Source organism: Scyliorhinus canicula, chromosome 28 (genome assembly GCF_902713615.1).
Source record: "Scyliorhinus canicula chromosome 28, sScyCan1.1, whole genome shotgun sequence".
Lineage (NCBI taxonomy): Eukaryota > Metazoa > Chordata > Chondrichthyes > Carcharhiniformes > Scyliorhinidae > Scyliorhinus > Scyliorhinus canicula.
In genome coordinates this window covers 8,268,596-8,556,953 of record NC_052173.1, presented here as the reverse complement: position 1 = coordinate 8,556,953, position 288,358 = coordinate 8,268,596, and the positions used below count along the sequence as shown (strand labels likewise).

Genomic DNA, 288,358 nt, shown 5'->3' with positions numbered 1-288,358 from the left:
CCTGCCCGCCCCCACCGTGAGATGCGGCATTGTGGATGCATATGTCCTGAGCTGAACAAGATCTTGCGTGGTCGTCCATCGCAGCCCACAGCGAGAATCACTCCAACTTCAACTCCACCACCGAACCGAGACTCCAGAGTGGACGATTCCAACCACTAAATAAGAACTGAAGAACTTGGAGCAGGATTGGGCCATTCAGCCCCTCGAGCCCGCGCCGCCATTCAATCCGATCATGGCTGATCTCCTCTCGGCCTCAACTCCACTTTCCTGCCCGTTCTCCATAACCCTTCAACCCGTTACTAATTAAAAATCTGTCCATCTCCTGCTTAAATTGACTCAATGTCCCAGCATGCACAGCACTCTGGGGGTAGCGAATTCCACAGATTCACAACCCTTTACGAGAAGTAATTTCTCCTCATCTCACATTTAAATCTGCCGCCCCCTTATCCTCAAACTGTGACCTCTCGTTCTAGATTGCCCCACAAAAGGAAGCATCCGCTCCACGTCGACTATGTCAATACAGAATCACGGATCACAGAAAGCTACAGTGCAGAAGAGGCCCTTCGGCCCATCGAGTCTGCACCGACACATGAAAAACAGCTGACCTGCCTTCCTAACCCCATTTGCCAGCACTCAGCCCATAGCCTTGAATGTTATGACGTTGCCAAATGCTCATCCAGGTACCTTTTATAGGATGTGAGGCAACCCGCCTCTACCACCCTCCTAGCCTTTTATCATCTTGTAAACCTCAATTAGATCTCCCCACATTCTTCTAAACTCGCGAGAGTATCGGCCTAAACTGCTCAATCTCTCCTCATACAACAAACCCCTCATCTCTGGAATCAATCGAGTGAGCCGCCTCTGAGCTGCCTCCAATGTCACTACATCCCTCCTCAAATAAAGGGACTAAAACTCTGCACAATACTCCAGGTGCGGTCTCACCAATGCCTTGTGCAGTTGCAGCAACACTTCTCGGCTTTTATACTCTATTCCTTTCGCTAGAAATGCCAAACTTCAATTTGCCTTCCTTATTACCTGATCTACCTGCAGACTAGTTTGCTGCAACTCGTGCACAAGAACACCCAGATCCCTCTGCAACGGAGCACCCCAAAGTCTCTCTACATTTCGCTAATAAGTTGCCTTTCTATTTTTCCAACCAAAATGCATGACCTCACACTTGTCCACGTTAAACTCCATCTGCCACATGTTGGCCCACTCACCTAACCTACCTATATCCATTTGTAAGTTATTTCCTCATTGCAACTTACTATGCCACGTATTTTTGTGTCATCTGCAAATTTAGCTACAGAACCTTCTATCCCTGTATCCAAGTCGTTAATATAGATTATAAATAGCTGGGGCCCAAGGACCCAACCCTGTGGCACCCCACTAGAACATAGAACATAGAACAGTACAGCACAGAACAGGCCCTTCGGCCCTCAATGTTGTGCCGAGCAATGATCACCCTTCTTAAACCCACGTAACCCGTATACCCGTAACCCAACAATCCCCCCATTAACCTTACACTACGGGCAATTTAGCATTGCCAATCCACCTAACCCGCACATCTTTGGACTGTGGGAGGAAACCGGAGCACCCGGAGGAAACCCACGCACACACGGGGAGGACGTGCAGACTCCGCACAGACAGTGACCCAGCCGGGAATCGAACCTGGGACCCTGGAGCTGTGAAGCATTGATGCTAACCACCATGCTACCGTGAGGCCCCCATCGGTATGGCCCCCATAGTTACATCTTGCCATCCAGAAAAAGACCCATTTTACCCAACTCTCTGTCTCCTGTCTGACAACCAGTCTTCTATCCAAGCTAATAAACTACCCCTAATCCCATGTGATCTTACCTTGTGTATGGACCATCTGTGCGGCACCTTATCAAACACTTTCCCAAAGTCCAGATATACTACATCTACAGGATCCCCATTATCCACTTTACTTGTTACATCTTCAAAAAGCTCCAGCAAATTAGTCAAACATGATTTGCCCTTCATAAAACTATGCTGACTCTGATGGATAGCGTTTTGACTTTCCAAATGCCCTGATATTACTTCCTTAATAATAAAGGGATTAAGGGTTATGGTGTTCGGGCCGGAAAGTGGAGCTGAGTCCACAAAAGATCAGCCATGATCTCATTGAATGGCGGAGCAGGCTCGAGGGGCCAGACGGCCGACTCCTGCTCCTAGTTCTTATGTTCTTATAATTGATTCTAACAATTTCCCAACAACAGATGTTGAACTAACTGGTCTGTAATTTCCCACATTCTGCCTCCCTCCCTTTTTGAATAAGAACGTTACGTTAGCATTTTCCCAATCCACTGGAATCTTTCTCATGTCCATGGAATTTTGGAATATTATAACCAATGGATCCATTGCAACTTCCTTTAGCATCAACGAGTGGAGGCCATCAGACCCTGGGGACCTGTCTGCCCTCAATCCCAATAGTTTACTCAGTACTTTTCCCTCTGTGTCCATGGTCTTTGCCTGCAGCTGGGGAAGCATTTGTGACCCAGAATGAACATCACCTTGTCCTCAAACTCCAGGGACGAGAAGCTTGTATAGAAATGAGCCTATTTAGCACCTGCCCAGCACAACATCTTACCCCAGAAGTGTGGTGACTAATCAGAATGAGCAGAATACGTGTATGCACACAAACTGCTTCAACTTGCACACACTGAGACATTTATTTGTTATATCCACTGTAACTTGTGTTCTGTAAGCAAGGCGCAAAGTTATATTGTATGTGTGGAATCCAACAAAGAGACACACAGGAAAGTACCTGTAAAACGATCACAGGTTTATTTGATATACACATCAAACTCTCCTCGCCCCAAAGGGTCACCCTACACGACCTGCACCCAAGTCCGGGTTCAACTACAAAGAGGTTCCCCCTTGTTAACGGGACGGCCGTCGCGTTTTATCGGGTAAGTTCATGCTCCGTGGTAGTCACGGGGAACTGGATGGTGCATAACGCTTAACCTCTGAGGGGGTGGCAACGCCCCGACCCCCCGCAAGTCCGGAGAGATGTCCACGCCGATGGGTTGTGGGGGATGTCGCCTGGTCTGTTTGCAGAGGCGTTCCGGCATCGACAGAGCGGGGCCGGGGGTGGGGTGGGGGGAGTGTGTTTCGCACTGTGACCAGCGTTTGTGCGTGCATCGTCGAGGCTGGACTGTTGTGGTCGGTGCAGGTGCTGATGTGGGGCGATGGTGTCACGCCATTCCCTGGTGGGCAAATGTCCGTGTCAGAGTCCGGGTCCGGAGGGCTGGGGTCCGGCGTTTCGGCCTCTGGGATATTGACGGCTGGAGGAGGCGGTGGAAGGGACGGTAAGGGAGGATGCGCGAGGACCGGGATTGGAGTATCATGGGCAGGTTCCGGTGGCTCCTGGGTAGGGATGTGGCCCACGTGGTGGCTTGCTTCCTATCCCTGTGTGCGGACTGAATATGAGACTGGTCCCATTGGGTGAAGTACCATGCCTGGCAGCCACATGGCGCCGTCATCGAACTTTTGTCCGTAGACGACGTTTCCAGGCTGAAAACAGCGCAGTGGCGTGCGTGACCCATGTCCACCTCTGATCTGCCCTGAGAACCAGATGGTGCCTAACCCATGACCTCTGGTGGGGGGGGGGGGGGGTGGTAATAACAATATATTGAACCTCCATGAATGAATATGTACAATGGTTTCTGTCTTGTTATGCTCTTGGCGTAGCATAAGCTGCTTCCTTGATGTGCACTCTGACAAAGGAAGGTTCAGGCATGGAGATAACTTCAACACGTTTATTAAACTATTAATAATTCTCCTACTCGGATTCACCACTACTGTTAATCCTTCTATAGCTTCTTAGACAGACGAACCAGTCTGCTACAATCCACGTGGTGGGTGTGATGTTCAATAAACCCTGTGTCTGTACTCACTGAGTGTCTCCACTGGAAAGAGGAAGATCATGTGTGCTGTGTCCTTTATATATGGGTTGGTTTAATGCCCCCCTGTGGTAGTGTCACCTCTGTGTGTATCGTGAATGCCCATTGGTGCCGGAGGTGATGAGGATTCTTAGTGAATTTGGGGGTTTCTCTGGGTATAAGTTGAACCTGGGCAAGAGCGAGTTGTTTGTGGCGCATCCGGGGGATCAGGAGGAGGGGATTGGTAGGCTCCCACTGAAGCAGGCAGGGAAGAGCTTCAGGTGCCTAGGGGGTCCAGGTGGCTGGGAGTTGGGGGGCCCTGCACAAGCTCAACCTCACAAGGTTGGTGGAGCAGATGGAGGAGGAGTTTAAGAGGTGGGATATGTTACCGCTGTCACTGGCGGGGAGGGTGCAGTCCGTTAAGATGACGGTGCTCCCGAGGTTTTTGTCCCTGTTCCAGTGCCTCCCCATCTTTATCCCAAAGGCCTTTTTTAGGAGGGTCAACAGGAGTATCACGGGATTTGTGTGGGCGCATGGGACTCCGAGGGTGAGAAGAGTGTTCCTGGAACGGGGCAAGGATAGGGGGGGGCTGGCGTTGCCCAACCTCTGTGGGTACTATTGGGCTGCCAACGCAGCGATGGTGCGTAAGTGGGTAATGGACGAGGAAGGGGCAGCATGGAAGAGGATGGAGGTGGCATCATGTGTGGGCACGAGCCTGGAGGCGCTGGTAACGGCACCGTTGCCGCTCCCTCCAACGAGGTATACCACGAGCCCGGTGGTGGCGGCTACCCTCAAAGTCTGGGGGCAATGGAGACGGCATAGGGGAGAAGTGGGGGGCTCAATGGAGGCCCCGTTACGGGGGAACCATCGGTTTGTCCCAGGGAGCTTTGATGGCGGATTTCTGAACAAGGGTTCTTTAGGCGGTGGCAGCCTTTCCTGGACTTCCTGGCGGATCGGTAGGGAAATAGGCCGGCAGCAGCAGCAATCCGGGGGGGGGGGGGGGGGGGGGGGGAGGTGGTGGTGGAGGGAGGGATGGGGGGGGTCTGGTTCGGTGGGAGGGGGAACTGTGTACATGGGTTTGTGGGATGTGGCGGGTGTTATTTCTTTCCCTTTTGTTGTTTGGGTGTTGTTTTGTTTTTTTCTTTTGTCTGTAGTTGCGTTTGAAGATGGGTGGGTGTTGTTCTTGGGGTGTTTCCACGGTTGTTTTGTTAATATAGTTGAGATGTTTATATTTTGTAAAAATTTCAATAAAAATTATTTTTTTTTAAAAGTGAATGCCCATCGGTCGTGTCCTATCTTACTGACCTATTGGTTGAGTGTCTGTGTGTCATGTCTCTGGTGTTCCCTCTAGTGTCTAGCTAGTCTATGTGTACTTACATTAACCCCTTGTGTATCTACAGTGATGCATATCACCACAGTTTCCAGGTGCCGTTCTGTCCCGTTGGCTGAGTGGATACATTTACTTTCTTGGATGTATCTAAGCCACATAGCTCATTTCCATTACCTGAATGTTTGGTGGTCTCAGCCAAGGAAGAGGTCTGTGTGCTATCGTAGGCCTCAGAACCAAAACAGCCAGGTCTTCCGCTTTGTGCTCACTTACCATTAAGCATTGAATATGTGTACACAAAGACGGAAAAGGCCTTACTGCCCACTAAACAATAGCTCACCAACACTCACTGTTTAGGCTTATACATGGAGACTGGGAAGTTGCACAACAGCGACATAGAATCTTAATTAGGCCACACTTGGAGTATAGTGTTCAATTCTGGTCGCCACACTACCAGGAAGATGTGGAGGCTTTGAAGAGGGTACGAAAAAGGTTTACCAGGATGTTGCCTGGTATGGAGGGCATTAGCTATGAGGAGAGGTTGAATAAACTCGGTTTGTTCTCACTGGAACGAAGGAGGTTGAGGGGCGACCTGATAGAGGTCTACAAAATTATGAGGGGCATAGAGTGGATAGTCAGAGACATTTTCCCAGGGTCGAGGGGTCAATACTAGGGGGCATAGGTTTAAGATGCGAGGGGCAAGGTTTAGAGGAGATGTACGAGGCAAGTTTTTTACACAGAGGGTAGTGGGTGCCTGGAACTCGCTGCCGGAGGAGGTGGTGGAAGCAGGGACGATAGTGACGTTTAAGGGGCATCTTGACAAATACATGAATAGGATGGGAATAGAGGGATACGGACTCCGGAAGTGTAAAAGATTTTAGTTTAGACGGGCAACATGGTCGGCACAGGCTTGGAGGGCCGAAGGGCCTGTTCCTGTGCTGTACTTTTCTTTGTTCGAACATCACATGATAATTACACACGAGAAAGCCACTTCAGCCCATCTCAATTCATCCACCCAGAGAGAGTCTGATGTCACCTCCATTGCAGCAGCCAATTTCTTTTGTGATCCTAAGTTTATTGTGTCTTTTCTTCTATCCAGTGACTGAATACTGCCTGGGAACTTGGTGAAAAAGAGGATCTCACTTTCCTGTGCCTCGCTGCTTTTGGCACTTCTGTGTGATCTGTCAGATGAGGACATCGCAGCTTTGAGAAATGTTTCGAAGTTCAGGCCGATCGATCAGAGTGTTTACTTGCCTTCATAAGTAAAGAGATGTCTTTTTACAATGTGTGGAATGGGGAGAGGGGATTTGTAGAGCAGAGGTTTTCTCAATGCACGGAATGTTTGTGTGACTGTGAAAAGATGGAGGGGGGGGAGGGGAAGCTGGGAATATTCCCCCCACCTGTTGGCTGTTGTTTTTTTTTCGAGACTGAACCTTGATGGCTTATGGAAACGACAAAGTCAGGGGAAGAAAAGAAATCATTCTTGTTCTTTTGAACCAAATGGCCACCTGAACCAACGTGTTTGTGCCAATCAAGATAAAAGCAGAGACATGTCTGCGAATAAACCACTGATTTCCACAGCAGTGATAGCAGACCAGGGCCATGATTCTCCAAAATCCCGGCCAAGGGTTGACGCGGGCGTGAACACCGTCGTGGTGTACGCCAGCATAATCGGGCCTCCTGGCCCAGCGATTCAGCGGTCTTCAGGGGGCTAGTATGGCGCCGGAGTGCTGCGCGCATGTTGCTCCCGGCAACCACGCACATGCACCAGCGCAGAGACGCGGTTGCCGCCTCCGCGCTGGGGCCGGCGTGGAGCAACATGTCGGGGACCTTACATCGGGCTGCGCGGAAGGAGGTAGGCCCCCTCCAGATCGCAGCCCCCGATCGCGGGCCTGGACCTCGTGGAGGGGAGAATGTGCAAACTCCACACGGACAGTGACCCGGGGCCAGGATCGAACCCAGGCCCTTGGTGGCTTAATGCAGCAGTGCTAACCACTGCGCCACTGTGACGCCCCAGGGAGCATATTATACTTAACACAATCACCTCTAAACAAAATAAAACCACTGGACTTCTGTCTGCAATTTCGCAGCCCATAAGACCAGACGACATTGGAGCAGAATTAGGCCACTCGGCCCATCGAGTCTGCTCCGCCATTCAATCATGGCTGATATTTCTCATCCCCATTCTCCTACCTTCTCCCCATAACCCCTGATCCCTTATTAATCAAGAACCTATCTATCTCTGTCTTAAAGACACTCAGTGATTTGGCCTCCACAGCCTTCTGCGGTAAAGAGTTCCACAGATTCACCACCCTCTGGCTGAAGAAATTCCTCCTCATCTCTGTTTTAAAGGATCGTCACTTTAGTCTGAGGTTGTGTCCTCTGGTTCTAGTTTTTCCTACAACTGGAAACATCCTCTCCACGTCCACTCTATCCAGGCCTCGCAGTATCCTGTACGTTTATCCCGTAGCAAAGTCATCCGTCAACACCATCCTTGCCAATGCCCCCCCCCCCCCCCCCCCCCCCCCCCACGGTTTCACATTTAAAATGACTTTGTGTTTACATCCCTTCATGACATCACCTCTAGTTAGTTCTGCGATCCCACCCCCAGCCCAAACTCTGTTCCTCTGAATCGGCATCCTCAACTCGATTGCACGAGCATTACCAGCCGTGCCTTCAGATGGTTAAGCTGACGGCTCTGGAAAGGAAGGCTTGCATTTATCTAGCACCTTCCATTACCTCAGGATGTCCCAAAGCACTTTCCGAGTCTGTCCGAACATTGGAAGTGTAGCAGCCAACTTGTGCACATCAATTCCCATAGACAGGATTGTGATAGTGACCAGATAAGCTGTTTTTAGTGATGTTTATGCAGGATTGGCCATGATACCAGGAAACCTCCCCTGCTCTCCTCCACAGAGCTTTCATCTATATCTCCCTCCCGCTATTTAAGAAAGGCTGTGGGGACAAGCCAGGGAACTACAGGCCTGTGAGTCTCACGTCAGTGGGAGGGAAACTATTGGAGAAAATTGTGACGGAGGGAATCTATCTCCACTTGGAGAGACAAGGTTTGATCAGGATGGTTTTGTCAGAGGGACGTCATGTCGAACAAATTTGACTGAATTTTTTGAACATGTGACCAGTTATGTAGATGAGGGTAGTGTAGTTGATGTAGTTTACATGGATTTCAGCCAAGCCTTTGACAAGGTCCCACATGGGAGACTTATAAAGACGGTAAATGCACATGGGGTACAGGGTAACTTGATAAGGTGGATTCAAAATTGGCTTAGCTGTGTGAGACAGAGGGTGATGACATCACGGCTGCTTTAGTGACTGGAAGCCAGCGTCCAGTGGCTTACCACAGGGATCAATGCTGGGGACAATTGTTTGTCATTTGTAGAAACAACACAGATGACTATGTGGGGGGGGGGGGGGGGGGGGGGGGAAGCAGGGAGGTCACGTTGGAGTTGTATAGAACTTTGGTGAGGTCACAGCTGGAGTACAGTGTGTAATTCTGGTCACCACATTATAGGAAGGATGTGATTGTACTGGAGGGGGTACAGGGGAGATTCACCAGGATGTTGCCTGGGATGGAACATTTCAGTTATGAAGAGATGTTGGATAAATGGGCAAATGGGATTAGGTAGACAGGTCAGGGTCCTTCATGTGTCAGTGCAGACTCAATGGGCCGAAAGGACTCTTCTGCGCTGTATTATTCTGCGATTCCTCGCAGTGACAAACTCAAATTGCTGATTTTTTACCTTGATTCATGGATGTTGGCTTTGCTGCCTCGAGCAGCATTTGTTGCCCATCCCTAAGTGCCCCTTGAGACGGTGGTGGTGAGCTGCCTTCTTGAACCGCTGCAGTCCATGTGGTGTAGGTACACCCACAGTGCTGTTAGGGAGGGAGTTCCAGGATGTTGCCCCAGCGACAGTGAAGGAACGGCCGATATATTTCCCAGTCAGGATGGTGAGTGACTTGGAGGGGAACCTCCAGGTGGTGGGGTTCCCAGGTATCTGCTGCCCTTGCCCTTCTAGATGGTAGTGGTCGTGGGTTTGGAAGGTGCTGCCTAAGGAGCCTTGGTGAGTTCCTGCAGCGCATCTTGTAGACGGTACACACGGCTGCTACTGTGTGTCAGTGGTGGAGGGAGTGAATGTTTGTGGAAGGGGGAGCAATTAAACGGGGCTGCTTTGTCCTGGATGGTGTGGAGCTTCTTGAGTGTTGTTGGAGCTGCACTCATCCAGGCAAGTGGAGAGTATTCCATCACACTCCTGACTTGTGCCTTGTAGATGGTGGACAGGCTTTGGGGAGTCAGGAGGTGAGTTACTCTCCGCAGGATTCCCAGCCTCTGACCTGCCCTGGTAGCCACAGTATTAATGTGGCTGGGTCCAGTTCAATTTCTGATCATTGGTAACCCCCAGGTAGTTGATTGTGGGGGATTCAGCGATGGTAATGTCATTGAATGTCAAGGGGCGATGGTTAGATTCTCTCTGATAGGAGATGGTCATTGCCTGGGGCTTGTGTGGCGCAAATGTAACTTGCCACTTGTCAGCCCAGCCTGGATATTGTCCAGGTCTTGCTGCATTTGGACATAAAAGAACAAAGAACAAAGAAAAGTACAGCACAGGAACAGGCCCTTCGACCCTCCAAGCCCATGCTGGCCGTCTAAACTAAAACCTTCTACACTTCCGGGGTCCGTATCCCTCTATTCCCATCCTATTCATGTATTTGTCAAGATGCCCCTTAAACGTCACTATCGTCCCTGCTTCCACCCCCTCCTCCGGCAGCGAGTTCCAGGCACCCACTACCCTCGGTGTAAAAAAACCTCCCTCGCACATCCCCTCTAAACCTTGCCCCTCGCATCTTAAACCTATGCCCCCTAGTAATTGATCCCTCTACCCTGGGAAAAAGTCTCTGACTATCCACTCTGTCTATGCCCCTCATAATTTTGTAGACCTCTATCAGGTCGTCCCTCAACCTCCTTCGTTCCAGTGAGAACAAACTAAGTTTATTCAACCGCTCCTCATAGCTAATGCCCTCCATACTAGGCAACATCCTGGTAAATCTCTTCTGCACCCTCTCTAAAGCCTCCACATCCTTCTGGTAGTGTGGCGACCAGAATTGATCACTATACTCCAAGTGTGGCCTAACTAAGGTTCTATACAGCTGCAACATGACTTGCCAATTTTTATACTCAATGCCCCGGCCAATGAAGGCAAGCATGCCGTATGCCTTCTTGACTTCCTTCTCCACCTGTGTTGCCCCTTTCGGTGACCTGTGGACCTGTACACCTAGATCCCTGACTGTCAATACTCTTGAGGGTTCTACCATTCACTGTATATTCCCTACCTGTATTAGACCTTCCAAAATGCATTACCTCACATCTGTCCGGATTAAACTCCATCGGCCATCTCTCCAACCAAGTCTCCAAACGATCTAAATCCTGCTGTATCCTCTGACAGTCCTCATCGCTATCCGCAATTCCACCAACCTTTGTGTCGTCTGCAAACTTACAAATCATACCAGTTACATTTTCATCCAAATCATGTATATATACTACGAACAGCAAAGGTCCCAGCACTGATCCCTACGGAACACCACTAGTCACAGCCCTCCAATCAGAAAAGCACCCTTCCATTGCTACTCTCTGCCTTCTATGACCTAGCCAGTTCTGTATCCACCTTGCCAGCTCACCCCTTATCCCGTGTGACTTCAACTTTTGTACCAGTCGACCATGAGGGACCTTGTCAAAGGCCTTACTGAAGTCCATATAGACAACATCCACTGCCCGACCTGCATCAATCATCTTTGTGACCGCCTCAAAAAACTTGATCAAAACGCGAGTCATGAAATCTGTTACTGACTCCCCTGGAGTTTGTTCAGCCGAGTTGAACTGGTACGTTGCATATAATAACTGATAATGGTGAGGCACCAGTGCTACGAATGAATCAAATTATTTTGAATCCGGAGGAGCCAGGTACGTGATACTTTTGTAATACCGAAGGCTGGGCAAGCAGTTAGGAGGATTACCTTCTGTCAGTCCTCTCCCAAGGTGCCATTGGCCTGGAAAAATAACCTCCCGCTCTGTATACTGAGCCCAATCTTTCAGGCCCGAGTCAAAGGCCTCCAGTTACCCGAAAGGCAGCCTTGCTGAAAGCTTGTTTCACCTGCTACTGCACAGCAACCATCTAGAGTGGCTGGGGCGTATGGAGGTAAACTTCAGATTTTCCTTTTTCTTCATCGTCAGTTTAATGACCAGGTTGCCAGTGGTGGGAAGAACATAGATTTTAATTAAAGTTACATAAAGTCTGCCCACGACAGCAAACTATTTATACAACACAGTCCTGTTCGGCCAGCTTTTATGCGATGTTCTTGTGAGCCCCAACTGGGTGGGCCTCCGCCCACCAATGGGGAAGCTCGTATTCCACGTCCCCCACCGGGAGATCAATCACGGTATCACCGTGGGCCTTGTGGGGGTTATCACAGGTCGGGATTGGGGTCTGTGCTTTTCCTGATATAAATGAATGATCTTGGAGTGCAGGGGACACTTTCAGAGCATACACAACTCGGAAGCATTGTAAAATGTGAGAGGACAGTGTAGAATTTCACAAGGACATATGGGCAGCAGGGTGATTAGCACTGCTGCCTCACAGCTCCAGGGTCCCAAGTTCGATTCCCGGCTTGGGTCACTGTGTGGAGATAGATAGAGAAATACAGCACAGAACAGGCCCTTCGTCCCACGATGTTGCGCCGAACTTTTGTCCTAGGTTAATCATAGAATTTTGGACACTAAGGGCAATTTTTCATGGCCAATCCACCCAACCTGCACATTCTTCCCGTGTCTGCGTGGGTTTCCTCCGGGTACTCCGGTTTCCTCCCACAGTCCAAAGATGTGCCGGTTTGGTGGATTGTCGAAGATGAATGCGCGGGGTTACGGGGATGGGGTGGAGGAGTGGGTCGAGATAGAGTGCTCTCTCAGAAGGTCGGTGCAGACTCGATGGGCCGAATGGCCTCCCTCTGCACTGCAGGGGTTCGATGGATTAAACAAGTGGGTGGGGTGGGCAGGTGGGTGGCGGATGAAGTTCAATGTGGGGGTGCGTGAGGTGTTCCAACATGGAGAGACAATGGGCGTGGTTCTCCCCCATCTTCTCCGACTCTCTGACAGAGCGCCATGCTCCGGCTTCATGCCACCCGACGCAATCTGGTTCGCGCCCTCACTCGGTCCATTTGAACGCAGGGTTTTCCAGCTCCAAGGATTCTCCGACCCTCCGCACAGCCAGAGGCCAGCGGGAATTACAAGTGAACGGAGACCAGGCCGCACCTCGAGGTTCAGAGGTCATCCCAGCCCCCAGCTGAACAGGGATAGGGAAGCCCCATTGGCAGTGCCAGTCTGAAAGGGCAGGGCCTTAAAAGGTGGGTCTTTGGCCCTTTAAAAACGGCGGCCCAACCTCCAGGGATCCAGTCTTGCCGGTGTCGTTTGCTCCCCAGTCCAGCAAAAATTCAAAGTGTGGGTGAATTCAGTAGAATCTCCCCAGGTTCCCAAAAAATAACAAAGTAGGGGTGGATTGTGATAGCAATCGCGCCAGAACAACCAGCAGGATTCTCGCCACTCATCCCAGCCCCACACACACTCATCCCAGCCCCACACACACTCATCCCAGCCCCACACACACTCATCCCAGCCCCACACACTCATCCCAGCCCCACACACACTCATCCCAGCCCCACACACACTCATCCCAGCCCCACACACACTCATCCCAGCCCCACACACACTCATCCCAGCCACACACACACTCATCCCAGCCCCACACACACTCATCCCAGCCCCACACACACATTACACTCCCCACACACACTCATCCCAGCCCCACACACACATTACACTCCCCACACACACTCATCCCAGCCCCACACACACTCATCCCAGCCCCACACACACTCATCCCAGCCACACACACACATTACACTCCCCACACACACTCATCCCAGCCCCACACACACATTACACTCCCCACACACACTCATCCCAGCCCCACACACACATTACACTCCCCACACACACTCATCCCAGCCCCACACACACATTACACTCCCCACACACACTCATCCCAGCCCCACACACACTCATCCCAGCCCCACACACACTCATCCCAGCCACACACACACTCATCCCAGCCCCACACACACTCATCCCAGCCCCACACACACATTACACTCCCCACACACACTCATCCCAGCCGCACACACACTCATCCCAGCCCCACACACACTCATCCCAGCCGCACACACACTCATCCTAGCCCCACACACACTCATCCCAGCCGCACACACACATTACACTCCCCACACACACTCATCCCAGCCGCACACAAACATTACACTCCCCACACACACTCATCCCAGCCTCACACACATTACACTCCCCACACACACTCATCCCAGCCGCACACACACATTACACTCCCCACACACACTCATCCCAGCCCCACACACACATTACACTCCCCACACACACTCATCCCAGCCCCACACACACATTACACTCCCCACACACACTCATCCCAGCCGCACACACACATTATACTCCCCACACACACTCATCCCAGCCGCATACACATTACACTCCCCACACACACTCATCCCAGCCTCACACACACATTACACTCCCCACACACACACATCCCAGCCGCACACACACATTACACTCCCCACACACACTCATCCCAGCCGCACACACACATTACACTCCCCACACACACTCATCCCAGCCGCACACACACATTACCCTCCCCACACACACTCATCCCAGCCTCACACACACATTACACTCCCCACACACACTCATCCCAGCCGCACACACATTACACTCCCCACACACACTCATCCCAGCCACACACACATTACACTCCCCACACACACTCATCCCAGCCTCGCACACACACATTACACTCCCCACACACACTCATCCCAGCCGCACACACATTACACTCCCCACACACACTCATCCCAGCCCCACACACACACATTACACTCCCCACACACACTCATCCCAGCCTCGCACACACACATTACACTCCCCACACACACTCATCCCAGCCACACACACACATTACACTCCCCACACACACTCATCCCAGCCTCACACACACATTACACTCCCCACACACACTCATTCCAGCCCCACATACACACATTACACTCCCCACACACACTCATCCCAGCCACACACACACATTACACTCCCCACACACACTCATCCCAGCCTCACACACACATCACACTCCCCACACACACTCATCCCAGCCCCACACACACATTACACTCCCCACACACACTCATCCCAGCCACACACACACATCACACTCCCCACACACACTCATCCCAGCCTCACACACACATTACACTCCCCACACACACTCATCCCAGCCACACACACACATTACACTCCCCACACACACTCATCCCAGCCACACACACACATTACACTCCCCACACACACTCATCCCAGCCGCACACACATTACGCTCCCCACACACACTCATCCCAGCCCCACACACACATTACACTCCCCACACACACTCATCCCAGCCGCACACACACATTACACGCCCCACATACACTCATCCCAGCCGCACACACACATTACACTCCCCACACAGACTCATCCCAGCCCCCCACACACATTACACTCCCCACACATACTCATCCCAGCCCCACACACACACATTACGCTCCCCACACACACTCATCCCAGCCACATACACATTACACTCTCCACACACACTCATCCTAGCCTCACACACACGTTACACTCCCCACACACACTCATCCCAGCCACACACACACATTACACTCCCCACACACACTCATCCCAGCCACACACACACATTACACTCCCCACACACACTCATCCCAGCCGCTCACACACATTACACTCCCCACACACACTCATCCCAGCCACACACACACATTACACTCCCCACACTCACCATCCCAGCCGCACACACATATCACACTCCCCACACACACTCATCCCAGCCGCTCACACACATTACACTCCCCACACACACTCATCCCAGCCGCACACACGCATTACACTCCCCACACACACTCATCCCAGCCGCACACACACATTACACTCCCCACACACACCATCCCAGCCGCACACACACATCACACTCCTCACACACACTTATCCCAGCCCCACACACACATTACACTCCCCACACACACTCATCCCAGCCTCGCACACACACATTACACTCCCCACACACACTCATCCCAGCCGCACACACATTACACTCCCCACACACACTCATCCCAGCCCCACACACACATTACACTCCCCACACACACTCATCCCAGCCACACACACATTACACTCCCCACACACACTCATCCCAGCCACACACACATTACACTCCCCACACACACTCATCCCAGCCTCGCACACACACATTACACTCCCCACACACACTCATCCCAGCCTCACACACACATTACACTCCCCACACACACTCATTCCAGCCCCACATACACACATTACACTCCCCACACACATTACACTCCCCACACACACTCATCCCAGCCACACACACACATTACACTCCCCACACACACTCATCCCAGCCTCACACACACATCACACTCCCCACACACACTCATCCCAGCCCCACACACACATTACAGTCCCCACACACACTCATTCCAGCCCCACATACACACATTACACTCCCCACACACACTCATCCCCGCCCCACACACATTACACTCCCCACACACACTCATCCCAGCCACACACACACATTACACTCCCCACACACACTCATCCCAGCCTCACACACACATCACACTCCCCACACACACTCATCCCAGCCCCACACACACATTATACTCCCCACACACACTCATCCCAGCCGCATACACATTACACTCCCCACACACACTCATCCCAGCCTCACACACACATTACACTCCCCACACACACACATCCCAGCCGCACACACACATTACACTCCCCACACACACTCATCCCAGCCGCACACACACATTACACTCCCCACACACACTCATCCCAGCCGCACACACACATTACCCTCCCCACACACACTCATCCCAGCCTCACACACACATTACACTCCCCACACACACTCATCCCAGCCGCACACATACATTACACTCCCCACACAACCTCATCCCAGCCGCACACACACATTACACTCCCCACACACACTCATCCCAGCCTCACACACACATTGCACTCCCCACACACACTCATCCCAGCCGCACACACACATTACACTCCCCACACACACTCATCCCAGCCTCACACACACATTACACTCCCCACACACACTCATCCCAGCCGCACATACACATTACACTCCCCACACACACTCATCCCAGCCTCGCACACACACATTACACTCCCCACACACACTCATCCCAGCCGCACACACATTACACTCCCCACACACACTCATCCCAGCCCCACACACACATTACACTCCCCACGCACACTCATCCCAGCCGCACACACATTACACTCCCCACACACACTCATCCCAGCCACACACACATTACACTCCCCACACACACTCATCCCAGCCTCGCACACACACATTACACTCCCCACACACACTCATCCCAGCCACACACACACATTACACTCCCCACACACACTCATCCCAGCCTCACACACACATTACACTCCCCACACACACTCATTCCAGCCCCACATACACACATTACACTCCCCACACACACTCATCCCAGCCACACACACACATTACACTCCCCACACACACTCATCCCAGCCTCACACACACATCACACTCCCCACACACACTCATCCCAGCCCCACACACACATTACACTCCCCACACACACTCATCCCAGCCACACACACACATCACACTCCCCACACACACTCATCCCAGCCTCACACACACATTACACTCCCCACACACACTCATCCCAGCCACACACACACATTACACTCCCCACACACACTCATCCCAGCCACACACACACATTACACTCCCCACACACACTCATCCCAGCCGCACACACATTACGCTCCCCACACACACTCATCCCAGCCCCACACAAACATTACACTCCCCACACACACTCATCCCAGCCGCACACACACATTACACGCCCCACATACACTCATCCCAGCCGCACACACACATTACACTCCCCACACAGACTCATCCCAGCCCCCCACACACATCACACTCGCCACACACACTCATCCCAGCCCCACACACACATTACACTCCCCACACATACTCATCCCAGCCCCACACACACACATTACGCTCCCCACACACACTCATCCCAGCCCCACACACACATTACACTCCCCACACATACTCATCCCAGCCCCACACACACACATTACGCTCCCCACACACACTCATCCCAGCCACATACACATTACACTCTCCACACACACTCATCCCAGCCTCACACACACATTACACTCCCCACACACACTCATCCCAGCCACACACACACATTACACTCCCCACACACACTCATCCCAGCCACACACACACATTACACTCCCCACACACACTCATCCCAGCCGCTCACACACATTACACTCCCCACACACACTCATCCCAGCCACACACACACATTACACTCCCCACACACACCATCCCAGCCGCACACACATATCACACTCCCCACACACACTCATCCCAGCCGCTCACACACATTACACTCCCCACACACACTCATCCCAGCCACACACACACATTACACTCCCCACACACACCATCCCAGCCGCACACACACATCACACTCCTCACACACACTTATCCCAGCCCCACACACACATTACACTCCCCACACACACTCATCCCAGCCTCGCACACACACATTACACTCCCCACACACACTCATCCCAGCCGCACACACATTACACTCCCCACACACACTCATCCCAGCCCCACACACACATTACACTCCCCACACACACTCATCCCAGCCACACACACATTACACTCCCCACACACACTCATCCCAGCCACACACACATTACACTCCCCACACACACTCATCCCAGCCTCGCACACACACATTACACTCCCCACACACACTCATCCCAGCCTCACACACACATTACACTCCCCACACACACTCATTCCTGCCCCACATACACACATTACACTCCCCACACACACTCATCCCCGCCCCACACACATTACACTCCCCACACACACTCATCCCAGCCACACACACACATTACACTCCCCACACACACTCATCCCAGCCTCACACACACATCACACTCCCCACACACACTCATCCCAGCCCCACACACACATTACACTCCCCACACACACTCATCCCAGCCACACACACACATCACACTCCCCACACACACTCATCCCAGCCTCACACACACATTACACTCCCCACACACACTCATCCCAGCCACACACACACATTACACTCCCCACACACACTCATCCCAGCCACACACACACATTACACTCCCCACACACACTCATCCCAGCCCCACACACACATTACACTCCCCACACACACTCATCCCAGCCGCACACACACATTACACGCCCCACATACACTCATCCCAGCCGCACACACACATTACACTCCCCACACAGACTCATCCCAGCCCCCCACACACATTACACTCCCACACATACTCATCCCAGCCCCACACACACACATTACGCTCCCCACACACACTCATCCCAGCCGCACACACATTACGCTCCCCACACACACTCATCCCAGCCGCACACACACATTACACTCCCCACACACACTCATCCCAGCCACACACACACATTACACTCCCCACACACACTCATCCCAGCAACACACACACATTACACTCACCACACACACTCATCCCAGCCCCACACACACATTACACTCCCCACACACACTCATCCCAGCCCCACACACACATTACACTCCCCACACACACTCATCCCAGCCACACACACACATTACACTCCCCACACACACTCATCCCAGCCACACACACACATTACACTCACCACACACACTCATCCCAGCCCCACACACACATTACACTCCCCACACACACTCATCCCAGCCCCACACACACATTACACTCCCCACACACACTCATCCCAGCCGCACACACACATTACACTCCCCGCACAGACTCATCCCAGCCCCACACACATTACACTCCCCATACACACTCATCCCAGCCACACACACACATTACACTCCCCACACACACTCATCCCAGCCACACACACACATTACACTCCCCACACACACTCATCCCAGCCACATACACATTACACTCTCCACACACACTCATCCCAGCCTCACACACACATTACACTCCCCACACACACTCATCCCAGCCACACACACACATTACACTCCCCACACACACTCATCCCAGCCACACACACACATTACACTCCCCACACACACTCATCCCAGCCGCTCACACACATTACACTCCCCACACACACTCATCCCAGCCACACACACACATTACACTCCCCACACACACTCATCCCAGCCACACACACATTACACTCCCCACACACACTCATCCCAGCCACACACACACATTACACTCCCCACACACACTCATCCCAGCCTCACACACACATTACACTCCCCACACACACTCATTCCAGCCCCACATACACACATTACACTCCCCACACACACTCATCCCCGCCCCACACACATTACACTCCCCACACACACTCATCCCAGCCACACACACACATTACACTCCCCACACACACTCATCCCAGCCTCACACACACATCACACTCCCCACACACACTCATCCCAGCCCCACACACACATTACACTCCCCACACACACTCATCCCAGCCTCACACACACATTACACTCCCCACACACACTCATCCCAGCCGCACACACACACATTACACTCCCCACACACACTCATCTCAGCCACACACACACATCACACTCCCCACACACACTCATCCCAGCCGCACACACACATTACACGCCCCACATACACTCATCCCAGCCGCACACACACATTACACTCCCCACACACACTCATCCCAGCCCCCCACACACATTACACTCCCCACACATACTCATCCCAGCCCCACACGCACACATTACGCTCCCCACACACACTCATCCCAGCCGCACACACATTACGCTCCCCACACACACTCATCCCAGCCGCACACACACATTACACTCCCCACACACACTCATCCCAGCCACACACACACATTACACTCCCCACACACACTCATCCCAGCCACACACACACATTACACTCACCACACACACTCATCCCAGCCCCACACACACATTACACTCCCCACACACACTCATCCCAGCCACACACACACATTACACTCCCCACACACACTCATCCCAGCCACACACACACATTACACTCACCACACACACTCATCCCAGCCCCACACACACATTACACTCCCCGCACAGACTCATCCCAGCCCCACACCACATTACACTCCCCATACACACTCATCCCAGCCACACACACACATTACACTCCCCACACACACTCATCCCAGCCACATACACACATTACACTCCCCACACACACTCATCCCAGCCACATACACATTACACTCTCCACACACACTCATCCCAGCCTCACACACACATTACACTCCCCACACACACTCATCCCAGCCACACACACACATTACACTCCCCACACACACTCATCCCAGCCACACACACACATTACACTCCCCACACACACTCATCCCAGCCGCACACACACCATTACACTCCCCACACACACTCATCCCAGCCCCCCACACACATTACACTCCCCACACATACTCATCCCAGCCCCACACACACACATTACGCTCCCCACACACACTCATCCCAGCCGCACACACATTACGCTCCCCACACACACTCATTCCCAGCCGCACACACACATTACACTCCCCACACACACTCATCCCAGCCACACACACACATTACACTCCCCACACACACTCATCCCAGCAACACACACACATTACACTCACCACACACACTCATCCCAGCCCCACACACACATTACACTCCCCACACACACTCATCCCAGCCACACACACACATTACACTCCCCACACACACTCATCCCAGCCACACACACACATTACACTCACCACACACACTCATCCCAGCCCCACACACACATTACACTCCCCCACACACACTCATCCCAGCCCCACACACACATTACACTCCCCACACACACTCATCCCAGCCGCACACACACATTACACTCCCCGCACAGACTCATCCCAGCCCCACACACATTACACTCCCCATACACACTCATCCCAGCCACACACACACATTACACTCCCCACACACACTCATCCCAGCCACACAAATACATTACACTCCCCACACACACTCATCCCAGCCACATACACATTACACTCTCCACACACACTCATCCCAGCCTCACACACACATTACAGTCCCCACACACACTCATCCCAGCCACACACACACATTACACTCCCCACACACACTCATCCCAGCCACACACACACATTACACTCCCCACACACACTCATCCCAGCCGCTCACACACATTACACTCCCCACACACACTCATCCCAGCCACACACACACATTACACTCCCCACACACACCATCCCAGCCGCACACACATCACACTCCTCACACACACTCATCCCAGCCCCACACACACATTACACTCCCCACACACACTCATCCCAGCCGCACACACATTACACTCCCCACACACACTCATCCCAGCCCCACACACACATTACACTCCCCACACACACTCATCCCAGCCACACACACATTACACTCCCCACACACACTCATCCCAGCCACACACACATTACACTCCCCACACACACTCATCCCAGCCTCGCACACACACATTACACTCCCCACACACACTCATCCCAGCCGCACACACATTATACTCCCCACACACACTCATCCCAGCCCCACACACACACATTACACTCCCCACACACACTCATCCCAGCCTCGCACACACACATTACACTCCCCACACACACTCATCCCAGCCACACACACACATTACACTCCCCACACACACTCATTCCAGCCCCACATACACACATTACACTCCCCACACACACTCATCCCCGCCCCACACACATTACACTCCCCACACACACTCATCCCAGCCACACACACACATTACACTCCCCACACACACTCATCCCAGCCTCACACACACATCACACTCCCCACACACACTCATCCCAGCCCCACACACACATTACACTCCCCACACACACTCATCCCAGCCTCACACACACATTACACTCCCCACACACACTCATCCCAGCCGCACACACACATTACACTCCCCACACACACTCATCCCAGCCACACACACACATCACACTCCCCACACACACTCATCCCAGCCGCACACACACATTACACGCCCCACATACACTCATCCCAGCCGCACACACACATTACACTCCCCACACAGACTCATCCCAGCCCCCCACACACATTACACTCCCCACACATACTCATCCCAGCCCCACACGCACACATTACGCTCCCCACACACACTCATCCCAGCCGCACACACATTACGCTCCCCACACACACTCATCCCAGCCGCACACACACATTACACTCCCCACACACACTCATCCCAGCCACACACACACATTACACTCCCCACACACACTCATCCCAGCCACACACACACATTACACTCACCACACACACTCATCCCAGCCCCACACACACATTACACTCCCCACACACACTCATCCCAGCCACACACACACATTACACTCCCCACACACACTCATCCCAGCCACACACACACATTACACTCACCACACACACTCATCCCAGCCCCACACACACATTACACTCCCCGCACAGACTCATCCCAGCCCCACACACATTACACTCCCCATACACACTCATCCCAGCCACACACACACATTACACTCCCCACACACACTCATCCCAGCCACACACACATTACACTCCCCACACACACTCATCCCAGCCACACACACACATTACACTCCCCACACACACTCATCCCAGCCACATACACATTACACTCCCCACACACACTCATCCCAGCCTCACACACACATTACACTCCCCACACACACTCATCCCAGCCACACACACACATTACACTCCCCACACACACTCATCCCAGCCACACACACACATTACACTCCCCACACACACTCATCCCAGCCACACACACACATTACACTCCCCACACACACTCATCCCAGCCACACACACACATTACACTCCCCACACACACTCATCCCAGCCTCACACACACATTACACTCCCCACACACACTCATCCCAGCCACACACACACATTACACTCCCCACACACACTCATCCCAGCCACACACACACATTACACTCCCCACACACACTCATCCCAGCCGCTCACACACATTACACTCCCCACACACACTCATCCCAGCCACACACACACATTACACTCCCCACACACACCATCCCAGCCGCACACACACATCACACTCCTCACACACACTCATCCCAGCCTCGCACACGCACATTACACTCCCCACACACACTCATCCCAGCCGCACACACATTACACTCCCCACACACACTCATCCCAGCCCCACACACACATTACACTCCCCACACACACTCATCCCAGCCACACACACATTACACTCCCCACACACACTCATCCCAGCCACACACACATTACACTCCCCACACACACTCATCCCAGCCACACACACACATTACACTCCCCACACACACTCATCCCAGCCTCACACACACATTAAACTCCCCACACCCACTCATCTCAGCCGCACACACAGTACACTACCCACACACACTCATCCCAGCCTCACACACACATTACACTCACAACACACACTCATCCCAGCTGCACATACACATTACACTCCCCACACACACTCATCCCAGCCACACGTACACATTACACTCCCCACACACACTCATCCCAGCCTCATACACACATTACACTCCCCACACACACTCATCCCAGCCGCACACACACATTACACTCCCCACACACACTCATCCCAGCCTCACACACACATTACACTCCCCACACACACTCATCCCAGCCGCACACACACATTACACTCCCCACACATACACATCCCAGCCGTACACACATAACACTCCCCACACACACTCATCCCAGCCTCACATACACATTACACTCCCCACACATACTCATCCCAGCCTCACACACACATTACACTCCCCACACACACTCATCCCAGCCGCACACACACATTACACTCCCCACACACACTCATCCCAGACACACACACACATTACACTCCCCACACACACTCATCCCAGCCCCACACACACATTACACTCCCCACACACACTCATCCCAGCCGCACACACACATTACACTCCCCACACACACTCATCCCAGCCCCACACACACATTACACTCCCCACACACACTCATCCCAGCCGCACACACACATTACACTCCCCACACACACTCATCCCAGCCACGCACACACATTACACTCCCCACACACACTCATCCCAGCCGCACACACACATTACACTCCCCACACACACCCATCCCAGCCACGCACACACATTACACTCCCCACACACACTCATCCCAGCCGCACACACACATTACACTCCCCACACACTCATCCCAGCTACACACACACATTACACTCCCCACACACACTCATCCCAGCCCCACACACACATTACACTCCCCACACACACGCATCCCAGCCCCACACACATTACACTCCCCACACACACTCATCCCAGCCACACACACACATTACACTCCCCACACACACTCATCCCAGCCACACATACACATTACACTCCCCACACACACTCATCCCAGCCACGCACACACATTACACTCCCCACACACACTCATCCCAGCCTCACACACACATTACACTCCCCACACACACTCATCCCAGCCACACACACATTACACTCCCCACACACACTCACCCCAGCCGCACACACACATTACACTCCCCACACACACTCATCCCAGCCGCACACACACATTACACTCCCCACACACACTCATCCCAGCCACACACACATTACACTCCCCACACACACTCATCCCAGCCGCACACACACATTACACTCCCCACACACACACATCCCAGCCGCACACACACATTACACTCCCCACACACACCCATCCCAGCCACACACACACATTACACTCCCCACACATACTCATCCCAGCCTCACACACACATTACACTCCCCACGCACACTCATCCCAGCCACACACACACATTACACTCCCCACACACACTCATCCCAGCCCCACACACACATTACACTCCCCACACACACTCATCCCAGCCTCACACACACATTACACTCCCCACACACACTCATCCCAGCCCCACACACACATTACACTCCCCACACACACTCATCCCAGCCACACACACATTACACTCCCCACACACACTCACCCCAGCCGCACACACACATTACACTCCCCACACACACTCATCCCAGCCGCACACACACATTACACTCCCCACACACACTCATCCCAGCCACACACACATTACACTCCCCACACACACTCATCCCAGCCGCACACACACATTACACTCCCCACACACACACATCCCAGCCCCACACACACATTACACTCCCCACACACACTCACCCCAGCCGCACACACACATTACACTCCCCGCACACACTCATCCCAGCCCCACACACACATTACACTCCCCACACACTCATCCCAGCTACACACACACATTACACTCCCCACACACACTCATCCCAGCCCCACACACACATTACACTCCCCACACACACGCATCCCAGCCCCACACACATTACACTCCCCACACACACTCATCCCAGCCACACACACACATTACACTCCCCCACACACACTCATCCCAGCCACACACACACATTACACTCCCCACACACACTCATCCCAGCCACGCACACACATTACACTCCCCACACACACTCATCCCAGCCGCACACACACATTACACTCCCCACACACACCCATCCCAGCCACACACACACATTACACTCCCCACACATACTCATCCCAGCCTCACACACACATTACACTCCCCACGCACACTCATCCCAGCCACACACACACATTACACTCCCCACACACACTCATCCCAGCCCCACACACACATTACACTCCCCACACCCACTCATCCCAGCCTCACACACACATTACACTCCCCACACACACTCATCCCAGCCCCACACACACATTACACTCCCCACACACACTCATCCCAGCCACACACACATTACACTCCCCACACACACTCACCCCAGCCGCACACACACATTACACTCCCCACACACACTCATCCCAGCCGCACACACACATTACACTCCCCACACACACTCATCCCAGCCACACACACATTACACTCCCCACACACACTCATCCCAGCCGCACACACACATTACACTCCCCACACACACACATCCCAGCCGCACACACACATTACACTCCCCACACACACCCATCCCAGCCACACACACACATTACACTCCCCACACATACTCATCCCAGCCTCACACACACATTACACTCCCCACGCACACTCATCCCAGCCACACACACACATTACACTCCCCACACACACTCATCCCAGCCCCACACACACATTACACTCCCCACACACACTCATCCCAGCCTCACACACACATTACACTCCCCACACACACTCATCCCAGCCCCACACACACATTACACTCCCCACACACACTCATCCCAGCCACACACACATTACACTCCCCACACACACTCACCCCAGCCGCACACACACATTACACTCCCCACACACACTCATCCCAGCCGCACACACACATTACACTCCCCACACACACTCATCCCAGCCACACGCACATTACACTCCCCACACACACTCATCCCAGCCGCACACACACATTACACTCCCCACACACACACATCCCAGCCCCACACACACATTACACTCCCCACACACACTCACCCCAGCCACACACACACATTACACTCCCCACACACACTCATCCCAGCCGCACACACACATTACACTCCCCACACACACTCATCCCAGCCACACACACACATTACACTCCCCACACACACTCATCCCAGCCCCACACACACATTACACTCCCCACACACACTCATCCCAGCCACACACACACATTACACTCCCCACACACACTCATCCCAGCCACACACACACATCACACTCCCCACACACACTCATCCCAGCCGCACACACACATTACACTCCCCACACACACTCATCCCAGCCGCACACACACATTACACTCCCCACACACACTCACCCCAGCCACACACACACATTACACTCCCCACACACACTCATCCCAGCCCCACACACACATTACACTCCCCACACACACTCATCCCAGCCACACACACATTACACTCCCCACACACACTCATCCCAGCCCCACACACACATTACACTCCCCACACACACTCATCCCAGCCCCACACACACATTACACTCCCCACACACACTCATCCCAGCCCCACACACACATTACACTCCCCACACACACTCATCCCAGCCTCACACACATTACACTCCCCACACACACTCATCCCAGCCCCACACACATTACACTCCCCACACACACTCATCCCAGCCCCACACACATTACACTCCCCACACACACTCATCCCAGCCACACACACACATCACACTCCCCACACACACTCATCCCAGCCGCACACACACATTACACTCCCCACACACACTCATCCCAGCCCCACACACACATTACACTCCCCACACACACTCATCCCAGCCGCACACACACATTACACTCCCCACACACACTCATCCCAGCCCCACACACATTACACTCCCCACACACACTCATCCCAGCCCCACACACATTACACTCCCCACACACACTCATCCCAGCCACACACACACATCACACTCCCCACACACACTCATCCCAGCCGCACACACACATTACACTCCCCACACACACACATCCCAGCCCCACACACACATTACACTCCCCACACACACTCACCCCAGCCACACACACACATTACACTCCCCACACACACTCATCCCAGCCGCACACACACATTACACTCCCCACACACACTCATCCCAGCCACACACACACATTACACTCCCCACACACACTCATCCCAGCCCCACACACACATTACACTCCCCACACACACTCATCCCAGCCACACACACACATTACACTCCCCACACACACTCATCCCAGCCACACACACACATCACACTCCCCACACACACTCATCCCAGCCGCACACACACATTACACTCCCCACACACACTCATCCCAGCCGCACACACACATTACACTCCCCACACACACTCACCCCAGCCACACACACACATTACACTCCCCACACACACTCATCCCAGCCCCACACACACATTACACTCCCCACACACACTCATCCCAGCCACACACACATTACACTCCCCACACACACTCATCCCAGCCCCACACACACATTACACTCCCCACACACACTCATCCCAGCCCCACACACACATTACACTCCCCACACACACTCATCCCAGCCCCACACACACATTACACTCCCCACACACACTCATCCCAGCCTCACACACATTACACTCCCCACACACACTCATCCCAGCCCCACACACATTACACTCCCCACACACACTCATCCCAGCCCCACACACATTACACTCCCCACACACACTCATCCCAGCCACACACACACATCACACTCCCCACACACACTCATCCCAGCCGCACACACACATTACACTCCCCACACACACTCATCCCAGCCCCACACACACATTACACTCCCCACACGCACTCATCCCAGACTCACACACACATTACACTCCCCACACACACTCATCCCAGCCGCACACACACATTACACTCCCCACACACACTCATCCCAGCCACACACACACATTACACTCCCCACACACACTCATCCCAGCCGCACACACACATTACACCCCCACACACACTCATCCCAGCCACACACACACATTACACTCCCCACACACACTCATCCCAGCCCCACACACACATTACACTCCCCACACACACTCATCCCAGCCGCACACACACATTACACTCCCCACACACATTCATCCCAGCCTCACACACACATTACACTCCCCACACACACTCATCCCAGCCGCACACACACATTACACTCCCCACACACACTCACCCCAGCCCCACACACACATTACACTCCCCGCACACACTCATCCCAGCCGCACACACACATTACACTCCCCACACACACTCATCCCAGCCCCACACACACATTACACTCCCCACACACACTCACCCCAGCCGCACACACACATTACACTCCCCACACACACTCATCCCAGCCGCACACACACATTACACTCCCCACACACACTCATCCCAGCCACACACACATTACACTCCCCACACACACTCATCCCAGCCGCACACACACATTACACTCCCCACACACACACATCCCAGCCCCACACACACATTACACTCCCCACACACACTCACCCCAGCCACACACACACATTACACTCCCCACACACACTCATCCCAGCCACACACACATTACACTCCCCACACACACTCATCCCAGCCCCACACACACATTACACTCCCCACACACACTCATCCCAGCCCCACACACACATTACACTCCCCACACACACTCATCCCAGCCCCACACACACATTACACTCCCCACACACACTCATCCCAGCCTCACACACATTACACTCCCCACACACACTCATCCCAGCCCCACACACATTACACTCCCCACACACACTCATCCCAGCCCCACACACATTACACTCCCCACACACACTCATCCCAGCCACACACACACATCACACTCCCCACACACACTCATCCCAGCCGCACACACACATTACACTCCCCACACACACTCATCCCAGCCACACACACACATCACACTCCCCACACACACTCATCCCAGCCGCACACACACATTACACTCCCCACACACACTCATCCCAGCCGCACACACACATTACACTCCCCACACACACTCACCCCAGCCACACACACACATTACACTCCCCACACACACTCATCCCAGCCCCACACACACATTACACTCCCCACACACACTCATCCCAGCCACACACACATTACACTCCCCACACACACTCATCCCAGCCCCACACACACATTACACTCCCCACACACACTCATCCCAGCCCCACACACACATTACACTCCCCACACACACTCATCCCAGCCCCACACACACATTACACTCCCCACACACACTCATCCCAGCCTCACACACATTACACTCCCCACACACACTCATCCCAGCCCCACACACATTACACTCCCCACACACACTCATCCCAGCCCCACACACATTACACTCCCCACACACACTCATCCCAGCCACACACACACATCACACTCCCCACACACACTCATCCCAGCCGCACACACACATTACACTCCCCACACACACTCATCCCAGCCCCACACACACATTACTCTCCCCACACACACTCATCCCAGCCGCACACACACATTACACTCCCCACACACACTCATCCCAGCCCCACACACATTACACTCCCCACACACACTCATCCCAGCCCCACACACATTACACTCCCCACACACACTCATCCCAGCCACACACACACATCACACTCCCCACACACACTCATCCCAGCCGCACACACACATTACACTCCCCACACACACACATCCCAGCCCCACACACACATTACACTCCCCACACACACTCACCCCAGCCACACACACACATTACACTCCCCACACACACTCATCCCAGCCGCACACACACATTACACTCCCCACACACACTCATCCCAGCCACACACACACATTACACTCCCCACACACACTCATCCCAGCCCCACACACACATTACACTCCCCACACACACTCATCCCAGCCACACACACACATTACACTCCCCACACACACTCATCCCAGCCACACACACACATCACACTCCCCACACACACTCATCCCAGCCGCACACACACATTACACTCCCCACACACACTCATCCCAGCCGCACACACACATTACACTCCCCACACACACTCACCCCAGCCACACACACACATTACACTCCCCACACACACTCATCCCAGCCCCACACACACATTACACTCCCCACACACACTCATCCCAGCCACACACACATTACACTCCCCACACACTCTCATCCCAGCCCCACACACACATTACACTCCCCACACACACTCATCCCAGCCTCACACACATTACACTCCCCACACACACTCATCCCAGCCCCACACACATTACACTCCCCACACACACTCATCCCAGCCCCACACACATTACACTCCCCACACACACTCATCCCAGCCACACACACACATCACACTCCCCACACACACTCATCCCAGCCGCACACACACATTACACTCCCCACACACACTCATCCCAGCCCCACACACACATTACACTCCCCACACGCACTCATCCCAGACTCACACACACATTACACTCCCCACACACACTCATCCCAGCCGCACACACACATTACACTCCCCACACACACTCATCCCAGCCACACACACACATTACACTCCCCACACACACTCATCCCAGCCGCACACACACATTACACCCCCCACACACACTCATCCCAGCCACACACACACATTACACTCCCCACACACACTCATCCCAGCCCCACACACACATTACACTCCCCACCCACACTCATCCCAGCCCCACACACACATTACACTCCCCACACACACTCATCCCAGCCTCACACACACATTACACTCCCCACACACACTCATCCCAGCCCCACACACACATTACACTCCCCACACACACTCATCCCAGCCGCACACACACATTACACTCCCCACACACACTCATCCCAGCCTCACACACATTACACTCCCCACACACACTCATCCCAGCCCCACACAGACATTACACTCCCCACACACACTCATCCCAGCCGCACATACACATTACACTCCCCACACACACTCATCCCAGCCTCACAGACACATTACACTCCCCACACACACTCACCCCAGCCCCACACACACATTACACTCCCCACACACACTCATCCCAGCCGCACACACACATTACACTCCCCACACACACTCATCCCAGCCTCACACACACATTACACTCCCCACACACACTCATCCCAGCCACACACACACATTACACTCCCCACACACACTCATCCCAGCCCCACATACACATTACACTCCCCACACACACTCATCCCAGCCTCACACACACATTACACTCCCCACACACACTCATCCCAGCCGCACACACACATTACACTCCCCACACACACTCACCCCAGCTTCACACACACATTACACTCCCCACACACACTCACCCATGCCAACAAGATGGCACTGTTTGTGCTGGAGCGCGACCATCCCGCTGATGGGTCGGCTGGGGCCAGAGGGAACCTAGGAGTTGGCAAGTTCACAGTTTGCAGCCAGCGGCGCGCGCAGCTGTGTGGCTGCCTTACCAGCTGCGGCAATGGTGCTCCGTGCCCGTCCATCCCGACCCCACAGCCCACCTCCTGGTTCTCTGCCCAATCAAAGCTGATTCTCTGCCCAATCACGTTTCCCGATTCCAGGCGACAGCTGACAGAGAGCCCCGCCCGGGATGTGTCCAGAGCAGGTGCGAATGACATGATCCTGAATAGCTGCCATCCCAACACGAAGCAACGATGAGAAGAGAGAAACAAAAGAAAAATACAAATGAACAAAGAAACAAAATGGCGGCAGAGATGATGATGTAAAATTGTTGAACTCAGTGTTGAGTCCAGCAGGCTGTAAAATTCCCTGTTTGAAAAATGAGGTGCTGTTCCTTTAGCTTGCACCGAGCTTCATGGGGCGAGCTGCGCTGGCCGAGGACACAAAGGTTCACGAGGGAGCAATATGGAGAATTAAAGTGACAGGAAAATCAAGGTCGTGGTTACAGACTGAACAGAGGCGTACCGCAAAGTAGCCACCTCAGAGCGTTCGGTCCCCCAAGTACGAGCATTTCATCAAATTAACTGCACAAATTAAAAGACAAGGTATATTTGGGTCAGACTCAGTCAGTTAATGATTCAGGAGTCGGCAGGCCTCGAAATGAGGCCTGTTCAAACATTCCTTCATAATTGAACTAAAATATACCGTTCACATCTTGACAGCAGAGAGTGAGGGGACAGTGTAAATGTAGCTTTGTTCACAGTTTGCTCTCAAAATCCCTCATCTTATTACCTCTGAAGTCTCCAGACCCCAAACTGTGCTCAGATGGGGTGTGGGGTGGCGGGGGAGGGGAGGACATTTTGACCTCAGGTGACAAGCGAGGTCAGGATGAGAAACAGCTCCTCCAATTGCAGATCAGGTGGCGGGTTCTGTTTACTCGCTCACACTCGAGGAAAGCACTGACGCTGCATTTTAATAGGTACCGAACACATTCTTGCCATTAGTGACGGAGAGGGAATGCTCGACATTGCTCTTCGAGCTGCATTTGGTGAGCATTTGCTAAGAAGATACTGGGAACAGAAAAATCAATGCCTTCGCGGAACAGAAGGCAGAACAGGGTGACAGGGAGGAAGCCACGGCAGTGTCATTCAACTTGCGGCTTTTCTACCCTCTGGATTTCTCAGCAATGCCTCCCCCCCCCCCCCCCCCTCCCCGCACTCCCAGCCCCACTGGCATTTTCACCCCCTCTATCGCCCATTTTGCACAATCGTCAAAGACGGGCCCAAATGTTTCCTGCTGAACACTGGACGCTCCAGAAATTTGATCAGTCAGGTGTCAGATTGGTTTGCAACTTTGGAGCGTTCAATTTTGCAATCTAAGTCAGAAAAATCAAGCCGCTAATCTCCATGTGACGTACAGCTGTGGGAGGGGTGGCATTTAGAAGGCGTCACAGTCTGTACCCAGGGTGCACCGAGTGTTGGGGAATTGGGTAAGTTGAATCGTGCTCCTGTATGTTAACCCATCTGATTTTACTTCCACACCACCCAGTCCATCACACAAACCTGCCTCCCATCCATTGACTCCATCTACACCTCCCGCTGCCTGGGGAAAGCGGGCAGCATAAGCAAAGATCCCTCCCACCCCGCTTACTCACTCTTCCAACTTCTTCCATCAGGCAGGAGATACAAAAGTCTGAGAACACGCACGAACAGACTCAAAAACAGCTTCTTCCGCACTGTCACCAGACTCCTGAATGACCCTCTTATGGACTGAACTGATCTCTTCACATATTACATAGAACAGTACAGCACAGAACAGGCCCTTCGGCCCCCGATGTTGTGCCGAGCAATGATCACCCTACTCAAACCCACGTAGCCACCCTATACCCGTAACCCAACAACCCCCCCTTAACCTTACTCCCTAGGACACTACGGGCAATTTAGCATGGCCAATCCACCTAACCCGCACATCTTTGGACTGTGGGAGGAAACCGGAGCACCCGGAGGAAACCCACGCACACACGGGGAGGACGTGCAGACTCCGCACAGACAGTGACCCAGCCGGGAACCGAACCTGGGACCCTGGAGCTGTGAAGCATTTATGCTAACCAGCATGCTACCGTGCTGCCCTCCATGTTACCGTGCTGCCCATATCTTCTCTACTGAGCAGTACTACACTCCTGTATGCTTCATCCGATGTCTATGTCTATGTATTTACATTGTGTATTTATGTACGTTCTATGTTTTTTCATGTGTGGACCCATCTGTCTGGACTGTACGCAGAACAATACTTTTTACTGTACCTCGGTACACGTGACAATAAATCAAATCCAATCCATTTCTATTGAAGGCTCAACAAAGGTTCCAGCTACAAAGGACGGTGAACTCTGTGTCCATTCTCCCTTCCCCAGCATCGAAAGGAGAGGATAATCAATTTAGGGGCCGAGAGGAGTTTGACAGTAAGCTTGTGGTGATAGAGAAAAGAGTTTTAATCTGTCCATCTGCTTCTGCAATGAGCCTTAAATATGGTGACGAGCCAAATGAATAAACACATGAGTAAACAATACCGCCCCTACCTAGGTTCAGGTACAATTAGAAGCTTTATATGATTTTACATATTTTTTAAATGGAAATTGCCGAATAGAAACAGTTCACCCATTCAAAATATATACTGGGCCTGTGTCTAAGGCTTTTATTCCAACATTCATTTCACAGAGTTCCTTTATTTTCACTGAATCAGTGGCTATTTTTGTCTGAATGTATTTTGTGAGACATGGACTGATGAATGACACTCACTTAAATACAGCTTCAAAAAAACTACTGCATAAATATTGTAAAATGTGGGTATATGGTAAAATATGGGGCTGGATTCTCCATTTTTGGGACTACGTCGCCGGCGTCAAAACGGTGGAGTTTTACTCCTGACAATCCTGGATCAAGGGGACACGGATACCAAGCCCTGCAGCTTTCACTGCAGATACGGGCTCCCGCACTTCCTGATCAGAGGCCGCGCATGCGCACGGCAGCGGTCTCCAGCGAGTATGCCGAACGGCTGGAGCACATCACTTCCCCGCCGTCGGGACTTCGGGCAGTTGGGAGCGCGGGGTGTCGGAGCGGGCATCTGACAAAGGTCCCAGAGACACGGCATGCTACCTGACTGTGCCGCTTTTCAGGGCCACAGAATCAATGAACCGGCGCCGATCCCGCTTTCTCCCGGGAACATCGATTCTCCACCCCCGCGCAGGCAGCGACTTCAGCGCGAGGATGCGGAGAATCCAGCTCATGATATAGACCGAGGGTATCCAAACTGCATATAGGGCATGGGATAGGGAGTTAAGACGGAGATCCAGATTGGAGGGGATGCAGAGGAGATTCACGAGGTTGATTCCCGAGTTGAGAGGACTAGCTAATGAGGAGAGGCTGATACTGGAACTATATTCATTGGAATTTAGAAGAATGAGGGGAAATCTTACAGAAACATATAAAATTATAAGGGAACAGGTAGGATAGAAGCAGGGAGGTTGTTTCCACTTGAGGGTGAAACTAGAACGAGGGGGCATAGCCTTAAAATAAGGGGGAACAATTTAGCACGGCCAATCCATCTAACCTGTACATCTTTGGTCACTAAGGGACAATTTATCATGGCCAATCCACCTAACCTGCACGTCTTTGGACATTAAGGGACAATTTAGCACGGCCAATCCACCTAACCTGTACATCTTTGGACACTAAGGGACAATTTAACATGGCCAACCCACCTAACCTGTACATCTTTGGTCACGAAGGGACAATTTATCATGGCCAATCCACCTAACCCGCACATCTTTGGACACTAAGGGACAATTTAGCATGGCCAAGCCACCTAACCTACACATCTTTGGACACTAAGGGACAATTTATCATGGCCAATCCACCTAACCTGCACATCTTTGGACACTAAGGGACAATTTAGCATGGCCAATCCACCTAACCTGTACATCTTTGGACTGTGGGAGGGAACAGGAGCACCCGGAGGAAACCCACGCAGATACGGGGAGAAAGTGAAATCTCTACACAGACACCCAAGGCTCGGGTCCCTGGCGCTGTGAGGTAGCAGTGCTAACCACTGTGCCACCGTGCCACCCTTTTCCCCTAGAAACCTGAAGGATCAGCTCCATATTCTACAATTGTACAGATCATATTTACAAAATTAAAGTGGTTTAACCGGTAACAAAGCCAAGCGAATATGACAATTAGGAATGATTCAGGATTCAAACATTTCTGAATCACCACAACTCAGAGGGCTGAGGTTTACTGAGGTGGGGGGGGGGGGGGGTGGAGAGAGGGGGGGGGGGGGGGGCAGTGTGATTCCAAACAGACTGCCTTTAAAAGTCAGAGAGACCCGGTTAAAAGAGTGCAAGAGGGAATAAAATCCGGGAGAGCCCTGAGATTTTTTTTAATTACCCCATCACAGGAATGTTTTAAGGTGATTGGTTGGTGAGTATTGTTGCTTTACTAATAATAATAATAGCTTATGGTCACAAGTAGGCTTCAATGAAGTTGCTGTGAAAAGCCCCTAGTCGCCACATTTCGGGGCGAGGAGGCTGTTCGGGGAGGCTGGTACGGGAATCGAACCCGCGCTGCTGGCCTTGTTCTGCATTACAAGTTCACTGTGCTAAACCAGCCCCATGCTTTGACGTTGAGTCTAAACAACTGGGAGTTTAACAAGTGTTTAAAATAGTAACTATTAGTAACATGTAACAAGTGAGTACCTGCTCTTAAGTCAGGTTTATTACGACGAGTAAGGTGCAGTATTAGTAGAGTTTGCCAATATTGCTAAGGTTTATTAATAGTAGTAAGTTTAATGAATGTTTGCAAAACGTATTATTAAAGTTAAATTGCAGTAACTAGGTTATCGGTTAATAGGTAGAGAAATGGCAGGGCTACTCCAATCTCGAGAGTGTAGATCCTGTGATATGTGGGAACTCCATGATGCCTCCCATGTCCTGGATAACTGTTTGTACAGGAAGCATCATCGGTTGTAGAAACTGGAGTTCCAGGTTTTGGAACTTGACCAGCAGCTGATGTCACTGAGGAGTATTCGAAAATGAAAAAAATGAAAATCGCTTATTGTCGCAAGTAGGCTTCAAATGAAGGGCCCTCGTCACATGAAGGTTCCTTCTGGCGCCTGTTCGGGGAGGCTGGTACGGGAATTGAACCCACGCTGCTGGCCTGCCTTGGTCTGTTTAAAAGCCAGCTCTTTAGCCCTGTGCTAAACCAGCCCCAGGGGGGGGGGGGGCAACAGGCCCTCAAAAGTAGTCATCTCTGGATTATTCACCAAGTCGGAGGATGAGGCAGACGAATGTATGGCTGGAAAGATGGCGCAGGAGGGAATGCTTCAGATTCTTGGGATATCGAGACCGGCTGTGTCGGGGACGGGGCCTGTGCAGACCAGATGGGTTGCAACTGAACAGAACCGGGACTGAGTTCCTTGCTTGTTTGCGAGTGCTGTTGGTGAGGGTTGCGGGAACCAGGAGGTAGCATTAGAGAGGAATATCACGGGCCATAGAATACTGGGAGAGATAGGTAGCACGAGGCGAGGGAATAATAAGTCAATAGATGGGGTTAGAGTAAAGGAGAAAGCAACAGTCTAAATCACCGTGACTGTGCATGTAGGTGAATGCACAGACTGTAGTAAATAACATTGGGAGTTACAGATGCAAATTGCCATGATGTTGTAGCAATTAATCACTGAGTGTCTTTAAGGCAGGGATAGGTTCTTGATCAATAAGTGGATCAGGGGTTATGGGGAGAAGGCAGGAGAATGGGGATGAGAAAATATCAGCCATGATTGAATGGCGGAGCAGACTCGATGGGCCGAGTGGCCTAATTCTGCTCCTAGGTCTTATGGTCTTGTGGACCTATAACAGAGTTGTGGCTCAAAGAAGGGCAGGATCAGCTGTTGAATATCCGTTACGGTGGGATTCTCCTTTCCTGAGACTAAGTGGGACGACGGAGAATCCTGCCCAAGGTGTTGCAGGCAAAGGTAGGAATGGAAGGAAAGGGCAGGGGTCGTGGTATTCAGAAAGGAAAGCATCGCAGTGACGGAGAAAGAGGATGTCCCAGAAGGCAAAGGAAATGACCTGAAGATGGAAAAGACACCAGTCAACTTCTGTCTTCAGATATTGACACCGGTCAATATCATTCATCTGTGCCAGTTGCGGAAGTGGGTGTCGCCATGACTCTGCCTTGAGAATTTACATGGATGATCTGGAGTTGGGGACCAAGTGTAATGTGCCAAGGGTCACAGATGACGCTAAAATGAGTGGTTGAGTCAAGTGTGCAGAGGACACAAAGTCTGCAGAGGGATATAGATTGTTTAAGTGAGTGGGCAAGGGTCTGGCAGATGGAGTTCAATGTTGGTCAATCTGAGGTCATCCATTTTGGTAGGAATAACAGCAAAATGGACTACTATTTAAATGGTAAAAAATCGCAGCACGCGGCTGTGCAGAGGGACCTGGGTGTCCTTGTGCATGAATCACAAAAAGTTGGTTTGCAGGTGCAGCAGGTAATTAAGAAGGCACATGGAATGTTGTCCTTCGTTGCTAGAGGGATGGAGTTTAGAAGCAGGGAGGTTATGTTGCAGTTGTATAGGCTGCTGGTGAGGCCACACCTGGAGTACAGTGTACAGATTTGGTCTCCTTGCTTGAGAAAGGACGTACTGGCACTGGAGGGGGTGCAGAGGAGATTCACTTGGTTGATTCCAGAGTTCAGAGGATTGGCTTATGAGGAGAGACTGAGTAGACTGGGACTATACTCATTGGAATTTAGAAGAATGAGGGGGGAATCTTATAAAATTATGAAGGGAATAGGGATAGAAGCAGGAGGTTGTTTCCACTGGCGGGTGAAACTAGAACTAGGGAGCATTGCCTCAAAATAAGGGGGAGCAGTTTTAGGACTGAGCTGAGGAGGAACTTCTTCACCCAAAGGGTTATGAATCTGTGGTATTCGCTGCCCAGTGAAGCAGCTGGGGTTACCTCGTTGAATGTTTTTAAGGCAAAGGTAGATAGATTTTCGAACAGTAAGGGTTATGGTGAGCAGGCGGGTAAGTGGAACTGAGTCCACAAACAGATCAGCCATGATCTCATTGAATGGCTCGAGCAGGCTCGAGGGGCAAGATGGCCGACTCCTGCTCCTAGTTCTTACAGCGGAAACAGACCATGTTGAAGACAGAAGTGACAGGCACCCCACCACAGTCCATCGTCACCTGAGGTGGACGGGTGCGCAATTAAAGTTGGCCGTGCTAATGTCATCCATGTAAAAATCTTTAACCGATTCTCTGACAACTGGTACGTGGAGAATGCCAGATCATGCCCACATTCTGGCACCTCCCATCATGCTCCATCAGAACTGACCAGCACTCTGACACCGTGCAGTGATTTACATGGTTTCCAGCTGAATGCCTGAGTGTGGAGCTAGTGACAGCTCATGGCTGTGTAAAACCACAAGCAGCATTTGTTGGAAAGACGCATTCACACAGAAAAAGTAACATCCACCGTAGAAAAGCCTTCTGCTGCGATTTTCTGCTCAGCTGTGCAAAGCAGCCACACCTAGTGGCCAAATAATGCAGTGCACCCTACTCACAGAAAAGCCAAGAATTTACAGTTGGCACAGAAGTCAGGATGCTCATGTTCTTCCCCGCAGGGATCATTGGATTGCCTGAGCTCCGGGAACACAGGAAAATCAGTGGAGATGATCAAATGGAGCCTGTCCAATTGCTCATTTTAAATGGAGCTAAACGAGTTTCTTAAAGCGTGTGTTTTCCTCCTCCATAACATTCCTGTGTCCAGGTATTTGGAACTGGAAAATCTATCCCATCGCACTAAAGCCACTGGCATTAGAGTGGAAAAAGGTGTCGGAGTTCATTTTCAAAATCCAGAAAAATAAATCTGTGCAAATCTTTTCAAGCTGGTCTTCCAAACTGGCTCAAACTGAAGTGTTGAACTAAAAATGACTGTATTTAATATTCCGCTGAAGTGGAGTATCCTGCAATTTTCCATTTGTTAGGGCCAGGAGTAGGTGTGGGGCTCCCAACCCCATCCAAAATGGGCCTCACACAGGTTCAAGAGGAACCGCTGCGGTTCATGTGAGATAGCTGCGCCCGCTGGGAGGGAGGAAGTTCCCGAATTGTGACCCAGGAACAGTCCCGCAGGATGGGAAATGCCATTCAATGTTGAGGGGGGATGGTTAGACTCTGTCTTGTTGGGGGTGATAATTGCCTGGCACTTGTGTGGGACAAACGCTACTCCGGCCCGACCAATTCGGAGCTGGACTGAGGTGATCCAAACGGATTACAAGCAGAAAATAGAGGCTTCCGTCCCATTGATTCTCTGCCCCGCCACGCCACATTTCTGCCCCGACCCGCCGGCGAGATTCTCCGTTACACCGGCCAGTCGATGGGGTTTCCCATTGTGGGGCAGCCCTATGCCGTCGGGAAACCCCCGGGCGCTGGTATAACGGAGAACCCGGCCCAAGGAGAATCCTTTCCTCTCCACCCTCCCTCCAATTCCTCGGCCTCTTTCCTTCATCAATACACTCATCAATAACAAAATAAAAGTCTTGCAGATAGCATGCGCTTTCTGTAAGTGCCACGCTTACTTTGTGTCACATTTCCCCGATAACACAATGTTAACAACACTGTTATTATGACAAGACAGGAAATCATAGAATTCCTACAGTACAGACGAAGGCCATTCAGCCCATCGAGTCTGCGCCGACCCTTTGGAAGAGCACGCTACCGAGGCCCACTCCCCCACTCTATCCTCTAAGGGGCAATTTATCATGGCCAATCCACCTAACCTGCACATCTTTGGACACTAAGGGACAATTTAGCATGGCCAATCCACCTAACCTGCACATCTTTGGACACTAAGGGACAATTTAGCATGGCCAATCCACCTAACCTGCACATCTTTGGACACTAAGGGACAATTTAGCATGGCCAATCCACCTAACCTGCACATCTTTGGACACTAAGGGACAATTTATCATGGCCAATCCACCTAACCTGTACATCTTTGGACACTAAGGGACAATTTAACATGGCCAATCCACCTAACCTGTACATCTTTGGACACTAAGGGACAATTTAACATGGCCAATCCACCTAACCTGTACATCTTTGGACACTAAGGGCAATTTAGCATGGCCAATCCACCTAACCTGCACATCTTTGGACACTAAGGGACAATTTATCATGGCCAATCCACCTAACCTGTACATCTTTGGACACTAAGGGACAATTTAACATGGCCAATCCACCTAACCTGTACATCTTTGGACACTAAGGGACAATTTATCATGGCCAATCCACCTAACCTGCATAGCTTTGGACTGTGGGAGGAAACCGGAGCACCCGGAATAAACCCACGCAGACACGGGGAGAACGTGCAGACTCCGCACAGACAGTGAGCCGAGGCCGGAATGGAACCTGGTACGTTTCAGCCCCGCCGTTTCAGCCCCGCCGTTTCAGCCCCGCCGTTTCAGCCCCGCCGTTTCAGCCCCGCCGTTTCTGCGCCAGAACATTTCAACGCCAGAAAAAAAAAATTCTCCAATGTTGTCGGATAGTTATGACAGAATTTTTTTTGGCACTAAGCAATTTACAAATCTGTAGGTTCATAAAATGAAATAAAACTCAAGTGTTAACAAAATGTTTTTATTGTAAAAGATCCACTTATAAAGATCCAAAAACAGTACATTAAAACAATTTACAAATCTGTAAGTTCATAAAATCAATCATTAAAAAGAAAGTTCATTGGACATTCATTGGATATTCATTAGAAAAAACGCATTTAGTTTGTTAAATTGTGCCCTATTGAACGAAGGTAGTCAATTTCATTCCTGCTGCCATATTCGGAAACAATTCTCAATATCCTCTCATCAGCTTTTCTATATTTAAGTAATTTTAATTGAGGTTCATTGCCAGCTAAAAATTTCTCGAAGTGCTCGTCTCTTCCCTTTTGAACCTGCTTAAGGACATCAATGAACTTCCAGATAGTTGGGTGTGACATTAACAGTTCACTTTTCAATCTCCTGTTGGCTGCCTCAGCATAGTTATTTGTTCTGTCATCCCCATCTAATGTTCTTTGATACATATTCCACATCTCGGTAGAAAGCGCGTACAATACAGGGTGAACTCCGTTATTTTTCCTAACCATGATGATATAAACTTGATAAAATAGGTGTGGTGATACCCCAAATGTTCCATCAGCGTACCAAGTCGTGGAAGTTGCCATGTGTTCTAACCAACTCTCTCAAGAATGAGTTCTGAATGAATGAGCGCTGAAACGTCCTGGCGCTGAAATATTTGGCGCTGAAATATTTGGCGCTGAAACGGCGGCGCTGAACTGTCCCATTCCCATAAGACGATGACATGGGACAAGCAGAGATATAATGGCAGACAGAGAGGAAACATGGAAAGTCCGAGAGAAGGTTCCCATGGTCTGGGAATGTGGTGGAAAAAGGCAGGTGAACCACAGGTATGTAGACCATCATGCCAACCTCTCATCCCAGTCACGCGAATCTTCCATTACCAGTAGCTACTGCCTGAGAGAAAATAGGAGCTGTAGTTAAACTCAATGTTCATAGAACATAGAACATAGAACAGTACAGCACAGAACAGGCCCTTCGGCCCTCAATGTTGTGCCGAGCCATGATCACCCTATTCAAACCCACATATCCACCCTATACCCGTAACCCAACAACCCCCCCCCCCCTTAACCTTACATTTTTATTAGGACACGACGGGCAATTTAACATGGCCAATCGACCTAACCCGCACATCTTTGGACTGTGGGAGGAAACCGGAGCACCCGGAGGAAACCCACGCACACAGGGGGAGGACGTGCAGACTCCACACAGACAGTGACCCAGCCGGGAATCGAACCTGGGACCCTGGAGCTGTGAAGCATTTATGCTAACCACCATGCTACCCTGCTGCCCCAAGGTCAGGCTGCAACACAATCAGGGCGGCACGGTGGCACAGTGGTTAGCACTGCTGCCTCACAGCTCCAGAGACCCGGGTTTAGTTCTATCCTCAGGTCACTGTCTGTGTGGAGTTTGCACTTTCTCCCCTGTGTCTGCGTGGGTTTCCTCCGGGTGCTCCGGTTTCCTCCCACAGTCCAAAGATGTACAGGTTAGGTGGATTGGCCATGCTAAATTGCCCCTTAGTGCCCAGGCATGTGCCGATTAGGTTAAAGGATTATAGAAATAGGGCGGTGAAATGGGCTTGGGTGGAGTGCTCCTTCAGAGGGTTGGTACAGACTCGATGGGCCGAATGGATTCCTTCTGCACTGTCGAGATTCGATGAGAATGACATCTTGCCAATGATGTTTAAATTAGGCAGATATCTCATCTGAAGAGATTGGGTGTGACTGACATTAATCACCCTCAGAGTGGTGCGGGTGTGCAGTCAAAATCCTATCTGTGATGCAGAGTCAGAAAACAGGAGCAATGTGCATCCAAGGGTACACCAGCCCAGCTTACATTGGCATCACATCACACTTCGGGTGCAACACCACTCGGCAATGAGAGAATAATTTTGCTTTCAGCATGAAAAAGAACGTACCCTGTCTGTGCTGAGATAGTTGGTCTCAGCTAGGGATGCAGTAGGGGTTGTGTAATTAAACCCAGCACTCCGAAACACCAACAGAAGTTCCTTCTCCTCGGCCAAAAATCAGTGACACGCCACCTGCTGGACAGTGCTCACATGTCGGAGAAGGATTCCTGTGATAGCCACTGCAACAGAGAGTTACATTTATACAGGGCAGAATCCCTTTTGACGCCAAAATCGCGGGGTGTGCCTGTTTTCGGATGCTCCGCCCCCTCCGAAGCGGCATCATCGGTGAGTAGGCCGCAAGCCGATGGGACGGCCTCAGGACGTCACCTGTAGGCCGTCCCCCAATGCCCCCCCCCGATGGGCCGACTTCCCGACGGCGTGGATCACTTGTGGTCTGCATTCTAGTCAACCTGGCGTGGCGGCTACGGACTGTGTCCAGCGCTGTTACAGCCACCGGGGGGGGGGGGGGGAGGGGGGAGCCGCTCCGCTCCGCTAGCCAAGGAGGCTTCGGCGGGGAGGGGGGTGGGGACTGGTGGGAGGTGGTCCGGTGTGACCAGGGGGGAACTATCTGGCAGGACGTGTCTGCACGCGGCTGGAGCCATGTTGTACGGCACGACCGGCGCAGGTCGCCGGCGTGCGCATGCGCGGCGCACGGACCCGGCAATTCTCCGACCGTTTCTTTTTCGGGAACGCCCGGGGGTTTTACTTGGCGCGGCCGCTAGACCCTCACCGGGGCGGAGCATCAGCGAAGGGGCGCCGCTGACTTTTTCATCATAAGACTAGACAAATCCTCCAGACATAGCCTCAAAATCATGAAACCATTGTCATAAAAGCCCATCTGGTTTACTCGGACCAGAAAGCTCCTTTCCTGGTCTGGCCTACATGTGACTACAGACCTACAGCAATGTGGCTGACCCATAAATGGCCTAGTCACTGAGTATCAAACCGCTAAAAAATCTCAAAGCAATTAATCCAGAAGGACCACCCAGCAACAAACTAGGCACCAGAAACAACGGCAAAAACAGCCCTGTTGACCCTGTAAAGTCCGCATCACGCACGTCTGTGGGCGTGTGTCAAAGTGGAAGAGCTATCACACAACTAGTTAAGTAAAGACCTGACAAAGTCATTCTCACAAAATGATACCTTACATAGGAACATAGGAATTTGGAGCAGACGTCGGCAATTCTGAGCCTGCTCTGCCATTCAATCAGATCGTGGCTGATCTCTTCCTGGTCTCAAAGCCACCTTCCTACCTGTTCCCCATATCCCTTTATCGGAAATGTACCCATCTCCTTCTTGAAAAATTTAATGACTCAGATTGCACCGCACTATGGGGCAGCGAGTTCCACAAATTCAACACCCTCTGCGAGAAGTAGTTCCTCCTCATCTCAGTTCCAAATCTACCGCCTCTCACACCTATATCCGTTACCTCTCGTTCTAGATTGCCCCACAAGGGGGAACATTTGGTCTACGTTTACTTTATCAATCCCTTTAGTATTTGATACATCTCAATCAGATCCCCCCCCCCCCATCCTTCTAAACTCCAGCGAGTATAAACCCAAACTGTTCAATCTCTCCTCATACGCCAACTCTTTCATCCCCGGAATCAATCTGGTGAACCTCCTCTGAACTGCCTCCAATGCCCACCCCATCTTTCCTCATATAAGGAGACCAAAACTGGACACAATACTCCAGATGTGGCCTCACCAACACCCTACACAATTGCAACAACACTTCTCTACTTTTATACTCCAGTCCTTTTGCAATAAACGGCAACATTCCATTTGCCTTTTTAATTACGCGCTGTCCGTCCAAACCGACTTTCTGTGATTCATGAACAAAGGCACCCAGATCCCTCTGCACAGACGCATTTTGAATCTGCTTTCCATTTAGGTAATAATTTGCCTTTCTATTTCTTCAGCCAAAACCTCACACTCCTCATTAAACTCTATCTGCCAAACCTTGGCCCGATCTCCGAGCCTCTCTGTAAAATCTTTATCTCCTCTTCACTGACTGCTTTTCCACCTCTTTTACTATCATCCACAAATGTTGCTGTGTTACACTCTGTCCCTGCCTGCAGACCATTTATATAGATTGTAAACAGTTGAGGTTCGAGGACTGACCCCTGCGGCTCCCCTCTAGTTACAGTTCACCACCCAGAGAAGGACCCGTTTAACCTGACCCCCTGCTTTCTGTCAGTCAGCCAATCCTCAATCCAATCTAGTACCCTAACCCAATCCCCTGCGATCTTACCAGAGCTTAAGGGCGAGACAGTTGAAGGCACGGCCGTCAATGATGGAGCAATTCAGGAATGCTCCAGAGGTCATAGAGCATAGAACATTCAGTGCAGAAGGAGGCCATTCAGCCCATTGAGTCTGCACTGACCCACTTAAGCCCTCACTTCCACCCTATCCCCACAACCCAATAACCCCTCCTAACCGTTTTTGGACACTAAGGGCAATTTCGCTGAGGTCCGAGGTCCCAGGTTCGACCCCGGCCCTGGGTCACTGTCCGTGTGGAGTTTGCACATTCTCCCCGTGTCTGCGTGGGTTTCGCCCCCACAACCCAAAGATGTGCAGGTTAGGTAGATTGGCCATGCTAAATTGTCCCTTAATTAGAACGAATCAATTGGGTACTCTAAATCTTTATTTTTTAAAAATGGTAGTGTGGCGACCAGAATTGAACACAATATTCCAAATGAGGCCTAACTAAGGTCCTGGAGAGCTGCAATATGACTTGTCAATTCTTATATTCAATGCCCCGGCCGATGAAGGCCAGCATGTCGTTTGCCTTCTTGACCCCCTTATACATATGCGTTGTCACTTTCAGTGATTAGAACATAGAATATTACAGCGCAGTACAGGCCCTTCGGCCCTCGATGTTGCGCCGACCTGTGAAACCCCTCTAAAGCCCATCTACACTATTCCCTTATCGTCCATATGCCTATCCAGTGACCATTTAAATGCCCTTAATGTTGGCGAGTCCACTACTGTTGCAGGCAGGGCATTCCACGCCCTTACTACTCTCTGAGTAAAGAACCTACCTCTGACATCTGTCCTATATCTATCTCCCCTCAATTTAAAGCTATGTCCCCTCGTGCTGGACATCACCATCCGAGGAAAAAGGCTCTCACTGTCCACCCTATCTAATCCTCTGATCATCTTGTATGCCTCAATTAAGTCACCTCTTAACCTTCTTCTCTCTAACGAAAACAGCCTCAAGTCCTTCAGCCTTTCCTCATATGATCTTCCCTCCATACCAGGCAACATCCTGGTAAATCTCCTCTGCACCCTTTCCAATGCTTCCGCATCCTTCCTATAATGCGGGTTAATGATTGGTGGACATGCACGCCCAGATAGAACATAGAACATAGAACGATACAGCGCAGTACAGGCCCTTCGGCCCTCAATGTTGCACCGACATGGAAAAAAACTAAAGGCCATCTAACCTACACTATGCCCTTATCATCCATATGCTTATCCAATAAACTTTTAAATGCCCTCAATGTTGGCGAGTTCACTACTGTTGCAGGTAGGGCATTCCACGGCCTCACCACTCTTTGCGTAAAAAGCCCACCTCTGACCTCTGTCCTATATCTATTACCCCTCAATTTAAGGCTATGTCCCCTCGTGATAGCCACCTCCATCCGCGGGAGAAGGCTCTCGCTGTCCACCCTATCTAACCCTCTGATCATTTTGTATGCCTCTATTAGGTCACCTCTTAACCTTCTTCTCTCTAACGAAAACAACCTCAAGTCCATCAGCCTTTCCTCATAAGATTTTCCCTCCATACCAGGCAACATCCTGGTAGATCTCTCACAAGTTCTACCATTTATTGTGTAATTCCTACATGCGCTTTGGACCTTCCCAAGTAAATTACCTCACACTTGTCCGGATTAAACCCCATCTGCCATTTCTCCGCCCAAGACTCCAACCAGTTTATATCCTGCTGTATCCTCTGACAATCCTCTTCACTATCTGCAACTCCACCAATTTTTGTGTCGTCTGCGAACTTACTGATCAGACCAGCTACATTTGCTTCCAAATCATTTACATACACCACGAACAACAGAGGTCCCAGAACTGATCGCTGTGGAACACCGTTAGTAACAGCCTTACATTCAGAAAAACACCCTTCTACTGCTACTCTCTGTCTTCTATGCCCTAGCCAGTTCTGTATCCAACTTGCCAGCTCTCCTCTGATTCCGTGTGACTTCACCTTTTGTACCAGTCTGCCATGAGGTACCTTGTCAAAGGCCTTACTAATGTTCATGTAAACAACATCGACTGCCTTTGCCTCATCTATCATCTTTGTCACTTCTTCGAAAAACTTGATCAAATTAGTGAGGCACGACCTCTTCACAAAACCATGCTGTCCATCACTAATAAGTCCATTAGTTTCCAAATATGAGTAAATCCCATCTCTAAGAATCTTTTCCAATAATTTCCCGACCACTGACGTAAGGCTCACCGGCCTATAATTTCCTGGATTATCCCTGCTGCCGTTCTTAAACAGTGGAACAACATTGGCTACTCTCCAGTCCTCTGGGACCTCACCTGTAGCCAATGAGGATACAAAGATTTCTGTCAAGGCCTCAGTAATTTCCTCTCTAGCCTCCATCAGTATTCTGGGGTAGATCCCATCAGGCCCTGGGGACTTATCCACCTTAATGCTTTTTAAGACGCCCAACACTTCGTCTTTATTAATATCAACATTAAAGGGAACTTTAGAGGAATTTGGCCCAGTGAACTAGTAAAAGAGAGAAAGAGGGAGAGAGCAGAAACAGCTGAATGGATGGTCTCAATCTTAGTCAGAACGTACGTAGTCCATGAGCTTCTTCTATCTGTTTGAGGTGAGGGTGAAGGAGACAGGGGAGAGGGGTTTAAGGGGACTGTCTGGAGTAGAGAAAAGAAGTTGGGGTTATTTTTGCATTCTAGGATGATCTTGGAATAGCGAACAGTTTTAACAAAAGAGATCTTGTTTTCAGTGGGTTTTCTGAACATAATATTGCAAACCAATGTCAGTCGATGTAATAACGAGTACAAAACAAGTACACCTAAATATGCGCAGTGCATTTCAAATATTATCAGTTTGTCAAAGTGTATATGAAGCACAAAGTGGGGCGGCACGGTGGCACAGTGGTTAGCACTGCTGCCTCACAGCCCCAGAGTCCCAGGTTCAATTCCGGCCTCAGGTGACTGAGTGGAGCTTGGATTCCTGGCTTGGGTGACTGTCTGTGCGGAGTCTGCACGTTCTCCCCGTGTCTGCGTGGGTTTCCTCCGGGTGCTCCGGTTTCCTCCCACAGTCCAAAGACGTGCAGGTTAGGTGGATTGGCCATGATAAATTTCCCCCTAGTGTCCAAAAGGTTAGGTGGGTAACTGGGTTACGGGGATAGGCTGGAGGTGTGGGCTTAAGTAGGGTGCTCTTTCCAAGGGCCGGTGCAGACTCGATGGGCCGAATGGCCTCCTTCTGCAAATTCTATGAAGCACCCAACAATTTAAACCAGACTATTGTAAGAAGTCTTACACCAGGTTAAAGTCCAACAGGTTTGTTTCGAATCACTAGCTTTTGGAGCGCAGCTCCTTCCTCAGGTGAATCCTTGTTTCACCTGAGGAAGGAGCAGTGCTCCGAAAGCTAGTGATTCGAAACAAATCTGTTGGACTTTAACTTGGTGTTGTGAGACTTCTTACTGTGCTCACCCCAGTCCAACGCCGGCACCTCCATATCAACCAGACTATTAACAGCATTTAGCCAAGGATTATTAGCAGACATCAGGTGCTGAGTTGTTAGTAAAGTCTCAACGCATTATCCTGTTTTCCTGTCACCTACATAAATCTCTCCAGTTTCAATATTTTTCTTGGCAGCATTCACTGATACTTTGAAAATGGATTCCCGGCCTGTGCTCCATTAGCTGATCAGTCGGCTTGCTGTAAATCAACTTAATCCTTCTCAGTTCGGAGGCTTGATATCAGCTCGGGTCCCTGCTACCGATCCTATCGAATTGTAATCTGTAGTTGTTTCCACTGAGCCAAAACATCTTGGGTTCAATACCCTCTCCAGAGAGAGCTGACACTCCAGTGCAGTAGTGAGGAAAGGCTGTACTGGCATGTGCCATTTTCCAGCTGAAAGATTAACCCAAGGTCCAGGGTGCCTCCAAACACGCACGTAAACAATGATGGAGGGGGAAAGACACCCGGATTCTTTCAACCTGTCACACACAATTGCAAGGTCTCGTGCATCACACTATATGCACTCCTTACCTCATCTGTAACCATTGTGATTACAAAGGACCTGTTTGGCAACCAGAATTAACTGCACCTCCAGCCAAGCTGTTCCTTAACACCGGCATCGATCCAACAATGTGGAAAATTGTCTGGATGTGTCTTGTCCACGAAATGCTGTATAGATTCAATTCAGTCAATTACTGTCCTATCAGCACAGTGATGGAAGGAGTCATCAACAGTGCTATCAAGCAGCACTTACTCAGCGATAACCGGCTCACGGACGCTCAGTTTGGGTTCCACCAGGGTCACTCAGCTCCTGACCTCAGTGCTCTCACAGTTCATTACCCGATTGGCAGCTTCCCTTCCCTGCTCCTGGATCTGGGCCTTGCTCTCTCCCTGAAGCCTGGGCCCTGGTTCAAACGTCGATTCCCTCTTTCGCTGGCAGCGCACCCCTGCCAGCGTGTTTCCCGGCAACGTCGGGGGGGGGGGGGGGGGGGAAAGGGAAATCCCATTGACAAGCGGCGGGAAGGTAGAATCCCACCGCCAGCGAAGGGCGCGCAGCCGAGCAACACACGGCGAGGGGAGCGGAGAATTCCGCCTCTGAACTCCAGAGGTGAGGTGAGAGTGATTGCCCTCGACGTCAAGGCAGCATTTGACCGAGTGTGGCTTCAAGGAGCTCTGACAAAAATGGGATCAGTGGGAATCGGGGGCAACTCTCTGCTGGTTGGAGTCAGACCCGCCACAAAGAGGTTTTGAGGAAAAGTCATGTTGGACTCGAAATGTTAACTTTGTTTCTCTGCCCAGAGATGCTGTCAGACCTGCTGCGCACAGACCCATGGGTTGCACACTGCGAATGAAAGTCTTCAGCCAGAGTACTTGGAATGTTGGAACATGCACAAGTGTGGTGTGTCCCAGAAATGTTATTGTTCAAGTTGGAGCCGCATCACACCACAGCGTTCAGTTGATTTACACTGATCAGCTGTCTGCGACCAAACAAACCAGGGATTGAGGACGTCTCTGAAAGGCAGATCCTCTGAGTAGCAACGACAACACCCAAAGCTCCTGGCATTCATCACCCATTGATGGAAGCAGCAGAGTCAGCCTCCACCGTGACGGCACGATGGCACAGAGGTTAGCACTGCTGCCTCACAGCGCCAGGGTCCCGGGTTCGATTGGAGCCTCGGGGTCACTGTCTGTGCGGAGTCCGCACGTTCTCCCCGTGTCTGCGTGGGTTTCCTCCGGGTGCTCCGGTTTCCTCCCACAGTCCAAAGATGTACAGGTTAGGTGGAGTGGCCATGCTAAATTGTCCCTTGGTGCCCAAAGATGTGTAGGTTAGGTGGATTGGCCATGTTAAATTGTCCCTTAGTGTCCAATGATGTGCAGGTTAGGTGGATTGGCCATGATAAATTGTCCCTTAGTGTCCAAAGATGGTGGATTGGCCATGATAAATTGGGGTTGCAGGATAAGGTGGGGGTTGAGCCGAGGTAGAGTGCTCCTTCAGAGGGCTGTTGCAGGCTTGATGGGCCGAATGGCCTCCTTCTGCACTGTAGGGATTCTATAATCTCAATTGAAGGACAATTTGTTTTCATGCTGCCTGCTTTGGACATTTTGTTTTGGTTCACATTTCAGAGCTCCATTATGTGTGTTTCTGAACACTGAAAAGGTGAGATAAATGTACCTTTTGACAATGAAAGAAAGAGAATGTGACATGGAGTGTACATTTGCTGTACATCTGTGTGGCTGAGCCATCGTACAATCACACAAACCCGCTTCTTTTTATGTGATCCAAGGAAGCAGCAGAGTTGTGGTGCTGCCCCAACTCCTGTCAGCTGCCACTAAAAGTCATTTTGCTTTAACTTTGTGTACTGTTTAGGACCTATGGTGATCCACTATGTGCACCTGTATTAGGGGCAGTAAGGTAGGACCTGTATTACAGGTTCGCCGGTAGCCCCTGCCGGCTGGCTCCGCCCAGTAGGAGGAGTATAAATATGCGTGACCTCCTCCTGATCAGCCATTTCACCAGCTGCAGCAGAAGGCCACGCATCTGACTGTAATAAAGCCACAGTTGTACCAATCTGAGTCTTTCGTGCAATTGATCGTCCATCAGGACCTGCTCCTTGCATTTACATCATCAGCACTCATCAGATTTTACATGATCAGCACTCTGGCCCCACACCAGTGTGCTGCACTCTGGGACAGCCACTGCCATGTTTTGATGCCACAGTCACCAGGGCCCAGGCTTCAGGGAGAGAGCAAGGCCCAGATCCAGGAGCAGGGAAGGGAAGCTGCCAATCGGGTAATGAACTATGAGTATCATAGAATCCCTACGGTGCAGAAGGAGGCCTTTTGGCCCATATAGACTGTACCGACCACCTTAACGAGTGCCCTACACGGACCTATTCCTGTAACCACACCGAACCTGCACATCTTTGGACTGTGGGTAAAGCTCCCTCTACATTGTCCCCATCAAACACTCCCAGGACAGGTACAGCACGGGGTTAGATACAGAGTAAAGCTCCCACTACACTGTCCCCATCAAACACTCCCAAGACAGGTACAGCACGGGGTTAGTTACAGAGTAAAGCTCCCTCTACACTGTCCCCATCAAACACTCCCAGGACAGGTACAGCATGGGGTAAGATACAGAGTAAAGCTCCCTCTACACTGTCCCCATCAAACACTCCCAGGACAGGTACAGCACGGGGTTAGATACAGAGTAAAGCTCCCTCTACATTGTCCCCATCAAACACTCCCAGGACAGATCCAGCACCGGGTTAGATACAGAGTAAAGCTCCCTCTACACTGTCCCCATCAAACACTCCCAGGACAGGTACAGCACGGGGTTAGATACAGAGTAAAGCTCCCTCTACACTGTCCCCATCAAACAATCCCAGGACAGGTACAGCACGGGGTTAGATACAGAGTAAATCTCCCTCTGCACTGTCCCCATCAAACACTCCCAGGATAGGTATAGCACGGGGTTAGATACAGAGTAAAGCTCCCTCTACACTGTCCCCATCAAACACTCCCAGGACAGGTACAGCACAGGGTTAGATACAGAGTAAATCTCCCTCTACACTGTCCCCATCAAACACTCCCAGGACAGATACAGCACGGCGTTAGATACAGAGTAAAGCTCCCTCTACACTGTCCCCATCAAACACTCCCAGGACAGGTACCGCACTGGGTTATATACAGAGTAAAGCTCCCTATACACTGTCTCCATCAAACACTCCCAGGACAGGTACAGCACAGGGTTAGATACAGAGTAAAGCTCCCTCTACACTGTCCCCATCAAACACTCCCAGGACAGGTACCGCACTGGGTTATATACAGAGTAAAGCTCCCTCTACACTGTCCCCATCAAACACTCCCAGGACAGGTACAGCACAGGGTTAGATACAGAGTAAAGCTCCCTCTACATTGTCCCCATCAAACACTCCCAGGACAGGTACAGCACGGGGTTAGATACAGAGTAAAGCTCCCTCTACACTGTCCCCCATCAAACACTCCCAGGACAGGTACAGCACAGGGTTAGATACAGAGTAAAGCTCCCTCTACACTGTCCCCTATCAAACAATCCCCAGACAGGTACAGCACGGGGTTAGATACAGAGTAAAGCTCCCTCTACACTGTCCCCATCAAACACTCCCAGGACAGGTACAACCCTCTGTTTCTAGCTTTCAAGTAGCCTTCAAGCTTAACTGGATAAAACTAAATTTAGGAGCTGCCCTTCCAGATGAGTAGGTCAATGAACAGTTAAATAATTCTTGAAATAAAAGGAAACACTTCAATTTTTAAGTTAAACCTTCTCCATCTCCAATTAAGCAAAGCCCATTCGACGTCAATTGCCACTGGTAAATAAAGTTAGCAAACACAGGGAACCTTGCTGTACTATTGTGTGTAGAGATTTCTGGGAAAGGCTGCTTGGAGAGAGAGATCCTTTCAGGGACAACCTAGGGGTCCTTCTGTCTCTTTCAAGACTGCTGCCCAACTTAAAATATCCTGGTAGACTGCCAAATTCTATCAAACTGCAAAATTACAGACAGACCTGGCTCCTCTCATTAATTGCAGCATCCTTACCCCACTAAGATCCCATGACTTGCTTACCTAAGTCTCAACACAATGGTCAGGATTCTCCGTTGCGAGTCCGCCCTGCTACCGCTGCTAGCGAGAACAGACAATTTGGCACGCCGTTTGCTGGCGGCGGGATTCTCTGCTCCCACCGCCTGTCAATGGGATTCCCCACGCCATCAGACCAGAATATCCCACCACCAGCAAACAGCCAGAGAATCCTGTCCAACGTCTCAAATTATCTACTCTCCAGGGAATCTCCAGTAATTATAACACAGTTCCATTGGGCATCACTTTGTAAACAACTACATGGTTGGAATGAATGATCAGCTGACTTTTATGACCTCTTAATTGCATCTTTTGTCTGTACTTTAAACCAGGATTTTAAGAAATATTACTGCAACAGATATATACCTTCACCCAGGCTTTGAATAACATTAATGCAACAATTATACATAACACATTAAAAAGTCCTATATGAAATTAAATGAAAATCGCTTATTGTCACAAGTAGGCTTCAATGAAGTTACTGTGAAAAGCCCCTAGTCGCCACATTCTGGCACCTGTTCAGGGAATTGAACTGTGCTGCTGGCCAGCCTTGGTCTGCTTTCAAAGCCAGCGATTTAGCCCAGTGTGCTAAACAGCCCCTCATTCAATGATACAAAACTCTCTGGCTTATCGACACTCGAAAGAACTGTGGGCTGGACTAAGATGCTACTTGCTGACTGTTGCCTCAGCCCCAGTCCAGAGAGCATCAGTGCTCCTTTTGAACACTACTGCCTCTGGAAAAGAAATCAACATTCCTTCTGCAGGAAGAGGCTTGCCTGTGACTCCTAACCTAAATACTTGGCTGTCACCTATTGCCCTCAGCTTCCCAACACCAACCAAAAACTAAAAAGCAGGGTGCTCCTCGCGCAGAAACTCACTGGAAGATCATGGATGAGAAGAGCTGAAGCATTTCACATCACAATAATGGCCCGGGATTTGCTGCGAAATACTGCTCTGCCCAATGATGCAGCAAAGACAGTGGGCGTGCAGTTAAACACTCGGACAGTTTCGAGGATTCTCACCTCCACTCCCACTGTCTTGCTCTCGGTGATGCCTCACATTCATCATCGTGCCTCCTAAAATGAAGAAAAATCATGAAAAAACTGCTTGACTTTCCCATTTGTAAAAGGGTACTCAGAACGCACATTCTCAGGAACATCATCGCACATTTGCCCGGCTTATAGACAGAATGGATGCAGAAGAAGCAACATCTCATTGCTGACCCAGCAGCAGAGGTTCCTGGATTCAACCTCCCTCAGACACCAAAAACCAGCATGCAGCAGATCGTGAAGAAAGCGAATGAAATGTTGGCATTTATAGCTAATGGAACAGAGTATAAAGGTAAGGAAGCTGTTGCAACAGTCGACTGCCCGAAGTGAATGATGAGCGACAGACCATCGCGGACATAAAATGGAGGATCGGGTCGGCTGCTTAAAATGGCCGCCTGCACTGGGAGCACTTTTCTTATTCAGCTGCGTCGTCATGCTAGTGGCGTCTGCCGCCTCTTCTGCCTTCGCGCCAAAATGCCGGAGATTCAGCGTGCTGAGTTGTTTTACTCCAAGCTCACGAGCGTGACATCTTTGAGTCGCAGGTCTTTTTCCCGAAGAAGCCACTTGCGCATCATATCAAAGAACAACAAAGAACAATACAGCAAAGGAACAGGCCCTTCGGCCCTCCAAGCCTGTACCGGTCATGTCTAAACCAACCGCCTGTATCCTATACCCCGTCTGTTCATGTGCCAATCCAGATAAGTCTTAAAGGTCGCTAACGTATCTGCCTCAACCACCTCACTTGGCAACGCATTCCAGGCCACCACCACCCTCTGTGTAAAAAACTCCCCTGCACATCTCGACTGAACCTCGCCCCCAATTCCCCACTACATCATTGGAGATTCCGAAAAATATCTGATCGTGGATCATTGCCGACTGGAGTGTGTTGAAGTTGCACACCTGCGCCTTCAATCGTAAGTCAGTGAGGGAGCCTTCAAATGCCCCTCCTGCATTCTGAGTGTGCGCGTACGGAATGTATAGCACTCGAAGGTTCCAGTCCATAGGGGAGCTATGATTTTACCACACGTTGAGCACCAGATGCCAGTAGCAAAGATGCGTTTTCTTCCTTATCCTTCAAAGTTATCTTTAGTGGTTCCTTTTTTTATCCTACAAAATCTTCTAGTTCAAAGTAAATCATCAAACCTGGTACCATGTCATGTGCTGTAGGCTGGCCGAACTACAGAACATCTAGTTTAAATAATTTATTATGGAACAACTGAGTAATAAGATAACTAGGATAAATAAAATAATAACCTACAAACACTAATTAACTATTGTAGAGCTACTGCAAAATACATCTATCCTCCAGCACGACCTACTCCCAACTCCCAGACTATAGGGTCACATGGTGGGTTTACACTGCCACCTAGTGGTTGGGATCGGGCATAACATTATTTCTCCACTTGGCACCTGAAGAGACCATTGAATGGATCGTTAAACTGGATATCGCATTATAAGCTTTTCCCGTTGCACGAAAGCATGTGTGGTGCGTCTGACGAGTTACATGCGAATTACGTTCATAAGGGCCTGGCTTCAGACTGTTTCAGCTTATTCCGCATGGGAATCTTACAACAAGTAAAGAGAATGGACGGGATTCTCCGTCAACAGGATTCTCCGCTTCGCCGGCAGCGCACTCACGCAAGCGGATTTCCCGACGGCGTGGGGATGCCCACAATGGGAAACCCCATTGGCCGGCTGCCGGGATGAAGGATCCCGCTTCCTGAACACGGGTCTGGCAACGGAGAATTTTCACCCCAGCAGTCTGGGTGGATTCGAACTCGAGCTGAAAGTGAAATGAATATTAGTGTCATCTATCCTGTATTCATTTTGAAATATCTGGGCCGGGATTCTCCAAACCTGCGGCCAAATTCGGACGCTGGCGTGAAAAGCAGCGCCAACCACTCCGGCGTCAACGGTCCTCGATCATCTTGTATGCTCCCCTTCCGTGCATGCGCGCTACGGTCAGCGTGATTCCGTGCATGCGCGCTACGGTCAGCGTGATTCCGTGCTTGCGCGCTATGGCCAGCGTGATTCCGTGCATGCGCGCTATGGTCAGCGTGATTCCGTGCATGCGCTATGGTCAGCGTGATTCCGTGCATGCGCGCTACGGGCAGCGTGATTCTGCGCATGCGCGCTACGGCCAGCGTGATTCCGTGCATGCGTGCTACGGTCAGCGTGATTCCGTGCATGCGTGCTATGGCCAGCGTGATTCTGCGCATGCGCGCTATGGCCAGCGTGATTCCGTGCATGCGCGCAATGGCCAGCGTGATTCCGTGCATGCGCGCTATGGCCAGCGTGATTCCGTGCATGCGCGCAATGGCCAGCGTGATTCCGTGCATGCACGCTATGGCCAGCGTGATTCCGTGCATGCGCGCTATGGCCAGTGTGATTCCGTGCATGCGCGCTACGGCCAGCGTGATTCCGCGCATGCGCGCTATGGTCAGCGTGATTCCGTGCATGCGCGCTATGGTCAGCGTGATTCCGTGCATGCGCGCTATGGTCAGCGTGATTCCGTGCATGCGCGCTACGGCCAGCGTGATTCCGTGCATGCGCGCTACGGCCAGCGTGATTCCGTGCATGCGCGCTACGGCCAGCGTGATTCCGTGCATGCGCGCTACGGCCAGCGTGATTCCGTGCATGCGCGCTACGGCCAGCGTGATTCCGCGCATGCGCGCTACGGCCAGTGTGATTCCGTGCATGTGCGCTATGGCCAGCGTGATTCCGTGCATGCGCGCTACGGCCAGCATGATTCCGTGCATGCACGCTATGGCCAGCGTGATTCCGCGCATGTGCGCTACGGCCAGCGTGATTCTGTGCATGCGCGCTATGGCCAGCGTGATTCCGTGCATGTGCGCTATGGCCAGCGTGATTCCGTGCATGCGCGCTACGGCCAGCATGATTCCGTGCATGCACGCTATGGCCAGCGTGATTCCGTGCATGTGCGCTATGGCCAGCGTGATTCCGTGCATGCGCGCTATGGTCAGCGTGATTCCGTGCATGTGCGCTACGGCCAGCGTGATTCTGCGCATGCGCGCTATGGCCAGTGTGATTCCGTGCATGCGCGCTATGGCCAGCGTGATTCCGTGCATGCACGCTACGGCCAGCGTGATTCCGTGCATGCGCGCTATGGTCAGCGTGATTCCGTGCATGCGCGCTATGGCCAGCGTGATTCCGTGCATGCGCGCTACGGCCAGTGTGATTCCGTGCATGCGCGCTACGGCCAGCGTGATTCCGTGCATGCGCGCTGCGGCCAGCATGATTCCGTGCATGCGCGCTACGGCCAGCGTGATTCCGTGCATGCGCGCTACGGCCAGCGTGATTCTGCGCATGCGCGCTATGGCCAGTGTGATTCCGTGCATGCGCGCTATGGCCAGCGTGATTCCGTGCATGCGCGCTACGGCCAGCGTGATTCCGTGCATGCGCGCTATGGTCAGCGTGATTCCGTGCATGCGCGCTATGGCCAGCGTGATTCCGTGCATGCGCGCTACGGCCAGTGTGATTCCGTGCATGTGCGCTACGGCCAGCGTGATTCCGTGCATGCGCGCTACGGCCAGCATGATTCCTTGCATGCACGCTATGGCCAGCGTGGTTCCGTGCATGCGCGCTGCGGCCAGCATGATTCCGTGCATGCGCGCTACGGCCAGCGTGATTCCGTGCATGCGCGCTACGGCCAGCGTGATTCCGTGCATGCGCGCTACGGCCAGCGTGATTCCGTGCATGCGCGCTACGGCCAGCGTGATTCCGTGCATGCGCGCTACGGCCAGTGTGATTCCGTGCATGTGCGCTATGGCCAGCGTGATTCCGTGCATGTGCCTATGGCCAGCGTGATTCCGTGCATGCGCGCTATGGTCAGCGTGATTCCGCGCATGCGCGCTACGGCCAGTGTGATTCCGTGCATGCGCGCTATGGCCAGCGTGATTCCGTGCATGCGCGCTACGGCCAGCATGATTCCGTGCATGCACGCTATGGCCAGCGTGATTCCGCGCATGTGCGCTACGGCCAGCGTGATTCCGTGCATGCGCGCTATGGCCAGCGTGATTCCGTGCATGTGCGCTATGGCCAGCGTGATTCCGTGCATGCGCGCTATGGTCAGCGTGATTCCGTGCATGCGCGCTACGGCCAGCGTGATTCTGCGCATGCGCGCTATGGCCAGTGTGATTCCGTGCATGCGCGCTATGGCCAGCGTGATTCCGTGCATGCGCGCTACGGCCAGCGTGATTCCGTGCATGCGCGCTACGGTCAGCGTGATTCCGTGCATGCGCGCTATGGCCAGCGTGATTCCGTGCATGCGCGCTACGGCCAGCGTGATTCCGTGCATGCGCGCTACGGCCAGCGTGATTCCGTGCATGCGCGCTACGGCCAGCATGATTCCGTGCATGCACGCTATGGCCAGCGTGATTCCGTGCATGCGCGCTGCGGCCAGCATGATTCCGTGCATGCGCGCTACGGCCAGCGTGATTCCGTGCATGCGCGCTACGGCCAGCGTGATTCCGTGCATGCGCGCTACGGCCAGCGTGATTCCGTGCATGCGCGCTACGGCCAGCGTGATTCCGTGCATGCGCGCTACGGCCAGTGTGATTCCGTGCATGTGCGCTATGGCCAGCGTGATTCCGTGCATGTGCGCTATGGCCAGCGTGATTCCGTGCATGCGCGCTATGGTCAGCGTGATTCCGTGCATGTGCGCTACGGCCACCGTGATTCTGCGCATGCGCGCTATGGCCAGTGTGATTCCGTGCATGCGCGCTATGGTCAGCGTGATTCTGCGCATGCGTGCTACGGTCAGCGTGATTCCGTGCATGCGCGCTACGGTCAGCGTGATTCCGTGCATGCGCGCTACGGTCAGCGTGATTCCGTGCATGATCGCTACGGCCAGCGTGATTCCGTGCATGCGCGCTATGGTCAGCGTGATTCCGTGCATGCGCGCTACGGTCAGCGTGATTCCGTGCATGCGTGCTACGGTCAGCGTGATTCCGTGCATGCGTGCTATGGCCAGCGTGATTCTGCGCATGCGCGCTATGGCCAGCGTGATTCCGTGCATGCGCGCAATGGTCAGCGTGATTCCGTGCATGCGCGCTATGGCCAGCGTGATTCCGTGCATGCGCGCAATGGCCAGCGTGATTCCGTGCTTGCGCGCTACGGCCAGCGTGATTCCGTGCATGCGCGCTATGGCCAGCATGATTCCGTGCATGCACGCTACGGCCAGCGTGATTCCGCGCATGCGCGCTATGGTCAGCGTGATTCCGTGCATGCGCGCTATGGTCAGCGTGATTCCGTGCATGCGCGCTATGGTCAGCGTGATTCCGTGCATGCGCGCTACGGCCAGCGTGATTCCGTGCATGCGCGCTATGGTCAGCGTGATTCCGTGCATGCGCGCTACGGCCAGCGTGATTCCGTGCATGTGCCTATGGCCAGCGTGATTCCGTGCATGCGCGCTATGGTCAGCGTGATTCTGCGCATGCACGCTATGGCCAGCGTGATTCCGTGCATGTGCGCTACGGCCAGCGTGATTCCGTGCATGTGCGCTATGGCCAGCGTGATTCCGCGCATGTGCGCTACGGCCAGCGTGATTCTGTGCATGCGCGCTATGGCCAGCGTGATTCCGTGCATGTGCGCTATGGCCAGCGTGATTCCGTGCATGCGCGCTACGGCCAGCGTGATTCCGTGCATGCGCGCTATGGTCAGCGTGATTCTGCGCATGCGCGCTACGGCCAGTGTGATTCCGTGCATGCGCGCTACGGCCAGCGTGATTCCGTGCATGCGCGCTACGGCCAGCGTGATTCCGTGCATGCGCGCTACGGCCAGTGTGATTCCGTGCATGTGCGCTATGGCCAGCGTGATTCCGTGCATGTGCGCTATGGCCAGCGTGATTCCGTGCATGCGCGCTATGGTCAGCGTGATTCCGTGCATGTGCGCTGCGGCCAGCGTGATTCTGCGCATGCGCGCTATGGCCAGTGTGATTCCGTGCATGCGCGCTATGGTCAGCGTGATTCTGCGCATGCGTGCTACGGTCAGCGTGATTCCGTGCATGCGCGCTACGGTCAGCGTGATTCCGTGCATGCGCGCTACGGTCAGCGTGATTCCGTGCATGATCGCTACGGCCAGCGTGATTCCGTGCATGCGCGCTATGGTCAGCGTGATTCCGTGCATGATCGCTATGGCCAGTGTGATTCCGTGCATGTGCGCTATGGCCAGCGTGATTCCGTGCATGCGCGCTACGGCCAGCGTGATTCCGTGCATGCATGCTATGGCCAGCGTGATTCCGTGCATGCGCGCTATGGTCAGCGTGATTCCGTGCATGCGCGCTACGGCCAGCGTGATTCCGCGCATGTGCGCTATGGCCAGCGTGATTCCGTGCATGCGCGCTACGGCCAGCGTGATTCCGTGCATGCGCGCTACGGCCAGCGTGATTCCGTGCATGCGCGCTACGACCAGCGTGATTCCGTGCATGCGCGCTACGGCCAGCGTGATTCCGTGCATGCGCGCTACGGCCAGCGTGATTCTGCGCATGCGCGCTACGGCCAGCGTGATTCCGTGCATGTGCGCTACGGCCAGCGTGATTCTGCGCATGCGCGCTACGGCCAGCGTGATTCCGTGCATGTGCGCTACGGCCAGCGTGATTCTGCGCATGCGCGCTACGGCCAGCGTGATTCTGCGCATGCGCGCTACGGCCAGCGTGATTCCGTGCATGTGCGCTACGGCCAGCGTGATTCTGCGCATGCGTGCTACGGTCAGCGTGATTCCGTGCATGCGCGCTACGGCCAGCGTGATTCTGCGCATGCGCGCTGCGGCCAGCGTGATTCCGAGCATGCGCGCTACGGCCAGCGTGATTCTGCGCATGTGCGCTATGGCCAGCGTGATTCCGTGCATGTGCGCTACGGCCAGCGTGATTCTGCGCATGCGCGCTACGGCCAGCGTGATTCTGCGCATGCGCGCTACGGCCACCGTGATTGCGTGCATGTGCGCTACGGCCAGCGTGATTCTGCGCATGCGTGCTACGGTCAGCGTGATTCCGTGCATGCGCGCTACGGCCAGCGTGATTCTGCGCATTCGCGCTACGGCCAGCGTGATTCCGTGCATGCGCGCTACGGCCAGCGTGATTCTGCGCATGCGCGCTGCGGCCAGCGTGATTCTGCGCATGCGTGCTACGGCCAGCGTGATTCCGTGCATGCGCGCTACGGCCAGCGTGATTCTGCGCATGCGCGCTATGGCCAGCGTGATTCCGTGCATGCGTGCTACGGCCAGCGTGATTCTGCGCATGCGCGCTATGGCCAGCGTGATTCCGTGCATGCGTGCTACGGCCAGCGTGATTCCGTGCATGCGCGCTACGGCCAGCGTGATTCTGCGCATGCGTGCTACGGCCAGCGTGATTCTGCGCATGCGCGTGGGTTCCCATCTCCGCACCGTTCCCGGCCAATATGGCGGAGCCCTACAGGGGCCCGGCGCGGAGGAACATAGGCCCCCACGGAAGCAGCCTGCTGGCCAATCGGTAGACCCTGATTACAGGCCAGGCCACTGCCCCCCCTCCCCCGGGGTCAGATCCCCCCCCCCCCCCCCCCCTGCCGCCCCCTCATGGACGGCCCCCGCATACTCACATTCCAGGTCCCGCCTTGTGGGACCCGAGTAACCCACGCCAGCGGGACTCAGCCGAACCCGGCGGGCACTCAGCCCGTGGAGGGCCGGAGAATCGCCAGGGGTGCCGCTATCATTTTTCATTCATTTCATTTCATTTCATTTTTCATCAACGGACCCCAACCGATACGGCGTCCCCAGGACGCCCGAAAATCGGCGAGCCGGCGTCGGGGCAGCGTGGCGCAATTTTTGCACCCACCCTCCCCCGGGGATTCTCCGACACGGAGTCGGGTCAGAGAATCCAGGCCCTGTCAGTGAAGTGAAAATCACGCAGTAAATGTTCTTGTTCCCAGTGCCGTAAACCTACTAAATAACATCAAGTAAATCTAACTTGCTATTTTGATTTATTTTAACTTCAGTAAGTGCTTTAAGGCAGAGAGTAATGTTTGTATGGGATGGATGTGGTTATATATGTAGAAATGTAGAAATGTAGGTATATATGAAATATTTACTGGGCGGGATTCTCCGCTTTTCCCCAGCCGCTGGATTCTTGGCCATGTGCCGTTCGCTGGGGGTGGCATTCCATCTTCCCGTTGCTTGTCAGTGGGATTTCCCATTGGAACCACCCCACACCACCGGAAAACCCACGGCCCGGGGATGCGCTGCCGGCAGGAACAGAGAAACGCGACAGAATTCCGGCCATAGATTTTAATTCATGGCCGTCATACTGGAAGCAAAGCCAAAGACACGTTTTTGTGAACAATAGAGCTCTATTCTATTCTAATTCATTTCCGCTCAAAATTGTTCTTGATGGAATTGTTTCTGTGTGACTTCTGGGGTTACAGCAGGAGTCCGGAATGAAATCCGAGATTGCAATGGAATTTCAGACATTGAATTCCTCATGTTTTAAATTAAACCGACACGACTGCATGATCAGTCAAGCTTATTTTCAGCTTTGACTTAAGGCAGTAGGTGGGTTGTTAAGATACCACAACACAGCAGACAGTTAAGAATCAACCTGAAGAATGCCCCATCGTCAGGCATAGCTGGAAAGGAGGTTTCTGGGAGTCGATTCAAGCCTCCATGTAGCCTGCACAGAAAGAGGAATATGGATGGAGATCAGGAAGACCCCTAAGGGACAATTTAGCATGGCCAATCCACCTAACCTGTACATCTTTGGACATTAAGGGACAATTTAACATGGCCAATCCACCTAAACTGCGCATCTTTGGACACTAAGGGACAATTTATCATGGCCAATCCACCTAACCTGCACATCTTTGGACACTAAGGGACAATTTAACATGGCCAATCCACCTAACCTGCAAATCTTTGGACACTAAGGGACAATTTAACATGACCAATCCACCTAACCTGCACATCTTTGGACACTAAGGCACAATTTAACATGGCCAATACACCTAACCTGCACATCTTTGGACACAAAACGACAATTTAACATGGCCAATCCACCTAACCTGCACATCTTTGGACACTAAGGGACAATTTAACATGGCCAATCCACCTAACCTGCACATCTTTGGACACTAAGGGACAATTTATCATGGCCAATCCACCTAACCTGCACATCTTTGGACACTAAGGGATAATTTAATCATGGCCAATCCACCTAACCTGCACATCTTTGGACACTAAGGGACAATTTATCATGGCCAATCCACCTAACCTGCACATCTTTGGACACTAAGGGACAATTTAACACAGCCAATCCACCTAACCTGTACACCTTTGGACACTAAGGGACAATTTAGCATGGCCAATCCGCCTAACCTGTACATCTTTGGACTGGGGGAGGAAACCGGAGCACCCGGAGGAAACCCACGCAGACACAGGGAGAACGTGCAAACTCCACAGGGACAGTCCGACAGTCACCCAAAACCGAAATCAAACCCGGGTCCCTGGCGCTATGAGGCCCCGTTTTGCTGGTGCTGAGTGTGGGTGGGCTGAGTATTGACCGAGACAGCGGTGAGGAACTGCAGCCTCCATTTTTCCTTCCTCCCATCATCCCTGCCTCTGACAACAGCCGAATTGTGCACAATGAACAGCAGCTCCAGACATTGAAGGATTCTCGGCGGATTGCGACCCGTTAGTCATGGAACAATGTTAGTTTATTAGGTGTTGGAACCTGGAGAGTTCTCCCATGGAGTGAACTGATAATTAATAGGGTTACTCCGCTCAACCCAAAAGACAAATCATTAGCTCAGGCTGTTAAAGGAAGCCAGGGAAGAAATAATGGATAATGTGAGGGTCATTTTCCAATCCTTACTTGATAAACGTGAGGTAGCAGAGAATTGGATGTCTGTGAATGTTGTACCATTATTCAAATCTGAAGGGATTGAAGGTGTGAGGGATAGGCCCAAAAACTAGCAGCCGGTAAGATTGACGTCAAGGGTGAGCAAATTATTGGAAACAATTCTGAAAGACAATGTCACTTAGAAAGGCACAGATTGATAAGGGGCAGTCAGTGTGGTTTTGTGAGGGGAAGATCGTGTCTTACTAACTTAATAGAATGTTTTGAGGAAGTAACAAGGAGGATTGATATGGGGAGTGCAGTGGATATTGTCCACATGGATTTCAGTAAGGCCTTTGACAAGGTCCCACATGGCAGACTGGTCAGAAAAGTGCGATCTTGTGTGATACAGGGGAAGGTGGCAGGTTGGATCCAAAATGGGCCCAGTGACCACAAACAAAGGGTCGATGGATATTTTTCCAAATGGAAAGTGGCTTCCATTGATGTTCCATGGGGCTCGGTGTTGAGCATCTTTCTGTTTGTTGTATTATTTAGATTTAAATGTGGGTGGAATGGTTGGGGAATTTGCAGATGACACAAAAATTGACCATGTCGTTGACAGTGAAGAGGATAGCATGGGTGGGCGGAGAGGTGGCAAATGGAATTCAATCTGGAAAAGTGTGGGGTAGTGCATTTGGGGGAGGGGGTGGGGGCAAACAAAACAAAGGGAATACTCAATAAATGGGAAGACATGGAGAGGGGTTGAGGAAGAGCGAGACCTTGGAATAGATGTCCACAGGTCCCTGAAGGTGACAGGAGAGGTGGACAAGGTGGTGAAGAAAGCAGGTGGAACATTTTCCTTCATTGGGCGAGGGATTAAACAGAAAGCAGGGGTGTAATGATGGAACTGTATAAAACACTGGTTAGGCTGCAGGTGGAGTTTTGTGCACAGTTCTGGTCACCACCTTACAGGAAGGACAGAATTGCTCTGGATACAGTGCTCTGGATACACTGGATACAGTGCTCCGGATACACTGTTTACAGTGCTCTGGATACTCTGGATAGTGCTCTGGATACACTGGATACAGTGCTCTGGATACACTGGATACAGTGCTCTGGATACTCTGGATAGTGCTCTGGATACACTGGATACAGTGCTCTGGATACACTGGATACAGTGCTCTGGATACACTGGATACAGTGCTCTGGATACTCTGGATAGTGCTCTGGATACACTGGATACAGTGCTCTGGATACACTGGATACAGTGCTCCGGATACACTGTTTACAGTGCTCTGGATACTCTGGATAGTGCTCTGGATACACTGGATACAGTGCTCTGGATACACTGGATACAGTGCTCTGGATACACTGGATACAGTGCTCTGGATACACTGGATACAGTGCTCTGGATACTCTGGATAGTGCTCTGGATACACTGGATACAGTGCTCTGGATACACTGGATACAGTGCTCTGGATACACTGGATACAGTGCTCTGGATACACTGGATACACTGGATACACTGGATACAGTGCTCTGGATACACTGGATACAGTGCTCCGGATACACTGTTTACAGTGCTCTGGATACTCTGGATAGTGCTCTGGATACACTGGATACAGTGCTCTGGATACACTGGATACAGTGCTCTGGATACTCTGGATAGTGCTCTGGATACACTGGATACAGTGCTCTGGATACACTGGATACAGTGCTCTGGATACACTGGATACAGTGCTCTGGATACTCTGGATAGTGCTCTGGATACACTGGATACAGTGCTCGGGATACACTGGATACAGTGCTCTGGATACACTGGATACAGTGCTCTGGATACACTGGATACACTGGATACAGTGCTCTGGATACTCTGGATAGTGCTCTGGATACACTGGATACAGTGCTCTGGATACACTGGATACAGTGCTCTGGATACTCTGGATAGTGCTCTGGATACACTGGATACAGTGCTCTGGATACACTGGATACAGTGCTCTGGATACACTGGATACACTGGATACAGTGCTCTGGATACTCTGGATACAATGCTCTGGATACTCTGGATACAGCGTTCTGGATACTCTGGATACAATGCTCTGGATACTCTGGATACAGTGCTCTGGAGACAGTGCTCTGGAGACAGTGCGGAGGAGATTTACAAGAATGTTGCCAGGTCTTGACAATTGGAGCTATGAGGAGAAGCTTGATTAGGTTAGGTCTGTTTTCCTTCGAACATCTTTAAGGGGTGGCCTAATTGAGGTGTACAAAATTATGAGAGGCCCAGACTGTGCAGACAGGAAAGACGTCTTCTCCCCAGCTGAGGGGCCAGTTACCAGATTTAAGGATTAGAGGGGACACGAGGAAAAGGTATTTTCACCCAGAGGGTGGTGGGAGTCTGGAATTCACTGCGTAAGTTGGTGGTTGACGCTGAAATGTTCAACTCATTTAACAGGTAGCTGGATCTGGATCGGAAGTGCTGCAACACACAAGACCAGGTGTTGGAAAATGTGATTAAAATGTGAATAATGCACAGTAATGTTTCTGTAGTTCCTCCCACCCAGACTGAGATGTCTCCCATTTCGATTGCTTGTGAGGTTTTGGTAACTGTACAACAACTTTGAGATATTGAAGACGGTGTGGTTGAGGTTTGGCAGTGCACCAAACACATTCTACCCCCACCCCCTTCTTACCCACCAAGTTCCCCGCATCCCCTTCCACAATCACTGCCTTCGAATTCCTCTCCCCTCCCTCCTGTAACTATTCAGCCTTCACCCATGTTATCCTTGACCCAATTCTTATTTATGTTGCCGTTCCTGCTCTCCCACCCATTCCCTTCACTGTTGACATATGCAAGTCTCTATTGACCTTCACCCCTCGCATTCGTCAGAGCAACAGGACCCTACCATTTGGAATTCCAACCCCAACCCCCCCCCCCCCCCGAGACAATCCACTACCCCACAATGAGCCTTGCACATTCACCCTACCATACCCAACTCCCCCCGTCACTGTGATAGTACATTCTGAGTCCCAGTACCCCTCTTCAAACACCGAGCACCAAACTCACAAACTCATGGACCGTGCGCTTTAGACACATATTTCTATGGCACGCACTCCCCAAGGGGCCTTCCACTGCCCTACAATGGGATTGAGACACGTGTGACATGTTTACCCTTCGAACATCTCCAGAACAGTCTGGGTCCTTCCCTGGGCACCTTCCTAAACATGTCCAGAACAGTTTGGATCCTTCCCTGGACACCTTCCTAAACATGTCCAGAACAGTTTGGATCCTTCCCTGGACACCTTCCTAAACATGTCCAGAACAGTCTGGATCCTTCCCTGGATACCTTCCTAAACATGTCCAGAACAGTTTGGATCCTTCCCTGGACACCTTCCTAAACATGTCCAGAACAGTCTGGATCCTTCCCTGGACACCTTCCTAAACATGTCCAGAACAGTTTGGATCCTTCTGGGAACACGTTTCTAAACATGTCCAGAACAGTTTGGATCCTTCCCTGGACACCTTCCTAAACATGTCCAGAACAGTTTGGATCCTTCTGGGAACACATTTCTAAACATGTCCAGAACAGTTTGGATCCTTCCCTGGATAGCTTCCTAAACATGTCCAGAACAGCCTGGATCCTTCCCTGGACACCTTCCTAAACATGTCCAGAACAGTTTGGATCCTTCCCTGGATAGCTTCCTAAACATGTCCAGAACAGTTTGGATCCTTCCCTGGACACCATCCTAAACATGTCCAGAACAGTTTGGATCCTTCCCTGGACACCATCCTAAACATGTCCAGAACAGTTTGGATCCTTCTGGGAACACGTTTCTAAACATGTCCAGAACAGCCTGGATCCTTCCCTGGACACCTTCCTAAACATGTCCAGAACAGTTTGGATCCTTCTGGGAACATGTTTCTAAACATGTCCAGAACAGCCTGGATCCTTCCCTGGACACCTTCCTAAACATGTCCAGAACAGCCTGGATCCTTCCCTGGACACCTTCCTAAACATGTCCAGAACAGCCTGGATCCTTCCCTGGACACCTTCCTAAACATGTTCAGAACAGTTTGGACCCTACCCTGACACCTTTTTAAACATGTCCAGAACAGTCTGGATCCTTCTCTGGACAACTTTTTCGAAACATGTCCAGAATAGTTTGGATCCTTCCCAGGCACATTTCTAAACATGGCCAGAACAGTCAGGATCCTTCCCAAAATACCTTTCTAACGATGTCCAGAGCAGTCTAGATCCTTCCCCGGACACCTTTCTAAACATGTCAGGAACAGTCTGAAGGTCACAAACTTGGAGGAATAGAAAACAGTGAGGCTGATACTAATCGACCACAACAGGACATGGATCAGCTAGCGGACTGGGCAGGCAAGTGGCAGATACAATTTAATATAGAGAATCCAGTCCAGTCCAAAGACGTGCAGGTTAGGTGGATTGGCCGAAAAGGTTAGGAGGGGTTATTGGGTTACGGGATAGGGTGGAAGTGAGGGCTTAAGTGGGTCGGTGCAGACTCGATGGGCCGAATGGCCTCCTTCTGCACTGTATGTTCTATGTTCTAGAAGTGTGTGGTGATACATTTTGGCAGAAGGGTTAAGGAGACACAATATAGACTTAATGACACAGCTCTAAAGAGTGTGCAGGGACAGAGCGACCTGGGGGTACACGTGAATAGATCATTGAAGATGACAGGCCATATTGACAGAGAGGTTTGCAAAGCATATGGGATCTTGTGCTTCAGAAATAGTGGTATTGAGGACAAAAACAGCGAGTTATGCTGAACCTTTATAAAACTCTGGTTAGGCCACATTTCGAGTATTGTGTCCAGCTCTGGTCACCACACTTTAGGAAGGATGAGAGGGCGCTGAGGGAAGTTTACCAGAATGATTCCAGAGATGAGGGGTTTTTAGCTCCAGGTTAGGGTTGGAGAAGCTGGGATTGTTTTCCACGGAGCGAAGGAGATTGAGGGGAGATCTGATAGAGGTGAACATGATCGTGACAGGTTTAGATGAGGTCAAGGAAAAGCTGTTCCCATTGGCTGATGGTCCAAGGACCTGAGGGCCCAGATTTCTGATTTTGGACAAGAGGTACGGGTGGAAGCAAGGTGATAGAGATGAACCAGGAAATATAGATCAGCAGTGGTGGGGAAACTATTGGAGGAAATTCTGAAGGAGGGAATCTATCTCCACTTGCCGAGGCAAGGATTTGATCAGAAATAGTCAGCATGACATTGCTGGTGGGAGGTCATGCCTAATGAATGTGATCGAATTTTTTGAGGCGGTGACCAAGTGTGTAGACGAGGGTGGTGTAGTTGATGCAGGCTTTCAGATGAGTGATTGATAAAGAAAGTAAAAGCACATGGGATCCAGGGTAACGTGGCAAGTTGGATCCAAAACTGGATTAGTGACAGGGGACAGAGGGTGGTGGTAGAAGGCTGTTTGTGTGACTGGAGGTCAGTGTACAGCGACGTATCACAGCGATCTGTGCTGGATCCCTTATTGTTGTGATATATAAAAACAATATAGATGAGAATGTGGCGGGGTGGGGGGGGGGGGGGGGGGGGGGGGATAATGAAGTTTGCAGATGACACGAAGATTGGCCGAATGGTGGACAGTGATGAAGTGGATCTTAGGCGACAGGGAGATATAGACGGGATGGTCAGGTGGGCAGATCAGTGGCAGATGGAATTTAACCCTGAAAAATGCGAGATAATTCACTTTGGGAGGAGTAACACGACAAGGGAGGATCTCAACGAATGGCAGGACACTAGGAAGCTGAGAGGAACTTGGGGTGCTGGTCCACAGATCCTGAAGGTGGAAGGGCAGGCGAATAGGGTGGTTAAGAAAGCATACGGGACAGTTGCCTCTCTAAGTCGTGGCATCGATTATAAAGAGCAGGGAGGTCATGTTGGAGTTGTACAAGACTTTGGTGAGGTCACAGCTGGAGTACTGGTGCAGTTCTGGCCACCGCACTACAGGAAGGATGTGATTGTATTAGAGAGGGTGCAGAGGAGATTCACCAGGATGTTGCCCGGGATGGAACAGTTTAATTATGAGGAGAGGCTGGATAAGTTTGTGTTGTTTTCTTTGGAGCAAAGAAGGATGGAGGGGGATCTGATTGAGGTGGATAAGATGATGAGGGGACATGGACATGGAGAGGGAGCGGCTGTTCCCCTCAGTTGAAGGATCCACCACGAGGGGGTGAAAGGCAGGCGATTGAGAGAGGAGTTGAGGAATTTTCCTTTCACCCGGAGGCTGGCGGGAATCTGGGATGCACAGCCTGGGAGGGTGGCAGAGGCAGGAAACCTCACAATCTTTAAACGGTACTTGGATGAGTACTTGCAATATCCCAACATTCAGGGCTATGGGCCAAGTGCTGGGAAGTGGGATGAGTGTCGATTGAGAGTCGTTTTTTTGTCGGTGCAGCCTTGATGGGCCGAAGGGCCTCTTCTGTACTGGAGGATTCTACGATTCGATGGATGTGAAGAGGAACAATTTTAATCAGTGAGTGGTATTGAGCTAGAACTCACCACCTCTGAGGGCGATGGAAGTGAAGACTGTAAATGATTTCAAAAGGAAATTGGATAGATATTTAAGGGAAATAACCTTGCAGGGGTACAGGGGGAATGGGAGTGAGTGGATTGTCCCACTGAGAGATAGCCTGGACCAATAGACCAAATGGCCTCCTTCAATGACTATATAAAGAAACCCTGGTAAAACCCTGAGTGAATGGGAATCAGGGGGGAAACTCTCCGCTGGTTGGGGACATACCCGGCACAAAGGAAGATGGTTGTGGTGGTTGGAGGTCAATCATCTCAGCTCCAGGACATCACTGCAGTAGTTCCTCAGGGTAGTGTCCTCGGCCCAACCATCTTCAGCTGCTTCATCAATGACCTCCCTTCCATCATAAGGTCAGAAGTGGGGATGTTTGCTGATGACGGCACAATGTTCAGCACCATTCACGCCTCAGATACTGAAGGATCCTGTGTCCGTATGCCCAAAGCTTGTTGGCTATTTGAAAGTTTTGAAAACAGGACCTGGTGGGGGAGCTGTTTTTCATGGCCGGCATGCTAGCACAGTGGTTAGCATTGTTGGTTCACAGCTCCAGGGTCCCAGGTTCGATTCCCGGCTTGGGTCGCTGTCTGTGTGGAGTTTCCACGTTCTTCCCGTGTCTGCGTGGGTTTCCTCTGGGTGCTCCGGTTTCCTCCCCCAGTCCAAAGATGTGCAGGTTGTCATAATATACACACAGGTATATGATGGTGCATGACAGGCAGTGATTGGCACACAGGATGACCAGTGAACACACAGAACACAGCAGCCAATCACCAGACAGGACATGACACTATAAAGCCAGAGGGCACCAGTTTTCCCGCTCTCTCGGGATCCAGCCTCTGAGACAGTCAGAGCTCGTGAGCAGCAATTAGAACACACACGGTCGCAGACCCAGCTTACCCAATACATCACAGGTTAGGTTTAGCTCACTCAGCTAAATCGCTGGCTTTTAAAGAAGACCAAGCAGGCCAGCAGCACGGTTCGATTCCCGTACCAGCCTCCCCGGACAGGCGCCGGAATGTGGTGACTAGGGGCTTTTCACAGTAACTTCATTGAAGCCTACTCGTGACAATAAGCGATTTTCATTTCATTCCTTTTCAAATTGTCCCTTAGTGTCCAAAGATGTACAGGTTAGATGGATTGGCCATGCTAAATTGTCCCTTAGTGTCCAAAGATGTGCAGGTTAGGTGGATTGGCCATGTTAAATTGTCCCTTAGTGTCCAAAGATGTGCAGGTTAGGTGAATTGGCCATGATAAATTGTCCCTTAGTGTCCAAAGATGTGCAGGTTAGGTGGATTGGCCATGATAAATTGTCCCTTAGTGTCCAAAGATATGCAGGTTAGGTGGATTGGCCGTGTTAAATTGTTCCTTAGTGTCCAAAAAAGTTAGATAGGATTATTGGGTTATGGGTGGAGGTGTGGTTCTTGGGTAGGGTGCTCTTTCCAAGGGCTGTGCAGACTCGATGGGCCAAATAGCCTCCTTATGCACTGTAAATTCTATGATTCATCTGAACACCGTGTCCAGTCCATCAAAGTTAATTTATGGCTAAGTTACCATATATAATAGTCAGAAGTGAAAATGCTGAATGATTGCTCTCAGGAACAGCACTTACCTACTGAGCCATCAGTGCTGCTAACTTTGCAGTTCCTACATATACTAATAATTCTGCAGAACCCCCTTGGCGTGAGTAGACGTCTGGGAGCACATTGGACATAAGACAAGGAACAATCATCAGGCAAGTGCTGAGGCCCATCAGAGAGCAGAAACACTGGGGAGTGAGTGGAAGATAGAACCAGGGAAATGTTACAGCACAGAAGGAGGCCATATGGCCCATCTTGTCCATGCCAGCCCAACAACACTCAGGTGCCCTTCCTAATCCCACCTTCCTGTACCCGATCCAGAGCTCTGTATCTGACAGCAGTCTGCCTCCACCACCAACTGGGGTTGTGAATTCCAGAACCCCACTACCCTCTGCATAAAAAAGTTCTTCCTCGTGTCCCCTCTACACCTTCTGCCACTTCACGGTAGCATGGTGGTTAGCATCAATGCTTCACAGCTCCAGGGTCCCAGGTTCGATTCCCGGCTGGGTCACTGTCTGTGTGGAGTTTGCACGTCCTCCCCGTGTGTGCGTGGGTTTCCTCCGGGTGCTCCGGTTTCCTCCCACAGTCCAAAGATGTGCGGGTTAGGTGGATTGGCCATGATAAATTGCCCGTAGTGTAAGGTTAATGGGGGGATTGTTGGGTTACGGGTATACGGGTTACGTGGGATTAGGTAGGGTGATCATTGCTCGGCACAACATCGAGGGCCGAAGGGCCTGTTCTGTGCTGTACTGTTCTATGTCTATGTCTTATCTTGAATCTCTGGCCCCTGGTTCTAGAATTCTCCACCAAGGGAAACAATTTTATCCTCTCCACTTTATCTCTCCCCTCATAATTTTGTAAACCTCAATCAAGTCACCCCTTAGCTTTCTTTGTTCAAAGGAAAATAACCCCAATCTATCCAATCTCTCCTGTAGCTACACTATTCCAGCCCAGGCAACATTCTTATAAACCTCCTCTGCCCTCTCTCCAGGGCAATAACCTCCTTCCTGTAATGTGGTGACCAGAACTGTCCACAATATTCCAGTTGTGGCCTCACCAGTGTTTAATACAATTCCAACATCATAGCCTTACTTTTATATTCTATACCTCTGCCAATGAAGGAGAGCATTCCAAATGTCAGTTGAAAGGAATTCAGGACCGGCATGTTCCTGTCAGGAAGAAGGATAAATACGCAAATTTCGGGAACCTTGGATAACGAGAGATATTGTAGGCTTCGTCAAAAAGAAAAAGGAGGCATTTGTCAGGGCTAGAAGGCTGGGAACAGACGAAGCCTGTGTGGAATATAAGGAAAGTAGGAAGGAACTTAAGCAAGGAGTCAGGAGGGCTAGAAGGGGTCACGAAAAGTCACTGGCAAATAGGGATAAGGAAAATCCCAAGGCTTTCTACACGTACTTAAAAAGCAAGAGGGTAGCCAGGGAAAGGGTTGGCCCACTGAAGGACAGGGGAGGGAATCTATGTGTGGAGCCAGAGGAAATGGGCGAGGTACTAAATGAATACTTTGCATCAGTATTCACCAAAGAGAAGGAATTGGTGGATGTTGAGTCTGGAGAAGGGTGTGTAGATAGCCTGGGTCACAATGAGATCCAAAAAAGAAGAGGTGTTGGACATCTTGAAATATATTAAAGTGGATAAGTCCCCAGGGCCTGATGGGATCTACCCCAGAATACTGAAGGAGGCTAGAGAGGAAATTGCTGAGGCCTTGACAGAAATCTTTGGATCCTCACTGTCTTCAGGTGATGCCCCGGAGGACTGGAGAATAGCCAATGTTGTTCCTTTATTTAAGAAGGGAAGCAAGGATAATCCAGGGAACTACAGGCCGGTGAGCCTTACGTCAGTGGTAGGGAAATTACTGGAGGGAATTCTTTGAGACAGGATCTACTCCCATTTGGAAGCAAGTGCCCATATTAGCGAGAGGCAGCACGGCTTTGTGAAGGGGAGGTTGTGTCTTACTTGATAGAGTTTTATCGAGGAGGTCACAAAGATGTGCAGGTTAGGTGGATTGGCCATGTTAAATTGCCCCTTAGTGTCCAAAGATGTGCAGGTTAGGTGGATTGACCATGCTAAATTGTCCCTTAGTGTCCAAAGATGTACAGGTTAGGTGGATTGGCCATGTTAAATTGTCCCTTAGTGTCCAAAGATGTACAGGTTAGGTGGATTGGCCATGCTAAATTGTCCCTTAGTGTCCAAAGATGCACAGGTTAGGTGGATTGGCCATGTTAAATTGTCCCTTAGTGTCCAAAGATGTGCAGGTTAGGTGGATTGGCCGTGATAAATTGCCCCTTAGTGTCCAAAGATGTACAGGTTAGGTGGATTGGCCGTGCTAAATTGTCCCTTAGTGTCCAAAGGTTAAGTGGGGTTACTGGGCTACGGGGATAGGGTGGAGACATGATCTTGAGTAGGGTGCTCTTTCCAAGGGCCGGTGCAGACTGGATGGGCTGAATGGCCTCCTTCTATTCCACCCCCGCAACTGGCTGGCACCCGCTGGCAGGGCATCAGGTGGCCCACCCAAGGGCAACACTCACAGGAGACCCTACGGGGGCGCAGGGAGGGGGCCGCAGAATATACCACTGGCAAGGTGGTGCCAGCCAACGGTGCCTCTGGCATCAGGGATGGATGCTGGGGCCAGAGGCCCCCACAGTGCCGGGCAACGACTGGGCTCGGGGTGTGGAGATGGCATGGGGGAGGGGGGGGAAGACATGCGAGGGCGGAGCCCGCAGTGCCAATCGGGGCCACCGTGTAGCCCTGTGGACCTGGCTGGGCCGGGTGTATGGACCATACTAACATATCGACCTTTCACCCCCTGCAGATAATGGCCATTGGCATCTAACCAGGAATAGTGGCCTTCATCCTAGTCGCTGCAGCCCTGGGGGATACACTGAGGCTGTGCGAGCTGGAGCTGCCCAAGGAGGAGAAAGGGACAGGAGGCCCAGGATGGAGAGCCAGCCGCCCAACAGGCTGAGGAGGAGGTGGGAAGGAGGCGCCTCATGAGGCCTCGTGTGTACCGGCAGCGCCTGAAATTCGAGGACCTGCCGAGCCAGGCACGCCATCGGAGACTCCAGCTGAGCATCTCTACTTTAACGGACTTTCCATTCAGTGCCCCGTACCCTCCTTCATCTGTATAACTCATCACATTTCTATCCATTTTCCCTTGAAACGTTCACTCTGGTTCTCTCTCCACAGATGCTGCCGGACCTGCTGAGTATGGTCCACCATTTTCTGTTTTATCTTGCAGTAGATGCAATTTAGTCTTTCCACCATACCTGTTGTAGCTCCTCCCTGTTTATTTTCAGCCCTACTAAGGGAGCTGTTTATCTTTGAGCAAAGGCAGCTGGTCCGACGTGTCAGCTGCCTCTTCTCTTTGCAGACATTTATTTATTGCCCATTTAATCAGTTGTTCTTCAATCTTGGAATTCCTACGGTGCAGAAGGAGGCCATTTGGCCCATCGAGTCAACACCAACCCTCTGAAAAACCACCCACCGACCACCCTACCTGGGCCCATTCCCCCGCCCCATCCCCTTAACCCCACCTAACCTGCATATCTTTGGATACTGAGGGACAATTTAACATGGCCAATCCACCTAACCTGCACATCTTTGGACACTAAGGGACAATTTAGCATGGCCAATCCACCTAACCTGCACATCTTTGGACACTAAGGGACAATGTAGCATGGCCAATCTACCTAACCTGCACATCTTTGTACACTAAGGGACAATTTAGCATGGCCAATCTACCTAACCTGCACATCTTTGGACACTAAGGGACAATTTAGCATTGCCAATGCACCTAACCTGTACATCTTCGGACACTAAGGGACAATTTATCATCGTCAATCCACCTAACCTGCACATCTTTGGACACTAAGGGACAATTTAACATGGCCAATCCACCTAACCTGCACATCTTTGGACACTAAGGGACAATTTAACATGGCCAATCCACCTAACCTGTACATCTTTGAACACTAAGGGACAATTTAGCATAGCCAATCCACCTAACCTGTACATCTTTGAACACTAAGGGACAATTTAGCATGGCCAATCCACCTAACCTGCACATCTTTGGACACTGAGGGACAACTTAACATGACCAATCCACCTAACCTGCACATCTTTGGACATAAAGGGCAATTTAGCATGGCCAACCCACCTAACCTGCACATTTTGGACTGTGGGAGGAAACCGGAGCACCCGGAGGAAACCCACGCACACAGGGGGAGAACGTGCAGACTCCGCACAGACAGTGACCCAAGGCCAGAACTGAACCCAGGTCCCTGGTGCTGTGGGGCAGCATTGCCACTGTGCCACCGCGCCGCCCCATCCGTTATTCTTAAAATTTTGACTTGGCCATTTACTGTTAAATGGAACGGAAATGCCACCTGATGGGAAACTGCCCATCTCGCTCAGTGGCTTTTCCATTCAGGTGCCATCCCACGCCACACCAATGGGGCCCATCCATCATCACCCCTGGACCAATGAGGCGAGGATACTGCGAAGCACAGACTCCCAATTGGTCGAACCCCCAGTAGACACTCCTCCACCAAGTGGTTGCTGTTCCTTTGTGACTGACAGCTGTCAACTGCCCCCATCCCATCCTTTCAAAACAAAATCCACAGGATGAAGTTTATGGGGAAATGTGCAAATGCTTCTCACTGTGCACAAAAAGAGTTAAAATCCAAGATTCTCAAGTTTGACCGTCAGACAAAAAGTTGAAGTTAGAAACTGCTTGAGAGATGGGTCTGTTACACTGGGGTTGACTCGACACAAATTGAAGGGAATTAAAATTCTGGGGCCGACATAAAGCAGGATTCAAACAGCAAATATATATATGGATGTCTCCCAGATTGAAATATTCAGTTTAAGAACACGTGCAGCTAGCATTCATGGCAAGTGACTTCTGTGTTGGCCCCATTGCAGCCCTGGTCTCCCAATTTCTCAGTAGGTGACTGAAGGAGAGTTTGGTGAATGAATTAAGTCCTCGCTGCAGATTTGGACTGTGTGCGAGGCGTGAAGGGGACTTACTGCAGTCAACTGGGCAGGTCAGTCTGCAAAGGAGCTATGAGAACATCCCCAAATCGAGACAAACCGTCCTTACCCTGTGGGCTGGGAACACTTTTAACACATTCACTCCCTGGTGTCTTTTGAAACTGACAAAATTGGGACAGGTGAACAAAGTATCAAATGAATTGAGTTTATTTCAAAGCAATAAAATCGCCGAATGCACAAGACACTTAAAGCTCTGTCTCAAACTGTTCCGCCAGGCTTTTTCCAGACAAAAAACAATATCTGACTATCAGGCAGAAAGGCACGCCATTGTTTAAAGAAATATCTTGAAATATCTCCTACCCATGGAAATCTGGATTTATAATGCTGCCAGGTTTTCTGAAATCCTACAACTTCACAATTCAACGGGACCTGCCAAGCAGAAAAGTATTTTCCACTGCAGTCGATTCTTGTTGCAAATCTGTGTGAGCTGTGCACTGTTTTGTTACAAAGGGTGGATGAAGCAAACGGTGAAAATCCCTGGAGTCTAAGGGACTGAGAGAGAGAGAAAAACAATTAATGCAGATTTTTAAATTCAGAAACAGTTGCTCAAATGATTGTTTGATTTATGTCAGTTGGAGTGTGTGATCCCTTTGTAAATCATTAAGGGTTTTTAAAAAATGTTTGCCTCCGTGCACTTGCTTCATTCAATGAATTAAACAGACTCAGAAACTTTTTTATAACGTGCCAGCTCTGGTGGCAGAGATTCACACTCAAAACTTTCATTGAAAGTTCAGCAAAACTCCTTAAAGTTCCATTTGAAACTGACTGCCAAAGCGGTGTTTCTTAATGGAAGAAACTTATTTTAACAGGAGTTGGGTTTTTTTTTAATACAGTGATAATGCTCACTCAATTTTCAGTACAGAAAGTCTCCTCTTTTTTTTTAACAGTACAGTATTCTGGGGGCTTCTGTCTGGGCTGGAGGGAGGGGCTTTAGTGAATGGGGAGAGCGAGCAAGGGATTGGAGTGGGTCAGGTTACAACTCTACTGGGGGGCTAAAGGGGGTGGATCAGAGTCACAAACAGTGGGCATATACGCAATCATTGAAGGGGAAGGGGATTTAAAACTGCGGTGCACAGCCCAGAGTAGAGTGCACAAGTTTCTGCTGGGGCCCCTCGACTGGATAACTCTTTTGTTACCCGTTTCCAAGATTGACTTTATGACGGCGCGATAATCGTGGGACTCCTCTCCTCATTCCCACATAACGATTCTGCATGTCTAATATTTAGACATGTTAAGGTCTGTGGATTCCCGAACGTTGGTGTTGTTCGCTGCAACGCAAGCCATCCTATTAGCTGTTGTCAAATGTCAAGGCACAGATATCCGTAAGTACCTTTCATCTCCATTCTTCCAAAGCAAATCATTGAAGTGCATTCAGTTGCACGACAGATCATTCAGGGAGGGAAGAGTGAATGACATTGGTTTATGATTCTGTTTTTGACAAATATTTGGCTCTGAGATGTTTTTTTAAAAAATATTTATGGGACTGTTTAAAAGTGGTTGTGTATCTCTTTGTTTTGTCTGAAATCTTCTCAAAGTTTGAAATAACCTGGGTTATTTTTTTTTTAGTTCCCCCCCCCCCCCCCCTCCCGCCCTGTTGGAATTGTGATTGGGGTGGGGAGCGGGTAAGAGGGGAGGGAGATTCTGGGTTTAAGGTGACCAGTTCAAAATATGAGCAAGTCCTGTTTGAGAATGTTTGAATCAGTAACCTGTAATCGAATTGGGAAACTTCAATCTGGCTGGATTGAAGGGTCGAGGGGTTTAGTAATAGTCTTTTCGGAGTGTCACAAGTAACTCTGCAATGAAGTGACAGAAAATTTCTCCAACCCAAGGAAAGTCCTTATTTTTCTTCTTTTTTTTTAAACTCCTGCCTCTTGAGGTTGGGGACCAAGTCGGAAACAATGGGGTTGTTCTGCCAACTGTGCAGAGTCTGTTTAGAAGGGTAGGTTAACTTGGATCTTTGGGAAAGTCATCAAGCCTTCTGAAGTGTGGAGTGTGCAATGGGAGAAAGAGGAGCTGGGAAATTGATGGGTCTGTGAGAAATTGCTACACCCCCCTCAAAAAAAAACAAAAATTGGAGTTCTGAAATGGCTCCTGTGTCAAGTTTTGGCAGCTTAACTCATTAGACAGGAGCTGGAGGGGAGGGGAGGGATGGTTGAAAACAAACACAAGTAGAATGGCGGGAGGAGAGGTAGAAATTGTAAGGGAGATTGATAGATAGCCAGACTGGAGGGGGAGGGGGGTTGTGGAGCGCCTCCTCCAGAGGGGCCCAACCGAGGGATCAAACAGTACTGCCCAGCACCCTGCTATTCACGGTGCATAAAGAATAAGGGGAGACGGGTCCACTTGGAGTATATAACTTTACTCAGACAATACTGTCCGTAGATTCTACCTGGAGTCGCTTAACTCAGTCTAATTTTCCCATTAATTTGGAGCATCCAATTCATTTTTTGTTCTAATTAAGGGGCAATATAGCCTGGCCAGTCCACCTACCCTGCACATCTTTTTTGGGTTGTGGGGGGGTGAGACCCACTGGGAGAATGTACAAACTCCACACGGACAGTGATCCGGGGCTGGGATTGAACCTGGGTCCTCGGTGCCAGTGCTAACCACTGCGCCACCGTGCCGCCCCCAATTTCCCCCTATTTTAAGCACAATAAAGTATGCTCGGCTATTGCAGTTGGTAGGATTTTTTACCAGTTTAAATGAAGCTTCAGTTGATGCATCTGGTAACTGGATTCAGCATAAACCGACGTGTATTCGGAAACTTGAATCGTTCTCCGTCTAAACTCGGTGACAACAACGGGCTAGCGAGAAAGAATAGGTTTCTCTGTCACTTGATACCGTCTCGGTTCTCCCCTCCTGTCTGTCTTCGCCCTTCAAGGGAAGCCAGCCACATTTCCTTCTATTTTACTACCAGTCAACGCCTGGGAGGCTCCAGACACCAATTCCAACCGCCCCCCCCCCCCCCCCCCAACCCTCTGAAAGTTTGAGACACCTGGACAGTGGTGAGGTGGGTGCAGTGTGTCTGATTAGAGACTTCAGTTTGGAAATAAAAAGAAAACTAAAACAAAAGTTTTTGTTTCACAGGAGTTTCTGCAAATTCGAGTCTCAAAAATGCATTATTAGTTATCAAACTTTAGAGTTCAGATGGTTTTGGAAAGACATGAAAGGTATTTTAAAAGCTGTTTGTATAATACTGTGGTTAGAACGCGCCAGTTGCACATCAGGACCTTTTGTTTTTCCTGTGCAGTCCCGAAATACAAAGGTATACTTCAGAGCTAGTAAACTGGCAGACAAAGATTTCAAAGTTGTCTGAAACACTTCCCCCACCCTCTTAAAATAGTCGAAAATCCGAGCATCTTGTGCCCCAGAGATTCTGACAGTGTATCTGGTCCATTACCCAAGTTAGCTTGCAAGATCAGTAAAAACAAAATCCCTCACTGGGCGTCCAGAGGTGGCAAAATACACTTCGAAGTTTACTGCTTCAGTCTCTGAAATATGTATCAATGGTTGAAAGTGCGATAATGTCCTCAGAACACTGGGTTAACTTTGGGTTATTCAGTTCTGGAAACTGCAGTCTAGATACGCAGAGGAATGTGGGCAGGTTCTGAATGATGCTTTTTGTCTGTGCTGTTTGCTTGGAGAAGCTGTGTGTGTGTGTGTGTGTGTGTGTGTGTGGATTGATTGCAATCCCCTTGCTATTTATTTAACCTGGTTCCGACAGTGGACTGTGAATTGGTGGCTCTGTGAGTCAATTGAGAATGAGATGTATTCATTCGTTCTGAGGGTCTACATGGCTCACACATGGGGAGAGAACCTTATCCAGCAACCAGCAACTGGGCACATTCCAGAGGCGAGATAGCCTCTTTAATACCTACGATTGCAAATAGTATCTGCTATTGGCATATCTTTAATATTGAAAATACATTTGTATTGAAAAAAAGTGCTCGCTCTACACCAATTTGCATAGTCATTAACTCAAATGTAATACCATTATCACGACTAAACCATTTTTGATCAGAATGGATACGGGATCTTTTTTTGAAAACTATTTTATCGAGGCATTTATATTTTACATTTTTAACAATGGATACGGGATCTTTTTATAACTGAGTAGTCAGGTTGAGTAAATTGAGCAACCAGTTGAGGGGCTGGTTTAGCACACTGGGCTAAATCGCTGGCTTTGAAAGCAGACCAAGGCAGGCCAGCAGCACGGTTCAATTCCCGCACCAGCCGTCCCCGAACAGGCGCCGGAATGTGGCGACTAGGGGCTTTTGCACAGTAACTTCATTTGAAGCCTACTCGTGACAATGAGCCATTTTCATTTCATTTCAAATAAAACCTCGAATGAAATGCAGTAGTTTCAGCAAAGGAATTCTAAAATCCATTTTATGTCACGTGATTTGATTTGGGTTCATTTGTAAAATGAGTGGAGTGGTACAATGGAGCCATCTGCTGGAAATAGTGTGTGCTCGCTCCTATTATCATATTTACATATTGTGTGCCTGATATTTTTAGATATTGTTGTCTGCAAGCTGATGTTTTCCAGAAAGTATTTGTCAATTCCTGTAGTGTGCACACAATATTGTTCTATTGTGGTGGAATTAAACTTGGAAAGTGTTCAACAAATGGTACACATTTGCATTAAAATCCTTAACACCAATAGATATGTACAGAAATGTTCTGCCGTATGTATCACTGTTATTCATGACTAAAAGATTTCTTGCCCTCTCTTTCTCTCCTCGCCGCCTGCTCTGCACTTACAGAGGACCTGAAAGGGAACTGTATGCAAAACGGGCAGGCATACAGTGACAAAGATGTGTGGAAACCTGAGCCTTGTAGAATCTGTGTCTGTGATGCTGGGATTATCCTTTGCGACGAGATAATCTGCGAAGATCTTAAAGATTGCCCTAATCTCGAGATTCCTTTTGGAGAATGCTGCCCTGTCTGTCTGAACGACCGAACTGCTCCCAGCGATCGTAATTTATTTATTTTTTTCCCCTCTATAAATAAATTACCATAAAGTCCCCATTCATGGACACAACCACCAAGGTTTGTCCATCAATGGCTGCTGTGTTTTGAAACAAAAAAGGTGAAATTGGTATTTTTCCTCGCACTTCCTCTTCTTGCTGACCTTTGATTCATTCCCCAGTAAATTCAAAAATGTCCAGATTCGCCCGGGGTTTTTTATTTATTTGCTTCCATCTCCAAAAACACCAATGAATAAATAACGACAGAAACACTGCTCTGGCACGTCGTTCGAATGTGATTGATAACGTAAAACAGCTCCTGAGATTCCTCGATTCTTAATTGGGCTGTGCAGACATAGACATTTGTACCCCAATGTCACTTCTGAATCATTTGCCAAATTCGACATAGTCAAACTTGCCCATACATTCTTCCCAATTGTCCAGACAGAAATTAAGGATATTTGTTCCTTCCTTTGTACCAAAGAATTGGAACGTTTTGAATTTATCGTTGCAAATTCAACTCCGAGTACTTTCGAGTTTCCCTCAGCTGAGAATCCTATTTCTGATACCCTGGATAAAAATCAGATGAAGGAAGTTCTTTGAATATCCCTTACTTCTGGTGCCAGTGAATAAAAGTGGCAAAAGAGGAGTACGAGACCTTTTTTAAATCAGATTTTGCCTTTTTTTAAAAAATATGTACTTGCTGCAAATGTTTACGGTGACATATTCAATTCTGCTTATTATCGAGTCAAGCCTTAATGCCAACTATTCAATTTTGTTTTGCCAAAATATATGCTGATTTAAGAAGCTTTAAAATAAATAGAAGCGCTTCTGGAGGATTAATAATTTGCTTTTTAACAGTATTTTGCGAGCAGTTTTTTGTTTTTGGATTTCTGATATGTGCTTGCCAGTTTTAATGCAGTAAATCACGAGTAGCTGACAGACAGTTCCCTGTTGTTTGCAAAGTTTGTAATTTATCTTTGCATTGCAGCCATAGTTGGGTGCTAGTCAAATGCAGGTACATGTCAGGCTCTCTGTGCTTGGCATTCCCCCGCACCAGTGTTAGATACCAAGGCTGGGTTTTTAATCAAGTAGCTCCATCCCAATTAGGGAAGCCTCTGTGAATGGTCTATCGTGTAAATGTGGAAATCGCTTTGATAAAAGATATAAAATCTTTCTTTTTCCTTCCTATCACACACAGGGCACCGAGGTCCTCAGGTAAGATTTTGCCATCAGTGACTTGCATGCTTCAATTCATCGAAACAAATGTTAAAGCTGGAGGGCTGTGTATGTTAAGGATAGTAGAAGGCCATTATTGGTAACAGCAAAATCTCACCATACAGAACAGCCCCTTTGTCTGGGCCATACGCTTTGCAATGTATGGGCCACACGCTTAGCAATGTATGGGCCACACGCTTAGCAATGTATGGGCCACACGCTTAGCAATGTATGGGCCACACGCTTAGCAATGTATGGGCCATATGCTTTGCAATGTATGGGCCATATGCTTTGCAATGTATAAAGGGGATGATTGAACACAAATGATTTTAAGAAGTGAGTCACTAATACCCACCACATGCCCTGATGCTTTTAAGGCAAATTGTTGGTTATTTGTTTTGTATTTACAACACAGAAGAAGACCATTCGGCCCATCGTGTGTGCACCAGCTCCCAAAAGAGAAACCCGACTAATCTCATTCCGTAGCCCTCTGAATTCATCACTTTCAAATATATATCCAGCTCTCATTTGGAACCTCCCGTGGAATCGGCCACCACCACTCTCCCAGGCCGCGCATTCCAAACCCCAACAACTCAACATTCTCCTCACCTCACTCCCAGTTCTCTTGCTGACCATCTTCAAACTGTGACCCCCCCTACTCACTGACATGCCAACCAATGGAAATTGATTTCCATATCTTGTCCCGGACGAAGTTCAGGATCACCCAGATTTCTGCACGTTGATTGTTACGACTGGCGATCAGATCCAATGGACATTTATCAGGAGGGTTTGCAACTTCCTGAAAGGACTGAGGCGCAGGGTTATTCTACAAAGTTCGAAGGAAAACCATTGAATGAGACGAAATGAAATGCTAAGACGACTGACCAAGCATTTGCCTGAGGCACTTCACAGTGCAAAGGAGAGACTGTAACCTTATCCATCGACAGCACACCTGCAGCAGTAGAACACAGCAACCAGCATTCACCACACTACATTTACATACTTTAAGTACTGTTGTTTTCAAACTTTTTTCTGAAATAATACTAGTTTTGGTTCATGCACAACTCAAACCCAACAAAATTATCCTGAACTCACACAACATACGGCTTTGAGTACAGTCGCTGAACGAACACAAACACAGTCATCGGAGCCCATTTACTGACGTTGGACTAATCACAGTTACTGACAATGGTATCAATACAGACCACTGCTCTGACCAAAGACACTGCCTTCCTCTGACAAGAATAAATGACTCTGTTCAGATCACATTCAATGTCCTCCCTCTGATGAGAATAATTGGCACAGGCATACAGTCACTCACCCTCACCCTGCCCAGACTACAGTCACTCACCCTCACCCTGCCCAGACTACAGTCACTGACCCTGCCCAGACTACAGTCACTCACCCTCACCCTACCCGGACTACAGTCACTCACCCTCACCCTGCCCAGACTACAGTCACTCACCCTCACCCTGCCCATACAACAGTCACTCACCCTGCCCATACAACAGTCACTCACCCTGCCCATACTACAGTCACAGACCCTCACCCTGCCCAGGCTACAGTCACTCACCCTCACCCTGCCCAGACTACAGTCACTCACCCTCACCCTGCCCATACAACAGTCACTCACCCTGCCCATACAACAGTCACTCACCCTGCCCATACTACAGTCACAGACCCTCACCCTGCCCAGACTACAGTCACTCACCCTCACCCTGCCCAGACTACAGTCACTCACCCTCACCCTGCCGGGACAACAGTCACTCACCCTCACCCTGCCCGGACTACAGTCACTGACCCTGCACGGACTACAGTCACTGACCCTGCCCTCACTACAGTCACTGACCCTGCCGTGACTACAGTCACTGACCCTGCCCAGACTACAGTCACTCACCCTCACCCTGCCGGGACAACAGTCACTCACCCTCACCCTGCCCGGACTACAGTCACTGACCCTGCACGGACTACAGTCACTGACCCTGCCCTCACTACAGTCACTGACCCTGCCCTCACTACAGTCACTGACCCTGCCGTGACTACAGTCACTGACCCTGCCCTGACTACAGTCACTGACCCTGCACTGACTACAGACACTGACTCTGCCCTGACTACAATCACTAACTCTGCCCTGACTACAGTCACTGACCCTGCCCTGACAACAGTCACTGACCCTGCCCTGACTACAGTCACTGACCCTACCCTGACTACAATCACTGACTCTGCACTGACTACAGTCACTGACTCTGCCCTGACTACAGTCACTGACCCTGCACTGACTACAGTCACTGACTCTGCCCTGACTACAGTCACTGACCCTGCCCTGACTACAGTCACTGACCCTGCACTGACTACAATCACTGACTCTGCACTGACTACAGTCACTGACTCTGCCCTGACTACAGTCACTGACTCTGTACTGAATGCAGTCACTGCCTCTGCCCTGACTACAGTCACTGACTCTGCCCTAACTACAGGCACTGACTATGCCCTGACTACAGTCACTGACCCTGCCCTGACTACAGTCACTGACTCTGCACTGACTACAGTCTCTGACCCTGCACTGACTACAGACCCTGACTCTGGACTGACTACAGTCACTGACCTTGCCCTGACTACAGTCACTGACCCTGCCCTGACTACAGTCACTGACTCTGCACTGACTACAGACACTAACCCTGCCCTGACTAGAGTCACTGACTCTGTACTGAATACAGTCACTGCCTCTGCCCTGACTACAGTTCACTGACCCTGCCCTGACTACAGTTCACTGACTCTGCACTGACTACAGTCACTGACTCTGCCCTGACTACAGTCACTGACTCTGCACTGACTATAGTCACTGACCCTGCCCTCACTACAGTCACTGACCCTGTCCTGACTACAGTCACTAACTCTGCACTGACTACAGTCACTCAGGGCAGATTCAATGACTGTAGTCAGGGCAGGGTCAGTGACTGTAGTCAGGGCAGAGTCAGTGACTGTAGTCAGGGCAGAGTCAGTGACTGAAGTCAGGGCAGGGTCAGTGACTGTAGTCAGGGGAGGGTCAGTGACTGTAGTCAGTGCAGGGTCAGTGACTGTAGTCAGGGGAGGGTCAGTGACTGTAGTCAGTGCAGAGTCAGTGACTGTAGTCAGGTCAGAGTCAGTGACTGTAGTAAGTACAGAGTCAGTGACTGTAGTCAGGGCAGAGTCAGTGACTGTAGACAGGGCAGAATCAGTGACTGTAGTCAGTTCAGAGTGAATGACTGTAGTCAGGGCAGAGTTAGTGACTGTAGTCAGGGAAGGGTCAGTGACTGTAGTCAGGGCAGGGTCAGTGAATGTAGTCAGGGCAGAGTCAGTGACTGTAGTCAGGGCAGAGTCAGTGACTGTAGTCAGGGAAGGGTCAGTGACTGTAGTCAGGGCAGAGTCAGTGACTGTAGTCAGGGCAGAGTCAGTAAGTGTAGTCAGGGCAGTGTCAGTGACTGTAGTCAGGGCAGAGTCAGTGACTGTAGTCAGGGCAGAGACAGTGACTGCAGTCAGGGCAGGGTCAGTGACTGTAGTCAGGGCAGGGTCAGTGACTGTAGTCAGGGCAGAGTCAGTGACTGTAGTCAGGGCAGGGTCAGTGACTGTAGTCAGGGCAGGGTCAGTGACTGTAGTCAGGGCAGAGACAGTGACTGCAGTCAGGGCAGGGTCAGTGACTGTAGTCAGGGCAGGGACAGTGACTGCAGTCAGGGCAAGGTCAGTGACTGTAGTCAGTCCAGAGTCAGGGTCTGTAGTCAGGGCATAGTCAGTGACTGTAGTCAGGGCAGAGTCAGTGGCTGTAGTCAGGGCAGAGTCAGTGACTGTAGTCAGGGCAGGGTCAGTGACTGTAGTCAGGGCAGGGTCAGTGACTGTAGTCAGGGCAGGGTCAGTGACTGTAGTCCCTCCACAAACTGACTCTGCCCTGACTACAGTCACTGACCCTGCACTGACTACAGTCACTGACTCTGCCCTGATTACAGTCACTGACTCTGCCCTGATTACAGTCGCTGACTTTACCCTGACTACAGGCACTGACCCTGCATTGACTAAAGTCACTGACTCTGCCCTGACTACAGTCACTGACTCTGCACTGACTACAGTCACTGACTCGGCCCTGACTACAGTCAATGACCCTGCCCTAACTACAGTCACTGACCCTGCCCTGACTACAGTCACTGACTCCGCCCTGACTACAGTCACTGACCCTGCCCTAACTACAGTCACTGGCCCTGCCCTGACTACAATCGCTGACCCTGCCCTGACTACAGTCACTGACTCTGCACTGACTACAGTCACTGACTCTGCCCTGACAACAGTCACTGACGCTGCACTGACTACAGTCACTGACTCTGCCCTGACTACAGTCAATGTCCCTGCCCTGACTACAGTCACTGATTCTGCCCTGACTACAGTCACTGACTCAGTCCTGACTACAGTCACTGACCCTGCACTGACTACAGTCACTGACTCTGCCCTGACTACAGTCACTGACTCTGCCCTGACTACAGTCACTGACTCTGCCCTGACTACAGACACTGACTCTGCCCTGACTACAGCCACTGACCCTGTACTGACTACAGTCACTGACTCTGCCCTGACTACAGTCACTGACCCTGCACTGACTACAGTCACTGTCTCTGCCCTGATTACAGTCACTGACTCTGCCTCACTACAGTCACTGACTCTGCACTGACTACAGTCACTGACTCTGCCCTGACTACAGTCACTGACTCTGCCCTGACTACAGTCACTGACTCTGCCCTGACTACAGTCACTGACTCTGCCCTGACTACAGTCACTGACTCTGCCCTGACTACAGTCACTGACTCTGCCCTGACTACAGTCACTGACTCTGCCCTGACTACAGTCACTGACCCTGCCCTGACTACAGTCACTGACTCTGCACTGACTACAGTCACTGACTCTGCCCTGATTACAGTCACTGACCCTGCCCTGATTACAGTCACTGACTCTGCACTGACTACAGTCACTGTCTCTGCCCTGACTACAGTCAAGGACTCTGCCCTGACTACAGTCACTGACTCTGCACCGACTACAGTCACTGACCCTGCACTGACTACAGTCACTGACCCTGCCCTGACTACAGTCACTTACCCAGTCCTGACTGTAGTCAGGGCACTGTCAGTGACTGCAGTCAGGGATGAGTTCGTGAATGTAGTCAGGGAAGGGTCAGTGACTGTAGTCAGGGCAGAGTCAGTGACTGTAGTCAGTCCAGAGTCAGGGTCTGTAGTCAGGGCATAGTCAGTGCCTGTAGTTAGGGCAGAGTCAGTGACTGTAGTCAGGGCAGAGGCAGTGACTGTAGTCAAGGCAGAGTCAGTGGCTGTAGTCAGGGCAGAGTCAGTGACTGTAGTCAGGGCAGGGTCAGTGACTGTAGTCAGGGCAGGGTCAGTGACTGTAGTCAGGGCAGGGTCAGTGACTGTAGTCCCTCCACAAACTGACTCTGCCCTGACTACAGTCACTGACCCTGCACTGACTACAGTCACTGACTGTGCCCTGATTACAGTCACTGACTCTGCCCTGATTACAGTCGCTGACTTTACCCTGACTACAGTCACTGACCCTGCATTGACTAAAGTCACTGACTCTGCCCTGACTACAGTCACTGACTCTGCACTGACTACAGTCACTGACTCTGCCCTGACTACAGTCAATGACCCTGCCCTAACTACAGTCACTGACCCTGCCCTGACTACAGTCACTGACTCCGCCCTGACTACAGTAACTGACCCTGCCCTAACTACAGTCACTGGCCCTGCCCTGACTACAGTCACTGACTCCGCCCTGACTACAGTCACTGACCCTGCCCTAACTACAGTCACTGGCCCTGCCCTGACTACAGTCACTGACTCTGCCCTGACTACAGTCACTGACTCTGCACTGACTACAGTCACTGACTCTGCCCTGACAACAGTCACTGACGCTGCACTGACTACAGTCACTGACCCTGCCCTGACTACAGTCACTGACTCTGCCCTGACTACAGTCACTGACCCTGCCCTGACTACAGTCACTGACTCTGCCCTGACTACAGTCACTGACTCAGTCCTGACTACAGACACTGACCCTGCCCTAACTACAGTCAATGTCCCTGCCCTGAATACAGTCACTGATTCTGCCCTGACTACAGTCACTGACTCATTCCTGACTACAGTCACTGACCCTGCCCTGACTACAGTCACTGACCCTGCACTGATTACAGTTACTGACTCTGCCCTGACTACAGTCACTGACTCTGCCCTTACTACAGTCACTGGCCCTGCCCTGACTACAGTCACTGACCCTGCACTGACTACAGTCACTGGCCCTGCCCTGACTACAGTCACTGACTCTGCCCTGACTACAGTCACTGACCCTGCCCTGACTACAGTCACTGACTCTGCCCTGACTACAGCCACTGACTCTGCCCTGACTACAGTCACTGACCCTGCACTGACTACAGTCACTGACTCTGCCCTGACTACAGTCACTGACTCTGCCCTGACTACAGTCACTGACTCTGCCCTGACTACAGACACTGACTCTGCCCTGACTACAGTCACTGACTCTGCCCTGACTACAGACACTGACTCTGCCCTGACTACAGCCACTGACCCTGTACTGACTACAGTCACTGACTCTGCCCTGACTACAGTCACTGACCCTGCACTGACTACAGTCACTGTCTCTGCCCTGATTACAGTCACTGACTCTGCCTCACTACAGTCACTGACTCTGCACTGACTACAGTCACTGACTCTGCCCTGACTACAGTCACTGACTCTGCCCTGACTACAGTCACTGACTCTGCACTGACTACAGTCACTGACTCTGCCCTGACTACAGTCAAGGACTCTGCCCTGACTACAGTCACTGACTCTGCACCGACTACAGTCACTGACCCTGCACTGACTACAGTCACTGACCCTGCCCTGACTACAGTCACTTACCCAGTCCTGACTGTAGTCAGGGCAGTGTCAGTGACTGCAGTCAGGGATGAGTTCGTGAATGTAGTCAGGGAAGGGTCAGTGACTGTAGTCAGGGCAGAGTCAGTGACTGTAGTCAGGGCAGAGTCTGTGACTGTAGTCAGGGCACAGTCAGTGACTGTAGTCAGTGCAGAGTCAGTGACTGTAGTCAGTGCAGAGTCAGTGACTGTAGTCAGGGCAGGGTCAGTGACTGTAGTCAGGGCAGAGTCAGTGATTGTAGTCAGGGCAGGGTCAGTGACTGTAGTCAGTGCAGGGTCAGTGACTGTAGTCAGGGCAGAGTCAGTGACTGTAGTCAGGGCAGGGTCAGTGACTGTAGTCAGGGCAGAGTCAGTGACTGTAGTCAGGGCAGAGTCAGTGACTGTAGTCAGGGCAGGGTCAGTGAATGTAGTCAGGCAGAGTCAGTGACTGTAGTCAGGGCAGAGTCAGTGACTGTAGTCAGGGCAGGGTCCGTGACTGTAGTCAGGGCAGAGTCAGTGATTGTAGTCAGGGCAGGGTCAGTGACTGTAGTCAGGGCAGGGTCAGTGACAGTTGTCAGGGCAGGGTCAGTGACTGTAGCCAGGGCAGTGTCAGTGACTGTAGTCAGGGCAGGGTCAGTGACTGTAGTCAGGGCGGGGTCAGTGACTGTAGTCAGGGCAGAGTCAGTGACTGTAGTCAGAGCAGAGTCAGTGACTGTAGTCAGGGCAGGGTCAGTGACTGTAGTCAGGGCAGAGTCAGTGATTGTAGTCAGGGCAGGGTCAGTGACTGTAGTCAGTGCAGGGTCAGTGACTGTAGTCAGGGCAGAGTCAGTGACTGTAGTCAGGGCAGGGTCAGTGACTGTAGTCAGGGCAGAGTCAGTGACTGTAGTCAGGGCAGAGTCAGTGACTGTAGTCAGGGCAGGGTCAGTGACTGTAGTCAGGGCAGAGTCAGTGACTGTAGTCAGGGCAGGGTCCGTGACTGTAGTCAGTGCAGAGTCAGTGACTGTAGTCAGGGCAGAGTCAGTGATTGTAGTCAGGGCAGGGTCAGTGACTGTAGTCAGGGCAGGGTCAGTGACAGTAGTCAGGGCAGGGTCAGTGACTGTAGTCAGGGCAGAGTCAGTGACTGTAGTCAGGGCAGGGTCAGTGACTGTAGTCAGGGCAGAGTCAGTGGCTGTAGTCAGGGCAGAGTCAGTGACTGTAGTCAGGGCAGGGTCAGTGACTGTAGTCAGGGCAGAGTCAGTGACTGTAGTCAGAGCAGAGTCAGTGACTGTAGTCAGGGCAGGGTCAGTTACTGTAGTCAGGGGAGGGTCAGTGACTGTAGTCAGGGCGGGGTCAGTGACTGTAGTCAGGGCAGAGCCAGTGACTGTAGTCAGAGCAGAGTCAGTGACTGTGGTCAGGGCAGGGTCAGTGACTGTAGTCAGGGCAGAGTCAGTGACTGTAGTCAGGGCAGAGTCAGTGACTGTAGTCAGGGCAGAGTCAGTGACTGTAGTCAGGGCAGAGTCAGTGACTGTAGTCAGGGCAGAGTCAGTGACTGTAGTCAGGGCAGAGTCAGTGACTGTAGTCAGGGCAGAGTCAGTGACTGTAGTCAGGGCAGAGTCAGTGACTGTAGTCAGTGCAGAGTCAGTGACTGTAGTCAGGGCAGAGTCAGTGACTGTAGTCAGGGCAGAATCAGTGACTGTAGTCCCTCCACTGACTGACCCTGTCCTGGCTACAGTCACTGACCCTCACCCTGACCGGAATACAGTCACTGACACTGCACTGACGACAGTCACTGACTCTGCCCTGACTGCAGTCACTGACCCTGACCGGAATACAGTCACTGACTCTGCACTGACGACAGTCACTGACTCTGCCCTGACTACAGTCACTGACCCTGCCCTGACTACAGTCACTGACACTGCCCTGACTACAGTCACTGACTCTGCCCTGACTACAGTCACTGACCCTGCCCTGACTACAGTCACTGACTCTGCCCTGACTACAGTCACTGACACTGCACTGACTACAGCCACGGACTCTGCCCTGACTACAGTCACTGACCCTGCCCTGACTACAGTCACTGACTATGCCCGGAACACAGTCACTGACCCTGCCCTGACTACAGTCACTGACCCTGCCCTGACTACAGTCACTGACCCTGGCCTGCCTTCAGTCAATGACTCTGACCTGACTACAGTGACTGACTCTGCCCCGACTACAGTCACTGACTCTGCCCTGACTACAGTCACTGACTCTGCAATGACTACAGCAACTGACTCTGCACTCACTACAGTCACTGACCCTGCACTGATTACAGTCACTGACCCTGCCCTGACTACAGTCACTGACTCTGCCCTGACTACAGTCACTGACTCTGCAATGACTACAGTCACTGACTCTGCACTCACTACAGTCACTGACCCTGCACTGATTACAGTCACTGACTCTGCCCTGACTACAGTCACTGACCCTGCCCTGACTACAGTCACAGACGCAGCCCTGACTACAGTCATTGACTCTACCCTGACTACAGTCACTGACTCTGCCCTGATTACAGTCACTGACTCTGCCCTGACTACAGTCACTGACTCTGCACCGACTACAGTCACTGACCCTGCACGGACTACAGTCACTGACCCTGCCCTGACTACAGTCACTTACCCAGTCCTGACTGTAGTCAGGGCAGTGTCAGTGACTGCAGTCAGGGATGAGTTTGTGAATGTAGTCAGGGCAGGGTCAGTGACTGTAGTCAGGGCAAGGTCAGTGACTGTAGTCAGGGCAGGGTCAGTGACTGTAGTCGGGGCAGGGTCAGTTACTGTAGTCAGGGCAGGGTCAGTGACTGTAGTCAGGGCAGGGTCAGTGACTGTAGTCAGGGCATGGTCAGTGACTGTAGTTAGTGCAGAGTCAGTGACTGTAGTCAGTGCAGAGTCAGTGACTGTAGTCAGGGCAGAGTCAGTGACTGTAGTCAGGGTAGAGTCAGTGACTGTAGTCAGTGCAGAGTCAGTGACTGTAGTCAGGGCAGAGTCAGTGACTGTAGTCAGGGCAGAGTCAGTGACTGTAGTCAGGGCAGAGTCAGTGACTGTAGTCAGTGCAGAGTCAGTGACTGTAGTCAGGGCAGAGTCAGTGACTGTACTCAGGGCAGGGTCAGTGACTGTAGTCAGGGCAGGGTCAGTGACTGTAGTCAGGGCAGGGTCAGTGACTGTAGTCAGGGCAGGGTCGGTGACTGTAGTCAGGGCAGGGTCAGTGACTGTAGTCAGGGCAGGGTCAGTGACTGTAGTCTGGGCAGAATCAGTGACTGTAGTCCCTCCACTGACTGACCCTGTCCTGGCTACAGTCACTGACCCTCACCCTGACCGGAATACAGTCACTGACTCTGCACTGACGACAGTCACTGACTCTGCCCTGACTACAGTCACTGACCCTGACAGGAATACAGTCACTGACTCTGCACTGACGACAGTCACTGACTCTGCCCTGACTACAGTCACTGACCCTGCTCTGACTACAGACACTGACTCTGCCCTGACTACAGTCACTAACTCTGCCCTGACTACAGTCACTGACCCTGCACTGACTACAGTCACTGACTCTGCCCTGACTACAGTCACTGACCCTGCCCTGACTACAGTCACTGACTCTGCCCGGAACACAGTCACTGACCCTGCCCTGACTACAGTCACTGACCCTGGCCTGACTTCAGTCACTGACTCTGACCTGAATACAGTGACTGACTCTGCCCTGACTACAGTCACTGACTCTGCCCTGACTACAGTCACTGACTCTGCCCTGACTACAGTCACTGACGCAGCACTGACTACAGTCACTGACTCTGACCTGACTACAGTCACTGACTCTGCAATGACTACAGCAACTGACTCTGCACTCACTACAGTCACTGACCCTGCACTGATTACAGTCACTGACCCTGCCCTGACTACAGTCACTGACTCTGCCCTGACTACAGTCACTGACTCTGCAATGACTACAGTCACTGACTCTGCACTCACTACAGTCACTGACACTGCCCTGACTACAGCCACTGACTCTGCCCTGACTGCAGTCACTTACCCTGCCCTGACTACAGTCACTGACTCCGCACTGACTACAGTCACTGTCTCTGCCCTGACTACAGCCACTGACCCTGTACTGACTACAGTCACTGACTCTGCCCTGACTACAGTCACTGACCCTGCACTGACTAAAGTCACTGACCCTGCCCTGACTACAGTCACTGACTCTGCACTAACTACATTCACTTACCATTCCTGACTGTAGTCAGGGCAGGGTCAGTGACTGTAGTCAGTGCAGAGTCAGTGACTGTAGTCAGGGCCGAGTCAGTGACTGTAGTCAGGGCAGAGTCAGTGACTGTAGTCAGGGCAGAGTCAGTGACTGTAGTCAGGGCAGGGTCAGTGACTGTAGTCAGGGCAGGGTCAGTGACTGTAGTCAGGGCAGAATCAGTGACTGTAGTCAGGGCAGGGTCAGTGATTGTAGTGAGGGCAGAGTCAGTGACTGTAGTTAGGGCAGGGTCAGTGACTGTAGGCAGGGCAGGGTCAGTGACTGTAGTGAGGGCAGAGTCAGTGACTGTAGTCAGGGCAGAGTCAGTGACTGTAGTCAGGACAGAGTCAGTGACTGTAGTGAGGGCAGAGTCAGTGACTGTAGTCAGGGCAGAGTCAGTGACTGTAGTCAGGGCAGAGTCAGTGACTGTAGTCAGGGCAGAGTCAGTGACTGTAGTCAGGGCAGAGTCAGTGACTGTAGTCAGGGCAGGGTCAGTGACTGTAGTCAGGGCAGAGTCAGTGACTGTAGTCAGGGCAGGGTCAGTGACTGTAGACAGGGCAGAGTCAGTGACTGTAGTCAGGGCAGAGTCAGTGACTGTAGTCAGGGCAGAGTCAGTGACTGTAGTCTGGGCAGAGTCAGTGACTGTAGTCAGGGCAGAGTCAGTGACTGTAGTCAGGGCAGAGTCAGTGACTGTAGTCAGGGCAGAGTCAGTGACTGTAGTCAGGGCAGGGTCAGCGATTGTAGTCAGGGCAGGGTCAGTGACTGTAGTCAGGGCTGAGTCAGTGACTGTAGTCAGTGGAGCGTCAGTGACTGTAGTCAGGGCAGGGACATTGACTGTAGTCAGTGTAGGGTCAGCGTCTGTAGTCAGGGCAGAGTCAGTGACTGTAGTCAGGGCAAAGACAGTGACTGTAGTCAGGGCAGAGTCATTGACTGTAGTCAGTGCAGAGTCAGTGACTGTAGTCAGTGTAGGGTCAGCGTCTGTAGTCAGGGCAGAGTCAGTGACTGTAGTCAGGGCAAAGACAGTGACTGTAGTCAGGGCAGAGTCATTGACTGTAGTCAGTGCAGAGTCAGTGACTGTAGTCAGGGCAGATTCTGACTGTAGTCAGTGCACAGTCAGTGTCTGTAGTCAGGACAGCGTCAGTGACTGCAGTCAGGGCAGAGTCAGTGTCTGTGGTCAGGGCAGGGTTAGTGACTGTAGTCAATGCTGAGTCAGTGACTGTAGTCAATGCAGGGTCAGTGACTGTAGTCAGGGCAGGGTCAGTGACTGTAGTCAGGGCAGGGTCAGTGACTGTAGTCAGGGCAGAATCAGTGACTGTAGTCAGGGCAGGGTCAGTGACTGTAGTGAGGGCAGAGTCAGTGACTGTAGTCAGGGCAGAGTCAGTGACTGTAGTTAGGGCAGGGTCAGTGACTGTAGTCAGGGCAGAGTCAGTGACTGTAGTTAGGGCAGGGTCAGTGACTGTAGGCAGGGCAGGGTCAGTGACTGTAGTGAGGGCAGAGTCAGTGACTGTAGTCAGGGCAGAGTCAGTGACTGTAGTCAGGGCAGAGTCAGTGACTGTAGTCAGGGCAGAGTCAGTGACTGTAGTCAGGGCAGAGTCAGTGACTGTAGTCAGGGCAGAGTCAGTGACTGTAGTCAGGGAAGAGTCAGTGACTGTAGTCAGGGCAGAGTCAGTGACTGTAGTCAGGGCAGGGTCAGTGACTGTAGTCAGGGCAGAGTCAGTGACTGTAGTCAGGGCAGGGTCAGTGACTGTAGACAGGGCAGAGTCAGTGACTGTAGTCAGGGCAGAGTCAGTGACTGTAGTCAGGGCAGAGTCAGTGACTGTAGTCAGGGCAGAGTCAGTGACTGTAGTCAGGGCAGAGTCAGTGACTGTAGTCAGGGCAGAGTCAGTGACTGTAGTCAGGGCAGAGTCAGTGACTGTAGTCAGGGCAGGGTCAGCGATTGTAGTCAGGGCAGGGTCAGTGACTGTAGTCAGGGCTGAGTCAGTGACTGTAGTCAGTGGAGCGTCAGTGACTGTAGTCAGGGCAGGGACATTGACTGTAGTCAGTGTAGGGTCAGCGTCTGTAGTCAGGGCAGAGTCAGTGACTGTAGTCAGGGCAAAGACAGTGACTGTAGTCAGGGCAGAGTCATTGACTGTAGTCAGTGCAGAGTCAGTGACTGTAGTCAGTGTAGGGTCAGCGTCTGTAGTCAGGGCAGAGTCAGTGACTGTAGTCAGGGCAAAGACAGTGACTGTAGTCAGGGCAGAGTCATTGACTGTAGTCAGTGCAGAGTCAGTGACTGTAGTCAGGGCAGATTCTGACTGTAGTCAGTGCACAGTCAGTGTCTGTAGTCAGGACAGCGTCAGTGACTGCAGTCAGGGCAGAGTCAGTGTCTGTGGTCAGGGCAGAGTCAGTGACTGTAGTCAGGGCAGAGTCAGTGACTGTAGTCAATGCAGAGTCAGTGACTGTAGTCAGGGCAGAGTCAGTGACTGTAGTCAGTGCAGAGTCAGTGACTGTAGTCAGGGCAGGGTCAGCAACTGTAGTCAGGGCAGAGTCAGTGACTGTAGTCAGGGCAGGGTCAGTGTCTGTAGTCAGGGCAGAGTCAGTGTCTGTAGTCAGGGCAGAGTCAGTGACTGTAGTCAGGCAGGGCAGGTCAGTCACTGATTCTGCCCTGACTACAGTCACTGACCCTGCACTGATTACAGTCACTGACTCTGCCCTGACTACAGTCACTGACCCTGCCCTGACTACAGTCACTGACTCTGCACTGATTACAGTCACTGACTCTGCCCTGACTACAGTCACTGACTCTGCCCTGACTACAGTCACTGACTCTGCACTGATTACAGTCACTGACTCTGCACTCACTACAGTCACTGACTCTGCCCTGACTACAGTCACTGACTCTGCAATGACTACAGTCACTGACTCTGCACTCACTACAGTCACTAACCCTGCACTTATTACAGCCACTGACCCTGCCCTGACTACAGTCACTAACTCTGCCCTGACTACAGTCACTGACTCTGCCCTGACGCCAGTCACTGACCCTGCCCTGACTACAGTCACTGACGCAGCCCTGACTACAGTCACTGACTCTACCCTGACTACAGTCACTGACTCTGCACTGACTACAGTCACTGACCCTGCCCTGACTACAGTCACTGACCCTGCCCTGACTACAGTCACTGACTCTGCCCTGACTACAGTCACTGACCCTGCCCTGACTACAGTCACTGACCCTGCCCTCACTACAGTCACTGACCCTGCACTAACTACAGTCACTGACCCTGCCCTGACTACAGTCACTGACCCTGCCCTGACTACAGTCACTGACCCTGCCCTGACTACAGTCACTGACAATGCCCTGATTACAGTCACTGACTCTGCCCTGACTACAGTCACTGACCCTGCCCTGACTACAGTCACTGTCTCTGCACTCACTACAGTCTCTGACCCTGCCCTGACTACAGTCACTGACTCTGCCCTGACAACAGTCACTGACCCTGCCCTGACTACAGTCACTGACCCTGCCCTGACTACAGTCACTGACCCTGCCCTGACTACAGTCACTGACCCTGCCCTGACTACAGTCACTGACCCTGCCCTAACTACAGTCACTGACCCTGCCCTGACTACAGTCACTGACTCTGCCCTGACTACAGTCACTGACTCAGTCCTGACGACAGTCACTGACTCTGCCCTGACTACATTCACGGACTCATCCCTGACTACAGTCACTGACCCTGCCCTGACTACATTCACGGACTCATCCCTGACTACAGTCACTGACTCTGCCCTGAATACAGTCACTGACTCTGCCCTGACTACAGTCACTGACCCTGCCCTGACTACAGTCACTGACTCTGCCCTGACTACAGTCACTGACTCTGCCCTGACAACAGTCACTGACTCTGCCCTGACTACAGTCACTGACTCTGCCCTGACTACAGTCACTGACTCTGCACTGACTACAGTCACTGACTCTGCACCGACTACAGTCACTGACCCTGCCCTGATTACAGTCACTGACTCTGCACTGACTACAGTCACTGACTCTGCCCTGACTACAGTCACTGACTCTGCACTGACTACAGTCACAGACCCTGCCCTAACTACAGTCACTGACCCTGCCCTGACTACAGTCACTGACTCTGCCCTGACGACAGTCGCTGACTGTGCCCTGACTACAGTCACTGACTCAGTCCTGACGACAGTCACTAACTCTACCCTGACTACATTCACGGATTCATCCCTGACTACAGTCACTGACCCTGCCCTGACTACAGTCACTGACTCAACACTGACTACAGTCACTGACCCTGTACTGACTACAGTCACTGACTCTGCTCTGACTACAGTCACTGACCCTGTACTGACTACAGTCACTGACTCTGCTCTGACTACAGTCACTGACCCTGTCCTGACTACAGTCACTGACCCTGCCCTCACTACAGTCACTGACCCTGCCCTGACTACAGTCACTGACTCTGCCCTGACTACAGTCACTGACCCTGCCCTCACTACAGTCACTGACCCTGCCCTGAACTACAGTCACTGACCCTGCCCTGACTACAGTCAATTACCCTGCCGTGACTACAGTCACTGACCCTGCCCTGACTACAGTCACTGACTCTGCCCTGACTACAGTCACTGACCCTGCCCTGACTACAGTCACTGACTCTGCCCTGACTACAGTCACTGACCCTGCCCTGACTACAGTCACTGACTCTGCCCTGACTACAGCCACTGACCCTGCCCTGACTACAGCCACTGACCCTGCCCCGACTACTGTCACTGACCCTGCACTGACTACAGTCACTGACCCTGCCCTGACTACAGTCACTGACTCTGCCCTGACTACAGTCCCTGACCCTGCCCTGACTACAGTCACTGACTCTGCCCTGACTACAGTCACTGACCCTGCCCTGACTACAGTCACTGACTCTGCCCTGACTACAGCCACTGACCCTGCCCTGACTACAGCCACTGACCCTGCCCTGACTACTGTCACTGACCCTGCCCTGACTACAGTCACTGACTCTGTCCTCACTACAGTCACTGATTCTGCCCTGACTACAGTCACTGACTCTGCCCTGACTACAGTCTCTGACCCTGCCCTGACTACAGTCACTGACCCTGCCCTAACTACAGTCACTGACCCTGCCCTGACTACAGACACTGACCCTGCCCTGACTACAGTCACTGACTCTGCCCTGACTACAGTCACTGACCCTGCCCTGACTACAGTCAATGACTCTGCCCTGACTACAGACACTGCCTCTGCCTTGACTACAGTCACTGACCCTGCACTGACTACAGTCACTGACCCTGCTCTGACTACAGTCACTGACCCTGTCCTGAATACAGTCACTGACTCTGCCCTGACTACAGTCACTGACCCTGCCCTGACTACAGTCACTGACCCTGCCCTGCCTACAGTCACTGACCCTGCCCTGACTACAGTCACTGACTCTGCCCTGACTACAGTCACTGACCCCGCCCTGACTACAGTCACTGACCCTGCCCTGAGTACAGTCACCGACTCTGCCCTGACTACAGTCACTGACTCTAACCTGACTACAGTCACTGACTCTGCCCTGACTACAGTCACTGACTCTGCACTGACTACAGTCACTGACTCTGCACCGACTACAGTCACTGACCCTGCCCTGATTACAGTCACTGACTCTGCACTGACTACAGTCACTGACTCTGCCCTGACTACAGTCACTGACTCTGCACTGACTACAGTCACAGACCCTGCCCTAACTACAGTCACTGACCCTGCCCTGACTACAGTCACTGACTCTGCCCTGACGACAGTCGCTGACTGTGCCCTGACTACAGTCACTGACTCAGTCCTGACGACAGTCACTAACTCTACCCTGACTACATTCACGGATTCATCCCTGACTACAGTCACTGACCCTGCCCTGACTACAGTCACTGACTCAACACTGACTACAGTCACTGACCCTGTACTGACTACAGTCACTGACTCTGCTCTGACCACAGTCACTGACCCTGTACTGACTACAGTCACTGACTCTGCTCTGACTACAGTCACTGACCCTGTCCTGACTACAGTCACTGACCCTGCCCTCACTACAGTCACTGACCCTGCCCTGACTACAGTCACTGACTCTGCCCTGACTACAGTCACTGACCCTGCCCTCACTACAGTCACTGACCCTGCCCTGAACTACAGTCACTGACCCTGCCCTGACTACAGTCAATTACCCTGCCGTGACTACAGTCACTGACCCTGCCCTGACTACAGTCACTGACTCTGCCCTGACTACAGTCACTGACCCTGCCCTGACTACAGTCACTGACTCTGCCCTGACTACAGTCACTGACCCTGCCCTGACTACAGTCACTGACTCTGCCCTGACTACAGCCACTGACCCTGCCCTGACTACAGCCACTGACCCTGCCCCGACTACTGTCACTGACCCTGCACTGACTACAGTCACTGACTCTGCACTGACTACAGTCACTGACTCTGCCCTGACTACAGTCCCTGACCCTGCCCTGACTACAGTCACTGACTCTGCCCTGACTACAGTCACTGACCCTGCCCTGACTACAGTCACTGACTCTGCCCTGACTACAGCCACTGACCCTGCCCTGACTACAGCCACTGACCCTGCCCTGACTACTGTCACTGACCCTGCCCTGACTACAGTCACTGACTCTGTCCTCACTACAGTCACTGATTCTGCCCTGACTACAGTCACTGACTCTGCCCTGACTACAGTCTCTGACCCTGCCCTGACTACAGTCACTGACCCTGCCCTGACTACAGACACTGGCCCTGCCCTGACTACAGTCACTGACTCTGCCCTGACTACAGTCACTGACCCTGCCCTGACTACAGTCAATGACTCTGCCCTGACTACAGACACTGCCTCTGCCTTGACTACAGTCACTGACCCTGCACTGACTACAGTCACTGACCCTGCTCTGACTACAGTCACTGACCCTGCCCTGACTACAGTCACTGACTCTGCCCTGACTACAGTCACTGACCCTGCCCTGACTACAGTCACTGACCCTGCCCTGCCTACAGTCACTGACCCTGCCCTGACTACAGTCACTGACTCTGCCCTGACTACAGTCACTGACCCCGCCCTCACTACAGTCACTGACCCTGCCCTGAGTACAGTCACCGACTCTGCCCTGACTACAGTCACTGACTCTAACCTGACTACAGTCACTGACTCTGCCCTGACTGCAGTCACTGACTCTGCCCTGACTGCAGTCACTGACTCTGCCCTGACTACAGTCACTGACCCTGCCCTGACTACAGTCACTGACCCTGCCCTGACTACAGTCACTGACCCTGCCCTGACTACAGTCACTGACTCTGCACTGACTACAGTCACTGACCCTGCCCTGACTACAGTCACTGACTCTGCACTGACTACAGTCACTGACCCTGCACTGACTACAGCCACTGACCCTGCCCTGACTACAGTCACTGATTCTGCCCTGACTACAGTCACTGACTCTGCCCTGACTACAGTCACTGACCCTGCCCTGACTACAGTCACTGACTCTGCCCTGTCTACAGTCACTGACCCTGCCCTGACTACAGCCACTGACTCTGCATTGACTACAGTCACTGACCCTGCCCTGACTACAGTCACTGACCCTGCCCTGACTACAGTCACTGACCCTGCCCTGACTACAGTCACTGACTCTGCATTGACTACAGTCACTGACTCTGCCCTGACTACAGCCACTGACTCTGCATTGACTACAGTCACTGACCCTTCCCTGACTACAGTCACTGACTCTGCCCTGACTACAGTCACTGACCCTGCCCTGACTACAGTCACTGACCCTGCCCTGACTACAGTCACTGACCCTGCCCTGACTACAGTCACTGACTCTGCCCTGACTACAGTCACTGACTCTGCCCTGACTACAGTCACTGACCCTGCCCTGACTACAGCCACTGACTCTGCCCTGACTACAGTCACTGACTCTGCCCTGACTACAGTCACTGACTCTACCCTGACTACAGTCACTGACTCTGCCCTGACTACAGTCACTGACTCTGCCCTGACTACAGTCACTGACCCTGCCCTGACTACAGTCACTGACTCTGCCCTGACTACAGTCTCTGACCCTGCCCTGACTACAGTCACTGACTCTGCCCTGACTACAGTCACTGACCCTGCCCTGACTACAGTCTCTGACCCTGCCCTGACTACAGTCACTGACCCTGCCCTGACTACAGTCACTGACCCTGCCCTGACTACAGTCACTGACCCTGCCTCACTACAGTCTCTGACCCTGCCCTGACTACAGTCTCTGACCCTGCCCTGACTACAGTTACTGACTCTGCCCTGACTACAGTCACTGACCCTGCCCTGACTACAGTCACTGACCCTGCCCTGACTACAGTCACTGACCCTGCCCTGACTACAGTCACTGACCCTGCCCTGACTACAGTCACTGACCCTGCCCTGACTACAGTCACTGACTCTGCACTGACTACAGTCACTGACTCTCCCCTGACTACAGTCACTGACCCTGCCCTGACTACAGTCACTGACCCTGCCCTGACTACAGTCACTGACACTGCACTGACTACAGTCACTGACCCTGCCTTGACTACAGTCACTGACCCTGCCCTGACTACAGTCACTGACTCCGCCCTGACTACAGTCACTGACCCTGCCCTGACTACAGCCACTGACCCTAACCTGACGACAGCCAACTTCGTCAATCTGTCTGCAGCCACTGACCCTTTCCCATCTACAGTCACTGACTCCGCCTTCACTACAGCCATCAGTCAGCCAATTGAATACAGTTACAATCTGGCCGTGAGTCCCGCTTCTGACACTGGCCCGAGTTCAGTTAGATTCTTCACCGAGTCCAGCTATGCCACTACCCAGCGTCGAATCGCAGACACTGCTCTTGTGTGTGGCTCACTTCAGCTAACCTGGGTCCAATCACAAATATTTCCCAGGTGTTGTTGTCTGCGTTTTTCAAAAGGAAGATACAGCACTAACTCCACTAACTCACTGAAGAAAGAAACCGAACTGTTCTGTTGTCCTGTCCCTTAAATGTATGTTACGGCTGTTCCAATTTTCAGTTATTGCAGAGTCTTGGACATTGGAGCAGATTTAAGCTGTTTCACATTGTTTCCTCTGTTCCATTGTTTAACTATTAATGCTCCTTCCGTCTTTCAAATTAGGGACAAAAAGGTGAACCAGGGGACATTAAAGATGTAAGTTACATTTCATGATTTTAAGTATTGAAAATTGTGTTAACTTTTCTGCCTAACTCTGGAGTTCATCCTATCGGGCTGCATCACAGCCTGTGTATGGCAACTGCTCGGCCCAAGACCCTAAGAAACTACAGAGAGTTGTGAACACGGCCCAGTCCATCACACAAACCCGCCTCCTATCCATTGACACACCTCCCGCTCCCTGGGGAAAGCGGGCAGCATAATCAAAGACCCCTCCCACCCGGCTTACTCACTCTTCCAACTTCTTCCATCGGGCAGGAGATACAGAAGGCTGAGAACACGCACTAAGAGATTCAAAAACAGCTTCTTCCCCACTATTACCAGCTCCTAAACGACCCTCTTATGGAGTAATCTGATCTCTCCACACATCTTCTCTACTGAGTGGTACTACACTCTAGTCTGCTTCACCCGATGTCTGTACCTATGTATTTACATTGTGTATTTATCGTATGTCCTGTGTTTTTCATGTATGGAACAATCTGTCTGGACTGTACTCAGAACTTTTCACTGTACCTCGGTACATGTGACAATAAGTAAATCCAATTCAATTCACCCAATCACATCGTCATCTGTTATATTGACTCAAAAGTAACAGGGAAAGGAGGGCTTTGGGTTAAGCATTTGCATCAGATCAGTAAACCTACTTAAAGAGGTATACATAAAGGTGCTGAAGACCTGGCCTGATGCCTTGAATCTTTTTCTTTCAATATTAACCATTCATATAGAATTTAAATATTTTAAATTTTGATTTTTTAAAGACTTTATTAGAACAAAACAATACAGCACAGGAACAGGCCCTTCGGCCTTCCAAGCCTGTGCTGATCACGTGTCCTATCTAGACCAATTGCCTGTATCCGTCTATACCCCATGTGCCAATCCAGATATGTCTTAAAGGTCGCTAACGTATCTGCCTCAACCACCTCCCTTGGCAACGCATTCCAGGCCACCACCACCCTCTGTGTAAAATAACCTCCCCCGCACACCTCCACTGAATCTATCCACCCCTCACCTTGAACTTGTGTCCCTTATAATTGTAATTTCCTCCCTGGGAAAAAGCCTCCAACTGTTCACCCTGTCTATACCCCTAATAATTTTATAAACTTCTATCAGGTCGCCCCTCAGCCTCCGTCTCTCTCGGGAGAACAATCCCAGTTTATTCAATCTCTCCTCATAGCTAATACCCTCCATACCAGGCAACATCCTGGTAAACCTTTTCTGTTCTCTCTCCAAAGCCTCCGCATCCTTCTGGTAGTGCGGTGACCAGAATTGGACACAATATTCCAAATATGGCCTAACCAACGTTCTATATAACTGTGACATAATTTCTGAGCTGTTATACTCGATACCCCGTCCTATGAAGCCAAGCAGGCCATAGGCTTTCTGTACCACCATTTCCACCTGTGCTGCCACTGTTAAGGATCTGTGGACCTGCACACCCAGATCTCTCTGTGCCTCGATGCTTCTGATGGTTCTGCCATTTATTTTATCGCTCCCACCCGAATTGGATCTACCAAAATGCATCACCTCGCATTTGTCCGGGTTAAACTCCATCTGCCATTTCCCTGCCCAATTTTGCAGCCTATCTATATCCTGTTGGATTCTCTCACAATCTTCATCACTATCCACAACTCCTGCAATCTTAGTATCATCCGCAAACTTGCTAATCAGACCCGCTAAGTTTTCTTCCAAGTCATTTAGATATATTCCAAAGAGCAGAGGTCCCAGTACTGATTGATGCTAACCACCATGCCTCACGGTAGCATGGTGGTTAGCATCAATGCATCACAGCTCCAGGGTCCCAGGTTCGATTCCCGGCTGGGTCACTGTCTGTGTGGAGTCTGCACGTCCTCCCTGTGTGTGCGTGGGTTTCCTCCGGGTGCTCCGGTTTCCTCCCACAGTCCAAAGATGTGCGGGTTAGGTGGATTGGCCATGCTAAATTGCCCGTAGTGTCAGGTTAATGGGGGGGATTGTTGGGTTACGGGTATACGGGTTACGTGGGTTTAAGTAGGGTGATCATTGCTCGGCACAACATCGAGGGCCGAAGGGCCTGTTCTGTGCTGTACTGTTCTAATTCTAATTCTAAAAAAAAACACCACTAGTTCCAGACCTCCATTTGGAAAAACATCCTTCCACTGCTACCCTCTGCCTTCTATGGCCAAGCCAGTTCTGGATCCATCCAGCTAGTTCACCCCTGACCCCATGTGATCTAATCTTTTGCACCAGCCTGCCATGAGGGATCTTATCAAATGCTTTATTAAAGTCCATGTAGACAACATCCACAGCCCTTCCCTCGTCAATCATTTTTGTCACCTCCTCAAAAAATTCAATCAAGTTAGTGAGACATGACGTCCCTTGTACAAAACCATGCTGTCTGCCGCCAATAAGACCCATTCACTTCCAAATGTGCATCGATCCTATCTCTGAGAATCGTTGCCAACAATTTCACTGTCACTGACGTCAAGCTCACTGGCCTATAATTACCTGGATTATCCTTGCAACCCTTCTTAAATAACATTGGCTATCCTCCAATCCTCTGGGATCTCACCTGTGGCCAATGAGGACACTAACGGTGGGATTCTCCCAGCTTTGGGCCGGGCCATGCCACCCCAACGCCGGCACACAATTTTCCGAGAATCGGCGCCATTGGCGCCAGCGTGGTTGGCGCGGCGTCGGTCGCAGGCCGCTCTACGCGGCCGGTCCGCCGATTCTCAGGCTGGGAAGGGCCGAGCGGCCATCGTAAAAACGCCGAGTCCTGCCGGCGCCGTCCCCACCTCCTCTCAGCCGGCGGGAACTCAGCCAGGGGGGCTCCGATCCTGGGGGGGCCTCCGATGCGGCCTGGCCCGTGATCGGGGCCCACCGACGGCCTTTATGGCGGCGTGGACACTCTGCCGCGGGATGGTAGAATCCCGCCCAACGATTTCTGCGGGAGGTCCAGCGATTTCATCCCTTGTCTCCCTCAGAAATCTGGGATCGATGCCATCTGGCCCTGGGGATTTATCTACCTTAATGCGTTTTAACACACCGAACACTTCCTCTCTCGTAATAACGACCTGTTCTAAAGTGTTTACACATCCCTCTGAGACACCACCAATCAACATGTCCTTCCCCTTTGTGAATATTGATGCAAAATACTACACCTACTTCCTCTGGTTCAACACATAATTTCCCTCCTGTGTCCGTGAGTGGACCAACTCTTTCTCTAGTTACCCTCTTGTTCCTCATATACGTATGAAATGCCTTGGGAGTCTCCTTATTACTGCGAAAGTACTACTCCATCAAGATTGATAATATTCGAAGTCTGGAACCTCTATGTTTACTCATTTTCGCTTCTTTATCCCAGGTTGTAGGACCAAGAGGACCTCCAGGACCACATGTGAGTGTTTAATGTTGAAAGGATGCGTCTTCCAAACATTTGACGTTTTAGAAAGCAGTTTGAATCTCATTGTTTCTACTTTGCTTTTCTGTTAGGGACCATCCGGAGAGCAGGGACTGAGGGGACCACGTGGAGAGAAGGGTGAAGCAGTGAGTAATCTTACCTTCCTAGTCCCATGCAATGGAGTTTGATAAAATAGCAAGATATGTTACAGGTTCCCAGACTGGACTGCAGCAGCAGCCACTGAGAGCTGAACGTTCATGTTTTGTACGGCATTTTGCCGCTTCATCCTAAACCCTGATAGGCGGCATTCTCCGTTCGCTGGCGCTGGAATCGGGAAACGCGATTGGGTAGAGAATAGGTTCCAACGGCAAAATCGTGGCGGGCACCGATTTGATGCCACATCACAATTCTCCGCCACCTCGACAGCGGAGTCAATGCGTTCCGGAACGCACCGACCCGGTATTCTCCGGGGCCTCTGCGCTGCTCCACCCCCGATGGGCCGAATTCCTGACGGCGCGGTTCACCTGTGCTTGTAAAAATCGTGAAACCATCGTCAGGGCTGCTGAGGGAGAGGGCCAAGGGGAGTAGTGGGGGGGGGGGGGGGTGGCCAGGAGGTGGGCTGTGGGGTCGGGATTGACGGGCACAGAGCACCATTGCCGCAGCCGGCAAGGCAGCCGTGCAGCTGCGTACGCCACTGACTGCCCACTGTGAACTTAGGGTCACAGGTCGTGTAGGTGTTTCCTCCCCCTCCTCAGGCCACCTCCCTAGGTGCCCTCTGGCCCCAGCCGACCCATCAGCAGGATGGGCGTGCCCCAGCACAACCAGTGCCACTTTGTTACATAGAACATACAGTGCAGGAGGCCATTTGGCCCATCGGGTCTTCACCGACCCACTTTAAGCCCTCGCTTCCACCCTATCCCCGTAACCCAATAACACCTCCGAACCTTTTTGGACACTAAGGGCCAATTTAGCATGGCCAATCCACCTAACCTGCACATCTTTGAACACTAAGGGACAATTGATCATGGCCAATCCACTTAACCTGCACATCTTTGGACTGTGGGAGGAAACCGGAGCACCCGGAGGAAACCCACGCAGACACGGGGAGAACGTACAGACTCCGCACAGTGACCCAGCCGGGAATCGAACCTGGGGCCCTGACGCTGTGAAGCCACAGTGCTATCCACTTGTGCTACCATGCTAAATTGTTGTCTGGGATGAGTGTGTGTGGGGAGTGTAATGTGTGTGTGGGGCTGGGATGAGTGTGTGCGGGGAGTGTAATGTGTGTCCGAGGCTGGGATGAGTGTGTGTGGGGAGTGTAATGTGTGTGTGGCTGGGATGAGTATGTGTGGGGAGTGTAATGTGTGTGTGAGGCTGGGATGAGAGTGTGTGGGGAGTGTAATGTGTGTGTGTGGCTGGGATGAGTATGTGTGGGGAGTGTAATGTGTGTGTGTGGCTGGGATGAGTGTGTGTGGGGAGTGTAATGTGTGTGTGGTGCTGGGATGAGTGTGTGTGGGGAGTGTAATGTGTGTGTGGGGCTGGGATGAGTGTGTGTGGGGAGTGTAATGTGTGTGTGGGGCTGGGATGAGTGTGTGTGGGGAGTGTAATGTGTGTGTGGGGCTGGGATCAGTGTGAGTGGGGAGTGTAATGTGTGTGAGGCTGGGATGAGTGTGTGTGGGGAGTGTAATGTGTGTGTGAGGCTGGGATGAGTGTGAGTGGGGAGTGTAATGTGTGTGAGGCTGGGATGAGTGTGTGTGGGGAGTGTAATGTGTGTGTGGGGCTGGGATGAGTGTGTGCGGGGAGTGTAATGTGTGTGTGGGGCTGGGATGAGTGTGTGTGGGGAGTGTAATGTGTGTGTGGCTGGGATGAGTGTGTGTGGGGAGTGTAATGTGTGTGTGGGGCTGGGATGAGTGTGTGTGGGGAGTGTAATGTGTGTGTGTGCGGCTGGGATGAGTGTGTGTGGGGACTGTAATGTGTGTGTGTGGCTGGGATGAGTGTGTGTGGGGAGTGTAACGTGTGTGTGGGGCTGAGATGAGTGTGTGTGGGGAGTGTAATGTGTGTGTGAGGCTGGGATGAGTGTGTGTGGGGAGTGTAATGTGTGTGAGGCTGGGATGAGTGTGTGTGGGGAGTGTAATGTGTGTGTGGGGCTGAGATGAGTGTGTGTGGGGAGTGTAATGTGTGTGAGGCTGGGATGAGTGTGTGTGGGGAGTGTAATGTGTGTGTGGGGCTGGGATGAGTGTGTGCGGGGAGTGTAATGTGTGTGTGGGGCTGAGATGAGTGTGTGTGGGGAGTGTAATGTGTGTGAGGCTGGGATGAGTGTGTGTGGGGAGTGTAATGTGTGTGTGGGGCTGGGATGAGTGTGTGTGGGGAGTGTAATGTGTGTGTGCGGCTGGGATGAGTGTGTGTGGGGAGTGTAATGTGTGTGTGCGGCTGGGATGAGTGTGTGTGGGGAGTGTAATGTGTGTGTGTGGCTGGGATGAGTGTGTGTGGGGAGTGTAATGTGTGTGTGTGGCTGGGATGAGTGTGTGTGGGGAGTGTAATGTGTGTGTGTGGCTGGGATGAGTGTGTGTGGGGAGTGTAATGTGTGTGTGAGGCTGGGATGAGTGTGTGTGGGGAGTGTAATGTGTGTGTGAGGCTGGGATGAGTGTGTGTGGGGAGTGTAATGTGTGTGTGTGGCTGGGATGACTGTGTGTGGGGAGTGTAATGTGTGTGTGGCTGGGATGAGTGTGTGTGGGGAGTGTAATGTGTGTGTGTGGCTGGGATGAGTGTGTGTGGGGAGTGTAATGTCTGTGGGGCTGGGATGAGTGTGTGTGGGGAGTGTAATGTGTGTGTGAGGCTGGGATGAGTGTGTGTGACGAGTGTAATGTGTGTGAGGCTGGGATGAGTGTGTGGGGAGTGTAATGTGTGTGTGGGGCTGGGATGAGTGTGTGCGGGGAGTGTAATGTGTGTGTGAGGCTGGGATGAGTGTGTGTGGGGAGTGTAATGTGTGTGTGCGGCTGGGATGAGTGTGTGTGGGGAGTGTAATGTGTGTGTGGGGAGTGTAATGTGTGTGTGGGGAGTGTAATGTGTGTGTGGGGAGTGTAATGTGTGTGTGGGGAGTGTAATGTGTGTGTGGGGCTGGGATGAGTGTGTGTGGGGAGTGTAATGTGTGTGTGAGGCTGGGATGAGTGTGTGTGGGGAGTGTAATGTGTGTGTGTGGCTGGGATGAGTGTGTGTGGGGAGTGTAATGTGTGTGTGCGGCTGGGATGAGTGTGTGTGGGGAGTGTAATGTGTGTGTGGGGCTGGGATGAGTGTGTGTGGGGAGTGTAATGTGTGTGTGGGGCTGGGATGAGTGTGTGTGGGGAGTGTATTGTGTGTGTGGGCTGGGATGAGTGTGTGTGGGGAGTGTAATGTGTGTGTGAGGCTGGGATGAGTGTGTGTGGGGAGTGTAATGTGTGTGTGGGGCTGGGATGAGTGTGTGTGGGGAGTGTAATGTGTGTGTGAGGCTGGGATGTGTGTGTGTGGGGAGTGTAATGTGTGTGTGAGGCTGGGATGAGTGTGTGTGGGGAGTGTAATGTGTGTTTGCGGCTGGGATGAGTGTGTGTGGGGAGGGTAATGTGTGTGTGTGGCTGGGATGAGTGTGTGTGGGGAGGGTAATGTGTGTGTGTGGCTGGGATGAGTGTGTGTGGGGAGTGTAATGTGTGTGTATGGCTGGGATGAGTGTGTGTGGGGAGTGTAATGTGTGTGTGGGGCTGGCATGAGTGTGTGTGGGGAGTGTAATGTGTGTGTGTGGCTGGGATGAGTGTGTGTGGGGAGTGTAATGTGTGTGTGCGGCTGGGATGAGTGTGTGTGGGGAGTGTAATGTGTGTGTATGGCTGGGATGAGTGTGTGTGGGGAGTGTAATGTGTGTGGGGCTGGGATGAGTGTGTGTGGGGAGTGTAATGTGTGTGTGCGGCTGGGATGAGTGTGTGTGGGGAGTGTAATGTGTGTGGGGCTGGGATGAGTGTGTGTGGGGAGTGTAATGTGTGTGTGCGGCTGGGATGAGTGTGTGTGGGGAGTGTAATGTGTGTGTGGGGCTGGGATGAGTGTGTGTGGGGAGTGTAATGTGTGTGTGTGGCTGGGATGAGTGTGTGTGGGGAGTGTAATGTGTGTGTGGGGCTGGGATGAGTGTGTGTGGGGAGTGTAATGTGTGTGTGCGGCTGGGATGAGTGTGTGTGGGGAGTGTAATGTGTGTGTGGGGCTGGGATGAGTGTGTGTGGGGAGTGTAATGTGTGTGGGGCTGGGATGAGTGTGTGTGGGGAGTGTAATGTGTGTGTGGGGCTGGGATGAGTGTGTGTGGAGAGTGCAATGTGTGCGGCTGGGATGAGTGTGTGTGGGGAGTGTAATGTGTGTGTGTGGCTGGGATGAGTGTGTGTGGGGAGTGTAATGTGTGTGTGTGGCTGGGATGAGTGTGTGTGGGGAGTGTAATGTGTGTGTGCGGCTGGGATGATGTGTGTGGGGAGTGTAATGTGTGTGTGGGACTGGGATGAGTGTGTGTGGGGAGTGTAATGTGTGTGTGAGGCTGGGATGAGTGTGTGTGGGGAGTGTAATGTGTGTGTGTGGCTGGGATGAGTGTGTGTGGGCAGTGTATTGTGTGTGTGGGGCTGGGATGAGTGTGTGTGGGGAGGGTAATGTGTGTGTGAGGCTGGGATGAGTGTGTGTGGGGAGTGTAATGTGTGTGAGGCTGGGATGAGTGTGTGTGGGGAGTGTAATGTGTGTGTGAGGCTGGGATGAGTGTGTGTGGGGAGTGTAATGTGTGTGAGGCTGGGATGAGTGTGTGTGGGGAGTGTAATGTGTGTGTGCGGTTGGGATGAGTGTGTGTGGGGAGTGTAATGTGTGTGTGAGGCTGGGATGAGTGTGTGTGGGGAGTGTAATGTGTGTGTGGGGCTGGGATGAGTGTGTGTGGGGAGTGTAATGTGTGTGTGGGGCTGGGATGAGTGTGTGTGGGGAGTGTAATGTGTGTGTGTGGCTGGGATGAGTGTGTGTGGGGAGTGCAATGTGTGTGTGGGGCTGGGATGAGTGTGTGTGGGGAGTGTACTGTGTGTGGGGCTGGGATGAGTGTGTGTGGGGAGTGTAATGTGTGTGTGTGGCTGGGATGAGTGTGTGTGGGGAGTGTAATGTGTATTTGTGGCTGCAGCTTGTCAGCCTCCCGAGTGTCAATGACGGACCCGGTGAATCCGACACCGTTTCCCATTGGAATCGATTGTGTTCCACGTGGCGCCGGCGCTCGCTCCTCAATGGTCGCTGAATCTTCCAGGTGCGGCGCCAGTTTTGCGGCCGTGAAAGTCCCCAAATCCTGTCTCAGCGTCAACACTTAGTCTCAGGAACGGGAGAATCCCGCTGGATGAGTTTGCTGTTCATTTCTGTCTGATGTCTAATTTGGAGATGTTTCCATCGAATTTCAGGGTGTGGCAGGGCCTCGAGGAAGAGATGGAGAACCTGGAACCCCTGGAAATCCTGGCCCACCTGGACCACCTGGATCATCTGGCATGTCTGACTTTGGCGGAGTAAGTCAAACCATTACACAACCTAAATCTGCTTCTCAACTCTGAATTGGATCATCTTTGGGTTTCAGTTCCCCATTCTCTCCAGCCCATCACTTTCTTTTTTTAAATTTCAATTGGAAAGCAATGACTTCAATTGAATGGACACTGTACCCCATCTGTGGTTATACTGTATACGTCGCTGCCAACCATTGCCGCTTGTAACTTTCATTAAGATTTAAGCTATCTCACTCACTGACGTAACACACATATCAACCTACAGATAGTTGAAAAAGTGCAGGCATGGTGCAATTTCTGCACATCATCACCTCCTGAGCAGATTATTCGACTGTGGGGTGAATCACAATTCAGCCTCTCCCCATATCCACACCGGATAATGATGAGGAAGTGGAATTACGACGGAACTTTTCCCTTTGCTTAACCTAGCAACACTGAAGCCATTGGCAGCACACTTATTCAACATCAGCTGCGTTAACTAACTAAACCAGAGAACTTACTGATCTTTACAGTCAGTTTCACACTGTCAAAACAGGGGAGGCAGCGGCATAGTGGTATTGTCACTGGACTAAAATCACAGAGTGATGCTCTGGGGACCCAGGTTCAATTCCCACTCACTGCAGATGGTGAAATTTGAATTCAATAAAAATTTGGAGTTAAAAGGCTAATTAATGGTGAGCATGAAAACATTGTCAATTCTCTTCAACATTTCAGAAGCATCTGGATGACTACATGAATAGGGAGGAAATAGAGGGATACGACTGAGTAAGGACAGAAGGTTGTTTTTTTTTTTTTTAGTTAGGCTTCATGATCAGCACAGGCTTGGAGGCCGAACGGCCTGTTCCTGTGCTGTACTTTTCCTTGTTCTTTGATTGGCGTAAAAACCCATCTGGTTCACTAATGTCCTTTTAGGGAAGGAAATCTGCCGGCCAGAAGTGGTTCACAAGAGTTATCCCCGGAATGAAGAGCTTGTCGTATGAGGAACACTTGAGGACTCTGGGTCTGAACTCGTTGGGGTTTAGAAGGATGAGGGGGGGGGGATCTTATTGAAACTTACAGGATACTGCGAGGCCTGGATAGAGTGGACATGGAAAGGATGTTTCCAGTTGTAGGAAAAACTAGAACCAGAGGACACCATCTCAGACTAAAGAGATCCTTTAAAACAGAGATGAGGAATTTCTTCAGCCAGAGGCTGGTGAATCTGTGGAACTCTTTGCCGCAGAAGGCTGTGGAGGCCAAATCACTGAGTGTCTTTAAGGCAGAGATAGATAGGTTCTTGATTAATAAGGGGATCAGGGGTTATGGGGAGAAGGCAGGAGAATGGGGATGGGAAAATATCTGCCATGATTGAATGGCGGAGCAGACTCGATGGGCCGAGTGGCCTAATTCTGCTTCTATGTCTTATGGTCCTTACCCGGTCTAGTCTACATGTGACTCCAGACCCACAGCAACTCTTCACTACCCTCTCAAGGGCGATTAGGGATGGGCAATAAATGCTGGCACAGCCTGCGACACCCACCTCCCATGAACAATTTTAAAAAAAAATGTCATAAGCCGATGTTGAGTTCTAAATATGTATCGGAGTTTGATTCATTGGATGAACTTTTGGAATCAGTTTGACAGGAACATAATCATGTTCTCTGATCTCCTGATCTTTTTTTAATCACCTCGTGACCACTTTAGTTCACGTTGTGGTTGGTATGGCAAGATGATCGGCAGCCATTTCCCAATCCATGTGATTCTGCGGTTATGCTATTTTCAAACTAGAACCAAAAATATCAAAGCTGTCCCAATTGGTTAGAAATGCTTTTGACCTGAAAATCACACGCACGCTCGTACAGAGATTAAACACTTTCCCAGAATTCTCCTCAGGTTATTGCAAAGGATCAGGGAGTATTGACCCTGACTCGTCAATACTGTCCGATGCTTTGCCGTACTTGACAAGTGGCAGGAAGGTAGAATCCCTCCGCCCGTGAACAGCACACCGCGAAGAAACACACACGCCTTGGGGAGCGGAGAGTCCAACAATGAATCCCTTTAAATACAAAGACTGGCAGAATGTAGGCACATCAAACAGCAATGGAAGAAAGAACCAATTATCTGTATTTGGCGATATAAGTTGAGGGAGGAATTTTTGATGGAACGGTGAGGGACTCCTTTTGAGGGTCAACTTAAAAATGTAATAAATCAAATAAGAATGTGATTTCTAGTATGAGGTTCTTATGGAAAGGGATAATGCGCCAAACTTTCTGTGATTGTGAAAGGATAGATTGCGGGATTCTCCGCCGAACCGGTAGAGAACCCACGCCCCACGGGTTTCCCGACAGCATGGGGCGATCCAATTGGCCGGCTGCAGGAATGGAGAATCCGCTGCTGGTGGGGGCGTGCTGCACCGGAAAACAGGGCTGGCAGGACTGAGAATCCCGCCCAGAAAATATATCAGTAACAGTGGTGGATTGGGGGTACATAACCCTTAATCCTGACTGCATAACTGGTGAGGTCAGGCGTAAAAGAGCAGTTGGACAGAATAACATCGTTTTCCTATCACTTGATTCACTACTACATTACTTAATAATTGGAATGTGGAATGTGCATCCTGCTCCATGTGGGAACTCCAGGAAGCTTATCTAATCCTGGTGTTTCCACATGTGCAAGAAGTATCAACTGGAGGAGTTGTAGCTCAGTGCTTCAGAGCTTGACGAACAGCTGATATTACCATTGTGCAACTGCAAGGCTGAAAGCTATACGGATAGTATATTTCTGGAAGTGGTCACCTTGCATCTTGAGGGGAGGCAGGCAGAAACAGAATGGGTGATCACCTAGAAGTACCAGCCAGATAGTCCAGAGATCCCTGAATGTATCTCACTTTCTAACTGGCATTCATTTTGAGTACTGGCGAGATTATAGGTTTTCTCTACCGAGCCAAATTCAAAGTACCACAAGTAGTTCAGCTGTATGGGTGGCAAGCAGAAGATTGGGAAAGCAATAGTGATAGGGGATTCTACAGTTAGAGGAACAGACAGGTGTGCGTTTAGCCGCAGATGTGATTTCAGGATCGTGTGTTGCCTCTCTGGTGTCTGGGTCAAGGATGCTGAGGTGGAAGGCTGAACAGCCAGGCATCATGGTCCATAATGGGACCAACAACATTGGTAGAAAGTGGGATCAGGTCCTGCAGTCAGATCACTTCTGGTACCATGTGCCATAGATAACTTCTGGTACCATGTATATAAATAGGAGAATAGAGCGGATGCAGTGGTACAGGATGCAAATAATATTAGTAAAAAAGGTTCTTTATCCGAATGTGTTAATAATTCACAATAAGACAGATGAACTAGAATCATAAATAGTGCCATAAATAAATAGATCTAATCATCATTACAGAGACATGGTTACAAACTGACCAAGGTTGTGAAATATATATTCCAGGGTACACATTTTACAAACACAGGCAGAATGGAAAAGGAGGAGGAATGGCCCCGATAGTAAAGGATGACATAAGGACAGAAATGAGAAAGGATCTTGACTCAGAAGATCAGGAGGTGAATCAGTATGGGTGGAAGCCAGGAATAATTAGGGTCAGAAAATTGGGAGTAATTTATGAGACCCTTCACAGTCGTTAAAACCTTGGACAGAGAATTAAGAGATGACAAATTAATTTGTCACAAAAGCAATATTATAATTGAGGGTTTTTTAAACTTCATAGAGACTGGATGAATCAAACTGGCCAAGGTGGTTGGAAGATGAGTTTGTCGAATGTTTTCACGACACCTTCTTGCAGCAACTTGTTGTGGAACAACAAACGGCAACACGATTTTAGATCTAGCGTTGTGCAATGAGGCGGGTTTAATTATTAATCAAATGATCTGTTGGGTAAAAATGATCATAATACAATTGAATTCTATTTTAAGTTTGGCATACTCCAATCCAACTAAGAATCCTACATTTAAACAAAGCCAGTTACGTCGGTAAAGGGGGAGAACTGACTAAGATTGAATGGGTAAATAGACTAAAAGATATGGCAGTAAATAAACAGCGGGAAACATTGAAACAGCAATTCAAAATGTTCAACAAAAATGCATTCCATTGCAAAACAAAAGCAAGAAAAATCCGTTGTGATTGAATAAGAAAGTCGAGGATAGTATTAGGTTAAAAAAGAAAAAAGAGGTTTATGATGTTACAAAGAATACTAGTAAACCGGAGATTTGGGAGGGCTTTAGAAACCAGCAAAAAGTTGGTAAAAAGGGAAAACATTTGAGAGTAAACTAGCCAGGAATATAAATACAGATTGTAAAAGCTCTAACAGGTATATAAAAAGGAAGAGAGTAGATAAAGTAAATATTGGTCCCTTAGAAGCAGAGACAGGAGAAATTATCACGGGGGAATGAAGAAATAGCAGAGATATTAAACTAATATTTTGTCTGTCTTCAGAGTAGAAGTTACATACCAGAAATAGAGGGTAACCTTGAGACTAATAAGAGTGAGGACATTAAGGTAACTAATATCAGCAGAGAAAGCGTATTAGAGAAACTTCAGTTACCAATATCTGACAAATCCACAGGGCCAGATGGCCTATACCCTTGGGTTTGAAAAGAGATAGTTTCAGAGATAATGGATGTGCTGGTTATGGTTTTTCAAAATTCCTCAGATTCTCGAATGGTCCCAACTGATTGGAAGTTAGCGAATGTAACACTGCTATTCAAGAAGGTCGGGAGGATGGAGAACAGGGAACCACTCCAGGTCTGTCAGCTTGACATCAGGGGCGGGATCCTCTGTTTCCCCGGCAGCGCACTCACGCCCGTGGATCTCCTGACCACATGGGGGCGCGCACAATGGGAAACACCATTGGCCGGCTGCTGGGACAACGAGTGCGCGCGGATGGGAGAATCCCGCCCCCCGGTGTTCGGAGAAGCTGGAATCTAGTGTGAAGGAAGTTTTAACAATCCACTTCGAAAATTATTGGATGATCCAACAAAGTCAATGTGGTTAACAAAAGGGAAACAGTGTTTGACCAATTTATTCGAGTCTATTTGAGGATGTAACTGGTAGCGTAGACAAATTGGAAGCAGTAAAATGGGGAATATCTCGATTTCCAAAAGGCATTTGCTAAGGTGGCACACAAAAGGTTAACGACCAAGATAGCGATACATGGAACTGGATGCACATATTGGCAGCATGGAAGAAGATTAGTTAACATACAGGAAACAAGGAATAGAAATAAGGTGGCCATTTTTAAGCTGGCAGGCTGTGGAGTACCAGGATGAGGGCGGAAGCCTTGGCTATTTACAATCTATATGAACAATTTAGACAAAGAGACAGAGAGTAATGTATCTAAATGTGGTGACGATGTTCACAAACTGTACATTACGCACCCCAGCGGCGTGTATCTCGGCCGCAACGCCATTCGCTGATAGCGGGATTCTATATTCCCGCCACTTGTCAGTGGGATTTCCCGTTGTAACCCACGCCACCGCAAAACCCGTGGGCTTCTTGTAATTCTGATGTGTCATTCAAAGGAACAAACACACTGAACTTAAAAGACAGCAAATCACCATATCCTGTCATTTAGTTCCACATCTGTGGGACTAATACCTGCATCTAGTCAAAACACTTAAATAGAAGCCACAGTTATCTTGTAAAGAAAGGTAGACTTTGGATGGGTGAAGATTTGATGGGGGCGTTCAAAATTATAAGAGAACTGGACAAAATTGATAGAGACTGTTTTCATTGGTGGAAGGATCAAGAATCAGAGGACACCAATTTAAGGTGATTAGCAAACATAATGGGGACATGAGAAAAAATGATTATTACACAGCGAGTGACTGGAATCTGGAATGTACTGTCTGTGAGTGTGGTGGAGGCAGATTCACACAGCGAGTGGTTAGGATCTGGAATGTACTGTCTGTGAGTGTGGTGGAGGCAGATTCACACAGCGAGTGGTTAGGATCTGGAATGTACTGTCTGTGAGTGTGGTGGGGACAGATTCACACAGCGAGTGGTTAGGATCTGGAATGTACTGTCTGTGAGTGTGGTGGAGACAGATTCACACAGCGAGTGGTTAGGATGTGGAATGTACTGTCTGTGAGTGTGGGGGAGGCAGATTCACACAGCGAGTGGTTAGGATCTGGAATGTACTGTCTGTGAGTGTGGTGGAGGCAGATTCACACAGCGAGTGGTTAGGATCTGGAATGCACTGTCTATGAGTGTGGTGGAAGCAGATTCACACAGCGAGTGGTTAGGATCTGGAATGTACTGTCTGTGAGTGTGGTGGGGACAGATTCACACAGCGAGTGGTTAGGATCTGGAATGTACTGTCTGTGAGTGTGGTGGAGACAGATTCACACAGCGAGTGGTTAGGATCTGGAATGTACTGTCTGTGAGTGTGGTGGAGGCAGATTCACACAGCGAGTGGTTAGGATCTGGAATGTACTATCTGTGAGTGTGGTGGAGGCAGATTCACACAGCGAGTGGTTAGGATCTGGAATGTTCTGTCTGAGAGTGTGGTGGAGACAGATCCACACAGTGAGTGGTTAGGATGTGGAGTGTACTATCTGTGAGTGTGGTGGAGACAGATCCACACAGTGAGTGGTTAGGATGTGGAGTGTACTATCTGTGAGTGCGGTGGAGGCAGATTCACACAGCGAGTGGTTAGGATCTGGAATGTACTGTCTGTGAGTGTGGTGGAGACAGATTCACACAGCGAGTGGTTAGGATCTGGAATGCACTGTCTGTGAGTGTGGTGGAGGCAGATTCACACAGCGAGTGGTTAGGATCTGGAATGTACTATCTGTGAGTGTGGTGGAGGCAGATTCACACAGTGAGTGGTTAGGATCTGGAATACACTGTCTGTGAGTGTGGTGGAGACAGATTCACACAGCAAGTGGTTAGGATGTGGAATGTACTGTCTGTGAGTGTGGTGGAGGCAGATTCACACAGCGAGTGGTTAGGAGCTGGAATGTACTGTCTGAGAGCGTGGTGGAGACAGATTCACACAGCGAGTGGTTAGGATCTGGAATGTACTGTCTGTGAGTGTGGTGGAGGCAGATTCACACAGCGAGTGGTTAGGATCTGGAATGCACTGTCTATGAGTGTGGTTGAGACAGATTCACACAGCGAGTGGTTAGGATCATGGAATGTACTGTCTGTGAGTGTGGTGGAGGCAGATTCACACAGCGAGTGGTTAGGATCTGGAATGTACTGTCTGTGAGTGTGGGGGAGGCAGATTCACACAGCGAGTGGTTAGGATCTGGAATGTACTGTCTGTGAGTGTGGTGGAGGCAGATTCACACAGCGAGTGGTTAGGATCTGGAATGCACTGTCTGTGAGTGTGGTTGAGGCAGATTCACACAGCGAGTGGTTAGGATCTGGAATGTACTGTCTGTGAGTGTGGTGGAGGCAGATTCACACAGCGAGTGGTTAGGATCTGGAATGTACTGTCTGTGAGTGTGGTGGAGGCAGATTCACACAGCGAGTGGTTAGGGTCTGGAATGTACTGTCTGTGAGTGTGGTGGAGACAGATTCACACAGCGAGTGGTTAGGATCTGGAATGTACTGTCTGTGAGTGTGGTGGAGGCAGATTCACACAGCGAGTGGTTAGGATCTGGAATGTACTGTCTGTGAGTGTGGTGGAGGCAGATTCACACAGCGAGTGGTTAGGATCTGGAATGCACTGTCTGTGAGTGTGGTGGAGGCAGATTCACACAGCGAGTGGTTAGGATCTGGAATGTACTATCTGTGAGTGTGGTGGAGACAGATTCACACAGTGCGTGGTTAGGATGTAGAGTGTACTGTCTGTGAGTGTGGTGGGGACAGATTCACGCAGCGAGTGGTTAGGATCTGGAATGTACTGTCTGTGAGTGTGGTGGAGACAGATTCACACAGCGAGTGGTTAGGATCTGGAATGTACTGTCTGTGAGTGTGGTGGAGACAGATTCACACAGCGAGTGGTTAGGAGCTGGAATGTACTGTCTGTGAGTGTGGTGGAGACAGATTCACACAGCGAGTGGTTAGGATCTGGAATGTACTGTCTGTGAGTGTGGTGGAGGCAGATTCACACAGCGAGTGGTTAGGATCTGGAATGTACTGTCTGTGAGTGTGGTGGAGACAGATTCACACAGCGAGTGGTTAGGATCTGGAATGTATTGTCTGAGTGTGGTGGAGGCAGATTCATACAGCGAGTGGTTAGGATCTGGAATGTACTGTCTGTGAGTGTGGTGGAGGCAGATTCACACAGCGAGTGGTTAGGATCTGGAATGTACTGTCTGTGAGTGTGGTGGAGACAAGTTCAATCATGACATTCAACGGCGAACTTGGTAACCCCAAGGATACAGGGAAATGGCGGGGCGGGCGGGGTGGGGGGGGAGGTTAGTCAAGCAGAAATGCACTGATATGATGGGTCAAATGGCCTCCTCTGTCCTGGAACCATTCTATGATTCAATGATACTCAACTAAATAACATAAAATCTCCATCTGCTCTGCACAACAATGTGCCTTTGCCTTTTATTTTCCACTTCCAATAGAAGGTTATTGTAATAAAGCCGGGGAGTCCAGTGAGCTTCTTAAATGTCTTCTATATTTCAGTGACAGCATTATCCACACAGGGCCCGGTTATCTTGCACTGGGTCCTCATTCCTTTTTAGCTGGCTCTACAGCTGCCGGTCTTTTATGCCAGTGCTGGGTCCAATCGAACACGGGGAACAATCACCCCCAGCTGGATGAGTCCTGTGCAGGTTACTACAGGTTATTACAATTATCAATTTTTACCAATTGATAGATTTGTTTGTAATGTAGGTTCACATTGATATCAGGATTGGGATTGGACCAACACATTTCATGTCAGGCCCAAGAGAGGAAGGAAAGTGAAGTTACATATTTTGACAGTGAAACGCGGTTACCCAGTTAATTTGACCGTTTTGTTTTTTACTTCAACAGAACTTTGCTTCTCAAATGGCACGAGGGTTTGATGAGAAAGCAGGCGGTGCTCAGATGGGAATCATGCAAGGACCAATGGTAAGATTTTATTTGCCAGCAATATTCCCAGCATGGCAAAATGTGACACTCCTGACATCTTTGGTCACGAGTGATTGTGACAAAGTGAACAGGCTTGTACCAAACATTAAAGAACGGCATGTATTTAATATTAATTATCCGACTACTTGTTTAAGGATATGGGGGGGAGGGGGGGGATTCTCAGTCCCACGAGCCACATTCCGCCAGCAGCGGGATTCTCCGTTCCAGCAGCCGGCCAATGAGGTTTCCCATTGTAGCCACTCCACGCGTGTGGGAGCGCTGCCGGCCAAGCGGAGAATCTCGCCGACGGAGAATCCCGCTGATGATATTTGTAATATTAAATTAATACCCAAACGTAACTCTCTGTATGTATCTTTCCAATCCTATCCCACATATCTACTCCACCATACATGGTGCCCATATATGCCATTATACCCAGACCTATTCTTTCATACATATCTCCCCTCCGTGCACAGCTTTCAACATATATCGATTTCCACACCCCAGACCTACCTAGAACTTCCTCAACCTATATAGCCATCCATACACACCCAACAATTAGAATCTCTGAGCCCTCCCCACTCTGGAGGTTTGTCCCATACATTCCAGTCACTGAGGAGTGGACGGAACCAGGACCTCCTGTTACACCTGCCCAATCCATTACATTGCCCAGTCACATGTTGTTGCTTTCAACCTTCCCAGTTAGTGCAGCCCAATACATTTCCTTGTGGCACTCGCCATAGGTCGCCTTATCACTTCTGTCTTCCGGTGCGAATCGAAGAACCCCATTTCTTCATCCTTCTCAAGCTGGTACCTCCTCTATATGTAGCCCAGAGCTCAAGCATCTTCAGTCCAATTACATCACCAAACAGGGTCCAATTTTCAGTCCTGCAGCAATTGGTGTTTCCTCTAGATTGTGCTGTTTTCCTTGGGCCAGAGCAACACAAAAGATCAAGGAATTTCAAGTGCAAATTATACTGAATGTAACTAAATATGTGCCAATCTTTTATGCTAGCTTAAAAAAACATCAGACTAGCACAATACTAGGGTTACACTAATAGCCCATGGGGATTACAGGATAGGATTACAGGAACAGATTACAGAATTTACCCTCTTTTCTTTAGAAAACGCTTCTTAAATCACATTTTGCCGATTCCTTCACTGTTTCGGATGCCAATCTTGATACTAAAGTTGCTTCTTTTTGACTGCGTCGGTCTGCTGTTGCTAAGTAATGGGTTAAGAGACATTGCAATTAGTTGTCTCATTTATGTTAAGTGTCCAATAATTGACATTGATATGTAAAGGGGCTTCAGGTGGCCTCTGGGTCTGGTGATGTGTAGAGTTTTGTGCAGAGTCAGTTGGGAAGAAATAAAAGTGGGTTGGTGAAAAAGGAGCAGAACTTTTGTCTCTTCATACCACAGCATCTAATACGTCTAACAATTGTTACTTTCAGAACATGGTTCATGAGATTGATGGTTTGTGGCCCACGATTGTTGTAGTGGGAACCTGACAAAATCCTTGGATAGAATTCCTCAATATCACCTTTTTACAACGCCAAATCATTTTCTGCAGAACACTCTCACCCATATTCTAAAGCCATTCAGTTAGGATGTAACCTTCTTTACCTGCGTTTCCTTTGAAGGCTTGTTTAGACCACGTACTTTGTTTTTAATACATCCTGAGTCTACATTATTTTCTTTGCCTCTAAGAGCTTCTTTGACGTGGAAACCAAAGCTTTCTCAAACCGGCTCAAAACACTTTTCTCTTTCTGTGTCTCGTTGAAGCTCCTTAAATCTGTAACTCAGTCCCACAACATTCTCCTTTGTACGCTAATCCTTTTAAACAGTGCGTGTTCATCCTTTAAAAAGTTGTTGCTGACAATCTTTTAGCTTTATTCTTGTTGGCCCGATAAGCTGCATTTGTCTCGAGAATATTTTCACCATCATTATTCAGTTTCTAACGCTTTCCTATCGCAGTGCAATATTTCCAATTTCTGATCATTTCATTGAGGTTTTTTTAAACATCCTGGTAAATCTCCTCTGTCAAGATTTAGATTCAAACCTGCATCTCTGCGGCCCACAATCCATTGTCGGATCATTCATTTGTGACCTTGACAGCGTGAGTGCTCTAATTTAGAAAAAGGGCAAGTATACATTGGGGTTCCTTCACATCCTTGGGTGTTGACAAGTCACAAGCTGACTTGTCGCAAAGTTGTAGTCTGTTTGTGCAACACATTTATCCTGTTCTGCTTCTTTGGTCTTCGTACATTGAAAAGTTCATGTCCCTCTTCACCAGCAACAACTGTGTAAGTAGGCTGAAACAAATAAGATAGCAAGAGCCATAACTGCCTATATCCACTCTGCCTCCATATACAGTCATATCTATTTACCTATATCCACACCCCCTACATATGTACCCACTCATAGCTACCTTTATGCTGATTCATACTTACATATACCAATACACATCTATGATTGATGACCAATACCTACATTCCCTTCCACGCACACCCATCCAAAACTACTTTTACCCAGATTCTCCTCCATTACCATCTATCACTACCTGTACAAACTTATAGCTTCCTCCAAATCCATTCACAGCTATGTGTACCAACATCATCTCAATGCACATGCCCTCCCTTCACCTACCTGTACCTACATAACTCTCCATACACATGTCCATCTATAACTAGCTGTTATCAACTTCCTTATACAATTAACAGATACCCTTATTGTAAATACAACCCAACAAATAATATTCGCAGACAATATTCTTTAACAAATTGAAGGACAAAAGTTATTTTCTATATTCTCTATAAAGCAATACATGATAAGACGTCCATTTTATAGGACTGACAATAATCTTCTGGAACAAACACTCCTTTTATGAAATAATCAGATAATTGATGACTCTCGTAAACCCATTTTATCTTGGCAGTTTTATTTTTTCCTGACGTTTATTTCACGCTATCCTAATCTTTTGTCGCTCTTTTTGTTGAGTGAATGTTATCCCGCAAGGAACGACTGACTATGCAACATTCAAGGGACAAATTGTTTTCAGGACATCCCTTGAATAGAATTTCCCCTAAAATATTTGACAAAGAGAATCCCATATCTGCAGCTTCGACAAGAGCCAGTGTTTCCGCAGCTAAAGTACTTTTCACAACCCTTATTATTTTCTTAACTAAAGGACCACATTTCTCATGTTCACCCACCAAAAGTATTATAACACTCACTGTAATTGGGGGTTGTAGAGTTACTGGTGGATACGTGGGCTTGAGTAGGGTGATCATTGCTCGGCACAACATCGAGGGCCGAAGGGCCTGTTCTGTGCTGTACTGTTCTAAATTCTAAATATATCCAGGAAGGTTGGCATGAGAAGCATCACTCATAATAACTAATTTCAAGTTCTTGGGTCACCCAAGGATGGAAACTTAAGTACACATTTCTCACCTACAATTTTAGGGTGCTTCATTGTAGTATTTAGTTCTAATACAGCAAAACCTTAATGCACATCATCTGAATAACCAATTCAACTGTGTCACGCATTGCTTTAAGAACTCTGCTTTTGTGCTTTGGGGAGTTTATCTCATTTGAGTAGCAACTGAATCACCTGTTAACTTGTTCCCCAGGCATTCCTGAGTTCATCCACCTGTAGACACTTACCTTAGACACTGAATTAACCCTGTGCATAAGTAGCATCATATATCAAGCTCCAGATCCATTTAAAGCTAGCATTATATGGGTCCCACGCCCATGAATATCTTACCTCCAGATCTGTATACAACCGCTCACATACCATACTACCGATACATAATTGTGTCCATAATTACAGATACACACCACCTCTAACTGGTTTTAACTTTCACTTACAGGGCCCCATGGGACCAAGAGGACCACCAGGATCCACAGGTGCTCCCGTAAGTATTGAATATCTAATCCTCTTTTTGTGGTTAATGTTTGATGATTTACTTAATGAGCATAGCACAGGACTAGTTGAAGAGAATTACATCGAAAAATGTCCTGTCAGTTGAGGCACTTTGGTTCTCCTGAAAGTTGCCAATAATGGCTTTCTTCTGTTGACAGGGACCTCAAGGTTTCCAAGGATCTCCTGGAGAACCCGGTGAATCTGGTGCTGCTGTAAGTACCTCAGAGAACGTGACTAACTCCATTTCTTTGCAGACTCTAATAAAGGCCCAATTATAATTCATACAAAAACCATTCACTAGCACAGTTAAAATCAGGCCCTAAGAATTAATCTGCGAGGGGTGACACGGTGGCGCAGTGGTTAGCACTGCTTGCCTCACGGTGCGAGGATGTGGGTTCAAATCCCGGCTCTGGGTCACTGTCCGTGTGGAGTTTGCACATTCTCCCCGTGTTTGTGTGGGTTTTACCCCACAACCCAAAGATGTACAGGGTAGGTGGATTGGCCACGCTAAATCGCCCCTTAATTGGAAAATTCTTTTTTAAAATAAAAAAAAAATTAATCTGCTCCAGATTAGAAGGGATAATGACCGAGCATATTCTTTACTGTGGTATGCATTTGAAAATGTCATCGCTGTAATGTTTAAAGACCTGTTTTAAAATGGAAAAGATCGGTTTCTTCTGAGCTCAGAAACAATGGCGGCGATTCTCAGGCCCTGCTGCATTGTGGTCTTCTGTGGTGGGATCTTCTGGTTTTTACGCTGATGTTTCCGATTGGATCCGCCCCACGCTGGCGGAAAACCCGCAGGGTGAGCCGTTAACTGGACCAGAAGATCTCATGGGCGTGAACGCCCAGAAATTCTCGCCAATGTCCAACGAGTAGTTGAACCGTACGGACGAAGAGGAACCCAACTTGACTGAGTCTGTGTTCAGCCGATGGGGGAGGGTTGGTGTTTGAACCATGACGGCAGTCTGAGTGGTATAACGGCTCTGAGTTTGGAAGTCGCCACTGGCATGGCAGCTTCCATTTGGGGGAAGGCAGAGGGAAGGGGGATATTACTGATTGTAAGTTGAATGGACTCTGTTACAAATGATTGTTTCTCTGTTGCAGGGTCCCATGGGTCCCCGAGGTCCTCCCGGACCTTCTGGTAAACCTGGTGATGATGTAAGTTCTCTTTAGCCAATGAACAGGTTTAATTATCATGGGCGGAATTCTCCGACCCCCCGTAGGGTCGGGCAATCACCCGGGGCCGGCGTAAATCCCGCCACCGCTGTGGCCGGAATTCTCCGCCACCCGGGGAATCGGCGGGAGCGGGAATCACGCCCCGGGAATCACGCCCCCCCCCCCCCCCCGCGGCGATTCTCCGGCCCGCGATGGGCCAAAGTCCCGCCGCTGACAGGCCAATCCCGCCGACGTAGTTTAAACCACCTCTGGTGCCGGCGGGATTGGCGGCGCGAGCGGGCCCCCGGGGTTCTGCGGGCGGCGCGGGGCGATTGGATCCCGGGGGGGTGTCCCCACGGTGGCCTGGCACCGCACTCTTTTTCTTCCGCCGCTGCCACGGCCTCCACCATGGCGGAGGCGGAAGAGACCCCCCCCCCACCGCGCATGCGCCGGTGGTGACGTCAGTGGCCGCTGACGCACCGGCGCATGCGCAGACCGGCGAAGGCCTTTCGGCCAGCCCCGATGCCGGGCAGCGTAGTGCCAAAGGCCGTTGGCGCCGGTTTTGGCACCATCGGCGTAGCGGAAACCACTCCGGCGCGGGCCTAGCCCCTAAAGGTGCGGAGAATTCCGCACCATGTTTTTAACTCAATTCAGATAGTACTGCATGGAAAACATGGTTCGGGCTAACAAGCTGATTTTATTTATCCCACAGGGAGAGGCTGGAAAAGCCGGAAAAGCAGGTGAACGCGGACCCCCAGGGCCACAGGTACAGCAACATCCCGATTGATGTAACACAAATACTTAGCTAGATTAAACAATTTGTTACCGGTCAAACTCTTTAGAAACATTCAGGGCAGGATTTAGCGGCTATTCATGCCGGCGGGAAATTCCGGTCCCATGCCAGCGCATGGGCTTCCTGGCAATGAGGAGGGCAGCCAACAGAAATCCCGTTGACAACGACGGGACTGGCAGATGGCGGGGTGGTCCGCAAATCCCGGCCTCTGTGCCATATATTAATAACAAGTGCGTGAAAGTAAATATTTTGCTGCGGAAATGAATAAATTATTTTATGGCACGAACACAGATTATTTTCGTTCTCACAATACAACTTGCATCTTGGTCCTTTGTGCGGAAATGAAGGGAACATTCAGTGTCTTTAGGAAGTTGAATGATTATCCCAGATAATTTACGAGAACCTTTGCTGAACCTGTTTCCTTTCTCCTTTATTTTCCCAGGGTGCTCGTGGTTTCCCAGGAACTCCAGGACTTCCAGGTGTCAAAGGTCACAGGGTCAGTACCTCAGTTATTACACTAGTTTGGACATCCGAAAATAAAGCGTGACTTCAAAGCCACTTGATTAAATATGGAATTTTCACCTCATGGATTGTTTTGTTTCTACCCCACAGGGTTATTCAGGTCTTGATGGTGCTAAAGGTGAAGCCGGTGCTATAGGTGTAAAGGTACGTCAGTGTTTCATTAAAGTTTAACTGTGCAATCAAACTCAGGACTTTTGAAACTTCTATTTTCTAGAACTTCTCTCTGAACAGAAATATTCCAGGCTAAGATAGGCCTGTGGAATGTACCAGTTTGGGACAAAACTATACGGAGGTATACCAGGTTGATTCCAGTCTGGGACAGGACTGTACAGAATCATGTTGAGCCAGGCCTGTATAGAAGACTAGGCCGAAATGTCCCACTCATGACTAAACCTGTGACGCAGTGCCTTTCCGTCTTAGATAGGCCTGTGCCAGGAGGAGAGAATTTGATCATCTCGCAGCCCAACTCCCAATAGTTAGATATCAGAAGAACCCATTCAGGGCCATGGGCAAGTGAGCTTTGCTGCATATTATAGACCTCAAGGTCTCTTCAATAGTGGGCGAAGGAATCTCCATCCCTGAAGCTAATTATTCATCAATGTCTGAGGTCAAAGTTTCTGGGTGGGTGGCGTTGCATATCGCAGTCAACCATAGAAGAGCGATTGTATAACAAGATGGGAGAGAATGAAAGATGGGGGATGAGCCGCGTTGTCTTTAGTAAATGTTTCAGGGGTTATGGGGGAAGGAGTTTGTCATTGAAATGGTAGTAGAGGTGGTGTTTCAAATCGCAAAGTAAGTAGTTGACAGTTCTACGCTTGAGGTCAGATACCCACTCCATTATGGAGGGATGGTCATTCATGAATGTTACGGGATTTTCTCTTTACCTGCGCTCTGCCCACTGACCATTTCTGAATTGCTTGTCTCTGCTCTTTCCAAATAGGGTGAAGCAGGTGCAGCTGGAGAGAATGGAGCTCCTGGACCCTTGGTGAGTCGGAATGTCGCACCTAATGCCAAGAATTATTTTCCATCAAACTGCAAAGGAGAGAATCATAATTCTTCCGATCATTTTGCATTCTTTAATTGTGTTGATTCATTATCCCGTTGCAATATTTTCTAATCGACATCAAAAATTTCCATTCGTTGCTGTGGTGACCAACACAATATTTGAAAGACTCAAAGGGCTGTTCTTTGCTTTGCAGGGTCCACGTGGTCTGCCTGGCGAGAGGGGACGTCCTGGGCCTCCTGGTTCAGCTGTAAGTCGAACACCAATCTTCAGACTAATAGGAATACCAAGCACCGATATCTGACTTACACAGCAAGCGCACAGCAGATATCACCTGATACATGCCATCCATTTTACACTCATGCAGAATCACAGATTTAAGTCAGCGGAGAATTTTGGCTTAAATCCAAGAAAAGGCAGAGGAGCGGGGCGAACAGAAGAGCTCTTACAGAGAACTGGCAGAGAAGGAATGGGAAAAGGGCAGTTAAATGGGATTAAAAGGGAGCCAACACAAGAAGAAAAAAAATCTGGATAGGCGGGATTTTCCACCCTGTCAGCCGGCCAATGGGGTTTCCCATTGTGGGCACCCCCACGCCGTCGGGAAATCCGCGGGCGCGGGTGCTCTGCCGGCGAAGCGGAGGAGCCCGCCAACGGAGAATCCCGTCCAATGGTTGCAATTTCGCATAGAGATTCTTACACACTTACCATGATTAGCCATGGCCGTGGTGAATGGCGGAGCAGGCCCGAAGGGCCAAATGGCCTCCTCCTGCTCCTATCTTCTATGTACCACGTCCTGTGCACTTTACAGCCAATTTGATCTTCAATGTAAATAAAATTTGCATCAGTGCTGATTCTACCTCTTTGTTTCACAGGGAGCCCGTGGTAATGATGGTTTGCCTGGCCCAGCTGGTCCTCCTGTAAGTATTCAGGTTAAATATAGGTTTTGTACACTTATCCCAGGTGTGGAAATCCTGTCAAAAATGTAATCATGGAAGCGTTTTGTACTCACTCTGACCATTTGACTAAAATCTGGGTTTAGCATCCTTGTCGATTTTGCGAAGTGTTAAAATCAAAGTATTTGGTGAATTATTAATTTCTGCTCACTGCAATCACTCCAACTTTATCCAGCTCAGACACTAAAGTATTGGTGTTCAAAACTCACGGATTAAAACAAAGATTTTAAAGTTCGTTTTCCCCAGTTTTGTTTTCGATCGGAGCGCTGTATAATCCAGTAGCTCTCAGCACCCTTTTGGGTTGTTAATAAATCTTTTGTGTTGTTTCTTAACAGTGGCTAATTCTTTTCAGATGTCGGTTTTCTCTTCTACGCCACTCTGTTGATTAAATGTTTGCTATATTTTTTTCCCCCCTCAGGGTCCAGTAGGTCCTGCTGGCGCTCCCGGTTTCCCAGGTGCTCCAGGGTCGAAGGTGAGTGGAAATGGCGGGAGTTCATCGCTGAACAGGTCCTGTACTGCTGACAGCTTGAATGAGCAGCAGCTCTAATGACATTCCTCGCTGACTGCTGCTCTGAACATGAAGAGATGTAGAGGCCCCTTCTTTCCCCTCACCCACCCTCTCCTTTGCCGTCCAGAAGAATTAAAGACAGGCAGAAAGATAGAGAGACTTGGCAGGGTAACCAGCAGGGCAGGGATTCCAGTTTCTGAGAGTCACAAGTTCATTAAAGAAAGTAAGCCTTTTGCGTTTGGAGGTCACCAAGAGCTGCAGACAAGAGAATTTGAGGCCACAGGCAACATTCTTTCACCAATCTATAACTTGCAAAAGGGACACACAGACGAAAAGGTGTGATTTATGCATATGCACCTGCAGGATAAGCATTTGGGATCCTTGACTGGACCTGCTCATCCCTATGTCGTTTGAAGACTCTAAAAGACTTTCAAAATGTTATTATTCTCAAAGAATGACCATTCAGTTCAGAAAAAAGATAGTTAATTTTTCCATCAGACAACCCATCATCCTTTATTTACGCCGAGCCTAACCCCTGTCTTTGCCTTTTATGTGGCTTCTTTTTTTAAACAACAAGGCTTCAGTTAAAGCAGATATGTTTTAAAATATGATTTGATCGAGATAGTTTTGTGCAGAACACACATTTCTATCGACTGACAACAGCTTCGATATAGATAGCCCCACGTGATAAAACGTGAGTGATTATAAAACAAACACAATATGACACCAAGCCATATAAGGAGATATTAGGTCAAATTATCAAAATTTTGGTCAAGCAGCAGATGTGCTTTAAAGGATAAAAATGAGAATTTTAAAATCAAGATGCTGCTTGACTGGCGTCACGGTGGCGCAGTGGTTAGCACTGCTGCCTCACAGCGCCGAGGACCCGGGTTCGAATCCCAGCCCCGGGTCACTGTCCGTGTGGAGTTTGCACATTCTCCCCCGTGTCTACGTGGGTCTCACCCCCACAACCCAAAGATGTGCAGGGGAGGTGGATTGGCCACGCTAAATTGCCCCTTAATTGGAAAAAAAATAATTGGGTACTCTTAAATTTTTTTTAAAGGCTGCAAACATTCTGGTTTTGCCAGACTTCTGCCAGACAGAGAGAGAGAGGACTCAGTAGCTAGGAAGCGGACTTCAAATAAAATTACCAACAATTTGTGAGACCTGTGTGAAACCGAAAATAGAACTCGGTGTCAAAAATCATTGGTTCTGATGTTTGAAAATGAAAATCGCTTATTGTCACGAGTAGGCTTCAATGAAGTTACTGTGAAAAGCCCCTAGTCGCCACATTCTGGCGCCTGTCCGGGGAGGCTGGTACGGGAATCGAACCGTGCTGCTGGACTGCTTGGTCTGCTTTAAAAGCCAGCGATTTAGCCTGGTGAGCTAAACCAGCCCCGTTTGGGGCACGGGTCCGAGTGAGGTGGTACATTGTTAATGAACAAGCGAGTTTATTTGTTTTGACATCTATTTTTTTAACCTAAACAACCGTTTTCAAGAGGCTCGGCCAGTTGTTTGCTGGGCAACGAGAAATGTCGGCCAGAAAATGGGAGCCGATCTTAGCTGCCCCAGATGCATAAATAGACAAAGCGAACCTGATCTCCCACACCATTCACTCCTATCCAACTGCCCTTCCCCCTCCCCCCCCATCCTGACATGCAATGTAGTGAAAACGCTGCCTCAATGCTCTCGTTGTCAGATGTCTCGGCATAATGCACTTCATGCTGCTGGGACTAATGAGAATTTATGTGTCTGGGAAAGTTAGTGAAAATAGGTATCAGACAAGAGACACAAAACCGGGGAATAAGGGGCGAGTGAAGACTGGAATCTTAAAGCCTAAATTTAAACCTGAATTTAAATCGTTAATCCCCAATGTTTCAACACAATCGTTGAATTTGGTTCCACTATTTTATTTCAATTCGCCTGTCCGAGTAAAATGGTCAGTCTTAGCACAACCGGCTCACAGTCCTCATGTCTCTCTCCTGTGATTGAAAACTGCAAATTCAACATTTCCGACAAGTTAAGCCACAGAAGGACACAGTACAAGGGGCGGGATTTTCCTGCGGCCTACCGTGGCAGGCTGCTCTGTACCCGCCAATGCCGCAGGTTGTCCAGTGGCGTAGAGAGTGCGAACCGCAGGAAATCCCGTCGACAGTGGCAAATATTCCCGCTGGCAGCGTGGGATGGTTTCAATGGGAAATCCCACTGACAATAGGCGGGAAAATGGAATGCCGCCGCCAGTGAACGGCAAACAGCCGAGAATCACGCGGCTGATTACCCGGATTATCCCGCCCATGATATTGAATATCAGGGATTTACGTGATGAGGAAAGGTTAAGCAAATTAGGATTTGGGGGGGGGGGAGGGGGGGGAATTACAGTAAAATGCAAAAACTATAGTGTAGTAAATGCCTTTAATTATCCTAACATAGACTAAGATGACGAAGGGATAAAAATTCCTGAAAGTTGTTCAGGCAACCTTTCCTTGATCAGTATGTTTCCAATCCAACAAGGAAGGACGCATTGCTGGATTTGGTTCTGGGGAATGAGGTGGATGAAGTAGATCAAGAGTTCGTAGAAGAAGGAGCCATTCAGAGTATAAAATATTAATTAGAGGATGGCTAATTTCAGTGGGCTGAGAACAGGTCTGTCTCGGTAAAATGGAATCAAAGATTAGTAGGTAAAACTGTCATGGAACAATAAGCTGCCCCTGAAAGAGGAGATAGTCCGGGGACAGTCAAAATACATTCCCACAAAGGGATAAAGTAATGCAATCAAAGCCAGGGCTCTCTGTACGATAAAAGTGATAGTGAGTAAGATGAAGAGGAAAAACAGCACCTATGACATTTGTTAAATGGTTAAAACCAGGACCACTGCTTCGCTTGATATATATTAATAACTTCGACTTTGGTGTACAGGGCACGGAAGTATTGTGAACTGTGGAGAGGATAGCATAATGGTCAGTACAATTGTGACTCCTCAGATACTGAAGCAGTCCATGTCCAAATGCAGCAAGACCTGGGCAATATCCAGGCTGGGTTGACAAGTGGCAAGTTACATTCATGCCACATAAGTGCCAGGCAATGACCATCTCCAACAAGAGAGAATCTAACCATCGCCCCTTGACATTCAATGGCATTACCATCGCTGAATCCCCCACTTCAACATCCTGGGGGTTACCATTGATCAGAAACTGAACTGGACCCAGCCACATTAATACTGTGGCTACCAGGGCAGGTCAGAGGCTGGGAATCCTGCGGAGAGTAACTCACCTCCTGACCCCCCCAAAGCCTGTCCACCATCTACAAGGCACAAGTCAGGAGTGTGATGGAATACTCTCCACTTGCCTGGATGAGCACAGCTCCAACAACACTCAAGAAGCTCAACACCATCCAGGACTAAGCAGCCCCGTTTGATTGCAACCCCATCCACCACCTTCAACATCCACACCCTCCATCATTAGTGAACAGTGACTCCAGTGTGTACCATCTACAAGATGCACTGCAGCAACTCACCAAGGCTCCTTAGGCAGCACCTTCCCAACCCACGACCACCACTTAGAAGGACAAGAGCAGCAGATACCTGGGAACCCCACCACCTGGAGGTTCCCCTCCAAGTCACTCACCATCCTGACTTGGAAATATATCGGCCGTTCCTTCACTGTCACTGGGGCAACATCCTGGAATTCCCTAACAGCACTGTGGGTGTACCTGGATTACATGGATTTCAGAAATTCTATAAGGCAGCTCACTAGTCTTCTCAAAGGCAATTAAGGACGGGCAACAAACGCTGGTCTTGCCAGCAACACTCACATCCGATGAATGAATGGACATAACTATATCCAAATCGACGAAGGCAACCTATATCAATACCTAACCAGACCTAAATGATTAGACACACCACATATACCACTAGCATAGCCATAACAAAATCACTGGGCATGTCCAAAGCCAACATCACAGGGCATTGCAATACTTATATGTATGGTCGTGCCTAGTACCCATAATATATATCTTTCTCTGTTTCTCCTCAGCATAACCTGTACCGATACCACTGGGTCATAAACGTATCATTAAAAATCTTCGGCTATCTTGTTTGGGATTTGTACCCAAGCACAGGTTGTTCTCCATATCCTTTCCACTGGACATGTCCTTTACCCATTCCATTTGTCATGTTACCCTTCTACGTGGAAAGGCTTCTAGCTATATAAATGGTCATCACCTTTAGTCATAGCATGGATTGTTAAACCGGAGCAGGTGGTGTTGTGCGGGATGCTCTGACCACCCCTTAATGTGCTCCTCGGTGGTGGGAGGGGCCTGTCATTGGCTTGATCCCATCGCTATCAATGGGATTTCCCATTGACCACCGCACGTTACCGCTGCCAGATGATCCCGCCGACATGAAGAGTCGGAAGATTGTGCCCATTATATCTCATCGGGTGCAGATATTTGCATCTTACCCATAACCCAAGACTTTCCTTGTACCATAAGCAACAGAGAAGCAACTGCTTTATCTGTACAGCGAATGGTTGGAGCTGCCAGCTCCAATTGAATGGGTCAATGCAATTGATTGATATGATGTGTCCATATCTTTGGTGGAGGATGGCACACTGATCTGTACATTGTTCTGATGTCTGTTTCCTTTTTATTGCACACAGGGAGAAGCTGGTCCAACTGGTGCCCGTGGTCCTGAGGGCGCCCAGGGATCTAGAGGAGAGTCAGGTACCCCCGGCTCCCCAGGCCCTGCTGGAGCCCCCGTAAGTTACTGAATCCATCATCCAATCTTCTACTTTGTGATTTCTCATCGTCTCTAAGTTCTCACACGACTTTGTCAGGCTGTTGCCAATCACAGATTGAATAACAAGCTGCTATTCTTCATTTGTGCAATATCTTCAGGCTATTTGACTGGGAAAGAATGGCCAGCTTGATCCTGTACTCACACTGCCTTTTTAGATATTTCCCGACTCTAGCTCAGAGAGACAGTGCCCAGCTGCTGCAGTTTAACTCGCTGAGCAGATTTGCTCTGAATTTGCTTCCATGTAACTTTGTAGATTTCTGACTCTAAATATTGTCAACTAGGTTTAATACAACATGGAATCTAAATCAATGACATACATGAGCTCCAGTCTCATTTTTAAATGTTATTTTAGAAATGTAAGCCCGTTTTCATAGAATTCCTGCGGGGCAGAATGAGGCCATTCGGCCCATTGAGCCTACACCGACCCTCTGAATGAGCACCCGATCTAGGCCCACTCTCCCGCCCTAGCCCCATAACCCCACGCATTGATCATGGCCAATCCACCTAACCTGCACGTCTTTGGACTGTGGGAGGAAACCAGAGCCCCCCCGGAGGAAACCCACGCAGACACGGGGAGAACGTGCAGACTCCGCACAGGCAGTGACCCGAGCCGGGAATCGAACCTGGGACCCTGGCATTATGAAATGAAATGAAATGAAAATCGCTCATTATCACAAGTAGGCTTCAAATGAAGTTACTGTGAAAAGCCCCTAGTCGCCACATTCCGGCGCCTGTTCGGGGAGGCTGGTACGGGAATTGAACCGTGCTGCTGGCCTGCCTTGATCTGCTTCCAAAGCCAGCGATTTAGCCCAGTGTGCTAAACAGCCCCACTTGAGGCCACAGTGCTAACCACTGTGCCACCATGCTTCCCATTTTGAGTCTTTCTGTTTTGATGTTGCTGAATTACAATGATTTGTCCTTTCTATCATTTCTCACAGGGTAACCCTGGTACCGATGGAATTCCAGGAGCGAAAGGTTCCGCTGTAAGTATAGCTCAATTGTCTATCGGGTCTTATGAACGATTAAAAACATTCAATAGACCAAAATTCCTAAATGTTAAAATAGGTTTGAATCTTCTCACCTCAACTCACCACCTTAGAGAAAAGGAGCATGATTGTAAATGTGAAGCCTACATTTATTACCTATTCGAATTAAAAGTTAGTCAACTTCTTACTGATCCCCAGTCTCTTTGTTGATCTGAACTTTTCTTCTCTTCCTTCCAGGGTGCTCCTGGTATTGCTGGCGCTCCCGGTTTCCCTGGTCCACGTGGTCCTCCCGGCCCACAAGGTGCTACTGGCCCGCTCGGTCCCAAAGGTCAACAAGTAAGTGAAAATATTCAGCTTTTAAGAGCGTCATTTCTTTCTGAATGGTCAAGAAACATGAAGGTTATAGAAAATTGCAATTTAAGCTTTGCACTGGCATTTTAGGGACATTTCTGGCTGATATGAACAAATAGTCTAAATTAAATCAACCAAGGTTGTAAGGTATACGTTACATTGTCCAATCGCATTCCAGCACACCACACCGAATGTCACCATGGTAACTATGACATGACGTATAGATGCCGAGTGGGGTTATCTATCCCGCCAGCCCCGTTTCCCGGTGTGCTGCGTCCCCGCCAGCAGCGGGATTATCCATCCCGCCGCCAACCAATGGGGTTTCCCATCGTGGCCATCCCATGAAGTCGGGAAACCCAGAGGCGAGGATCTTGCCGACGGAGAATCCTGCAGGCCTTCGTTGCATCGTTTGTTCAAACTACGCCAAACTTTACTATGTCAACCCATGTTAAAATTACATACCAGATAAATGCAAATCTTCACCACATAAAATTAGATCAAACTGCTCTGCACCAACCTTACATGCCTTCCATACGAAATTATGACGTGCAAGCTCTGAGATTCATCAGCCAAAGGTATGAAGGGATATGGGACAAAGGCAGTTAGATGACAGATTAGCTGTGATCTCAATGAATGGGAGAACATGCTTCAGGAACCATAAATACCAAAATGTAACAATTTATGCATTGCCAAACTTAATCATGGTAAATGCCACCAAATTATAGCTCATCACAATTTACCAAACATTGGCGGAACATGACACGCCGTCGTGGTGACGGGATTCTCTCCTGGAGATACCCATTGAAGCCACCCCATGCCACCCGGAAACCCGTGGGGGGGGGGGGGGGGGGGGGGGTGTGCGCTGCCGGTGGGATCAGAGAGCCCCACGCCAACGAACGGCCAGGCTATTCCGACCCTCATCATGCCACACAAAGCTACACAAAACTTTGCAATGCCAACCAATGTCTCTCAAGAATCGCTCACAGGAATCATAGAATCCCTATCGAGTCTGCGCCGACCCTTGGAAAGCCCACCGTACCTACCTGCGCCATGAGGTAAAGGAACAACGGTCTGTTTCGACAACCCTTTGCACTGTGAGCTTCTTGCCTCAATCATGTCACTGGGGGCAGTTTATAATGAAGGCCAAGTACTTCTCTTTGGGAAGAGAAAGTAAAACTATTAAACATTTCTATTTTTTTTTTATAAATTTAGATTAGCCAATTATTTTTTCCAATTAAGGGGCAATTTAGCCTGGCCAATCCACCTACTCTGCACATTTTTGGGTTGTGGGGGCGAAACCCACGCAGACATGGGGAGAATGTGCAAACTCCACACGGACAGTGACCCAGAGCCGGGATCGAACCTGGGACCTCAGCGCCGTGAGGCGGTTGTGCTAACCACTAGGCCACCGTGCTGCCCAAACATTTCTATTTTAACATAATTATTTTACAATAACTTTATGGAGCTTGGAATAATCCTGCATTTTCTTGCCTTCAGAGTAAGAATAGTATTATCAGCAGGCTTATTGGACATAATAATAAGTCAGAAACATTAACCAGTGCATTTTAATATGTGTGATGAATTTCTATGTTATCTTTGCTTTATCCCCTTGAATTACAACCAACCAGTGACAGTCATGTATCCACTGGTACTTCACCATAGTGCTATAGATCTCAAAATGTTGTCTTCAAATGCAATCCTAATTTGGAAAGGTTGAATATGGAATATTACCCCTGGGCGTTTCCAATTCAGGTGGACAGTGAAAATCCAGTGTTGCACTGTAGGTGGAAAAACTGGTGACAGTGGGAAAAGAGGACACCCCTGAGTCCTAGTCCTGGCAATATCCTTTTGCTGGAATGGAATGGAATGGAAATCGCTTATTGTCACGAGTAGGCTTCAATGAAGTTACTGTGAAAAGCCCCTAGTCGCCACATTCCGGCGCCTGTCCGGGGAGGCTGGTACGGGAATCGAACCGTGCTGCTGGCCTGCCTTGGTCTGCTTTAAAAGCCAGCGATTTAGCCCAGTGAGCTAAACCAGCCCCTGGGCAGGCCTTGAAAGAAGGCCCGGAACTGCATTGAGCAGCAAGTCTGCCAACGGTTCCAGTTTATGAACGTCACTGGTCTACGTCATGCTCCCAATCCCTCACATCTAACCCGAACAATTGTTTTGTCTGACAGGGTGACCCAGGAATCCCAGGATTCAAGGGAGAAGCTGGACCAAAAGGAGAATTTGTAAGTATCGAGAAAGATATGCATTTTTAATTGAGCATTCAAAGTATGGGTAACCCTTTTGGATCAAAGAGTATTAAATACTACCCAAAATACCGGGGGGGACAAATTAAAAATGGCGGTTATGGATAAGTCAGGTGGAACGTTTGCGTTCAAAGGATATTAATATTCTAGAAGTATTAGGGGAGGACATTGATGTATGACTAAAAAGATAACTGTGTGCCATAGATAAAATATATGGTCATAATTCATTAAAAGTTTCAAATTATACTTTAAGTCAGCACTATTGTTTTTAATTGTTGTCTGAATGTAATTAGAATTAGTCTCACAGGGTAACTAGGAAGTACTCATCCTTTTCTTCGTGCTTCCTTTAGGGTCCTGCTGGTCCTCAAGGTGCTCCTGGTCCTGCTGGTGAAGAAGGCAAGAGAGGACCTCGCGGTGAACCTGGTGCTGCTGGTCCAAATGGTCCTCCTGGCGAGAGAGTGAGTTTTTCTCCATTCCCTCAACTGCTTGTTCGGGAATCGTCCAGCCCAATGCACTCCAGATAAAGATATTGGAGCCGATAGTTTTGAACTCAGCAACCCGCTGCGAATCTGTTTTCCGACGAGGCGCCCCCTCGCCAGCAGCGAGGTTCTCCGTTCCCGCAGCCGGTCAATGGGGTTTCCCATTGCGGGCCACCCCCCACGCCATCGGGAAACGCGGGGGGGCGTTGCCGGCAAAGCGAGGATCCCGCCGGCGGAGAATCCCGCAGTTCAATATTCATCCCGTGCTGTCCATTTAGTGAACACAGCATTATTAAGTGATCTGTGTCGTTGTTTTGACCCTATAAGTAGCACAAGATATCTTTTAGGACGCAGAGGCAATAACAATGAGTCGGAATAACAGGCCTCAATGCAAAGTCTGGAAATTTGAACTGAAACCATAGCAAATTCAAGAGAAGCACAATCGCTCTGTCAACAACTGGAAGAGAAAAAATATTAGCGTTTCAATTCTGTAAAGTGTCCTGTTTTTCGTATATGATGAGGAGAAGACATGGCGTGCTGTTTATATTCATGGACACCACCATATTGGGCCATTAACTGGGGGCCCTCATGTATTCTAGTTCCGTCAGATTTTAAATAACGATCTAAATGGCAATTGAATTAATGATTAGATTGAGAGCTGTTCTAAGGAATCTCACTGTGAGACTTCATACTTCCACATTGAGGCTTGCACGCAGATTGTGTCATTATATGGAGTGCACATATGTTTATGTGTTATATCTCAATTGTGAAGACTTATTTTATTAATCTTTCATTTTGCCCCCTGTACTCACATTCGTTCTTTTGCTTCCATTGTTAGGGTTCTCCTGGTAACCGTGGTTTCCCAGGTCAGGATGGTCTTGCTGGTCCTAAGGTGGGTACCGTAGTTGAGAGATTGACATTGTTTAAGACCAAAGTTACATTTTCTTTAAAACCTGAAGAAAAGATGATTCATCCATTCATTAAAAATTCGCACCTGGAATCCAGATTCAAGGGATCATGGCCCCAAGGCTCCTGATTGGTTCAAAGACAGGTGAAAATTATTGATTTAGTACCTCAGCCGTACTCGCTGCCTCCATGTGAAAATGCCCTTTTTGGTCCCTCATCATTCCTACTCCCCCTTTTACCACCATTTTACTATTTATATGCCTATAGAAGACTTTAGGATTCCCTTTTATGTGAGCAGCTCTTTTCAGAGCTTTGCTTCTCTTATTCCCTTCTTCACCTCCTCTCTGAAGTTCTGTATTCAGCCTGGTTCTCAATTGTATGCTCTACCTGAATCACCATTGCGTAGAAAATGCCAGCCTGGCACCTTGGCAGTGCCAGGTGGCACTGGAAGTGCCAGGGTAACACCCTGCCCAAAGGGCAGGCACCAAATCCCCTGGATGATCCCTCACGAGTGCCATTCTCCCTGGTCCCTGTTTGCAAAGACCAGTACTGAACGGCGCTCACTCAAGATCACCGGGGCAACGGGGGACAGGCCCCAAATCCTTGGGTACCTTGGGAATCTGCACATTAAAGTGAGACTAGCTGTTTCACTCGAAGATGCAGATTTGCCAAAAAAGTGACTCTGCCCACAATGAGCGGGATTTACATAGCACGATCCCGCGAGGCTTTGCAAATGGGATGGATCCCGGGAAACGGAGTCTCCCGGCTTCTATCTCCCACATTGCATGAACAACTGAAAAGAATAGAAGTGACAGTGGCTAACTGTTTTGAAGTATTTCTCAAGTTCAGATTTCACTTCAAAAGTCTGTTATTTTTCAATTTTGAGAGATGGCTCGAGAGACATTAACAGTTCAGAGTACGACTGAGGCTGAAGAGATTGGAGAGGCGACAAATACAACGGAGAAGTCGGAGTTTGATGATGCCAGATTGGAGTTTTGAAAAGTCAACAGATTGTTGTGGGCAGGGAATAATTTAGGAGGGTGAGGAAAAAGAAGTTTGGATCCCTGCGAAAGAATTAGTTCGAACAGGAGGCGTTGAATTAGATGTTTTCAGCATCATGGGGGGGAGGGGGGGGGGGGGTGAGGTGCAAATCGTAAGACAGTATTTGGAGCTGAAGAAGGGAAGAGAGAAAAACGATGAGGAGGGGATTCTCTGGTCCGTGTTTTCCGGCGCTCCCTCACCAGCAGCGGGATTCTCAGTTCCCACAGCCGACCAGTGGGATTTCCTATTGTGGCCACCCCACGCCGATGGGAAACCCGCTGCCGGTGTCGAGGAGACTCCCACGACGGAAAAACGCGCTGATGATTTTTGTTCATGAGGAGCAAGATGGAGAAAAGAAGGAAGATCACAACGTGGAGGGGGAGAGGTTTGAGATTAGGCTAAGAGCATGATTGTTTATTTGATGGCAAACCTTGCCCAGGAATACAAGAAAATAACTTTGACGATGCATTATTCCTGTTTTTTTTCAACAAGCCAACCATTTATTTTTGCTTTCCATCGCAGGGTGCCCCTGGTGAGCGCGGTGCTCCTGGTGTTCATGGTCCTAAAGGAGCTAATGGAGATCCAGGCCGTCCTGGCGAACCTGGTCTGCCAGGCGCAAGAGTAAGTCAAAACTTTACAAAAACAGCCTCTGTTATGTATATGAACTGTTCCTATAACTTTCATGCCAAGGTATTAGTACTCAATCTGTGGAACATTCTGAGACCTCTGTAAGATAACTTCCCAGCCTGCGCCACACACCCTTGTAGATTGTGTCTTACAATCTCCTCTCTCGCATTGTTTTGCTGTAATAGAAAAAGCTCAAGTAAGCATGTGATAGCAACCAATATTATGCCCATGTGCCATGCTTTAAAGGGCCTATTTTGAGAATAAAACTCACAATAGTATTCAATATAACGAAAGAGCTGCTGTTGACATGGCATCTTTAAATGTGCGCATATTGCCCAAGCCACTAAATCAATGCCAGACGTCAGAAATCAGCTTCAACAGAGTCCATTCACTTGCTGTATGGATGGTAGGATTTCCCCACTTCCCAAAAGCTTCCACTGTATTTTGCCAATGGATAGCAAGAGAAGAAGGATGCTGAATTCCAGCTCTACTGACAACTCAGAGCTGGGTAAGCCATCAGTGAATGCCGAAAAGATTTTGAACCTCCCCACCCTCCCAACCTCACCACCCTCCCCACCCTCACCACCTCACCAACAATTCGTTCCTGCCATCACTCACCTCTGCCTGAGGCCCTCCTCCATCCTGGGCCTCAGGCGGGTGTAGTACCAGGAGCAGCCACCTCCACCGCAGTGGCACTGCTGAGTACAGAACAGCCGCAGGCCTCTGATTGGCTGGCAGCTCTCAGCAGGTGAGACTCCCGCCGACTCTCCTGTCCAAGACCGCCATTGCGTCCACGATGTTCTGCCTATGCGCTGAAATGGCCGAGCTGGGAGACAATATGGGCGGGTTTGCTGTCCTTGTATTGACTTAGGCAACTTCAGATGCCTCGTGTCCCACCAGGAAGACATGTTGCAGCATAAGATAGAAGCCATTTATCCTGAAGCATTGCACAAGATTTGATTTGCTTCAGTTCATTCAACCTTTTATTGGGAACCTCCACTTTGTTTTAGAATGTCGAAATCTTTTGATGTTGTCAAACACAGTGGAAATTCCAAAAAAGAGAGGCACGCGGCACTGTTCGAAACCTTGTAAATATGCATTAAATACCCTTTGTATCCCAAAAGTCATAAATAAGGTACTGTTCTGGTCAAAAATTAAACTAAACATTGTAGACAAAACCAAGGAACCGGAACTAGATTAAATGGGCCGAATGAATAAAGATCAAAGAAAAGTACAGCACAGGCCCTTCAGCCCTCCAAGCCTGTGCCGACCATGCTGCCCGTCTAAACTAAAATCTTCTACACTTCCGGGGTCCGTATCCCTCTATTCCCATCCTATTCATGTATTTAAATGAAATGACTATTTTTAATTCTGTCTGATTGGCTATGCAAATCAGAACTCCCCCTGAACGGGATGAGGGAGATGTTCATTATATAGTGCCTGGGAAATGGATGGGAGGTTCCACGCAACCTACCGCGTGGTGGCAGAGGTGGCCCGCTATTGGCCAGCTGTTCCCACCGTTGTCAATGGCGTTACCCGTTGAATGCACCCCTCGCTATCGGAAACCCTGCAGTGGGGGTGTGCCCTGGTCGGAGCTGGAACATCCCACCAGTACGATCAGCTGGAAAATTCTGCCCATTGCTGTGTGGTACCCCCTTCAAAACATACACATCAATAAAGGACATAATAGTTTCTTAATCAGCGACCAACTGGTAGTGATTACTTGAATGGCAGAAATCTCTTCATGGTGAATAAAAACACCTGAGTATTCTTACCTTCGACTTTTCAATGTTTTTCATTTGTGTGTTTCTTGTTTAGGGTCTTACTGGTCGCCCTGGAGATGCTGGTCCCCAAGGCAAAGTTGGAGCTACTGTAAGTTGAGCCAAAGGTTTTCTGCTATTTATTGCCCTATTGTCCGATCTGTAGGCATTGAAACTGGGCTTGTCCCTCGTCACTCTGCTTAATTAATAACTACTGCCAACCTGAACAGAATTGATCTGGAGGCAGTCATGGCACTGGCTCCCAATTAAAGGGAGAGATGGGAAAATTAAGATTAGGTTACCCTCATAGGTCGAGGGCACGTGATAGGAAAGGATTCAGACCATTCCACTCTCCATTCTCCTGATACAGGAAGGTGTGATTGCAGGGGCTGGTTCAGCACACTGGGCTAAATCGCTGGCTTTGAAAGCAGACCCAGGCAGGCAAGCAACACGGTTCAATTACCCGTATCAGCCTCCCCGAACAGGCACCGGAATGTGGCGACTAGGGGCTTTTCACAGTAACTTCATTGAAGCCTACTCGTGACAATAAGCGATTTTAGGGGCTGGTTTAGCACACTATGTTAAATAGCTGGCTTTTAAAGCAGGCCAGCAGCACGGTTCAATTCCCGTACCAGCCTCCCCGAACAGGCGCCGGAATGTGGCGACTAGGGGCTTTTCACATTAACTTCGTTGAAGCCTACTCGTGACAATAAGCGATTTTAGGGGCTGGTTTAGCACACTATGTTAAATAGCTGGCTTTTAAAGCAGGCCAGGAGCACGGTTCAATTCCCGTACCAGCCTCCCCAAACAGGTGCCGGAATGTGGCGACTAGGGGCTTTTCACAGTAACTTCATTTGGAGCCTACTCGTGACAGTACGCGATTTTCATTTCATTTCAAAAGATTTAGGCCATCCCGTTCGTCTCGGCAAAGGAATGATACCATTTCCCTCTCCTCCGCAGAGAAGGGTCCTGAGTAGTGTGCCGCCATGCATACAATTATGGCAAAAAGAAATGCAAATTCTAAGGATGACTTATGTCCCTCTCTCAGGACCCTTTCGTTTGTTCGTTTTGTTTAGAATTTGTCACCGTGAAATAAAGGTAAACTGCTCTGTGAGGGTGATGTGGAAAGTTCACTTTTGTCTGTTCTGTCTGCAGGGTGCCCCTGGAGAAGATGGCCGCCCTGGCCCACCTGGTCCACAGGGTGCCAGGGGGCAACCTGGCGTCATGGGTTTTCCTGGACCAAAGGGTGCAACTGTAAGTAAACTCTCCTCTGGCTTCTGCATGTGTTATACACACTCACCCATACTTTCAGTTGATTCCCTGTGATAATAACGCAAAACTATTTGACCCAAGGTTCTGGCGGTATTGAATATAAAAGCATCCTTTTCTTGCTTTCCACTAGGGTGAAGCTGGCAAAGCGGGTGAGAAGGGTCTCCTGGGTGCTCCTGGATTGAGGGTAAGTAACCTGACCTTTTTTGCAGAATTACTACAATTCAACAAATGAAAGCTGTTGCTCTTAAGTGATCTTTTAGAGAGGTGCTATACCCTGGCCAGCATTGATGTATACCTTGACCAGGCTAGAGCAGCACTGTATGATATGATAGTCACAACATAATATTCTGTTGCATATGCATATGATACATACACAATTGGAAATAGCAAGACATACCGTACAGTTTGATAGCGTGCAAGTAGAACAGTAATCTATTTACTTTACAAATACACCACATTATATATAACAATCTACATGCATTTTAAGTTTCCTACATTGCATAAATTATGGTATGCGTATATGACCTTAAATACAATGTAGAATACAATTAAAAGTCCACCCCATTACATATTGCACAGTATGCAAATACATTACAAATGCGATCCATCATTTACAATGCAGTACATGGACATCCTGAGTATATCTTCAATATCATCTAGAATCTAATAATGCAAACGATTGCGCTGATCGGAATATGATTTGATATAGCAGGAAGCTGTACAATATATACACAGTTTAATATAATATCTGCGATGCACATGACAATATTGAGTTCTTTACCCGTCAGTCTGGCCTCAATAAAACTCGAGAGGGATTTGTAGGTACGGTATTATTTATTTTTAACCAACTTGCAAGGCTGACTCGCTCCACAGAGATTCAGAACACACAGGCGGCCTTCTGAAGCTCCCAGAACCGAGTGAAATCAGAGACAAAGAAATCTCTGCAAATATCATTCAAATGGCATCAAGTTTCACATACAAGATTCCCATAGGTCATCCTATACACCTCCTGACCTGGCCATATATCCTGATTGGCTCACTTCGCATTCCTCAACCCTGGGCCTCTTGTTACCCAGCATCCTTTTCACCACCCTCCGTGGGTCTCCCTTCCCCCATCCTGGCCATGCTTTGCTGAATCCCTTTGTCCTTTGTTTGTGAGCTCTACTATCAGACTGGCTCACATCTACATTATTCTAACTAATATTTTAACTAACTATTTTACATCACATTTGTTTGTTCAATTCCTCACACACACTATATGGATAGTATGGAGTAGCATAACAGGATGTTACAGTACACAGAATGATTACAATAAAGCATGCCAGGGTCATGGTATAGCGCTATGATATATGATAGCATAACATATTGTCAATAGAGTATTCAATAGTATATTAAACTACCAGCACACTGAGATTGAGTGGCAATGGCTCATGCTGAGTGCTTTAAAGTGAAGCCCTAACAGGATTAACAGAGAACGTTAACATTTATTTCGATGTTAAGATATTATAACTTTGGTTTCATTATTCTGTACTGAATGCCAACTCTCTCTCCCCGCCTCCATAGGGTTTGCCTGGCAAAGATGGTGAGACAGGAGCTCAGGGTCCGCCTGGTCCTTCAGTGAGTACAAAACCTTGGATGGTTTAACGTTTTAATTTTAATTTGTCAGATTAGACTGCGAAATTAAGAACTCTTTCATCCATTTTGAAAAGGTATGTTGGGCGGGATTTCTCCGTCCCCGGCAGCCCTGTTTTCTGGCGCGGCACTCCCCCCCCACCGACAGCGGGATCTCTGTCCTGGCAGCTGGCCAATGGGGTTACCCATTGTGGCCCCCCCCCCCCCCCCCCCGCCCACGTCATCGGGAAATCCACTTGCTTGAAAAATATGGTGCATTAATAAGCTACGGTCTTGATCCACTTTTAACGCTACTGCTGTTACATTTTGCAGGGTCTTGCTGGTGAGAGAGGTGAACAAGGTCCTCCAGGTCCTCCTGGCTTCCAGGTCTGTTACATCAAATCTTTTCAATTTTATTAAAAAAAACCTTATTTAATGCAACGTGACCGTACTTCAAATTTATGGCTCATTTGGCACGGGGTCATTCATGTTACTATTAAATTATAAATCTTTTACTTTAAATTCCGTTACTCATTTAAAAGCATATTAATTTCTTAGAATTATTTCCCTATTATAACCCTATTGAATTTATTCAACAAAATCCCAGGTTAATATAAATCTACGCCACACAAATGTTTGCTCCCAAGTTCCAGATTTCTCTTTGAGCTAATCAAACTGTTTGGCTGTTATTGCAGGGACTGCCAGGTCCTCCAGGTCCTCCCGGTGAAGGTGGCAAGCCAGGTGATCAGGTAAGTGATCCATTAACTGTTAAAACATTCAACTGTTCAGTTTTCAACCGTTAATAGTCAATTGTGCTCCATGTTAATGTGAAGGACGAAGGCCCACATTGTAAGGTGTCAACAAGATATAAAAGAGCAGTCGGAGTAAAACAACACATAATACCTCGCACCGTCACATGTCAGAACGTGTCAATGTGTTTCATACAGTGAGTTATTTTTGAAATGCAATGGCTATTATATAGGTTATGGTTAGGGGGCATCAGATTTGGCCTTTCAATAACTATAGATTTATGGAGGGAGGGAAGGAGTTGAGGAGTTCCACAATTTGGAGTCCGGAGTTGAGAGCATTAGCTTATGAGGAGACACTAAGTAGATTGGGACTACACTCATTGGAGTTTAGAAGAATGAGGGGGGAATCTTATAGATACATGGAGGGAATAGGGTAAGAAACAGGGAGGCTGTTTCCACTGGCAGGTGAAACTAGAACTAGGGGGCATAGCCTCAAAATAAGGGGGAGCAGATTTTGGACTGAATGGAGGAGGAGCATCTTCACCCAAAGGGTCGTGAACTTGTGGCATTCGCTGCCCAGTGAAGCAGTTGAGGCTACCTCTTTGAATATTTTTAAGGCAAAGGTAGATAGATTTTTGAACAGTCAAGGAATTAAGGGTTACGGCAAGCGGGCGGGTAAATGGAGCTCAGTCCACAGAGAGATCAGCCATGATCTTATTGAATGGCGGGGCAGGCTCGAGGGACAAGATGGCCGACTCCTGAACCTAGTTCTCATGTAGTTCACAATGGATGTAGTTTGAACTTTTAACAGGCAAATCGGAAGTCAATTTTTCACCTTTTTTCTTTCCACTGAAGTCAATCGAAAAGACAATCAGGTGAGGTGTAAAACAGGCGGTCAAATTGAAACCATCTCTTTTTCAATCCACAACAAAGTTTAAATGCCCCTAAATGAATTAAAGAGCGAATCTGATGAGTTTTGATTTCGATACAGTCACGATACAGGGAGTGAAGGACGATTTATTTGGAGATTAGACGGAACAGTGTAAGAATATTCAGAGGAACAATTGTCACAGTAGTCTCAATAACATTGAGGCAAAAAAGGTTCCAACAGTATAAAGGCATTATAGACCAGAGGAGAAAGATGGTCAGCTATCAGATAAGCTGTTTCTTATCTCCTGTTGGGAAGTACTAGAAGAGCCCACACATTATACGAGGCTATGCAAAATGCCATGTCTGTGCAATCTTTATGTTCTGTCGTCACTCACCTACACTTTCTCTTTCTTCGACAGGGTGTTCCAGGTGAAGCAGGTGCTGCAGGTCAAACCGGTCCAAGAGTAAGTATCATCTTCTTTCTCAAAACAAAATTGAAATATATAATCCAAAAATACTGCTTATAAATAACAAAATGTCTCCAACATTGTTTCGACCATCTTTCACTGCATCTGTGTTGACTATAAACTCTATGCAGTCAAACACCTGTAAATGTTACAGACATCTGTACTGCTGCATATCCCTATAATGTCACAAACATATCTTGAAATGTAACGGACAAAAACAATAGGCCCTGTATTGTTTTTTTTTTTTTTTAAATAATTTTTATTGAGAAATTTTGATTTTATACAACAATAACGCAGGCCCTGTATTGTTACATACTATTATATATCCCTTACAGTTACAGAACCCTATACAGATTCCCATGCTGTTACAGACCTCTCACTGTTGCACACCGTATTGTATTACACATCACTCTACTATTATACACACTACTGTAATACATTCCAAACTGTTATGTCTCTTCTGTTTTGTGCTATTACAGTCCTTTGTACATTTCTATATTAATATACTGCTAGCAGCCCTCCACACTGTTACACATCACATTACTGTTATGTACACCATTGTTATATATGTGAAGTCTTGTGGCACAGTGGTAATACAAACAAGAGAACAAAGTACAGCACAGGAACAGGCCCTTCGGCCCTCCAAGCCTGCACCGTCCGTGCTGCCCTAAACCCTTCCCCCCTTCCTGGGTCCATATCCCTCTATTCCCATCCTATTCATGTATTTGTCAAGATGCCCCTTAAATGTCACTATCGTCCCAGCTTCCACCACCTCCTCCGGCAGCGAGTTCCAGGCACCCACTACCCTCTGTGTAAAAAAAAACGTCTCTCGCACATCTCCTCTGAACTTTGCCCCTCACACCCTAGTAATTGACCCCTCTACCCTGGGGAAAAAGCCTCTGACTATCCACTCTGTCCCTGCCCCTCATAATTTTGCTGACTTCTATCAGGTCGCCCCTCAACCTCCTTCGTTCCAGTGACAACAAACCGAGTTTATTCAACCTCTCCTCATAGCTAATGCCCTCCATACCAGGCAACATCCTGGTAAATCTCTTCTGCACCCTCTCTAAAGCCTCCACATCCTTCTGGTAGTGTGGCGACCAGAATTGAACACTATACTCCAAGTGTGGCCTAACTATGGTTCTATACAGCTGCAACATGACTTTCCAATTTTTACACTCAATGCCCCGGCCAATGAAGGCAAGCCTGCCGTATGCCTTCTTGACTACCTTCTCCACCTGTGTTGCCCCTTCCAGTGACCTGTGGACCTGCACACCCAGATCCCTCTGCCTGTCAATACTCTTCAGGGTTCTGTCATGCCCCTACCTCTGGGCTCAAGTTCCACTTCAACACTTGATGGTCACAGTGCAGTCATAACGTGGCCAAACAGGTTGATTATCAGCCTGTAAGTCCTTCTGATATGTCTGACAGCAGGTGGAAAGTTTCCTGATCAGCCACACTGCAGAAGGCTAATGGCAAACCACTACAGTACTTTGCCAGGCAAAGGACCGATGCAATGGAAGCCCATAGTCACCAACACCCTCTTATGAGTATATTACCAGAAGGAGGGGGAATGCTATCATCTTTCCAGATACTGTCCTATATCACTACATTGTTATGTTGTCTTATAGCCCGACACTGTTATATATCCCTTTGCTATGCTACATCCAAATACTGTTCTTTATCTCTATACTGTTGTATACTCCTAAACTGTTCTATACCTCTATCCTGTTCTATACCCCATGCTGTTCTATACCCTGATGCTGTTCTATACCTCTACCCTGTTCTATATCCCTATGCTGCTCTACACCCTGATGCTGTTCTATACCCCTATACTGTTCTATATCCCTATACTGTTCTATATCCCTATACTGTTCTATACCTCTATCCTGTTCTATATCCCTACACTTCTATATCCCTATACTGTTCTATACCTCTATCCTGTTCTATATCCCTACACTTCTATATCCCTATACTGTTCTATACCTCTATCCTGTTCTATATCCCTATGCTGTTCTATACCTCTATCCTGTTCTATACCCCTAAACTGTTCTATACCTCTATCCTGTTCTATATCCCTATGCTGCTCTACACCCTGATGCTGTTCTATACCCCTATACTGTTCTATATCCCTATACTGTTCTATATCCCTATACTGTTCTATACCTCTATCCTGTTCTATATCCCTACACTTCTATATCCCTATACTGTTCTATACCTCTATCCTGTTCTATATCCCTATGCTGTTCTATACCTCTATCCTGTTCTATACCCCTAAACTGTTCTATACCTCTATCCTGTTCTATATCCCTATGCTGCTCTACACCCTGATGCTGTTCTATACCCCTATACTGTTCTATATCCCTATACTGTTCTATATCCCTATACTGTTCTATATCCCTATACTGTTCTATATCCCTATACTGTTCTATACCTCTATCCTGTTCTATATCCCTATGCTGTTCTATACCTCTATCCTGTTCTATACCCCTAAACTGTTCTATACCTCTATCCTGTTCTATATCCCTATGCTGCTCTACACCCTGATGCTGTTCTATACCCCTATACTGTTCTATATCCCTATACTGTTCTATATCCCTATACTGTTCTATACCTCTATCCTGTTCTATATCCCTACACTGTTCTGTATCCCTATACTGTTCTATATCCCTATACTGTTCTATACCTCTATCCTGTTCTATATCCCTATACTGTTCTGTATCCCTATACTGTTCTATATCCCTATACTGTTCTATACCTCTATCCTGTTCTATATCCCTACACTGTTCTATATCCCTATACTGTTCTATACCTCTATCCTGTTCTATATCCCTATGCTGTTCTATACCTCTATACTGTTCTATACCTCTCTACTGTTCTATATCCCTATACTGTTCTATATCCCTATACTGTTCTATACCCCTATACTGTTCTATACCCCTATACTGTTCTATACCCCTATACTGTTCTATACCTCTATCCTGTTCTATACCTCTATCCTGTTCTATATCCCTATGCTGTTCTATACCCTGATGCTGTTCTATACCTCTATCCTGTTCTATACCCCTATACTGTTCTATACCTCTATACTGTTCTATACCTCTATCCTGTTCTATACCCCTATACTGTTCTATACCTCTATACTGTTCTATATCCCTATACTGTTCTATATCCCTATACTGTTCTATACCCCTATACTGTTCTATACCCCTATACTGTTCTATACCTCTATACTGTTCTATACCTCTATACTGTTCTGTACCCTATACTGTTCTATATCCCTATACTGTTCTGTATCCCTATACTGTTCTATATCCCTATACTGTTCTATATCCCTATACTGTTCTATACCCCTATATTGTTCTATACCCCATGCTGTTCTATATCACTATGCTGTTCTATACCCGTATGCTGTTCTATATCCCTATACTGTTCTATACCACTATACTGTTCTATACCTCTATACTGTTCTATACCCCATGCTGTTCTATACCCCTATACTGTTCTATACCCTTATACTGTTCTATATCCTTATACTGTTCTATATCCCTATACTGTTCTATACCTCTATACTGTTCTATACCTCTATACTGTTCTATACCCCATGCTGTTCTATACCCTTATACTGTTCTATACCCTTATACTGTTCTATATCCCTATACTGTTCTATACCACTATACTGTTCTATACCTCTATACTGTTCTATACCCCATGCTGTTCTATACCCCTATACTGTTCTATACCCCTATACTGTTCTATATCCTTATACTGTTCTATACCTCTATACTGTTCTATACCCCTATACTGTTCTATACCTCTATACCGTTCTATACCCCATGCTGTTCTATATCCCTATACTGTTCTATATCCCTATACTGTTCTAAATCCATATACTGTTCTATATCCCTATACTGTTCTATATCCCTATACTGTTCTGTATCCCTATACTGTTCTATATCCCTATGCTGTTCTATACCCCTACACTGTTCTGTATCCCTATACTGTTCTATATCCCTATACTGTTCTATATCCCTATACTGTTCTGTATCCCTACACTGTTCTATATTCCTATACTGTTCTATACCCCTATACTGTTCTATACCCCTATACTGTTCTGTATCCCTATACTGTTCTATATCCCTATACTGTTCTATACCCCTATACTGTTCTGTATCCCTATACTGTTCTATATCCCTATACTGTTCTATATCCCTATACTGTTCTAAATCCCTATACTGTTCTATATCCCTATACTGTTCTATATCCCTATACTGTTCTAAATCCCTATACTGTTCTATATCCCTATGCTGTTCTGTATCCCTATACTGTTCTATATCCCTATACTGTTCTATATCCCTATACTGTTCTGTATCCCTATACTGTTCTATATCCCTATACTGTTCTAAATCCCTATACGATTCTATATCCTTATACTGTTCTATATCCCTATACTGTTCTCAATCCCTATACTGTTCTATCTCCTTATACTGTTCTAATCCTTATACCGTTCTATATTCCTATGCTGACCTATATTCCTATATTGTTCTGTATCCCTATACCGTCTGATTCCCCTATACTGTTAATATATCCTTATGCTATTTTATATCCCTGTTCTGTTCTATATCTATGCTATACCTATGTTGTTCTATACCCCCTTTCTCTTGTATACTGACATGCTATTACGGGACTCAATGCTGCTCGAGATCCCTACTGCTTTGGCATCTTCCTTTTCAGAGACGCATATCTATGCTACTGGCCTCTGTACAGTTACAAATCTCAATGTGATTAGAGAGGGCCAGGCTTGTTCCAATGGCTTGATGACCTGCATGTGGTTCAGATTAATCCCAATAACACACCTTTAATTCCTAATCTGCATGAGGTCAACGTGGGACCCGCCTCCTTGCCCTGTCCTGGCAGGGCAAGGTAATGGCAAATGACCACGAACAAAAACTGTTTCGAAAAGTGGCTCTGGATAAAGCATTAGTAAACAGGAAGCCAAGAACATGCCTCAGACAGAGCTCTCATGGAATGAACCATAATGAGAGACCACGAGAGAATTGCACATGACTATCATTACATACATTATACTGTAACTCATCCAAAACTCTTTTTCCTATATTGTTACAGGCAGCTATACAATCATACCTCTCTATACACAGCATATCCCCATGCTGTTAGAGATCTCTATGCTGTTACAGGCCCCAGGGCTGTTACCCATAAAGTGTTGTGAATCTCCACACTGTTAGTGGTCTCTAAGCCATTACAGACCCCTCTGCTGTTACAAACCCTGTGTTGTTACAGGGCCCTCTGCTGTAGCAGTGTACTATGTTGTAGATACCTGCGCTTTTACAAACCGTTACATTGTTACAAACCATTACATTCATAGAACCATATAATCCCTGCAGTGCTGAAGGAGGCCATCCGGCCCATCGAGTCTGCACCGACCCTTTGAAAGAGCATCCTACCTAGACCCACTCCCCCACCCTATCTCTGTAACCCCACCCAACCTTTGGACACTAAGGGGCAATTTAGCATGGCCAGTCCACCTAACCTGCACATCTTTGGACTGTGAGAGGAAACCGGAGCACCCGGAGGAAACCCACGCAGACACGGGGAGGATGTGCAGACTCCACACAGACAGTGACCTGAGGCCGGAATTGAACCCAGGCCCCTGGCGCTGTGAGGCAACAGTGCTAACTACTGTGCCACCGTGCTGCCTCCTATGTTACAGCCCTCTTTGCTGCTGCTTACCCCGATGCTGATGCAGGCTGATGTTGTTGCTGGCCTCTATGCTGATGCAAGCCCCCAGGCCCTACATTATTACAGACCCCTATGCTGTTGCTGTCCTCTGTGCTGTTGTAAGCCGTTCTTCTGTTGCTAGCTCCCAGGTCCCTATGCTGTTACAGGCCCTGTGATGAATGTTATCAGTAGCTGATATAATGGTACCTTACCTTTAATGCATTGGCTCTTTAAGACCGGGCTTGGAACCCTGGGGGACTCCACCTCTGGCTCCGCCCCCAGGAAACGGTATACATGTGATGAGCACACTTCTCGGCTGCTGTACAGTTCTCAGATGATTAAAGCCTTTGAATCATCTATCTTCTCTCCTGTGCCATGATTAAGGGTATCTTAGGCCCCTATGTTGTTGTAGGCCCTATGCTGTTGTAGGCCCTTTGCTGTTACAAACTCTATGCTGTTTCACACCCTTATCCAGTTACAGAACCGAATGCTGTTACAGACACCTAGACAATTACACATCCCTACACTGTCACAGACTCCTACTCTGTCACAGACTCCTACACTGTCACAGACTCCTACACTGTCACAGACTCCTACTCTGTCACAGACTCCTACACTGTCACAGACTCCTACACTGTCACAGACTCCTACACTGTCACAGACTCCTACACTGTCACAGACTCCTACTCTGTCACAGACTCCTACACTGTCACAGACTCCTACACTGTCACAGACTCCTACTGTGTCACAGACTCCTACACTGTCACAGACTCCTACACTGTCACAGACTCCTACACTGTCACATACTCCTACACTGTCACAGACTCCTACACTGTCACAGACTCCTACTGTGTCACAGACTCCTACACTGTCACAGACTCCTACACTGTCACAGACTCCTACACTGTCACAGACTCCGACACCATCACAGACTCCTACACTGTCACAGACTCCTACACCATCACAGACTCCTACACTATCACAGACTCCTACACTGTCACAGACTCCTACACTGTCACAGACTCCTACTCTGTCACAGACTCCTACTCTGTCACAGACTCCTACACTGTCACAGACTCCTACACTGTCACAGACTCCTACACTGTCACAGACTCCTACACCATCACAGACTCCTACACCATCACAGACTCCTACACTATCACAGACTCCTACTCTGTCACAGACTCCTACACTGTCACAGACTCCGATACTATCACAGACTCCTACACTGTCACAGACTCCTACACTGTCACAGACTCCTACACTGTCACAGACTCCGATACTATCACAGACTCCTACACTATCACAGACTCCTACACTGTCACAGACTCCTACACTGTCACAGACTCCTACACCATCACAGACTCCTACACTGTCACAGACTCCTACACTGTCACAGACTCCTACACTGTCACAGACTCCTACTCTGTCACAGACTCCTACACTGTCACAGACTCCTACACTGTCACAGACTCCTACACTGTCACAGACTCCGATACTATCACAGACTCCTACTCTGTCACAGACTCCTACACTGTCACAGACTCCTACACTGTCACAGACTCCTACACTATCACAGACTCCGATACTATCACAGACTCCTACACTGTCACAGACTCCTACTCTGTCACAGACTCCTACACTGTCACAGACTCCTACACTGTCACAGACTCCTACTCTGTCACAGACTCCGATACTATCACAGACTCCTACACTGTCACAGACTCCTACACTGTCACAGACTCCTACACTGTCACAGACTCCTACACTGTCACAGACTCCTACACTGTCACAGACTCCTACTCTGTCACAGACTCCTACTCTGTCACAGACTCCTACACTGTCACAGACTCCTACACTGTCACAGACTCCTACACTGTCACAGACTCCTACTCTGTCACAGACTCCTACACTGTCACAGACTCCTACACTGTCACAGACTCCTACACTGTCACAGACTCCTACTCTGTCACAGACTCCTACACTGTCACAGACTCCTACTCTGTCACAGACTCCTACTCTGTCACAGACTCCTACACTGTCACAGACTCCTACACTATCACAGACTCCTACTCTGTCACAGACTCCTACACTGTCACAGACTCCTACACTATCACAGACTCCTACACCGTCACAGACTCCTACACTGTCACAGACTCCTACACTGTCACAGACTCCTACTCTGTCACAGACTCCGATACTATCACAGACTCCTACTCTGTCACAGACTCCTACACTGTCACAGACTCCGATACTGTCACAGACTCCTACACTGTCACAGACTCCTACACTATCACAGACTCCTACTCTGTCACAGACTCCTACTCTGTCACAGACTCCTACACTGTCACAGACTCCGATACTGTCACAGACTCCTACACTGTCACAGACTCCTACACTATCACAGACTCCTACTCTGTCACAGACTCCTACACTGTCACAGACTCCTACACTGTCACAGACTCCGATACTATCACAGACTCCTACACTGTCACAGACTCCTACACTATCACAGACTCCTACTCTGTCACAGACTCCTACACTGTCACAGACTCCTACACTGTCACAGACTCCGATACTATCACAGACTCCTACACTGTCACAGACTCCTACACTATCACAGACTCCTACTCTGTCACAGACTCCTACACTGTCACAGACTCCTACACTGTCACAGACTCCGATACTATCACAGACTCCTACACCATCACAGACTCCGATACTATCACAGACTCCTACACCATCACAGACTCCGATACTATCACAGACTCCTACACCATCACAGACTCCGATACTATCACAGACTCCGATACTATCACAGACTCCTACACTGTCACAGACTCCTACACTGTCACAGACTCCTACACTGTCACAGACTCCTACACCATCACAGACTCCTACACTATCACAGACTCCTACACTGTCACAGACTCCTACACTGTCACAGACTCCTACTCTGTCACAGACTCCTACTCTGTCACAGACTCCTACACTGTCACAGACTCCTACACTATCACAGACTCCTACTCTGTCACAGACTCCTACACTGTCACAGACTCCTACACTATCACAGACTCCTACACCATCACAGACTCCTACACTGTCACAGACTCCTACACTGTCACAGACTCCTACTCTGTCACAGACTCCTACACTGTCACAGACTCCTATACTGTCACAGACTCCTACTCTGTCACAGACTCCTACACTGTCACAGACTCCTACACTGTCACAGACTCCTACTCTGTCACAGACTCCGATACTATCACAGACTCCTACACTGTCACAGACTCCTACACTGTCACAGACTCCTACACTGTCACAGACTCCTACACTGTCACAGACTCCTACACTGTCACAGACTCCTACTCTGTCACAGACTCCTACACTGTCACAGACTCCTACTCTGTCACAGACTCCTACACTGTCACAGACTCCTACACTGTCACAGACTCCTACTCTGTCACAGACTCCTACACTGTCACAGACTCCTACACTGTCACAGACTCCTACACTGTCACAGACTCCTACTCTGTCACAGACTCCTACACTGTCACAGACTCCTACTCTGTCACAGACTCCTACTCTGTCACAGACTCCTACACTGTCACAGACTCCTACACTATCACAGACTCCTACTCTGTCACAGACTCCTACACTGTCACAGACTCCTACACTATCACAGACTCCTACACCATCACAGACTCCTACACTGTCACAGACTCCTACACTGTCACAGACTCCTACTCTGTCACAGACTCCTACACTGTCACAGACTCCTATACTGTCACAGACTCCTACTCTGTCACAGACTCCTACACTGTCACAGACTCCTACACTATCACAGACTCCTACACTGTCACAGACTCCTACACTGTCACAGACTCCTACTCTGTCACAGACTCCGATACTATCACAGACTCCTACTCTGTCACAGACTCCTACACTGTCACAGACTCCGATACTGTCACAGACTCCTACACTGTCACAGACTCCTACACTATCACAGACTCCTACTCTGTCACAGACTCCTACTCTGTCACAGACTCCTACACTGTCACAGACTCCGATACTGTCACAGACTCCTACACTGTCACAGACTCCTACACTATCACAGACTCCTACTCTGTCACAGACTCCTACACTGTCACAGACTCCTACACTGTCACAGACTCCGACACTATCACAGACTCCTACACTGTCACAGACTCCTACACTATCACAGACTCCTACTCTGTCACAGACTCCTACACTGTCACAGACTCCTACACTGTCACAGACTCCGATACTATCACAGACTCCTACACTGTCACAGACTCCTACACTATCACAGACTCCTACTCTGTCACAGACTCCTACACTGTCACAGACTCCTACACTGTCACAGACTCCGATACTATCACAGACTCCTACACCATCACAGACTCCGATACTATCACAGACTCCTACACCATCACAGACTCCGATACTATCACAGACTCCTACACCATCACAGACTCCGATACTATCACAGACTCCGATACTATCACAGACTCCTACACTGTCACAGACTCCTACACTGTCACAGACTCCTACACTGTCACAGACTCCTACACCATCACAGACTCCTACACTATCACAGACTCCTACACTGTCACAGACTCCTACACTGTCACAGACTCCTACTCTGTCACAGACTCCTACTCTGTCACAGACTCCTACACTGTCACAGACTCCTACACTGTCACAGACTCCTACACTGTCACAGACTCCTACACTGTCACAGACTCCTACACCATCACAGACTCCTACACCATCACAGACTCCTACACTATCACAGACTCCTACTCTGTCACAGACTCCTACACTGTCACAGACTCCGATACTATCACAGACTCCTACACTGTCACAGACTCCTACACTGTCACAGACTCCTACACTGTCACAGACTCCGATACTATCACAGACTCCTACACTATCACAGACTCCTACACTGTCACAGACTCCTACACTGTCACAGACTCCTACACCATCACAGACTCCTACACTGTCACAGACTCCTACACTGTCACAGACTCCTACACTGTCACAGACTCCTACTCTGTCACAGACTCCTACACTGTCACAGACTCCTACACTGTCACAGACTCCTACACTGTCACAGACTCCTACACTGTCACAGACTCCTACACTGTCACAGACTCCTACACTGTCACAGACTCCTACACTGTCACAGACTCCTACTCTGTCACAGACTCCTACACTGTCACAGACTCCTACACTGTCACAGACTCCTACACTGTCACAGACTCCTACACTGTCACAGACTCCTACACTGTCACAGACTCCTACACTGTCACAGACTCCTACACTGTCACAGACTCCTACACTGTCACAGACTCCTACTGTGTCACAGACTCCTACACTGTCACAGACTCCTACACTGTCACAGACTCCTACACTGTCACAGACTCCGACACCGTCACAGACTCCTACACTGTCACAGACTCCTACACCATCACAGACTCCTACACTATCACAGACTCCTACACTGTCACAGACTCCTACACTGTCACAGACTCCTACTCTGTCACAGACTCCTACTCTGTCACAGACTCCTACACTGTCACAGACTCCTACACTGTCACAGACTCCTACACTGTCACAGACTCCTACACTGTCACAGACTCCTACACCATCACAGACTCCTACACCATCACAGACTCCTACACTATCACAGACTCCTACTCTGTCACAGACTCCTACACTGTCACAGACTCCGATACTATCACAGACTCCTACACTGTCACAGACTCCTACACTGTCACAGACTCCTACACTGTCACAGACTCCGATACTATCACAGACTCCTACACTATCACAGACTCCTACACTGTCACAGACTCCTACACTGTCACAGACTCCTACACCATCACAGACTCCTACACTGTCACAGACTCCTACACTGTCACAGACTCCTACACTGTCACAGACTCCTACACTGTCACAGACTCCTACTCTGTCACAGACTCCTACACTGTCACAGACTCCTACACTGTCACAGACTCCTACACTGTCACAGACTCCGATACTATCACAGACTACTACTCTGTCACAGACTCCTACACTGTCACAGACTCCTACACTGTCACAGACTCCTACACTATCACAGACTCCGATACTATCACAGACTCCTACACTGTCACAGACTCCTACTCTGTCACAGACTCCTACACTGTCACAGACTCCTACACTGTCACAGACTCCTACTCTGTCACAGACTCCGATACTATCACAGACTCCTACACTGTCACAGACTCCTACACTGTCACAGACTCCTACACTGTCACAGACCCCTACACTGTCACAGACTCCTACTCTGTCACAGACTCCTACACTGTCACAGACTCCTACTCTGTCACAGACTCCTACACTGTCACAGACTCCTACACTGTCACAGACTCCTACTCTGTCACAGACTCCTACACTGTCACAGACTCCTACACTGTCACAGACTCCTACTCTGTCACAGACTCCTACACTGTCACAGACTCCTACTCTGTCACAGACTCCTACTCTGTCACAGACTCCTACACTGTCACAGACTCCTACACTATCACAGACTCCTACTCTGTCACAGACTCCTACACTGTCACAGACTCCTACACTATCACAGACTCCTACACCATCACAGACTCCTACACTGTCACAGACTCCTACACTGTCACAGACTCCTACTCTGTCACAGACTCCTACACTGTCACAGACTCCTACACTGTCACAGACTCCTACTCTGTCACAGACTCCTACACTGTCACAGACTCCTACACTATCACAGACTCCTACACTGTCACAGACTCCTACACTGTCACAGACTCCTACTCTGTCACAGACTCCGATACTATCACAGACTCCTACTCTGTCACAGACTCCTACACTGTCACAGACTCCGATACTGTCACAGACTCCTACACTGTCACAGACTCCTACACTATCACAGACTCCTACTCTGTCACAGACTCCTACTCTGTCACAGACTCCTACACTGTCACAGACTCCGATACTGTCACAGACTCCTACACTGTCACAGACTCCTACACTATCACAGACTCCTACTCTGTCACAGACTCCTACACTGTCACAGACTCCTACACTGTCACAGACTCCGATACTATCACAGACTCCTACACTGTCACAGACTCCTACACTATCACAGACTCCTACTCTGTCACAGACTCCTACACTGTCACAGACTCCTACACTGTCACAGACTCCGATACTATCACAGACTCCTACACTGTCACAGACTCCTACACTATCACAGACTCCTACTCTGTCACAGACTCCTACACTGTCACAGACTCCTACACTGTCACAGACTCCGATACTATCACAGACTCCTACACCATCACAGACTCCGATACTATCACAGACTCCTACACCATCACAGACTCCGATACTATCACAGACTCCTACACCATCACAGACTCCGATACTATCACAGACTCCGATACTATCACAGACTCCTACACTGTCACAGACTCCTACACTGTCACAGACTCCTACACTGTCACAGACTCCTACACCATCACAGACTCCTACACTATCACAGACTCCTACACTGTCACAGACTCCTACACTGTCACAGACTCCTACTCTGTCACAGACTCCTACACTGTCACAGACTCCTACACTGTCACAGACTCCTACACTGTCACAGACTCCTACACTGTCACAGACTCCTACACTGTCACAGACTCCTACACCATCACAGACTCCTACACCATCACAGACTCCTACACTATCACAGACTCCTACTCTGTCACAGACTCCTACACTGTCACAGACTCCGATACTATCACAGACTCCTACACTGTCACAGACTCCTACACTGTCACAGACTCCTACACTGTCACAGACTCCGATACTATCACAGACTCCTACACTATCACAGACTCCTACACTGTCACAGACTCCTACACTGACACAGACTCCTACACCATCACAGACTCCTACACTGTCACAGACTCCTACACTGTCACAGACTCCTACACTGTCACAGACTCCTACACTGTCACAGACTCCTACTCTGTCACAGACTCCTACACTGTCACAGACTCCTACACTGTCACAGACTCCTACACTGTCACAGACTCCGATACTATCACAGACTCCTACTCTGTCACAGACTCCTACACTGTCACAGACTCCTACACTGTCACAGACTCCTACACTATCACAGACTCCGATACTATCACAGACTCCTACACTGTCACAGACTCCTACTCTGTCACAGACTCCTACACTGTCACAGACTCCTACACTGTCACAGACTCCTACTCTGTCACAGACTCCGATACTATCACAGACTCCTACACTGTCACAGACTCCTACACTGTCACAGACTCCTACACTGTCACAGACTCCTACACTGTCACAGACTCCTACACTGTCACAGACTCCTACTCTGTCACAGACTCCTACACTGTCACAGACTCCTACTCTGTCACAGACTCCTACACTGTCACAGACTCCTACACTGTCACAGACTCCTACTCTGTCACAGACTCCTACACTGTCACAGACTCCTACACTGTCACAGACTCCTACACTGTCACAGACTCCTACTCTGTCACAGACTCCTACACTGTCACAGACTCCTACTCTGTCACAGACTCCTACTCTGTCACAGACTCCTACACTGTCACAGACTCCTACACTATCACAGACTCCTACTCTGTCACAGACTCCTACACTGTCACAGACTCCTACACTATCACAGACTCCTACACCATCACAGACTCCTACACTGTCACAGACTCCTACACTGTCACAGACTCCTACTCTGTCACAGACTCCTACACTGTCACAGACTCCTATACTGTCACAGACTCCTACTCTGTCACAGACTCCTACACTGTCACAGACTCCTACACTATCACAGACTCCTACACTGTCACAGACTCCTACACTGTCACAGACTCCTACTCTGTCACAGACTCCGATACTATCACAGACTCCTACTCTGTCACAGACTCCTACACTGTCACAGACTCCGATACTGTCACAGACTCCTACACTGTCACAGACTCCTACACTATCACAGACTCCTACTCTGTCACAGACTCCTACTCTGTCACAGACTCCTACACTGTCACAGACTCCGATACTGTCACAGACTCCTACACTGTCACAGACTCCTACACTATCACAGACTCCTACTCTGTCACAGACTCCTACACTGTCACAGACTCCTACACTGTCACAGACTCCGATACTATCACAGACTCCTACACTGTCACAGACTCCTACACTATCACAGACTCCTACTCTGTCACAGACTCCTACACTGTCACAGACTCCTACACTGTCACAGACTCCGATACTGTCACAGACTCCTACACTGTCACAGACTCCTACACTATCACAGACTCCTACTCTGTCACAGACTCCTACACTGTCACAGACTCCTACACTGTCACAGACTCCGATACTATCACAGACTCCTACACCATCACAGACTCCGATACTATCACAGACTCCTACACCATCACAGACTCCGATACTATCACAGACTCCTACACCATCACAGACTCCGATACTATCACAGACTCCGATACTATCACAGACTCCTACACTGTCACAGACTCCTACACTATCACAGACTCCTACACTGTCACAGACTCCGATACTATCACAGACTCCTACACCATCACAGACTCCGATACTATCACAGACTCCGATACTATCACAGACTCCTATACTATCACAGACTCCGATACTATCACAGACTCCGATACTATCACAGACTCCGATACTATCACAGACTCCTATACTATCACAGACTCCGATACTATCACAGACTCCTACTCTGTCACAGACTCCGATACTATCACAGACTCCTACACCATCACAGACTCCGATACTATCACAGACTCCGATACTATCACAGACTCCGATACTATCACAGACTCCTACACTGTTGCAGCCCACTGCACTGTTAGAGATCACTTTAGTGTTCTGTACACTATAATGTTATAGGTGGACATCCAACACTGTTAAACACTATTACAGTGTTACTGACCTCCCCATCGCACCTTAATCTACATATCAGTATACTGCCATACATCCTAATCCCATCACAATCCAGTTCCATATCGCTATGCTGTTGCAAAATTCTTAATAATTCCAACAAAAGTAAAATACTGCAGATGCTGGAAATCGGAAATAAATACAGGAAATACTCAGCAGCATCTGTGGAGAGAGAAACCGAGTTCATGTTTTAGGTTGATGTCCTTACATCCGAATCCCAGGCTCCAAGCTGGTAAATTAGACCAGTTCTACATGCCAATATTGCCCCCATCCTGTTGTACACATTCGTTATAATATGTAACTGATCTGTGTATCTGCTGTGTCACATTGTTCATGTTCCCAATACATCCCAGTGATGTCACCTGATGATGTTTCTGATCCTGTACATGTAGTCTCAAAGTGACATGTATCTCCTTGTCTTCAGGGTGAGCGTGGCTTCCCAGGTGAACGTGGATCCCCAGGATCTCAGGGACTGCAAGGACCCCGTGGTCTCCCAGGTACTCCCGGCGCTGATGGTCCTAAGGTAGGATTCCACCTTCGCTGAGTTTTGCACAAGCGTTCCTGAAAAAAAATCTTTCTATAACATAGCCTCTTGCTTCATTTTTCAGGGTGCGGGTGGTGCGCCAGGTCCCAACGGGGCTCAAGGTCCTCCTGGACTCCAGGGTATGCCAGGGGAACGGGGTACTGCTGGAATACCCGGTCCAAAGGGCGACAGAGTAAGCCTCCTCTCTTCCTAATCCGAAATTGCCTGGTGTGATTAATATTCAACATTTGTATAAGCCACTCCTGCTGCTCAGATGTAATATCTATTACTATTTGCATCTGCTACTGTTATCCAACTTTATTCTCAGCGTGATGTCCAGCCTCCCATCTGTAGAAAAGATGAAACTTTGCTGTGATCTTCAAGATTCAGAAGGGAACTGACAAAACTGATTTGGCAAATTACCCAGTAGGGGGCACAAGTTTAAAATGAGGAAGTTAAGCAGACGTAGAAACGTTAAGCAGAACGTTTTCACTTAAAGGATAATACAGTAGCGATAAATGTTATCTGAGAAGGCTATCGAATTAGAAATGGAAGAGCGATTAGGAAGGCAGGAAGCAGATCATCTTTAAGGATTGGATTTGATTGGATTTGAGTTTATTGTCACGTGTACCAAGATACAGTGAAAAGTATTGTTCTGCGTACAGTCCAGACAGATCGCTCCATACATAAATACACAATGTAAATACATAGACATAGACATAGGGTGAAGCATACGGAGTGTAGTACTACTCAGCAGAGAAGATGTGTGGGGCGATCAGTTCAGTCCATAAGAGGGTCGTTGAGGAATCTGGGCCGGGATTCTCCTGTATCTGGCGTGAACCACTCCGGCATCGGGCAGCCGAGAAGGTGCGGAATCCAGAAGCTGTTTTTGAGTCTGTTTGTGCGTGTTCTCAGACTTCTATATCTCCTGCCCGATGGAAGAAGTTGGAAGAGTGAGTAAGCTGGGTGGGAGGGATCCTTGATTATGCTGCCCGCTTTCCCCCGGCAGCGGGAGGTGTAGATGGAGTCAATGGATGGGAGGCAGGTTCGTGTGATGGACTGGGCGGTATTCACGACTCTCTGAAGTTCCTTGCGGTCCTGGGCCGAGCAGTTGCCATACCCAGGCTGTGATGCAGCCCGATAGGATGCTTTCTATGGTGCATCTGTAAAAGTTGGTAAGAGTCAATGTGGACATGCTGAATTTCCTTAGTTTCCTGAGGAAGTATCGGCGCTGTTGTGCTTTCTTGGTCGTAGCATTGACGTGGGCAGGCCCAGTCTTCTTGGATCTAATGGTCCTTTCCTGAGTCTCTTCCTTACATTCTCAAGCTCCCATAGTCACTTTGAGGATGCGTAGTTTTTTAAGGGGGGATAAATTAAAAGTATTTTCTGATACACAGAAAAATTAAGGAAGAAAATAAATCAGTCTTTATTCATGGAGTATAATTGATGCCAGTTTTTAAGGAGAGATTAGCAAGTAAAGCAATGGATAGTCCACTGTCTTACATTCTCACACAAGTGCGGTACTAATGTTACCCCTCTCCTTTGTTTCTTAGGGTGACAATGGAGAGAAAGGTCCTGAGGGGGCACCTGGAAAAGATGGCGGACGAGTAAGTGAAATGTTCCACGGTCAAGTTTTCTACAATCAAGTTTTTGATTTGCGTCTGTTTACTATTGGGTTGCTGAAAAAGTCTGGCATGTACTACAACGTGGATACAGGAGAATGTGACCTGTCTCTCCACCTTGTGGCTGATTGTGCCGATGCACATGTTCAAGTGATGGTTCACTAATATATAGCCCACGGGCATAGTCCATGTATGTATTTACCTACTTACCATAAGACCATAAGACATAGGAGCGGAAGTAAGGCCATTCGGCCCATCGAGTCCACTCCACCATTCAATCATGGTTGATTTCAACTCCATTTACCCGCTCTCTCCCCATAGCCCTTAATTCCTCGAGAAATCAAGAATTTATCAATTTCTGTCTTAAAGACACTCAATGTCCCGGCCTCCACCGCCCTCTGTGGCAATGAATTCCACAGACCTACCACTCTCTGGCTGAAGAAATTTCTCCTCATCTCTGTTCTAAAGTGACTCCCTTTTATTCTAAGGCTGTGCCCCCGCGTCCTAGTCTCCCCTGCTAATGGAAACAACTTCCCTACGTCCATCCTATCCAAGCCATTCATTATCTTGTACGTTTCTATTAGATCTCCCCTCAACCTCCTAAACTCCAATGAATATAATCCCACGATCCTCAGACGTTCATCGTATGTTAGGCCTACCATTCCTGGGATCATCCGTGTGAATCTCCGCTGGACCCGCTCCAGTGCCAGTATGTCCTTCCTGAGGTGTGGGGCCCAAAATTGCTCACAGTATTCTAAATGGGGCCTAACTAGTGCTATACCGACATATAAGTCTTGCAGCGAGCACCTGAAAGTATCATCCATGCAGCGTCTGTCCGATACTTGCACCTAATTCGCTCACGTCAATGATCCGTAAAAGAGTGATATACAAAACGGTGTAGATTTTGGCGGAAGATCCTGTTCCTATGGGTGGGCGGAGGTGGGAATCTTTCACAGCAACAGGAGCCCTGGATAATTCCACCATTCCAAAAAACCTAAAGTTATTGACACCGCTTGCTCCTTATTGCTGGACCAGGCTGGCAATGAAGTTAAGGATTGAAACCTGGGGCTTTCCTCTTCCTTACGGGATCAGTTGGGCTGAGGTAATGTGTTAGCGGACGCAGTATGCATCTGGGTGGACTTCCTCCACAGAAGTTACAGGGCCAACAACGAACAAAGGAATTTCTTACCACTGTTTGTCTCAGTGAGATTTCACCCGAGTTGTTCTTCTAGGGTGATCTGTTACTCCTGTGATGGGTGGTAAAAATCCTCCTTCTTAAAATTTCCCTGAAACTAGATTCTGATTATTGTATAGTTGGCTACACTTGATTATTTGATTAGATTATCAAGCTCACAAGCAGACAGTACCATTAACTAAAAAAATGTCTCTTTAATAAATGTGGCCATCAATGATGGTGCATGTGTTCGTCCACTGCAGCCTGACTTTGAGAACAATCTGACTGTTTTTTCTCTTTCTTTTCCAGGGTTTAACTGGTCCAATTGGTCCTCCTGGCCCTGCTGGCCCCAATGGAGAGAAGGTAAAGTCATTCATGAGGTTTACTTTTGTTCAAAATGTGGAGAACTCTTTTCAATAATATGTAAAAATGTAAGTATATTAACAAAGAGAACAGATGCCTGATTGGTAGAGAGGCTAACTTCTCGCTTTAAGAAAGAAAATACATTTATTCAAATGCTTTGGTGTAATCAAAGTTCGGCTGTCCATCATTATCGCTGTTTATTATATCTCAGTAACTCTTTTCTCTTGTGTCTCCCTTAGGGCGAATCAGGTCCTCGTGGTCCAACAGGTGCGGCTGGCTCTCGTGGTGCCCCTGTAAGTATAAAGAGTTTTAGTTCCTGTTTCTGTTAAAACCAGAGATGAGGGCAGCACAGTGGTTAGCACTGCTGCCTCACGGTGCTGAGGAACCGGGTTCGGTCACGACCCGGGTTACTATCCGTGTGGAGTTTGCACATTCTCCCCGTGTTTGCGTGGGTTTCGCCCCCACAACCCAAAAGATGTGCAGGGGAGGTGAATTGGCCATGCTAAATTGCCCCTTAACTGGAAAAAAAGAATTGGGCCCTTTAAATTTGTTAAGAAAAAAATAAACAGAGCTAAACCTAAGTAATAGCCAAGCTGTACTCCTGGATTTATGAAAACCCATTCTGTTGAATACCTACGTATTAAAATTCCATACAACAGATTGAACCACGGGTGTTCACGGTTCATGTGTTGGTGACAATGGCACTAGATGAAAATGGCTTTTTGTCACGAGTAGGCTTCAATGAAGTTACTGTGAAAAGCCCCTAGTCGCCACATTCCGGCGCCTGTCCGGGGAGGCTGGTACGGGAATCGAACCGTGCTGCTGGCCTGCCTTGGTCTGCTTTAAAAGCCAGCGATTTAGCCCAGTGAGCTAAAGCAGCCCCTAGTGAGCTAAACCAGCCCCTAGTGAGCTAAACCAGCCCCTGGTTCTGCATCTGGTTCAAAGTCAATCTGGATTGGGTCAACTTACATTGATTGATTTTGTACTTGCATTGACTAGATCCTGAGTAAATTAGCATGGCACGTGCTGAATGGCCTGGGTAATTGAGCAAAGCAGTGCAGCTTGACAGATCACTTGAGGGTTGACCAGACCGAGATTGCAATGTGAATGGATCGCACTTGGATTGTGACATCTGAAAACCATAATTCTAAAAGAAATTTCCCGTAGGATTCAAAAGTGCATGTATGTCCTTGGATCAACGTTGCACAGTCGATGATGCTGCAACAATATTGTAACATCATCTAACCAGCCCCAGGAAAACGTGACTCCAGCTGTTCCTGTCAGTATGGTCTTGTGGTTTCTTAGAGCCTCACCATTATTAGCCATTGTGCATGCTTCCATGGCTTATTTTTCATTCAGTTACGGGGTGCTGGTTACGTTCAGCATTTATTGCCCATTCCGAATGAGCAGGAAAGACAAAAGGAAATCCAAACATCTTCTGTCGGTATAAAAGTAGTAAAAGAGTGGCAAAGGGAGGAGTGAGAGACCGAAAAGGGATTCACACATGGCCGCATGGGACAAAGCTGAGGTATCGCCGAGGGAGTAGATGTTGTCTGCAACTCTTTTATGATTCTAATTGGCTGAGCATGAGAAAGAATCCTTGAGTATTGAGACTGATCCTTGAGTACGATCCCCTGCCCGAACAGTTTATTCAATGCCATCACTGGTGTCTGTGTATAACCCGTCTGTTTTTGTATTTCAGGGTGAACGTGGTGAGACAGGACCCCCTGGCCCAGCTGGCTTTGCTGGTCCTCCCGTAAGTATGGACTCAGAAACAATAAGATAATGGTCACAGCAAATTCTAGACGCACATAAGCTGGTCAAATTCTACCCCAAATTGTTCCACGTGAAAGTAATTTCTTTGCACAAGATACACAGGTGCTTCCTTTGGATGGGTGGACAGCGATTTGGTCAGCAAACCTTCCTCAAGAACCACCAAAGACCATTGCGAAATCAGTACTCATACCCCCACTGGGAAATGCAAGGTCACATTCATATCCACTTGGGTGGCATTGATCCCATTTGTCCCAGCAGCTGAAGGGTGGGATTATTTGTCGAAATCAGTCAGGTCAAACTTACCACTGGAGATTGCAGCCAGGATCTCCTCCCCCCCCACCCCCCCCCCCCCCCCCCCCCACCCCGACCCCCCACCCCAGCAAGGATCAATGCTGGGGAAACGTAGAATCTCATGGAGCTGATGGAGGGAAAAATTTACCTTTGGTGATGGAGAACAGTATCTCTACCTAGATACTGGGGGTTGCTGGGACACCTGGGACCTCTGCTCTGACTGATAAAGGCACAATCTTTTCTGGCTCATGAATCATGACCATCTGCACCTCATACCCTCCTGATGATGTAGACCACTGAGATCCCTGACCTGGTTGATAAGGAAAATGATCTATCCCAACTGATGAACAGATTTCCCTTCCGGAACCCAAACCTGGCTGAGGAACTCTGCAGGCCGATCCCTCTCCTAATATTCCTAACCTTCCTGATGAGGAAAAGGATCTGCCCAACTGATGGCCAGATCTGGGATCCCTACCCTGGCCAACGAGGGATAGGCTTCCACCCCAAACACCACTCCAGCTGATGGAGACCAGATCTCTCTCGGATACATGTCTTCGCTGAAGGATAACATCCCCACCCTGGGGCTCATGGAGGCCAAATTTCCGCCTGGAATCCCTTCCTTGGCCGATGCAAGCCAGTTCTCTGTCTTGGCCGACAGTCCTGGCAGATGAAGGCAATATCTTATGCCAACCTCGTGTTTGTTGTCTCTACTTAAGGAGCCTCTTAAGTCAGCCAGTGTCACATTTTATAGTTACAGGACTCGACATTGAACTCTGCTGTTGCTCACACTGCTGTGCTTTTCTTCTATATAGGGTTCAGATGGTCAGGCTGGGGCTAAGGGTGAAGCTGGTGAGACTGGGCAAAAAGGTGATGCTGGCGCTCCAGGTCCTCAGGGTCCATCAGGCGCCCCTGGTCCTCAGGTGAGACAACAATATATTCTAAATACTTTTGTTAAACTAGGTGATTTCACTAGCGGACCTATTACTCTGACACAAATACACACTAAAATCACTTCCTTGTTCCTTCTTTCAGGGTCCAACAGGTGTGACTGGTCCGAAAGGAGCACGTGGTGCGCAAGGCCCCCCTGTGAGTATGGTTTCATTCTGATGAAGCTTTCAAACAAAATTAAAATGGATAAATATTCCCCTTGATATCTAACACACTCTCAGCTTTGTCAACCAGCCACACCTCAAAGTTCAAGCCCTTGTGTTTTGAGAGCCTGACGCCACGAGCTGTCAGCCAATCACCCGTGTTAGGAGGCAGGAACTCAGAACTGGGAGTTAGGGACAAGCAGCTGGGAACTGCGGAAAGGCCGGGAGCTGACTGCTGGAAGTTGGAAGCATGGAGTTACTGGGAACTAGCTAAGGTGGCCAATTCCAAGCTGGAAACAGCTGGAATCAGAAGCAACTGGCTCTTAAAGTTATAGAAACCTTCAGCTACTTGTTATTTGTCTTACCTCATAAATACAGTCATCTACTGGCTTCAACAGATTGAACAGAGCAATTTCCGCTCTAGCTGCATGACTTAAGATTGTTGAAAATGCCAAAGCAGATCTGTATAAATGTCTCACGACAGACAAAGAAAGCATTTGCCTGACACCTAAAATACACCAATTAGGCCAAAATGTTACCCCCCTGCCTTCGACAGCCACATATTTCATAGGAAACACTTTTGAAATGTCCATTGGTGACCCTATTCAGTGACGGTTAGATGTTATAACAATCCAGTTATAGCAAGTATTGTACATCACATACTGCACAGCACATTGCACAGAACTGGCCATCGTAGGTAACAGATAGATTGCATCGTGTCATTAATTTTCAAACTTTATCGTCATCTCAACCCCTCAATCCCATCCCACACTCTTCCCCCATCATTGACTCTACCCACCCATTCACCCCCCTCCCACACCCCCATGTACACTCTCCCCTATCACTGACTCTACCCACCCATTCACTCCCCTCCCACAGCCCCATGTACACCCTCCCCTATCACTGACTCTACCCACCCCCTCCCACACCCCCATGTACACTCTCCCCTATCACTGACTCTACCCTCCCATTCACTCCCCTCCCACATCCCCATGTACACTCTCCCCTCCCACATCCCCATGTACACTCTCCCCTATCACTGACTCTACCCACCCCCTCCCACACCCCCATGTACACTCTCCCCCATCACTGACTCTACCCACCCCCCCTCCCACAGCCCCATGTACACTCTCCCCTATCACTGACTCTACCCCCCCATTCACTCCCCTCCCACACCCCCATGTACACTCTCCCCTATCACTGACTCTACCCACCCATTCACTCCCCTCCCACATCCCCATGTACACTCTCCCCTATCACTGACTCTACCCACCCATTCACTCCCCTCCCACATCCCCATGCACACTCTCCCCTATCACTGACTCTACCCACCCCCTCCCACACCCCCATGTACACTCTCCCCTATCACTGACTCTGCCCACCCCCTCCCACAGCCCCATGTACACCCTCCCCTATCACTGACTCTACCCACCCCCTCCAACAGCCCCATGTACACCCTCCCCTATCACTGACTCTACCCACCCCCTCCCACACCCCCATGTACACTCTCCCCTATCACTGACTCTACCCACCCCCTCCAACAGCCCCATGTACACCCTCCCCTATCACTGACTCTACCCACCCCCTCCCACACCCCCATGTACACTCTCCCCTATCACTGACTCTGCCCACCCATTCACTCCCCTCCCACAGCCCCATGTACACTCTCCCCTATCACTGACTCTCCCCACCCATTCACTCCCCTCCCACACCCCCATGTACACTCTCCCCTATCACTGAATCTACCCACCCCCTCCCACACCCCCATGTACACTCTCCCCTATCACTGACTCTACCCACCCCCTCCCACACCCCCATGTACACTCTCCCCTATCACTGACTCTGCCCACCCATTCACTCCCCTCCCACAGCCCCATGTACACTCTCCCATATCACTGACTCTCCCCACCCATTCACTCCCCTCCCACACCCCCATGTACACTCTCCCCCTATCACTGACTCTACCCACCCCCTCCCACTCCCCATGTACACTCTCCCCTATCACTGACTCTACCCACCCCCTCCCACATCCCCATGTACACTCTCCCATATCACTGACTCTCCCCACCCATTCACTCCCCTCCCACATCCCCATGTACACTCTCCCCTATCACTGACTCTACCCACCCATTCACTCCCCTCCCACACCCCCATGTACACTCTCCCCTATCACTGACTCTACCCACCCCCTCCCACACCCCCATGTACACTCTCCCCTATCACTGACTCTACCCACCCATTCACTCCCCTCCCACACCCCCATGTACACTCTCCCCTATCACTGACTCTACCCTCCCCCTCCCACATCCCCATGTACTCTCCCCTATCACTGACTCTACCCACACCCTCCCACATCCCTATGTACACTCTCCCCTATCACTGACTCTACCCACCCCCTCCCACACCCCCATGTACACTCTCCCCCTATCACTGACTCTACCCACCCCCTCCCACATCCCCATGTACACTCTCCCCTATCACTGACTCTACCCACCCATTCACTCCCCTCCCACATCCCCATGTACACTCTCCCCTATCACTGACTCTACCCACACCCTCCCACACCCCCATGTACACTCTCCCCCTATCACTGACTCTACCCACCCCCTCCCACACCCCCATGTACACTCTCCCCCATCACTGACTCTACCCACCCATTCACTCCCCTCCCACAGCCCCATGTACACTCTCCCCTATCACTGACTCTACCCACCCATTCACCCCCCTCCCACACCCCATGTACACTCTCCCCTATCACTGACTCTACCCACCCATTTAATCCCCTCCCACAGCCCAATGTGAGAGGCGACATTATTGAGACATATCGGATTCTCAGGGGATTTGACAGGGTCGATGCTGAGAGGTTGTTTCCCCTTGTGGGAGAGTCTGGGACCACAGGGCAGAATCTCAGAGTGAGGGGTCGCCCATTTCAGACAGAGAGGAGGAGGAATTTCTCCTCTCAGAGAGGCGTGAATCTGTGGAGTTCTTTACCGCAGAGAGCTGTAGAGGCCGGGCCGTTAATGTGTTCACGGCAGAGAGAGACAGATTTGTAATCTGAAAGGGAATCAAGGATTATGGGGATAAAACGGGAAAGTCACACCAGATCAGTCATAGGCCCGAATTTTCTGGGCGTTCACTGTTGGCAGGAATCTCTGGTCCCGTCAGCAATGGGTGGACGCCATTTTCCTGGCGGTGTGAGGTGGCATCAATAGGAAATCCCATTGAAGTGACAGGAACAGAGAATCCTGCCGCCAGCAGATGGCGCTCCGCCGGGAAACTCGCGGCTGAGAGGCTGGAGAATCCGTCCCATGATCTCGCTAAATGGCGGAGCAGACGCAACGACCTGAATGACCCACTTCTGCTCCTTTGTCGTATTTTCTCATTCTGATCTGATCTTCATCTTTTCTTTCTCCATCTTAGGGTGCAACTGGATTCCCTGGCGCTGCCGGTAGAGTTGGCCCACCAGGTCCTAATGTAAGTAACGTTCAGGGTTATACTGTCTGTAGCTGTGGAAAGAAATTACCCCTGGGAAGTGGGCAATGGTTAAAACAAAAGAAACGTGTATTTTTAAGAAAACAACTCAATGGCAGTTGGGCATGACAATTAATAGCAATGCTCTGGGTTAGGAATGGAGATGATCGGCCAGCGTTCCTCTTCCTGCACACAATCCAGTGTCCTTTGCTGAAAAATGAGTGTGAGCATATCAGGTGATGACAGGATCAGGCCTGGCTCTGATACATTCCACGACTGACGAGCCTCGACTCGCTGTCTACACTCATGATGAGAAATGGAAGCGGCAGTCCAATACTATCCTTGCTGCCGGTTGAAGACACATATAATTCAGATATTGCAAACCCATACAGATATGATACTCAGGCTGCAAGGCCGACATATGCCAGATGGGAGGAGGTTGGTGTTAGGGTTGTCCGTAAGGCTTTATCCTGCAAGCATTCTAATGGATAAGCAGGAAGAGTTGGGCACGGGAGGGTTGGAGGAGTGAGGGGTATTATAATAATCCTTATTAGTGTCACAAGTAGGCTGACATTAACACTGCAATGAAGTTACTGTGTAAATCCTCGTCGCCACATTCCGGCGCCTGTTCGGGTACACAGAGGGAGAATTCAGAATGTCCAATTCACCCAACAGCACGTCTTTCGGGACTTGTGGGAAGAAACCGGAGCACCCGGAGGAAACCCACGCAGACACGGGGAGAACGTGCAAACTCCGCACAGGCAGTGATTCAAACCGGGAATCGAACCCGGGACCGTGGCGCTGTGAAGCAACAGTGCTAACCACTGTGTTACCATGCCGCCCATTAATTGGAACATGGATATAGAGGCATCATTGTCATTACAATATAAATCCAGAAAGCTAATGAATATTGAATTAAACGGGACCTCATTTTAAAATCGTGTCTAGATAGCAATTCAGTGAATCTTAACTGTTGGCCAGTATTAAAAGGCACTTTGTACCATTTAGGATTTTATTAAATACCCAGCCGAGATTCCTTTTATCCATCCCTAAAATTCCTGTTGGTAAGTTTGTTAATGGCTGATTCTCTTCCTGCAGGGTAACCCAGGCCCAGTGGGTCCACCTGGTTCTCCTGGCAAAGATGGTCCAAAAGGTCTGCGTGGCGACCCTGGTCAAGCTGGGCGTGCTGGTGACCCTGGCCTTCAAGGGCCAGCTGGTGCTTCTGGGGAGAAAGGTGAACCCGGTGAAGATGGTCCTCCTGTAAGTATAGAATGAAAGATATTGAGAAGTACTTTGTGCCTCTTTATTTTCCATTGCTAAAAAGATTTTATTGTCTCATTTTGTTCTCATACCTTCTGCTTCACAGTATAAAGTTCATGCAAATAAGTGCTGTTTCCCATTCTCTGGTAGGGTCCTGATGGTCCTTCAGGTCCACAAGGTTTGGCCGGACAGCGTGGTATTGTAGGTCTTCCTGGTCAGCGTGGAGAAAGAGGTTTCCCTGGTCTCCCTGGTCCTTCTGTAAGTATAACATGACATTACATGAAACTGACTCCCTTCACTTTAAGTACAATTCATCCTGGGCGGGATTTACCGACCACCCCCCGCTGTGTGTTTTCCAGTGGCGGAAGCCCACCAGCGGGAACTACCGGTCTCACCATCGTCAACGGGAAACCCGTGCGCCAGCGTGGTGGGACCGGAATTTCCCGCCGGCGTGAACAATCGGTAAATCCCGCCCCATAACATCACCTTACTGAGTCATTCTCAGTAATGGCGAAGCGATCAGACTCAACAATGCCCAGACTTGTAAGATCCAGGGGGTAATTCACTCGAGGTGGCATTAATTGGTGCTCGCAAAGCATAGTTCATTATAAAAGTAAAATAGAGCATGCAGTTTATGCTTTTCACTGAGTAATGTTAAAACGTATAAACAAATCAAATGATGTGCAGAGCAGTCCTGTAATAAATACAGTACTGATATCTGTTCTGTCAATATAAGTGTATCTATTCTGTAATACACAGAATACAGAAATGTTTGTAACATTGCAGAAAAAAGGCCTGCAATATATATTGTACAGTGAGCTGTCTTATATAGAAACATAGAAAATAGATGCAGGAGTAGCCATTCAGCCCTTTGAACCTCAATATGATCATGGCTGATCATGCAAATTCAGTATCCCAGTCCCGCTTTCTCTCCCTACCCCTTGGTCCCTTTAGCTGCAAGGGCTACGTCCAGCTCCCTCTTCAATATATCCAGCGAACTGTCCCCAACAGCCTTCTGTGGCACAAGTTCACAACTCTCTGAGAGAAGACGTTCTTCCTCAAGTCAGTCCTGAATGGCTTCCCCCTTATTCTTAGGCTGTGATCCCTAGTTACAGATGTATGTGCAGTCTGGAGAATAGAGCATCTGCAGTATAGAGATCACTCTTGAATATAGACAGGATAATGATAAACTATAGCATAAATACAATATCGAAACCAGTCCTGTAATGTACAGTAGAGAAGCTACTGTACATTACGCCTAGAGTATCGTAACAAAGCTGGTAATGAATACATGACAAAGACTAGACCAATAATATGCTCAATCTAGAGATTATCTCTTTAATGTATACAGTACAGAGATTGGTTATATACAATATAGAGACAAGTCGTTTAAAATATACAATTTAAAAGCGGTCCTTGTAGCATAGGCACTAAATATTAATTTAATATGTACATGGGGACCAATTAATTTAGAATAAACCAACATAGGGATCAATTCTGCAACCTTATGTTGTATTGAGAACAATACTTCAAGCATACAATATGGAGAAGCGCCCTGCAAACTGTACAGGGTAGTAACCAGCCGATAAGTATATACGTGCAAGCAACAGACCTCCAATGCATTGTACAAACCAGCCTTCGAAAATATACAATATAAAGATCGGCCAGTAAAGCATACAGTGTAAAGCATACAGTGTATTCACCAGTCCGTAATACATAATAAATTGGAGAAGATAATGAGTAATAATGCTATTACTGTAATATATAATAATATAAAGAGGAACCCTGAAATATATGCCGGAAAGTGGAGCTGAGTCCACAAAAGATCAGCCATGATCTAATTGAATGGCGGAGCAGGCTCGAGGGGCCAGATGGCCTACTCCTGCTCCTAGTTCTTATGAAAGAATGCACAATAAATAGTCTGTCCCCATAGAATATACTGTACAGTGTCCAACCCTGTAAAATGTACATGGTATAGAGACTGGACCTATAGATTGTAAAATATACAAACCAACCCAATACTGTATAGCGACTAATCTTCTCAAACCTACAATATAGACACCAGCCCTGTAGAGTTCACAGCATCCAGTCAAACCCTATAACATATACGGTATAGGGTCTAGCCCAATCAAATGTACAAAGACTATGGTGTAGAATGTACAGTATAGAGATAGGCCCTATATAATGTACAGTATAGAGACCAACCCTATATAGTTTACAGCATGGAGACCGGTGATGCAGAATGTACAGTATAGATAACAGGCCTATGGAATGTACAATATAGAGATCCGGCCATGTAGAATGTACAATATAGAGGCCCAGCCCTATGCAACGTAAAGTATAGAAACCATCCCCATAGAATGTGCAGTATAGAGACCAACCCTGTTGAATGTATAGTGTAGGGACCCAGCCCTGTAAAATGCACAGTATAGAGACAACCCCTATAGAATGTAGTGTAGAGACCAGCCCTGTAGAATATACAGTAAAGGGACCAACCGTATATAATGTACAGTATCAAGATCAGCATTGTATAGCATACAGTATAGAGACCAACCCAATATAACATACAGTATGGAGACTAGTCCTATTTAATGTACAGTATACAGACCAGCCCTGCAGAATATACAGTTTAGGATCCAACCCAATAGAATGTACAGAATAGAGACCAGTGGTGTAGAATGTTGATCATCTCTGTAGAATGTACAGAATAAACACAAATGTGCAGTATAGAGACCAACCCTGTAGAATGTATAGTGTGGGGACCCATCCCTTTAGAATGCACAGTATAGATACCAACCGTATAGAATGTACAGTACAGAACCCAGTGATGTAGAATGTACAGTATAGAGAGCCTCCCTATAGAATGTACAGTATAGAGACCAGCCCTATAGGTTGTATGTTTATGGAGACCAGTGGTGTAGTATAGAGACGAGTATAGTATAGAGACGAGTGATATAGAATGTACATTATGGAAAACCACCCTATAGAATGCACAGTCTAGAGACCAGTGATGTAGAATATAAAGTACAGAGACCAGACCTACAGAATGTACAGTGGGGAGAACAGTTGTGTTTAATGTACAGCATAGAGGCCAACCCTATACAATGTACAGTCCACAGAATCCCTACAATGCAGAAGGAGGCCGTTTGGCCCATCGGGTCTGCACTGACCCTCTGAAAGAGCACCTTTCCGAGGCTCATTCCCCCACCTCAATCCCGTAACCCCACCTAACCTGTACATCTTTGGACACTAAGGGGCAATTTAGCATGGCCAATCCACCTAACCTGCACATCTTTGGACACTAAGGGACAATTTAGCATGGCCACTCCACCTAACCTGCACATCTTTGGAAACTAAGGGACAATTTAACATGGCCAATCCACCTAACCTGCACATCTTTGGGCACTAAGGGACAATTTAACATGGCCAATCCACCTAACCTGCACATCTTTGGACACTAAGGGACAATTTAACATGGCCAATCCACCTAACCTGCACATCTTGGGACACTAAGGGACAATTTAACATGGCCAATCCACCTAACCTGCACATCTTTGGGCAATAAGGGACAATTTAGCATTGCCAATCCACCTAACCTGTACATCTTTGGACACTAAGGGGCAATTTAACATGGTCAATCCACCTAACCTGCACATCTTTGGGCAATAAGGGACAATTTAGCATTGCCAATCCACCTAACCTGTACATCTTTGGACACTAAGGGACAATTTATCATGGCCAATCCACCTAACCTGCACATCTTTGGACACTAAGGGGCAATTTAACATGGTCAATCCACCTAACCTGCACATCTTTGGACTGTGGGAGGAAACCGGAGCACCCGGAGGAAACCCACGCAGACACGGGGAGAACGTGCAGACTCCACACAGACAATGACCCAAGCCGGGAATCGAACCCGGGTCCCTGGTGCTGTGAGGCAGCAGCGTTAAGCACTGTGTCACTGTGCCACTTCAGTCATACTGGTGGGAAAGAAACAACGCAGACGGAAACCAGCGGAACTGTACAGCCCGGCGAGTGGTGTAGGATATACAGTATAACGTCCAGCCCTTTAGAATGTACAGTATAGAGACTAGCCTTACAGAATGTACGGTATAGAGGCCATTCATGTAGGATATACAGCATAGAGACCAACCCTATAAAATGTACAATATAGAGACCAGTGTTGCAGAATATACAGTATAGAGACCAACCTTATAGAAATTGCAGTATAGAAACCAGTGGTATAGAATATACAGTATAGAGACCTTCCCTATAGAATGTGCAGTATAGAGACCAGTAATGTACAATATACAGTATAGAGACCAGCCCTGTAGAATACACCATATAAGGTCAATGCTCTAGTCCATTCCATTATGGCCTGTGTTCTGGATCACACTGGGTAGTGAATCACAGCTTGCAATGGACCACACTGTCTACTTCTTGTTAATGCAGTCTGGATCACACTTGAGCACTGGAGCATGTTGAGTCTTGGATTCTAAGGGGCGCTGTATCACATTGAATGCTGATTATATTGTGTACTGGATCATGTTGAGTACTGGGCCATGGTGGTTATTAGAATATGGTTTACGGTGGCTTAATGTCTTCTAGATAACCACCAGGACTCAAACTCTAAAAACAGTTTGATGTTTATTATGCACCTTTGAATGTAAAATATATCGTGCTAGAATGCGAGGTGAATGTTTCAGAAAACTAGGTTCGCCACACCATTAGCTAGCAGATACTGGTCAGGGGCTCGAATTATTGGTCTTTAAGAGCTGCACATTAAGGGACTGTTTTTGCGCTGAAGAAGATCTAACTGAGCATTGCAAAAGGTTTCTAAGGGTTGCAAAGCACGAGTTGGCTGAATTGCTTCCGATGCAAGATAGCAGGCGCTATAATGATCGCAAAAAGCAGCATCCAGCGAAAGTAGAACTTCAATAATCATTGCCGGCACATTTCTCCACGAGAAAAGAGGTTGGTATCATGTCTCGCGGAAACAGCTCAAAGCGCTTAAGAAGCAACAGTTTACTTCCAAAAATGGTCTGACTGTTGTTGTGCAGACAAACGCGGCAGCAAGCGGCAAAAGAGTTGAATGATCAATTAATCTGTTTGTGGTGGGTTGAGCGCTAAGCAGCTGCTTAAAGCATCGAAATAGCGCATGTCAGCCCAATGCAGCTGTTTCCACAGCAAGTTCCCTCGGACAATGGAGTGTACAAGGCACAGGAAGTACCATTTTGACAACCAGGCGCTAAAGGCTTTAAAAAAAAAAGGAATGAGCGAACAATGCCTGCATGGAGGACCGTTCCTCCTCAAATACCTGAGTCAGCAGGTATGGAAAGAAATCGTGGAGCATGTAAATGCTGTTTCCAGAGCCCACGGCACCTGGCAGGGTGTCAGGAAGAAGATGGCAGATCTCAAGAATTCAGCTAAGGTAAGTCAATAAATATTAATATGCCCCTGCCATAAGTGGACATGCAAAAAAAACGTCAACTCTGGCAAACCTCTCATCCTCTCTTGCTTCTCTATGAAAACTGGTATGCAGAGGTTAACCAGTGCGGCACTGCCTTCAGATACAATGAATGGTTAGCATGAATTGGGATATTTATGTGCAAGAGAGATGTAATTCTGAAGTGTTGATGCCGATTTGTGTGTACTTGACAATTCCAAAAGGGGATTTAGACAATGACTGTTTAGAAGTGAATCTAGCAGGGTTATACCCATTTAATGAAAAACATCTAATATGTCACAGAAACTGTCCAACTGTATGACATTGTCAGTACTCTGTGTACATTCAATATATCAATACTGTTCTTCCACTTACAGAACAAGATGGCCTTCAATCAGCGAGAACAATGCTGCAGTACAAGCCCCCTACCCTATTCAAGAACGGCACTTTGGAAATATTACGCGGGGACAGTATAGAGGGAATGGGGGAACGACAAAGCTGGAAGCCTCCAACAGGTTCATGGCTAGTACCATAATATTCATATTATCTCATTTTGACCTGTTCAATGACTGCCATTCAGCTACATGTTCAACCTAAGTAACAGTGCAGATAATACCATGGAATGACACATTATCTTCTCTTTTCACAGAAGTGGGGAGAGTGTAGCAACAGCTAGTGTTTGCGAGAAAGGCCACAGCTCACATCACTCTGTATCACAATCACGCTCTACCAAACGTCAAGGGCAGTTACACTGCCCACTGGATGTAGATGGTGAGGTTCAGGAGGGGGTCTCAGGGTAAGTTACAAGTCGCTGGCGAGGAGGAGAAAATGATGTTGGCGGACTAGGCATTTGCTGATCAAAAGTCCAGCATGGTTACTGGCCCTGCTGAAACACCTGGGGATTTTGAGCTCATTGGACTGGCTTACAATCAGACATTGCTGTTTCAGCAGATTCTCCACTTGTGTCCATGGAACATTCTCTGCAAGATCTTGAAAGGATTGTGGAGGAGTACACGACCTAGATCTGAGCAGTCATGGATGGATGGCTGTCTGCCCTGCAGCTCAGACAGCTGCAGTGGAATTTCCAGAGTGCAAGTCATAGGCAAAGTGGGGGCATCGCTCACAAATGTTCACACTGCCACTATAGAAACCTTGGACTCAAGCTCTTTTTGTCACACTTGGAGATTGGATACAGAAAACTTTGAGTAAGGATTCAGAAACCTTATAGATACCAAAGGTTCTGTTCCCACAATCAGGGGCTGCCCAGTGTCAGATAGCAGTTAAAAAAACAGATTATTGGCTCTGAGGATGACCCAGACCATCAGGCACCCCGTCACAAGTGGCAATAGAGATGCCAGAAAATAGACAGGAGCAGCCTGCGCCGTATGCAAAGCTACTGGAGTTCTTACAACATGGAAGATCTCATGCTACCACAATCCCGACAAGCCCACAATGGAACCCAGCAGCCAGGTAACTCGCTTATTCCTTCCGAGGGGATGATTGAGGACGAGACAAGGTCGGGCAGGCATTGTACTCCGCACCAATCCACAGGTACAAAGTGCAAGCACTGACATCATTCACTGGACGCATAATGGTTGGAATAAAAACACTGGATTTCATTTGTACATTGTTCTGTGTGTTTCTTCGCTGCCTCCGTGTCATATTTTGTTTTATGAAGCTCACGTGAGGCGCTTTGGGACACTTCATTGTATTAAAAGTGCAATATAAATATAAGCTGTTGGTGTTTATTTGTCTTCAATCAGCAAATCACAGGATCCTGGAATCATTTGGGGATGGATCATAGTTGAGGGTCTGCAGAGGAAAGTGCGACTGCAGCTGGTTTTAGGGCTGTGTCAGTGGAAGACGATGGGGGGGGGGGTTGAATACCTGTCTTCCCTGCTGGCTCTGCGTTTCTTTATTCACACGCAAACTTTGGTCACGTCTGTTCTCCCTCCGTGGTCTTTCCAAACTGAAAGAGAAAAAAATAACCTGCACTGAAGTTCTCACCTTACATTGTCCCAAGTGTTCAATTTGCAAGAAATTGCTTCTAAAGTGCCGTCGTCGTTGTTATCCGGGCAAATGTGACCGGCAAGTTTGCGTGCAGCAAGATCGCACAAATGGCAAATGGGCTAAGTGACCAGTTAATCTGCTTTTGGTGGTGTTGGTTGAGGCTTAAATAATGGCAAGGCCTGTTAACATAGGCCATGTGCTCAAGCCCTGGAGTGGTGCTTACGCCCATAACTAATTGAGACAAGCTGACAGAGCAAAGTTAGTCAGCAGTTTATTGTTACTTATGAGACCCTGGGAGGCCTGTATTGCAAGGTATCACCTGATCAGTCATGATACCAGAAACACTGCTTTAAGATCTCAGTGGTTCGTTCTATGATTATTTGGCTGTAATTGTGCTCGTAGCTTTGCTGGGTATCATGAATCCTGCTTGCTGAGAATGCTCTTGGCCTCCCAGGAACCATCCTTCCTCTCCTTCCCCTTCAAGTAACGGTTTTACCATGGATACCATGGTGATCCCTGGGCTCTGCGAAATCCAGCTGACTCGTCACATTGCTACATTTGTGGCTAAAGTTGTGACATAATGGAACCTGCTGGACAATAAACCTCCTTGATACATCGGTATCGGTGTACATCGGTGGCCTAGTCTGGACCTAGATGGACTGGAACACATAAAAGTCACGGATTTTGTCTGCTTTGGTCATTGGCATGTACCATGTGACTATCTAGAAGTTAGCATTGAGGAGACGGCGCTGCTCTATCAATACCTCCTAAATTTACCCTCAGACGCCTATGCCGACATTGCTTAATTATTCACAGATCATTGTGCCTGGATTATAGCCACGGTCAATCTTCTGGGCAATCTTACATCCAGGACTGTCACTTGCAGTCTTGCTGGTCGCCCTCAACCAATTGAATGCAAGTGATGCACTGATTCCAACATATGTGCCGTATGAAGGACAGTGGGTTAGCACTGCTGCCTCACGGTAACAAGGGCCCCGGTTCGATCCCGGCCCCGGGTCGCTGTCCGTGTGGACTTTGCACCTTCTCCCTGTGTTTGCATGGGTTTCGCCCCCACAACCCTAAAAGATGTGCAGGGTAGGTGGATTGGCCACGCTAAATTGCCCCTTAATTGGGAAAAAAAAGAATTGGGTACTCTAAATTTATTTTTCAAAATGTGCTGTCCAAAACAGCTGCAGTTGTAGCTCTCTTCTGTAACAGACCTGACAGGGGGGTGGGAATTCAGAGCTTGTGGAAAAATGGCGCAAGTAGAATTTAAGGACCCGCTGTGTAAGATTTAACCAGGTTTGCACACGATTCCGAGCTATAACACTGATCAGCCACTTCATCCCGGCAAGAAAGATGGACTCAATGTTCTGTATTGGCGCACTCCTGAAGTGACCAACAACTGGAACAGGGATGTTAACAGTAACACCGACAGTCATTTCCAACCTTACGGTATTTGAAAAATTGATGCAAAGACATTCTGATGTGTAACCCCCCCCATTTTGCTTTTCCCTCTAGGGTGAACCTGGAAAACAAGGAGCCCCTGGTTCTGCTGGTGACCGAGGCCCACCTGGCCCAGTTGGTCCACCTGGTCTTACTGGTCCTTCTGGTGAACCTGGACGTGAGGTATGTCAATATTTAGCATTAGAATTCTGGAGCTGTGTAATATTGTCTCCTGTTATATTGTGAGTCTGACTGTTTTATATCTGCTGACAGGGCAACCCTGGTGCTGATGGTCCCCCTGGTCGTGATGGTGCAGCTGGCATGAAGGTAAGATAAATAAATGGTGCATTAACATCGATGGATTTCGTGAGTTTTTTTCACAATGGCCTTGAAATTTGTCATAAATAAATTCAAAGACTGAAATAGAAGACTGGCCACAAATCCATTTCACTGAGAATCAGTAAGTTAGTTACAAAATAAAGCTCTCTCTGGCCTTCTAACCTGCCTGCGCTCCGATATCAGAAGACCCCTGACCCACAGTTCAGTGAACCCATATTTGGTAGGAACTAATATTGTATTGATCTCTGCTCCAATCAGCACAGTGATTGAAGATGGGACCATCATGTCAACATGATAGGCGGCTGAAATTAAAGGAAGTACAGGGATATGGGAGCAGGGCAGATATAGGCTGAGGGATTCTCCGTCTGCTCATTCTCTGTCCCACCGGCAGCGCAGCGGCGCCCAGGCGTTCCCCGACGGCGTGGGGTGGCCACAATGGGAAGCCCCATTGGCCGGCTGTTGGAACGGAGAATCCCGCTGACGGCAGGGTCCGCCGCGGCGCAAAACGGGACTGGCGGGATGGAGAATCCCACTCCCTGGGTTTGGATTAGCCTCATCTTCGCTCCCTCCAATCAAAGAATAGCAAGTGCATGTGGAGGTCCGACAGTGTGAATTTGAGAGGTTAAGTGCTACATCAGGATTCCAGTTCCCAAACATTGCAATTAGTCACTATATTAAAATATAACAATGATTAGACAGTGGGTGAAATCTGTCCAAACAGATAATTGGCTGGTTTAGCTCACTGGGCTAAATCGCTGGCTTTTAAAGCAGGCCAGCAGCATGGTTCGATTCCCGTACCAGCCTCCCCGAACAGGCGCCGGAATGTGGCGACTAGGGGCTTTTCACAGTAACTTCATTGAAGCCTACTCGTGACAATAAGCAATTTTCATTTGATTTCAATTAGCTAGGTTCCATACCAAGTTGGGCGGACAACGAAAGATTCGACTAAATTAACTGTAACAGCTAAATAAATGGGTTCTCCTTAATTAATCCAAACATCAGTCAACATTGTCACACTTATTCGGAAGAACAACATTGACATTTTTTCCCCCTATTCTTTACTTTGTGTTTCAGTTCATTTGAGTTGAATTGTGATAACATGTGTTGAGTTCACTTTTATAAATGTATCTGTATAATGTCTGAGACATACCAAGGGGGAGGTTCACACACAGAAGATGTTTGTACCCAGGCAATGTCAACAATAGCAAGGTGGGGAGGGTCCATTCATCCCAACATAGAGCCAGTACTGCATTCATAGAAGTAGAATTCCATGTGCCAACATCATGCGTAAAAGAGATTTTGTGCATGTCAAACAATTGTGCCAGGCAGAGAGGGCTATGTACCTGTGCCAGGGAGAGGGCTATGTACCTGTGCCAGGGAGAGGGCTATGTACCTGTGCCAGGGAGAGGGCTATGTACCTGTGCCAGGGAGAGGGCTATGTACCTGTGCCAGGGAGAGAGGGCTATGTACCTGTGCCAGGGAGAGGGCTATGTACCTGTGCCAGGGAGAGGGCTATGTACCTGTGCCAGGGAGAGGGCTATGTACCTGTGCCAGGGAGAGGGCTATGTACCTGTGCCAGGGAGAGGGCTATGTACCTGTGCCAGGGAGAGGGCTATGTACCTGTGCCAGGGAGAGGGCTATGTACCTGTGCCAGAGAGAGGGCTATGTACCTGTGCCAGGGAGAGGGCTATGTACCTGTGCCAGGGAGAGGGCTATGTACCTGTGCCAGAGAGAGGGCTATGTACCTGTGCCAGGGAGAGGGCTATGTACCTGTGCCAGGGAGAGGGCTATGTACCTGTGCCAGGGAGAGGGCTATGTACCTGTGCCAGGGAGAGGGCTATGTACCTGTGCCAGGGAGAGGGCTATGTACCTGTGCCAGGGAGAGGGCTATGTACCTGTGCCAGGGAGAGGGCTATGTACCTGTGCCAGGGAGAGAGGGCTATGTACCTGTGCCAGGCAGAGAGGGCTATGTACCTGTGCCAGGGAGAGGGCTATGTACCTGTGCCAGGGAGAGGGCTATGTACCTGTGCCAGGGAGAGAGGGCTATGTACCTGTGCCAGGGAGAGGGCTATGTACCTGTGCCAGGGAGAGGGCTATGTACCTGTGCCAGGGAGAGGGCTATGTACCTGTGCCAGGGAGAGGGCTATGTACCTGTGCCAGGGAGAGGGCTATGTACCTGTGCCAGGGAGAGGGCTATGTACCTGTGCCAGGGAGAGGGCTATGTACCTGTGCCAGGGAGAGGGCTATGTACCTGTGCCAGGGAGAGGGCTATGTACCTGTGCCAGAGAGAGGGCTATGTACCTGTGCCAGAGAGAGGGCTATGTACCTGTGCCAGGGAGAGGGCTATGTACCTGTGCCAGGGAGAGAGGGCTATGTACCTGTGCCAGGGAGAGGGCTATGTACCTGTGCCAGGGAGAGGGCTATGTACCTGTGCCAGGGAGAGGGCTATGTACCTGTGCCAGGGAGAGGGCTATGTACCTGTGCCAGGGAGAGGGCTATGTACCTGTGCCAGGGAGAGGGCTATGTACCTGTGCCAGGGAGAGAGGGCTATGTACCTGTGCCAGGGAGAGGGCTATGTACCTGTGCCAGGGAGAGGGCTATGTACCTGTGCCAGGGAGAGGGCTATGTACCTGTGCCAGGGAGAGGGCTATGTACCTGTGCCAGGGAGAGGGCTATGTACCTGTGCCAGAGAGAGGGCTATGTACCTGTGCCAGAGAGAGGGCTATGTACCTGTGCCAGGGAGAGGGCTATGTACCTGTGCCAGGGAGAGGGCTATGTACCTGTGCCAGGGAGAGGGCTATGTACCTGTGCCAGGGAGAGAGGGCTATGTACCTGTGCCAGGGAGAGGGCTATGTACCTGTGCCAGGGAGAGGGCTATGTACCTGTGCCAGGGAGAGGGCTATGTACCTGTGCCAGGGAGAGGGCTATGTACCTGTGCCAGGGAGAGGGCTATGTACCTGTGCCAGGGAGAGGGCTATGTACCTGTGCCAGGGAGAGGGCTATGTACCTGTGCCAGGGAGAGAGGGCTATGTACCTGTGCCAGGGAGAGGGCTATGTACCTGTGCCAGGGAGAGGGCTATGTACCTGTGCCAGGGAGAGGGCTATGTACCTGTGCCAGGGAGAGGGCTATGTACCTGTGCCAGGGAGAGGGCTATGTACCTGTGCCAGGGAGAGGGCTATGTACCTGTGCCAGGGAGAGGGCTATGTACCTGTGCCAGGGAGAGGGCTATGTACCTGTGCCAGGGAGAGGTGCTATGTACCTGTGCCAGAGAGAGGGCTATGTACCTGTGCCAGGGAGTATGGGTGGGTGGGGGGGGGTGAGCATATACCCAGTTTTAACCTGTTCCAGCGATATATTTTTCCCAGGTATCACCAGTGTCACATGTCCGGTTTTTACCAGTTCCGGGGAGAGATGATTTTCCCAGCTATTACCAAGCCTTACCTGCTCTCTATTACCAACGCCAATTGGATTGCTGGGAATGTGTTCAGTGATTACTGGTGCCAGACAGAGAAGGGGGACTCCATGTACTCCTAGCAGATAGTTGCTTGATAGACACTGCCACGGCCGGGCAGAAACAGAACAGCCATAGTTATAAAATTGTTCACTGGACCAAATGATTTGCTCCTTTTCCTCTGTCCGTGAATTTTATTTCTAAAAGGTGTTCAATGGTCATTGCTTCCTTTTGTAACATTCTGCATGCTGTCAGTTTATTAGCCTTTCTGTAACATTTGTAAACATTCACTAGATTCTGCAATATCTATTTCCAACCCAATAATGAATCATTTTTTAAATACCAAACCATAGCTGTCAGTAAATGGACTGGGGGTGTTAGGGCTATACATCATGAGTCATCACTCAGGCCATTGATTGTAACTTGGACTGAAAAGGGTTGAATCAAAATGAAGAGCATTAAGATCATCAGAAAGAGGAGCTGGGGTAGAGCAGATATCCCATTCAATGAGATCATGGCTGGTCTACTTCAGCACCATTTTCCTGCACAATCCCTGTGTCCCTGAATATGTAGAAATCTATCAATCCCTTCTTGAATTTTTATAATTCTTTAATGGGACGGGGGTGTCACTGGCTGGGCCAGCATGTGTTACCCGCCCCTAATTGCCCTTAGAACGATACAGCGCAGTACAGGCCCTTCGGCCCTCGATGTTGCACCGACATGGAAAAAATCTAAAGGCCATCTAACCTACACTATGCCCTTATCATCCATATGCTTATCCAATAAACTTTTAAATGCCCTCAATGTTGGCGAGTTCACTACTGTTGCAGGTAGGGCATTCCACGGCCTCACCACTCTTTGCGTAAAAAACCCACCTCTGACCTCTGTCCTATATCTATTACCCCTCAATTTAAGGCTATGTCCCCTCGTGCTAGCCACCTCCATCCGCGGGAGAAGGCTCTCACTGTCCACCCTATCTAACCCTCTGATCATTTTGTATGCCTCTATTAAGTTAAGCAAGTCACTCTTGAACTGAGTGACTTGCTCAGCTAGGTCTGGAGTCACATGTAGGCCAGACCGGGTAAGGACGGCAGATTTCCTTCCCCAAAGGACATTAGTGAACCAGATGGGTTTTTATGAGAAGCGACAATGGTCATCGTTAGACTTTTAATCTCAGATTTTTTTTTTTATTGAACTCAAATATCACCATCTGCCATGGTGGGGTTCGAACCCGGGTCCGCAGAGCATTACCCTGGGTCTCGGGATTACTAGCCCAGTGACAATACCACCATACCTCCGCCTCCCCTAAATATACTCAATGACTGAGGTTCCACAGCTCTCGATGAGGTCGAGAATTCCAAAGAATCGTCCAATATGTAAAGTATAATTATGTTATACTATATTCAAAGTCGTTGTTTGATTTAAAGGAACCTTTTCAGGTTTTTAGCATGCATCTTGAATCCTTGTGGATGTTGCTTACCCTGTTAAAAGTTTGCAGTATTGCAGGAAGCCATTTGACCGACGAACGTATACGTTAGGGGCAAGATTGGCCACTCAAGCCTGCTCTGCCATTGAGTAAGGTCATGGCTAATCTGCTTGTAACTTCAATCCCATATTCCTGCCTTTCAGGAATAGCTTTATATTCCAGATTTATCCATTGAATTTAAGTGCTACCAGCTGCCTTGGAGGGATTTGAACCCATGGCCCCGGAGTATTAGCCTGGGCCTTTGGATTACGAGCCCAGTACCACTACCACAAGATCAAAACCTCCCACATATTGGCCGATGGTGTTGGAGGTGGCTTCGGATTTGCCAGAGCAATCCAAAACTAATTTTACTGCCCCACTTTCTCCCAATTGTTTTGTATCTTTCCCTGCTTCAAATGTTTATATACTTATTTTTTTTAAAGGGATCTCTACTTCGACCATTCCTTGTGGTATTACTTCATGCTCCAAAAAACTGAAATAGTGAAAGCTAATTTATCTATTGAAAAAGATTTTAGGCCTCTGTAGATCAGTGATTGGCTGATGATAGCTTTCTTCTTCGTACTAACAGGGTGACCGAGGTCAAACTGGGCCTGCAGGTGCTCCTGGCTCTCCTGGTGGACCTGGTGCTCCTGGGCCTGTAGGCCCGACTGGCAAACAAGGAAATAGAGGCGAACCTGTAAGTATTAGAGCATTTAGAACGTTGGCATTGTTTAATTTCCAACAGCTGGAAAATGATAAATATGTAACATCAGCCACATGAGCCAGATTTTTAAAAATTCAATTGTTAAATTCTTTACATTTAGCTTCCTACATTTTTTTCAAAGGATCCAACATTAAGTAAATTTGATCAGTGGCAATCTTTGTGCAGACCATTTGTCCTGTTTGTGTTTTATGACTGAGTTAATAAAGTTATATTCCTTTGGTGTAGGGTGCTCAAGGTCCAATGGGTCCTTCTGGTCCTGCTGGTGCCCGTGGTATGCCTGTAAGTAATCTTTATAATTTAACATTGCCAAACATTATCATGTGGGACTTTTTCAATTAATTTGGCCGAAGGCTGGAATTCTCTGGCCGTTGGGATTCTCTGTTCCTGTCAACAGCGCAGCCCCGCTGCTTTCCCGACGGTGTGGGGTGGCCTCAATGAGAAATCCCATTGACAAGTGGCGGGAAGGGCGAATCCCATCGCCAGCGAATAGCAGTCAGCCGAGAAACGCGTGGTTGGGGGAGTGGAGAATCCAGCCCAAAACGTTAGATTAAATATGTAAGCTAACTGTCAGAGAAAAGAGAAATCTATTGTGTTAAGATCTACATTCCTCTGCGAGCCAGTGCAGACACAAACGGCCAAGTGGCCTCCTTCTGTGCTGTAACCATTCTGTCATCACATATGAAACAGCTGAGAGATTGTTAAACATTGCAGGATTAAGGTCACCATTTTCATGGCCTCCAAGGTGGTGGGCTGGGGGGTGGTGGGCATGTGGGGGTTGGTTTGGGGAAAATAGTGGGGAGCTCTATTGAGGTGGCTCCCCAATTCAGTCCCACCACTGGGGTCAGCTGCCGGTGGTGGCAACAGCTGGTGAGTGGTTGCCTGGAGAGTCGGGCAGCCGACTTCAATGTTTAAGGACACGATTTCAGGCCTGTTGGTATTGTGCCAGTGGCGGGGTGGCCCCTGGGCCTTGTGACGGAGCTGCTGATGGAGGTGGCCTCTCTTTGGCTGGCGGCTCCATGCCCCAAAGAGGGAGGCTTGGGCACGCAGTTCCAGTGGGCCATCCAGAGGGAGCTGCTTGCTTGGCGCCTCTGATTTTAATTTTTTTTGACTCACCTCTGCGCCTCCTCGACCTCTGAGCTGAATTAGCAATGTCCACCTCTCGTGGTTTGGGTGCTGATGATCTCGGCCTCCTGACCCTCTGATTGGGGCGGTCATATTGGGAGCCCATCCTGGAGGCAGCCAATCAGGTAAAATTGCTGAGCCACTCCTGGTGCTGATAAGTCCCTACAAACAGTCCTACAATAATCCAAGCACTTTGCTAATCTTTAACCAGAAATGCTGGGATCAGGAATATGATCAGAATGACTGACCACGTCCATTTGAAATGATACTGCAATGTAATTTCATGTCCAATGGAATTTTAACTTTCCATGTGAAATGTCTACACTGATATTGTCATTCCAGGATCATTTCCTTGTGTAAAAATTGCTACATTTTTAATCCAAACTATGAGTCTCATTCCAAGTCAGCGAGATTTGATAAGCTTTAACCTCTTACATTAATTCTTTCCTCAGGGTCCTCAAGGTCCTCGTGGTGATAAGGGTGAAGCTGGCGAGACAGGCGAAAGAGGACAGAAAGGTCACAGAGGCTTCACTGGTCTGCAGGGTTTACCCGGTCCTCCTGTAAGTATTTTTCAACGCAAACAACACATTGCATTCTGATTCTTTTCACTTTTTACGGACTTTTGCATGCAAGAGGTGCTCTTTCCAAGAGCCGGTGCAGACTCGATGGGCCGAATGGCCTCCTTCTGCACTGTAAATTCTATGGCAATCTAACCAACCTTCTTTGTAAAGATCCAAGAATTTGCATTCGCATCGCACCTCATCATGTGTTGAGAACACTATAAAAGACTTTGAATCTCGCAAATTATTTAGTTGTTGTTGTAATTCAGTCAAATGAGGCAACAGAGTTGCACTCAGCAAAGTCCCATGTACGAAAGAATAACTATAAAATCTGTTTTTGGTGAGTCATTAAATTAGAACAGCATAAGAATTCCTTGGCACATTTTCTAGTCGTGACACAGGATCATTAACATCCACCTGGACAAGCATACCTTTATTTAATGTTTCATCCATGTGCGGCTATGCAGCACTCTCCCAGTACGGCAATAAAACGTCACCCGAGATGAAATGCTGAAGTGGGATTTGAAGTCGCAAACTATTGCCTCAGCAGCAAGTGTCACACCAACTAATTGTCCGGTCGGTGGGATTCTCTTTCCCCGCTGCCAGCGCACCCCCACCCGCAGGTTTCCCAGCAGCATGGGGTGGTTTCAATGGGAAATCCCGTTGACAAGCGGCGGGAAGATAGAATCCCAACACCACCGAATGGTGCGTCACAGAATTTACCGTGCAGAAGGAGACCATTCGGCCCATCGGGTCTGCACCGGCCCTTGGAAAGAGCACCCTACGCAAGCCCACCCAACCCCATAACCCAGTAACCCCACCCCACCAATCTGGACACTAAGGGCAATTTAGCATGGTCAATCCACCTAACCTGTACATCTTTGGACACTAAGGGGCAATTTAGCATGGCCAATCCACCTAACCTGTACATCTTTGGGCACTAAGGGACAATTTATCATGGCCAATCCACCGAACCTGTACATCTTTGGACACTAAGGGACAATTTAACACGGTCAATCCACCTAACCTGTACATCTTTGGACACTAAGGGGCAATTTAGCATGGCCAATCCACCTAACCTGTACATCTTTGGGCACTAAGGGACAATTTAGCATGGCCAATCCACCGAACCTGTACATCTTTGGGCACTAAGGGACAATTTAGCATGGCCAATCCACCGAACCTGTACATCTTTGGACACGAAGGGACAATTTATCATGGCCAATCCACCTAACCTGTACATCTTTGGGCACTAAGGGACAATTTAGCATGGCCAATCCACCTAACCTGTACATCTTTGGACACTAAGGGACAATTTAACATGGCCAATCCACCTAACCTGTACATCTTTGGACACTAAGGGACAATTTAGCATGGCCAATCCACCTAACCCGCACATCTTTGGACTGTGGGAGGAAACCGGAGCACCCGGAGGAAACCCACGCAGACACGGGGAGAACGTGCAGACTCCGCACAGTCACCCAAGCCGGCAATCGAACCCGGGACCCTGGTGCTGTGAAGCCACAGTGCTAACCACTGTACTACTGTGCCTTCTGGCATGAGTTGCAGTGGGACCAAGCAGTACAGTCTAACATAGTCAAATACGGCAGGCAGTAGTAGGCCTTCCAGTCACTCCATCACAAAACCCGAAGAGAAGAGGCTGCTGTAGTAAAAAGGCATTGGAAAATCACATTAAAAAAGGCATTGGAAAAACACATTTTTGGTCGGCATAATTAAGCTTACAAAATGAAAAATAATTTGAAAAGGTGCAATAAGTTTGATGAGATAAATCATTTTAAAAAGTGATATTTAAAATGTTGGATAAGTCATGCTTAAAAAGTCTAGAGTTTACCTTTAACATGATTTATCAGACTTTTAAAAGGTTTCACATGAATAAAAATCAAGCTATTTTAATTTGTAAAGTGGTGTGGTCCTCCTTAGTACGCCTGAAAATACCAGTGTACAATTTTAAAGTGGAATTAATTCGTAATTAATGAGCATTCATCCAGATTTGTGCAGGTTTCCATACCTTCCAGTCCCCACAGTGCAGAGTGAGGCCATTCGGCCCATCGAGTCTGCACTGATCCTCCAAAAGAGCACTCTGCCTCTCCCCGCCCCATTCCTGGTACCCTGCCCATGGCCGATCCCCCTAACCTGCACAGAGACACGGGCAGAAAGTATAAACTCCACACAGACAGTCACCCAAGGCCGGAATTGAACCCGGGTCCCTGGCCCTGTGAGGCAGCAGTGCCAACCACTGTGCTGCTCTGCTGCTTGAAGTAGCGAACAATCACGAGTAATGGGTTGGTCTATTGCAGCTTTCAGATTGTGCAATCTAGTACTTGTGTATTCCAGAAGATGCCAGGCCTTTTCAGCATTTAGAAGGAGCAAATGGTGAAGCACTGCAAAGTACAGCCCGTTGAATTGTCTCTTGACCCTGTTGGTCTGTCCTTACCCCCATTGTAAACACAGAGCAAAGGGGTGGAGACCTTACATAATTGGATCAAGGCTCAATTTCCTATTCCTGTCCATTTTGATTGCATACGTTTGTGTCCCTAAAACGTAGGAACTTTGGGGCTCTGGTCTCATATCAAAGAATGGCTTGCTGTGGATCTAACATTCGTCATTTTATGTAGTTTATCCCATTGTTGCAAATTCAATGTGAATATATAAAATTTCCGTTTTCCTTCTTTCCCAGGGTCCTTCTGGTGATCAAGGTGCTGTTGGTGCTGCTGGCCCTGCTGGCCCTAGAGTAAGTATTACTTGTAATCTTAATGATGATGCCCTCAAAATAGCACCATTACATCCTGACCTCAGTAATGGGCACATTATTAAATGTCACTTCTAATGAAATGGATGAATCAAGGACAGTCAGCATGGATTTGTTAGGGGAAGATTGTGTCTGACGAATTTGATTGAATTTTTTGAGGAAGGAATAAGGAGGTTTGATGAGGGTAGTGCAGTTGATGCGGTCCTTATGGATTTTAGCAAAGGTTTTGACAAGATATCACATGGCAGACTGGTTAAAAAATAAAAGCCTATGGGATCCAGGGGAATGTAACAAGCTGAATAGAACATTCGCTCAGTGACAGGAAACAAGGAATAATTGTTGGCAAGTGTTTTCGTGACTGGAAGGCTGTTTCCAGTAGGGTTCTCCAGGGTTCAGTACTGGGCCCCTGCTTATTGTGTACATATTAAAGATAAGGGAATGATCAAGGAGTTTGCAGACGACACATAAATTGGCTGCGTTGTTGATAAGGAGGAGGATTGCTGTGAACTGTAGGAAGATATCAATGGACTGGGCAGAAAAGTGACGAATGGAATTGAACCCAGAAACTTGTGAGGTGATGCATTTTGGGAGGTCAAACAAGGCAAAGGATTTCACAATAAATGGGAAAATACGGAGAGGTGTGGAGGAAGTGAGGGACCTTGGAGCGAATGTCCAGAGATCTATGAATGCAGCAAGACAGGTTGGTAAGATGGTCAAGAAGGCATATGGAATCCTTTCATGTATTAGCCGAGTTATAGAATTTAAGGGCAGGGAGGTTATGCTGGAACTGTATAAAATACTATTTAGGCCACAACTTGAGTACTGCGTGCCATTCTGATCACCTCATTACAGAAAGGAAGTCATTGCTCTGGAAGGGTACAGAGGAGATTTACCGGGATGTTGCCACCCAGGACTGGGAAATCGCAGCAATGAAGAGAGATTGGAGAGGCTGGGGTTGTTCTCCTTGGAAGGCTGAGGGCAGATTTGATTGAGGGGGTACAACATTGTGAGGGGCCAGATAGAGTGGATGGGAAAGGTCTATTTATATTAGCAGAGACGTCAGTAACCAGGAGGCATAGATTTAAAGTGATTGGTAGAAAGATTAGAGGGGAGAGGTGGAAAATATTTTCATATAGAGGGTTGTGAAGAGTCTGCAACTCACTACATGAAAGGGTGATAAAGGCAGAAACCCTCAACTCATTGAAAAGGTGTCGATATGGATCTCAAGTACTGTGTCCTGCAGAGTTATAGGCTGAATTCTGGAAAGTGAGATTAAGCTGGGTTGCTCGTTTTTCAGCTGACGCAGGCACGATGAGAAGAGTGGCCTCTTTCTGTGCTGCAATTACAAATCTTCTATCTCTTTTAACTCCGCAAAACAAATGCTTCTCTGAAACTTGCAGCTCTTTTCAGATTAAAATCTGAGGTTGTATTTAATTTATATGATTGACTGGGCATTGCAGCCGAGTATTATGGTAGGTTCCAGAATAGCAATATGGAGGTCCTGAGTTCCGATCCCGCAAAAACAAGTTCTGAAATTCAGTTCAATAAATCTGGACACCTGTGGCTTGATATCAAGAAAAGTGACTGTGGAAATGTCCGAATTGTTTTTTTAAAAATCTATCTGGATGATTCAGGAAGGGATAATACCAGCCCTCTCTGACCTGCTCTATGCATGTCTCCAATCTCATACGACTCCATTTTCTCTAAAGTAGACGAGAAAACGATTCAATTATAAAGGTGCCCACTGTGGCAACTAAGGTTAGTCCATAAATTCAGCCTTGCCAGTATCACCCACATGCTGAGAACAAATATAAAGGAATAAGGTTCATTTTCTAGGTCTTTGCTCCCTTTAAGAAGTATTTATATTTTTTAACGATGAAGAATGTTGTTGCTGTTGGTTAACAAAGGATCAAAGCGTTACTGTTAACAGCTAGTTTCTAACTATTTGCTACTCTCTATTTCAGGGTCCTCCTGGTCCTGTTGGGCCATCTGGTAAGGATGGTGCTAATGGTCTGACTGGTCCCATCGGTCCACCTGGTCCACGTGGTCGTTCTGGTGAAACTGGCCCATCTGTGAGTATCATGTCATCGACCCACTCTTTGTATTCAGCATATTGCCCTTTGATTGAAGTCACTGTAACATCATTTTGCCTAACAAATGCCTAACATATACCTGTACAACCTGTTGTAAGTAACAGACAACCAGCAAGCTCTTAATATGAAAAGAGTCAATTGAGATAACACTTCCTCACTCTTTAAATCAAGACTCATTCCACTATCTCTTTCTCTAGTCGATTCCTTCCCATAACTGTGGATCTCATCGCTTCCCTGAAGTTATTGCGTCAGATGTTCTAATGTTACTATGGATATTTCCCAACAGGGTCCTCCTGGTAACTCTGGTCCTCCCGGTCCTCCTGGTCCTCCAGGCCCTGGCATCGATATGTCTGCCTTCGCTGGTCTATCACAACCTGAGAAAGCTCCTGATCCACTCCGATACTTCCGGGCTGACCAGGCTGCTCCGTTCCTTCGTCAACATGATGCCGAGGTTGATGCCACTCTGAAATCCCTTAACAACCAGATTGAAAATATCCGTAGCCCAGAAGGAAGCAAGAAAAACCCAACCCGTACCTGCCGAGACCTGAAACTTTGTCACTCAGACTGGAAGAGCGGTAGGTACCCGTAAGGGTCAAAATGACACATTGGCCTAAAATATAGTCCTCATGGTAAAGGGAGGGTAAATTAGGTGGCCGTCACATTTAGAATTCGGGGACGATTCAAACAAAGAATTTCTAAGGGCTGGATTCTTCTGCTCCACCCACTGCAAGATCTCCACACGGACCATGTAAAAGTCCATTGACCTCGGGTGGGAATTTCCAGTCGTCGGGCGGGCACGGCCAGAGAATCCTGCCCGAAGGGTCATTTTGGGAAAGTTTGGCAGGATGTTTCTCACTGGCCTTTTGAGTGAGATCCACACAACTATTCATTTTTTGGCTCTTGGGGAGTTTCTCTTCAGTCGAACCCACACTTCGAATTTTTTTTCATCACTGGGGAGCTGAACGCGCCAGCCAGACCAGTTCCTCAGAGATCGGGCCACCATTTTGAAAGGCTGCCCTGATCTCTGAGCGTAAGGGTCCCCCACCCACATACATGAGCACTGCCCCCCTCCCTCCAAGTGAGGACACCCTGCTATGGGGCCGCTGAGGGCCCCCCTTTGCAGGCCTCCCCACCCCCTCTTTCCCCTCCCCCCTTTTCAGGACCCTCACCCTTCACCCCCCCCCCCCTCATAAATCCTGCCATCTATTTTTTATTTCAACTCTATCTTTACTTGGTGGATATAGTAAACTAACACACCTTCACAAATCAATGGCAGCACAACATTTCAAATATCCAAAATTGGGTTACAGGGATAGGGTGGAGACGTGGGCCAAGGGCCGGTGCATACCCGATGGGCCGAATGTCTTCCTTCTCCACTGTAAATTCTATGATCTGACCCTTGTTTGCATCATAGCGTATGATCTGTACAATAGTTTTATCAGAACAATTTGAAAATATTCATCTTCGTTTCAAGTGACACTTCAGGTTACATTTTAATCAATAAAATATTCCCACTCAATTCTTTTAACTGAATTCCACATTTTGTCAATGGAAATATTCAGCATGGCATGGAATAAATGTCTTACCATTTGTAAATTTCAGTGGGGTATTCTTTCAACAATTTCCCATCCGGACTGCTCTATAATTTTGCGAATATGTTCTATCACAGGTGATTACTGGATCGATCCTAACCAGGGCTGCACACTCGATGCCATCAAGGTCTTCTGTAACATGGAAACTGGTGAGACCTGTGTCTATCCCAATCCAACAAGCATTCCACGAAAGAACTGGTGGACCAGCAAGGGTAAAGACAAGAAACATGTATGGTTTGGCGAGACTATGAATGGTGGTTTCCATGTAAGTGCCTGAATAATTCTTGTATGAATGTTAACAATAAAAAAGTGATAGATGTTGATTGTCAATCAATAACTTACCCTAACACTGGAAGGAAAAGCTATTGACCACTTGACCTACTTCAACCTCCCTCCCCCATGATGTACTTCATGGTGGCTAGCCATTGGCCAGCGAAGGGGTCCCGCCGATGTCTATGGGGTTTCGCGAGCCCCATATCCATCGGTGGGACTGGAAGATCCGGTCGGGAAGGGCTGGAAAACTTCAGCTTCTATAAGAACAGGAGATCAGTCATATCAAAACACACCCCTATTTGGTAGATCTGCACTCTATCTACCTGTTTTATCACTATAATCCTTCAGCCTTTGTGAAATTCACCCGATGGTTAAATCAGATTATCTGGTAAATTAATACCGCTTTTTTTAAAAACCCACCAGATTCAGTCCCCAGGTTTGTGCTGAATCCGTTGATCTCAGCTGAGGCACTCAAGTTAGGGAGGGGAAAAGTGGTCAGGGTCCTCATCTATCATTGCTTTCCAGTGAACCTTGGGTGTGGACCATGGAATCATATTCCAATGAAGAGTCTACTAAACCTTCAGAAGAGGAGGGAGAAAAATAGTGGGGGAAGGAAGAAACATAACCCACTTTGTTGGCTCTTGAATCCATTGACACTGGTTTGATGGTCTTCTGGAAACTTATTCGACATTCAATTGTGCTTTGAGTAAAGCAATTCCCTCTGTACTGGGAATCAAACCCTTCCTCAAGTGACTTTGGCAAGTTTATTGAGTGTGCATCTTATTCATACTTATTTGAAATGATATATTTGCACCTTGAACCCCAACCAGTATTCATTCAGAGCACCTTTTAACCTTAGGACTGGCTGTTGCTCTTCTCCCCTCCCTCTATTGCTGATCTCCATTTGTGGTGATATGGGGATCTGTCAACTGCCTCAGTCCAAATGTCTACCTCTGCCTTTTGCAGCTTTAGATGTTCAAACATTTATTTACAATCCAATAACATTTATCTGAAGTAGGTTTTTTTGAGAGCCACACAAATCTTCATCGATTCTTTCCTGTTAATGAGCAAGAGCTCCAATTGATGTTGTCCTTCTCAGAATGCAGGGGTGCGAAGGCTAGTGCCTTATTGGTTGAGATTAGCAGACAGCAGTGTTAACCTGAAAATGTCCTGGTCTTTATTCCCTATCAGGCTTATGAGAAATTCTTAGCAATTTGTTTTTTGTTGATACTATTCAAAGAGTCTGACTTTTTCTTTCTCTTCTCTTACAGTTCAGCTATGGTGATGGTAGTTTGACAGCCAACACTGCTGCCATCCAGATGACATTCCTGCGTCTGCTGTCCACTGAAGCCTCCCAAAACATCACCTATCACTGCAAAAATAGCATTGCCTACATGGATAGAGCTTCTGGTAACCTGAAGAAGGCCCTTCTATTGCAAGGCTCAAATGACATTGAAATCAGAGCTGAAGGAAACAGCAGGTTCACATACACGGTCTTGGAGGATGGTTGCACGGTAGGTTTTGGGACCTATTTCTTATTAAAGTTAATAAGAACATTAAATAGAGTTATGGTACTTGAAAGACAGATTTATTCCCTTTGCAATGTGAGACTTGCAATTTCTGTAACCATCTTGGGAAAAACGAGACACCTTGAACAAGATGAACTGCCTCATGACAACAGTGATCACCACCAGGGTTAAAGGGCAGGAACAATTCAATTGGGTGACCTGCCAATTGCATAGGACAGGGCTGTGAGCTAGAACAAAGGGTCGGACTCTTCCACACCGCCCACCACAAGATTGCCACAGATGGGCACAGCCTGAGAATTCTCCTTCCGTGGCTGCTGGAGGAACAGAGAGGCAGGAGAACAAAAATAAAGAAGGCGGAGATGATTTGCAGTAAAGTTTGAAAAATAACTTCAAGTTGTTGCATTCAAGTTAACATAGTCTTTACTGCAGAGTATTAGTTTAATTTACATTGGGAGTTGATAACTGAAAATATCTTTTATTATACTTTTTCAGAAACATACTGGCAAGTGGGGCAAGACAGTCATCGAATACAGGTCACAGAAAACAACCCGTTTGCCCATTGTGGATGTCGCACCTTTGGATATTGGTGGTTCAGATCAGGAATTTGGTGTTGACATTGGCGCAGTCTGCTTCTTGTAAAATTGTAAGGACCTCAGTACTTTCCAATCACTTCTAGGACTTCTGCACTGAATGGCTGATCCAATCCATCACTCCCATTCATCCACACGCTTACATTTTGGACTTCATGGCCTAGCTGGACAGACTGTGAAAACGGTTAATTTATTTATTGTTTTCCTGTAAGATCGTCAGGTCAGGTGGAAGTGTTGATATCTGTTGAGGGCCCTCCCCTGGATTGTACCAGCACAGGTATTACTAATCTTCATGCCGTACCAGTCTGTAAAAAGGTTACTAGCAGGAGATTGTGTAAAATATTAAAAAATGGTGCTATGTTGTAAACCCAGTCTGTAACATGGAGAACAATTGATATAAAAAATGTGGAAAGTACAAGTTGATCTGGGCTTCTTTTTGTGGATTTTTGTTTTTTTTGCAGACTTTGAGAGATTCTAACTGCTCCAGTATCTAACTTTGCCTGCCCCCTTTTTCTATCAAGACGAAGGAAGTTTGGAACAACAATCTAGAACTTCCCCAGTTTAAGCTACCTCACGCTAATGATCTTAAAGGGACTAAACACACAGTAGCAGTGACAGAAGCTAGAAAAAAAAAGGTCCTGATGATCACTCATATTTGCAATTTAATTCAAAATAGAAGGGTGCTCTTTTTTGGCTTCTGATTTCTTCTTCTGTGGCAGTTTAGTGAACTAGAGGGATCCAGTCAAGATTCGATGGTGCTGAATAAAACAATTCTGAAGCTGCCATTAATGGTATCACAGAACTGCTACACCAACTTAACATCCAGTCACTTTTTATAAAGCACAAAAATCAGTATTGCAGCAAAAAATTCTCAGTGGATGATGTGTGGTCTGATCTCCAATGAAATCTGGTGAAAGCCATTCACAGAATTTTTTCCCCTATGTTTTCCAAAGTTAGGCATGTGGATAAAATAAATCCTATTTTTTTTTTCTCCTACGACCTACGTTTCTCCCTAATTCCATGCATCTCTTGCTTTCATACAACCTTTTACTTGTAACTAGAGGGGGGGGGAAAGAGGTAGGCTTTTTTTTGGGGGGGGGAAACAAACCAAGGATATGTACTATTTTGTATATGTAAAATAGTTCAAATGTTTTTAAATATTTTGCAATACTGGTTTTAAGCATGGTAGATTAGAACATTCCCATCACAACACTAATTAACTTGTTTCCTTGTGAAAAGATTCTGTCACTTGTATTTTTTCTCAACCCACTATCCCTCCTCTGCAGCAATAAAGATAGAAAGCTTTTCTCTTAAAAAAAAACACATTTGTTTTGAATTTTTTTATTTGTATTAAATCCATCCTATGATGTATCGTTGTTGAATGTTTATCTATTCTGGGATATTTCATGACAGAAAAATTAAACGACACAAATAAAACTTAATTTTAAAAAAAAGTACCCACCATGGTTTCAGCAGTTTTTTTTGATCCAGAAGATAGTTTGGTGCTTTGCATTTAAAGGGGAACAGAGCCCCAATTTTTTTGCTCCCCATTTTTCTTCCCTTCTTGACTTTGTGGATCCCGACAATCGCCACCGCCCCCTCCCGCCCCCGCCAATGACACAAATTGTTGCACCTCTATTGCCATGCCTGTTGTTACCAACTGGGAGCAAATTCTATACCTGATTGGCCACTGGGTGAACAATTCAACAGTATCTTTGTCCTTAAAATGCATATAGGAATAAAGGAGGCAATTGCAACCTAACCAGTCAGTTGGGATATTGATGAAGCCAGATGGAACATCCCATCCGCATTTACTTATCGTCAAAAATCGATATTGGGAGGGGGGGGGGGGGGGGGGGGGGAAGGAAGGAGGTGTAAAACCAGCATTCCAACCTATCCTGACATTCCTGCCAAGTTCGGTTAAAATTACACCCCAAATTTCAGTCCGACACAAATTGTAAAGTGTGTTTAGGATAACGTTATTGGCAGATTTTACAGCTCCTTGTACATGAATTCAGCAAAGAAGCAGAAGTCTTATCAGGGAGAACTGAAATAATGTTGGTGTAAATCTCCCGTTTTACCTACTAACAGTACACTGTACAATTGTTAGGTAATGAATCCCTTAATAAAAATGTAATTATCAAAATGTTTCAGGTCCTGTCGTGTACCATATTATACTGTCTTGGCCCACATTTTGCCATCTTATTTGCTTCTAATCGGAGAGTACAGGCAAGTCCCCAGAGGCAGGGAATAGTTTAGAAAACTGTCACCCCAGGAACCTGATGCTGTCAAGTTATTGGGCAGGTTGTTTCATTACCCTCTGAACTGGGAGAGCGGGGGGGGGGAAGCAAAATCATTTCCTATAATGCCACAAAGCTAACGCCGCTTTATTTTGGAAAATGTGACTGTAAATCTGCAATTTGAACCAAGACAGCAAAACTGCTTTGAAAAAATGCATGGCCATATTCCAAGGTAAAGGTGACAAACCAATCACTCTCAGGGGAAGTTGGAGAGAGAGAGAGAGAGAGAGAGACATCTCCTAGGTCCACATACCCATTGAAACCAGGACCTGTCTAAGGAAGAGACAAAAGTGCTAGAGAGTGAAGCAATGGCCGGCCCAGTCAGACCCACCCAAAACCTCAGAGAAATGCACAATGGGTGAAGTATTTCAAGGGAACGCTGCCCCACTACTGGAGAGAGAGAGATTGCAAAGAACAGTCTTCACCAGAGGAGAGGAAACAGGCTCAAGGCTGCTCACTCCCCCTAGCTTTTGGAATAGGTATGCCGCTTGGGTCAAGAAGTCACCTTTACCGAGAAACCTACCGGAGAACCGAGATCCTGTAGTAATTGCAACCCCTTCTATATCTGACCAATCCATGAAACCAGTTAACCAAAATAAGCGGCAGTGTGTAAAATCTAGGATTCAAAGACAATCATAGGATATGTAACCATATGCTTTTGCCTCATTTTAAATGGAACTCTCTTCCCCTTCATTCTGCGTGGATATGAATGCTTGCTCAAGGGCCGAATGCTCGAGTCACCTTTTTATCATTTTCCTCTGGTTTAGTGGTTCTGCTCTCTTTGACTCAGGAAAATCTTGCTTAAATCACCAATTTGGAAAAGGCATATTCACATGAAAAAGAAACGTAAACCGTAGGAAGTTGAATAGAGAACTCATTCACCCACACCAAACTGGCCCGAATTATATGACATTGATTATATGGTATATAGTTTTTTTTGTTTTTTTTTTTAAATTTAGAGTGCCCAATTATTTATCTTTTTCCCAATTGAGGGGCAATTTAGAGTGGCCAATCCAACTCACCTGCACATCTTTTGGGTTGTGGGAGTGAAACCCACCTCAGACACAGGGAGAATGTGCAAAGTCCACACAGCCAGTGACCACACGGACAGAGTGACTCAGGGCTAGGATTCCCAGCGATAACCACTGCACCACATGGCACCCTATGAGATATAATTTTAACAAGAGTTTGTTCTTGGATTATTAGCTGCCAAACTAAGTTCTCGCTAAAGAATGCAAGTAACCTATTGGAACCAGTTGCCCCGTCAGTGCTGAGGCTGTTTTTTGCAAGAAAGTTATGGAAACACTAAAGGGTTGTAAGGAATCGACTAAGTGAACTTGTAAATAAGCAATATCAGACTCGAGGGTCGAAAGGACCAGTGGCTGGTTTAGCACAGTGGGCTAAATAGCTGGCTTGTGATGCAGACCAAGCCCAGCAGCGCGGTTCAATTCCTGTACCAGCCTCCCTGAACAGGTGCTGGAATGTGGCAACTAGGGGCTTTTCGCAGTAACTTCATTTGAAGCCTACTTGTGACAATAAGCGATTTTTATTTCAAATGACCATTATTTGCCCCAACCTTGCAATCACAGGCCAAGAGTATTTTTATTGTCCACTGGTACTTCTATCCTGGTAATGGATGCTCAGTCCTCCTCCCATATTCAGTACATGGACAGTAATCCAGGCAGACATAGCACACAATGCCTAGCTCCCTTGGTCTTTATTACTTGTCAAACACCAGACCAAAAAGGTTAAAATTCTAGGTTGTGCTGTGGCTAGTGGTCACATGAACTTCAATTTTCATAAATGGTGGGTTGCAGTCAGCTTGATCTCTTTTGAGCCGGTGATGGATGCAGTTGTCACTCCAGGGCACCCTTGTTAGGAATTGCAACTGGCTCTTCCCTGACAGCTGAACCAGGTAAACACTCTGCAATCAGATGGAAGGTGCAACAACACAAGATGGGCTTGACCAATCTGCTTTAAATAGAGCATGGTAAACACAGTCTGGACCCAATTGTCATACAGCTTTGGCCATTCTATGAGGCAGATCAGGATAGCCTCCCACATGGAAAGTGTGCATTGTTGCTCATTCTGGTGAGTGTGTTTTACACTCAATTGGCTCCGTTTTATTACCTTGCTCTAGAGTTGCCAGGTATCTTTATGATACCACCACGAGGTTAAAGTTCAAGTGTTGATCAATAACTCTGTACACCAATTAGGAAGGTTCAAATCAAAACACATTTATTACATACAGTTAATCGCTACTCATGCATAAACACTACAGAACTAGACTATCTCTACCACTACAGGCCAATACTTATCTTTGGAAAAGAACCCACTGGGTCAGGGAACAATGGCCTCTTGTTCAATCCTGGGGCTGCAGGCTTCCAACTGGTATGGACTAAGGGTCAGGAGCGCCTGTCTCGTAGCATGCGTTGACTGGACACTTACTTGTCGGTGTAGCTGTTAGCCAGGCCTCTCCTTCTCACGGTCAAGAGTTCTTCCAAGCTGCTAAGATGTTCTGCTGGGAGGGCCGGCTAAGAGTGAATTGAACTTGGGACCTGTCTTTTATAGGCCCCAGGGGCTTCGTGCCCTTTTGGGCAGACCCTGTACCAGACTCCATTCGATTGGATCACGTACCAATTGATCAGTTTGAATTCCCCAATACTGGGGCTGTTCCCTGATCGCTGGGCGTTCCTTGGGTGCTCGTTAGCCTCTTTTGTCTTGGACTCCTGCTGGCGCCAAGGAGTCTGACTTGTTATTGAGTATCTCAAATGTAGCTAATTGTTCGAGGATCGCTCATCAATATGTAGATTACTGCTGGTTTCAGTGCTGTCTGCTTTGCAGACAGAACACAAAGGAACTCTGCAAAACTGCTCGTTTTCGAATGCGGCCCATTTTTCCCTGCCCTCTTTGCGAATCTCCATTTTAAGTCGGGAAGTGGCCAACCCAGGTGGCTACAGATCAGTAGCAAGGTCAGCGTCAATAGCCTTTTTGACCTGGCGCCATGTACACCAGCACGGAGGAAGTTCCAGGATTCACTCAGGAACAGCACCAAGTGAAGATGGTATGCAACTAGAGGGGAATTTGCAGTTGTCTATGGGTTCAGAACATGCTTTTGAAGGAGCCCTGGCAAGTTTCTGCTGTGCAAAACATCAGAGGTACATATGGCTAGCATTGGGTAATGATGTTTCAAGGTGACAAATCATCTTGTCCTGGATGGTATCAAGCTGGAGTGCTGCACCCATGCAGGAAGGAGTATTCCATTACAACAGAGGCTGGAGAGTCCAGTTTCTGGACAATGGTACCCCCCATAATGTTGGTGGTGCTGCTGAATAATGGTAATGCCATGAGACATCATGGGCTAATGATTGGATTGTCCCTTACATGACCACAAGTGCCACTTACCACTTCTCAGCCCAAGGGGGGGTAAATGTTACCCATAGAACAGGTGGCAGCCATTAGATCTGCACTGACCCTCAAAAGAACACCATACCTAGGCCCAATTTCCCACCCTACCCCTGTAACGCCACCAAGGGACAATTTAGCATAGCCAATCCACCCAACCTGCATATATTTGAACAGAGCACCCAGAGGAACGGGAGAAACTGCTAAACAGCCAGGCACTAGAGGTCAGAATCGAACCTGGGTCACTGATGCGGTGTAACTAGTGCTGTGCAATCCAGTGCTACCACAAAGTGGACATGGATTGTTTCATTATCATAGAATTGAACCCTGCAAACATCACTATTCCAATCAAATAGAGAGTTACTGGCACCTGAATACAGTGGAATTCCTTCAGCAATATCCTGGGACTATGATGGACCTCCAACCCCCACAGCAATCTTCCTTTGTGGCAGGTGTAACAGGCCAAGGTTTGGCCTAGACTGGTCATAGTCCAGTCAAAAAGGAGAAATGCAAATACACAGGGCCCAGAAATGACATTGAAAGTTTGTGTATTGTACAAGAAACAGATTTAGTTAAAAGGCAGCCAAATCTGCACATGTCTGATGCATTCCAGAAGTATGCAATCATCGAATTGCACAAACCATACCTCAGACCTTCCAGTTCACTACATCCCACCAGCAATTCCTGGGCAATGGATCCATATTTAAAATCTAATAACCTCCATGCAAGCTTGGCACAAAGACAAATTCTTGACATAGTTCGAAGCAGCTTGTACAGCAATCACCCAAAATCCAACCCGGCCAGACTGAAGCAGATTGGCAAAAGCAGCCAGCCATTGTTTCGATCCCAAGTGAATGCAGCAGTAGAAACAGTAACTCAAATCAAAGGTGTTATGATTTATGCACAGATAGATACAGGACCTGAAGACTAAGTGGGAAATAAATTGTTGATCTTTAGAGCAGCACCCTCCAACCCTGCAGAGACATACTGCACAGTGGCGAGCATGGCTGCCCCATAGCTCCAGGTTCAATTCCAGCCTTGGGCAACTGTGTGCAGTTTGAACGTTCTCCCCGTGTCTGCATGGGTTTCCTCCCACAGTCCAAAGATGTGCAGGTTAGGTGGATTGGCCATGATAAATTGCTTCTTAGTTAGGTGGGGTTACAGGGAGTGGGCTTAGGTAGGGTGCTTGCTCAGGAGGGTCAAAGAATACAGCACAGGAACAGGCCCTTTTGGCCCTCCAAGCCTACAGACCATGGTACCTGCCTAAACCAAAACCATATGCACTTGAATCCATTTCCTTCCATTCCCATCCTGTTCATATATTTGTCTAGATGTCCCTTAAATGCCACTAATCATACCTGCTTCCACCATCACCCCAAGCAGCACTTTCCAGACATTTACCACCCTTAAAAAAAAAAAATTTAAAAAAAAAAAAACTTGCCTCGCACATCAGTTCCAAACTTTTACCTATGCAAACGCAAAACTTATGTCCCCTCATACTAGACACTCCTACCCTAGGAAAGAGCGTGACGATCCACTCTGTACACCCCACTCAATCTTGCAGACCTCTATCAGGTTGCTCCTCAACCATTCTAATGAGAACGCATTTATCTAACCTCTTCCAAGCTAATGCCCTCTGCAGACTCAAATGGCCTGAATGGCTTCCTTCTGCATTGTAGTGACTCTAATGATTCTAAGCGATCAGCATAAACAATTGTATATTGTGGAAACCTGAAAAATCAGTGCCAGCTGAAACAAGGTTGAATATTACAGTAATTGCACTTTCACGTGGCCTCAGTGATGTGACCATCAATTCACTCGGAGACTCGAGTCGAAGTAAACAGTGGTTTTAATCAGCTTACAACTTTACCTGCCTGTGACTGGTGCATTACTGAAGGTGGTCTCAGGTCAGCTGCTCTTGTACTTTCTATAAGGGGAGGAGCCCATACATGCTCCACATCTCCCCCTGTGGGTGAAGCCACACAGTGGCCCATAGATGGAGCCCACAGGGTTAATGGCATGGCATAATGCAACACAGTATACTGGTGAATTACTAGTGCTTATACATTCACCACACTCTGGGAAGGTGGATTGCAGTTTGTACGATAAAGCAAGAGCAGCTTAAAATTACAAGGTAATATTCAGACAACCTTCACTTCAGCTGCATACAAGACAGACTAAATTGCAGCGAGTACTTGGTGTCACAATCAAGCTCCGAAAGACAAAGGGTGCTCTTTGGCATGGCTTTATGGCCCTTGCAAATTGCCATGCATACAATTTTTAATTTTCAGATGCTTTCACACAACTTGCTTTGCATGAGATTTAAAGTGTGCAAGTATCAAGTATTGGAATTCACAAGCTCCGATGCAGATTTGCTAGCTGTGCAGTGGCTGCCACTACTATTGGGTTTCACATCGTATCTGCCCTATTCCAACTTAGCGCTAAGGCTCAAAAAGGGCCAACAATTATCAAAGATTTTCTGGCACTCCAGGCTGTATTCAGCTTAAAATATCCTTGGTTCTCGAGCAGGGAGTGGGGTAGAGAAAAAAAAGGAATCCAGCAAGTATGGTTAGATAAAAGGCTGCACATCTTGGTGTACAGCCAATTTAGGATTTTGGTCTCCAAGAGGAAGAGACCGACATGCCGCAGCCTCCAGGGGTAGAAATACTCAATAGAAGCAAGAACAACCAGCTACAAAAGACAGGCTGTAGCTGCCTTGGTTACCATGGGCTGGATTCTCCGTTTCAGCGGTGTGCCGGCTGAAAGAGAATTTGGGGGTGTTTTGCAATGCCAAAATTCAGTGCTGAACCCTCACCAATTCTAGGACTGGTGAGGGGCTAGCAGCAGCACGAGGTGAAGTCACGCATGTATGCACAGCAACAACCTGCAGCAGTCACGCAGTACAACATAGCATTGGCTGTGCACGGACCTGACCATCATCCACTACCCCACAGGCCACCTCCCACTTGTCCCTCCAGCCCACAGAAGCCTCCCACCCCCACCTCTCTCTGCCAACAGCACTGATTCTGGCCGAGTGTTGGCAGTGCTGGACAGTCTGCAGCTGCCACACTGGGTTCCTGACCAACATGTCAACGGCGCAGTCGGGAACTCAGCCCATCGGGGCAGAGCATCACGGGAGATCCTTCCGATGACGTGTCAACACCGTTGCAAGATGAAGCATGAATCTGCCACTTGTGGGTGGCAGAGCAGGGCTGACCGGTGTCAAACTGGCACCAGCCCCGATTTGGGCATTGGAATAGATTCTCTGACCGATCGCCTATTAAGATATTGGCGTCGGACAACGGAGAATCCCGTCCCCCATGTTCCAACAATTGCCGAGAGGCTGATGTACAGAGGTATGGGCAATGCTCTGCTCAGACTAGTACCCATCTTGCCAGTGTCATTGCATTTTGCACGGTGGAAGGTTTCAGCACAAGTTTAATATAACATGTGCAATTGAGATGGTTGAACACAGCACGTAATGATGAAAGATAAAGAATGGAATCAAAAAATGAGGGACGACAACTGCAGGAGGATTGAAGAATAGACCAACCGAAAAGCAATGCATTTGTGCAGTACTGGAGGGGTGAATACATTGGCATACTGCCTGACAAGACTGGGCAGAATTTGCGCCATGGGAATAAAGATAGGTCAGCATACAAAAAGGGTTCCTCACAGTAAACAGGAACAAGATAATGGAGATAGTCCAAATACAGGGTCAACACCTACATGTCTTACACATAGTTGAAGTTGCTAAGTGGAAGGATTCTGCCTCCACAGTAGTGTCCATTTATTAAGCTCAAAAAAAGGATGAGGCACACAGCTCCACACCCCCTCAAGGGAACTTCCATTAAAAACAAAATGTAATCACAGGCAAGGGATATTTCAAACAAAGCAAATTTTAATTGTTGAAGATACATCTCAGTTACAAGCATTCACATTACATCCTGCAGAAAAGGCAGTGGCATGTACCACCAGTCTTTCCAATTCTCCTCCACCACAAGGGTCTCGCTTCCGACTCATTCAGCCCTTGCTGTATTAGTCTCAGGACATAGTTACCACTGACAAGGTGCACGATGAACCCAGTCACTCAACGACAGTCACAGGACCCCCAGAGACTCATCACGTCCCTTTATCGATCTTGGGCTCTGGCAAAACAGCAATGGGTGTTGCCCTATTTGCAATCAGTTTTCCTTCTGGTCTTCCACTAGCCTTTGCAGCTGGATAATGTACCCAGTAACAATCTGTGCTCTATCAGAGATAGGAGTAGGCGATTCAGACCCTCAAGTCTGCTGCACTAATGATCTACTTCAACATCATGACACGTTTGAAGACTAAACTGTTCCATTGGAGAGAACTTTATTCCTTCATTTCTTCACACAAATTAGTTCCGAAATGCCAAACAGAAACCCAACCCCACTGCAACTGACTTTCTACTTACCCTTTGCTTCTTAGCTGTTCATACCTACAGTCACATGGGCATTTCTCAGAACCCAATTGGACCATAATCAGGAAACCAATTACCCCTCTTTCAGAATACTCCAAACCACTTGGTCTTCGAGGGACATTGCATGGAAATAAAATACAGGCTTTTCCCAGCACATGGGTTCATCACAAGAACAATGTATGCATTATGCATATACTCGAGAGATTGGAGAAATTTTATTGCTTGCGTACAGAATGCAGTAACCATTAAGCAGCCCAGCTATGAAGGAATCTTTTGCGCAAAATTTCCAGACGGTTACTTTAATAGCTCATTAAAAAGATTACATGGCCAAGGCATGGCACTAGATTAGCAATTGCACTAAAGTACAGTAGCAAGAAACACTTAGCCCCAGAGCAGCAGCTGTTCACAATTGCTATTGATAATTATAAGCCAGTACACTAGTCCTCTATCAAACATTTATTTGAAAAAGTGCTAGTTAACTGACAGCATTACATTTAAACAATGCACATCAGTTTGGAGTGCTTTCCTTGGCAGAAAAATAACAATGCAGTACAATATATGACTGATCACAAGTCTTTCTGCAGGTAAAAGCAAAAAGCAGCCACAAACAGTGGTGACGCCCCAGAGGTTCCCATAGTGGTGATGCCCCATACTTCCAATGGGGAGGCATTGAGACAGTTGCAAACACTATTTGCAGGAAGAGCCCCAGTTAATACTGTTCACAAACCACTGCCCATATACATTTTTAGGTGATTATATTATTTCAGGTGATTATGGAGAGTGAAACTTAAAGTGCCAAATAAGCTTTCCAGTGGTAGAGTGCTAGTACAGTTGGCTCGATTCAAAGTGCAATTGGGAGCAAAAATCAATCTTGTGAATTGGAAGCAAAAATCAATCTTGTGCGGCAATACTGGCTGGAAGCAGTAGTGGGGGGTATTGACATACTGCTAAAAAAAGATCAATTGCCAACCTGGTGAATAGAAAGTTACTGCACCTACCAGAAAAAGCAGTAGAGTGGCAAGTTACTTTTAAGGAAAGCTGCTAATTTAGGTTTTATGTTGCATTCTCTTTTCCGCCTCTCCACTTTAATGTCACATGTTTTCAACATGAATGGATTGTAACCCAATTACTTCTGTGAAATAGTGCTCCACAAAAGAACTAGCCAAGGACGGGGCATATTTGAATGCATAGTACTCAGATGCAAGATAGTGTGAATACATTCTGACCAAAATATTTAAAAAGGCATCATCCAATCACAACCATGCTGAGCAGTATTGAAACTTGGTAGTAAGCTACCTGTGGCTGCTTTTTGTTTCACTTTTAGGAATCCAGGTGAGTTATCCTATACAGGGCCCTCGAGTACAAAAAACATCTTGGAATAAATTACACTAAAATAAAATCCATTCTCAGTTATACAGACATTTGTTCAGTCACAAGAATAAAAACATGTATACTTCCAGTCTTCCCAACATTCACACAATCATCTTTAAGGTTGGCAAGCCAAGCCATAATAATCAGTCTCCAATAAAACCGGTTTGAAGACCAGCTTTCATGGCTTCAGCTGTCTCTGGGTTTACTTTCTGCAGCCATAAAATTATGTGTGGCCTTTTAAACATTACAGTATCAATAGCCATAACTAGTGCAACAAGCTTAGGGAGAAAACATCCAAACTGTTGAAATGACCAAAATAATAAAGCTTGCCATCAGGACACATCAAATTTAGTGTTTTATGCAACGAGTAGTTCATATATTAAATACCTTGTGGTAGAAAGGCAAACCCAATATGATGCAACATTTTTCAAGTTGCATCAAGATATAAAAGCTCATTTCCTGCGATAGCGTTAACCATCTGGCAGAGTTTTTGGTCTGCAATGCTCAGTTCCTCATGTATACTGATTTGCAATGAATGTGAGAAAGCTTTAACAAATGACATATCCTTAATCCTCCTCACTTGCAGTCAGGCAATACATGCCCATTATGGTTTTGAAATGGACCCAGCGAGAGAAGTGAAATTCAGAGATACTCTAGGCGGTGGGGAGGAGAAAAACATTGTAGGTCAAGTGCTGCTTTTGGAGTGCTTCAATTTGTACTTGGTTGTATTAAAACTTCATTATTTAGGCCATAGGAAGCTTGTGGGGTGGGCTGCATGAAGGAGATAGGTTTTGAAGGAACATAGACTTGGGGAGGGAGGAATGAGATGGAAAAGTGGGTACTCAAGGGAGGTTGTAAAGCCTGGTTCACAATTTTTTTTTTTTTTAAAAACCCAAGTTAAAGATGCCGGACATGGCCACCATGCATAAAAGATAAGGTGCAGAATTATGAGCTGCAGTCACTGCTCACCAAAAAGTAGACATGTCCAGTGTTAAAGAGAACAAAATTACAAGCTGCTCGGAACCATTATCCCAATACGGTCTCAGTGATTCAAAGGAGGTCTCCTGTATGCTGTAGAATTGGACCCACAATCTAGATATCGGTATGCTTCCAGAGAGTTCTGTGATGGATGTCCCAAATAGGAGCTTTTCACTGTGGTCCTGAAAAAGAGGGAATTTTTTTTTTTTTTTTTTTTTAAACTGCAGATAAGTCATACAAATTGACTTGTAAGTGGAGTTACATCAAAGGATTGATGTTGATACAGTAGTCCCCCGTTATACCGCGCTCCGCAATACCACGGTTCGCGATATACGGCGGGGGGGGGGGGGGGGGGGGCTTCAGCGGCCGGCTGATTGTTTCAGTGAGAGCAGCAGCTTCCCTCTCCGGATCAAAGTGAGCCGGCCGCTGAAATTGACACTGCCGGCTGATTGGAGGGAGAGCAGAGAACACAGGAGGAGGAGGTCATACGGGCCTCTGCAAGACCAGCATGGTCTCACATCGCCCCTCCCCTCTGTAGCCCTGTATTCTAAAATTAACCCCCATCGTGGATATCCGCGGCTCGGATGCAACGCGGGTGGCTGTCTTGGACCCCAACACCCACGTTATAAAGGGGGACTACTGTATAGGAGAGTGACCAGCACACAGTCCTTGGAGAAAGTCCTGTCTTCACAGCGATAATTCCCCATGCATTGCAGGAACAGATTCAGGACAGAGCTAGCAGTTTTTTTTTTTTTAATGCTGCCGTTGGACTGGGGTGAGCACAGGAAGAGGTCTTACACCAAAACACATGAATGTGGTTTGCAGCCCCTCCCTGGGCAACATTCATACAGTTTACCCCTTCAAAGAGCCAACTCGTCCTCACCTTTTAAGGTGGAAGAGAAAGCTAGCATTTCAGATAATTACATTTTGTCAGAATGCACTAGGAGCAGCATCATGCATGCAGAAAAAAAGCTGCCTGCTTTTAAATGAAGTTATTCAGAAGTACATGCATGTTAACAGATGTAGCACAGTTAAACTATCTCAAACAGGTCAAACAAAAGCTCTGCAGTTCTGCTGTGAAAGGCAATACACAATTAAACCCCATGTTCAAAAGATGGCAGAATGACATGGACTGCTTGGTCAAAATGGCTAGTTTGTGCTGTAGATCCCATATATCCCACATAACAGTTTACGGTGCTGCTAGGTTCTGCCCAGTAACGGGGTGGTAATTGGGTCTTACTCGAGCAGCGCAGGGGCAAGGACCTGCTTCCTCTCCTCTCAGCCCAGGGTGTGTGTTATGTACATTGAACCCAGAAAACCTGAATGAATCTACCATGAAACCATTACAGGTTGCACACAAGAGCCCTGGATCGGAAAGCTTGCCTTGAAGGAAGGTCTGCTGCAAGACAACCAGCTGAAACACGGACTTTTCTTTAAAATAAACACCCCAATTGGGGTTATTCGGAATTAGATAGTTAACCAGTTGAATCTGCTATAACTAAATAGTGATTGGGTTTACATTTACAAACCTAGTGACTGTACTTATTGGGCAGCCAAGACAGACTTCAGGTATATTTGCTTTTTTAAAAAAACAAGTATTATTGGCCAATTCAATTGCCTTACGACTCTGGGTCACAGGCCTCAAATTGACCACATCCTAGCCCAGGGGGGTCTTAAGTGCTAATTGGACGATCCTTTTCAGCTTTCTCCACTTGCCAGTCTTCAGACAATTCCATTCCAGCAAACCATTGAACATACTGAAGCATGGTCTGAGCCATATGTAGCAAGGCCTGACAAGTGGCAAGTGTCACATAAATGGCAGACAATGACCATCTCCCCATGACATTACCATTGCAGAATCCACCACTATCAATGTCCTGCAGATTACCACTGATGATGGGGGGGGGGGGGGGGGGGGGGAATGCAATGCGACATGAATCCAAGATCCCTGTTGAGGCCGCACTCATAGCTAAGATCCACACGCATAAGTTTTTGCTCGGCAATTCTGCGTTGTCGCGTGTCCTGAAGACCGCCTTGGAGAACACTTACCCGGAGATCAGAGGCTGAATGCCCTTGACTGCTGAAGTGTTCCGACTGGAAGGGAACATTCCTGCCTGGTGATTGTTGCACGATGCCCGTTCATTCGTTGTCGCAGTGTCTGCATGGTCTTGCCAATGTACCACGCTTCGGGACATCCTTTCCTGCAGCGTAAGAGGTAGACTACATTGGTTGAGTCGCACGAGTATGTGCCGCATACCTGGTGGGTGGTGTTACCACGTGTAATGGTGGTATCCGAGTCGATGATCTGGCATGTCTTGCAGAGATTGCCCTGGCAGGGTTGTGTGGTGTCGTGGTTGCTGTTCTGAAGGCTGGGTAATTTGCTGCAAACAATGATGGTTTGTTTGAGGTTGCGCGGTTGTTTGAAGGCCAGTAGTGGGGGTGTGGGGATGACCTTGGCAAGATGGTCATCTTCATTGATGATGTGTTGAAGGCTGCGAAGATGATGTCGTAGTTTCTCCGCCCCAGGAAAGTACTGGACGACGAAGGGTACTCTGTCAGTGGTGTCCCGTGCGTGTCTTCTGAGGGGGTTGGTGCGGTTTTTTTGCTGTGGCGCGTTGGAACTGTCGATCGATGAGTCAAGCGCCATATCCTGTTCGTACGAGAGCATTTTTCAGCATCTGTAGGTGTCTGTTACGCTCCTCCTCGTCTGAGCAGATCCTGTGTATACGGAGGGCTTGTCCATAGGGGATGGCTTCTTTAATGTGTTTCGGGTGAAAGCTGGAGAAGTGGAGCATCGTGAGGTTATCCCTGGGCTTGCGGTAAAGTGAAGTGCTAAGGTGACTGTCCTTGATGGAGATGTGTCCAAGAATGCAACAGAATTTGGCGAATAGTCCATGGTGAGTCTGATGGTGGGATGGAATTTATTGATCTCATCGTGTAGTCGTTTCAGTGATTCTTCGCTGTGGGTCCAAAGGAAAAAACTGTCATCGATGTATCTGGTGTATAGCGTCGGTTGCAGGTCCTGTGTGGTGAGGAAGTCTTGTTCAAACTTGTGCATGAAGATGTTGGCATATTGAGGTGCAAATTTGGGCCCCATGGCTGTTCCATGCATCTAGGTGAAGAATTTGTCGTCAAAGGTGATGACGTTGCGATCTAGAATGAAGCGGATGAGTTGCAGGATTGCGCCTGGAGATTGGCAGTTGTTGGTGTTGAGGACTGAGGCTGTTGCAGCAATGCCGTCACCATGGGGGATGCTGGTGTAGAGTGCCAAGGAATGTTCCTGGTTCAACTGGTCCATGGGTGGCGAGTTTCTGTAGGAAGTCCGTCGTGTCGCGACAGAAGCTCGGTGTACCTTGTACGATGGGTTTCAAGATGCCCTCGATGTGGCCAGAGAGGTTCTCACACAGGGTCCCATTGCCTGAAACGATAGGACGGCCTGGTGTGTTGGCCTTGTGTATTTTCGGGAGGCAGTAGAGATCTCCAATGCAGGGATTACGTGGGATGAGAGCACGTAGGGTGCTCTGAAGGTCTGGATCCAAGGTCCTGATCAGTCTGTTGAGTTGGCGGATGTGTTCCTTGGTTGGGTCTGCGGGTAACTGTCTGTAGTGTTCCTGGTTGTGGAGTTGTCGGTATACTTCTTCCAGTCGGGGAACACTTCAGCAGTCAAGGGCATTCAGCCTCTGATCTCCGGGTAAGCGTTCTCCAAGGCGGTCTTCAGGACACGCGACAACGCAGAATTGCCGAGCAAAAACTTATAGCTAAGTTCCGCACGCATGAATGCGGCCTCAACAGGGATCTTGGATTCATGTTGCATTACATCCACCCCCCACCATCAGGCCTGGACTTGCAAAATCCTACCAACTGTTCGGGCTTGAGACAATTTACACCTCTTTAACCAGTGATTATCCCTCTCCCTGGATCTGTAATGATTTGATTACCTGCAAATGCCTGCATTCCAAGCATTGTCCAGCATCTCTGACTTTGTCTATATAAAATGTTTCTGGAACATACTCGCCATTCACCGGAGGAAGGAGCTGCGCTCTGAAAGCTCGTGTTTGAATCAAACCTGTTGGACTTTAACCTGGTGTTGTAAGACTTCTTACTGTACTCTACATTGAGAGAATTGCCAGTATGAGGATTTGGAAACGTTAAACTCACTGGCAGACACAAAATCTAACCAGAGCAGATTTGTTGCGTTACCCCTCACTCTTTCCTCCCCCACCCCAAAAAAGAAAGCTCCCTTTATTGGGAATCATTAAAAATACTTGCAACAAGTAAAGGACACTTTGTCAATTACATTTTAAAAATAACTTACTGCAAGAAGACAACAATATTGTGGACCTTGATAGATGGCATTGTGCAAAAGGTGCTGTGGAGGGGGGAGAAAAAAAAAAGTGTTTTAGTCAATTAAGTCAGAATAATGTCAGGTTCATTACAATATGATAACTGGTAGTTCAGTAGCAGCACACCTTGGGTAAACCAAGGGGTTTCTATTTACTGAAGGCCAGTTAATGATGTCTGATCTTGGGCAGAGAGAAAAAAAGCATTTAACTGTAGCCCCCTTTCAAGGTGTAAATTAAAGTGCTGTCAGTATAATTTATCCCAACCATCTCCATAACATGGTTCTGAAAAGAAAGCCAAATAAAAGAAAGTTCTATCTATTCTCAAACACTGGAAATACATTGACAGCATTTGACACTGGCTGGCCAATCACCACCAACCTCATATTAAACAATCCAATCCCAAAATGTAGCCACTTAGCCAAAGATCAGACAGCACGGTAGCATAATGGTTAGCACAGTTGGTTCACAGCTCCAGAGTCCCAGGTTCGATTCCCAGCTGTGTCACTGTCCGTGCGGAGTCTGCACGTTCTCAGTGTCTGCGTGGGTTTCCTCCCACAGTCCAAAGATGTGCGGGTTAGGTGGATGGGCCATGTTAAACATCTTTTGGACACTAAGGGAAATTAAGTGGGGGTTACGGGGATAGGGTAGATATGTGGGCTTCACTAGAGAGTGCTCTTTGTAAGGGCCAGTGCAGACTTGATGGGCCGAATGGCCTTCTTCTGCACTGCAAATTCTATGATTTTATGATCTTTGTAAATTAATTGTTTGAAGTTTGTCATTAGGGAAGCAAAGCCAGAGTACTATAAGCCAAGATAACATGGTAATAGTAAAACTTCACCGTCAAAGGTTCAGTGCCTTGTTGCGACATTTTCTTTCAATATGTAATTGAAATTTCAATCTAGAGCTATTGGATGATGTTTTTGTCATCTAAAATCATAGAACAGGCAGTGGCTGCTTCCCAAAGTTTTATGGCAGCACAGATTTACTGAATAAATGATTGGCACGCCATAATGCTGCTGGAATTTAGGACAAAATTTTTTTTACTTACTATACATATGCTAGTGGTCCACTAAATTCCATTCGAACAGTGTAGTTCACCTAAAAATAAGTGCAGATAAATGAAGTTACTTTGGATGCTAGGTTCAATCTAAAAATCAGCTGAAATCTTCTTCACTAGCTACAAGAATGTAGTGTAAATCAAATTCCAAAGAGGCACAAAGCTATAGCATGAACTGAATCCAAAGCGATTTCCTGCAAGGACCCTCAACCCAACAGTCCCAGTTTTCCCTCGGTCCTTGTGCAAAAAAAAAATACAATAAGATTGCTCAAATTGAAGAGAGTCACAACAACAACAACAACAACAACAACCAAAAGAAAACACAAACAAGTGAAAAGGGAAGGCAAAAATGGCACGCAGTACCTGTTTCTCACTTAGAGGTGGTATAACAGAAATGTTGTGGAGTTGCTTTGTTCCAATCACAGTTTTCATGTACTGGACTTGGCAGGCAAGAGAGTCCACAGAAACTGTATAAAAATTGGAATTGCTAATATTGAGGGTACTCTGAAATACAAAAAAAACACTGGGTTAAATACAGAACACAAATTCCCCAGCCTGTTCAGGTAGAGGTTCAAGTTCTATTCAACAAGCACAAAAATCACAGGTTTTTAATTCCCCTTTTATTAAGATCTGTATAAAAAGCCAGCCAGGTGTGGAACAGACAGGGATCTGGCATAGATTGTAAATAGAATTGCTTTCCAATAAGCCAAAGTTTCTTTTTACGAACTTTGGTTCAGATTCATTTGTGGCCTACAACAGTGGCAAGGATACAACTGGATTACGGACACCGTTGGATGAACCATGATTGGAATTTTTTTTTATTAATTTGTAAAAATGAACATGCCTTTGTTTTGAAGATTGGGCACAGATGTGTTTTGATGCAAGGGTTGGACACAGTACACAGAATGCATGTGTTGGCACCAAAGGGAGCACAAGGCACAAGTCAGTCAGTCAGTCAGTCAGTCAGTGATCCAGGCACCAACCAAAGGCTCACATTTTCCACCTGATCAACCAGTGGAGTTCATGCAGCCGAATTGTGTTACAGCACAAGTGGCTTCATCAGGATGTGCAGGTTAATGGGCATCTATTAGACATGGGAGATGGAGGTAGACATGGAAGCCATGGTTTCAGTTGTTGGAAAGCATGACTGTCAACAGGATAAAATCAGGGGCACATCCCAAGGTATTTCAGAACTTGTCCAGTCCCTTACTCTTTGTTAGCAAAAGCCTCGAAGTCAGGCCTGTGCATTTTGGTTCTGGTGCTCAAAGACCTCAGATTGTATGGGGACCAACTTAACCATCAACAGGGCCTCCTGGTGAGATAGTTACCCGATGCCCTGCATGGAGAGCCCATCTTACCAAGTTTGACAAAGCCATACATATTTGCAGTTTGGACCTTGCTTCCCAAAAATATATCACAACACCCATTCAGAGGCCTGGAGTACACGTGTTGTCAGCCTGTGCCATATTCCAGTGATCATTGAAAAATTCTGCTCGCCCTTCAATACACATGTGTCCCAAGTGTTGGCTACCAATAATGGAGTGCTTTTCACAAGTTGGCTAACAGAGTGCAGCACACCCATATGGTCCTGTATCACATTCAAACAGGCTGGTGGAAAGGACAGTACAAACATTCAATGGGCCAGGCTCTTGTTCTGCTAAGGACCACTCTGCATGCTGTGGGTGGTGCCAAAGGCTCTGAATCAGGTCTTAGTCCTGCTTTGAGTCATTGGTGGGAAAGTGTGCCATGGCCAGGAGCTGCAGGTGTGTATCCCTGCTCAACAAAAAAAACACCCAGACTATTTGTACCAGTGACGCAGTCTATTTTCCAAACTTCTGGATCTCTGAGACAATCGTCTGCCAGGGGGGCTGGCACAAAGTCGTGCAAGGGGGTCAAGACACCAAAATGAGAGCGAGGTCATAGATTAGGACATGGAAACCCAGGTGTCAGAGGTCTCAGACAGGGAGCAAGCAGTGCAGCAGCCTCAGACAGTGCATCCACCACATTGTGACCGTCGCCATCCAGATATATGCCACAAGAAGCACAGCCAAGTGCAAAGTCTGGCGCCCTCCTACTCCAAGTAGTCAGAAGAGTCTTCAGTATGAAACCAACAGCACAGACCTGTTTATTTTTACTAACTCGGTTCAGACTGGCCAAAAAGCAATGCCACTAATTATCATTGCAGATTTCAAATGCAGCAATGCATTTCCCCAAGTAAGTTAGTTTTGTACATCAGGAAAAAGCTTGCTCTGAAACAGAGATTTTATGTCATCAGCAAGCAGAAGCAGATCCAACAGAGTTTGGCCAAACGGATTAGAAATAAAGTCAGACAGTATTGGCATAGGACAATACTATTTGAATATTGAAAATCTATTTGCAGTTTAGTTACCCAGACTGCTAGCAAGTTAGATGTTCATAACTTTACAGCAGCAAAAATTGAAAAGGTTATTAAAGACAAAAGTTATAACCATTCTGCCAGATATGTATATTCCACAACTACCAGAAGGGAACAGTTACTCCATATAGACTTTGAATTCAAATCTTTAAGAACAAGCACAGCTTCTAAACGGAAAGTCCCCAATCTCTGGAATAATTTTCTAAATCTTCCCACAGCGTCATGGTGGCAGTAGTTTGCACTGCTGCCTCTGTCAGGGACCTGGGTTTGATTCTGGCCTTGGGCGATTGTGGGGAGTTTGCATTTCTCCCCGTGTCGGTGTGTTCCAGTTTTCTCCCACAGTCCAAGATGTGCAGATTAGGTGCACTGACCATGCCAAATTGTCCAAAGAGGTGGGGTTTTGGGGCAATGGGCCTAGGTAGGCTTCGCTTTTCATTTAGACCCAAAGACCGAAGCCCAGGGCCTGGAAAGTAGCTGCAAAAGAAAGGAGGCATTAGTCTAAACCGCAACCTTCCAAAAATCCTTTAGATTCTGGAAAAACAGCAACAGTAACACTTATTCAGAAAAGGAGGGTGACAGAAAACAGATCTCAGCATCAGGTTGTCAACAGGGAGACAGTGGCATGGTCTCTGGTGTAGTAACCCAGAGAATGCTCTGAGGACCCAGTTTCAAATCTCACCATGGCAGATGGTGGAATTCAAAGACAATAAAGCCTCTGGAGTTAAAGTCTAATGATGACCATGAAAAAAACCATGCCGAATGATGTGAAACCCAACTGGCTCACCAATGCCGTTTAGGGAAGGAAACCTGCCACATGACTCCAGACTGAAATAGACTCCAAAAGCCTGCTGAGCAGGCCACTGGAATGAAACTCGATGGATCATTTAGCATCTACCTAGGCACAAAAGTCCTCCTGGTTAATATCAGGGGACTGGTGCCAAAATGGAGAGTTGTCTCAGACAATTCAAACAGCCCAACAGTCATTAGTACAAGGGCACAGAATGTACTCTGGGTGGGGAACTTCAAAGAGCAGCTCAATAATACCACTACTGACAGTTCTAACTATCCCTACAGGACATAGAAGTGACCACTGCACTGATCCCCTGCTGTCATTACCAAGCCAGGGGATCAACCCTGGTTCAAAAGAGTGCAGGAGAGCATGCCAGGATGAACATCAGGCATACTAAAAATGAGGTGTGAACCTGGTGAAGCTACAACACAGGACTACTTACATGCCAAACAGCAACTATTAGAAATAGCCAAGCAATTCCACAAGCAATGGATGAGATCCAAGCCCTCAGTCCTGCCACATTCAGCTGTGGTGGACAATTAAACTCACTGGAGGAGACCCCATCGTTTTAAGGATAGAGCATTCGCAACAACCTCGGCCAGACGCCGAGGGGATGCTCCACCCTCAGCCAGACGCCGAGGGGATGCACCCCACAATTCAGGGGTTGGATTCTCCAATAATGGGGCTATGTCCCCACGCTGGCGTGAAAAGCAGTGCCAACCACTCCACGTCAATGGCCCCCGATAATGGAGAATGCACCCCTTCCTAGAGGGCTAGGTGGCACTAGAGTGGTCCCGGTAGCTCCAGCCCACGCATGCGTGGAATGGCTGCCATATATCCACACATGCATGGGGTTCCCTTCTCTGCAACGGTCCCCAGGCAATATGGCGGAGCCAGACAGGGGCCCGGTGCGGAGTAAAATAGGTGCCCATGAAACCAGACTGCCCACTGATTGGTAGGCCCTGATCACCACCCCCCACCACCCCCTTTCAGGACAGCCCCCCGCAGACTCACCTTCCAGGTGCTGCCGTGTGGGACCCGAGTAACCCACGCCGGTGGGACTCGGCCAAATGGCCCATCGGGGCCCAGAGAATCGCCGGTGGGCCGCTGTTAACAGCCCCCGATCTGCGCAGCGGGAATCCCATGGGCGCCCGTGAATCGGTGCCGGAGAATGGGAAAGCCGGTGTCGGGGTGCAATTCTCACACCACCACCACCCACCACCCCCCCCCCCCCCCCCCCCCCCCCCCCGGGAATTCTCCAGCCCGGTGGTGGGTCAGAGAATACCAGCCCATATGTCAGTCTTCAGCCAACTGTTCACCCCATGGTGATATCAAAAAAGCTGAAGGCGTTGGATACTGCAAAAGGCTGACAATATTCCTGAAAGCCTGGAGTTCCAGAACTTCAGTCAAGTTGTTCCAATACAGCTACAATGGCATCTATCCAGCAAATGTGGAAAGATTGCCCAGGTGTACTGTACACACAATAGGACAAATCCAACCCAGTCAGTCAATTACCACCACAGTCTACTCGATCAGCATGGAAGGGGTCAACAGTGCGATCAAGCAGCACTTTACTTAGCAATAACCTGCTCACTGACACTCAGTTTGAAGGTCACTCAGCTCCTGACCACCTTACAACCCTGGTTAAAAAATTTAAAAAAATCTGAGGCAAGAACATCAAGGCAGCATTTGACCGAGTGTGGCATCAAGGAGCTCGAGCTAAACTGGAGTCAATGGGAATCAGGGGGGAAACTCTCCGCTGGTTGGGAGTCATACCCGGCACAAAGGAAGATGGTTGTGGTGGTTGGAGGTCAATCATCTCAGCTCCAGGACATCACTGCAGGAGTTCCTCAGGGTAGCATCTGAGGCCCAACCACCTTCAGCTGCTTCAATGACTTTCAGTCCACCACCCAAGGTCAGAAGTGGGGATGATCACGATGACTGCAGTGTTAGTGACTCCAGATACTGAAGCAGTTCATGTTCAAATGCAGTAAGACCTGGACAATACACAGGCTTGGGTTGACAAGCCATGTTTGCACCACACAAGTACCAGGCAATGACCATCCACACCATCACCCCTTGACATTCTATGGCATTACTCACTGCATCTCCCCCATCACCATCCAAGGGGCTGCCATTGACCAAACATTGAACTGGACTAGCCATTAAAATACAGAGGCTAGGATCCTGCAGCAAGTAACTCACCTCCTGACTCCCCAAAACCTGTCCACCATCTACAAGGCACAAGTCAGGAGTGTGATGGAATACTCTCCACTTGCCTGGATGAGTGCAGCTCCAACAACACTCAAGAAGCTCAACACCATCCAGGACAAAGCAGCCCCGCTTGATTGCTACCCCTTCCAAACATTCACTCAAATCTACACTGGCATACTGTATTAGCCATGTGTACCATGTGCAAGTTGCAATGCAAGAACATTCAAACTTCCTTAAGACAGCACCTTTGGCTCCCACAACCACTACCCTCCAAGACAAGGGCAGCAGAAATCTGGGAAACCACCACCACCACTTGGAGGCCCCCCTTGTTACACACCATTCAGACTTGGAAATAGATCTTGGAACTCCTTCCCCAACAGTACCTACACCTCTGAGCAGTTTAAGGCAGCTCACCCACCCAACTTCTGAAGGGAAACTAGGGATGGGTAATAAATGCTGGCCTAACCAGCAACACCCATACCCTGTAAAAACAGTTTCATTGAAAGGAAAAGGAGGGGGAGGCGGGGGCAAGTGTTTACGAGTCCTTTGAGGAAGCAAGGAGGATAAAGGGCAACATGTAGATGTGGTGTTATGATTTCCAAGAGGCATTTGCAAAGGTATAGGTTACTATTACACAATAGAGTATCAGGAGCAGCAACAGGTTTGTAATTATACATTTTTAGGTAAGCAAGCTGCAAGAGCAGGATACACAAATAGTGCTGGGACCTCCTTTACAATCTATGGAGGTCAGCTATGCCCACCCGAGACTGGGTCACACCCCACAGCAACTGGGTCCTGCTGTCAAGGACTCTGTTAGCAGTCACTGACAGCCATGCCTTGGACACCTCCACTCATGCTGCCGACATTGCACCAGACTCTCCACTGTCATCACTACCCTAGCAGTGCTGGCCTTAGTGCCACTCATTGCTGGTGCCATTTCCTGTACCCGTAGCATCTGAGACTCCTCCATTCGACTATGGACCTGCTGGAGTGTCACCCACCCAAATATCATGGCCACACCCCAAGCATCTGTATCACTCTGGGGTAACCTGGTCTGGAGGCTCTGCATCCGACTGGGACGCAGCTTAGCATTGGGTGGATCCTCACCTCTGCACTGTACCCTGACCTCCACATCAACTGATCTGTCCGCCACCACCCCCACCCCTGTAACTGCCAGGGCCTGTTCCTCGTACAGGGCGAGGACTCGTGTCTGACACCCACCGCCCATCTGGGCCATTTCCCCTCTTGCGGGCCAGCTTCTCCTGTGGGGATACAGAGGGGACATCGCGAGCCACACATCTTTCATTGTTGGGGTAGGCACAATACAGTGATGGTGGCTGGGACAGTGTGGGCAGAACGGTTGGCCATGGGGCACAGAACAGAGGTTTTGGGGGGGTGCCACCCACCGAGTTTATTGACCTTCTTGCTGCACGGGGGTGTCGTTCTCCTGGAGAAAGCTTACAGGCGCTGCCACCTTGTTCCAAATGGCCCTGGTGGTAGGGGGTCAGGACCTCAGTTCTCACCTCCCCCACATCCAGTTGTCCTGTGTCTGCATCACCAAACTGGAGCTAGTCTCTTTGGCGGCATGGCTGCCAGCTGTGGGGTCAGCTGTGCAAGAGCAGTTTAAGTGCTGCTGTCATTTGTTAGCAGGGAGATGGAGTGTATGTCCCAGCAAATCAGCTGGTGAACCATGATTTCTGGCGTGATGCCATGGGGCCTCGTTAGTGGACCAATTAACGTTTTGTTGCAGTGACGGCCTCACTGGGCCTAGCGTCAGGCAGCTTGCGGCATTTCCACAGAAACCTTTGGTAAAACTGCACCCTTTGTATTGAACATTGCGCCCGCCCCCAGACGTTTTATTCCATGTAGTCCAAAAGATTTCCACCCCATCCTATTTCTCCATCAGGGTTTGTACAATTGCTTTGCCCCTTACTCTTTGGACAACTCAAATTGAATCCCAGATTAACCGGAACATTTTCTACAAGTCTAAATATTGACAAAAAGACAGACCCAGATAATAATAAAATAATTGTCATGAGTAGGCTTCAATGAAGTGACTGTGAAAAGCCCCTAGTCGCCACATTCCGGCATCTGTTTGGAGGCGCCGGAATGGGAATTGAACCCGTGCTGCTGGCCTTGTTCTGCATTAAAAGCCAGCTGTTTAGCCCACTGTGCTAAACCAGCCCCTAGATTAGATACATCCCCACACAAGCAACGTGCAAGAGTTAAACTGGTAGAACACCATTGAAAGTAGACTACAAAGAGGTCGGTTTTAAGCACATCATGCAGCAGCTTGACTTAGGGCTCAAACAGAAGATAACAGTGTGCAAATTATATCATTGAGGAAATTAGATCAAAGATAAAAAGGCAATACAAGGGGTAGGAATATGGCTCAAAATGGAATAACCTGAAAAACAATACAAGGTGTTTCAATATATTATAGAAAAGTTCATTACGGTCATGTCAATGAAGACTCTGGAGTTATTGTGGTCAAACTTCACTATAACCACTCTGATCCCATCATCGTTCACAACCACTGACCGAGGGAACAAGAAGAAGACAACCAATCCAGATATGAACAGGCACAGGAATATGGATAAGAAGACATACAATTTCCTGAAATACAAAAGATGACATTTGGTTTAATCTGTTAAGGTTTCCTTTACATATACTCTAAAACTAAAGTCCCCAGAATGGGGATTTAAATCCACTTATTTCACAACAGCTATACAAATTATATTCAATTTTTAGGTGGAACAAGAGATGCTTAAAAAAGGTAAATTCCGTTTTGAAGCTACAAAGCATCATTTAAACTAGCCTCTTCCTGCAGCCAAGTTATTTCATTCCTTGAAGGCAAGGCTAATCATCATGTCTTTGCTTATTGAGACCAACAACAGGTTCAATTCCTGTACCAGCTGAGGCTATCCATGGAGGCCCCACCTTCTTAACCTTTCCCCTCAGAGGTGTGGTGATCCTCTGGTTAAACCAATCAGCTCTCCCTCAAAAGGGGAAGACAGCCTATGGTCATCTGGGACTATATAAACAAACAATGCCCTTATATTTCCCAGAAAACTCAAACATTTCAAAGACAGCTCAGGCAGATGGTTAAACATACATGGAAACTACCAAAACAGCTTCATACAAGTTGTTCACTTGACATTCAAAATGTATCACAGCCTCTGTTCTCACCATTTCAAGATCTCCTCCCATGAACTACGTTGCCAAACTTTTAGCACCAATTGACACACAGATCATGCATCTCCTTCAGTTACCACTGCCATGTCTTCTTTGCATATCTCTTCCCAACCACTAATTTCCCCCCACACCACCTTCTCAAAGCTAGCACCTCAAAAACTCTTGCTCTTCACAAGCCCCTTTCATGAACAGCTCCTTCTCAAACATATCCCTCATACAGCCAACCAACATACTTCCCGTTCCTTAACCTATTTCTTATCAAGGCGGTTCATCAGAATGACCTCCCAACCTGATGCTAACAGATCACCCAATTCAGTTACTTCATTCTAGTGCAACTAAACACTTGGCTTACACTATTTATTTCAACATCTGACACTTTCCCCAAAATACTCAACCTCTGATCCCACTGCATTGCAAGTTCTTCATTCCTCCAAATCCAGAAATACAGCGTCACAACCATTATTCTACTAGTCACAGCCAAGTTCAGTTTTTTTTTTTTGTGAACCATCCTTCATTTCCTTGACCTGCCTTTAAACTCAGCCTCAAAAATTACCTATTCAGCCATAGCCTCCCTAGTGCTCAGTCAAAACAGTGTAAAGTTTAGAATGCTACCATTGTTTATACCCACTAGCTGATCATAGACATGACCATGGGATGAACCATGCAAATACTAAGCTTCAAGGAGAGAAGTTTGTAGTACTCTCAACCCGTCAAGAGAATGATCATCGGAATCAAGAGTAAAGATGTCCAAAGATGTGCAAGTTAGGTGGAGAGACCATGTTTTTTGGCCCCCTCATGGAGTTAGATAGGATTATGGGAATAGGACAGGGGAGTGGGTCTCGGTAAGGTGCTCTTTGGGGTCAGTGCAGACTCGATGGCCTCCCTTCTGCACAATTGGGATTGCGATGGTGATACATGGGAGAAATTAAGCCCAAGCCTCTTCAAAATTACAGACATCATTCTGAACTGCAAGTGCAAGTGCTAACCATTACAGTTCAGGCACGACTGGAACGAGCTAATAAAATTAAAAGCATCACAATAACAGAAGCATAGATTGGTTCCAAGCTGTTTAGTATCAGGTCCAAGTAATTAATTATTCTTCACCCTCCAATGACTTACGTTCTTTGAGGTTGCAGCCTCTGGTCACTGTATGGGATCAATGCCACCAATTCATTTATCTGCCCTGCAAAACAAGGGAAAAATACAGAGCAAATTTAATAATTATTGGGAAGAGGTCAAACCAAGAATTGCCAGCAGAATTACCCACAACTGTCTCCCAGACATGCATGTATAGTTCAGTGTGCGAAGTAAAAATGCTGTGACAAACGATTTGAATTCTGGAATGTCTGGGATTGGAGAAAGGTAGATTTTCCCATTGCTAATAACTTGCCTAGATTCCAATGTCACCCACAAGATCAAAGATTCTACCTTGCATTTCATCACATGCAGAGGCTATTCAGAACTGAGTTTCCTAGTAATCTCTCCACTTCATAGAATTTAGTCAGGAGACCATTCGGCCCATCAAGTCTGCACCAGCCCTTGGAACGAGCACCTGAACCAAGCCCATCCCTCCACCCTATTCCCGTAACCCAGTTACCCCACCAACCTTTTTTGGACACCAAGGGCAATTTATCATGGCCAATCCACCTAACCCAGGGGTGGGCAAACTTTTCCGTGCAAGGGCCACATTCAGAAATTCACAATTTTAAAGGGCCGCATAGTATATTAAGTAAAATAATTACTTCACCCGGTTATGATTCTGGGCGCCTCATATAGAACATAGAACAGTACAGCACAGAACAGGCCCTTTGGCCCTCGATGTTGTGCCGAGCAATGATCACCCTACTCAAGTCAACGTATCCACCCTATACCAGTAAGTAACCCAACAGCCCCCCCCCCCCCCATTAACCTTAAAAAAATTTTTTTTTTTTTAATGACTTGGTGGGCCGCATAAAGACCTTTGGGGCCGTAGTTTGCCCACCCCTGACCTAACCTGTATATCTTTGGACTGTGGTAGGAAACCAGAGCACCCGGGAGGAAACCCACACAGACACGGGGAGAACGTGCAGACTCCGCACAGAATGACCCAAGCTGGGAATTGAATCTGGGACCCTGAAGCAACGGTTTTAACCACTGTGCTACCATGCTGCCCACCCTTGAAGCCCCATTTCTCCCTTTATTATTAGATCTAGCATAAATAAAACAAAACCAACTAGAACTGTTCCTTGCAACCCACCATTTCAAGCCATTGAAAATGGATGGTGCGCGTCAAGAAGAAGCGACAAATTACTGTCAACATCAGTGGTCAGCAGTGTGCAGGAAAGAACAGATTTCCTTTTCCGATTGCATTAGTGTTAAAACAACTCCATGAAATGTACCCAGCAGGGCTGCTCGGTTTGAAATAGCTCAATTGACCACGGTGAATACGTTGGTCTTTAAACCTTCCACCTCCCTATAAAAAAGGAAGACCTTCAGTGGATTTGCCAGTCGGCACACAATTGTTTGACTGGAGTTGGTTTGGGGACCTAGCAAACAAAGGAACACCAAATGTAGACTGCCTTGAAGCAACTTTGGACCCTCTTTACCAGATTATTAATAGTATTTGTATAACTACACTCCCTACAAAGGAGAGTTTAATGACCATTGGCTTTTTGTCTTGCAGTTGCTACACAACATATTATTCACTTAAACAATCATGAGCTTTGCACTGGCCAGCTAGGTGTATCCAGAATTCTTGCACTGTTTTCTGCAAAGGAAAAAAATTGGTTGTATGTTTTGCCTTGGAGACCGAAGGAGTAGATGCAATAGTTTACCCAATTGTAGCTTATATAACGACACCATGTGGTGAACGGACTCAAACAAATACTCCTGATGAAAGCAATATAGTTCACAGGACTCAACGCAGTTGCCATTTTCCAGTTCTACTTTATATTGAACACATGAAGGCTGCAATTTCACTTCAGGGGTTTTTGGATATTATGCACGAAGTGGAAGGGGACAAGGTCCAAATTTATGCCAGAGTTTGGCTAGCATGTGTAGTGAGCATCTCAAAACCAGCTGCATTATGGAAAGTTGGCAAAGAAACTCAGTATTGGATAGGGATTCCCTTAACACAAGTGTTAGAACTGCCAACCATGCGATTTAAATACTGTGTGCCGTTAAGATGCCAAAGCAATTAAAGCAGAACACCACAAGACCAGTTTAACAGCAAGCTGGCTGGGATAAAAAAAAACAGATCAACATTGTTGAGGGTGGACAGGCATTTGTCTCAGACCCAAGCACCCTGCACACCTCATCTTCCCTCACCTGCAGGATCAATTGGATTATTAAATGACACCAAGGTTTTCTGGCCTTCACTTCAACCAACTAGTTTTATCTTTAAAAAAAATCAGTTTTATATCTTTTATATCCAACTGAGCAGGATGATAGACCAGTTTAATGTGCCATCCAACAGCAGACCACCTGAGTACTGAACTGGAGTGGCAGTGTGATTTTTGTATTCAAGTCCTGAACTGGGATTTGAAGCCTCAGCTAACTGAAGTACAGCCAAGATAATTGGACAGTATTATAAACCCAATATCAGGATTGCAGAAGTTTACAAAAAGACACCAAGACACACCAAGACTGGAAATTTCCAGCTGTTCTTTCAGTCCTGCCGACAGCAAAACCCCTCTGCAGTTTCAGGGAGAAAACAGAATGTGTAAATTAAAGAGAGCAAGAGATTACTTTGATTGCTAGTCCAAGGGGATGAGATTGAGGAATACATAATGGGGAAAAGGGAAATAGAAAAAATTTGAATATTTATAGTACAAAGAACTAACGAAAAGTACAGCACAGGAACAGGCCCTTCGGCCCTCCAAGCCTGTGCCGACCATGCTGCCCGTCTAAACTAAAATCTTCTACACCTCCTATGTCCATATCCCTCTATTCCCATCCTATTCATGCATTTGTCAAGATGCCCCTTAAATGTCACTATAGTTCCTGCTTCCACCACCTCCTCCGGCAGCGAGTTCCAAGCACCCACTAACCTCTATAAAAAAATAAAAATAAATTTTTTTTTTTTTTTTTTTTTTTTTTTAAAAGGTTGGGCATTTTTGTGGCATGGGCAGAGGACTGGCCAGAAGGAATCATTTTCAGGTTGGCCAACTGTAAGTCTGGGGTGCCAGTGGAGGTTATTTGTATTAGAGGCGGTACAGAGAAGATCCTATACTCATGCAGTTTAGAAGAATGAGAGGTGAATTTACTAAAACCAAGATTAGAGAGATTTTGACAGTGTCGATACAGAGAGGATGTTGCCCCTTTGGGAGTGGGGGAGAGAAATCTAGAACTGGGGCTTCTCCAACTTGTGACAAACATGAGAAATTTCTTTGACATTCACTAACCAGTGCAGTGGAGGCTGTATCATATTCGAGGCAGAGTTTACAATGGAGTCAAGGGTTATGTCTACAGGTAGGAAATTGGAGCAGGGGCCATGGACAGATCAGAAATTACCTTACAAATGGTGCAGTAGGTTTAAAGTGCTGAATGGTCCATTCCTGCTAACATTTCCCTCACCTACTTAACATGTGGGGAGAATACGCACTGTACCAACAGGTTCAAAAACAGCTTCTTCCCTGCTGTTACCAGACTCCTGAATTAGAATTAGAACAGTACAGCACAGGACAGGCCCTTCATGTTGTGCCGAGCAATGACCACCCTACTCAAGCCCACGTATGCACCCTATATCAGTAACCCAACAACCCCCATTAACCTTATTTTTTAGGACACTACGGGCAATTTAGCATGGCCAATCCACCTAACCCGCATATCTTTGGACTGTGGGAGGAAACCGGAGCACCCGGAGAAAACTCACGCAGACACGGGGAGAACGTGCAGACTCCGCACAGACAGTGACCCAGCCGGGAATCGAACCTGGGACCCTGAAGCTGTGAAGCATTGATGCTAACCACCATGCTACTGCGCTGCCCAATGATTCTCTTATCATAGAATTAGTGCTGAAGAAGGCCATTCGGCCCATCAAGTCTGCACCAGCCTTGGAAAGAGAACACTATTCAAGCACATGCCTGCATCCCATCCCCGCAATCCAGTAACCCTACCCAACCTCGGCCCTACTCTTTTCCGGATTACTCTGTTGCCTTTAATATACTCCAAACACTTTGGGATTCCTCTTTTTGTTAAAGGACCCCACCCCTGCATTTTCTATACTTCTGATGAGTCCACTGTTTCCAGCCCTCTATCTGCCGCAAGCCTCCAATCCTGTATTTCCCTTAACATCCAGAGTTCTCTGGACCTTTGATCTGACCCTTTACAGGAACATGAACTTTGTACTCCCATTTCCTTTTTGAATGGCTCCCACTGCTCGGATGTGCATTTTCCTACAAGTAGCTGCTCCTAGGCAACTGCCAGAACTAGTCTTATCCTATTAAAATTGGCCTTCCCCCAATTCAGAACCTTTATCTGGTCCATCTTGGTCCTTTTCTATAACTACCTTAAATGTTAGAGTTATGGTAACTATCAAAATGCTCCCTCACTGACACCTTGCCCAGCTTCACTTCCCAAGGACTTTCTACATGCCAAATCAAAATTCTCTCCGGATTTACTTCTGCCACGCGAGTGGTGTTCTCTTCCCCCCCGCCCCCCCAAAAACCTTTCACACCAACTATCCCAACTAATATTGAGGAAGTTGAAATGCGTATTATTATAACCCTATTGTTTTTACATTTCTGAGACTTGCCTACATATCTGCTCTGTTGCATGGCTGTTTGGGGGCCTATAACACATCCCCAGAAAGGCAATTTCCCCCTTTAGGTTTTTAACTTCCACCCATTCGTTACTGCAGTAATGGACTCCTTGATCAATATTGCGACACCTCTTTTGCATCCTCTCGCCTGAAAATTCTGTACCCTGGAATATTGAACTGCTGGTCCTGCCCCTCCCTCAACCATGTCTGTTACAGCTTATGGACTGAATCTTCACACTCATCTTCTCTACTGCTGATTAGTACTGCACTCCGTACACTTCACTCAGTGCCCGTGTCTATGTATCTATGTATTTTCATGCATGGAACGATCTGTCTGGACTGTACACAGAACACTACTTTTCACTGTACCTCAGTACACATTGACAATAAATGAAGTACCCAATATTTTCCACACCCCCCAATTAAGGGGCAATTTAGCGTGACCAATCCACTTACCCTGCACATCTTTGGGTTGTGGGGATGAGACGCACAGAAACACAGGGAGAATGTGTAAACTCCACACGGACAGTGACGCAGAGCCAGGATTGAAACTGGGAACTTGGTGCCGTGAGGCAGCATGCTACCCACTGCACTGCCTACGTGACAAAAAATCCTATTGGATTGGATTTAATTTAATTTAATTTAATTTAATTTAATTTAATGCGAAGCCACACCTCATTTAACAATGTGTAAAGGATTTTCAATGATACCAAGAGCACAGGAGTGGCAAGTTCTAGTCAGCTCAATAATATCAACAGCCCAGGGACATCTATAGAATGAATACCCTGTGGAGAAGTGCAGAGTCACTGACAGTCATTTCCAATTCCCTTGTAGAACCATACATGTGTAGACTCTCCAAATTTGCTGCAAGTGAGAGGAATAGCGATGACAAGATACTGACCTTCAGAAAAATCACTGCCATTTCCTGATTTTCATTACAATATGGCCTGCCTCTGTCTTTTCAGAGCATCACAAATTGTTCTTTGCTTTTGTACAATAACATTACTTGTCTAATTATATTAACAGAAAGTGAGAGCTGGAGTTTTTGTATGCACAGGACTTGGAACAGTGCTAAATACTTTACACCACCCCATTCTATCAGTGAATAGTTCTCCCCAGTTTACTTCGGTCAATTTCTGACTCATACCTCAGTCTGTTTTCACCTTGTGGGGAAACAAATGTGCAGGAATGATGAGTAGCTCTCATTAGGGGACTTCAAATGTGGACTGGCATAAAAAGGGCAGAGTTTCTGAAGGCTCAGGAGCCATTTCTTGATCAACACGCTTCCAGACAAATAAGGGAGACATTGTGGATCTGGGAAATAAAGTGGGAGTCACCATTTGGAGTATATCACAAGGTTTAAGTTAGCCATGGAAAAAAGTCACCCAAGGGGACAGTGGTGATCAACTCACCTCTGAACAGGTGGTATTTAGGTCCAAGCCATTGGGCCTTTCGTAGAAGAGTTTTGATATGATGTCCCAACAGAGCTTTTGATACCAGGGTAACATGGCAAGGTACAGTAAAAGATGATTGTTGTTGCAAGATAGAGTTTTGTCCATAATGCTAGTTGAGCAAGTTTGAGGTGCAACACCCTCAAACCCTACATCAAATTCACACTGGTCACATGTAGCAGTTCCCTCACTGTTAGATGTGGCTCATGCTGCTGTTGGTCAGCACACTGCCTGGGCTGGCTCACCAGTTAAGCCAGTCCCAGCACCATCCAATCTCTCCCTACCTAAAACGCCCTGCAAATCATCAAATTCCTTTTCAATGCCACTAACTTACCAAGCAGTGAAATATACTAACTACTCCCCAAAGTGCTCTACGATTATCCTGGACTTTTGGCCAATGTCCCCAGGTTCACAATCCCAGCTACTGGAACTAGACCCTTTTGTTATTTCAAAATTAATAACCTAGTCCATAGCCTTTTCTACTACAAGGAAAAGCAGCCCAGCTTCACTAGTCTAACCATGCAATAAAGTACAAGAAAATCTCATTGTACCTTTTCCAAAGACTCTGGGCAGCATCTACTGGTTGTGTTGCACTGCACCCAAAAAGCAGCACAGCACAACATGACCAGTAGATCCCACTTCAGGGACCTACCCAGCTCACACACTGCACAAGATCTAATGCAATCGCACAAGACGTCACAATGTGAATCTGACCCATTGTGGGCAGGACCATTTTCTGGAAAATCTGCTATTAGAGTGAGACAGCTAGTCTCAATAATGTGCGGTCCTGAGATCTAACCAAGGCGTGGGATCTAAATCCAGCATCTTGGGAGACCTCAGGCAAATGTCATTCAGTGCTGGTCTCACAGGGACCAGACCAGGGCTCCCAGGCAGTGCTGGTGCCCAGGTGGCACAGTCAGCCGAGTGCCAGACTGGCATTCTGTGCAGCAATCAGGCTAGTGGGTGCCCTGCCCCACCCCCCCCCCACACACCCCCATAGCTGGGGCTTAAAGGCTCAGAGGTTGGGATGCCATTTTAAAATGGTGCACCGATCTCTCACTGCACTGAGGAATAACAGGGCCAAGTGTGGCCTCAAATCAGAGTTTCCCCAGTGTTAGATAGCAGGCCCAGCTAATCTCGTGCTACAGGACTTGCCCCATTGGGGCAGATTGTGCCCTTCCATGTCCAAATGTGGTGTGCACAATTGGATACAATACTGCTAGTGTCAAATTAGTGCTTTATATAGGTGGAGCATAACATCCTGGCTACATAAATGGCTTTGTTAACTGGTCATACCATCTTCAAAAGATTCAGGTACAAAACACCAAGACCTCCCATCTAGAAAAGTGCAAATCCTATTAGTTTTGATTTTGCCAACAACAAATAAGGGCGTTGCTTCAACCTCCATATTTATACACCTCACTGCTATCAGGAGATTTGTAGACAATGCCTAGTCTTGCATATTTTTCTGTTGCTCAATTCTAGCCAGTGTTTCTACTATCTGCCTAATCTTACAATATCACCTTGACGATTGAGTTCTTTTAGCCCCAAGTCTGGTCTCAGTGAACTAGTCGGATTTTTAGGTATCAATTATCGTTTATTTCAAACAGCTTGCAAGCTCCACTCACTCTGATAAAAAGGCAGGAGACTACATGTCTCTTGAAATTTCCAGTGTGAGTGAGGACAAAAGGGACAAAGCATCTCATTTCATATACATTCAGGTATCAAGTTTCACATACATATATATATATAGTGGCTGCCCATCCCCCTCTTCAGGCTTTGCAAAATCCCAGTTACAGGCAATTAGACCGTTACCCATTTTCTCCAGCCTAAGCCAGAGATGTTTAAAGTCCACTAACCTAAACCGTATTCTACTGTAGCAAGATTTTACTCCTAACTTGGCCTAACTACCCATCATGAAATGAAATGAAAATGAAAATCACTTATTGACACGAGCAGGCTTCAATGAAGTTACTGTGAAAAGCCCCTAGTCGCCACATTCCGGCACCTGTCCAGAGAGGCTGGTACGGGAATCGAACCATGCTGCTGGCCTGCTTTAAAAGCCAGCGATTTAGCCAAGTGAGCTAAACCAGCCCCCGTCTTTCTGTTCATTTCCTCAACCTTCCCAAGTACCCTTCATCAATATTTAAAAAAATAAATTTAGAGTACCCAATTCATTTTTTCCAATTAAGGGACAATTTAGCGTGGCCAATCCATCTACCCTGCACATAGAATCATAGAGAAATACAGCACAGAACAGGCCCTTCAGCCCACGATGTTGTGCCGAACTTTTGTCCTCTGTTAATCATAGAATTTGGGACACTAAGGGCAATTTATCATGGCCAATCCACCCAACCTGCACATCTTTGGACTGTGGGAGGAAACTGGAGCACCCGGAGGAAACCCACGAACACACGGGGAGGATGTGCAGACTCCACACAGACAGTGACCCAAGCCAGAATCGAACCTGGGACCCTGGAGCTGTGAAGCAATTGTGCTAATCACAATGCTATCGTGCTGTCCTTAAGAACAAATTAATCTACACTCCATTATTCTACCATAATCCATGTACCTATCCAATAGCCACTTGAAGGTCCCCAACGTTTCCGATTCAACTACTTCCACAGGCAGTGCATTCCACGCCCCCACTATTCTCTGGGTAAAGAACCTACCTCTGACATCCCCCCTACATCTTCCACCATTCACCTTAAATTTATGTCCCCTTGTAATAGTTTGTTCCACCCAGGGAAAAAGTCTGACTGTCTACTCTATCTATTCCCCTGATCATCTTAACCTCTATCAAGTCGCCCCTCAACCTTCTCCGTTCTACTGAGAAAAGGCCTAGCACCCTCAACCTTTCCTCGCAAGACCTACTCTCCATTCCAGGCAACATACTGGTAAATCTCTTTTGCACCTTTTCCAAAGCTTCCACATCCTTCCTAAAAAGGAGGTGACCAGAACTGCACACAGTACTCCAAATGTGGCCTTACTAAGGTTTTGTACAGCTGCATCACCACCTCACTGCTCTCAAATTCAATCCCTCAGTTAATGAACGCTAGCACACGATAGGCCTTCTTCACAGCTCTATCCACTTGAGTGGCAACTGTCAAAGATCTAGGAATATAAACCCCAAGATCACTCTGCTCCTCTACATTGCTAAGAATCCTACCGTTAACCCTGTATTCCACATTCATATTTGTCCTTCCAAAATGGCCAACCTCACACTTGTCAGGGTTAAACTCCATCTGCCACTTCTTTGGATTGTGGGGGCGAAACCCACACAAACATGGAGAGAATGTGCAAACTCCACACAGACAATGACCCAGAGCCAGGATCGAACCTGGGACCTGAACACCGTGAGACTGCAGTGCTAACCACTGCACCACCATGCTGCCCAGCCTTCAATCAATATTGATCACTGCCAATTTCTCAGTCCTCCTCAAGACCTCATTTGACATACCCATAGAAGTGTCTTGGTAATGGTTTTAAAACTGAATTTGTAGTAATGGTTTTAAAACTGAATTTGTAGTAATGGTTTTAAAACTGAATTTGTACTTCTAATTTACAGTTTATTCCTTATACCAGAGTCATATAATCTACTCTTATTTGGTTGGACAAGAGGCCATACTCATTTCAACTCTACGCCAGTTGTATTTGTTACAATTCCAGAGTGCAGGACCCCTTTTTAGGTGTTACTGTATTAGTTTTGCCTATGCTTCTTCACCAGGTGGCTTGCAAGGAAAGTGTATGGAGTTGTAAAGCTGCAACACTGGAGGACCATCTGAGCAGTACGTGAGGGATGGTTGGGTCAGTAACCAATAGAGGAAAGGAAAAATGAATTGATGGCTTGCTTAGGGTCCAGGAAAGGGAATGCAGTAGTCAAAATGAGCAAGGGTACAGAGAAATGAGAGAAGGAGGCACGAGAGGAGTTGAAGGGGCACAGGGGAGAAAGTAGGAAGAAATTTAAGTGGTAATCCTGAATTACAGCAAGGGAAATGCATAGAAAACAGTCTTTTGAAGAAATGAAGAGTGAACACCTCACATTTGAAAGGTAGAGGGTTTTGAGAGGCTGAGGTACCTGTAGTCAGTCAGTCATGGGTTGCGCCAAGGCACAAGTACTATACATTTGCCATTCAGAATGAACTTTTGACTGCAGAATACAAAACAAGGTACTTAGCAGTCAAGTCAGACCTGGTGATAAGTGAGTCACTCCCACCTTGTGATAACAGAGTCATTGGTTACACACAAGGGGTGGTTTACTACAAATCTAAAATCAAGGTAGTTTTCTTCCCCTCCCCCACCGACATCAAGCAGAACACTAAGGATTAGAAATGGGTGGAGTACTTGCAAGGAGGCATAGGGGAATAGTTGTACAGATGGCAAATCTTAAAATTCATGAACTTAAAAAAAAATGGGGCTGCAGGGTCAGCAGAGAAGTTGAGACGGTGGTTGCTTGTACAGAGGGGAAAAAAGGTAGTCTTTGCCCTGCAGAGTGGCCTTGAACAAGAAGCATTTATTTGTCTGGCCAGAGAAGCATAAAAAGCAGTTTGTAATGATCAGGCAGGGCACGTAGCACACACTTCTTTCCAGCCTTCAAACCGGAGGGAATATGAAATACAGGGACAAAAACAAAAAGAATGACAAAACGATTTTTGACTTGGACTGTGAACAACAGCACTTGGGAAAACAGACACACCACAATCTCATCAACCAGAGCACAGGAAACACTAGGAAACAAATTCATTGCATAACAGTTGAGTAGCTCAACAAGAGCCGGATGTCAGTTTATAGTTTTCACAACATTCATTTCTTTTGTTGGGTTAGAATGGTGGTTCAGGGAAGATAGAGGCAAATCATATCCCTTTCCCAAATAATCCAACATAGAAAAAGTTATGGGTGAGGGGAGATGGACAAAGATTCCATGACAGCATGCACCATACATGGTTTGTATTGGCAAGTAACAGGTTCTCATTTCATGTTTTGTTTCCTTCAAATGTCCTCAGTGCAGCACCGAAGCATTTTTAAAAAGCTGGAAGGGACTATTTCATTTGATGGAACTATTTTGCCAGTTAAGGGTAAACACTTCCTTCTAACTTATGACTCAGAAACAAATGGTGTACAAAGTCTGAATCAGACTGCAATTCAAATTGCTGAACAAACACATGACTCCACAAAGACACAATCTTTGCCTTAAATATGACGTGGAGATGCCAGCATTGGACTGGGGTGAGCACAGTAAGAAGTCTTACAACAGCAGGTCAAAGTCCAACAGGTTTGTTTGGAGTCACTCACTTTCAGAGCACAACTGCTTATCAGGACTTTAACTGGTGTTGCAAGACTTATTACTTTCCTTAAATAGTACAAGTTGCAACAGCCAAGCCTCTTACAAAAAAAAACTATTTTTCCACCAGACATTAAAAAACAAGCAACCAAGATCAATATAACCTTTTGTGTTAATCATTCGAACAGAAACAAAATCCCACATGTACAGCGTTGTACAGCTTTGGAAATAGGACTAAACATTGCAACCAGATAGAAGAGCTGCTCTTGCATCAATTTATTCTAGTATTGATAAACAGATTATATGGCAAGAAGCCCAGTTTATGGGCACCTCTTTGCAAGTCTTTCCCCATGCCCAGTTTGATGATCCCTGGATTTGCTGCCTCTGCCTACAAGCTGCTGTTTAAATTAACTAGATAATCACTTCCCAATGCTGATCTATTTCTCACCATGTAACCTGCATCCGGTTTTATACCACAGGGCACCATAAGACCATTAAGACATAGGAGCAGAGTCGGCTCGTCCCTTCAATCATGGTTGATATTTTCTCATCCCCATTCTCCTGCCTTCGCCCCATAACCCCTGATCCCCTTATTAATCAAGAACCTATGTCTTAAAGACATGCTACAGAACAGTGAGCAGAAACTTTGCAATTGTTTTTGAAGTGATGCATTACAGTTTGAAAAAGCCCCAAACATTTTGCAGGTCTGCTTAGTCAGAAAACCAGATGGTAAAAGTAAAACAACTGACATTTCCATTTACCAGCAGGGCAACAGTGAGGGTGTTTGCGAGACACAGCAGGGCTTTTACATTTGTGCATGCAGTCACCATTAAAAAAAAAGAGCTTTCTTTGTTAAGAAAATGTAAAGAAGAAGAGTCAGTCATGATGCCGAATTTGTCCAGCACATTGTTTTTAATTTCAGATCTCTAGCATCTGTAGTATTTGTTTTCATCTCCTTGTCAGGCAGTGTCAAATTGTCCACAATTAGAAAGTACCTGGGGACACTTATGAATTTATAAAAAGCACTATCGTTATGTGCCGAAACCACCCTCTTAGCATGTTACTTGACTACATGGAGTTTTAATTGTTGCCCTGCACAAAACAAAATTTAAATAAATAGTGCACTGAACAACTGAAGTCAGAAACAGGAAACCAACATATTACTTGCAAGCTACATGGCGTGTTGGAGGTATTTATTGTCAGGTTGAGAAAGTTGCCACGTGCTCACAATTCTATTTGCATAAACATTCCACAGGAGTCGATGTAGGTCAGTGAGCACGGGGTGAACAGAGAGGGTCAAGGCACAGGCAGGTTATTTAAGTTTATGAAAGTTAGAACGAGACCAGCCATAAGACTAGAGGCAAGAGTTTCAGTAGATGAGCTGAGACTGGCAAAAATCAAGCGACACACTGTTGGAAATAGGCAGTCTTAGTGATGGGACGACCATGGTCAGAAACTCAACCCAGGATCAAATACAATTCTCTGTTGGTTTAGACTCAGACTGTTGCCAGAGTGGGGGATGGACATGCCGTTAGGTAATTTGGATATTATTTTTATTTAGATAAGCAAACTGACTGTAATAAAAGTAGAGCAAAAGTAATGATGGGAGTTGGACAGCTAGGCATCACCGATTAGAAAACCAGCAATGCACTTTCCAATGATGTCATGGAACAGCATATGGTGAGAAGAGGAGACACCAGAGGAAATGGAGCGGGTGGGGCAGAAAGAAAAGCCATTACAAGTAACACTCTGGATAGGATTATATAAGATAGGGAAGAATGGAACTAGGGGAGAGCTCTTTAACCCAGCTGAGCAACAGCAGAGCTGAAGAGGATTTGTGTTTATTGAAACAGTAAACATTACAGTTGTACAAAGCAAAACAGTACAAGCACTAAATTTTGCACTGGAGAAACCAGGTACGCTCGCCTCTATACCAACATACTGGGGGGGTATATTTTGTTTATTAAAACAGTAAACAATACAGTTGTACAAAATCAGACAGCACAAGCACTAAATTTTGCAGTGGAGACTGGGTACCCACACCTCAATACCAACACAAAGGGGATCTTTTGTGGGGTCAACTGCATCAAAGGCTGCAGACAAGGTCAAGGGGTAGTTTACCTTTTGTCACAAAGGATGTGTTTGTGACTTTGGTAACAGCAGTTTCAATACTGCACAGGGGTGGAAACCTGATTAGAGGAATTAACATTGGGAGCTCCAGGGATGATGGGAATAGATTTGGGACATGACAGCACATTCGAGGACTTGATGGGACAGTCAAGTTTGCATGGAGAGTGCAAGAAGGTTTGGAGAGAGAGAGCAAAAAGAGGGGCAACAGAGAGAATCACTGACAATATTGCCAACATGGGAGCCAGGGGGAGAAGTTGGGGGAGCAACAGTTGAGTGGGAATAGGATTGAGGGAGCAAGACAGTCCAGAGATGTGCAGGGTAGGTGGATTGGCCATGATAAATTGCCCTTAGTGACCAAAAAGGTGAGGGGGGATTATTGGGTTACAGGGATAGAGTGGAAGGGAGGGCTTAAATGGGTCAGTGCAGACTCAATGGGCCGAATGGCCTCCTTCTGCACTGTATGTTCTATGTTTTATGTTCTAAGTGAGCTGCATGCACAAGGTGACGTAAAAGGGATAGGAGAGAAACTAGAGAAAGATGGGTGCAGGGCAGAGTTTCAGACCAGTTTAGCCAGGCTGGCTAGTGGAAGGGAGGGACAGGGGCAGCTAGAGTCAGTGAGCTGCTTGCACTTGTTGAGAGGAGTTGAAATGTTTAAGGACAACAAGTAGACACAGGTTATTGTTGCATTCCAGAATGATCCTGGCAAGCAGTTTCAGCAGACAAGAGCCAGACCCAAGTGTTGTGTGGTCCAGCTAGATCTAGTGGTAGATGTTAAATTACTGGTCATAGCAGTCTACATCCATTGGGGCTGAAGATGAGGACCATACAAGGGGAAACAGCCAGGGGCATGAGAAAGTAACAGGATTACTTTGGACTCAGGCAAAGGTGGGGGCAATAGTGCAGCAGAGTAAATCAGTAGCTGTAGAAAGTTGTGGCAAGGCTGGAAAGTTGGTTTTGAACTGGGAACTAGTTCCCAGGAAAGAGGAGGCTGTTAGCTGCGACCAAGATGGAACGAGCAAGCCCACAAGATCAAGGGGTGGCCATGAATGGGTTGGGGAGCTTTGTGGAGAGCAAGAGCACAAAAAAAAGTGATCCCCCAGGATAAAAGGAGTGAACTTGAGTGGGCATAATGAATTGAAATGGAAACAAAGAAGCAAAAAGCATGAGAAGTTGAGTGCAGAAGCTGAGGGAGGAAAGCAGTGAAGACATGAGATGTACTTGGGGAGGAATTTGAATGAGGAGGGGTGCAAAGGCAAGGAAAGATTCAAAACACAATACACCTGTTGGCTGAACGTGGGGTTGCTGGAAAAGAAGTTAAGCATGAATGTGGCCAGCGGTGCTGCGGACTTTAAAACATGTCAGTGGTGTCTGAAAATAGAAGAGGGTCAGGTCCAAAACGTCCCGTTTAATATCCCAATGATAGCGTGTGCATGAGGTGCAGCATTCAGTGTCAGCTAGTGAGAAAGGAGACGGTAACTAGGTCAGACTGACAGCTTTCTTTTGGAAGGTTTACCCTCAGCTCTTCAGTCACCGGGTCACAAGGTCACCCCGCCCCGAGCCCAACGTTACCTTTCGGGATGCGGCCGGTGCCTTGGCAGGTGGGGCAGGTGACGCTGTCCCTGCCGGTAAACTCGACATACGGGAAGCGCGCGATGTCCTCCTGTCTGTCATCAGGGTCTCCCAGTAAATCTTCCGAGCTGCCGGTGTCCAACAGCCGCTCCTTCCCCCGGCGGCCTCCTCCTCCCGCCGCGGCGGCTCGAGCCGACAACTGCGAACCCATCACTGCGTGCGCGCGTCCCGGTCGCACGGGCGCGCTCTTTATATCACGCCTGCGTGTGCGTGCGCGCCCCCGTCCGCCCGTGACTGGGCGGGGAAAGCTGCGCGTGCGCGTATTTTCACGTGACATTCGTTGTCCATCTTAAATTGTCCCTTAGTGTCCAAAGATGTACAGGTTAGGTGGATTGGCCATGTTAAATTGTCCCTTAGTGTCCAAAGATGTACAGGTTAGGTGGATTGGCCATGATAAATTGTCCCTTAGTGTCCAAAGATGTACAGGTTAGGTGGATTGGCCATGATAAATTGTCCCTTAGTGTCCAAAGATGTGCAGGTTAGGTGGATTGGCCATGATAAATTGTCCCTTAGTGTCCAAAGATGTACAGGTTAGGTGGATTGGCCATGATAAATTGTCCCTTAGTGTCCAAAGATGTACCGGTTAGGTGAATTGGCCATGTTAAATTGTCCCTTAGTGTCCAAAGATGTGCAGGTTAGGTGGATTGGCCATGCTAAATTGTCCTTTAGTGTCCAAAGATGTGCAGGTTAGGTGGATTGGCCATGATAAATTGTCCCTTAGTGTCCAAAGATGTACAGGTTAGGTGGATTGGCCATGTTAAATTGTCCCTTAGTGCCCAAAGATGTGCAGGTTAGGTGGATTGGCCATGTTAAATTGTCCCTTAGTGTCCAAAGATGTTCAGGTTAGGTGGATTGGCCATGTTAAATTGTCCCTTAGTGTCCAAAGATGTACAGGTTAGGTGAATTGGCCATGTTAAATTGTCCCTTAGTGTCCAAAGATGTGCAGGTTAGGTGGATTGGCCATGCTAAATTGTCCTTTAGTGTCCAAAGATGTGCAGGTTAGGTGGATTGGCCATGATAAATTGTCCCTTAGTGTCCAAAGATGTACAGGTTAGGTGGATTGGCCATGTTAAATTGTCCCTTAGTGCCCAAAGATGTGCAGGTTAGGTGGATTGGCCATGTTAAATTGTCCCTTAGTGTCCAAAGATGTTCAGGTTAGGTGGATTGGCCATGTTAAATTGTCCCTTAGTGTCCAAAGATGTACAGGTTAGGTGGACTAGCCATGTTAAATTGTCCCTTAGTGTCCAAAGATGTACAGGTTAGGTGGATTGGCCATGTTAAATTGTCCCTCAGTGTCCAAAGATGTACAGGTTAGGTGGATTGGCCATGCTAAATTGCCCCTTAGTGTCCAAAGATGTACAGGTTAGGTGGATTGGCCATGATAAATTGTCCCTTAGTGTCCAAAGATGTGCAGGTTAGGTGGATTGGCCATGATAAATTGTCCCTTAGTGTCCAAAGATGTACAGGTTAGGTGGATTGGCCATGTTAAATTGTCCCTTAGTGCCCAAAGATGTGCAGGTTAGGTGGATTGGCCATGTTAAATTGTCCCTTAGTGTCCAAAGATGTTCAGGTTAGGTGGATTGGCCATGTTAAATTGTCCCTTAGTGTCCAAAGATGTACAGGTTAGGTGGACTAGCCATGTTAAATTGTCCCTCAGTGTCCAAAGATGTACAGGTTAGGTGGATTGGCCATGCTAAATTGTCCCTTAGTGTCCAAAGATGTGTAGGTTAGGTGGACTGGCCATGTTAAATTGTCCCTTAGTGTTTAAAGATGTACAGGTTAGGTGGATTGGCCATGATAAATTGTTCCTTAGTGTCCAAAGATGTGGAGGTTAGGTAGATTGGCCATGTTAAATTGTCCCTTAGTGTCCAAAGATGTGCAGGTTAGGTGGATTGGCCATGATAAAGTGCCCTTAGTGTCCAAAGATGTGCAGGTTAGGTGTGGATTGGCCATGATAAATTGTCCCTTAGTGTCCAAAGATGTGCAGGTTAGGTGGATTGGCCATGATAAATTGTCCCTTAGTGCCCAAAGATGTGCAGGTTAGGTGGATTGGCCATGTTAAATTGTCCCTTAGTGTCCAAAGATGTTCAGGTTAGGTGGATTGGCCATGTTAAATTGTCCCTTAGTGTCCAAAGATGTACAGGTTAGGTGGACTAGCCATGTTAAATTGTCCCTTAGTGTCCAAAGATGTACAGGTTAGGTGGATTGGCCATGTTAAATTGTCCCTCAGTGTCCAAAGATGTACAGGTTAGGTGGATTGGCCATGTTAAATTGCCCCTTAGTGTCCAAAGATGTACAGGTTAGGTGGATTGGCCATGATAAATTGTCCCTTAGTGTCCAAAGATGTGCAGGTTAGGTGGATTGGCCATGATAAATTGTCCCTTAGTGTCCAAAGATGTACAGGTTAGGTGGATTGGCCATGTTAAATTGTCCCTTAGTGCCCAAAGATGTGCAGGTTAGGTGGATTGGCCATGTTAAATTGTCCCTTAGTGTCCAAAGATGTTCAGGTTAGGTGGATTGGCCATGTTAAATTGTCCCTTAGTGTCCAAAGATGTACAGGTTAGGTGGACTAGCCATGTTAAATTGTCCCTTAGTGTTTAAAGATGTACAGGTTAGGTGGATTGGCCATGATAAATTGTCCCTTAGTGTCCAAAGATGTGGAGGTTAGGTAGATTGGCCATGTTAAATTGTCCCTTAGTGTCCAAAGATGTGCAGGTTAGGTGGATTGGCCATGATAAAGTGCCCTTAGTGTCCAAAGATGTGCAGGTTAGGTGTGGATTGGCCATGATAAATTGTCCCTTAGTGTCCAAAGATGTGCAGGTTAGGTGGATTGGCCATGATAAATTGCCCTTAGTGTTGGGTGGGGTTACTGGGTTATGGGGATAGGGTGGAGGTGTTGACCTTGGGTAGGGTGCTCTTTCCAAGAGCCGGTGCAGACTCGATGGGCCGAATGGCCTCCTTCTGCTCTGTAAATTCTATGAGAACTATGAGAGAGCAAAGACACAGTGTGCAGAAACTATGGGGCGATTCTCCCAGCCCCGGGCCGGAGAATTGCCACGACACCGGCGCGCGATTCTTCGAGGTGCGGGGAATGGCCACAGACCACTGTTCTCCAGTCTGGATGGGCCGAGCGGCCGCACGAATACGACAGAGTCCCACCAGCGCCGTTCATCCCTGGTCGCTGCGGGCGGGAACTCTGCGCGGATGGTCAAGGGCAGCCTGTGGGGGGAGGGGGGCCTCCGATGGGGTCGGGCCGGCCTCCCCCGGGCCTACGTCCTGCCATGGCCAGCCCCTGAACACCGACCCCATGTTGAGCCGGGGCCAGCACGCTAAAGAAGTCCCCCGCGCATGCGCAGGTTGGTGCGGCGCCCATTTGGCGCCGCGAATGGAGGCTGGAGCGGTGTGAACCGCTGTGCCGTGCTGGCCCCCTGTGGAGACCAGAATCGGTTGTCCCCGGACCCGGTTCGCGCCGTCATGAAACGCGACGGCGTTCATGACGACGCGAACACTTGAGCTCCATATGGGAGAACCGCTCCAGTGATGTGTTATGTACTCTGGGATAACACAGGTTGCAACTGGATGCAGCTTTAACCAAAAGATACTCCAGACTTTGAAGTTAGTTCAATCTGATTTATTGAACCAGTAGCACAGTTAGCACAGTTCTCAGTGAGTTTGACACTGCTAACCTAAGTGTGGTTATTCTGACTGAACCAGACTAGCTCTTAGCCACGTGCTGGAGGTGTGATACTGTATATACACCCTGACTCACTCTGTAGATGTTCATCAGTGGAAAGAGGCGGAGTGTGAATGCCTCGTGCCTTTTATAGTGAGATACCACCCCTGAGTGTCCTGCCTGCTCATTGGTCATGTCCTGTTCTCTGTGTTCATTAGCTGCCTGTCTATATCATTATCTGCATGTCTGCATATCATGACATCTCCCTTTTTCTTGTTTTATGTTTTGTTGGCACATGGGAACATACTTACATGTGGTGGCATATATTAACATATTTACAAACAGCGGCATATGTGAATGTATTTACAGCTGTCTAATGTGAGAAAACAGAACATAGCAAACAAAACAATGTTCATAAGTCCAGTCTCTGGGGCTGGCGTCTGATCCTTATCGACCACCGGAGAGGTGGTGGTGGGGACGACGGTGCCTTGACAGGCGGGATAGAAGCCTGACTGCTGGCCTCGTAGTTCGAGGTATCAGGAGGTGGCAAAACAATGGACGGAAACGGAGAAGAAAGCGGTTGCGGGCAGGCAGTGCCCGTCTGTTTCGTCGAACAACAGAACCATCAGCCATACGTACAACATACGAGCGGGGCGCAGCCTGCCGAACAACGACAGCTGGAGCAGACCAGCCACCATCTGGTATCTTGATCCTGACAGTGTCTGCCGGGGATAACACTGGCAAATCGGTGGCATGAGCATCATAGCCCTGCTTTTGCTGGTTTCGGAGCTGGATGCAAACCAGTTCCGATGTGATAGGTTAACTCAATGTCATTAACACAATACTCGGCCAGCCCACACCTGCCAATCCAAAATGTTCACTATCTGACGTGATTCTGCCATTGGGTAACGACTCTTTTGGGACAACCAAGTAGACAACAAGAAAGAAACCAAGGGACAAAATGAAAGGGGCTGTTCCTAATACCTGTATTCACATTGCCCGGATGAAACAAATATCAACGGAAACTTAACATCAAGTTAAAGGGGGTTGATTTATTTTTTCTTGGGGGAGGGTGTCATGTAAGAGTCCCTTTAAGAAATGTATGTTTCTCAAATGGCAGCAGTGATGTCAGAGAGTGGGTGGAGCTGGGCTGTCTGTCTGCCTTTCACTTTAATTTTGAGCAGAAAAGCGGCTTTGTGGCTCTGTTTAGTTTCGTCTTAGATTTGGAGAAGCTGCAGTCACAGCAAGATGTTTATGAATCACTGCAAGCGAAAGAATGTTCATTTGGTGATTTCAAAGTGGTAACTGCTCTCAGTAGAGAATTTAAACCTGCTGTCCTGTAAAAAGGTTTTTTGTCTTATGGGTGTCTTATAGAGTACTGTATTCTTTGCAAGGGTGTATTTGAATTGATGGTTGCTAAGATGTTCACTGTATGTTTATAAAATGTTAACTGGGTTCATAGAATAAACATTGTTTTTGTTTAAAAATACTCTTAGATCTCTGTTGCATCACACTGTAAAGTGGGCCCTTGTGTTCTCCATAACCAAAATCTATTTAAAGTTGTGGGTCAGGTGAACTCCATGATACACTTTGGAGTTCTCTAAACCCTGGACCATAACACTTGCCTCACTTGCACATGGCACTGGTAGCAATCCTGAGATCACTACTCTGCTCGTCCTGCTCTTTAGCTTCCAACCTAACTCCCTAAAATCATTTTTTAGATCCTCATCGCTTTTTATAGCTATGTCGTTGGTGTCTATGTGCACCATGATTTCTGGTTGCTCACGCTCCCCCGTAAGAATCCTGTAGACTTGATCTGAGACATCCCTGGCCCTGGCAACCGGGAGGCAACAGGCCTTCTGGGAGTTTTGTTCGCAACCACAGAATCTCCTATCCGTTCCCCTAACCATCGAGTCTCCCCTTTTCTATTCTCTCCCCTTCCCTTCTGAGGCACAGAGCCAGGCTCAGTGCCAGAGACCTGGCCGCAAGGGCCTTCCCCCGGTAGGTCATCCCCCTCCCCCCACGGCATCCAAAACGGCATATTTGTTTTGAAGGGGAACGGCCACGAGGGATCCCTGCACTGTCTGCTCGTTCTTTTTCCTTCCCCTGACTGTAACCCAGCTACTCTTGTCCTGCACCTTGGGTGTGGCTACCTCCCTATAACTCTTCCCTATCACTCCCTCTGCCTCATGGATGATCCGAAGTTCATCCATCTCCAGCTCCAGTTCTTTAACGCGGTCTCTGAGCAGCTAGAGATGGATGCACTTCCTGCAGGTGTAGTCAGCGGGGACACCAGTGGTATCCCTCACTACCCATATCCTACAGGAGGAGCATGCAACTGCCCTAGCCTCCATCCCCTCTGATCTGAATTCCCAAAGAGATTTAAAGGAAAAAAAAAGAAAAGATTAAACACCCGTTAGGCCCTTAAAAAATATATATATATACACTGCTGCTACTCTCTCAAGTGAACCCTCTAAAATTGGTGATTCTGCTAAATGATACAAAGATAGCTTGCTGCCCCACAAAAAAAACAAACACAAAAATAAAAAAAATTTAAAAACACAAAAACAAACAAATCTTACCTTACAGAATGTAGCTGCCCTAGAACATAGAACATACAATGCAGAAGGAGGCCATTCATATCATCGAGTCTTCACCGACCCACTTAAGGCCTCACTTCCACACTATCCCCGCAACCCAATAACCTCTCCGAACCTTTTTGGTCACTAAAGGACAATTTAGCATGGTCAATTCACCTACTCTGCACATCTTTGGACACTAAGGGCAATTTAGCATGACCAATCCACCTAACCTGCACATCTTTGGACACTAAGGGCAATTTAGCATGGCCAATCCACCTAACCTGTACATCTTTGGACACTAAGGGGCAATTTAGCATGGCCAATCCACCTAACCTGTACATCTTTGGACGCTAAGGGACAATTTAGCATGGTCAATCCACCTAACCTGTACATCTTTGGACACTAAGGGACAATTTAACATGGCCAATCCACCTAACCTGCACATCTTTGGACACTAAGGGCAATTTAACACGGCCAATCCACCTAACCTGTACATCTTTGGACACTAAGGGACAATTTAGCATGGCCAATGCACCTAACCTGCACATCTTTGGGCACTAAGGGACAATTTAACACGGCCAATCCACCTAACCTGCACATCTTTGGACACTAAGGGACAATTTAGCATGGCCAATCCACCTAACCCGCACATCTTTGGACTGTGGGAGGAAACCGGAGCACCCGGAGGAAACCCACGCACACACGGGGAGAACGTGCAGACTCCGTACAGACAGTGACCCAAGCCGGGAATCGAACCTGGGACCCTGGAGCTGTGAAGCAACAGTGCTAACCACTGTGCTACCCTGTGAACCAACTGGAACTCCGCCCTCCTACTCTGCTCCCAGTCCGCTGCACTCTCTGTAAACTCCTTCACGCTCTTTAAGGAAATGTAGGAAATATAATGAAAGGAGCACTATCTATTCTAAACATTAACATAAAGGCACAAATGGCTCATTTTAGCAGCGGTTGTTTACACACGTTCATGAGGTATGAATTTTCAGGGTATCCTTTATTGAATTCCAAAAAGGGGAGCTTGGACTGTGTATATCTGTGGGTTGGTGACTCTTGCCTTCCACCTGCAGAGCTGGAATGTGAGGATGCCAATATATATCACTGCAATCAGGAGGAGGACTTCGGCTAGCTGGGGGATGAGGCATATTAGGGGGTGGTTTTGAAGGCCGGGGGTCCAATTTCTAATGTCCCACAAGGTGGGGGTCTCGGTTTCTAACAATTGTCGGGCGATATCCTGGGTCTGTTTGGTGTTCGGGGCTGGCTTAGGACCTATCCTGATTTTGTACAGGGTCAAGTTACCCTTCCTCAGTGACCCGGGGCATTTTTGTTCAATTCCCAATCCTTTTTCAGGGCTTTTTGCTGAACATCCAATTTCAGGACACCCTTCATTTGGAAATTCCCACCAATCCCCCTTTCTGGTGGTGCTGATATAGCATTCTGATGTGGTCCCATTGGACTTTTTGTATATTGTCCTTTGATTGTTACACCCAAATAGGATGCTTCTGTTGGGGATTATCCATAATGTACCGTCCTCACATTCCCCTGCACGAGGTGGTGCAAACTACACGCTACTACACATTAGACTATATCTAACAGTTTAAACGACCTTTACTTAACTTCCAAGTGACCGGCTCTGTGCAGGTTAGATGAGGCCTTTATCTGGTTCCCCACGTGTTGTCTGGTTCGTCTGGTGCCGTCTTTCAGGCAGCGATCGCGGGTCCTTGAAATTGGCTGGTCGATGTGCTGCAGTTGGATGACAGAAGCCGGTCCCCCAAAAGAGACAGAATGTTGGTCGCGCGGTTCTTCTTATCCTTCGATCTTTCGCGCTCTTTTGGGCGGTCCCAACTCGGGATCCGATGGATCGATAGGATTTCAATCACCCTGATTGATTCTGGCCAATTAGGGGCAGATACCTTGATAGCTGGGCGGGGACTAGTTGTTATTGTCCAAGGCATGTAGACACTCCCAAATAAGGCAAATAAGTGCCCCTGAGTCTGCTACTAATGTTAAGTTTCAATTTGAAGCCCATTATCCTGGGGAGACGTGTGAGTGGCCTTCAGCAGCTGCGTGTTTCAGTATAAGTCTAAGTCGCTGTTTGCAATATACACAAGCTGTGTCCTGTCTGTGTCCCAACCTGACCACAATTCCCATCACCCTTTGCGGGTGGCCATTTTAGATGGCCTCACCATGTCCAAAGTGGTGGTGATGAGGGTGAAGCAATGCCCGAAAGTGGCAGTCTTGGGGGTATCAGATCAGCCAGATCGCTTCATGGGGAGGAGGGCTGATGCCTTTGCCTTTGCCTCCCTGATCACCCGCCGTAGAATTCTGTTCGGCTGTCGGTCAGCAGCACCACCTAAAGCTGCAGACTGACTGTCCCACCTATTGGAATTTCTCCAAATGGAGAAAATCAAATTCGCCATCCAGGGGTTGGAAGATGTCTTCACCAAGACATGGGAGCCATTCACCCCAGAGAGAAAATGCTGGGAAATCTCAGCAGGTCTGGCAGCATCTGCAGGGAGAGAAAAGAGCTAACGTTTCGAGTCCAGATGACCCTTTGTCAAAGCGGAGCCATTCACCCAACTGTTCCAGGACCTGTTTGCGACCAACAAACAAATAAATAAATCAGGAGCCAGGGGAAAATGAAGAGAGGTGAGTGAGGGAGGACCTGGGGCAGGCGGGGGGAAGCAAGAGGGTGTAGCCAAACCCAGCAGGAAAGAAGAGGGTGGTGAGGGGGGGGGGGGGGGGGGGGGGGGGGGGGGGGGGACAATAGAAGGCAGCCAGAAGGGAGAAAAGAGGAGGGGGAGAGCGCAGGGGAAGACAATGACCACAACAAGCACAGCAAGGCGAAAGAGTGAAAGAAAGAACAGGAAGTATCCAGCGTTTGATAAGGTTCCCCACGGTCGGCTATTGCAGAAAATATGGAGGCTGGGGATTGAGGGTGATTTAGAGATGTGGATCAGAAATTGGCTAGTTCAAAGAAGACAGAGAGTGGTGGTTGATGGGAAATGTTCAGAATGGAGTTCAGTTACGAGTGGCGTACCACAAGGATCTGTTCTGGGGCGGTTGCTGTTTGTTATTTTTATAAATGACCTAGAGGAGGGCGCAGAAGGATGGGTGAGTAAATTTGCAGACGACACTAAAGTCGGTGGAGTTGTAGACAGTGCGGAAGGATGTTGCAGGTTACAGAGGGACATAGATAAGCTGCAGAGCTGGGCTGAGAGGTGGCAAATGGAGTTTAATGTGGAGAAGTGTGAGGTGATTCACTTTGGAAAGAATAACAGGAATGCGGAATATTTGGCTAATGGCAAAATTCTTGGTAGTGTGGATGAGCAGAGGGATCTCGGTGTCCATGTACATAGATCCCTGAAAGTTGCCACCCAGGTTGATAGGGTTGTGAAAAAGGCCTATGGTGTGTTGGCCTTTATTGGTAGAGGGATTGAGTTCCAGAGCCATGAGGTCATGTTGCAGTTGTACAAAACTCTAGTACGGCCGCATTTGGAGTATTGCGTACAGTTCTGGTCGCCTCATTATAGGAAGGACGTGGAAGCTTTGGAGCGGGTGCAGAGGAGATTTACCAGGATGTTGCCTGGTATGGAGGGAAAATCTTATGAGGAAAGGCTGATGGACGTGAGGTTGTTTTCGTTAGAGAGAAGAAGGTTAAGAGGTGACTTAATAGAGGCATACAAAATGATCAGAGGGTTAGATAGGGTGGACAGTGAGAGCCTTCTCCCGCGGATGGAGGTGGCTAGCACGAGGGGACATAGCCTTAAATTGAGGGGTAATAGATATAGGACAGAGGTCAGAGGTGGGTTTTTTACGCAAAGAGTGGTGAGGCCGTGGAATGCCCTACCTGCAACAGTAGTGAACTCGCCAACATTGAGGGCATTTAAAAGTTTATTGGATAAGCATATGGATGATAAGGGCATAGTGTAGGTTAGATGGCCTTTAGTTTTTGGACTTCCCATGTCGGTGCAATATCGTGGGCCGAAGGGCCTGTACTGCGCTGTATCGTTCTATGTTGTAAGGAATGATCAATGGACAATGCTGATGCAAACGGACAAAGATAAAATAACGACCAAGAGATGTAAATCGCATCAGGGATACCACCCAGCCCCTTCCACCCTGTTTTGTTTTGTCAAAAAAAGAGAAGAAAGGGGGGTGTAATACCCTCTTTTCTGCTATGTTTTGAGCCTTTTACTTCCTTTGTTTTTTGTTTTTCTGTGTGTGTATTTGTAAGTATATCATGTATTAAACCCAATAAAAACATTTAAAAAAAAATTAAACACAACACAATAACAGGGACAAATGACATGTTGCAATGGGATAGAATTGGGCTCTCCAACCCTATGGTTGTCCCTGTTATTGTGTTGTGTTTAATTTTTTTTAAATGTTTTTATTGGGTTTAACACTCCTGAGGCTGGATACTTCTGATTTGTTCCATGGACGGGGACAGGAGGGGGCAACTGCAAGTGAAGGAGGTCTGGGGATTCAGAAGTTAGCAATGCAGGAGCGTCAGCCCTGTCAACTGTCCAACAGGTTTGGGGTCCTTACTGCTTGTGTGGATGAGAACAGGGACCGCAGGGAGGATGAGAAAACTGATGATGGTGCAAGGAACTGATGAGCGATCAATGAACACAGAAACGAAGGAGTAGTCCGAATCAAAGGCTTTAATCTACAAGAAGTGTGCCCTCTCGACCAATGAGAAGATAACACTTGGGCCAATGGGCAGCGAGCCTTCTACACCAATAGCAGCTCACATTCCCAGGTACCGTAGTACCTCTAGTCATACTACCACAGGAACCATTCAGGTAGGGGGAGTCAAAAGGAATATGGTTGTATTAGGGGGCAGTATATTTAGAGGGATAGATACCTTTCTCTGCGGCCGACAGTGAGTCCTGAACACTATGTTGCCTGCTTGGTGCCAGGGTTAAGAACATCTCCTCAGGGCTGAAGAGGAACTTGGGAGTGGGAACGGGAAGGATCTAATTGCCGTGGTCCACGTGGTGCCATCAAATATAGTTAGGGCTAAGAATAAGGCTCTGCTGATAAGCAGCTAGGGGCGAAATTAATAAGCAGAACCACGAGGCGATAATTTCTCGATTGCTACCTGAGCCACGAGCAACTGGACGCAGTGTAAGTAAGATCAGAGAGCTAAATGCACGACCGACTCAAAGTTTAGTGTGGGACAAATGGGTTTCAATTCATGGGGCACTGGAACCAGTACTGGGAAAAGAGGGAGCTATTCCACTAGGATGGCCTTCACATGAACTGTCCTGGTGAATCATATAACTCAGGTTGTAGAGAAGGCTTTAAACTAAATCATGGAGGGGGGGGGGGGGGTGGAGAGAGAGAGAGAGTTCATGCGAGGGGAGATTTGGAAAATTAAAGAGGAAGGACAAGACAATAGTGTCAGGAAGTGATATGGGTAACGATAACCAGAATGTGACGGGAAGGAACAGAGGGTACAGATATAGAGCCACCAAGGGTGGGGACATGGGTGTGCGACCTGGCGGAATTTCTACACATGAAGAAGATTAATTTTGCCATGAGGGGTATGGACGATGGGTTCTCCAGGAGGTGGAAGGTGTTCATCGACTTTTTAAAAAAGAATACTAAAACATCGAGGGGGGGGGGGGGGGGAGCTTGTTTTTTTTTCTCTCTTTTTCATTCTTTTCTTTGTTGGAGGGGAGGGGTTGTCGAGGGTTATACTGGAAAAAGTGTGGGGGGGGGGGGGGGGGGGGGTGGGATGGACCGGGAAAAGTTAGCGTTAGACATGTTAGGACATTGTTGATGGTTTGTTCTGGTTCTTTGTGTCTCTTTGTTCTGTATATATTTGAAAATACCTCCAATAAACTATCTTTAATAAAAGAACAGTGCCACAACAAGTTAGGTCACAGTAGGTATAAATGGCAAAAGGACAGAATTCAGGGTTCTTTATCTGAATGCGCACAGCATTTATGACAAGATTGATGAGTTGCTAACACAAATAGAAATACATTCTATGATATGATAGCCATTACAGAGATGTGGTTGCAAAGTGGCCATGTCTGGGACCTGAATATTCAAGATTATTTGACATTTTGGAAGAACATGAAGAAAGGAAAAGGATGTGGGGTTAATGAAGGAGATCAGTACAGTAGTGATTCAGCGGAACAAAATGTAAAATTGGTTTGGGTGGAGATAAATAAGAAAGGAGATAATTCACAGGTGGGAGTGTCTATAGGTCCCCTGACAGTAGCTGCAATATAGGACAGAGTGTAAACAGGAAATGATGGGGGATTATAAGAAAGACATTGAAATAATCATGGGAGGTTTTAATCCCCATGTAGATTGGACAAATCAAATTGGCAAACAACCTGGAGAATGAGTTTATAGCGTACATTTGGGACAGTTTCTGAAAACAATACATTCTGGAACCAACTGAAGAACAAGCTATTTTAGACCTGTTAATTTGTAATTAGACGGGATTAATTGTCAACCTCATAATAAAGGGTCCTCTAGGTAAGAGTGATCATAACATAACTGAATTTAACATTCAGTTTGTGGGTGAAAGATTTGGGTAATACTCAAAGGCAATTACAAGAGTATGAAGGCAGGGTTGGCTAAAGTGAAATGAGGAAATAGATTAAAAGATCATAGAATGTGACTTCCGGTGGCGGCGATGTCCGAGTGAGCCGCACATTCGGTGGGCTCTCACTCCGGCGGGTCTGAACAGCTGTTTCCCCGCGATAGCGGGACCACGGAGACGGCAGAAAGGCTGCCGGGAATAGAAGAGGAGAGCGGGCTGCAGAAAATGAAAGTGTGGGAGGCCAGCAGGTGAGGAAGAAAGAGAGAGAGACGGAGGCAAGGAGGAAGCTGACCTGAAGGGTAAGATGGCGGACCCACGGACCTTCCTTCCTCCAGGACAAAGGGAAAAAAAGTTTGGAGTTGCTGAGGAGGGACAGCTTGGACCCACTTCAGATGCCCAGGAGGGGGTAAAAATTTAAGGTGCTGGGCAAAGGAAAGCGGCAGCGAAGGCGCTGAGGAGCGGGCTGCGGCATATGGAACAGCGGGATTCCAGAAGGCAGAAGAAGAAGGAGAAAAAGGGACAGAGACAAGGACCTGAAGAAAATTACCTGGGACCTAAGATGGCGGACACACGGACCCCGGACTCAGCAATCCAACTGGCGCTGGATAACATGCTCCAGGTAATGAAGTCCAGTTTTGAAGCGCTGAAGCGGGACAGCTTGGACCCAATCCAGAAAGCGGTGGATCAGCTGAACCAGAGGCTGGACGCCCAGGATGTTAAAGTTAAGGAGCTGGGAGAGGCGGTGGAGGAGCAGGCGGATGCGCAAACGGTTGCAGCGGTAGAAGTGGACGGCCTGAAAGAGCGGCAGAGAAGACTGCTGGACAGAGTGGAGGAGCTGGAGAATAGAATCCGCAGGAACAATCTGAGGATGGTCGGCCTCCCGGAGGGGGCGGAGGGAGCTGATGCTGCAGCGTTTGTAGCAGACCTGCTGAAGCAGCTGATGGGAGCCGAAGCCTTTCCACGACCGTTGGAGCTGGAGGGGGCACACAGAGTGCAGGCAAGGCAGGGGCGGCCGGGCGGACCCCCCCCGCCCGATGGTGATTAGGTTCCACAGGTTCGTGGACAAGGAGCGGGTGCTGCAGTGGGCAAAGAGCGCCAGGAGCAGCACATGGAACAACAGTGTTCTCCGCATTTATCAGGATCTAAGCCAGGAGGTGGCTCGGCGGCGAGCAGCCTTTAAGAATGTCAAGGAGGTGCTGTTCAAGAAGCACGTGAAGTTTGGTCTGCTGTTCCCAGCCCGGCTATGGGTCACGCACCAGGGTCAACACCACTACTTCTCCGAGCCCGAAGAAGCGATGGATTTTGTGAGGGACCTGGGGCTGGTCCCGAAAGGAGGCCCCAAGGACGCGAGTTAGGGCCCGAGGATTTTTGTGGGAAGGAACGCCGAATGTGCCTGGACCGCTGCTCAACGGTTTGCTGGGCCAAAGGGGCCAAGCGGAACATTTGAGACTCTTTCCTTTGTTCATGGACATTTATGTGCTTTTTCTCTTTTTTCTGTGTTTTTTTCCCTTTTTATGTTTTTTTTTTTCCTGTTTGGGCTTTTTGTGCAGCTCGTGGAAGACACTGGAACCGGCTTGCCCCAGTGGGGGGGGAGGAGGACGGGGGAACAAGGGGAATGGGACAGGAAGGCGCCGGAGTGTTGAGTCACCGGGCTAGCAGATTGGCTAGTCAAGGAAGTCAGATGGGGGGGGAAGTAACAGCCAGTAGATGGCGGGGGTGGGGGTATCGGGGGATGGGGTTAGGGGAGGGGGGGGGGGTTGTTCTGCTGACGGGAGAGGGACTTGAAATAGGCACTGGAAAGGAGGTCGAGGGTGGAGGCAGCCAAAGGGTGGGCCAGGAATGGCGCGACGCACGGGTCAGGGGCCGGCCCGAGAAAGGCTATGGCTGACCGGCGGGGTGGGGGGGTGGGATGTGCCCCCCGACCAGGCTGATCACCTGGAACGTCAAGGGACTGAATGGGCCAGTTAAGAGGGCGCGGGTGTTCGCGCACTTGTGGGCCCTGAGGGCGGACGTAATTATGTTGCAGGAGACACATCTGAAAGTGTCTGACCAGACCAGGCTAAGGAAGGGCTGGATTAGCCAGGTCTTCCACTCGGACTTGGACTAGAAGTCCAGAGGGGTGGCAATCATGATCAACAAGCGCGTGCAATTTGAGGCAGAGGGCATATCTGCAGACAGGGGGGGCAGATACCTGATGGTACGGGGCAGACTGGAGGGGAGAAGGGTGGTGCTGGTGAATATATATGCCCCGAACTGGGATGACGTGGACTTTATTAAAAGAGTGCTGGGGAAGATCCCGGACTTGGATTCTCGCAAGCTAATAATGGGAGGGGACTTTAACATGGTCCTTGACCCGACTTTGGATCGGTCGTGTCCCAGAACGGGTAGACTCTCAGCAATGGCAAGGGAGCTGAAAGGGTTTATGGGGCAAATGGGGGCAGTGGACCCCTGGAGAGAGGGACAGCCAACAGGAAGGGGCTACTCGTTTTACTCGCACGTCCATAAAGTATATTCCAGGATAGATTTCTTTGTAATAAGCAGGGACTGTATGGGGGAGGTAAAGAACACGGAATACTCAGCAATTACCATTTCAGACCATGCCCCGCATTGGGTGGACCTGCAGTTCGGGGGAGCGAGTTATCAACGCCCGCAATGGAGGCTAGATGTGGGACTGCTGTCGGAGGAGGGGATCTGCGAGAGGCTTCGGAAATGTATAAAAAATTACCTGCAGGTGAATGACACTGGGGAGGTCTCAGCGGCGACCGTGTGGGAGGCGCTAAAGGCAGTAGTTCGGGGGGAGCTGATTTCAATTGGGGCCCACAAAGCCAAGGCAGACCGGGCAGAGATGGATAGATTGGTCAGGGAAATGGGCCGGATAGATGAAGAGCACGCGGAGTCCCCGGGGGAGGTTTTACTCAGGGAAAGGCGGAGGCTACAGGCGGAACTGGGGGCACTATCCACGAGCAGGGCCGTGGAACAGCTTAGGAAGGCAAGGGGAGTGGTGTACGAGTATGGGGAAAAGGCTAGCAGACTGTTAGCGCAGCAACTCAGGAGGAGGGAGGCGGCCAGGGAAATAGGTAGAGTGAGGGACGAGGGGGGGCGCAAAGTGGAGGATCCGGCAGAATTGAATAGGGTATTCCGGGACTTCTATCGTAAGCTGTATACTTCGGAGCCGCCGGAAGAACCGGAGGGGATGAAAAGGTTTCTGGACGGGTTAACATTCCCAACAGTTGGGGGGGGGGGGGGCAAGTGGAAGAGCTGGGCGCCCCGATTAGAGTAGAGGAGGTATTGGGGGGCCTAAAGGCCATGCAGTCGGGGAAGTCCCCGGGGCCGGATGGATACCCAGTAGAGTTTTATAGGAAGTTCTCTGAGCTGGTGGGCCCGGTCTTGGCGAGGGTTTTCAATGAGGCAAGGGACAGAGGGACCCTGCCGCCGACAATGTCACAAGCCACCATATCTCTGATATTGAAGCGGGGTAAAGACCCGGAGGTGTGCGGGTCCTGCAGGCCAATCTCCCTGATTAATGTAGACGCCAAGCTCCTGGCAAAGGTACTGGCGGGGAGAATGGAGGACTGTGTACCGGAGGTGATTGGGGAGGATCAAACGGGGTTCGTGAAAGGTCGGCAGCTGGCGGCCAATCTGAGGAGATTGCTCAACGTGATAATGATGCCCCCGGCGGGTAGAGAGGTGGAGGTAGTGGTGGCAATGGACGCCGAGAAGGCCTTTGACCGGGTGGAGTGGGACTATCTATGGGAGGTGCTCGGACGGTTTGGGTTCGGGGAGGGATTGGTGGATTGGATCAAATTATTATATCAGGCCCCGAGGGCCAGCGTCAGGACCAACAGAGAAGTGTCGGAGTACTTTAGGTTGTACCGAGGGACCAGGCAGGGCTGCCCGCTCTCCCCGTTGCTGTTTGCGCTGGCCATAGAGCCGCTGGCGATGGCGCTGAGAGCCGCAGAGGGTTGGAAGGGGATGGTGAGGGGCGGGGTTGAACACAGGGTTTCTCTTTATGCAGACGACCTGCTCCTGTACGTGTCGGACCCAGTGGCCGGGATGGGAACTATACTGGGAATGCTGAGGGAGTTCGGCCAGTTCTCAGGATACAAATTAAATACGGTCAAGAGTGAAATGTTTGTGGTCCAGGCAAGGGGCCAGGAGAACAGATTGAGAGGGCTACCGTTTAGGCTGGTTGAGGAAAATTTCCGGTATTTGGGAATCCAGGTGGCACGAGACTGGGGCAGGCTGCATAAGTTAAATTTGGCCAGGGTGGTGGAGCAAATGAAGGGAGTTTCGGAGATGGGATGCACTCCCGCTGTCGCTGGCAGGGAGGGTGCAGACTGTAAAGATGACAATCCTCCCTCGATTTTTGTTTATTTTTCAGTGCCTCCCGATCTTTATCCCACAGTCCTTCTTCAAAAGAGTTAACGGGCTGATCATGAGCTTTGTCTGGGCGGGAAAGTCTCCGCGGGTAAAGAAGGCGATGTTGGAGAGGAACCGCAGCGAGGGAGGGCTGGCTTTGCCGAGTCTGGTCAATTATTACTGGGCGGCCAACATCGCTATGATAAGGAAGTGGATGGTGGGTACGGGGTCTATTTGGGAGCGGGTGGAGGCGGCTTCGTGCAGGGGCTCCAGTTTGGAAGCCCTGGTCACGGCTCCTCTACCGCTGCCGCCGGCCAAGTACACCACCAGCCCGGTAGTGGTGGCGACCCTGCGGATATGGGGCCAGTGGAGGAGGCATGTGGGGGAGATGGGGGCGTCTGTCTGGGCGCCAATCTGCGACAACCATCGGTTTGCCCCCAGGAGTATGGATGGGGGGTTTCGAGTATGGCGGCGGGCGGGGGTGGGAAGGGTGGGCGATATGTTCCTGGAAGGGAGCTTCGCGAGTTTGAGGAGCTTGGAGGAGAAATTTGGGCTGGTAAGGGGAAATGATTTTAGATACCTACAGTTGCGGGACTTTGTTCGTAGACAGGTCCCATCTTTCCCGCGCCTCCCGCCAATGGGGATCCTAGACAGAATAGTCTCTGGGAGGGATGAAGGGGAGGGTAGAGTCTCGGGTATTTATAAGGTGCTCATGAGGGAGGAAGGGTCCCAGACAGAGGAACTGAAACTTAAATGGGAGGAGGAGCTAGGCGGGGAAATGGAAGATGGGCTGTGGGCAGAGGCCCTGAGTAGGGTAAACTCGACCGCGACATGTGCTAGGCTCGGGCTGATCCAATTTAAGGTCGTTCACCAGGCCCATATGACGGTGGCTCGGATGAGCAAATTTTTCGGGATAGAGGACAAATGCGCTAGGTGCGCGGGAGGACCAGCGAACCATGTTCACATGTTTTGGGCATGCCCTGAGCTGAGGGGGTACTGGGAGGGATTTGCGGGGGTCATGTCCCAAGTGCTAAAAACAAGGGTGGTGATGAGCCCAGGGGTGGCAATTTTTGGGGTTTCGGAAGACCCGGGCGTCCAGGGGGAGAAAGAGGCCGATGTTTTGGCCTTTGCTTCCCTGATAGCCCGGCGACGAATATTATTGGTGTGGAGGGACTCAAAGCCCCCGAAGACGGAGTGGTGGCTTGCGGACATGTCGAGTTTCCTGGGGATGGAAAAAATCAAGTTCGCCTTGAGGGGTTCTGTGCAGGGGTTCACCCGGAGGTGGCAACCATTTATTGACTTCTTTGCGGGAGAGTGAGCGTCAGCAGGGGGGGGGGGTTAGAGTAGAGTAGGAGGGAAAATATGGCGGGTAGTACCGGTGGGAGGGGAGCGGGCTTGTGCAATATGTTACGGTGGAAGTATTGAAAGTACGTGGATGTTTGCACATTTTTGCCTTTTTTGCTTCCTTTCTGATGATGTCTGTAACTGTTTATAAAGCCAAAAACTACCTCAATAAAATTGTTTATTAAAAAAAAAAAGATCATAGAATCATAGAATTTACATACGGCCCATCGAGTTTCCCCCGGTCTTGGAAAGAGCACCCTACCCAAGCCCACAACTCCACCCTTACCACATAACCCAGTAACCCCACCCAACACTAAGAGCAATTTTGGACACTAAGGGCAATTTTGCATGGCCAATCCACCTAACCTGCACATCTTTGGACTGTGGGAGGAAACCGGAGCACCCGGAGGAAACCCACGCAGACACGGGGAGAACGTGCAGACTCCCCACAGGGCAGTGACCCAAGCCAGGAATCGAACCTGGGACCCTGGAGCTGTGAAACAATTGTGCTAACCACTATGCTACCGTGCTACCGAAGGTAGAGAACCAGTGGAAGACATTTAAGCAGATATTCCATAACTCTCAACAAAAATATATTCCATTGAGAAAGAAACACTACAGGAAGGATGCACCATCTGTGGCTAACAAAGGGAGTTAAGGACGGTATCAAATTGATTGAAAAGATGTTGTTAGGAAACTGAGATAGTTGTAAGTAATCTATATTTGTATTGCTGGATATTGGAAATATGGTAGAGAATTAAGTGAGTTTAATTTACTCTTTCTGAGTAGGAAAGGCTACAACTCTAGCTAGATTCATGTTAGACAAAGGCGTTTGCATGTTTGTGGATCTTTGGTTACCGTTCAAATGGTGTGTCGATTGAGCTGAGAGAGAGTTTATGATGTGAGATGTGACCATGAGCTTGGAGAATGAATGAGATGTTGCTTAGCAATCTGGGGCTACCTTTAGGGGAAAAGAGAGGGGGTGGAATTCATCGTTCCCCGACGCCGATATCATAATCTTCTGACGCCGAAATGGAGGGTGGCGCTGGTTTGATGCTGGTTTTCTATCCCCCACCCCCTCCGAAATGGCGTCACCATGTCGCACGCCGTTGGAAGCCGTTGGCGCTTCACCTGAAGGCCCTCTCCCGATGCTCCGCCCCCGATGGGCCGAGTTCTCGACCGCACAGGGGACATGTGGTCTCAGCTGTTGGGAACCCGCCGTGGCGGCTGCGGACCGTGTCGGTCGGGAGTCATGCTGCTGGTCGGAGGGGCCTCTACGAGGGCTGGGGGGATTGGTGGGGGTTGGCCAGAGGGTCACTATTTGGCAGGTCAGGTCCGCGTACGGCCGGCGTGACCACTGCAGGCCGTTGCCGTGCGCATGTGTGACCACTGACCCGGCCATTCTCCTGCCGTTTATATCGTGGGAGCCAGGAGTTTTACTTGCCACGGCTGCTAGCCCCTTAACGGTCGCAAGATCAACGCCGATTTTGCCGTCGTAAAACACCACCGTTCCCACGGCGGTGGCAGCTCTTAGCCTCCAAAACGGTGAATCGAACCCCTTGTGTTTTTTAGTTTTAATTGAATTCATAGCAGATGAAGCAGATGGAGCTAGGAGGCTAGAAAATGAACAGCTCTCAGCTCTGCTCGAAGCAGGAAAGCCATACAATGGAGTCATGGGTATGAAGGCAAACACCAGAGGAAGGAAAGTACAGTTAGTTCTGGAAACTAGATTGTGAAGAGAAGTTTCCTGGATGTTTGAAGTTAAAGAAACCAAGAGGAACTGGAATTGGAACAGGATACTGTTCACTAAAGTTAAAGGAAGACCTGGAAAGGGCAGTCTGGGTGAAATTGGCAAGAGAAAAAACAGAGATCTGAAGCAATCGTAAGTTGGGTGTCCTTATTTGTGGCCTTTGTAATCAATACTTGGGACTGAGTACCTGAGTTTTTGTGCAGAAATTCGGAAGCATATGGCAATTCAAGACAAAGGAATACTGAAAGGAGAGTTGGAAAACCTGGAGATGACAGATCCTTGCTAAAACAGTAGAGAGAAAGCCTTGTTTGAAAGGTTTGATGGAAAACCTGGAGGTGGATCCTTTTTGAAACAGCTGAGGCAAAGCATTGAAAGAAGATTGGAAACACTCGTTCGACAATCGTCTGGGGGGAATTAAAAGGGAAAGCCACATAAGATTGATTGAGTGGCATGTGTCACAGTTAACCTGTTGGGTTACAGGGACTGTATGTTTATTGAGAACATAGCATAAGATACATTGTGTAACATGTGTTATCTTTGAAATTTGTGTGCATTTATGAAGAAAAGTGGGAACAAATGAGTATTGTATTATAGCCCAACTTTGCATGTTTAATAAATGTATGTTTTTGTTAAAAGCTAATTGGCAGTCCTGCGGCTCTGTTCCTCCACCTTTTCTAAAAATAGTAAAACATTACGGTCTTCTGAGCGAGGGTTCAATTCTGGGACCTTCCCGCCCAGATGCTTCAAAAAGTAGTGGTAGCTCAGAAGATTGAGAACATTTTAGAAGCAAAAAAGAATGAAGAGGGAGAAATTTAAGTATCAGAAAAAACTAGCAAGAAATATAAAAATAAACATGAAAAGCTTCTGCAAGCATCTAAAAAGGAAGAGAGTAGTGAAAGTAAGTGCTGGTCCTCTGGAGGGTGATACTGGGGAATTAATAATGGGGAACAAAGAAACAGCAGAGACTTTAAATAAAAGGAAATGCCATATCTGTCTTCACAATAGAAGACATAACAACCATCTCAAGAATAGTAGAACATCAAGAGGTAAAAGGGAGGGAAGAACTAAAAACAATCATAATCACTAGAGAAATTGTACTTGAGAATAATACTAATGGGACAAGTCTCCTGGACCTAGTGGATGCATTGGTTGTAATGTTCTAAAATTCTTAAGATTCTGGAAGGGTGCCTGCAGATTTTTAAAAACGCAAATGTAACACCATAATTCAAGCAAGGAGGGAGATAGAAAGCAGGGATCGAAAGGCTGATTGGCCAAACTTCTGTCAGAGGGAAAATGCTGGAATCCACTATGAAGAAAGTAGTAGCAGAGTTAATATGGATTTCTGTCATGGAAATCCATTATTAAGGACGTAGTAGCAAGACATTTAGAAAATCATAATGCAATCAGACAGAATCAATATGGTTTTCTGAGACAAATATTGTATTTGACGTCATGCTGGCTGGGTGGGAAGATACGAGGGGAGACGATGCGTCATGACACCCACTAATGAGATGGTTCTACATGCAAACCAGGCTCATGTTCTTCCTGGACGGGAACCTGGTTGCGTCATCGGCGAGGGCTGGGAAGATCGCGAACCGAAAATCCTTGTTGTTGGAAAATCACGTTTTTGGCGATTTAGTGGCCATTACAGGAACTATGCCCACGGCTAATGTGGCTGCTAAATCACGGCCTAAATCTTGTTTTTTAAAAAAATAACTTTTCCACTATCACTTTGGTCATCATTTTTCCCAAAGGCTCTGGCTGAGGAAATCCTGTCAAAACATTCGTAATTGTTAAAAGATAGTGGACGGAATTCTCCGGCCGTTGGGATTCACTTTTCCCGTTGGCAGCGCACCCCCGCCCACGTGTTTCCCAGTGGCGTGGGGGCGCTTCAATGGTCAATCCCGTTGAATTTGATGTCACACTGATTGAGAATCCCGCCCATTGATTCCCATTTCCGGTATTCGATAAGGCTCCTTCACAGTTTATAAAGACCCTGCTAAATGGTTCGTCAAAAACTAGTGTCAGAATGAAAGGTACAAGTTTAATTGATGATTGGTGTTCCCCCACTATCTGATATGTCTGTCAGAATTTAACCACGTAAATATGCAATCCTGGCCAGTAAAAATGTTTTGTTATTTTAGTCTGTGCATTCCTAATACCTGAGTGACCTGCCATTGAAATTTTGTGAGCCACTCGTAAACTTTGGTCACAATACTCTAATGGAACTACCACCTGATAACGTGCCATTGCCCACTCCTCATGGACTGATATTTGAAATTGTCTCCATTTCCTCATTAGCCCTTTGTCTTTTAAATAATAAGACGGGCCGAAATTCTCCCCTACCCGGCGGGGCAGGGGGGGGTCCTGGTGTAGCGGAGTGGCGCCAACCACTCCGGCGTCGGGCCTTCCCAAAGGTGTGGAATTCTCTGCACCTTTAGGGGCTAGGCCCGCACCGGAGTGGCTCCCGCTCCGCCAACCCGCGCCAACGGCCTTTGGCACCATGCCGACTGGCGTCGGGGCTGGCGAAAGGCCTTCACCGGTCGGCGTGAGTCCGCGCATGCACCGGAGCGTCAGCGGCCACTGACGTCACCACCGGCTCATGCGCGGTGGATGGGGTCTCTTCCGCCTCCGCCAGGCTGGTTTAGCTCACTGGGCTAAATCGCTGGCTTTGAAAGCAGACCAAGGCAGGCCAGCAGCATGGTTTGATTCCCGTACCAGCCTCCCCGGACAGGCGCCGGAATGTGGCGACTAGGGGCTTTTCACAGTAACTTCATTGAAGCCTACTTGTGACAATAAGCGATTTTCATTTTCATGGTGGAGGCCGTGGCAGCGGCGGAAGAAAAAGAGTGCCCCCACGGCACAGGCTCGCCCGCCGATTGGTGGGCCGCGATGGCGGGCCAGGCCACCGCAGGCGGCACGAGCGGGCCCCGGGTTTCTGAAGGGGCGCGGGGCGATCAGACCCCGAGGCCCGCTCGTGCCGCCTGCTCCTGCTGGCACAGAGGTGGTTTAAACCACGTCGGCGGGAGAGGCCTGACAGCGGCGGGACTATGGCCCATCGCGAGCCGGAGAATCGCCGCGGGGGCCCGCCGATCGGCACGGGGCCCACCGATCGGCGCGGGGGGCATGCCGATCGGCGGGGCGCAATTCCCTGCCCCGCCGATTCCCGGGTGGCGGAGAATTCCGGCCACGGCGGGGGCGGGATTTACGCCGACCCCAGGCGATTCCCCGACCCTGCGGGGGGGGTCGGAGAATTCTGCCCCAGGTATTTATTCTGATTCAGCCTCTGCATAGTCTGTTTGATGCAGCTCTCTCAACTCCAGACCAGCCTGTCGCATTTCTACTAAAGATGGGCTTAGCATGTCAACCTCGTTTACTTTACCTTCTCCTTGCTCAGGTTTTCGAAAATAGTGTCAGATAACAATTTTGCCCTCATCTCCCTTTTTCCTAGATCTATCCTCTTCCTGTCTAATTGTCAATGGGCCTGCAATTTAGTTGCTACACAGTCAGGAAAAAAAAATCCAGGGTGTTCCATCCTGTAGCATTTCAGTTTCTTTCACTTCCACTGGCTTTTTCCAGCACCCTCAGTGAGACGAGTATTTTTCAGACAGTCAAGTCGTTCCCGAAAATAAAATGAATTCCTGCTACAGGGATTTGATGCACTACTCTAACTGCAATCTCTGCACTTCCTAAATCACTCTTCAACCTGACTCTTGGGAGGTCGGTTCGCTCGGTTGGCTGGATGGCCAGTTTATGATGCGGAGCGTGGGTTCAGTTCCCCGTACCGGCTGAGGTTATTCATGAAGGCCCCGCCTTCTCAACCTTGCCCCTCGCCTGAGGTGTGGTGACCCTCGGGTGGGATCTAACAGCCATGCTGTACCGTAAAAGCAGCTCGATGCAGCGCAGATGGGTGGGATCACTTCCCATGTGGTAGTATGACTAGAGGTATTACGGTACCTAGCAATACCAAGACACCATTGGTGGAGAAGGCTCGCTGCTCATTGGCCCGATGGTATGTAACACTAGTCACCCATTGGTTAGAGCTGTAAGGTAGCTCCACCCAGTAAGGCGGGGTATAAGAGCCCGTGTATCCCCACAGCTGCCTTTCTGTACCTGAACTGCTGGGGAAACATCTTGTCTATTAAAGCCTTCAGTTCGGACTACAATCTCGCTTCTGTGGTCGTTGATAGTGCATCACCCCATATCCCTTTTGTCCCTCAGTGTCCAAAGCTCTGCTAATCTCAGTCTTGAATACACTCGTCAACTGAGCCCTTTGGGTAGAGAATTCCGAAGATTCACAATGCTTTGAGTGAAGATATTTCATCTCAGTCCAAAATAGTCAACCCCTTATCCTGAGGCTGTGACCCTAGCTCTAGATACTTTAAGTCTGGGGAAACAGTCATCTAACCCGCCAAGCCCTCTTACGAGTGTTGGAACCAACAATTCTACGGACACGTGCTTGTAGGATTAGAATAGCGGTTTTAATATACTTACAACAGAGCCAGCCTGTTAGCCGTTGAACTTTCGGTGAACTGGCCGGTTGACCCTGTGGCACTGATCTTTATACAGCAGCTCCCGGGGGAGGAGTCCTGGGCGGAGCCAAGGGAGAAGCCCCGTACACTCCCAAGCATTGCCAGAGCTACTCCCCCTGGAGGTCAGATAGTGCAACTGCACTTACAATATAGACACATGTATATACAGGTTATAATCCAGTGTGAATCACATTCACCACCAGTTTTATCTGTTTCAATGAAATTATCTCTCATTGTTCTTAACTCTGGAGACTATGGATGGGATTATCCAGTCTTGCCTATGTGGAGACCAGAAATTCCATTTCGAGGTAAATGGGCCTTTAAATGTTCTGTCAAACGGCCCATGATGATTCTCACAGCAGACGGGACTGGAAGATCTACCCCTATATGCCTAGTTTACTCAATCTCTCCTCATAGATCAAGCTTATCCACCCAGGAACCAATCTAGTGAATCTTTGTTGCACCCATCTACGGCATATATATATCCTTCCAGGACCAGAACCAATATCTGTGCAGAGACTAGTGCTGTTGGAGAGGCTTTAAGCTAGTATGGCAGGGAGATGGGTACCTGAGCAGGAGATGGAAACTGGGTTAGAAACGAAAGGCAGAAAAAGTGAAAGCAAAAGAGGAAGACATGAGGAGGAGTATTGTATATACCTCTGAAAAGTAGTCACGCTGTCGGAAAGAGTTTAAATCAAGGAGTAACAAATACATGTGAAAACAGCACTGTATTAATCACGAATAACTTTGATTGTCATATTGATTGGGCTAATAAAATTGGAAATAGCAGTCAAAGGGCTTTTCACAGTAACTTAATTGAAGCCTACTTGTGACAATAAGTGATTATTATTATTAGACATAGACATAGATCATACAGTGCAGAAGGAGGCCATTCGGCCCATCGAGTCTGCACCGACCCACTTAATCCCTCACCTCCACCCTATCCCCACAACCCAATAACCCCTCCTAATGAATTGATAGAGCGCATTGGAAGAATATCTTCTGGAGCCAATGAGGGATCAGGCGATTTTGGATCTGGTCATATATAATGAGGTAGGTTTAAAAAATGATCTCAAGGTTAAGGATCCCCTAGGAAGTAGTGATCACAGTATGATAGAATTTAGCATCCAGCTTGAGTGTGAGAAAATTGGGACTGAAATGTCAGTGTTAAACTTAAAGAAGGGGAATTACAAAGGTATGAGAATGGGATTGGCCAAAGTGGACTGATTTTATAGATTAGTACGTAAGACAATAGATGAGCAATGGCAGATATTTAAGCAGACAATTCATGACTCCCAGCAAATAGATCCCGATGAGGAGAAAAGACTCTTTAGGGCTGAAAGAACCGACTCTTTAGGCAGCACGGTAGCACAGTGGTTAGCACTGTGGCTTCACAGCTCCAGGGTCCCAGGTTCGATTCCCTGCTGGGTCACTGTCTGTGTGGAGTCAGCACGTTCTCCCCGTGTGTCCGTGGGTTTCCTCCGGGTGCTCCGGTTTCCTCCCACAGTCCAAAGACGTGCAGAGGTAGTACAGAGGAGAGACCGGATTGAATGCAGGGTGTCGGGAATGACTTCTTGCCAATGGGGAATAGGGAGATCTCTGGACCGTAGGGCCAGCAGGATGGTCTTCCAAATTGTGCCATTCTCCCGCTCAACCTGACCGTTACCCCGGGGGTTACAACTGGTCGTCCTGCTAGAGGCTATGCCCCTGCTGAGCAGGAACCGACGCAGTTCGTCACTCATAATGGAGGACCCCCGGTCGCTGTCGATGGACGCGGGGTAACCGAGCAGGGAGAAGATGGATCGGAGGGCCTTTATGATGGTTGTTGTGGTCATGTCGGGACAGGGAATGGCGAAAGGTAAGCGGGAGTATTCGTCGATAACACTCAAGAAATAAGTGTTATGGTTGTTGGAGGGGAGGGGACCCATGAAGTCTATACAGAGACGTTCAAAGGGGCGGGACGCCTTGATCAGATGCGCTTGTTCGGGGCGGTAGAAGTGCAGTTTGCACTCGGCGCAGACGTGGCAGTCCCTGGTGACTGTCCTAACTTCCTCAACGGAGTAGGGCAGCTGGCGGGTCTTAATAAAATGGTAGAAACGGGTGACCCCTGGATGGCAGAGGTCCGTGTGGAGGGAGCGGAGGCGGTCAATCTGCGCGCTGGCGCAGGTACCGCGGGATAGGGCATCGGAAGGATCGTTGAGCTTCCCAGGACGATACAAGATATCATAGTTGTAGGTGGACAACTCGATCCGCCACCGCAAGATCCTGTCGTTCTTGATCTTGCCCCTCTGTGCATTATCGAACATGAAGGCTACTGACCGTTGGTCTGTGAGGAGGGTAAACCTCCTGCTGGCCAGATAGTGCCTCCAATATCGCACAGCTTCGACTATGGCCTGTGCCTCCTTTCCCACCGAGGAATGGCGGATTTCGGAAGCGTGGAGGGTTCGTGAAAAGAAGGCCACGGGTCTGCCCGCTTGGTTCAGGGTGGCCGCCAGAGCTACGTCAGACGCGTCACTCTCGACCTGGAATGGGAGGGACTCGTCGATAGCGCGCATCGTGGCCTTTGCGATATCCGCTTTGATGCGGCTAAAGGCCTGGCGGGCCTCCATCGACAGGGGAAAGGAGGTGGACTGGATGAGGGGGCGGGCTTTGTCGGCGTAGTTGGGGACCCACTGGGCGTAATAGGAGAAGAAGCCCAGGCAGTGTTTGAGGGAGTTGGGGAGAGGGAGTTCCATCAGGTGGCGCATGCGTTCGGGGTCGGGGCCTATCACTCTGTTACGTACTACGTAGCCAAGGATGGCTAGACGGTCGGTGCTAAACACGCATTTATCCTTATTGTAAGTTAAATTAAGGAGTTTTGCAGTTCAGAGGAATTTTTGGAGGTTGATGTCGTGGTCCTGCTGGTCGTGGCCGCAGATGGTGACGTTATCAAGATACGGGAAGGTAGCCCGTAAACCGTGCTTGTCGACCATTCGGTCCATCTCCCGTTGGAAGACCGAGACTCCATTTGTGACACCGAATGGAACCCTGAGGAAGTGGTAGAGGCGCCCATCTGCCTCAAACGCGGTGTACTTTCGGTCACTTGCACGGATGGGGAGCTGGTGGTAGGCGGACTTAAGGTCCACCGTAGGAGAAGACCTTGTACTTTGTGATCCTGTTAACCAGGTCGGAAATACGGGGGAGAGGGTACGCGTCCAGCTGCGTAAACCTGTTGATGGTCTGACTGTAATCGATGACCATCCGGTTTTGCTCCCCAGTCCGAACTACCAGCACTTGGGCTCGCCAGGGACTGTTGCTGGCCTCGATAACTCCTTCCTTCAGCAGTCTCTAGACCTCAGACCCGATGAAGGTCCGGTCCTGGGCACTGTATCGTCTGCTCCTAGTGGCAACACATTTACAATCTGGGGTGAGATTAGCAAACAACGAAGGGGGGTCCACTTTGAGGGACGCGATGCTGCAGACGGTAAGGGGGGGAATAGGGCCGCCGAATTGAAAGGTCAAGCTCTGCTGGTTGCACTGGAAATCCAGGCCCAAGAGTGCCGGAACGCATAGGCGGGGGAGGATGAGGAGTTTGAAGTTTTTGAAGACCCTCCCCTGGACCGTGAGGTCCGCTATGCAGCACCCGGTGATTTGGACGGAGTGCGAACCCGAGGCCAATTCAATTTTATGTTTAACTGGGTGGATGGGGAGCGCGCAGCGTCTTACCGTGTCGGGGTGGACAAAACTTTCCGTGCTCCCGGAGTCCAGCAGGCATCTCGTTTTGTGTCCGTTGAGCTGAACCGTTGTCGTTGTCGTAGTCTTAGCGAGCGTGCGTGGTCACGACTGGTCGAGTTTGATGGAAGCCAGTCGTGGTGAGAGTTCCAGATCCTCTTCAGTGGCCGAGTAGTCGCTTGCAGAGCCTTCCGTGTTCGCCCAAGATGGCGGCGCCCAGGACCCGCACATGGCGTCCGGGGCCCAAGATGGCGGCGCCCATGGCCCGCACATGGCGTCCGGGGCCCAAGATGGCGGCGCCCGTGGGAGCCTCGTGGTGGCTGGGGGCAGTGTCAGCGGCGTCTGCGGGCCAGTCGGAGCGGCTGGGAGCGAGGGTCGGGAGGACCGTGGGGCTGTTGCGGGGGCCGGGAGGTGGGCCGGAGAGGTCAGTGCGCAGCGTGGGGCCCTGGGGGGGCCCGGTGGGGGTGGGGGGGGGATCCGCGGTTGCTGCGCGGAACAGCAGCGACCGACTTGGTCTGGCAGACCACCACGTAGTGGCCCTTCTTCCCACAGCTCTTACACAGAGCGGAGCGGGCCGGGCAGCGCGGGCGGGGGTGCTTGGAGAGGCCACAGAAATAGCAACGGGGCCCCACTAGTTTATCGGAGCGACCCGCAGCGCAGGCTTGGGGGGGGGGGGGTCCACGGAGGATGGGGGTGGCGCGTGCCATGAAGTCCAGGGGGTTGCTGCGCGGCTGGGGGCGTATGCATGGGCGTTCAGGTCAGCAACCTCCAGTGAGGTTGAAAGCGTCCGTACCTCAGCTAGGCTGAGGGCGTTCTTCTCCAGCAATCGCTGGCGGATAGAGGAGGACTGCACGCCAGCAACGTAAGCGTCTCTGATTAAAAGTTCCATGTGCTCAGTCGCAGAAACTTGGAGACACGCACACGTTCTCCCTAGAGCTGCGAGGGCCTGGTAAAACCCGTCGAGGGACTCACCAGGGAACTGTTATCTAGCCGTCAGGGGATGCCGTGCGTATACTTCGTTGACCGGCCGGAGAAAGTGTCCTTTGAGAATCTCCATGGCCGCATCATAATCGCTTTCGTCCTCAATCATTGAATATACCGCCGTGCCCACGCATGAGTGGAGGATGTGGAGTTTCTGCTCCTTGGTGGCCTTGCCGGCTGCAGTCGTCAGGTAACTATTAAAACACGCCTGCCAGTGTTTAAAAATTGCAGACGCATTTGCAGCATGCGGGCTGGTACGGAGGCAGTCAGGCTTGATGCGAAGCTCCATTCCAAAATTCTAGCTGATTAAATTGATGTACCATCAATTGGACTCGAGACACGATGCAGGTCCAAATTGTGGCTTTAATCAGCTAGTTGTTAGCCCGGTGGTCGGCTACAGAGTAAGGCCGACCGCCGGGAACTCTGGGTACTTATACCCCGTCTCAGAGGCAGGGTCTACTTGCCTCTCGACCAATTGGTGAGCAGTCACATGACTAGTCCCAGCCAATCGGACGAGAGGCACATGACCAGCCAGAGCCAATGGGAAACCCATGCTCTGCACCAATGGCAGTGCTCACATTCATACCACCACAACCCCCACAACACAGAGATGTGTAGGTCAGGTGGATTGGACACGCTAAATTGCCCCTTAACTGGAAAAATAAATAATTCCCGTACGAGCCTCCCCAAGCAGGCGCCGGAATGTGGCGACTAGGGGCTTTTCACAGCAACTTCATTTGAAGCCTACTTTTGAGAGCAAGCGATTTTCCTTTCATTTCTAAATTTTAAAAAAAGACACTTTGTGTCTTAATAGGTGGAGCATTCACAATAAAGTGGATGAATTAATCATGCAAATAGACGTATTGTGCAGTCAGGATTACGGAGCTATGGCTGTAGGGTAACCAAGGCTGGGAATTGAACATCCCGGGGTATTCAGTATTTGGGAAGGACAGATAAAAAGGAAAAAGGTGGTAGGGTTGCATTGCTGGTTAAAGAGGAAATGAATGCAATAGTGAGGAAGGATATTAGCTATGACAATGTGGAATCTTTATGGGTAGGGCTGAGAAATGCTAAATACAAAAAACGTTAGCAGGGGTTAAATATACACCCCAAACTGTAGTGGTGATTTTGGATGGCATTAAACAGGAAATTAGAGACGCATGCGATAAAGAAGCATCTGTAATTATGGGTAACTTTAAACTGCATATAGTTTGGGTCCCTGGTGTCATAATATCCACTCCTGTATATAATGGAGTGCAGACAGGCAGTGATTGGCACACAGGATGACCAGTAAGCACACAGAACACAGCAGCCAATCACCAGACAGGACACAACCACTATAAAGCCAGAGGGCACCAGTTTTCCCGCTCTCTCGGGATCCAGCCTCTGAGACAGTCAGAGCTCGTGAGCAGCAGCCAGTACAAACACCATGTGGTAGTCAGTTAGTCTGGTCAGGCTAGCCTCAGGTCTCCAGTCAAGTCAGCATAATGTCAACCCACAGTTGACCATGTAATATAGTTTAGATGCTAAATAAAATCGTGTTGCATCTCATCAAGTGTTGGAGGTCTGTCTCTCGCTACACTGCATCAAACGCAGTCCACATCGACCCAGCCAGCCCAACACATCACCTGGATCGCGTTCCATGAGAATCCTGGAGGATGATGGAGATCTGGACGTCACTGCCTGAAAGGCTGGTGGAGGAAGAGACCCTTATGATATTTGACGTCACCTGAGGCCCTCCCCTGATGCTTCGCCCCCGATGGGCCGGGTCCTCGACGGCATGGGCCGCGTGTAGATAGATAGAGATAGATAGATAGAGAAATACAGCACAGAACAGGCCCTTCGGCCCACGATGTTGCGCCGAACTTTTGTCCTAGGTTAATCATAGAATTTTGGACAATTTGTCATGGCCAATCCACCCAACCTGCACATCTTTGGACTGTGGGAGGAAACCGGAGTACCCGGAGGAAACCCACGCAGTCACGGGGAGGATGTGCAGACTCCACACAGACAGTGACCCAAGTCGAAATCGAACTTGGGACCCTGGAGCTGTGAAGCAATTGTGCTATCCACAATGCTACCGTGCTGCCCTTAAGAAGTTAACCTACACTCCCTTATTCTACCCTAATCCAAGTACCTATCCAATAGCCGTTTGAAGGTCCATAAATTTTCCGACTCAACTACTACCACAGGCAGTGCATTCCATGCCCCCACTACTCTCTGGGTAAAGAACCTACCTCTGACATCCCCTCTATATCTTCCACCATTTATCTTAAATTTATGTCCCCTTGTAATGGTGTGTTCCACCCGGGGAAAAAGTCTCTGACTATCTACTCTATCTATTCCCCTGATCATCTTATAAACCTCTATCAAGTCGCCCCTCATCCTTCTCCGTTCCAATGAGAAAAGGCCCAGCACCCTCAATCTTTCCTCGTATGACCTACTCTCCATTCCAGGCAACATCCTGGTAAATCTCCTCTGCACCTTTTCCAAAGCTTCCACATCCTTCCTAAAATGAGGTGACCAGAACTGCACACAGTACTCCAAATGTGGCCTGACCAAGGTTTTGTACAGCTGCATCATCACCTCACGGCTCTTAAATTCAATCCCTCTGCTAATGAACGCTAGCACACCATAGGCCTTCTCATTTTTCGGGGACCTCGCGTGGTGGCTGCAGACTGTGTGTGTGTGGGGTGGGGGGAGGTGGGGGCTGGGGGGACCAGTGGCAGGGGGGGGGTTACAGGGGTGCCAGGAAGTTTTTGCCAGGCCGGGTCCGCATGTTGTACAACCACAGGCCGCCTGCGTGCGCATGCGCGGCCATTCTGCGTCTGTATCGGCAGATAAATCCGGGGGCTTTATGTGGCACAGATGCTAACCCCCACCAGGCGGAGCATCGGTGTGGGGGCAGCGCCCACTTTTCGGTCATAAGACCAGACGGATCCTGCAGACGTAGCCGCAGAATCGGAGAATCCATTCGAGCCATCGGTCCAATGTCAACCAACAAGAAGCCATCCAGCCCTATTCCATTTTCCGGTTCTTGGTCTGTAGCCGTGCAGATCACTGCATTTCAAAGTACTTTTCAAATATCACAAGGGTTTCTTCCTCCACCAGTCTTTCAGGCAGTGAACTCCAGATCTCCATCATCCTCCAGGAAAATGTCACCACAAAACCTCTCTAAGTCTCCTATCTCTTACCCTGAATCTATGCTCCCTGGTTATGGACCCCTCAACCAAGGACAATGGAGCCTTCCTATCCACTGTGTTGATGTGCTTCAATTATGTCTCACCTCAACATTCTCTGTTCCAAAAAATACAATCTTTCCTCAGATTTAAAATTCTCCAGTCCATCCAGTATCCTTGTGAATCACCCTCTCTGAGGTAAGATCACTAGCTCAGATACATCCATCATGGAAGCTTTAAGTAAACAGAGAGAACAGGACAGAGAGTGAGCGACAGAGCATAGGTGTATAGGAGAATATAAACAAAGAACATGGAACATACAGTGCAGAAGGAGGCCATTTGGCCCATCGAGTCTGCACTAACCCACTTAAACCCTCACTTCCACCCAATCCCCATAACCTAGTAACCCCCCTATCCGTTTTGGATACTAAGAGGCAATTGATCATGGCCAATCCACCTAACCTACACATCTTTGGACTGTGGGAGGAAACCGGAGCACCCGGAGGAAACCCACGCAGACACGGGGAGGATGTGCAGACTCCACACAGACAGTGACCAAGCCGGGAATCGAACCTGGGACCCTGGTGCTGTGAAGCCACAGTGCTACCGTGCTTCCCATTCACTGTGCTCAGTGAGAAGTAGATGGAGGAAGAGGAGCCAGGCGATCCTTGCTGGATACTGAGGATTTAATCTCCGCTGACGTTGAGGGCAGGGAGCCAGGTCTCCGTGACCCAACTTTCAGAAGTTTCCTTCGAAACATAAGAGGCTTTTGGGGATCTACCCAGAAGTCTTTGACAAATGTCAGCACGGGTGGAGGAGTCCACAGGCCACATGTGTGGGCTGCTGAGGGATGGCATGTGCCATGGAAGTTCTGCAGTAAAGACCCCAACCAGCTCAAATAACTGCCAGTCATGCCCTAGATTTCTGCCTCATTCCCACAGAAGGCAGAATCTCTGGTGAATTTACCCAAATGAAACAACAGCTTTGACAGAGACTTTCAGGCTCGAAACGTTCGCTCCCTTTTCTCTCCACAGATGCTGTCAGACCTGCTGAGATTGTCCAGCATTGTCTGTTTTTGTAACAGATAGGAAGGAATAGGCTTCTGAGATGTGATTGTTGCTATTGGAACAGAGGAAGATGAGGTGGGACCTAATATTAGCAGTGATGGGTAACCTAGGCCAGTGAGTGGGCCGCATGAGCGACCCTCCTTGAGTAGGCCGCATGAGCGACCCTCCTTGAGTAGGCCGCATGAGCGACCCTCCTTGAGTAGGCCGCATGAGCGACCCTCCTTGAGTAGGCCGCATGAGCGACCCTCCTTGAGTAGGCCGCATGAGTGACCCTCCTTGAGTAGGCCGCATGAGCAACCCTCCTTGAGTAGGCCGCATGAGCGACCCTCCTTGAGTAGGCCGCATGAGCGACCCTCCTTGAGTAGGCCGCATGAGCGACCCTCCTTGAGTAGGCCGCATGAGCAACCCTCCTTGAGTAGGCCGCATGAGCGACCCTCCTTGAGTAGGCCGCATGAGTGACCCTCCTTGAGTAGGCCGCATGAGCGACCCTCCTTGAGTAGGCCGCATGAGTGACCCTCCTTGAGTAGGCTGCATGAGCAACCCTCCTTGAGTAGGCCGCATGAGTGACCCTCCTTGAGTAGGCCGCATGAGTGACCCTCCTTCATCTCAGTGGGCCACAAAATTGAACTCAGGATTGTTCATTAACCCCATGAATAAGATTAAATACATTTAATACACGCCGAATATTTCATGACGAGCTATAGAAAATGCTTCATCATTTGGAACTCTCATCAACTTCAAATGGTGGAAACAATAGAAATATTTCCACTTTGGGACACAGAGGGAGTGCACGGCTCTCACACTCAATGTTGTGATCAATCAGCACACACCTCACTTCACTTGTCCTCGCTTTACGTGAGAATCACTTCAGTCACACCGGGAGGGAAAAAAAACGGTCAACAAAATGTCTCGTGGACCCCTCTCGGAACTTAGATGGACCGCATGTTGTCCCCGGGGGTGGGGGGGGGGGGGGGGGGGGGCAGGTTACCCACCACTGACATTGAGGCTTCCAGCAACACCCGGGTGGAAGAGGCCTTAGTGGATGCTGCTGGTTATTTATCTTTCATGACTGACCAGGAGTCAGGAGGTAGTCTGGACAATACCCTCAAAGAAACAAAAGATCCATGGCATGGAGAAGGGCTATCCATATTGCATGCTCATAGAGTTCCCAGCACCCTATTCCATCCACCACACAGAATAATACTGTGGGGTTCGGATTTCCTGTCTGTGAAGGTTCACATGCGGACGAGTAGTCATGCATTTCGATGCGACACTTTTGAAAAGGTTGAGGGGAGGGTCACAGGGTGAAGGGAAGCACCGTGGTAACAAATGCTGACCATGTACACTGCCAATCATACACAACACTTACAATGAAGCACTGTTAGCAATCAGTGCTTGTGTGAGCTGTTGTATAATGAACTTCGAAGAGTGGAGGAAGTGTGTATTGGTTGGAAGAATGTTGCAACAATAGAAAGGAAATTATGGATTGTTTGAGAGTTTTTGTTTTCTATTTAAAGAGGAATGGAGCAGTTGATTGGTCAGGATGAGGAAGGATCTCTGCTCAGTAGTTGCATGTTTATGGCGCCTGAATCTGGCTCTAACAACTCTTAAAGGACCTGGGGCGTGATTCTCCCAAAACGGGAGAAATCGTAAGGCTGGCGTCAAACCCGGGCGGGTTTGACGCCAGCGCGCCCCTTCCCGACCGGGAACCGATTCTGGTCCCCGGTCGGGGCTAGCAGCCCGACGCCGCAAGCTCCGGCATCACGGGCTTAACGAATTTCGTTAAGCCCGCTTGCCGGAGTTAGCGCCGGCTGACGCGTCATATGACGTCAGCCGCGCATGCGCGGATTGGAAGACTCCAACCCGCGCATGCGCGGATGACGTCATCGCGTATTTGCGCGAAACCTGCGCATGCGCGGATGACGTCATCGCGTATTTGCGCGAAACCTGCGCATGCGCGGGCCGGGATGCCCCTCAGCCGCCCCGCGAATGGATACTGCGGGGCGGCGGAAGGACAAATAGTGCGCGGGCATCGGGCCCGCTGCCCGCGATCGGTGCCCACCGATCGCGGGCCCTTGGCACGGCCGTGGTACTGCCGTGCCAATCGGTGCCATGGTTATAAAAAGCGAGTTGTTCCCGCCGTTTTTACGAACGGCCAGACCAGGTCTGTTTGCCGTTCGTAAAAACAGCGTAAAGGGCTGGGACTTCGGCCCATCGAACAGCTGTGAATCGCTGCCGGCCGTAAAAAAACGGCGGTAGCGATTCGTGTGGGGAGTTGGGCGGGGGGGGGGGGGGGGAGAATAGCGGGAGGGCGGGAAAAATGTCGGGAAGGCCCTCTGCTATTCTCCGACCCGTCGTCGGAGAATTTCGCCCCATATTTTTCCTGCTCCTCGTCTAACTCTGAGCCATCAACCTCATCTCTCAGTTCTATCACGGAACATTTACCCTATTGTGATGCCAGTTACACTTCACTGGCCATAGCCAGTGTGGTGAATGTAACGTAGTAATTCACACTGTATTTACCAACACCATTGTAAGCGCAGTAGCATTATCCGACCACTAGGGGGAGTAGCTCTGGGAATGCTCAGGAATTTGTACAGGGCTCCACCCTTGGCTCCGCCCAGGACTCCTCCCCCTGGACTGCTGTGTCCAGAGCCTGCCTGCAGTTCATCGAGAGTTCAACGGGTAACAGGCTGGCTCTGTAGTAAGTAGATTAAAACCACTGTTCATATCTTAAAGCACGTGTCTCGTGAATTGATGGTTCCATCAGGCAGATTGCCCAGACAGCAACACATCTCCCCAATGTGGGCTGGAGAGTATTTTGAGGTTCCCACTTGACAGTGGATGCTCAGCTGCTGAGCAAGGTTTTTGTTATAACCTGCCTGCTTACCATTGGCTGGGGACGAATGGCAATCCCACAATCCTGTGGGAGTATGAGCTTCCCCAACGAGGGAGGGCGGAGAAATCATTAGCAGACTCCCTGCATAAATAGAGCTGGCCAGTTTGGAACCAGCAGAGAGAGAGGAGTGAGCAGCAAGGGAAGTTGCGGCTGCGGCTGCAATGTTATTTCTTTGTATCCTGAAAACTTGTGCTGGATTCTTTGTGGCCCTCACAAAAGTTTTCAAAGCCTGTTCTCCACCTTACCCTGAGCCGGACAGCCAAGCTGGAGCCCTTTCTTGTTGTGGAGTCATGACCCCCTGATTGGCCGCTTTCCCCTTAAACCATTTTTGTCATGTGTAACTCACTTGGCTAAATCGCTGGCTTTTAAAGCAGACCAAGGCAGGCCAGCAGCACGGTTCGATTCCCGTACCAGCCTCCCCGGACAGGCGCCGGAATGTGGCGACTAGGGGCTTTTCACAGTAACTTCATTGAAGCCTACTCGTGACAATAAGCGATTTTCATTTTCATTTCATTTCTTCACCTAAAAAGGCACAACCATAGTAGCACAGAGCCTGGTCTCTCTCACTAATTATATATCTATCGCAGTCTTTGGGAACGAGTACTAAACAGAAGTCAAAGGTACAGTTCCACGATACGACAGCAACTTGTTCTGTTAACAGCAGTGGCAGTAAAACACCAGCAGAGGGAGTAGCAACACCAGGTTTTATGGTGCTGCCAGCACATGACTTGTAACCCCTGGAAGCAGAGGCTGGCCCAAGTGACGCACATGTTAATACATCAGTTCAACGTGGTGAAATGAATCTTGCTGTTAAAATGCCTGTGCCCTCTTCAATCTATAGAGAATGTACAGGTTCAATGCAAATGAGGTGCCCCTATTTTTTTCCTCCATGTTGTGACCATTGATCCAGTTTAATTCAGGAGCAGGGCAAGTCTACTTTAGTCAATGTAATCTCAGACTCAACATCAATAACTGAAGTGAAAAGAAACGGAATTGTTGCCCTACACTCAAATCTAACAATTCCTGTGGTGATTATATTGAATATTGATATTGTATTTCAATCTCAGCAATAAGATTTTGTTGCAAAATCACACCTTCATATCGGACTTCATCAAAGCATAAGATTCATTTTGAAACGGCTGTGTCCTGACTGACCACAACAGCTTTACTTTGAGCCCACGATGTGGTTCGCCTGTGTGCTGGGATCATCTGGCCAGTTTCAGCGCATCCATCTGCAAGATTGATCCAGCTTGGGCTTGGTACCGCAGAACCCTTCTGAGCAGCCGCATAATAACAATTTATCATAGAATTTACAACGCAGCAGGAGGCCATTCGGCCCATCGAGTCTGCACTGGTCCTTGGAAAGAGCACTTTACCCAAGGTCAACACCTCCACCCTATCCCCATAACCCAGTAACCCCACCCAACACTAAGGGCAATTTAACATGGCCAATCCACCTAACCTGCACATCTTTGGACACTAAGGGACAATTTAACATGGCCAATCCACCTAACCTGCACATCTTTGGACACTAAGGGACAATTTAACATGGCCAATCCACCTAACCTGTACATCTTTGGACACTAAGGGACAATTTAACATGGCCAATCCACCTAACCTGCACATCTTTGGACACTAAGGGACAATTTAACATGGCCAATCCACCTAACCTGTACATCTTTGGACACTAAGGGACAATTTAACATGGCCAATCCACCTAACCTGCACATCTTTGGACACTAAGGGACAATTTAACATGGCCAATCCACCTAACCTGTACATCTTTGGACACTAAGGGGCAATTTAGCATGGCCAATCCACCTAACCTGCACATCTTTGGACACTAAGGGACAATTTAACATGGCCAATCCACCTAACCTGCACATCTTTGGACACTAAGGGGCAATTTAGCATGGCCAATCCACCTAACCTGCACATCTTTGGACACTAAGGGACAATTTAGCATGGCCAATCCACTTAACCTGTACATCTTTGGACACTAAGGGACAATTTAACATGGCCAATCCACCAAACCTGCACATCTTTGGACACTAAGGGACAATTTAACATGGCCAATCCACCTAACCTGCACATCTTTGGACACTAAGGGACAATTTAGCATGGCCAATCCACCTAACCTGCACATCTTTGGACACTAAGGGACAATTTAACATGGCCAATCCACCAAACCTGCACATCTTTGGACACTAAGGGACAATTTATCATGGCCAATCCACCTAACCTGTACATCTTTGGACACTAAGGGACAATTTAACATGGCCAATCCACCTAACCTGTACATCTTTGGACACTAAGGGACAATTTAACATGGCCAATACACCTAACCTGCACATCTTTGGACTGTGGGAGGAAACCGGAGCACCCGGAGGAAACCCACGCAGTCACGGGGAGAACGTGCAGACTCCGCACAGACAGTGACCCAAGCCGGGAATCGAACCTGGGGCCCTGGAGCTGTGAAGCAATTGTGCTAACCACTATGCTACCGTGCTGCCCGAAATGCCTCACATAAGAACTGCATCTGTGAGTAACATGCAGAAGGGTGGGGATTGAAATAGAGAGACACGGGAGAGAGAAAACAGGAGGTTAGGGGGGGGGGGGGCAGGTGAATTGGCACAATCAAAGAAGAGTTTTTTCTGAAGGGCAGGAAGGTAATGGAGCACAGATAGTTTGGGAGGCAAAGGATGGGGGGGGAGGGGGGGCGGTACACCAATTGAGCTCATGGGCACCGACTGTTGGGGCAAACACTGGGAAGTTGAAGTTGGAAGAGAGCACGGTGCATTCAGAGATGGACGGCTGCAGAGTTAGGGTGGAAAAGTCCAAGGAGAGATAAGGGCACATGGACAAAGATGGGTGTACAAACGGAGGTTGGCGAGGGAGGGGGTGATATGGGGCAAGGCACTAAGAAAGAAAGGACACAGTCTGGCCACAACACTCTGGGCAGGGTTGTGGAGGCTGGAGGTATGACACTCAATGCTTTAGGCGATGTGGCATGAACAGGATCTCAGCATTCATGAGGAGAGGCAGGCAATATTTTGGAGGAGGAAGGGGTTTTACTAATGGATTGCATTTTGAACCATAGAATGACACAGCACAGGGCATGGTGTAACAACAACAATCTCTCCCTCAATGCCAGCAAAACTAAAGAGCTGGTCATTGACTTCAGGAAGCAAAGTACTGTACACACCCCTGTCAGCATCAACGGGGCCGAGGTGGAGATGGTTAGCAGTTTCAAATTCCTAGGGGTGCACATCATCAACAATCTGTCCTGGTCCACCCATGTCAATGCAACCACCAAGAAAGCACAACAGCGCCTATACTTCCTCAGGAACCTAAGGAAATTCGGCATGTCCACATTAACTCTTACCAACTTTTACAGATGCACCATAGAAAGCATCCTATCGGGCTGCATCACAGCCTGGTATGGCAACTGCTCGGCCCAAGACCGTAAGAACCTTCAGAGAGTCGTGAACACAGCCCAGCCCATCACAGCCCAGCCCTTCACAAACCTGCCTGCTATGTAGTTACATTGTATACCTTGTGTTGCCCTATTATGTATTTTCTTTTATTCCATTTTCTTCCCATGTACTTAATGATCGGTTGAGCTGCTCGGAGAAAAATACTTTTCACTGTACCTCGGTACACGTGACAATAAACAAATCCAATCCAATCCAATTGACTCCATCTATACCTCCCACTGCCTGGGGAAAGCGGGCAGCATAATCAAAGACCCCTCCCACCCGGCTTACTCACTCTTCCAACTTTTTCCATCGGGCAGGAGATACAGAAGTCTGAGAACATGCACGAACAGACTCAAACAGCTTCTTCCCCGCTGTTACCAGACTCCTAAACGACCCTCATATAGACTGAACTGATCTCTCCACACATCTTCTTTACTGAGTAGTACTACACTCCGCATGCTTCATCCAATGTCTGTGTCTATTGTCATGTGAGAGTACCTTTAAGAAATGGGTGTTTATAAATGGGTGTGTATATAAATATCTGTAGTGGGTGTGCCTTTAAGAAAGGGATGTTTATTACTGCAGTGATGTAAGAGAGTGGGTGGAGCTGGGCCGTCTGTCAGCATTTTACTTTTGTTTTAGGCTGTTTGCTGCAGGGTGCGTTTTAGTTTCGTTTTCAGAGCTGGATAGCTGCAGTCACAGCCAGAAGGTGTATGAATCTCTCTCTGTAATATAAAGACTGTAAATCGATCCTGGTGATTTAAAATGAATAACTGCCCTCAGTAGTGACTTTAACCTGATGTGCTTCTGCTGAAAGGTTTTTTTTATTAAGTCTTCTGGATGTTAAAAGGACAGCTTAAAGGATTACTTAGTGTTGTATTCTTTGGGGGTTGTATTTGAATTGATGGTTGCTAAGATGTTCACTGTATGTTTTAAAAAGGTTAACTTGAGCTCATAGAATAAACATTGTTTTGCTTTAAAAATTACTTTTCCATTTCTGTACCACACCTGTAGAGTGGGCCGGGAATTGGCGGGGGCGGAATCGCGCCCCGCCGGTCGGTGGGCCCCCCCGCAGTGATTCTCCGGCCCGCGAGGGGCCGAAGACCCGCCGCTGTCAGGCCTCTCCCGCCGACGTGGTTTGAACCACCTCTGTGCGGCGGGAGCAGGCGGCGCGAGCGGGCCCCGGGGTCCTGGGAGGGGGCGATCTGACCACGGGGGATGCCCCCACGATGGCCTGGCCCGCGATCGGGGCCCACCAATCGGCGGGCGGGCCTGTGCCGTGGGGGAACTCTTTTTCTTCCGCTGCCGCCACGGCCTCCACCATGGCGGAGGCGGAAGAGATCCCCTCCACCGCGCATGCTCCAGTGGTGACGTCAGCGGCCGCTGACGCTCCGGCGCATGCGCGAACTCACGCCGACCGGCGATGGCCTTTCGGCCAGCCCCGACGCTGGTCGGCATGGCGCCAAAGGCCGTTGGCGGCAGTTGGTGGAGCGGGAGCCACTCGGGCGCGGGCCTAGCCCCTAAAGTTGCGGAGAATTCCGCACCTTTGGGGAGGCCCGACCCCGGAGTGGTTGGTGCCACTCCGCTACGCCAGGACCCCCCCCCCCCCCTCCCCCCCCCCCCCCCCCCCCCCCCCCCCCCCCCGCCGGGTAGGGGAGAATACCGCCCCTGGTCTCAGTTGTGCAGGAATCTAAAGTCTACCCTCGTCCAGTCACAGGTAAATCTGTATTATCTGACTATTTCTATACTCACAAGCACATAGAACTGGAACTGGGACTGCACGAGAGAGCACTAACTTGAGGACCAGCTTTTTAACTTCCTGCCTCTAGTTCTGGAGATCTTTGACAGCAGGACCTCAAAACTTCTCCTCCCTATATCATTGGTTCCCACATGGACCATGACTCCCCAAACAATGTTCTCCACCCTCTCAGTAATGTTCTTCACCTTGCCAGAGAGACAACGCAACAAGTTTCTGGAACTTGGACCTATAAAACCTTCTGACTCACAGGCAAAAATGAAACCACTGATACCTGGCTGACGACTAGCCTCAGGATAGTATCAGGGTGTAGTGTGTATAGGGTTAATGTGGGACTGAGTAAATGTGGCCCACACAGTGCTGTGAGAAGGCAGGTGACCCAGACCTAGAGTCAGTGTAGTATTGCTGTTAACTTACTGAAAACTGCAAAGATTTCTTTAAGAGAGAGGGCCCAGAATTCTCCGGTTGTAGCGATTTACTTTTCCCGGAAGCGCGGGGTGTTTGCAATGGGAAATCCCATTGCC

General features: G+C 48.6%; 2 protein-coding genes across 3 annotated transcripts; one reads left to right on the top strand and one right to left on the bottom strand.

Annotated features, from left to right (window-relative positions):
- The first annotated feature begins 79,926 nt into the window (after window positions 1-79,926).
- On the top strand, window positions 79,927-204,673 carry LOC119958121 (collagen alpha-1(II) chain). Of its 2 annotated transcripts, XM_038786372.1 has the most exons (54): window positions 79,927-80,195; window positions 83,640-83,852; window positions 85,045-85,061; window positions 105,440-105,472; window positions 108,834-108,866; window positions 108,962-109,015; window positions 114,293-114,394; window positions 123,317-123,394; window positions 127,269-127,313; window positions 127,480-127,533; window positions 128,429-128,482; window positions 129,192-129,245; window positions 129,715-129,768; window positions 129,885-129,938; window positions 130,735-130,779; window positions 130,994-131,047; window positions 131,670-131,714; window positions 132,169-132,222; window positions 136,914-137,012; window positions 137,992-138,036; window positions 138,277-138,375; window positions 140,568-140,621; window positions 140,993-141,100; window positions 141,960-142,013; window positions 143,591-143,689; window positions 145,514-145,567; window positions 146,611-146,709; window positions 146,858-146,911; window positions 148,291-148,344; window positions 148,672-148,725; window positions 149,034-149,087; window positions 150,377-150,421; window positions 166,659-166,757; window positions 166,843-166,950; window positions 168,311-168,364; window positions 169,863-169,916; window positions 170,156-170,209; window positions 171,619-171,672; window positions 172,796-172,903; window positions 173,016-173,069; window positions 176,495-176,548; window positions 177,644-177,805; window positions 177,956-178,063; window positions 186,783-186,890; window positions 186,981-187,034; window positions 192,553-192,660; window positions 192,913-192,966; window positions 194,262-194,369; window positions 197,068-197,121; window positions 199,104-199,211; window positions 199,519-199,807; window positions 200,902-201,089; window positions 202,369-202,611; window positions 203,119-204,673. In XM_038786372.1, the coding sequence occupies exons 1-54, from the start codon at window positions 80,102-80,104 to the stop codon at window positions 203,263-203,265; spliced, it is 4,479 nt and encodes a 1,492-aa protein (XP_038642300.1). In that variant the 5' UTR covers window positions 79,927-80,101; the 3' UTR covers window positions 203,266-204,673. The 2 variants fall into 2 exon arrangements, with proteins under 2 accessions (XP_038642300.1, XP_038642301.1); XM_038786373.1 differs by lacking the exon at window positions 83,640-83,852.
- Window positions 204,674-212,802: 8,129 nt separating this feature from the next.
- On the bottom strand, window positions 212,803-246,108 carry tmem106c (transmembrane protein 106C). Its single transcript, XM_038786462.1, has 7 exons — window positions 245,883-246,108; window positions 230,831-230,894; window positions 228,973-229,132; window positions 221,481-221,621; window positions 221,109-221,158; window positions 220,033-220,086; window positions 212,803-215,899 (listed from the first exon to the last, which is right to left on the bottom strand). The coding sequence occupies exons 1-7, from the start codon at window positions 246,091-246,093 to the stop codon at window positions 215,782-215,784; spliced, it is 798 nt and encodes a 265-aa protein (XP_038642390.1). The 5' UTR covers window positions 246,094-246,108; the 3' UTR covers window positions 212,803-215,781.
- Window positions 246,109-288,358: the final 42,250 nt, after the last annotated feature.

Coding starts and splice junctions, on each gene's coding strand:
- LOC119958121 (XM_038786372.1), top strand. CDS start 80,102: ATGTTAAGGTCTGTGGATTCCCGAACGTTGGTGTTGTTCGCTGCAACG. Junction 105,473..108,833: donor AACCAGGGGACATTAAAGAT/GTAAGTTACATT, acceptor TCTTTATCCCAG/GTTGTAGGACCAAGAGGACC. Junction 172,904..173,015: donor CAGGCGCCCCTGGTCCTCAG/GTGAGACAACAA, acceptor TCCTTCTTTCAG/GGTCCAACAGGTGTGACTGG.
- tmem106c (XM_038786462.1), bottom strand. CDS start 246,093: ATGGGTTCGCAGTTGTCGGCTCGAGCCGCCGCGGCGGGAGGAGGAGGC. Junction 229,133..230,830: donor AGGCTGCAACCTCAAAGAAC/GTAAGTCATTGG, acceptor TTTGTATTTCAG/GAAATTGTATGTCTTCTTAT. Junction 215,900..220,032: donor AATATTGTTGTCTTCTTGCA/GTAAGTTATTTT, acceptor CCTCTTTTTCAG/GACCACAGTGAAAAGCTCCT.